We start from the raw sequence: 239407 nt of genomic DNA on the forward strand, positions 1-239407 counted from the left end.
CAAAATTAATTTAAAATGAATTAAAATTCAATATAGGTGACTGTGAAGCCAGTACTAAAGAAATACAATGATTGGGATATGCTGTACAACATTGGACGTGGACAGCTCTTTATTTAACACTGCCAATGGAATGGTGTCCCACTGTGGTTTGTGAGTAGCATAGTGGAAGACAGAAGACTGTTCTTTTAAAATGTTATTTCTTTATTTAACCAGAAGAGTCCGTTCAGAAAACAACGCTCATTTCCACAACAACCCAGAGAGCTACCCATTTATAGAGCAGGGCATTTAGAGGAGAATTTGAATGATCAAATTTGCTCAAGGGTAAAACAAATAGCTCTGTCCCACTGTGGGTTTGAACTCACAAACCCCGGAGCCCCTAATCCATGAGTTTTAAAAAGCCCAGAACTGGTGAAAGGTACAATGGGGCTGCAGTCAATTTGTACTAAGTAGGTGGCATGGTGGCACTGTGGTTAGCATTGGTGCCTCACAGCACTGCGGCCCTGTGTTCAGGCCCTGGGTGCTGTCTGTATGGAGTTTGTGCATTCCCCCAATGTCCATATGGGTTTTCTCTGGGTGGTCTGTTGCTCGGTTCAAAGATGTACAGATAGGTTAAGTGACTTGCAATTAACTGGCATACCATCCAGGGTGTATCTTGCCTTATGCCTGTTGCTTGCTGGAACAGGCCCCAGTTCCCCCAGAACCCTGTATTTGATCAATCTGTTAGAAAATTGGATGGATGGATGTTTGAAGTATCCTCTGCCCATCTTCCATTACAATAGGTTGCCTATTAACATTGAAATTGTTGATTTGCTGGGCATCACCATGTTGAAAAATATTACAGCACAGGTCATTATAAATTGCAGATGGTTATAAATATGCTGTCTTTTGACCTGAGAGGACAATTGAAAAAAACTTCACATCCTACCTGTTAAATTAAATTAATTTTAAAGAAACCGTCATATACTATTTTAGTTCAGGTGGGTAGCTGCGTAAGCATACGTAGGCTGCAAAGGAACAAGTAATAGGTTTATTCCATGCTGAAAAGAGAAGAAAGAAAACAATGTTTCGGCCGTGGAGCCTTGTTCTGAAGATGGCTCCATAGCTGAAACATTGTGTTTTCTTTTTTCTTTTTTCAGCATGGAATAAACCTATTACTTGTTCCTATATATATTTTAGCTATACATGGAATAGAATAAGCATTGATCCATATTTTCTAATGAAATATTTAGTTTGAGGCAGTGAAATCTCCCTAATTCAGCTGTGCAGGATGTTCACGTTGGCAAGACACTTTACCAGAAAGCAAAATTTAAACCTCTTAAATGCACCAGAATTGAACTATAGGAAACTGCGATCAATTCAATGCTTAATAATTCCAACAATTCCATCCGACCTTTGCTACAAAGATGCAGGAGGCAACACTAAACTAAAAAAAGATTGCCTCTAAGAACTAAAAGGTTGACTAAGTCTCTCTGGCAACCATCTTTTAAGGCTTCAGATAAGGAGTCTGTGTGTGGTCTCTCTGTGTGTATAGTGTATATAGACTTTAATTTTTTTACAACATATAAGATATGTAGGTATATCAACCTTAATTCAAAACAGGTCATACTTTGAATGACTACTGTAAGACCTTTTGTTCTTTCTTGCTGGATTATAGGCGGTACTACAGTATAATGGACCACACGGTCAGAAGACAATGTGAGACCACCCTTGTTTCAGTATTAAAAACAGAAGTGTTGTCTTGTAGTATTTTAAGGGAACTACCACATGGTCTTGGAAAACTCTTTGAACTTTTCTATTGGATCATTTAATGCATTGCTCATGGCAATTTTCTTTCACAAAGGAGGACAAACTCAAATGGCAACTTCTAAGAGCTCCATATTCTGGGGTCAGTTCTGTGAAGACTGGGGAAGCAGTAGCGTCTGGGTTACTCTTCAGAAAAACGGGAAAAGCAGTAAGCTGGCCTTCTAATTCAAAGCAATTCACACAAGTGAAGAGAACATCTTGAAAAGCAATCATTTCACATTTCACAAGGGGAAGTCAATTCTCATATGCATATCATACAACACCTTCAACTTCATGTTGTCATAATCAAGATGGGGGATACCAAGCAAGATTTATATTTAAAACAGCACTGGAAATAAAGGGAAGCTCTTGAGCCCTAGTTTTAAGCAATGTGGAGCTGTTTAGATTATTCATGGCTTTTTATTACCATACAGTACGTGTGCCTGGGATGCAGTATTTAAAATGGTCCTATACCAGCACATATCAATTCTCCCCCAGAGATACAGCCAATGACTGCTGTATTAGAGAGTATTGGATATGGTCAAGTATGGTCAAATGTTACACATTTTGCTGCATGCAACAGACAACGCACAAAATTGATTAAGAAACTTCATATTGTCTTGCTGAAAACAGTATGTTTTATTCTGACACAACTGTGGCTATATGATCAGCCTTCTCCACACAGGGCTTCAGGCATCTATTGTAACTGCAAAATAAATGGCAGCTTTCTGATACAGCAAGACTCTAACCATAATTATATACTGGAGCTCGAGGAACTGCACTGTTACAGGTACAATAACACAAAAGTAAAACTCTTACATCACCTTTTCAAATATAGTTCAGAGCAAGAATGTGAAAAGAGCCCAAATATTTAACCAGAGGTTTTCAAAAAGTCCTTTTTAATATTTTAGGATTTATTGAAATTCCAGGTATCATGTACTCATTGTAATAATGTGGCATAATAACATTATTATTATGCTACTAATAATACAACATAATAATAACTACAATTTGTAATTATAAATTAACTTTCCAAACCCAAGGATGTTGTACAGTGATAAAGAAAGAACAAAACAATATAATGCAATAAAATAAAACATTATTTATTACATATTATATAAAATATGCCATCAGAGACATGCCCTAGTAAAAAGGTAAGTGTTACGATTTGAAGAGAGTCGAAGAATTTGTCTCTCGTAGAGTCTGAGGAAGGGCATTCCACAAGAATGGAGCAGCGACAGAACAGGCATGGTCACCAAAAGTCCAAGATTTTGTCCTGGGTGCAGTGAGGACCAGCCTCAACTGAACAGAGCCCACAGGAGGGGGTGTAAACATGAAGCAATTCAGATGTATGATGGAGCCAGATAATTTAAAGTATCAAAAGTCAGTAACAGGTTTTATGTTGAATATTTGACTTTATAAGCAACCAGTGCAGTGATGTGTGTGTAGGACTGATATGTTGCCAAGGTCTGGTGTTAGAAGTCTAGTTGCAGAGTTTTGGACGTAATAGGTTTATTCCATGCTGAAAAAAAAGAAGAAAGAAAACGTTTCACCCGTGGAGCCTTCTTCAGATGTCCATTGTTTTGGACATTGCAACTTAGCATTGGACATTAAAAGAAATTGCCTGATTCAGGCAATACCTCTAATGTGAAACAAAGATGTCTTAATCATATTTCTGACATGGGGTTCAACAGACAGGAGAGGATCAAGTGTGACTCCCAGATTCCTGACTACAGCTGACTCATGGATGGGGAAGTCATTAACCAATATTGTGAACCTCTCCAGCTTTGCCAGCTGACATTTACTTCTCACCAGTAACTTTTCTGTTTTGTCACTATTTAGCTTCAGGGAATTAAATGTGAACCAGAGCTTGATGTCACACAGACAAGAGATAAGTGACAGTGCCAGAAGGGGAAGAAGGTTTAACATAAATTTGAGTATTATCTGTATAACAATAAAACTGAAGACCATGTTTTCATGTAAATCTGACTGAGTGGAAATATACAGATAATAAAAAGCAATGGGCCCAAGACTGAACCCTGAGGCATACCTGGCTGACTGGGGCCATGGGGGATTTATGAGGACCAAGGGAAACAAAATGCTGCCTGCCGGTCAGATAAGAGCAGAACCAAAGACAGTACCATTGATGGACAAGAATGTTTGCGAACAATTGAGTAACAGTGAATGATAATTACTGTATCAAAAGCCACACTAAAATCAAGAACAACACGAATATTTATAGCCTCTGGCAAGCAAGATTTCAGCACAGAGATAGGGACAGGATCTAGGCAGCAAGAACTTGTTTTACAGCTGTTAATAATAAATAATGTATTAATAATAAGCTAAATTCAGAAGTTTACCAGCTAAATCCTGGTACATAGGGAAAGTCAATGGAAAATTGAGGTCTTGAATAGTTTCTGAATCAGGAACAAGGCTAATGCTTGTTGATTTATAGCATCAATCTTGGACTGAAAGAACTGTAAAAAATTTAGACAGAGGTCAGGAATGGAAGCAAGAGCACTACATGATTTAATGATCTTGTTAATAACAGGGAAGAGCACTTTATGATTTCCTAGTCCAGAACTGAATGTATCTGAGATATAGGAGGATCTGGTTTGAGCTGGAGCAGGTCAATAGACTGACTTGTTCGTTATATGGCTGAATGTGAACCACTAGGCCGGATTTTAACTTATGCACACCAGGCACCTTCCAGTTAGACTGAAAACATTGAATTTGAGGGGTATACTGTACCTTGGAGGGATGCACTTGAAGGAAACTAAGCAAGTTTTAAGGGGGATGTGTTTACCCAAAGTACTATTCACCACAGTGTTAAAAGTGGTGAAATTACTGACTAGGTTAGTTTTCAAAGATGATCAGTCTTTTAGAAGGGGAGAACCAAGGATAGCATTCGAGAATTCAGAGTGGTTCACTCATTTCAGATTTCTAAAATTGTGCTTTACATCTCACTGGAGAAAGAGGGATACAGACATCACATAACCTGATAATCAGAAATTCATAGGTCAATGTCATGAATATCCCTAAATCTTGAGACATTTTGATCAGAAGTTTACCAGTTGAGTGACATCAAAGCAGTCCGAAGTGGCTAAAAAAATTAGAAGCAAATTTACAGCCCAAGATTATGATGATTTATGATATGATACTGTTTTGCATTACATGACTATAAAAATCACTAAGCACTTATACTGGACAGATATAGTACTAAGTGTTCTCAACAGTTCAGGTAATTTAGATGAAAATAGTCCAGGACTTGGGAGGCCAAAAAACATGTAAAAATCTGTCAGTTCACCCTAATTGTTTAAACTAGCAGCAAACATTTGAAACAGTTGTTGGGCCCAAGACATTTTTTTAAAAGATCATCCCTTGCAGCCTACAGCAGTGCAGCAGAATCAGCTCAAAGCTTTGTGAAAAGCGGATTTCAAAACCAATACACTGTTATAAGTGATTTATTTTCAACTGCCTGCTGGAGACACCTGTAGCAGTAAGTAGTACCTTCTCCAGCTTTCCAAATATTTCACCTCAAAGGAAACTTAGCTGGCTAACAGATGTTTGGGCACAGTGATTAGATTCAGTATTAAGTGAAGAATGATTAAAACCTAGAACTAATTAGAGATTGACAACTGACTGAACTCATTCAGATTCATAAAGTTTAGAACATGTGGCCACGGTCTTCTGTAAGACCTCACTCTGGCCTATGGTCTTCCTTAAAAAGCTCTGCGGTGTTAATATCTTAATGCATGCATTCTATCCAAATAGATTACATAGCATTAATGCCATAAGGCATTTATTTTTAATGAGGCATCTTAATCGATTTTTTTGGATTTTTACAGCATCATTATTTTTTGTAAGGGCTCCCAGAAGGCACTATGAACTTCAAACATGTTAAATGGATGCTAGTTTTTTAGAGAAATAAAATTTACGTGTATTGCAACAGGCCAGCAAGTTTTTTTCTCTAGTCAACGCTAGGGCTATCGTTTCATTTCAGCAGCCTCTGAAAAGCAAATATTTTAAATGAAAGCCAAGATAAGGGACAACAAACAAAATAACACTAGGTTATAATGCAAGAGAATCCTGTCTGAATCAGACACAGAAAAGAACATTAATGATGTAGGGAAGCAATTGAAAAGGCAAACAATATGCTAGACTATATAGTGATAAGCATAGAATTTAAATCAATGAATGTTATGTTAAAACTGTCTAATACACTAGTAAGGTCTTATTTAGAATAGTGTATACAATTGTGGTCAACATGTTACAGGAAATATATTTGTTCTCTAGAATCAGTGCAGACAAGAGCAATGAGATACATTCTGGGGCTTGAGGGAATGTTCTACATTGATAGCTGAAGGAACCGAACATTTTAGACTTGAGCCGACAAGACTTCCAAGGCAAATGACAAGGTCAACCCAATGGGTCTATTCAGACTAACTGTGAAACACGAACCAGGGGACACAAGTGGACATGTCTGGATGAGATCCTTGGATCAGTTCACTTCTATGAAACAGGCTTGATGGGCCAAATGGGCTCTTCTCATTTGTACCCTTTATGTTCCTATGAAACGGAGTCCTAATAACATCGGGACAAACTGAATTTAAAAAGTTAAAAAAACTGACAAAGTAAAACAGCAAAGAAAAGGTGATAAAATCATTATTAGATGATTCACTACCTACTGAGCATTGGAGAAAATACCACTTGGTTTAGTACTTTTACTTTAGCAGGCTTCTTAAACCTTCACTTTAGATGCCCAATTGCCGTCTTCACCACAGCATGTCAGAGAGAAAACAAAAGACCAAAATCTGAGGCTCCAAAGCCTTTGAAAACAAATGCCAATTAAAGGTCATGGTGAAGTAAAAAAACAAAATCTCTTGGTTGCTTTTAAAACATGTGGAGACCAAATAATTTTAAAGAAACACGCCAGCTTTGGATCAACCACCAATGAGGGGACAGAATAATCAACTGTCCCTGGCACTCACAGTGAAGAAAGTAGTGTTTCTGGTGCAATTGTCCTAACCTAGAAACACCAGACACTTTTTCAAAACGAACAATCTGTTCAGCTACATGCACATCATGAAAGGACATTGTGTGTGAAATTAATACAAGATGTACCAAATTGTGCTCAGCATTTTTAATAAATACTTCTTTTAATGTGAGAGATATCAAAATCGGACTGAGAAGAAAATGAGTTTATATGCTTGCCTAAAAAATGAATTTGCAATTGCAAAGAATGGCCTACAGTTATCTTGCCAGCTATGCACAACATTTAGAAGTTTTGCAAAAAAGTGTAAGAAGTTTATATTGCAGGGAACTTGGTTCAAGTAATATAGGCCTAGGGGGGTTATTAGATGATAAAGCTGACGTGGTAAATTATACAACCCAGAACCAAAAGAAAATGGCCTTACCCATGCTTCAGTGGGCACCATTTCTCAAGTCTTCTTTTAATACATTGTGCAAAATTCAAAATGGAAAATTAGAAGTGATAGCTCCTTAATATCTCTGGGAAGCTGGCCAGACAATTAACACCCTCAAATGGATTTTAAAAAAAAGTATCTTTTCACAAGACAGCCAGTAATAAAACAGCCCACGCAAAAAATCTGTTTTAAGACAGTGGCACTATATATAGATGGTGCCACAAACATAACAGCAATAGGCCTGGAAGCATTAGAGAAGATTGAAAACCAGATCCACTCTGGACACAGCCTTAATTCACGAGGAAACATTAGGATCAGAACCTGAATAAACTGAAGAAAGTTTATCTGAATAAAGAAATGCTTGAGCTACTTACAATATTTATATCCTCTTTGCTTGATTTTTAGGCACCATCGTGCTATTCTTATCAGATTATCACATTTTGCTTCTTATGGATGAATCTTCACTAATTGCTCAGTTTTACCAATGTAAGGTGTAAATGCTTAGCTTAGGATCCACAGAACTGAGGCACTTGTTCATATTAATAGCCGACACTGGAAAACAAATATCCTGCACTAAAAATCTCATTGCCTAGATGTAAGGATGAGGAATTTAATATCAGTGACAAATACCAATAGAGAAAGAGCAGAAAAATTAGTTTGTTGCCATTTTGTGTATTAAAAAAATCAAAAAGGAGAACCTTTAAAATTATCCTTAAGAGTTTACATATGTATTTACTCACTTTTGAATAGTAACAGCAAGATGGAACCTTTTTTGTCCTTGTTTTAAAGTTTAATTCCATCACATGGGGTCTTATTCAACCTGTGCCATACCAGATGTTAGTACATCTTTAAGACAGCACTTTTGTATACAAGGTAAACTTGATCCAGATTTGAATAAGCCAGCTCCAATTCTGCACCACTTAAAAAGATATTTTGTATTTTTTCAAATTTACATATTTTGTTTGTGCAAATGTTTGCAGTCAGTAGTTTGCAAGTTTGTGGGAAATCAACATACACGTCTCATGGTGGTAGCATATTTTGTTGCCTGCAGCTGCAGATCCCTAGATCAGACTGCAGAACAGTTTTGCATACTGAAAGCCATCATAGAGCAGGAAGCGTTTTTGTTTTTAAATATTTCAACTTGGAATTTTGATCAATAACTAGGGATTAGGGTTGGCTTGTTCTCTGTGACAGTGTTGATAACATTTTACTGAATTCACAATCAAATGACTACATAATATAAAGTGATACAAATTTCCACAAAACCCTATGTATCCCTCAAGCTAAAATTTGATATCACAACCAACACACACACTTCTGATAAATTGTACCTTTCCCCATCAAATAACCTTGTAAAACAACATGGTTAGAACTTACAAGACAAGCTCTTTAGAATTTATTATAATTCTATCATCTTTTAACAAAACAGCACTTACAGAAATATTTACACATCAGCGATTTAAAACACCCTCCCTTTTAAGTTACTGAAATTGTTACCCATGACTTACTAGAGTAACTGCAGCTAGTGCTTTCTTAAGCAAACACTCTGAAGTCTGCTAGAATAACTCATTAAGAGGTGAAAACCTTTTCAGCATTTATGCTTAAAATTCTTAGGGAACAGCTTTTTCCAACCAAAAAAAACCCCACCAAAATATTTAATATAGCACTTTTCGCACATAGTAAAGGAGTGTTCCCCATTTGTCTTTAATTAAACAAGAAAAGCTGAGATCCAAAGCTGGAAGAATCCTATGCATTATAAAATGAGTAAGAAACCAGTTACAGCACAAGGGATCTATCAGAAAACATTATCCTTGTTGGCGAAGATCACTGGTCTCAGCACTCCTGAGGACAAACGGCTACAGGAATCAAGTCTGTTTTCAAGTTACTTCTTGCATTGAGAAACAAAAAGGAAGGTTATCAATAAGTGATGCTCATGATTCCCTTGGTGACCATATTTAAGAAAATATAGTTCTTTGAACTTAAAACATTGGGGTTTGATGTTCAAGTATCTGTTAAGAATTTTAAAAGACTGGGTCTTACTCCAGCCTGTTTCTGAAGAAGACATTTTTCATATTTACAGTTGACTCAGTCTCAGAACAACGGAAACCATTAAAATCAACATGTCCTGAGAGGTCCAAGAATGGAAATGAACTTAATACACACAATACATCATGTAAGACTGAGTTTTAAAGATAAAGAAACAAACCTAAACACAGGGATCATGTAAAGAATGCTGAGAAACAGCCATCTGACATTGTACACAAGTTTATGCCACACAACTCTGTTGAACAGCCAATAGTTACAGAATAAATGTACATATGCAGAGCAACGCAAAAATCTTAAGACACCTCTTACGTCTCACCCATAACATTGATATCAATATGTAAGTTAATCTGTTTCTTTCAAAACATACATATTTGCATACACTTAAACAAGTTCACTATATGCTGAATATCAGCAGGGAATAGATGTCAAGTGAGCCATTCAGACATGTCTGAGACAAGCATGCTATTTTAAAGAATGCATGAAGCTTTCTAGGTCATATTCAGCATCATATTGTTGTTGATCCCAGAGCTCTCCAAGGCTATCAAGCACCGACTTCATAGATGCTTTTCCCGAAGAACCTGACGACTCTCCCTTTTCGGTCTTATCCTGGACAAAAACAAAAAAGGGTTAAATGCTCAGTGCTCCTGCTGTGCAAATTAAGTCCTGAAAAATATTTCTAGGAATCTGTTTGCTTAGGAAAATTATTGCTCTAACCCTCGTGAGGGAGAATGTGAATGAATCCAAATACCGCAGGTGTACTTACAGGTTTGTGACAGCATGACATGGTGTTCAAAACTCAGTCTAAGCTATATCCTTATACATGTAGTACTATTCTACAGTTCGGCACAATTTGTACTTGAATATTTACTGTTACCAAGATTATGATCACATGGTCAGGGTCAGCCTTGATTAAGTCTCCTCGAAGTATCATTCAGAGCTCAAAATGGACTAGCCAGAGTGTGCAGATGCATGTGTGTGGGAGTGTATGAAAGGGATTTCTTTTTTTCTACACAAACACAAGCAAATGAAACAAAACAAGCAGATAAATTAAACATACCGATTGACGTGTTGAATGAACAAACAGACACGCAACACAGATGCAGAGCAGAAGGCAGCAGAATACAGTAATAAAATGCAGTGGGTTGTATTTACAGAAGGGTATGCATACTTCTAGAGTGATAGCTGTCATATGTGTGAAACTGATGTCTCTAATGTGGGCAGCAGAAATAAAGAAAGAAAGAATTAAGAAATATTAAAAGAAAGGGACAAGAAAAGTAGCTACAATTAAAATTGCAAAAATCAATGTATGTATAAAGTAACTTGGCTAATGTATGAGTATTAAATATTTTCCAAGGGCGTGCCTGTGTTTGTATGCGGCATAGGTTATTGGCAATTTCAGGGATTTGAGGACAATAAGATAAGAGAAGGGGTGTTTTTCCCCCAGAGGTAGATATCCTGTTAATAAAATCTAACCAAGGTGAGGTGGCAAGTTGTTCTCTACTTTTACAGCGAAGGAGAACTGTCTTCTGGACAATAGTTAAGGCGATGAGCACACGACTGGCGTTTTTATTTAACTGAATCAATCTTTTTAAGATCTCCAAGTACAGGGATGCAGCATCCCAAAATAAATGTTGAGGTGATGAGTGGGATTTCTAAATCAAGCACCTTGTCCAGAGTGAAGAGATTAAGCAGCTGGTCTGTGCCCATGCTCTGCAGGCTGGCATTCTCCTGGCTGATCACGGTGTTGGCGATGCTCATCTTGAATTTCTGCAGCCCCATTATCTTCTCCTCAAGTGTACCTCTGGTAATGAGCCTGTACACATTAACAACACGTTTCTGGAAAGAAGAGGGGAAAAAAAAGCAGATCGTCATAATTTAAGAAGGATAGGTACAGTGTTGCTGATCACTGTAGTTGCCTTTAATATTTCACAGCAGCGCAAACAAATGTTTCCTTCTGGACTGTGACAATAAGAACAAGGAATATACCAAGCTCATGATTACAAACAGCTGGCAGGATATTTTTCCAGTACCTGCCCTATCCTGTGGGCTCGATCCATGGCCTGCAGATCTCTCATAGGGTTCCAGTCATGCTCCACAAACACCACAGTGTCAGCTCCGGTCAGATTCAAGCCCAGTCCGCCAACATGAGTGGTAAGCAAAAGCACATCTATTGATGGGTCGTTGTTAAATCTAAAGAAGCAGATTGAGAAAACAAATATTTGGAAACAAAACCAAGGTGTAAAAAAAACAAAAACAAACATTCAGCTACTTCTGAGATAAGCCTGGATTGCGTGCAATCTTAAATGTTTAACTTTTTTCATCATCATCAAAAAAAAAAGGTAGGTAAAGTCCTATAAAGAATTGACATTTACACAGAAATGCCATCATAGCTGCACATTAGTAACAAACTTAATTACACGCAAGGTCAAGTTTCTTAAGCTGGCATTAACCGAGATCACTCAGTTTTGCTCATCAGCCTACCGGGAGACGATAGAATGCCTCTGTCCAGCCGGCACACTGCCATCCAGCCTCAGATAGGTGACAGAGGACATCTGTGGCTTGAGAAGGTCATGTTCTACAATGTCCAGCATGCTCTTGAGTTGGCAGAATATGAGAACTCTGTGCTGAGCAACAACAGCCTCTGTCCCTCCTTCGGCTGAGCCTCCATTTCCTAGACCGCAGTCCAGCAGCAGCTGTAAAGAAATTCAAAAGTCAGAAAAGCGGTGCTCAAAATAAATTAAGAAAACATTCAACGTGTTCAATTTTTAAATCACCGGTAACTTAAAAAAAAACGCTCACAAAAAATTACTTGGTGCACACAGGCATGCAAACATCAGCATCAAGCAGCTATTGCCGCCTCTTTTGTTCTCAACCTTCATGAATTTAAGATGTCAAAAACTAGAAACCTCTTTCATGCATACACAAGATTAAATACTTTTTTTTCTACGCAAAAGGCCTAGCAGTTGATTGATGAAGAAACTTTCCTCAATAAATCACACCGACTTCATTAAACAAATGCAAAGTGTCTCTGCTGCAGCACTTCATACTTGCAGATTCTCTCTCTCTCCTGGATATTCCATTTTGTGACGCAGAAAACCCAAAAGGGCTTGTAAGGGAAGAGATGAGGTTTCTAAAGAAGTTTTTCTTGGCAAGAGTCACGAAAGCTTTTATACAGTTCCGATTTGTGCAATTCTCTCCCCAAAATCCTCTCGACACATTACGAATGCTAGTTTTCTGCTTTGTTTTGGCTGTCGATTCATATATAAAAAGGATGACGTGGCTCTCTGCAGTGCCAACAGCCGTGAGAGTCCTGATGAATATAATGCGCTGTGTACAGTTCAAGGCACACAGAGAAGCGCTGATCCACCACCCACCTGCTTGAGCGCAGAGAGCTTTGGTGCATGCTGAATATCTCTGAGGTTGGAGTGCTGGGCAGACAGCTGTTCAATAATGCGCCTGTATTCAGGGTGTAGGGGAGTTAGGACCAGTGCAGGGTGGTTGCATAGTTTTCGTAAGTACTGCAAAGCCTGTGAAGAAAGGAGAGGTAATGAAATTGCTTCTAAGCACATAAATACATATTGAAATAAAGCACAAATTTTAGCCCCCCTCCACACACATACACAAATTCTCTAGATGACATCTTCAAAAGCACGGGGATGTGAAGACTGAATTATTTCCCAAGGAGACGTCAGTCACTGAAGCAGCTTCTAACCATTGACATTCAGCTGTAACTTATAGTAGCTCTTAACTTGTGGCACAGAAGCATACTGCTATTTACTACCCCGCCGATGTCAATAATACCTCACACAAAAGAAGCAGACATGCCCAAAACAAGTAGGTTTTGGAATTTCTGGAAGGAATTAGGGGATTTACAATTTGAATTTATGATGACCTACTCAGTTTACTGGATTTAGACATTTTTGTTTTATCTAAGCTCAGAGTAACTTGGATTCAGGACTTGAATGAAAGTCCTAAAATACTGACATTGTCAGGAGATCAGAGCTCCTACCAGCAATTGCAAAGTTTGTGTATATGTCGGAAGAAATGATTTTCTTGGAATTGGGATTTTTTATTTTTTATTTTTTTTTTTTTAATAGTGTCATATTTAAAGCTAATTCCCTTATGGAAAGTTGAAAAGAATTACTGGATACAATTCAACAAAGAATTACCATTACAACACCACAGCTTTACAGACTTACAGCTTTACAGAGAAAATCCATGCAATTATTTTTTACTTTAAGTGGAAACTCCATTTCCCCATATTAAGAACTGGAACAGTTTAAAAATAGCAAAGCAACATTTTCCTCTAGAGAAAATGCAGTCAGGCCATATGATCTGCTCTATACTACTTTAGAACATTAGATGATAGAGAGTAGCTTAGAAAGTCCTAATGAGTTTGCGTTCTATATGATGAAGTAATAATCAAGGTAAGGAAACCATTTTTAGTTTTTACAAATTGTGCCAATTAGTGCACAGTGACCTCTTTTGTACTTGAGCAAGTCTATCTGGTCTAAAACAAAAACTTTTCAATATTTTATATATACAAAAAACATTTCTCATTCTAGTGCGAAATTTAACCTTTTCAGACAATTTAGTTGGTGATTCTGTATTACATAATAAGCACTGTATGAAATAATCAAGCATTACAGGCTGATGCTGGGAGAATCATATTTGTAGGTCTCGCCACAACCCCATCCATTGAAACATCCTCTCCCTCTAAATGATGAGAGGGTTTGACTTAGATTGCTAAAGAAAGGATTTTGTACACCACTGTTAAGACACATTTTTACATTATACACAAGAGGACAATCCCTCCCAAATGTAAGTCTAGCCTTCATGTGTCAATGAAGCACAGTAATTACTGTAAAGCATACAGTGGCAAAATGAACCTTGATTGCAATACATATATGAAATTCTTTAAAAAAGTAGTTCCCTGCCGTCAGACTCGTATTGTCAAAGAAATGAAGTTTAATGAATGGATGATGCATGTCTGATAAACACAGAAAATAACTCAAATAAGGCACAAACCTGTGACTCCCAGTAATGCTACAAACTACAGCCATAAGGATTTAATTTAATCTGGAAATATTCAGAACGGCAAAAATGAACAGCACTTACTTGGAACACATGTCCTGTAGCTTTAAGCTTTGGCTTGTCATTTTCCTCCTGTAGCGAAGTTGTAGATATTGTGTCCTCAACACTGACCTTAGCACGAGATTTGGCAAAGTCTTCATAAAGCTGAACCTTCAGACATACAGAGGCAAAAAATATAATAAGCCAAAAGGGATTTCACAAGACTGTCTGGGAAAACACTGTGGTTCCATGACAAGTTCACACGGCTGATTTTTTTTTACCATTTGTAGTCTTAAGACACTCTGAAAAAAGATTCTATTTGTAATGCTACTGGCATGTCCTGAAATACATTAAGTCACTTTTGGTTTTATTACACACCAAAAAAAGAAAAGAAAATCACAATGGGTTTTAAGTGATGTATTGGCTTATTGAAAGGAACGAATGAGAGGTAGATTTTTTTTTTTTCATGGAAACATACCACGAGAATGATGTAATGACTGATACTGACACAGTGTGCTGGAACTCAGCCCTAGACACCAAGCGCACAAACCGGCCTGTGTGAAAACTGGTAGGGAATCCCTACACTAGAGAAGGGAAGCTGAAGGAATGGCTGATGAGGGCATTAATAAGCACACTCTGAGGCCAGACACTATTCTTCAGGCACCCTCAAGAGCTTGGAAAGTGGCCAATACAGAGTTACCAGGGGCTGAAGTTTTAATGATGTCGGCAGCACATTCATAGTACAAGAGGAGAAGCTGCCAGTGGTTATGCAATCTACAGCTTATGACCTCCATGAAATTTACCACTGCACCATTACCTGAGAAAAGGTCAGGATTACAAAACATTAAAATTTCTCTAGCTTTATATAAAGATCTAAAATGCGATAACAGACATCACTCTTTACCAAGAAATCATAATGCCTCCTCGTTTATAAAATAGAGGTTGGAAACACTGAGCAACAGGCAGTTACAGATTTGACTGTTAGTGGAATTTTGAATTTATATTCATAGGAACTAGCTAGTATGGACACACACACACACACTTTGAGTATATATGATATACATATCAAAAACATTAACATTACTATTTCAACAACTGGAAAAGGTATTATTTGGCAATCACCAAAACCGGATTTTAAATATGATTTGCAAATAATCCGAGAAATTCATCACTAATTAACTTGTACCCCTAAAATCCATACAATATATCCATATTTCTACATAACTCTGGTTTAAAAAACTAGTGTGACACTGGTTCCTGTCCGGCACTGAAGCAGTGGCGTCTTGAAGAAAGAATATGGCTGTGAAAGTCTGCCACCCTGTGTAATCGGCTTCAATCCTGAAACAAACCTGCAGTGGGCTGAGATTGCAGTAATAATCCTGAATAATCTTGGGTGGAAGATCCTGAAGGACGTCTTCCTTCATTCTTCTCAGAAGAAAAGGCAAGACTTGGCGATGCAGAGCCTCCATAGCAAGGACACCTGACAGAAGAACAGAAGAAAAGTTACCTCTGTGAGGAGGCCATTCGGCCCATCTAGCCTCTTTGGCAGTGAATCCAGGGATCTCATCAGGTGGCATCTTGGTAATTTATTCCACACTCCCACCTTCATGGCACTAAACTGTGCTTTGCACACGACATGCAGTCGAACCCCGTATTTGCATTTTCCCCGCCATATATTTCGTTCTCCTTCCAGTCCCAACCAAAACTACGCCTCCTCAGCTGTTGGCCGTCTGCCATTACTGTTTCAGCGTTTGTGCTTTTTTTTTTACTTGAATGTGTTTTAAAGCCAAACTTGGAAAGGAAGACAAAAAGAAGACCATTTGCCTCAAGGAAAAAGTACCTATATTACGAGAGGTGGATTCTCACGTGTGAACGAGGGTTGAATTAGTGAAGCGTCTGAATATCTGGATTTCTACACTAAACACTATTGTGAAGAATCTTACACAAAGGATGTGTAGTGTTGAACGTTTTGTGATCAAATATGTCTATATCACCTTTTCCCGCAATTTGCACTCCCCCCACCCCGAGAACCTTGAAAAGTGTAAATAAGGGGCTCGACTGTATTGCCTTACTAGTCTCACACACAAATGCAACGCATAATAGTGGCAATGGTGCTTTAAACGAGGTATTGCACCTCCTTACAGTTAACCTGAGACACAAAGGGGAAACCAGCCGAGATCATTTCCAAGCAATCAACTGCCATGACCAACTGTATGGTTGGGTCTGCAGAGCTTACCCGCCTCCTGCTCCCGGGAGGAGCTCTTGGCGTCCCTGCTCGCCAATATGGGCTTCCCATAACGAGCTGCAAACTGGCGCTCAGTGCCCAGGAATCCTGGCATCAGGAAGTCAAACAGCGACCAGAGTTCCAATACATTATTCTAAGGGAAATTAAGAATTGAAGAGATTTGAAACTTAGTTCGCTTAAATGCTTTACTGGTAGAAGAGACACTTAGGATAAGACAGAACAAAAAAATAACTCAGATCTCATCTTGAGCGATTATCCAGTACAAGTTGAGTTGTTTTGATCTTGCCATTTTCAACATACAGAACAAAAGAAATGTCAAATGCATTTAAATTCCTCCTCCTTTGTTGATTTTGTTTTGCCTTAAATCTTAGTCTTGGGAGCACGGCCAACTTTGCTGCAGGTACCTGCTCCTCAGAAAGCTCTTAATAATTAGCAACACAACGGCATAAATCTATTACAAGTCTTCACACGGCAAAGTGTCTTCTTCAACCATTTACAAAAAGCATAACTAAAAATTGTTAAAACCAATCTTCAAAGTCTAAAAGGATTAAAATATTTTTTTCTGTTGATCGAATACCCATTTTATTTCACAATGTAGTATAGTATCAGCTGGCACATCTGAAAACAGTTAAACTTTCACACAACCCTGTATACTACCAAATAACATCACATGGCTGAATTCTCTTCTGTTCAAAACTGGCTTTTGTTTGCTATATTCCACACACACAGTCACAAGCACTTCTCAAAGATGGTTCTGGATGTTTAATGCAGTATATCACAGCCAACTCTAGCAGACATTTGCACATTTGGTGTGCAGCTGTAGTTACCTGGATTGGTGTTCCAGAAAGAATAATTCTGTAGTTGGCCGCTAACTGTTTTACTGCTTTTGAGAGCTTGGTCTTTCCATTCTTGATGACATGGCCTTCATCAAGAATACAGTAATTGAATTTTATATTCCTGAGCAAAGAAAAAAAAGGACAGTTTTAGTTTTGCATGAAGGATGCCATAACAGTAACTGCTACTGTGAAAAATGAATACCTGAGGCAAGAGACAGTAGAACAGATTGTACCTAAAAAAGTCAATATCATTCCGTACAACATCGTACGAGGCTACCACAAGGTTGTGCTTTTTCACTTGGTGCTGTAACCTGAAACGGAAAACAAATTCAATTTTTATTTGGCTGCCCCAAAACAAATGACATACTGGTTAATAACGACTATCTTTCTTTGCGATATCAGCTGCACTACATGAAAGTATAAAGGTTATCCTTGTAAAATGACCAAGTTTAAAACAAGTGATGCAAGTGAGCAAAATATTACTAGAAAAGACGGCTATTGACAGCCACCTTTCAAGAAAACTGCCTGAGTTAAAGGAATCTCCCAAGGCAAGTGACAACCTTTGACTTCCACAGAAATCTAACAGGATTTCCCTTTCCTGAATCAGTCAAATGGTGATATTTATATATGGAGAAGTTGTACTAAGAAAAACACAGAAAAAAAAAACGGAAATAAAGAGAAACTTGGGGATATGCTCGTCTTTGTTGGGAGAGCAAATGTGTAGTACTCACCTTGCCCTCTCAGTGGGAGGTCCTGTATAGTGCAAAGGGTTGAGATACTCTTTGGCACAGAATTTGCCCACTTCATCCACCCAGTGTCCTGTCAGTGTTGGAGGACAAACCACTAGAGAAGGCAGAGGTGCACAGTCTGCTGCTTTGGACTTTGCATATTCCTGAGCCCTGCAAAATGAAAACCTTGCTGTAAAAAAAATATTAGGAGCTGCGACCATCACAGGTACACATACATATGGGTAAAAAAAAATGCTTATGAGGCTTGGTTACCTGAGATAATGGTCTCCAGCCAGTATACAAATGGACTGCAAGGTTTTTCCCAAACCCATGTCATCACACAAAATACCATGCAGTTTGTATTTGTTTAAGAAAGACAACCAATTCACACCATCCTAGAGAAGAAAAGAACTTAATTAATGCACACCTAAGACTGTAAAGAGGAGTAAACCAGCTACCTGACAGTTCTATAACACTACCTCAACTTTCAATCATCTCCTAAAGGCATTTTCTACATCTGTTAGAAATATGGGTGAGTGCCAGAAAAAAAGCGAAGTAGATGCCAGTTTTTAACTCAGCTTTTATACTGAAAACGATCCTTAAAAAGCATGTGAACCATCAGGTCTACAGAGAAGTTTCAAGAAATTAAAATGGAGGTGTTGAGGCTAAGTGCTAAAAGTGATTAAAAAACACTGCAGTTTAGAACTGGTTTTAGAACCGATTTCAATTCTAAAATGTAAGGCTTATCTGCTGATTATCACAATATTTGAATAATAATAATAATAATACAGCAAGTTACAGAGTCGTCTCTAGGTCATAAACATGGTCAGGAGACGGAAGCTCTCCAAATGAATTGGAAAGTGACCAACATGCCACTCAAAAGCCCCAAAAACAAGAACATAACATAATTCTGTAGTGACACTGGTTTTAAAATAGAATATTTAAAAGCAAATGGCAATCAATGTCAATGCTCAGTTCTTAACAGTTGCTTCAGGAGCCCTTTTAATCTGGTTTTCATCATGATAAAAAAGGTTGTTGTTAATACATGAAAACATGTAGCTGCAAATATAAAAAACTCACCTGCTGGTATTTTCTAAGTTCTGCTTTAATCGGAACAGGGATCTTGTAATTTTCCAGTTTCCTTCCATCCAAAAGCTGTTCAAGGAAGTGACGTTCCCTGGCTTTCTGTTTGATCAACTCATCAGACATATTTGGGGGATCTTGAATGCCAGCCTGAATAAGCAGGTACAGAAATGTCAATATACTATAGTCGACTTAAATAGAATTCTGAAGAGAGAAAAGTCCCTTTTTACAGGACAGAAGCTTTAACACTCGTGTTTGGTCCTGTTAATCAAACAGCCACACAATAAATGTCAAATCACTTTCTTGCACAGTAATACTTGGGGAAAAAAGAGCTCCATGGTTTAATAATCCTATTTTCATGGTGTTCAGAGTTTTGAGCTGTGTCGGCATACAGGCTGCATAAGGAACAAATAGATCTTAATTCCATGTTGAAAAGAAAAAAACAAAATGCACAACATTCTGACTGTTCAGCCTTCTCAGGACATTGTATATTTCATGCTCCTGTTTCTCTTCAGCATAGAACTGATCTGTTTGTAACCAGATTTCAGATGTTTAGCTAATGGTGTGAAGACATGATGGATACATCTACAAATATACATATGAAAAAGAAAAAAAAAGGATTACAGAACAACGAAAACACTTCTAGCTGATTTGGTCTTGATTTTTCCATTTTTCTCTGTCTGCGATGAAAGCTGTATTATGAAACTAAATCCACAAGGCAGAAAGAATACAAATTGAGAGTGGCCTAGAATTAATTTTAATGGAGAATAATACATCTTCAAGATCATACAATTGACTTTCATGGTTCTGGTTGATTAACACCCTCTATCAAAGGCTGACTGTGGTCTTCTGTCTTTTCACAACAGAAGTGTGACATGAGTCATTCGGATATCCCCATAGAAAATATACTTTCTGCTTCCTGCTGTGCAGCTCTTTTGTTACGTCTGAAATCGTACTGGCACTTAATTTATAAAGCACTTCAACAATGCATTGTGATGATCTTGTATGTGATAGCTTATGAAAGATGGAAAAAAACACAAGATGCAAATGAGCTGAACCTGATCAAGCACTATATTAACTGAATTTCTCTTAATATACATTTTTTCATGTATCCGTTTCTCAATACACATGTTCAATGAAAATAATTAGGAAAAACATTTTCTTTGTAAATATGAGAACAACAAGATAAGTGACCTACAAGACTACAATATACATACAGTATTTTAAAATATTTGGTGCATTTTAAATTGTTTCTGTATAGAATAACCCTGTTTCCTATTTACATGCAAATACCAAAATACATTCAAACTAGAAATAGACTCACAGCTCAAACAGGGAACATAAGATGTAACTAACCATATTGACTGTCAAATGCAACTCTTACATCTTTTAACCACAACAATGAAAGAGAAATAATATTTAGGCTATACCACAGTTATCTGTACACTCCTCTGCAGTACAATGTAATGGATTCTGAGAAACAAAAGAATATTTTGTAGTTTTCATTTGTAATATCACCTACTGGGTACTAACATCAATGAACACTGGACTCTGAAATGAGTGTCAAGCACAGATGTGATGAGATTAAGTATTGTAATAGTGCCATCTCCTGGAAGACTATGGCAAAACATTTTAACATTTGAATAAAGGTTACAATCACATTAACGAAATAATGAACAATTTCACAGACAAGTAGGTAGCTGCGTCAGAATGCGTAGGTTGCAAAGGAACAAGTAAAGGTTTTTTCCATGCTGAAGAGACACTGGAAGAAAGCTCCACAGCCAGAACATTGTGTTTTTCTTCTCTTTCAGCATGGAATAAACCTTTACTTGTTCCAATATAACAAGCCTACTATTAAAGAAGATACTGCTGAGTATTTTTTTTAAAGAAAGTTATTTTTAACTAAAAACCTCAGTATAGCAAAAGGCTAATCCAGCAACGTGCACCACAAAGGAGTTAACTTGTCCTATTTTAAAGTGCTCCACAAAACAAGTGTAACTATGTCAATAATCAAGGACTACATGATAACGGCTGCTCGGTAGTGAAAAATCACTTCTGAAGATGTTAAAATTAGTCCAACATCAGAAGGGGAAATGTTTGAAGATGATGGCTTGGACAGACTGGAATAAGCCTATGGATCTTGAACCCAACTTGGAATCAACCAGCAGTGATGAACAGGCTGAACGTGCTGCCAGAAAACAAGAGCCACTAAAGACAGTACAGTGCTATGCCGCTTAGAACCATTCCTGGGTTCAATATCAGCATTGACTGTATTGTGATTTTACTATCTATTGGTAGTATAAATGGTAATAGTACAATAGTACAAACATCTTTGAATGAAAAAAAGATGTATATCCTAGTCAATGAGAAACTTTCTTAACACATTGTCATAAATAAAAGGACAAAAACATTTTTCATATATAAACTAACATAAGATGCAAACAGTGGGTTGGTGAGCATAATGTTTCTAGCTATATTCTGTGCCAGATTGCTTAGTTAAATCTCACCTCCAGTGGCAAAAGTCTGATGAGTGTGGCAAAGCACTGAGTGGCCATGAAACGCACGCTGTCACACTGGTCACTCATCCTGCCCAGCACGGGCACCACCAGCAGCACGATGTACGCCACAATCTCCACGTCCAGCTGCTCCATCACACCTGGCAGGGTCATAGCTAAGAAATGACTCCATCAATTATTGCACACCGCTTTTCATCAGGACACAGGCCACATATAGGGCTCTCTCTTAAGAGCATGACTAAAACAAAGAAGGCTTGCTTGAAATAAGCACTGATCTTGCAATGCCTTTTTTACTGAGCACACCCTTCAACCAGTTTTTACTACACCCATTTGAATTAGTCAGAAACCGATCCAGATTGACTTATCTCAGCACTCCTCCATACAGCAGAAAATATTACTGAAGCAATCTAAGCAAAGTCCTTGATGTTGCTGTTCCTCAGGATTTGAACCTGTAACCTTCCATTTACAGGTCCAGAGAGCCTAAACCACTACACCACACTACTGCCTTTCAAATATTTCTTTACACAGCTTTGGTTTCGAGTCTAATAATTGTGCAGAACATCTGAAAAAGCATTTTAGGAGTTTTTCAGAAGGTATTGGAAACAATATTCAGGGTATTTAAGGTAAAGCACTTTAGCAGACAGCTTGACTTTACTGGATTGAAGGATACAGGCCATTGCTTCAATTGCTCCTTCTTGCTTGGTATTGTCATCGATTGCCCCCAGCCAAGGAAGAACCCTCTCCAGAAAGATGTTCATTGTTTCCATAGTAGCGATTTTGCTCAAAACTCCCACACATCGTGCTGCCATGTGCCTGACTGCAGTGTAGGGGTGCTGCAAGCACATGCAGAGATGAGGCAAGTGCTGCAGAAGCTACAAGACAAAAAGGGAAAATAAATGTGAGCACGAACCCACAGTAAGCTCCACTAACAAGCCTCGAAATTATTCACTATCACTTCTGCCCCCAACATCCCACAGTAACTATTCCAAGCATATCAAATTCTTCCGGGGTTATGGTTCAGGTAAAAGATGGACTGATTTCAGTCTGCCTGTAGTATTTCAGGTAAAGAAAGTTTTAAATCAAACTACTTCCATATAACAGAAGGAGGGTTAAATGTCGGTCTATCTCACCAAAGGAATAAGCTCAGAGGCCATAGAGCCTGCTGCGATTTCCAGAACCTGTAGTGAATTAACTAGCTCCTGAGCAGCTCCATCACCTTTCTCTAACAGCAGCCTTACATCTGTAGAAAACAGAGACACATGTAAGCCTTGAGCAGCTTTATAAAAAGTATAACGTATATAAAACTTCATGCAACAGTATTTATATTATTCACAAATTTAATTTAACAGTATTTATATATATTAGAATATGAAAGTTATTATTGCTTTGTAATACACTACATTAAATGTCATTTTTCATAAATACAATATTTGGATCTCAAGAAGATTATAGAATGAATACACTTTTCATCTTTCAAATGATTAGACAGTGCTAAATAAAACAGGAAAGCATACCAGGATTGTTCACATCAATAGTAGTCCTTAAAAGTCCAACCATTGAATCCCAGAGATATGGGAGCCCATTAGTCAACTCTGGGCCAAAATGCTTTGCAATAATCGTAAGGGCAAATTCAGCTCCTCTTCTCTGCACAAGGCATGGCTTTTTACTCTAAAAAAGATGAAAAGTCAGTCAACCTCAATGGAATCATTTCCATTTTCGTAAATCCCTTGCCAAGATATGAGACAACCAAACACATCTAAAGACTATCAAGTCCTTTCAAGAATGTGCTTCTACATTTCATTAATGCTCGTAAGTAAAAATGCGACTCGATGCCCTTTCCATACCAATCAGATTTAATAACACGGCATATACCAACTTGCACATATGCATGGAAAAGTCTTCAAAAGACAACAATCCTTCCCGTTGAACTGGGGTTTGAAAAATAAAAAACACTGCAATACTCTGCATGTGTGTGAAAGGAGTAATTAAAGTAATGGGCTTAATCATCACTTAAATGCTGGTTTCAGAAGGCATAAATGGTTATATACATCCTACTAGTAACAGGCACCTCAGACAGTTAATAAATTTAAAAAAGAAAATGGTTTGACAATTCAATAACCTCATTGCTGATTTTTTAGTGGCGTTGAACAAGGAGCTACACCTGTGCAAAAAAAATGGCCTCACCTCATCCACCTCAGCAGGGACAGCACTGCCCGGAGGTAGGTCAGTCGCTGGGCTTTTCATGGATTTAGGAGTAGGACCTCTCCTGCTAGTAATAGCAAAAGCTTCTTTTTGGTGCCGATACAAAGTTATGATCCCTTTAGTCTTGTTGACAGAGTGGTGCATGCCATCTTTTTCAGAACTAACCCCTTTGAAAATAAAAATGCACACAATTTTCAGCAGGTTTCCTTTGGATAAACCGAATGGTGATTAAAACGCATCATGGTGCTGACAGCAGCAAACACTGTTTTCCTCCATGCTGTACATGCTCAAGGCAATTGCTATTCTTTGACCTATCACGTAATCTAGGTTATAAAACAAGGAAATGACAGAGAAAATAAACCTCACATTCCTGCCGATTACCAACAGACCGCAACAAGCCGAGAGCCCGACCTCTGGTGCTCCAGTATGCAGACGTGGCAGCAACAGAACATGGTGGGAACAGAAAATCTGCACCACCGACTTAGGAACAGGACGCTTTTTATGATGCACATTCCTGATACACGACATTGCTCACAGAGGGTTTTGCCATCTGCTGGCATACAGCACAAATGTTCAGAGATTTATCCATCTTCAATTATAAGCAGATTCATGAGAAAATCTAAACCAAACCACCCTAATGTGTGAGAGGAAAGCCCTGAAGTATAGTAACCTCAATGTAAAGACAAGTGATAAGTACTTACTGCAAAGATGTTACAGCAGGAAGTGTTCTACGTTGCTTTTTTTTTTTAATACATTTGTTCACTGTTCTTATCACCTCTACTTCATAGCTGAGTCAGTGAATTATCAGAAAGTAAACAGAATGGTAACGAAATACAAATGCAGCATCCTAACATGATGTGCACTTTCCTTTTCCTACTGAGTATCAAGTAAGCAAATATCCTGTCAATTCCCTGACTCCCTCTCCATCTGCATAGCTCAGTTTGTCCAAACAGCTGAGACTCCAAGCGCCATACAGGCCACCATCACTACCAAGACCACTTCCTGGTCCCTCCCTGCTTCCTAATGCCCAGTGTTAATCCACAGTTTGATGACAGGTTATAAAAGCTTAAAAAACTCTACTGCAATGCCATAATTATCAGCTCCTCTTCTATTTTACATAATTCAACACTGAAAACCCCATCGGATAGTAAAGAAATGGAGAAGGTCGTTTTAATCTGGGAAAAGAAGTAGGGGAATTTTCCATTTCTTAGACCCCAAAGGAAACGTCCAAGAAAAATACACATAAACAACATAAGCATGATGGATAAAGCCATAAAGCACTTTCACAAAAACCATCTTTTCTCCTCATCATCACTTCACGCCTGAAGACCCGAGGTGAATGTTCTGGGGGATGCCATACCTTTGGAGTGCTCCTGGATGATGGGCACAGACACGGGGCAGGCAGCGGAAGGGGTGAGCAGGGGATCCACGCACACAGAGCTGCAGAGGTTCTTGATGATCTTGGGGTTGGGGCAGGGCGTCCGGTGGATGCACTGCTGCAGCAGTTTGGCGATGAAGGTGGCAGCGTAGCTCTGTACGAGGGTGTTCTCCTCTTTTTTTGCCGCCTCCATCAGAGGCTTGATCACGGGATTCAGCTTGTCTGGCAGCAGCAGGAGGTTGACGATGGCACAGGCGGTGAACATGTGAACCCGCAGGTGGAGGACTTGCCACTCTTGGTTAGTCTCCGTCACAGTCATCTGAACTTGCTGCCTTTTGCTGTCCAGCTGCTGGCAGGATTTAGACTTCAGGTTTAGAGCCGCTGTGGACTCATTAAAGATGGTAGTGACCTGTTCCAAACAAAAGCAGTAGAACCAGGTTCTTGAAGAAAAGCAAAGGGACTTCGACGTGTAAACCATTTGATTTGATGACAACAGGACATAAATACCACAAAAACAAACCTACAAAATTCTACAGCACATCTAAGCTCCCCATTCAATTTCATGGCTAATATTGCGTGGTCTAGAACTGTGCATCTAAGTCTACCTTCAATAACTTGTACTTAAAAGACTGAGAATAATTTATAATTTATGCACATCCAACAGATGCCATCACAAATGTTAACATTTTAATTTCAGATTTTAAAATTACTGTTGCAATCCCTACGTCAGGCTATTAGGTACATAACGAACAGCACATAGCACTGCTCCCTGTTGGGTGCAGTTGGGCAGCCTCTTGAAAGATTGTTAACCTGGACACCTGATGAGCAGTTTCATTATGAACAGCAGAGAACTGTTTTAACACTAATAACACTACGCCACTGAACTTTGATTAATGCAATGGCACGACCATAAAAAAAAAAAGTTGTTTGGGCACCTCTGACCTCATCTTGCAGCACGTACCAGCTCATTAGCTTGATCTATTGTAAACACACTGCAGTTGACTCTGTCCCTGACGTCAATTTGTGCATCAGATAGTAAAGTGATCAGCTGCTTGCACTCATTCTGCATTCGGGTAAAAGGAATGGCAATCTCATCGTAATACAGATGCTCCGACAGAATGGCAAGCAGCCGAGGTTGCACCGCACTGGAGACAGTCTTACAGTCCTGTGAGCAAAAAAAAAGATAAGAAGTTCTAATCAATCTGAAAATGATGCGTTTGAGTAAAACCCACATTGGTGGTGTGCAGGAAACAAGCATACAACTTAGTCAGCTGCTTCAACAAATTTTAAAATACACGCTATAGAAATGTATTCAATGCCACATACTAGTTTTCTCCAGGGTATGTAGCCAGTTTCATTTCAGCTACGATAAAAACCTGTATTTTCAGTTGTAATAAACTAAAGCAATTTCGAAAGACAAGTTCAACTATGCTCCAGAAACACAAGTCAAGTTTTAGGTCAGGCCTCAGGTTGCAAAACCTATCACTTTAGACTTCAGTTAACCATTAAGGTAGCTGTCTAACATCCGACACATTTCATACAAGATCTGTTTGATGAGGTCAGGTATCACACTAGCCATCCACTCACCTTCTGCAGTGCTGCCCACTCACACAGCACTAGGGCCACAGCAATCCTCTGCAGCGCAGACTTGGAGTTCAGATGGAAAAGCAGCAGCTGAGCCAGTGACTCAGCCGGCCTTATTTCCTGGCTTGTTGAATTAACCCCGGGGTCACATATACATTGACACAGTGCTCCGAGCAACCTGCAAAATGCAGAACATACATTAGATGCTACACACATCTTGTCTAACTAACAATTTGGAAAAACAAGTTGAAAATTCTCATGTCAGCAGTGAATGTTTAACAGAACCTTTTGTTAAATGTTAAAACAGAATTTTAACGTTAATTTAATGAGATGATTACAGATGAATATACAGATTACACTGAACTGATTCTGAAAAGACAAATCAAATGTTTCGTTTCGCACCAATAACAGCATGTTCAGGACCCTGTGGTTTTGCGATTTGCCATTTTATTAAAGTCAAGTCGTTTCAGTTAATTCCAAGAGAAGGCAATTAATAAAAAACACAATTGTAAATACAAAATGCTTCCAAAATCAAAAACCATAAAACTTTGTATTAACAGGCAGTCATCATGCATGGGTAACGTATTAAAAAAATAAGTTTTCTTTTTAACACAAAAATGGCATTGAACTAGGTATAATGCACAACACTAAACCACCCCTCAAGTAAAAACAAAACTACCACCCACTTTGCTGCCATCATGCGGGCACGCATGACCACATAATCTCTAGTGGCCAGGTCCTCTGTCACTGTGTCAGCCCCAGCTATGTACTCCTGGATCGTCTCTTTCACCTGACTGGGTCCCTGCCGTGCTTTTAAGCCAGTCTTTTCCTATTCCGCAAAAAACAACAATCCTTTGGTAAAAAAAAAAAAAGATTTCATTCTGGAATCCATATGGCAGGCAGTGAAGTTTCGTCTTTACCTTGGATCTGGCTTTGACTTCCAACAGCATGTTGAGATCAATTGGCATGTGAGAAGGCTGCATCATTAAACACAGCCAGGCTCCCATCCATGGGCAGCTGGCTGCTACAACATACTGCTGTGGAGCCTGTCGTATTAACTCAGTCCACACCTGAAGAACCAAGCAAAGGTTTAATACATAAATACACCTATGCATCCTACAGACTTAAGAAAAGGCAATCATGTAGTTTTGTTTTATTCTAGAAACCACAGGCATGTCCATGTGTGCCAAACTCTTTTAAAAAAATACTGTGTTACTCTACATCATGAGCTTTCTTTTGAACAATTTAGCAAATAAAATCCTTCTTGAAATGAACATAAGCACAGGACAGCTGGCCTGAAAACAAAAATAAACAGCAGTCTGTGCTTCATAACTTTGAAGGCACACCTTCTGAAGAGCATTTTATTAACATACCTTTTGAATGAGGTCCAGGATCTCCTGGTTGCTTTCCAGTATGCAGGACTGGAAGATGTGCCTGAGCATGTCCTGGAGTATTGGGGTGAGCCACACAGCACAGCTCTGAAACCAACAGGTCTTTGTTACACCCCAAGAACACTGTTTTCAGGTATTTGAGCAAACGTCTTTCGCTCTTGATCCAAACAAAAAGCACTTACTTGATCTTCTTTTGACAGGAGAGTGAACAAGGTTTCCAACGCGGCTCTGCGGACAGATGATATAGTATGCCGCAGGAACGGCCAGACACGAGGGACTAGAACTGTGAGCGACTGCTGAATACTGCAAAGAAGAAAGTCGGTCAAGTTCAATATCAGCGACAAAGATATCAACACTGATGTTATGAACACCCACACTAATGTTATAAAAAAAAAAGGATAAATTTGTTTCCTTGCGCTGCGATTGTCAAATGTTCACCTACGACTGTGCTAATACAGGAAGTATGGGGCCTTACCTGCACTGGCGGACCTGAGGGTACGTAAGCAGTGAAGACAGCAGAGTCATTATGCTGTTGGTGGAGGCCGTCAGGTCATCCAGCTCAAGAAGAGCATCCCACAGCGTGTTGACGATGAAGGGCACCTTCAACATAGTTCATGTCAGTTAAGCATTCAATGTATTTTTTTGGTTTAATTCTCAAAATGCATTCCTCCTCAACCAAACATATTGTTTCAAACCTGGAGCAACGAACCTTAGAGGGCAGAAGCTGAACCAGACCGTCCACAACTGGGATGAGAGCTGCTGCAGCGACAGCCCTGACATCGTCATCCAGGTCCTGCAGGCCCTCTGTGATGGCAGGCAGCACTTTGGGTAACAGGGCTCCAATCATATCCTGGAATAGGAGCACGCAAGACAGGCAAAGCTAGCTTCAGGCTATTTCAAATAAGTAAAGCACATGTAAGTCTGTTATAAAACACAAAACAAAATCATTGGATTTAAGGAGACAAAGCTAAAGGATTTTCATTTAATGTCAAATGTGTACAAACCACTGATGGCAGTGACAGAAAACACAGCCTAAATGATTGTGTAATAAGTGACTGGTACTGTACTTGCAGTCTCAAAAACTATACTGAATTAAGGTATGTTTGCTGTGAAGCACACACCAGACAAGACATTAGCAATATTATCCCACTCCCTAATATTTAATCTCTAAAAGATATTAAGGATATAAACTATATATGTAGTACAGCTTTAACAAATACATTGACACCTAGTAGTTGAAAGGCTATGTATAAAGCAACTCAGTCAGACTGGGTAAATAAAGCAAAAAAGGCATATTGCTTCTCAGCTTTTTTCTGTTTACCTCTAAATGCCAATTGGCTGCTTTAGAAACAGGAAGGTCCAATAAAAATGAAATTGACAGGGAAGAATTTGTTATTTGAGCTTAAAGATACAATAAACCCCAAGCTGCCCAACTGAAGGCCTCCAGTTGTGTGAACAGAGCTAACAACTATGCGCTTACCTGTCGAACAGCCAAGGCATACTTTATACCAAGAAGCCCGCCATGTCTCACTTCCCACTGATCCTCTGTCAGCAGCTTCAAGAGAACATCCACTGTTCTCTCCACCCCAAGTTCATTCATGTGCTTCAGAGCTACTCCTAAAGTCTGGGCACAGGTCTCTCGTACTGGCGCCACCACCTTTTATTGTGGGGGAGGAAAAAAAATATCCAGGATCAGCTTTATAACCAAACAACTACACTTGGTATAACTTTGTTCCTAGAATAATGTAACAACTTGCAATACACGGATACCCTTGCTTCTTTGTGAAACAGATGAATGAGATCCTCAGATGCATTAGATACCAATAATCAAAGTAATGTTTAAAGACATTAAGACAAGACATAAAAACAACAACTTACAATCGATCTAAATACAGCTAAACCTTACCTCATCAGAGATAAAATCTCCAAATCTGTCGAGTGCAAAGACACAAAGCAGCCTAATAACAAGATCTTCTAACCACTCCTGATGCTGCCGAGTCATCTGGGGAGGAAAGAGGAGATAGGTTATGTAGAGAAAAAATTGAATTTTTTCTTTCTTGCATTGACACATTCCAGAGATACAGTTAACATCAGGTTATTTGATGTTATTTGAAGCACAATTTACCACAGATATCTAGTGCTCATCTGACCTGGACAAAATTTAATCCCCCTTTTGAAAGCTTTATCCTCAAGTCTAACTGGTGAATATGCAGAAACTATGAAAATCGCTATTCAAGGGCCACCATCAGCAATTGTGTGGTATTTGTCAGGACTGAATCATGGGTTTCAGCAACAACGTATGAAATTACCAATAAAATGACAAAACTGATAGGTAACTTTAAATATCAGGATAACTTTACCTCCTCTAGAGTGCTGTCAACCAGTTTTCCACCACCAGTACCATGACATTTAAGTATCTCCCTGAGACCTGTTCCTGCACCATGACGAATCTAAAAATAATAACAACAGTACTAGAAAAAAAAAGCCAAGAGATTCCCATAGATTCAGGGCTAAAAAGGCAAATACAAATTTAGCTGCAGGCTTTCACATACTAAAAGACAATTTGCAAGATAGTACACAGACCAATTAAATGATATACATTGCATCTAATTAACGCTTTAGTAAATTCTTTAAGAAACATGTAAGGTGATGAAATCCTTACCTCCCACGATGGATTAAATAGATCATTACAAAGTTCATCACAAAAGCTCTCCAATGGCCACTCATTAATCTGTGGTGAAGAAAAATGGTTCAGTTACAATCTTCAAATAATTTAAGTTAACTCCAATTACTTCAGTACTAGCTAAACTACTAATCTAGATATTAATTTGAAGTCTGATCAAAACCATTAACACTGTCTTTTGTTGACAATTTTAGAAGGCATATTTAAATGACAGCATAAAAGGCAATATATTTTACAGTGTGACACACCTCATCAAACAGGTTTGAGTTATCGGGAACATTATCTATTAAGACTTTGATGTCTGTTGCTGGTTGCTCAATAACAACATTCGTTGTTTTCCTTCTTTTCTCCTCAGGCTCTCCATCAAAGCTGTCATTACTGCAACAATACAAAGCAGATAGCAAATTAAAGATCAGAATTGCTAGCAGTTGTTGCTTGCAAGGTTATGGCCTTTGTCAGTTTTTAAAAAATGCTAACCAATTAAAAAATAAAGGCTAAGCCACTGTAACTAAACCATGAAATCTGAATGTCATAAAAAAGGACTGTGTGCATGCATGCAAAAAACTCCTACAACTTTCATTGCCATGACACTTTCTGCTCCAGAACCCCAAGACTTGTCATCTAGAAAAGCTCATTACGATATTCAGTAGTTCTACCCTGTGAACAACCTCAGGAGAGGATCCTATCATATCTGCCTTCTACATAAATTGATATTGGTTATTCAAACTGCCCATCTCAACTTCACCCACTCAAATCATGCAGTAGGTTTACGTTACATTCAATTTGTAGTAAAATATACCTTTTCTCATTAGGTTCTACATCTCTGGATCTCTGCTTGGCAACCAGTTTTGCCATTCTCTTTGCTTTGTTCTTCTGTCTGTTGCTCATTCCTGGCCGAAATTCAGAGTCGATTAATTCAGCTGCCTGCATAGTCTGAAAACAGAACATATTTTTAGAAAACCAGCACAAGCTGAGCTTTTTTCAAAACGCACTGGCTTTTCGTCATGTGCAAAATTATACGTACATGATACGCACAAAACTTAGACAAAGTGAGTGCAAGAGAAGACCAAAAATATTTAAAGAGCACTTTAAAAACAAAAAGACATCCATTTGTTTCACAGATCTCTGGATATGCTTGTACATTTCAAAGAATGTGCATTTCTACATTAATCATTAAAAAGGAGCAGAATCTCCAAGAAAGATGGTGAAAGCAAACCTACTGCATGATTCCGTGGGGCAAGGCTACTAGAGGCTTTTCCTCCAGGGAGTTTATTTCCTGCAGGCCCTGAGGATGGAGTGTAATCCAGGTCTTCATCGTTGAACAGCTCTTCCGTGTCCATGCCAATGGCTGCTCCCATGTCGAGTCCAAGCTTCTTCTGCAGCAGCTTCCTCTGTCGAGCAAGCCTCTCCTTGGGATCAACCTCGCCTGCTTCAAATTAAAGGAAGTTAATTTTTTTTTTGGTACTTTAAAACCAACATTATTCACTGCTGTATTTTCCTCCCTTCTGGGATCAAAGACAACAGCAGTTTTTTTAAGGCTAGTACTTCAATCTTCGAATTATATAGATTGAGAAATTTCCAGGATATTCCACATAACAGCTATTCTGAAAATACTGTTCTATCATAAATGATTCATTCAGTGTCATAAACTAATATTTATTAATGCACTACAGAAAATGTTGTTCATCTAATAACCGGGATAAAAATGAAATTTTCAAAGTTACTGTACATCAGGCACAGAAAAAAGGTATACAAGACTAACGTTCTGTGAGGCTCGGTAATTTAAATGTAGTCACTCAACAAACAACCACTTTATGGTGATAAACTATTTTACCTACTGGATTTTGATTACAGTCATCATGCACAGGAGACTTCACTAATCGCAAAATTAATACTACCGAGTTACATGGAATGAAATTGTATAGAATTCACAACTAGATTACCCGATTTGTCATCCTGGACTTCAAACTCTGCACCAGCAGATCCCAGTAGGGATGCTCCATGTTTCAGCAGGCGGGAGATGTCAAACCTGCAGAAGCTCAGTCGGTCTGATGACGTTTCTTCCATGGAAAAGTCGGAGCAAGACTCTAGATCAGACAGAAGTGACAATCCTGTCACTTCTGAATTCAGATGGCAATGGCCGAAGCTATCCAGAACAAAACCACTCAACCTGACAGGCTTCAACACCAGAATAATAAATCTCATAATACATGATGCAAACCTACAAGCCAAGTTCTAATCTTCTTCAACCCCACTTCCACCAAAAACATGCTAAAAAACAAAGGTGCACATAGACATGAGCTGGTTAAAAAAAACAGTTCAGAGCTTAGCAGAACAGCTTTCTCATGATCTGAAAACTACAATTATACTTAAATCCAGAAAACCCAACACAAAAACCCTCTAATCTACTCCATTTCATGTCTTCCTCACAAATACACTTCGCTAAACACCAATTTACCTGCCTGTTACAAAACTCAACACTGGCACATACTGAGCAGGACTCCTGAGCAGTCAGTAAGAGAAGACAAGTGATAGATGCACATTATACCTTCCTTGGGCTTCGCAGGTGGATTCCACTCAGGCACATTTTTCACAATGGCTTCTACCGCTTGGCCTGCTGCGATGCGTGTGTCCCAGTTAGGACTTCGTAAATACGTTAAAACCTTCAGAGTTCACAAAAGATAAATGCATTATATGATACGGGGTCACAGAAAACTATTTACATTGGTTTTTAAAAACAGGAGAAAAAATGCTTCAAGTCCCAGTGCTTGAGCTATTTATAGACTGGTACTCAAATGGGACTTTTGAGTTAAATTAACTGCTACAAGGCTGGAGGCTCACATCAGCCATAAAGTCATACTCCTGAGTGCAGTGCAGTCAAAAACGAACCTTCACTTGATTTTCCTGTGATCAGGAACTACATGCAGTAGGTCACCAGACTTACTTTAGATAAGAGGTTATTCAGCTCGTGTGGGTGAAGCTTCACCACATCTCCCAGCTGCTGTGCCGCTGCTTTCCTTGTCACTGGGGTCGTCCCAGTGTCCAACAAAATGAACAGACGGTCAAGCCTGAAAGCAAAAGCAACAGCAAAAGATGTGGGCATTAGTGCACATTCTCATCAGGAATTGCTTGCATACTTCCAAGAAAACCTGAATTCATGAAGATCTCGTCAACATTAAGGAATCATAATCTATTCTAATAAGACACTACTACAGATGCTACGTTCTGGAATGTTACAGTATGTTTTTGCAACATTCATTTGTTTAACAAAAGATATTTCTTTTGTAATCAACATGCTAAGCCAGCAAAATGCACTGTAGCTCTTTAAAGGTGGCATGGAGAAAGTAAATTCTGCCTTCTTTTATTTGCATGTTACCAAAAATATGAGGATTATCAGTACTGCCTTTAAACAAAACTAAAATGCTAGAAACGTATTCAGTATCTTCAGTGGGTGAAAAAATGACAAAGAGAAATTAATTTGCTCATGCATTTATAGCTGATAACTTGCAGGCTAGCGGTAGTACTGTCACCACCTGATAACGACAGTTTCTGCCAGACCTCTCAATGCCAGTCAACTTCGTTTCACGAGTATTACCGACATGATAACTAGAGACAACACTTAACATTTTATTCATGGTTGCCATTATTTCAGTTTGCCATAACTTAGAAAACTGCCACAAGGCTAAATATTTTTGGTCTTCCCAAGGACTTCAGCACAAAGTAGATAATCAATGAGCAAAGTTTTAACATCGCACATAAAATTAATGCGCACTTTTAAAACCATCCGGTGACACCAGGAAATGCTTTGATAAACAAGATACTATATACAAAAGAATCTTTAATCACTAGGCAGTCCTTTTATTATTAGAATTTTTTGCAGCTCCTTTTGTTACCTGCAATTTCACCACACCTAAAATGCCGCATGTCTGTTTTATTCTGTGTAACGGACCGGATTGATACAGTGTATTTCACTAACTTAAAGCACGTTTTTAAAATATATCCCCATACAACCAACCCGTACAAATGGGGGAAAAAAAAACTTTCTGAATCAACCATCCACTGTGCCAAGTACACAATAAGCGAATAATGAAAATGAAAAACATAATAAAAGAAAACATCTAGCGCAGAAATACAAACAATTCCCCACATTGGACTAAAAAAAAGTTACTGTCAAACAGAAGCATTTACTGTACATTTAAATTAAAAGTTAGATACTATTTCATTTCCGTATTCGTCTCAGGGGTAGAGAACCTAGGATATAAATAGGTCATGAACGCCTTAATTTTCCTTTAAATCGAAATATCGCTTCGTTCATAAAGATATAAACTCGTTCTTTCAAATGTGAAATTGTGGTTTATTAATCAGCGCAAAAAATATAATGACTGACATTTGTTAAGAACGTGTTACACGATCTCCCCCCCCTCTTATTCAGCATGTACTGTGTGCAGCTTTGAGCCACAGCCACGCATGGGGTTTCTGTGCAGCCAGTAGAGCAACAGGCATTATCATCTGCTTTGGACTGGAGATTTACGTATATAAATAGCAAAGATTAAGATTTATGTTCGGACAATATCGCATGTGTCCCTCTACAGACACTTTTAACTGCAACATTGATAATGATAATTAAGCGCTCCCATTTGACTTCTTGATTTGACAAACGAAATCAGCGACCTATCATTTCCTGTGATCTCCTAAACTCCATAATTAATACTATGCATGGTCTAGTGAATAAACACTTTATCTGTAACACTAGCAAACACCCGCTGTGTAACGCAAATTGTGTAATTTATAGCAAAGCAGCTAATTTGAAGGCAAAAGAAAACATATATGGTGTTTTCATTGTCTACAGCGATTGGCTGACTACAGATGTAACACAACCTATAAAAGGGGTATGTTTATAGGCTTTAAAGCGTCTGAAACTGCCCTTGTCCTACCGGCGTTTAATTACTCACAATAAAATCGAAATTACTGTACTTGTAACAAGACTGGAGTCGAGCTGGGCCTGACGACAAGAGCATTCTATTGTTACTCAATTTATAAAATGTAAAACAATCCCACCTTGATACGGCCATGTTGGTGAATTAAGAGCAAAGCTGTAATCTTGCGTGGTCTGTCTACCCACAAAAATAAACCATCTATTTCCTATTGCCTTGGTTTTCTAATCTCAAAAGATCCGGTGGCTTCGGAGAGGCCCAGCTCTTTCGCTCACCATCCAAAGCCAGACTGACGAAAGGGTGCTTTTAATTCATAGCTTCATAAAAGCTCCCCCGTTTAACCAGATTGCCTCGCACTATAACGTAACGCCTTACAATACATTTATATTAGTCTTAAAGCTTAGATTATCCCGCTGAACTGCATCCGGAAAGGTATTTTATTCGAATAAGGAATAAACAATAATTTTGTTGTTCACTAAAGAGAACCCAGGAGTCTGGTTTTATATGAGGAGCCATCTTGCATTTATTCCTTCCTCCATGGTAGCCGGAGCGTGATTGGTTACATGAACTACGGATGGCCAATCACAGGGCACGTTTTACAGGTAAGCGAGTAGCAGGAAGAGACCAGGGCAGGAAACCGAAAGAAATAAACCCCGCCTCTGTCAACTCTGACCCCACCCTCTCAGTTACACATCATGCCGGGGGCGTGTTTTCTAGTGGAAGGAATAGCGGACAAGGAGACCAGCTTGGCATTAATTTCTCAGCTTTTTATGAAGTTTTTATTTTTTGTTTTGGTTGCTTATATCTAATCTTACACACAATTACGGGTACCTATAAACTTCATACTAATGAAATACTGTGAGTTCAAGAAAATAATTCAGAACATAAAAGTGAACTTTAGTTTGCCTTCCCTTCACTGCTCTTTACACTGTTAGTGGTGCATTCAGTGATTAAAAAAAGTATTGTTTAATCACATGACTATTCTTTGTGTTTTTTCCAAGAGCCCTTTAGACTAGTTTCATAATGTTTTCTACGTCCCTTCAGATCATATCGCAGTTACAACACTTAGAAATACCATGTCACATCGCGCACTCCAGCTTCTTGTAGAATTAACTGTTTTCAGCCAGGAACCCAGCACTGTATTGTTGTTAACAAATGCAGATCAGGTCCTTGATGCAACAGATTGCAACCCAAAAGATTGCATTACTAACAAATACGACCTGCATCGCCAGTAAATTACTGAATCGCCAATAACAGACCTTTGTTATTGATAAAAGTCCCAATGACTTTATATATATGGAAGCAATAACTTACATAATCTATATAAACGCCCAGGCTCAATGAGGGCATATTACATTGGTTTATCATTACTGTATTTATATAATTATGTAATATGTTCATTTTGATGCATTATAGATTTATTAATTCTTCCCGTTGTTTCGTTATGATGACAAATGGTCAGTTCAAATCAAATTCATACGAAGCTGTTGTGATATTACTTGAATTACAGCTTACTAGAGGGATAGGTATTTCTGTAAAACCATGCATCTTTATCTCTGTTAATGTTTTTCTTGTTAGCAAAATTCCTGACATGTACCCCCATGAAATTATTATCTGGCCCCGTGCATATACAATACCTTAAGCAGCTCAAATTCACCGAATAAAAGTATTTCGTATTCCTATTGAAATACAGTAATTCCCTTAAACATTTATTATGCTCCTTCAAACTGTTTGGAACTAAATATGACCTTAAAATGATCTTACTAAACTACGTGGCAACTACAATAATAACGTTATTCTGTAATTCGTTGGAAACGAACCCTCTCGTGCATTATTTGAATCAGATATTAGCTGGAAAATGTGCTACTCAATAACTTTCCTTTCTCAGCACTGAAATAATTAACTCAGAGTAAGTATAACATATTTTTTTATTTCTTTTCAGTGTACTGTTGGTCAATCCATGTAATAAAATACAATACGAATTGTTTTTATTTTCATATACACCATCAGGGGGCAGTCGAGTTTGATTTTTATATACCACATTCTATCACGCTTCTGTAGTTTCTCACAAAAATGTTATGACGAAAACGAAGTTTTCCCCGTTTCAGTTGCCATGCAGACTAAAATGGGAAAGTTGCCTTTAATAACAAATTGCTGATATTTTACAGCTCATATAACATGGATTAGAAGAATAGGTTGTGAAATGGACAGATGGAAAAATGATATAATCAAAAGTACCCAGAAGAAGGCCTTACATGAACGTATTAATAAAATATTGACAGTTAATTGTGGTTTTCACATACAGTCAATGTATTCACATTAAGTCCTTTACTTCCAAAAAATTCATTATTTGTAAAACATAATTCTGAATATTAAAAAAAGTTTCTGCTCAAATGGAGATTCATTTTTCACTCAGGAAAATTTATATTGAAATAGTAAATAAATCTTGGCGTAGTAGTTGTAATGAGTGTCAACTTAAATCTGTTCATTGAAAGGGATATTTATATGTATTCTACTTTATTAAATTTATGTTGTGTTGTATTCTTTAGATATACATGACGCTTCCCTTAGACAAAGATAAAGGCAGCCTTGAGACACAGACCAAGAGTTAAAATGGAGGGTAAAAATGTAAGTCAACTTCTGAATATTGTTTGAATAATTTTAGCATAAGAGTGGCTGAAGAATAATAAAGTCTAGAAATGCTTTTATCAATCACAAAGATTGCACTCAAAGAAATAAGGATTGTTATTCATAAACCACTAGCTGGCATCGTCCAGTAGACATTTAAGACAGGTTCCTCTCCATTCTTTGAAAAGAATGATACATCCATTTATCATTCTAGGAGATAGCATGACTTTTGGAAAAGTCTTTTTAATTAACTTGTAACCTGTTAATTGTTAAAGTGTAAGCATCAGTAATAAATACAAAAAATAATAAATACAATATTTGACATGATATACTGTATTTAGATTTCCAGAAAATATTTTGTAAAGCTTCAAATGAAAGATTAACTCATAAACTAAGATGTAAAATAAAAAGTGTTTATGAGAACCGAGTACAAGCAAGAACTAGAATTATTACAGACTTAATATTTAAATAAAAAGAAGGCTCAGAGTAAAAAATGGCACACAAATTCTTAACACAGGAGAATGGAATTGTCTTCAAAGGTTATGCAAATTTGATTACATTATGGTAATAAATAACACTTAGATCTACTAAATTTAAATCTGAATCTGAGCTACTGAATCTCTATTTCCAGTTTTAAGTTTAACCAGATGTCAGAACTGACTTGATTCCAGTTAAATCTTCTGTGAAGACAAGCAACTCTGTGTCAGATGGGTCTAAAATACATAGAGTCTCATTAGCAAAGAATGAAAGCTGAGTTTGTATTTAATTGATGTCACCAAGTGGTGATATGTACAACCAACTGCCAGGGTCCCTAGATAGAGCCCTGGGGAACACCAAAATGATCAGCTCTCATTGCAAAGCTAGTTTTATCTAGAGAGATATGGCCTAGTGAAACTTTTGAGAGAGATAGGAATGACTGTAGTGAAAGAAGAATGCTATGGAATATCTGGTGCTCAACATGATTTTACTTTGTGCTTATCAAAACAAATAATGGAAGCAATTAAAAGGGCCATTAGTATGCTTAGATTGTTAATCCGTGGACATGCAGAACAGTGCCGTGTTTATCTGTCAAGGCAAAATGCAAGCCTAGAACTCTATGAGTCTCTAGAAGTTCTCAGAATGCTGAGATAGCAGTGCAACACAGAAGACAGACTGGAGAAGTGTATCAGGCAGGCTAGAATATCTGAGAGAAGATGAGAGGTGGCAAAGGAACAACACTGTAGAGAAGCAGAGCAGAGGCTGCCTCAAGAAGCAGGCAGCACTTTCAGATGGTAGGCAGCAGGGTAGCTGAGTGAAGGATTCCTGAAGAAGCAGGTAGTCTTAGCAGAAAATAAACCAAGACTGGATACACCCCTGGTGTAAAGCATGTTATTTAAATCATGGGATGCTATCTTAAGATCATACAATGCACCAGCAACATCTTCTTTAGCATGTTGCTTTCAAGTTTGGTCTCAATATGTAAAAAAAAAAGTTACCTTGGATATTGTTTGAAGAAAAATTTATATTTCCAAAGAAATGTCATTCACGACAGTTTGAGATGACATAAACATGTTAGGTCTTAAATAGAATGGACTACACATATCGTAAAGATAAAAAAATATTAGAATGAAGATTTCTCACTGCCTCATTTGGCTCTATGTAAAAAAATGCATTGCATTAAATATTTCACTGAAGTTTTAATTTTAAAATATTTTAATGAATGAAAATGTTTATATTGTTAATTTCCCTTGTAATCACAGATAACTATCCCTGTAATTAATGTCAATATAACATACTTTAAAATTAGGATTTAAACCAATCGTTACTTTCTTTTTCATTCTCAGTCATTACTTTAAGAAATGAAGATTATTTTTTCTTTTCCTGTAATTTTGATGAGATTTCACATGGATTCCCAGCTGTTGGCCTTTCTTCATTATTAGTTAGTATGTTCAGTTTAAAATCCTAACCTTTTAGTGCTGCTTAATTATTATTGCATATTTCACAGTGCCATTAAGTCAATCTTGATTTCTGATGCCACAAACAGTATTTTTTAAAGTGTAATGTAGTCAATGCCTGTTATTGATGCCTTTTTACTATTTAGGCACACATCATTTCAAATGACAGAATTAATTTTATTATGATGCTTTAAATTAAATTAAGTCAGTTCTGACATCTGGTTAAATGTAATTGTTGTAAATGTAATCAGTCAATCAATGAATTCATATGCTTGACAATTAATACAAAGTCATCAATGCTATATTTTTTACAAAGATAAGAACTCACCACAAGATATCAGAAGACTCAATTCCCTTTGTTGAGAAGGATGATCTTCATGAGTTCCTGTTGCCTATCCAAATGGCAGATGATACAGCTGGTCTGTCCTGTGTCTTTGTGCCTAGTGATTCACCTGGTACGATATTGAAAAGATTTTTATTTTTGGCGAATCATGTTAAATCATTAGATTTGTTGATTGTAACTGTAACTCGGTATAACACTGTTGGAAAATGTTTTTTGGCTTGATAGGATTTTGTACATTGTAGCATATGACTAGATTTAAAAAATGCTTGACATGCCAATTGGAAGGCTAAAAATATCATAATGTATGTTGATAAGAAATTCTAATGTAAAAATGAAAAAAGCGATACCTTATATACAGTACTCACCTGTCTCTGAAAAACAGATGTCTGGAGAATATAGTATTTTTTGTTAAAAACTGAATTTAGATAGTGAAATAACTATTCATTTATCGAATAATATTTGTGTGAAAAAAACATATCAGACGGTGTTTAGTTAGTTGCAGTGCAAAATTACCAGCAAAGATGAACAAACGTGTTCTGGAGGAGGAAGGACTGTATGTCCGTGAAAGACCCCATGTATCAAAAAAACAAATGAACAGGATGGAGAATCGGCTTCTTAAAGAGGTAAAGTTTTTTTTTTAACATGATACATGATGGTTCAAGGTCTGCTGATTACACTCTATCAAAATATTTAAATAGCCTTTTGGATATTTGCATTGTCTGCATGTCATACAGAGCTTTTGACTCATATACTTAAACACAGTGAATACTGAGTGTTAATGTTCATTTTATCTTAGAAATGTGTAGCTTATCTTTCTAATCAGAACTAATACTTTCTTTTTACTGTCCTATTACAAAAAAGACTTTAAATGCAAATATCAAGAGTATTTCTTCCCTAGGGCTCAGTTGTATACATTTATATGTAATTTACAAATAAAGTCTAACGGGACACTTGAGTTCCCAAGGGGTAGTGTTGGACTAGCAGCCAGGGATCACTTGGCTTCAAGCAAAATCTTGCAGATTTCTGGGTCCCTGCAGTCTTGCAGTGGTGTGTAGCAACTGAGTGCTTCTCCAGTCTGTTTGAACTCTTCTGTCAGGTTCTGTGGCTCCTTCAGGATGCCAAGATTGAGTGTCCTGGCAGGGAGGATCAAGGGGAGCCTTTCAAGGGGAGGAAAAAGGGTATAAATGAAAAACAATTATTTATAATCCATTACCAGAACGCTTCTTACTTCTGATAAGGGTCAGAGTGGAGTCTATCCTGGAAGCACAGGGGGCTGGGAAGGACTACACAGTGAATGGTCTTTGGAAGGTGGGATCAAACCAAAGGACTTAGCCATAACCCATGAAAACACAGCAAAACAAGCAAACTGCACACAGAAGGCATCTCAGTCTGGAATAGAACCCATGACCCAAGCAGCACTTTGAAAAATATTAACAACAGTTCTAGAAGCATTTTCTCTGCTTGTACAGTATATATAACTGAAACATTGAAAAAAAAACTGCACTGGAAAGATAGGAAAATATATATTGTTTTCACAGATGAATTAAAAGACTCAGGATGACTTTCTAGGCTTAATCAAGTACCACCTCATGAATGTCGAATTGAACAAAAACAAAATCTGAGCAGTAAATAAAGCATTTCAGGTGTTTTTTATGATTAGGTTCCCTATTCTATATACTACAGTGAAGCTGGAAGATAGAGTACATATTTAAGTTATTTTTTTCATAGGGAAAACACTGGTTTGGCGAAGATGGCAATATGATTGCATTGCCAGATCCAGTAAGACATTCTTGGAATCATAAACTGGATTTCCCTTTCCTGAATGATGATCTTGCTTTGAAAGCTGAGTATGTTAAAGTAAGTTTTCTGTTTTTTCTACGTACAAGAACAATAGTCTGTAACTGTATTTGATTGGACATTCCATATAAAATACTGTAACTGCATGTTTGCGATTGTAAATTGTTGATTGCATTTAGGAAAAAACTTTATTGAGACAGATGATAGTGACACTGACACTTGACACTCATTATCAGTTATATATACATTGACACTTGACACTCATGACACTGGAAGAACAGTAAGATAGCTCAATCATGATGTAACACCTTCAGTGTGATTATGTATGATTACTGGATTCTTCAAAAACCTTTTATATGCAATTTTAACCAAATATGAAGCTATATTGAATTGCATCCCATTATATATTTTCTTTAACTGTTTCTTGTTTCTTCCTCAGTGAGGAACTTTGTTTCTGAAATATTATTTTCTCAATGCAGGCAAGGGTAAACAAACCAGAGCATTCTGTAATGTTATTTTCTGAAATGTGTGGTCAAGTGTGCCAGCTGGATCTAAATATTTCAAGCTTGATTTTTACACATCATCCTCTATTCAGTCCAGAGCATGTGCTTGCTTCCAAGCTAATTCAGCTTTATGACAGCTATCAAAGCAGAGAGCAAAGGAATGTGACTGTCCTAATGTCTGAAAAGGTAATTTCAATGTTCCATTCATCCATTTTCTAACTGCTTGATCCAATTCATGGTTCACAGGAAGGCCAGAAAATGGGATGCAAAGCCATTTAATTGCGAGGCAGACATGCACACACTCACACATAGTGCCAATTCTTCCAGAAGTCAATTAACCTATTAGTATGTCTTTGGACTGTGGGATGAAACCAGAGCTCCTCGAGGAAACCCTTCTGTTAGAACACAGGGGGAACATTTAGATTCAATGCAGACAGGACACCAGATGCAGAACAAAACCCAGAATCTCAGCAGTACAAACAGCAATGATAACTACTGTACCACTGTGCCACTCATGTTCTGTACTCAAAATGCGTTGTCCAACTAAACTGTGTTTTAGCATTCTACATACTTTACAATTGTTTTTTGACGATAATAATGTAATTTGGTAAATGTATTTAAATTGTAATTACAGTTTTAATTATTAGATTCATAATAGTTATATTATGACTAAGCTGTAATAGGACAGTACCTTGTATATTTAGGAGTAGAGTATTACAATAAAATTGCATTGTTTTGCACCTGTAATGTTCAAAGTCCAAAGGATGACCACTTTATCATTTTGCCTTTACTTCTGCATTATTGCTTATAGCTACAAGCTTTAAGGCATGCTGAAAGAAACTTGAGAATGAATGTGAAAGAAAGTTCTGCATTTGTGAAAAAAATAAAATCTTTGGAGCAGCAAGTAAGGTAGTGTATTCTGTTACTTAAAAAATATGCAAAAGCATTATCTGGGATACTTAAAATGCTTTTTCTAATGGTCGTTCAATTGGGTTTCAGAGAAACACAAAAGATGTATGATAAGGAGAGACAGACAGATCTCTTACTGATGAAGAATATTATACTCACCTGGAATCACATCAAGTCTCTGAGAAGATTTAATAAATATGTCAGTACAAAAGTAAAATTACAAGTACAAAGGTAAATGCTAAATCTTTTAATAACAGGTGACAAAAATAAACAAACTATTTTTGTTTAAATTAAATTGCAATGCTAATAACTTTCTGCAAGTAGTGTTCAGTTAGTGTAGCTGTATGAATTCCTCTCTCAGTGCAGTGTAATGTGCTGTAATGTCTAATCAGTCAATGAGTCTGTATTAACCCCTTTCTCTCAGTGCACTGTTAATGTACTGTAGTGTCCAGCCAGGATCTTTTTTAAACCTTGCCTTGGTAAATCACTACTTGAACCTGTCTGCCAGTTGCAAATAACAAATCTGTTAGTGGCTTTTTATTTTTCAAAAGATTCTTGTTAATACACTACGGAAACCAACTTTTAACACTGGGCTTATGATTTGCAGTTAATGGGCAGATAACGGTTTTGATTGTATGAGAGACAATGGACAAGGACTTACCTTTTTTATTACTTTTGTTTAAATCTCAGCCTCTGCCTCATTTCAGATTTGGGTTCCTTTCTGAACGTTTCTATTTGTTTATTCATTTATTTAAATCAGGAGAGAATTAGAACAAGGGACAGATTCTTCACCGAACAATGGATATCACCCTAAAGAAACAGGCAATTTAAAGGTAGTGGGACAGGTATATGTTAAAATGTTTTAATTTTATATATTTTTATTTTTGTTGTTGGATGTAGCATATAGTGTAAAGAAAAATGCAGGTGCTAATCAATACCAAGAAGAATGTCTGAGGATGAGATCCATAGATCATTTATCTACTAGTAACCAAATTAACTAAATAAGCACAGCAGCCTCTGAATTCTTCTGTTTTTGTTAATTTTGCAGAAATCCAGGAACTGTGACCAAGAGATAGAAATCTCACAAGTGTATACCTGTGAGGATCTTAAAAAACTTGAAGATTGTGAAACCCCATATCAAGCTGCAACTTTTCAAAACATACAAAAAGAGAGAGTTTCAGAGAAGTGGCAAAGACCAAGAGAGCCTATCTTAGTTCCAGTGCTTACGATGAATGAAGTAGTCACTCCAATGCAACTCTGTCCACAGTAAGAGAAACATTGATGCTATTAGCTTGGTTTTACTTTACAGTTAACTGATCTTCAGCTGTTTTTTTTAGTTGGTAATTTCAATGTCCACGGAAAATGTATTCTGCATGGGAATTTGTTCTTTAACCCATTGCATTAATCTATTTAATATTTTTGCTTTTTCTACATAGCCAGCAGCCATATCACCCTGCAGCTTTCAACTGGCTACCCATTGAAGCTAAGCAGGTGTGAGCCTGGTTAGGACCTGGATGGGAGACCCCCCTGGGAAGCTATGGTTACTGCTGGAAGTGGTGTTAGTAAGACCGGCAGGGGGGTGCTCACCCTGTGGTCTGTGTGGGTCCTAATGCCCCAGTATAGTGGTGGGGACAATAAAGTGTATAGCTTTAACAAAATGCAGATTTGACTAGATAAATCAGATTATACATTTTGAAAGAAGATTATCATCTGAAATATTTAAGTATGTATGCATAGTTTTTATTACTAATTAATGAGGAATTAGCATACATTTCTACCAAGTCAAATATAAATTGTCCTGTTTTTTTTTAGTGATGAGCAGAAGAGAAGATGGGATGTACAAAAGCACAAGCTCATTGTAAATATATTTTGCAATGAAAAGCATGTTTCTTCCTCCAAGAAAATCAACCTCAATAATGATTTCAGGGTTGACTTTCAGCAGATTTTTAGTATTCTAATAATAAACTGTCCAGAATACCTAAGGTTGGAGGTAAATGTTTAGTTAACGTTACATGTCTTTTTATTTTTTTACATTCTCAATGCAAAATTTCTTCACTGCATATTGAACATGGAACTGTTTTATATTTTAAAATTTGCCTGTAATTAAGTAGAATAAACCATTTCATTAGGGTAGTTTGTTCAGTGTCTGTCTTAATAGTTTTGCTGTCTGTTTGAGAAGAGGACACTTTTTCAGTATACATCCATTTTTAAATATTGTTTAACACGATAGGATATGGTACTCTGTCTCATGCCTTTCATTTTGAAATATGAGTTAACATTTTTTTTAAAATTTAACTTCTTAAATGTTATTTTGTTACTACAGGTTTCCGAGTTTACACATAAAGACACCAATGTTCTGGCTAATATCTATGTGCCATTTCCAGACAGAAATTTGCTGTCAAGCAATGCTAAACCTGAATGCTCTGAATTTAGCAGTGACCGGATCGTTGCACCTCAGCACGAAGGAGTGGGAAGCAGTAAGTCACTTCATCAGTGTTGTGTAATAAGCCTCAACCTCTGTACCATCTGTACCTTTTTTACATTTCAGTTGAACTTTGTACCTACTGTAAGTACCAGTCTAAGCTGGTATGAGGTAGGAGGTATTTATACTTTTCATTTTGCTTTAGTCCTTTAGTATTCAGCACCCACTTCCACTAAAGAGCCCCAATTTCTTTTAAAATTTAAAATTTAATCTCTCATTCCTCTCAGTTGTAAAGTGGATTGTTTAATAGAGCATAGTGAAATCATGAATGTGATTTGTTTAACCATATTGAACTTTACTGCAGCAACACAAATTGTGATATAACAACTGTAAAACCCTCGAAAAACTTCAACATTACCACACAGATTCATTATGGTATACTTTCTCAAAGGCTACCTTTAATGATGCTTGGCACCAATTGTACATTGTGTCTTTCTCATTGATAATTTGTGAACCTTTCAGATGTACTCTTCCATTTGGATAAGCGAGAACCAGCAAAGATTTGTTTACTTACTTCTGGGAAACTGCTTTATTCTTTGTCATGGGCTGTAGATAAGGACGGCTTTCCTATGGCACCATCAATGCCCCAGACAGATGTTATTTTTAAACAGTAAGCTATTCATTTAATTCAACTATCAAACACATGTAATCACTAGTATTTTTATACCTTTTAACAATATACTATATAGTCTTACATGCATACTGGTTTGTCTGTTCTCAACATCCTATTCTTTTACTTGCAGACTGAGTGCAACACAGAAGACTTGGCGTAGCAATAAAGGAAACCTCTTAGAATCAATTAAACATTTTTACTTTGATCCAAACGATCCTACAAATGTGGAACTGACAGAACTTATTAAGGCTAGTGATTTCTTTTTTCAGGGGTTCCATACAAAATGCAAAATTACAATCACAAACAATGAGTTGTGTCTTTATAAATACAAATGTATATACTGTATATATTACGTCTTGCATATTCATCATATATATATATAAAAAATGGGTATTAAGTTATTTTTTAAATACATTTTTACAGCATATTTTTTTCACGCTGATTTGACCGTTTGTTTTTTTATCATTAGCAATCCACTGGAGACAGTCATCCTGCTCCAGATTATTTTCGGCTAGGATCTCTTCAGGAAGAATTCAGCTTTGTGACAGATGAGCAGTTACGAGAGTCCAAACGCTTCCGTCTTCTGGAATTGAGGAATTTAGATGTTTTTGAATTCTCTGGCCTCAAACAGGTGCCACTTCATGATGGAGACATTTCGGATTCAATGTTTGAGGTAATGTATAAACCTCCCTTGCACTTTTAATTCAGAGTGGGTTAAACTTCAGCAAAAACGAACAAGTGTATTTTATAGGTGGTGTCCTCCTTTATATAAGACATTATACTGAGATCCTGGTTTCTTATTACTGATCTGGCTCATCATTAAAGGTCTCATAGCACAAAAAGTACTGTAGTTGTTACCCTGGTGTCCTGGTTAAGTTCCATCTTAAAATGCCACAGTCTGACCTCCATATCTCACCCTGCAATTTCTCACTTTTTGTAACCTATTTGGTTATTTGAGACTTTTTGATTAAACAAGGGTGTCCTGATAAAAAAAAATTCAAGTTCTTCTCTATTTATATTACACGCTATCACTATCTTTTTCCCTGCACTGTGCGTGAATAGCTTTGGGATTCTTTATTCTTGGGATTAGAAGAGCTAATAAAGTGCAAGGAATAATGATGAGTATTAATTATTATTACTATTTTTTTTACTTTTAAAAGTTACCAAAAATAAACTTGCTAAAGAGTACATATTCAATTCAATTCAATTTATTTTTATATAGCACCTTTCACAACAAGGTTGCCTCAAGGCGCTTAACAATACAATTGACGATACAGTCGATATCAGTCGATCATGATCTTACTGTTTTCAAATCCCTTCTGAGAGCCCTTATTTTGCCATGAAAAGCTGTGTACTTTGCATAAATGTTGCACTCATCTCATTTAATTAAAAATGTGCTTTATTTATCAACAGGATTGTGAGATATCCCACCAGACTGCAACTACTTGTGATGAAGACCCAATTACAGCTCAAAGAATGCATTCTTTTAATTATGTGAAAAAGGTTGTATTAATTCTTTATTGTAGCATCAATATAGATGTTATTGCACAATTTAATGCACTTTAAAAAATTAAGCAGTTCTATTAACTAATGACATAAATATGTACAATGGAACAACACCAAGTTTCATAGCAGAAACATAATCAGATTTTTCATGGATTAACTTTTGCCTTCAAGATGATATAATCTTGTTCTATTTTGCTAATATTTTGATATTTTGAGAAAAGCGTTTTTGGGTAAGGGCATGGAAACTCACTTGTTTCGAAATTATTAACGAGTAATAGATGTTTTTATTTTTCAAACCTTAAATATACAACAAACACTTTTGTTTATGAGAACAATAATCTTATCCATAATTGTTTTCTATTTTTATTTTCACATCTTCATTTAGTTACTAATTTTATTAAATTTGTTGAAAAGGTGCTGAAACAAACAAGAAAAAGATTGGCTAGGGTCAAGAAAAGATATAAACTATCAGACATTGTCACAGAATATCAAGATGCTGAAAACATTGTGTGAGTATGAATATGACTTTTAAGTCTTAATCCTTCTTTCTAAACCTTTAAATGTGGATTTGCAAGTTTTAATATAAAACGAATCATTTTTAATCTCTTTGAAATTCTTAAGGGAACTAAATTTCAATATGTTCAAGAGAGCGCATCCCTTAAAGCCAAGGAGAGAAAACAGGAAAAGCATACCTGCGCATACTCTGAGAGATGGAGATCTCAAGATTCATGTCGGCCTGCGGAGCGCACAGAATATCCCAGTGCGCAAACAGACACTGCTCAGGTAGCCTGCTCAGGTAGCCTGTTCTGGTAACATTTTATTTTATGGGTTGCAAATGACACTTTAGAAACAGATAACAAAGTATTTAATACTGAAGTACTCATTAAAAAAGTATTCATACTAGAGCAATGTGATTTAATAATTATGCCACCACTCCTTTCCTACTAGGTTATCAACACAAGATTACTAATTCTATTAATGTTCTATTAACATAACATATTAACAGGGATGTCAGGTTTTCCCTGCTGAGCCTCTTGCCACCATGACCCTCACCAGGAGAAAATGAGATCAGATGAAATGCTATATTATGCGGTCTGTAAAAAGAATTTGTTAACAGAATATTGCAGCCTCTAAACTAAGATTACTCTGCTTTAATCTCGATTATGCAGCAGCGTTATTTCTATCTATTACTAAGGAATCTGGAAAATGTGAGATAAAGCAAAAACGTGACTCTTCCATAAATTTCTGCCTACTCTGATTCACGGTCGCGGCACAACCGGAGGCTGGCCGGCGCAAGGCAGGGTACAGCCTGGACAGAACACCACTCCATCGCAGGGCACACACAGACGCACAAAGAAATGTAACTTTAAATAGATATTACAAGCTATAAACCTTACTGTAAACATTATACTTTCAATGTAAACAGGAGAAATACAATAGTAATTATGAAATCATTATAATTCAAGTTGAATGAGTCTTAAATATTAATAATAATAATTGCTTACACTTATATAGCGCTTTTCTGGGGACTCCAGTCAAAGCGATTTACAGGTAAAGGTACCCCTCCACCACCACCAATGTGCAGCACCCACCTGGATGATGCAATGCTAGTTATAGTACGCCAGAATGCTCACCACACATCAGCTATTAGTGGGGAGGAGAGCAGAGTAATGAAGCCAATTCATAGATGGGGATTATTAGGAGGCCATGATTGGAAAGGGCCAGGAAATTGGGCCTTGGAAATTTGGCCAGGACGCTGGAATTTTTAATGACCACAGAGAGTCAGGACCTCGGTTTTACATCTCATCCGAAGGACAGCACCTGTTTACGGTATAGTGTCCCGGTAACTATACTGGGGTATTAGGACCCACATGGACCACAGGGTGAGCGCCCCCTGTTGGCCCCACTAACACCTCTTCCAGCAGAAACCTTAGTTTTTTAGCTTCAGTGGGTTGCCAGTTGTGAGTTGCAGAGCAATATGGCTGCTGGCAATATTAATTACCTACACCATTTTACAATAGCAATTTAATTAGAATTTACAAAACCATTTACAGCCAGTTTTTTAACAATTATACTAATTTTAATATATTGGCGCGTAGTTAATTACTTATTCATACCATGTAAAAGCTTTCAGTTTATTACCATGCACTAAACAGTATAATCATACATATTTTGTATTCATCATTGATGCTTAATTTACATGTAACTATAAAAACAAAACAAGAAGTGTAGATTTTCTAAATACTGAAGAATGACTAATTCCTTTTTTGTGGAAAGTTAGAACTGAGGTTTGGAGTATGAAATGTAAGGAAGTATCAGTGAAGTATAAATAATGAAGACAAAAAAGACTGATCTATAAAATCGAGATTTAAGTTATTATTTTAAAAGATCCTACTCAGTGAAGTCCAAGAATAAAACTGTGTGTTAAACTTTTTCAAAGGCAGCCCATTTTCCAAGGATCAGCTTGTTCTCTATCAAGAATATCCAGCAGTAGACACTTCTTTAAGAAATGCACTTCAGAGACTGAAATCCAAAAGGTAAAATAATATAAAAGCATAGTTATACATGAATGAGTAATATTTAAATTTTGTTACATTTTATTGTAAATAATTAATCTCTAAAGATGAAAAAAGCAGTGAATGAAGCTCCAAACAAATTGAAATAGCTAGTCAATTGAAACTACAGTGTAACTACAAGTCTCCTAACAAATGAATCTCATCTCAACTCTAATAACAATATAATAATAACTCTAATATATAGCAATCATAACAGATGTGGGGATGAATCATAGAGAGTCAGGTCAATTCTGAGCAGGTGGGTATTGACTACATTTCAGAATATCCAAATAACAAGTTTCACTCCTCCTGACTTTGGCTGGGTTGCAGTGTTGAGGTGATTTTGAAGGGGGTGGGCAATACTATTTAGGAACAAATTCCATCAATTTTCAGTTGCTGTTTTATCCTTAGAGGGGTACAGTGTGGCAGAGCCTAACCCAGTAGGCACAGTACACGGCAGAATTACACCCTGAAGGGGGTGCCAGTAGTCTGTCACTAGGCACAAACAAACACATGCATTTCATGTGCTTACACATGTATTTGAGGCACCAGTAACTTGGAACGTCTTTGGACTTTGCAAGGAATACAGATAACCATGAGCAAAGCCTCCACAGGCCAGGGTAGAATATGCAAACTCAACACAAAAGGCACACCAGTCCAGAACTGAACACAGGATCCAGAACTATAATCCACCTTGGCACCCAGTTTAGGATGTAATGTAAAAGAAAAAAATGGTGCACATCTTTTTTCTTAACACAGGTTCAGGTGAGACCATCTGCTGAAATTACATTTCAGGAGTCTGTTCATGAAACTATCACAGCAAATGGGCCAAACCCATACTGGAATGAAGACTTTTTCCTGGATTTCAAGTATGTTTTTATTTTAATAGTGACTGTTTAAATGTCTCAAAAGCTTAAAGAAGCACTCTGTCTTAACTTGAAAATATGTTAATAATTTAACTAAGTACAGTTGTTTTTGTTTCATTTCAGGTCAGTTGGAGGCGATTACAGGCTTTCAAGTTTATCAAAAATAAAGGATAATATAATTATTAATGTTTTTGATGAAATATCTTTAGAGGTAAAGGAGGTATGTTTGAAATAATGAAGAATTCCATTATTTTATTAAAAAATAATAGAACGTGTCTGAAATATAACTGAAATATACTTTTATATTTTAGTATTATTCATAAAATATTAAATGTGGTGTTTTGTATCACCTATGATAAAAACAGAATCTTTGTAATTTACAATTGTGAAACAAAAGTGTATTGCTAAGTGTATTTCACTGTACATTATATGTATATTACTGTATATACAGTATAATATAATATTATTATATTTGTCATTTCTTGTTGTGATAAGTGAAATACAATATCTAGTTTATTCATTACCTTGTGGTTAACAGAGCAACACCCTTAAAGGCTGTAGCCTTCAAACCTATTCTGGAAAGCAGTGGCTGGGATGTGTTGTTCTACCCTTTACATCTATACTTCAGCAATCAAAGGTAACGGATAACAACTGATGTAATCCTGGTATGTATCACAAACATCCTAGATTTCCAAACAGGCTTTTATTGTTCTCCATAGGTGAATAACATCTTACGTATCAGTACTCCACCAGTCCTGCTGGGATACACATGGATTACGGAAGAAAACTTCCCTGACATGAGAGGAAGTGAAAATGAATCTTGCTTTTTGTCAGTTTTTGTTACACTCGATCCTCCAGTTTCTGTAAAAGAAGATGCTACAGGAAAGGTACCTTAAGTATTGCAGTTAACTTTTTAATAGACAATAGATTGATGTATGTTTATTAATTTATTGTTATGAATTCAGTGTTATCTGTGTAACTACTGTATGTGATCTGTTGTTAGCATCAGAAATGCTAGGTTGCAAAAATCCTCAAGTCACCTGTTCAAATGTGAATAGGAAGCTACTGTTTATAGTCATTTTACCAGGGCCAGTGAACCACACAGGGACATCAGTGTACACTGGTTTTCATTGGTTTAACAGAATGAGGTGTTGAGAGTAAAACTTTAGCTGGACTTATCAGCAGTGAAGCCAAGTGCTCTTTAACAATGAGTCAAGGTGTTGTGTAGACAATTCTGTGACGCAGATGTGCAGAATGTTATTCTAATTATTATGAACAACAGGCCAGTCAATGGGGAAGTCTGGGTGTGCTATTCTGGTCAGTGTCAAGTCTACACAACTCCACTTGTAATGGCAGATTGACTTCATGGTGCCTCATTGATCAAGACCTGACATACTGCTCTTCCTGTGGGTTCGTCATGACATGACAGCATTCCAACAGGACAGCTCACACTCTCACTCTGCTCAAGCCTCTCTGGCAAGACAAGAATGTGACAATGTGCCATGGCTGCCCTCTTTGCCAGATATTGAACATTTGCAGAATGGGCTAGTATCAAGTGTGGCATTTAGAGCTAGTTAGCCTGGTGAGCAGGCACATGTTTGTCCAGCTACAGACACCTCACAAAACAGCATCTGCAACCTGGTGCAAAGCAAGAGTCACCGACGTGCAGCTTGTTGTACTTCCAATGCTACATTCTACATCCTGTTCATGTTTCACAACATGTTTCTGATGATAAGCCTAGTCTGTGTTAAGCATTAATCAAGATAATGAACTTACCTCTGTAGTGTCTGTTCTTTACAATATCTATCCACTTTAAGTATACCTGCCACTTTGCCAATTTTTCAGATACATAATTTATCGCAGCTGTAAGTGAAATGTTTATTTTGATGCTTAGTATATATTAAGCGTTAAACAAATATGTTGAAAAATAAATTATAGAATTAAGACATTTTTATATGTCAACTTTTTTCAATGTATTATTTCTTGTAGGACTGTGAACAAAAACCCCTGTGGTTGGTAAGTTGCTCAATTTTAAGCTCACTTCACAAAATGTTTCCTTTATTTCTGCAGTTTTTACTATTTTTCTTCTTCTGTTGTTGAACAGTTTCCTACAAGTGAAGATAGAAAGCTATTAGAGATGGTGTATGCATTTGAGAAACAATGCAAGGCTGCCAACCCTGAGAGGAGGGTTGTAACTACTGTTGTAAATGAAGAAGGCAAAAAGATTCTCGCAACAAGATTCATAAAACCACTGCCTCCTCCCCCAGAGCTCCTGCACGATGACATGGATACATCTTCAGTAGGAGATTCTGGAAAATGCCTCTTTGAATAAATCTATATCTAGATAAAATCAATAAATTGAATAATAAATCAAAACACTGACCCTCCACTATTGCAAACCAAAAAATTCTGTTCTTGATGATAGATTTTTAGTTGACACAATGCATTAACCTGCCATCTTATTTATGCCATTTACATTGTCAGCTCCAATTACTGTAGTTGGCGTCTCAGACGTTCTGGACCATTGTCTATATCTAAATGATAAAACAGCATGTTTTGTTTTAATCAAAATTGTCTTCCAAAGGACACATGTTCAACATTCAATTATTATCAAGTACTGTCCATCCATTTTCACTCCGCTTTTCCTGGTGAGGGTCACGGTAATAATCAAGTACCTTTTATGGACAGTAAATAGATCTACTGTGACAATTACAGTAACTTAGTTAAACTAACTTCAGTTCACTTCATTACTACTCCAATGTGCTTGAATGTTTTTTTTTTCAGGACCATGTGGTTTCATTTGTATCTTTAATTCCACTGCTGCCCTTCTCCACAGATGTTGGAGAAGAATGTGAAATGTGGATCACTTCTGAGGTAATTACAGTAAATCAAGTCTCCGTATGTTTAAATCTTCATATCCTTTTTATAAAAAGGCTTGGTGCATTTTGATATACTGCTGGCCTGTACATTTTCTTTAATAATTTACAATTGTGTACTGCATTGTTATTTACAGAAATCTTAGGTAGTTTCATTGTACGCATTGGCATTACTTCATCAGGAAATTATTTTAATAATTTTGTCACACAAATCTACTTTTGCACTTAACCTGTAATGTAGACACCATAAAAAAGAACACTTTAACAAGACTACTTTAACAAGGAAATACTGCTTATACTGTCTGTTACATTCATTATACTTTTACAGCAATGCATTCATTTGGCTGTTGGGAATAGAGTCAGCTTAGCTATTCTACTGTGCAACTATTTTCTTTATTTGGGCAAGAAGGCTTGGCTGATCCTTGGAACATCTGTTTTGAAGGTAATACTTTATATATCTTTTTTCCAGTCTTGAGTAGATATCCTGATTACAACATAATTTTACTACAATTAATATTAGAATCTTTTCTAATGTTATCCTGGGACCAGGATATTGTATCTGTTTTATGTAGCATCATGTATTTTGGTTTTGGATTATCTGTCAGTGTGAATTATCACAGAAATTGAATAGTTTTTCTAGTTACAATCAGTCCTTATGTACAATTTCAATGTGTTTAAGTGTCAGAATTACTATTTAACTTAGCTTTCACTATTTTATATTTTCTTTATCACCAGGATAGCATTATGAAGCACACAGGAAGTCTAATGCATACCATACAAAGTCTTAATACAAAATATAATGCATCCATCTGTGTCTCTTCTAAATTTTGTAATATTAGTTTTTATTAAATTTGTCTTTCTCTTCTTATGTTACTGGAAGTCAGAAATTAAAAGTATTTTAGATTTTTAACAGTAATTCTACTTGTTGCTGTAAGGTTTATTTACTATAGGCTAAGATGTCAGAAATCATCTCATTGACATAGTGACAGTATATTCACTCAACAAAGATGATATTTTATTCGATTTTGATTTTAACATTTTTAAAGGGAGAAACAGCTTATGTGTTGACTCAGGAAATGAAAAAGTATATCCTTTGGAATCCAAGTGATGGAAAATGTTTTGAGCAATTTGACATGTTTTGTCCACTGAAAACAGTTGATTGCTTAATTAATGGTCAAAATGTAAGTATTTTTTTAGCCCAATATATTGTCTCAATTACATTTGTACACAACAAAATGTTAAAAAATACAAAAATACAAAATCCCATGATGTATAAGGATAAATCTTTAATTCTGAATGTTTACTGACTGTCTTTGGGGTGAGTCATAGAAATATTTCTAAGCAGAAAAACTGCTTTAAAGGGCTTCTTGTGTTTATTTGACTTTTCCTTAGATATGGTTCAATTCAGCAGACAACAGCGTGATGTCCATGTGTTTTGATGTGTCAAAGGACTCCTCATGGAAGCCCCTGTTTCCATCTGATTTTGTTCTTTCTGAGTATGCACCTTTGCAGGTAGTTAAAATGGACAAAATCAATAATAGAGGGAAGGGTCAAACTTTGTAGAATCTTTTTTTAAGACAAAAGTTAAAAAAACTCCATGGAACAGTGGTGAAAATACATTTTTTTTCAATAAGACTAAAGGTAATACTGTATATACAACAGCTATACATACAGTACATACAGTAATTCATAAAAAGTCTTGGTTTATGTCAGTATTAATGGTCTAATATAAAACTAGAGTTCTGAACGAGGGACAAAGTATAAGTACCAAAAAAACTGAATGAAGAAGTGTGCAAAGCGCATAATTCACCTTGATTTCACAATTGTCTGCACCTTGAAGTGGTAGTGTTCATTTAGGCAAATATTACAGGTTGGCGAATGCATTTCTTTTTGAAAAATGGGAAAATGTTAGCATTTTACCTTTTTAACTTTATTGCCCTAATTCTTGGCATGAGAAAATTGAGATATCATTGGCTGCCTGATTTGAGGTTTAGGATAAGGGTTTGGGTGTTTAGCAGAGTTTAGGGTTTTTGTTGGAGTTTAGAGATGTAGGAGCTCGATAGATTTCTCACATTGTTGTTGTTCCATACAGTAACATGGGGAGCTACATGAATAATAGGCACATGAATGAGAATTCATTCTACATGCTACAAGACAAAATATTACTTCTAATAATATTTTTTAATTGCAACAAAATAATATTTACTAATAATACTGAAATAATGCTTGTGTGGTAGTAATAGTGCTTGAAATGGTTAACAGTACCAGTATGGTGCATGAAAAAATGTTATTATAATCCATGTTATCTTTTACAATTAATTATTTTCTTTTTTAGACAAAACACAATTATTTTACATCAAACATGGAAAATGTCAAACAACTACAGAAGAGGTAATTAAAAAAAAGATTTAGCATTCTATAATGGGAAATAAAATGCATATTTATATATAGGAGAATGTATGTAGCAATATAAGGTGTGTCAAAGAGAAAATATTATTAATTAAAAAATATTTAGTAAACCTAATAATTATGTTTTAATATAAAGTGGATTCAACTATCTAATAATGAGGGAAACATAATATAGTATACAGTACTTCATAGTCCCTGCCTGTCTGTCCATCTATGGTGGAAGCAGAGTGCTACTTTCTTACAGGTGTTCTAATGTATATTTAACAGGTTTAACTGTAGGCTTCCTGTACGTGTCAGTTGTTTTAAAACAGTTATAACACAGAATTGATCTTTTAATTAGAAAAAAGTATTCACTTTGGACTTTAATATTGTTTATAGTGAAAAAGATGGTAAATGGAAAGTTAAAACAATAATATATAGCAGTGGTATGATACGTAATTTAATCTTTCCACTCAGAATTGAAAAAACCTTGAAAAAATGCATAATGGATTGGAGAGTACAACACCGGACAAGATGGAACCACCAGTGCATTGCTTTGCTCCAGGAGTTTCTTACAAAACTGGAACACTACTCTGGTGCTTCGATTATAGAAGAGGAATCAAGGAAGATTTACAGGAAGATGAAAGAATACAAGGTTAGATAATTATTTTTAAAGACATGGGACATCTTCAACCTTCCTATGATGAGAAAACAAGCCTGCTTTAGTTACATCCCAACACAGGACGTTTTAGCAGGGTCTCTCAGACTTCTTTGACTCATAAAAGGGTAGGAGGACACCTCTTCTTCATGTTCATCTTAGCAAGGACCACCAGTTTAATGTGGCTTAAAAGCAGACTCATAAGTAGAGATACAATGTTAATAGATATATAAAGGCACTGCCAGTGTTAACAAAAACTTGGGAGATCTAATTATAATCTCACACACCTGGTCTCTTAGGGATGAATACTCTCTGCAGAGTACTTCCCACTACTCTGTTCACATATTTTCTTAGCTCCTCTCCCTCAATTCCAACTTCACCCTTGCAGCTGCCTCCCTTGTTCATTCCTTGTAAATAAAGGGGGGTTGTGACAGAGCTCGCCAAAGTTCTGGTGAGTTTACACTAAAATGTTAAGCATGCAATGCCTTTTTATTTGTTGGCACATTTTATTAGAATTTGACCAACCTACAGAATAGGTACTGCATAGACAACATTTACCAAGCCAAAAGTTTGAAACCGATACCGTGTTTTTGTTTCATGAGAAGTCTTGTTAACTTGTTAACAACTTACCACCAAAATGGTTTGATGGGTCAAATGGCTTCTCGTTCGTAACCTTTCTTATGTTCTTAGAGCACTTACATTGCAGAGTGCAATGTTTTAGAAAAAATACGTTTTTATCACCTGCATGAACTTTTTCAAAACTTTATTGGGGATTACACAGGTTGTTAGTGAAGATATTCAGGAGTTCACAGATTTCAGTTTGAGATTTTATAAATCTTTTTAAAAAACATTTATAAATGTGTCCTTCTGAAATCCTCTGAGAGAATCCTTCTTAAATTAACCATCTTGGGAAATAAAATTAAAAATGTAGCTACATTTTTAGACGCGTTTCTGAAATTTTACAATGTTAAAGATTGCTTACGTTTCCATTTACAGGTTACAGGCTTCCCTCTTCATATACCATATGTTGATATGGAAACAGTAATTGAAACAGTCTACAGTACCAGGATTCACAGTACTGAAATTCCTGAAACGGAATTTGCTCTTGCAGTTTATATAAATCCATATCCAAACAATATCCTGTCACTCTGGATTTTTCTTGCAGCCCTGGTCAAACATTAGCAAGGAAGTTTTCAATTGTCAGGAGGAAATGGGCATTGCTACCCATAAAGAAAAAATGTTTCCTGTTAATGACCAATGTTTCCTCAACAAAGATCATAATAATTAACAAAGTTTTAAGAATAAACAGATTGATAAAGAAAATATTAAAGTGCAAGATAATATCAAAATGTTTTGCCTCTTCTATTATGTTAACTTTCAATTTCCCATTCTATTCCTTAAACAGTAATATTTTACACTGCAGTTGCACTACTGTTATAAGACATTTTCAGAGTCACTTATAGGGTGTAACTATAATAAATATGTATTTAAAATTTTTGCTTAATATCTGGTCTTTTATCAGAAAGACAGAAATAGAGTAAAACAAGTGTTACAAGGTCGGTAGAATAAAAAAGAAACTGACAAAGTTGTTTTTTTATTTAAAAAAAACTTTTCTAAGTGCACAGCACTCATGGAGGTTTTACACTTTGAGGAACATGATGTAAACCTGAAATTACTTTACTTTTTAGTATAAAGACTTGTAGCACAAAACCCTTTCACAATTCTTCTACTTCAAAAATCTACATAAATGTACTGATAACTGTTTTTACTTTCAGAGGTAGTACACTGGAAGGATGACTTTACAATGTTCTGCCAAAGAAGCTAGAAAGTAATTCAGGAAGGGCATCGTACAAAACATATCCTCCAAATTAAAGTAGGACAAAAACTCCTTTACAGTGTATTAGCTGGTCCTTCAAAAACAAAAAGCTATACCAAATGAAATGCAGAAAGAACTGTATTATAGAAAATATTTACATTCATTTCAACAGAGGTAGCTTTGATATTCAGATCATTTGTTACTGTGATACAGCAGTATTCTCAAGAAAGAAGGGTTAGACTGGCTAACAAAGAAGGTTTAATCTGGCTAACTTTATGTCTCAAAGTCGAACCTTTTATTACAGTCCTCAATATGAACTGTGATGTTGAGGCCTGCTTAATACTTTTAAAATGTCTAGTTTTTAAAAGAGGGCTCAGGTTAGGAAAAGAGAAAAGACTGTACACCAAAGTAATTATATTGCACATAGTTCAAGATTACATCTTATCCTACATAATACAGTGCTCAACTTGCCTTCTTAAAATTAAAAACAGTATTTTTCTTCTGCAACACATTTTTTGGCTCATATAGCAAGTCATTTCAGAAACAGTCCTCCATCCAGCCCACATAAAAAAAAACCCTCCCTAGGAGGTGTTAATCACCTATCAAAACAAGGTGCTGTGCAGGTATAGTGTCCATTAACCTGATAGCACTTGTTGTAGGGCAAGTTGACCTTCACATCCAGGGGAGCTGGCAAGGTCATGCCAGTCACTGCTTGTATATGTCCATGTGGCTGAATGCTGGCTTGTAAACTGGTAGGGTGGGACTGGATGGCATAAGAAGGCATGTGTCCCGTGGAAATAATCTGCGCACAATTCTGCTGCGGGTACTGAAGCTGTTGCCGGTGCAGGTATTGAGGCAGATGCTGCTGTATCTGAGGCGGCGCTGCATTTCCTTGGCTCTGTGGCGGGTATACCGTATGCCCAGTCTGTGGGTTGGGCTGCTGACACTTTTGTTTGTTGGCTTCTTTGACATCATTATCATGGGCTCTGAGACAAAAAGAAAAATCAATATTCCTGCTTCAACACCTACCAGTGCGTTGACGTGATTCTAACAGATCTTGTTAAAAAGATTAAAACCTAGTTACAACTTAAGACACTGCACTGCTCATTACAGTTAAGAAAGAACAGACGCTAACATACGCCCTACATCTAGTGGAAAAGCCATCAGTCCCAAATTTCATTCTAAAATGATAACTATTTTTGCAATTCAGTATAAATCTATCAAAGTATATCTTACATTAAGAGACGCTCTACACACGAGACAAGGAGGTCCCAAGAGTAGGCAGTCAGCCGATGCAGACGAATGGGCCATGTAGGCGACAGTCGCAGAATTATTCTGGAAGACGCTACACAAGCAGCAGCCACCAGCGAAGGGGCATAATTTAAGAAGACGTGATCTGGCAGGGAAAACAAAAAAAGGAGACCTGTTTGAGCACACGTATAAATTACAAGACATTAATAACTATGTTAAAGCTGGAGGGAACACAGTTTAATGATATGTCAGAGTCTTAAAGAAAAACAAACGGTCATTTCAGTCAGAACTTACCTTGGAGTGAAACCTCCAAGAAATAATCCGCATATTTTGCCATATATATTCTTGTTTTCTCCAGACAAACCATGGGCCAGCCATCATGCAGATCGGTCTCGTGAACAGCAATCGACAAGTAGTAATCAATAAAGTGGGCGGCAGTGGGCAAGTACAGGTTCCACTGAAAAGTATCCAGCAACATGAGCTCCATATGCATCAGGCTTTGTTTCGTTAGCACAAGGTTCATGTTGGTCATGCACCCCAGACTGTTCAGCTGTTCAAGCTTTGGCACATGATCTTCCCTTTCTTCAAACTTGCCTTGAATCAAAAACAAAAAAGAAACATACATTCAACGGGAAACATCAAAGAAAGCGTCCCCCCCCAAAAAAAAAACAAAACAAAATGCAATTTAAGGTAGAATTTATATCCAGCATTGCACTCCTGAAACTCTTTGAGATGTGATTTGTACTATACTTACTTGCCAAAAGTAAACAGGAAAGCGCGACCACATGCAGCTGCTGCACGGAAATGTCATAGCGATCCATGAACAGGTCCAGCAAGTAGACCGCAAGGTGACGAGCAGCGGGACACAGCCGGAAGCGATTGCTCACAATGGCTATTAGGTCCGCAAAATAGCGTCTCAGGCTGAGTTGAGGGGACTGACCTTTATAAGATGGCAGCTTCAGCTCCTAGAAAATACATTATTGTACTGTTTTAAAAACAATAGCCCTAACAGAAAAAAATGGGAACACAACCAACGGCTTTAATCATTTTAAACCGAAGGCCAAAGGATCAGAAGAAAGGACTTTCTGTACATTGTAAATAAAATAAAAATGAATTTAGACATCTAAAAATAAAAATAATCATTTTAACATATCACATGGCCAGGTAATTTCGTACAGCAATATCGAAGGACTAAATTAGTCTTCGTGATACGATCACTTCCCTCCTAACACTTAAACGTTAGATTCGCTTGCGCTTTTTTGCAGTTGGTCGTGAAATTCTGTAGTTCACACTTCAGAATGGGAGGGGGAAGGGGTCATTACAATTGTTTAAAATCGAAAATCCCATTTTAAAACCAAAATATAAGATCAATGCTGAGCCACAAACTAAAGGTTTAAATATCCGTTTAAAGAAGCATTTCGAGAAAGTGACACTACGGTGCTTTTCTTTCAAATAACGACTTTTCCTGAAGGAATCAACATTCACCTACTGGAACCTACAGAAGACGAAGAGCGAAAAAAGTCGCCGGAGATAGAGCGTACTTTATAGCGAAGAGCGTGGTATATATCTGCAGCCAGCTGTCCTTTCCACCACTCGCCTTCAAGCTCCATTGAATAGAAGGTGTCGGGTGGCCTGTATTAAGGTAAAGATATTTGCAAGTAAGTGGAGTTGTTATGTAGTTTTTTCCCTCATTTGTCTTAAAGAAAAAAAACAATCCATCACACTCTACTTTTAAGATTATGTCGCGAAATTTCAACGTTCACGAACTTCCCAATTAAGTGACACCAATCTAATTCCCAGCAAATTAAACCTGTTGCTCAATATTCTCACAACGATACAACGAATCCGTCCAATTAGCCCCCTTTTTTTCGTTTTATCGTTTCGACAGCCACCCTCTTTACATTCTCACAAAACCGACTAGATGATCTAAAATCGCATCAAGGAATTGCAGTCTGCTGGTGGGAATTGTCACCTCTGTCCCAAGGGAAGTTAATCGGCCAGCAGCTTTATAGCAGAAACGGGGGTTCTGTGGAGATTTAATAATGTGGATTTAGCTGCGAGAGCCGGCCAATCAACCATCCCTGAGGTTTACAAAGATCTCCGCTGTCACAATACACAGTAACGACTTAGAACTATGTGAAACTCTTTTTAAAATATGATGTGATCACTGCGTGTAAAGGTCTCCCGGGAATTTGAACTAATCACCAGTGCTTAGATGTTAGTTCAGTGATTGAGTCTCAAACTAACAAAGACTTGCTGTCACGTTCCCTAGTAAACTACGCTCGCATCATTGGCGATAAACCTTGTGGACCTCCAGACCAAAGTTTTAACTGCGAAAAAGCAGTCGGACACAAACGGAGTGAAACTTACCTTTGAAATCAGAGGAAACACATTCACGCGCGCAGTAATGACGGGAGGATGAATCTTCTGTTTTTACAAGCCTTACGCAAACGTTTCTTTTCGAAGTTTGAATCACTGCGCTGTGCACTTTGTTTCATCCATTGTTAAAAGGCTCAGTATGTGTATACAAAGCCTGCAATGAACACATGCTGGAGTGCGCATGCCAATTGAAACTTGTCTTACACTCCGTTCCTCTCCCAAAATCTCCAATCAGGCGTAGGGATTCATGGACGTCCGCACAGGAACCGAAACTTGCACAAAAGCACAGGATAAACTGAATGTGTTTAGGTTAATTATTTTTTTAGATAACTACTTTTATTACCCTTTGTTGGCTTGAAAGAGTTTTATCGTTAGGCTTAGATCACTTTCCTCAATCTGGATTTCCACAAATTAACAAAGGTACTGAGATCCAAAAGTCATTTGCAGGTTGCTTGCATTTGTCATAGATCATTTAACCACAAAAAAAGCATGCTAGTTCGGGTAATAAGGCCCTTTTTTATTTACTTTGTGCATCATGATATTCAACACAAAATGCCAAATAACGTCTTACATTGACAAAAGAGCCAATTTCGTATCCAGTACACGATCATTTAACGTTTCAAACATTCAAAACCACGTCAGGTTTCACTACCGAGGAAATCGGAAAAAGGTGATGTTAGATTTAATAATTGATAAATCTAATCGCTATCATGAAAAAACCCTGGTAATCAAGCTGGTGTTTAGAAATGTCGTATTTTACCCAACTCTCCAAACTTCTTGTTCATTGAAGTAACAGAGAAGTGGATCTCGAACCATTTTTGCGGTGCCAACTCTCAGCATGTCCTCTAAATTCTAGTAGAATACGTCATGAATGTTATCTAAAAAGATTTTCCCTATAACACTGTACATTAAAATACAGTGAAAAAGAGAACGGATGTTTCTGGTTGATTTCCAGGTTATGAATAATAATTGTTGAAAAGGTCCTTAGAATGGCTGTGTCCTCCCGTTTTGCCAATTTAACTGGCCTAACGAATCGACTAATCGGATGAATTTAACAACGCTCTTCAGGCTAAAAAAGAGTTATGTAGAGATCATACATTGTCTCAGCAGCATCTTTAAATGTCTAAGCATCCATCATTCCTAGCTAATACATTGACAGTTTGTAAAAAAAAAGACTCCCATTTGTTTTTTTACATACTTTACATCAGGTCGAAGTGCGTACTTACATATATATTTACATACAGTACTTACGTATTTGCAGAGCCAGTGCCGCAGTGGTTAGCATCGACGCTTCGCAGCGTTGGTGCCTTGGGTTCAATTCTGGACTTGGGGATCCATGTTATCTTCATGGAGTGGATATGTTCTCCTCCAGTTTGAATGGGTTTCCTCCTACAGTTCACGGACATACTGGTAGGTTAATTCGCTTCTGGAAAAACTGGCCCTTAGTATGAGTGTGTGCATGTCTGTGTCTATATGTGCCCTTTGATGGGCTGTCATCCTGTCCAGAGTGTATCCTGCCTTGTACCTGTTGCTAATGGATAAAACATTTAGAAAATGGATAGATATATTTACTGACCTATATATATATATTTGTAGACTTACATATATATAACCCAAGTCATAACTATATGGAAAAGAAAAAAAAAACACAGACCTTTCTCCTTGCCATTCTCTCTAGAGAGCTGAGACATGTGCACTGTTACATTGGAAAGGCTTGGTCTGCAGCTGAAGCACACCAGTGAGATTAAAACATGAAATGTACAGAACAAGACAAGGTCCAGCAGCACTTTTCCTCTGACAGCATACCCTCTCACACAGAACTAAAATTCCCTATAAAGTTAATGTATTTATTTTCCTTGGCTTTCCATAGGATTAAATCATTGTTTCTTGCCTCCTTTGGCTTTTCACTTTAAAACGTCATTGGCTGATGCCTGTGGAAACACCCAGGATCCTAATATCTGCAAGCAATATAATTTAGGTTTCTGATTTTTTAAATTGCATCCATAGATTTTTAATAAGTCTCAGTTATACGTTTTTTTCACTTTTTGATGTTTTTAGGAGAATTATATTTTTCATTGTCCTCATCACATTATATATATATATGCTGTGGATATTCTAGTTTAACAGAATTGCCACATTAAATGGCCTATGTCTTTTATAACACATAATTCATTGTATATTGAATATTGTATGAACATGTTTATTTGACAACAGCAAAAGGTTTTTTAGTTCTTATTTTCTTACTTTGCATTGACCAGAGAAGGGAAGGCTCCCCTCACTTTTCGATGAGCTATGGCCTACTTGGCATGTTCCCCTTGCTGGTGACAACCTTCAGCTGTTGTGTGCAGTAAGACCTACAGTAGTGTTTGTACCTAGATAGTGTCTCAACAGGTGAGACTAATCACAAGTACTGTGTTCTTGTGCCTCCTGTCTTATGAGTAACTTGTGCTGTGAATTGTTTTCTGTGGGAGGGGGGGTGGTGGAAGTTTGAATGATTTCCAAATATAAAAGTATGCATGGCCATGTAAATGCAAACTGTTCTGGATAGAGGTTGAGTTTGATCTCTGATTCAACTTCTCAAGATCTGTACCACCAGCAAGTATATAAGGGAGAGAGAGGACTTTATATCAGCAACCCCATTCATTCACCTGAATGGGTCAGAGGGCAGGACTTCATTGTGGCTTGATCTTGATTCTGCACCCAACAGCTAGCATTTTGTATCTCTAAATTATACAGCACTGAACATCTTAAGGATCTTAATGCATCTATGTTAGTAATAGCATTTTAATTTTCTCTGAATTGTGTCAACAACCACTCTGATTGGATTGAGGGGGAATGATTCACACTTCACCTGTTCTAACATCAGCTGATGTTTTATTAATTTAATGCAGACATATAAGATTGATGGGGAAAAGACTTCCTTGTAAAAATGTTACAATAATAATGACATTTTACCATTGTGTTTGACACTTTGCCATACCAAGTACAAAAACTACAAAAACATTATTTTCATTGCTTCATTTATTGTTGCTTTCAATACTTCACTATGGCTTATAATACATAATAATTTGACAATCTGTTATTAAGATATGAGAAATGATGTGCGATAGTGTACAATGTTTCTTAAACAGGGGTAAGTATTGTTATCAAAGTGTTATTGGTTATTAAACATAAGAAAAAAGCAGCAGTATTCCATAGTTCCATAGATTCATCCTCTTTATTAAGTGGATTCACATCTAGAAACCTGTCGAACAAACAAAAATCAGTGAATTTCAGTGTGTTTTAAGAAACATATGCATATCTTTAAAATATAAAGTATATTGAATTATGTTTTTGACATAATTTCTATTGATTGATCATTCACAGCTGACTGTTATACACTACAGAGACATTGATGATGGCAGTGATAAGTACTAAATACTGTATGTGAGAATGCTGACTGGTCACAGGTCATGCAGTGATTTAACCTGTGTAATGTCAAGCATGGTGTAAATAAAGAATACCAGAAAGAATACCAGAAAGGAACACATATGGTTAAGAAAACAAGACCCCTGTGTCATCGGCATGCTCACAATCAGTAAGTTATTGCATGCTGGTGTTTACAGACTGCAATTTATAACCTGGCAAGCTATATTACTGCTTAATGATCTGGGAGACACACCTTGTGGTGACTGAAGAGCTTTTCCAAGTCTTTGATGGTCTGGGCAGGAAAGTCTAGTCACTATGGAGCTTGGTTTAATCAAGTTCTGAGATCTGACTTGCTACTCTTCCTATGATGTGATATCCTATCAGTTGCTCAAGGATCAACAGCCTTCCTGCGAGACAAGAATGTTACAAGAACCTAGTGAGAGCCAGTTATGTTTTGGATGTCCTTCTCACCTAATCTGAACATCTGTGGGGTGGTGTGGGCACACGCCTGGACTCTAGGGGAGGAATTGGACAGAATCCCACCAAGACAGCATCTGAAAACTGATGCAAAGCAGGAGTCACAGATGTGACACAGATGATACACCACAGAAGATGACAATATTTTTTTCAAGATCCCCAATTTTACACAGAAATTGGCACTGAAATAAAAGAGATTGACCAGATTGGCAAATACCCAGAAATATTTATTACAATCACCCAATTTTAATGATCAATTTTATAGGTTAATTATAAAACTCTATTGTGGAACTTTGCTTCCTCTCACAGGGTGTCCTCTCTGCATATCTCAGGTAAAACCTCTCCAGAGAAGAGGCAGTGTCAGAGAAGGCAACACTCAAATATATGTAAGAATTAACCACATGCACAGCAGACCAAATGGAATAAAAAGAAAAACAAGTAGGCTTGGCATTTGCAAGCCAAGAAATAGTCCAAGATGTTTTTATTTCCTTGTCTTGTTGTAAGTGCGCTTTTAATTGAACATTTTGATTAAGTGGGGTGGGTTTGAGAACCTGGTATTTCTTAAAACTTCAGGTGGGTAGCTGCGTCAGCATGCGTAGGCTGCTGAAAAGGAACAAGTAATAGGTTTATTCCACGCTGGAAAAAAAGAAGAAAGAGAACACAACGTGACAACCTGAAGAAGGCTCCACGGCCGAAACGTTGTGTTCTCTTTCTTCTTTTTTTCAGCGTGGAATAAACCTATTGTTTCTTAAAACTTGTTTTATTTGTAGGTTAAAATCACATACAGGAACTGGGAACTGAAAATGTGTACGTTCTTTGTTTACCTGTGAGAATGGCAATGTCATTTGACAAGAACATAATTCACTTTTAGCAGTATTTCTTTCCTCAAAAGACCCATGGATTATCATGACAACCTTTAGTACATTTCAGCCAGGGTGGGATGTTTTTATTTGTTATTCAGGGTTGGTCACATCTATTTTTGGGGAATCACAGTCCAACAGGTTTTATGGGTCATCTTTAAATAATCAGTTTCTGAACACTTGGAACAAGTTTTGTTTGATTGCTGAATCTTCTCATTTTCTTCTCAAATTCGGTGGCCATTTCTGATTTAAGTGATTAAATAATTTAAGAGTAGCATATTGTATGTATACTGTATATATACTGAACAAGAGACTTGCCGAACTAGAACAGGGGCTGGTCTCTTCTTTCTATGGTATAAAAATTGTCTCAGAAATTAAGAGATTGATTTGCAGGGTCTTGAACAATCAAAATATAGAATACTGAAATATTATTTTTCCACACATTATCCCTGGTTTCTTTAATCTATGATTGCATCTTACTGGCCTGGTGATTCATATTGTATCATTGTGAATTAATTTTTTTAAAACGATGATTTTATTAAAAATGTCTTAACACTATGGTTTTTTTAAATCACCGGAAAATCGGCAATCATATAGCGTAAATATGATGTTGCTGGAAGAACATTAAAGGTGCCTTAATGTTTTGCAAATAAACCGTGAGATTCCTTTAAAAAACACACTTTATACGTATGTTGCTTTTATGAGAAAAAATATTCTACTTAAACGTGTCAGTAAATACTTGAGATTTTTCTTCTGTTGTCATGGCTGTTTAAATAACCTTCTCACAACTCTTTTGTTTGAGGGCTAATACCACAGTAATAAGCTCTGCTGATACACCATGAGAACAGGCATCTGTAGCATGGTAACAGGTTTCCTTAGTTTCACTCTTAGCTTCAGTGATTGCTGAAGCAATCTTTTCGACAAAGGTTGTTTAACATGTATCTTAATTTACTTATACTCTTTTCTATTCCTTTCTCACAATCCGACATAATAAAGGCAACCTTTAAAGTACACTTTCAGGTAATCCGTATTCATCCGCCTGTACTTCCTCAGTCATAGACACTGAGCTCAAACTAAAATACCCGGATGGAACTGTCATGGCCGCCGTCACTGAGCTGCAGGACTAGAGAGGAAAGAAAGGTAATTTCAAGTTAAGTCTTTGTTGGACGCACATCTTATGATCAATAAAGCTAAACCATACATTATTTGAGTTTCAGGGTTTTATTGATCGCCAGAGTAAATGCTTTATTTGTGCAATTTAAATGTGCAATTGCTTATTTATTTCAAGCGTGGGTGGGGGCTTCTTTTGTGATCAAATAGTGCCAAACGTCTTGTTGCAGACTGTACTATCATAGTACTCAAAAAAACATATTTTTTAGTTCAGTAAAAAAACGTAGTATTAAATACGTGCTAAAACTCGTAATGTCTTTGTTACGCCATATCGGTCAACAGTACGTAATGCGTTTTTATTACTGCGCGTGGTGATGTATCCGTCCGCGCTGGAAGTTGGAGAATGTAATAGATTTCTATTGGAAAGTCAGCAGCAGCAGTAGTAAATTGAGAAGGCCTCGATACAAAAAATCACATTATTTTTTGTGTGGAATTCAGTGTAATCTTTGTTTTCTTTTAAGTCAAGAATTTAAGGTATTTTATATTTAAGCTTTTCTGTGCTGGTTAACTTATATTTTCTATAAATACATTAGTCCAGTATCAATAACTAATAGTAAAGTTGTTTATATCCTGAATTCTGCTTTTTATTGATATGCTTGTATAATAATTCATGTTTTTGTCTCTCAAATAATAGTTATATAAACAAATGTGTGTGTGCTCATACATAATATATAAACCAGAAGGGTGGTTCCTTTGTCTTGTTGGTATCCTCATAGATGAACAAGCAGTGAAGATGTTCAGGAACTACAAACCAGTTTTTCCCTGATTGGGGCTTATCAGAGCAGATGTAACAGGGCTCATGCACTGAGCCAGTTACAGAAGTGACATCACCCCCTCTGAACTCTAGACAGTATAAAACTCTGCTGTGGAAGATGACCAGTCTTTTGGTGCAGCACAGTAATCCGCTGTTTGGAGAGTGGTGCTGTGCATCCTTGGAGCCTACGAGCAACCGGGATCGAATCCCAACAGGGGCAGGGTGTGCTGCACTAATCACACAAAGCAGCTGCGTCTGGTGTCTTTGTCCCATGAAGAGAACAGATTCATGAAAGGCATTGCTCCACCTAAACTGCAGAACATCCTTAGATTGGCATGTGTGTTAACATAAATTATCATGATAAGTCAATAATGAAATCGGTATGAGGTGCATAATTGAACGACTATATATTTACATTCCAAAAAATATACACTCATAATATATCTATTCGTTTACTTCGTGTTGGTAGGATTGTTGACTCTGGATGGCAGGATTGGAGATTCTGCCTGTTTAGGATGTGTTTTAAGATGGAGTGGTGTGTAGTTGCTTCACTGGGATTGGTTTTGAGGGAATGGGTTTAGGACAGCTCACACACGGTCAGTGGGGTTAATGCTTCATGACTGATAAGGCTTTGGAAGGATTGTGAGAGACTTTCTTTGGCATAGGGTGTGCCCCATGAATAAGTGGACAGCTGGCAGGACTTTTGCCTGTCTAAATTGGAGGCATTCTGGCCAATGAGGGCGGAATTGTTTTTTGGGGACCAAAAAATGTTTCCCACATTAATCCATTCAGTGGATAAAACAGGAATAGGAAAGTATAGGTCACTCCAAGAAAAAGGCCACACTTAGTCAGTTTTCTGTGCATTCCCTAATGCCTCAAATGTCACCAGAAGCAAGGGAGAGGACCACTGGCATGCTGCAGGCAGGCATGTCATGTGCCAGCGTTGCCAGACACTATGGAGTAAGCCGCTCCACTGTGTCCCAACTGCAGAGACGGGTTCAGCAGACCAGCAGGACAGATGACCGTCCAAGATCTGGTCGCCCTCGAGTGACCACACCAGAGCAGGACCGAAACATCAAAGATTGTTTCAGATTTGCCACCTGTACCGAATCTGCGGGCAGACACAATGCCCGCATCAGTGACACGACAGTGAGGCTCCAGGCTGCTGGCCTTAGAGCAAGGCAACCTGTCGGAGGCCCTCTACTCACACCTCCTAGACGTCACACCCGACTGGCTTGGGCCAGACAGAGGCTGTGATGGACTCGTCAGCAGTGGCATCAGGTCCTCTTCGCGGATGAGTCACTCTTCAGCCTGTTCCACGCAGATGGGAGGACCAGAGTGTGGAGGAGGAGGTGTTGCGTTTCTTTTTTACATCAGTATACAGTATATCCATACATTTTGGAGATACATTTCTACAAATATAAAAAATAGTACTAAGCTCAGAATAATTACAATAATAGATATGTAAGCCTTTATAACCTTTTTAGCTGTGGGCAATGTATTTTTGTTATTCTCCAATGATTCGAGCTGACATGATTTGTGTGCCGACAGGCTTATTTGGCATGCATGCTATTGACTCGTAGTAACAGGACTGCACACAGGGCCCTTGTCTCTTCATTGTAATTTCAGTGTTCCACTCCTTTATTTCTGTTGTTGGATACTAAGCATTTTCTTCCCACCCTACGTTTTAAAGACAAATTTATGCCTACATTTGATCTGGCATCAGGGCAGGCTGAAAGCTTTTTTTTTGTCAGTAGTTATTCAGATAAAGGTTTAGGTTCTGTGAAACAAATCTACACCATGTAATTTGTACAGTTTAAATTCCAGATTAAATACTTAAATCTTTCAGGACACTTTGGCAAATGTGCTGAAAGTGAAAATTAATGTAAAGTTGTGAAGTGCTTGTAAATAGCTGATGAATTGACATTGCCAAAGCAACATTGAAATCATATTCAAATGTGTATTTTACTGTAACGTATGCATAAAAAACTAAATTTAGGCAGAGATAAATATTTATTTTCCATTTGATGGAGCGTTATTGACTTATAGATGTCTGACCTTCATAATTTAAGAGCATTTGGTCAAGAATTTTAAGTGCTGTTTCCAGTATATATACATATACAGTATACATACACAATGATTTTGAGAAGGGTAACTCAAGAAGGAAAAATATTTTTTTTATAATTGGAGCAGAGTGTTTTTTGTATTGTGACAAACTCATAAATACAGTAAACAATGAGCAGGGTTAATACAGTGGGGGTATGTCCTTACCTAATGCTAGGACTGCTTGAACATCATGCTCTGTGCAGGATCAGCAGTACTGGTTTGGGGACAGTAGCCCGTTGCTGGCTTGGAGTCCTTGCTGATTTCTGGGGTGTGTGTTGACAGGGAACAGTCTATTGCAGGTGCTCACTTTAAGTATGTGCCCAGGCTGTAGCTCACTCTCTGCCTCTTCATCTTTGTGTTATCCAAGACGTGGTTGGAGATGGTAATCTTTCTCTTTAGAAAGTCTGGGACGTATATATTCCCTCACATTTTTTTTTCCTGCTCAGGTTGACTTAACCTGAGTGGCACAAAAAAGCTGTAGTGCAGGATGTCCAGGGGTTCCCATGTGAGAACTCGGCGATCGACTGAAAAGACCAAAGGCAAGGCCCACCAGCATAATGGTATAATGACATGTATTGCTATTGCTGATTTTGTGAAAGTTAAACTAAAGGAATTACCTACAATATGTAGTTTTAAGAGACGTTTTCAAGTACTACCTATTGAGTTGACCGATAATTAATTGCAAAATTTTTATTTAATGACTCCCATGAAGGCCTGTTTGTTTTGCCCCATTATCTGAATTTTTGATTGATTGTTTGCTGTTCAGTAATATCATTAATTATGCGTGAACCGCACCTCCCCAATGACTGGCACTAGCAAGAAGTATGCCGCCCTGAGAGGTTTCTTGTGGTTTCTAAGAAGAGCACCAGCTGTGATCACTCAGAGACACACTCCACATCCCACATTGTGTCACGCAGACCACATTATTACCTTCTTGGCATATAGTTGTGAAGTCATTTGCGTACTGTTAAAGATTATGTTAAATGTTAATGTTAAAGATTTCGAGTGAAGCTTTCCACTTTTCGCTTGTAGTGGGTAGAGGGTCTATGATTATTATTCTTCATTTTGTAACAGACATTTCTAACAGTGAAATAGCAGTAATAACAAAAAGAAACTTCAGATTTTCTCCCATTTGTTTTAAGGTATAGCATAAAATATAGAGTTGCCACACAGCCTGTTTTAGTCATTGGGCAAATGCTCTTTCTCAAGTCTTTATTTCAAGGTAAGCTTATTATTTAGTCAAGTTTTAGACACAGCAAAGTCATCAGTTGAGCTTTTAAGCAGTGTCAATATTTTTTGCCTCACTTCGCTATTCATTTACAAATTTGTTTATTGGAATATTTTGTTCTTTTTTCTTTTTATATACTATACATTTTTGTAGTTGATGGAAAAACTAGATTTTTGAGTTGTTATCCTTGCATTGTAGTAAAATGACTCTGCAGTCAGGGGTGAGAGGGTGGGCAGGCAGTGGTGCACTTTCTTTGAATTGTTTGCTTTCCCTAACATTGCACATGAGACTTCAGGAATAGCTGCCCCACCCAAAAGATTATTTGAGCAGCGACCCCACCTTCCTGTCAGGCTCTGTACCACCAGCAACTGGACACTGGCACTTCTACTGTGCTGAGTACTATAGGCCTTTCTGTTCTGTACCTGTCTTTATGGCTAATTTCTTGTTAGCAGCTTGCTGAGCATAATCATGTGCTTATTGTGTGACTCAACTGGCCTGTTTGAATTGTGTGTGTGTTTGGGGGTTATTTGTCTTTTAAAGTTTAGGGTATCTAACTACACTTTCAGGAATAAGAAGATGTGGATATACAGTGACATTCTTGAGAACGCAAGAAAGGCCAAGAGAGAAAATGAAAGAAATGTTGCAAAGGAACTGAAATAATTAATACAATTTTAAGTGCTACAACACCAACAATTTTATCGAGGACGAAGTAAAATATATCTCGGATAAATGTGTTAAACTTCTAGAGAGTGAAAGGCAAATTTCTTACGCATTGAACTAATATTTCACTCGGGGATTCTCTAAGGAAGAAGTCAACAGCATTCTTCAGGCAGAGGAAGCTCAACTTGTAGATCAGGATGGAAGAGACAGGAGAGTTTCAGGTACTAAAAGCACTCAAGTCCCCTGTCCAGTTGTACTGAAGGAGGTGAGATGTTCTTCAGATGCCGCAGACGCAACTCTTCCAACAGTAACTGAGAAAGGAGCAGTACCCAGGGATGAGAGAATGAGTAATAAGCTACAAATCCATCAAAATTGGTGAGAAAACAATTAACTAATTATAGATCAATAGGTCTGACAGCTATGGCATGTTAAGTTATGGAAATCATTATTAGAACTAAACTAGAGGATCACTTATATGAAAATAATATCCTAGAAAATAGCCAACGCAGATTTAGAAAAGTTAGATCTTGCCTAACCAGACAATTTGTTAGAGCTTTTTGGTGTGTTTAGATTTTCAGAAGGTCTTAGATCAAGTAAAGGCAGTATGCATTCATGGAAACACATGTCTTTGGATTGGGAATTGGGGAATTAATTATGAAAAATAAGAAAGAAAGGTTACTGATTGAGAATTAATATTTTGGAGTGATATGATTTGTTGGATACCACAGTGTTTTACAGTAAGACCACTGCTAATTAATTGATATTAATTGTCTATGTTCTGGTATAGTTAAAAACTAGTCAAGTTTGCAAATAATGCCTAATTAAGAGGATCAGCAAATACTGTTGAAACAGCAAATGAATTAAGAAAAAATAGAAAATGACTATGTAAACACTGGCAGATGGGGTTTAAGTTAGACAAATTCAGGGTTCAGCATGCCGGTAGTACAAATAAACTGTAAATACAAAATGGGAAATGCTGAGGTAGAAGAGGCTATATATTCTAAAGAGTTGTCTGTTTCCGTTGACAAATAATTTACATCCTTGAGACAATGGGGAATCTATTAAAAAGGTAAATAAAATAATATAAATATAACTAAAAGCATAGACTGTAAATCAAGTGATGTTATCTTAAATTAAAAAAAAACTTCATATTCAAGTTTATTGTCATTATACTCATACACAGGTATATGGTATAACGAAATGCTATTTAGCTAGCTCTCAGACGGTAAGCAGTACAAAAAACAACAACAATACAATTGTATAAGAATAAGACAGAGACAACAGGCAATGTGCAAAACAACAACAGGTAACAGGTAGTATACAAAACAACATCAGTTGTGCAAAATCATACATCACCAGAATGAAATGAAGGATAGAAAACTATGGGGAGTGAATTCTTGATGTGGGGTAGAGGTAGATTTCAATGTGTGATTAGGTTTTGATAAAGAGCGAAGGCACTGTAAGGGTTCAGGTCATAGGTAACAGAGGCTGGGAGTTTAATAGTTTGATAGTGCAGGGGTAAAAACTGTCTCCGAGTCTGGTAATCTGGGCCAAATGCTCCGGTACCATTTTCCAGATGGTAGAGGGTCAAACAGTCTGTAGCTGGGGTGTGTGGGGTCTTTAATGATGCTTAGAGCTTTCTTTAAGTACAATCTGTCATAAATGTCTAGGATGGATGGGAGAGCAACCACAGTGATGGACTGGGCAGTTTTCACCACCCGCTGTAGGGCTTTGCAATTAGCAGCTGCCATGCCACACTGTGATGCAACCTGTCAGTATGCTTTCTGTAGTGCATCTGTAAAAGTTAGTGAGGATCTGGGGAGATTTCTTAGCCTGCTTCAACCATCTTAGGAAGTACAGCTCCTTGGTTTTGCTGACGTTGAGGGTGAGGTTGTTGTCTTCACACCACGTTGTAAGGAGATTGACCTCCTCCCTGTAGGCCCTCTCATCATTGTCTGTGATCAGACCTACAACTGTGGTGTCATCGGCAATCTTGATGATGGAGTTGGTGTTATATTTGGCCTTACAGTTGTGGGTGTAGAGGGAGTAAAGCATTGGACTAAGCACACAACCCTGGGGAACCCCAGTGTTCAGAGTTAGTGTGCTGGAGGTGTGGTTTCCAAGCCTGACAGCCTGGGGTCTGCCTGTCAGGAAGTCCAGAATCCAGTTGCAGAGGGTGGTGTCAAGACCCAGTGCACTGAGTTTCTTGACTAGTTTCTCTGGAATGATGGTGTTTAAAGCTGAGCTGAAGTCAATGAATAGTAGTGTTGTGTATGTGTTCTTTTTATCCAGATGGGATAGGGCAGTGTGTATGGCAATGGAGAAACAGACACTAGTATAGCCTTATGTGGAATGTTGTGTACAAATTTGGTCACTGTAATTTAGAAAAGGTAGTGATGTCCTGGGATCAGTCTAGAGAAAAGGAAAAAGATTCATTCCAGAGCTTAAGGGAGTGTTCTATATTGACAGGCTGAAAAACTAAGCCTTTTTAGGCTTGAACAGCAATGGTAATGAGAGAACCTGATGCAAGTATTCCAAATCTTCAAAGGTAATGATGAAAGCCAACTCAATAGATTTCTTCAGAATACATTGTGAAACACAGCCGGAGAAAGTGGAAACTATGTAAAAGTGCATCTAAAACTGAGAACAGGAGTCACCTCTACCTAGAGGGTTAAGGGAATATGGACCAAGCTACCCAGTCATGTTGTTAAGGGCAATAACGTCTTTCAAGAAACTGATTCTTTCAAGAAACAGGGCTAGATGGCCCTCTCATTTTGTAACTGTTATTAGGAGACTTAGTTATATTTTTTTTTCTTAACCAAATAACAATTATATTCTACAAAAAAATAATGACAACAACAAATGTATACATTAGGATCATTGGACCATTTCTCAGTTTGAGTTTTTATTATAGTTTTCCTGCTTTATGCCATTAGAAATGTGTTAAATACTTATCAGAGCATAAAACACGCTTTTCTAGAAACCAAATAGATATAAAAATCTTAATATTTGTTTTATTTGTGAGTTCTTTCAGGATTGTGCATGAATGTAACCAAGTAGATGGATTGCATAACTACCCAAACGTAGTTACTGTTTTTAACTTTTCAGTTTGTTTTGAGATGAATCTGTCTATTAATGTTTATTGCTGAATTCTTAAATTTTTGTTCATGATTGTGCCTTGCTTGCAATGCCATGTAAGTAATAGTGCTTACCTTTTGTTACAGACATTGGTGATTTAAACCATGGAGCCAGGCCACAAAACACCAGATGACCCACCAGAAAGCGTAGAAAATGGAAAGAGGGATGAGAAGAAATGGGATATTTCTCAGCTACAGCCATCGGCATTTCCTACTAATGTGCAAAGAATGGAATTTGGTTTAAAAGATCTCTCAGTTGTACTTCCAGTGACGCATAATCTTCACCAGTATGTTTCACAACAAATTCGAGAGACACTTGCGAAACCAAAAATGCAGACAGCAAGGAAGTCTTTCAAGAAGAAGCCTTTTAAAGAGAGCCAAGGGACAGAAAGCTCCGGTACATGCTATCAGTTCAGGCAGAGCCCACAAGATGGGGTAAAAATTTCTGGGAAAATACTCAGGTTCAGCTGTTCCGAATGCAAGGGTGAAGCTGCATTCAGTCCTAATGACTTGTTGAAGCATTTTCAGGTAGCTCACCAAGGATGCCTACCAACATATCCTTGTGACATGTGCAATTTTACAGCTAATGATTTTCCTGTCCTTCAGCAGCATCGGTTAGGCCATCGGGATACATATGTTAAGTGTGAAATATGTAATGACAATGTACAGTACAGCCTCCTACAGCTTACTAGACACTTCAGTTCATATCATAGCTCAAATGGCCATTACCGTTGTGAAAAGTGCAAGTTCTCCACAAAAGATGTGGGAACGTTTGTGCAACATATACATCGACATAGTGAGGTTCAGTACAAATGTGGCAAATGCCAACATGTGAGTTACACAAAAGGGGAGTTTCAGAGACATCTGCTGGTTCACACCGGCACATTTCCTTTCCAATGTCAATTCTGTGACTACGGGGCAACGCGGAAGGATTATGTTTTAAAGCACATGAATGCTGTGCACAGCGATGAGATTGAAAGAAAATGTAAATTGAAGGACAAAGAAGATGGTGCTAAAACCTTAGCGGATGCAAAATCTGGGTTAAAGCTTTTGTTGAAGAGGAATACAGCTGGAGTTGCAAGGGACGCCCAGTGGAGGACTGCCGGATTCCATGCTTTGTCTGGAGGAGGTTTGCTGGATGAATATGGAAGATTGGCAAATCCAGAAAAGACTTTGGAAGAGACCCAGCAGTTTTTAGAGAGAACTGTAGCCTCTGAGAAAGACTGTATTCAGTGGGCTAAGGCTCGAAAGAGTGAACAGCAATACTTGTCACCATCAACACCTGCTGTATTGAAGCCCAAGATGGAAAGCTGTTTAGGTTCTAATTCAGGATTCCTAAAAACTGGTGGTAGTGGATCCTCTGTGCTCATGGTAAAAAATAAAATTTCTATTCCTCCTAATTGCACTACTAAATTCATGGGGTTCAAGATGGTGGATGGCAAAAGACATTTGGTTCTCAAAGTAATACCTGCTGCTAAGTTAGGTTCTTCTCCACAAACTGTTGCACCGTCTGTTGAAAAAGATGCGAAAGGCCGTGGTCCAGAGAAAGGAATGAATGGTCCCATCTGTGTAGAAGATGTAGCATTACAATGTAGTAGCCTGCCAGTGTCCTCTCATTCATCTTTATCACAGAGCACATTACCTGCCTGCTCAGACTCTCAATCAAGTATTAACAAAGGCAGTTCTGTTGTTAAAGAATTGATTCAAGCTGAGAACCAGGAAAGCAGTAGCACGTCACACACAGTTGTTAATGATGGACATCCAATTAGTGATGATGAGCAAAAGCCCAGTTCCAGTGCTTCCCCAACAACATGCAAAGTCTTCCACACTACAAGTCAGAAAGCACAAATCGCACATCCCTCCAAAGCAGAAATGGATCAGCAGAGCGAACACACTTCCTTGGTTGAATTTGCTTCCAATAAAACGAGCCCAGAAATGGACAAAGAAAGTTTAAGCTCAAAAGAGACTCTGCTAGAGAGTATTGTAGTGGACAATGAAAATAACTCCGACTTAAATTCTTCACGTCAAGAAGTTTTTAGCTTTCATAATTACTCGAAGGACAGGGCTTCGAGTGAGTCCTCCGATACTGTAAAAGAGAGTGGTGATCAGGAAGCTTCACAGCTCATGACAGATGTGTGTGTGAAGGATAGTTTTCAGAGTCAGTGCGCGAAGGATTTGACTGGTACTAGCTTGACTTTAGCAGATGTACTTTCACCCCACTCACAGGACTGTAAAGTAGATGAGGAAATGGGGGAGATAACTGCAGATCAACTCTCCAGTCAGGGTGTGATGGAAAAAGTCCCAGACAGTGAAATTGAAGTTGATGAATGCATTGCTACTGTTGAAGAGGATTCTGCTGAGCCCTCTGATGTTTTGGAGGAGCCCGAGGATTCTCTTTTCATGCCCAAAATCACATCGGTTTTTTCATTGCAGAGTGAGGAAAACGGTCCTCAGCTGGATGTTAATCAGCTTCTTGAGAAAGTGCTGGAAACAGAAAATAAAAAAGCATCTATCCTTTCCGCACAGGAAAAAAAGGAGTTAAAAGTTGCTGCAGGGGAGAGTACCGTTGGAAATCCATGCAGTGCCACTGCCTTGGGACGGATACTTGAAGAGCATTCTGATGCAATTATAAGTCAGCAGCTGGAAAAAGAGAGGATTTCCTCTGCTAATCAAGATCCTGTTAAGAATTCTGCTGCAACTCTGAGGATTCTTCAACCTATTAATGTCACAGAGGGTAAGAAGCAAGTTTTTCTTAAGCCTTGTCAAAATGGGTTTGCTCTACCCATTCAGGTTGGAAGCAATCAAGGATTTCAATTAATTACAGGGTCTTCACATCCTCAAATAAATGTGTCGTACCTAAATACTGGAAAGGAAAGACCTAAAAAACCACCGGGACTGACCTTTACTTTGAATAATGGCAGAATAGGCACAACTGCACAGATTGTAGGTGATAAGAAGGTAAGTGGTGGTGCGGGAAATGGGGAAGAAAGTGCAGTACTTTGCTGTGGCTCCAGCACAGGTCATTATATTGTCAACAACATGCCTCTGAAAGGATCCCTGATCTTATCAAACTCAGTTCAGTCTCTTTCTGGAGAACGGACTTCAAATTTGCCGACATGTTTCTTAGTCCAGAGACAGCTGCCCATGGTAACGAGCACTTCGTGCCAAAGTGGTGTTACTGTCAGTCATAATATTCAAGGTCAACCACAACGCCCTGTTTTAGCTGTGCCGATAAATTCTCCAGAGAAACCTGCTGTTGTACAAGCTGGACGACAAGCGTTTTTACTGAAATGTGTGACTCCAGTCAAACAAGGGACATTGCTGAACAGTCAAATTGAAGCAAAAGTTTTGAATCAGAACTGTACATCAAATGAAAGTGGAGGTAACAAAGTTTTACTAAAGATTGTTAGAAATGCGTCTGGTAGCAGTTTTCCATCCAGCACTGGTGAACTGAATGGAATACAAACACTTGCTATGACAAACCAACCTGTATACCTGACTACTGGTGCTTTACAGTCCTCTTGTATTTCGAGGTCATCAAACCAATCAATTGTGAATGTCTCCACAGGCTATAAGACATCAGGACCTTCACAAGACTCCAGCAATGAACCACTCACAGTTTCACAGTTGTTGAATTGCTCATCTCCTGCTGCTGTGCAAGGTAAATCGAAGGAGAAGGAGTCTGGTGTTAACAGTCATGGCAAAATCAAGAGAGTGTGTCTGCCATCACCAAAGCAGAACCACTTGGCCATCAGAAAAAAAAGGCAAAGAGGGCTTTTACTTGAGGAGTCTTCGGGACCCTCACCAAAAGCTAAGAAACCACTCAGCAAAAAATGGAAAGAAACAGAGAAAGGTCCAGCAGATGCTCATGAACTATGTGCAACACCGGTGCCTAAGGACGTTGAGAGAACACTGAGGCTTTCACCTTTCAGTGCTACACAGCGTATCAAATGCCCACGAAGAAACCAACCTGTTGTAGTACTTAATCACCCAGACGCAGATGTGCCCGAAGTGGTTAATGTCATGAAAACAATTAACAAGTTTAAAGGACATGTACTAAAGGTAGCATTATCCCAAAGAACAATTGATGCCCTCTCCGAATTGAACTGTGACCCTTTAAACGAAAATCCTTCACTTAATATTCATGCAACTCGTAGCCGGAGAGCTAAGCCAGTTAGCCCAGTGAAAGAGAGGTATATTCTGAAGCTGAGGTTGAAAAAGACGAGCAGGAATAAATATAAGGTTGTGAAGTCTACCTCTGACAGCACTGAAAAACCAACGTTTAGCTGCTGGTTTTGTGGTCGAATTTTTGACAACCAGGAAGAGTGGATAGGCCATGGGCAGAGGCATCTGATGGAAGCTACAAGAGATTGGAATAAGTTGTTCTAAACCTCCAAGTGCAGCAGCAGCGCCCGTGAAGACCTAGGCTGTTGTATGTTTACTCAGTCCCGTCATGTGCCTTTAATCCATTGGACTTTTTCCTGGAGGCACTGGAAGAGCCATTGTGTAAACAAAAATATACAGTGTATATTTTGTTATAAAGTTGAAATTTCTTACCAGTTTCACAAAGAAAGTGTACGATTTGTTATACTTAAACAGTAACATTTGTCTTGCTCCTGTATAATTTATGGGGAAATATGGTTTTCCAAAATGTCCTTTTTTTAAGATCTCTTTAAAAGTGAGATTTAACAGGTGTGTCTCGTTGGTGCAACTTTAAACCAAATTTATAGAGGTTTAACCTTTTTATTTTTATTTAAATTATTCAGTGGAAATGTGAATAAGCCAGGATGTGCATATGGTCTTGTATTTGTATATAGGTGAAGAATAATGCTACCCACATGAACATGATTGAAGGGGTGCGTGTTCATTTGACAATACTTGATAATTGGTGATCTTTACATACACCAATGCAGAGATAACTCAGGTGATTCCAGCTTATTTGTATAAAAAACAAAAGCATTTATGAACTGAAGTACATACACAATTTTCTGTAATTTACATAAAAAATTACAAGCCGTCAGCATTTTATAACTTTTGTTTCAGGGAAAACTGATATTTTGTTAGGAATTCTGCATCATGTTCATTTACTTTTTTTTCATTACTGTACATTACAAACACGCAAGGTCAACCCGTGCAAAAAATATTTTTATATATATTTCTCAGTACCAAAAATGCTCTGCTCTGTAAATATGTAATTTGTTGGAAACATTTACACTAGCTTTCTGGCATATTGTCAGGAGTCCATTCTCATTATAAGAAGATAGTTTCATTTACGGGTATCTAAAATGTTGATATTTTCTCCTTAACCTCATATAGCATATGTCCTGTGTATGTGTAAAAATGTTCCTATGGAAAGTATTTGCAAAAACTGTTACAATTGGTTTATATAGTGTACATATTTAGTCCCAGTTTATTTCTTTCTGTATTTCAGTTACATTTTTTTTAACAGCCATTCTTGGTTCTGCAGTGGTAGAGGCAGTTTCAGTACTTTATCCAGTCACTATTGGTGCTTCTTTCAAGCCTCTGAAAGCTCCACTATCTCTCCCAAGACCACTAAAGACGTCATTCATACTGCTTCCTGAAATGGACTTTTACTGAAAACTTTGAAACTGCCGCTAAGGATGAATTTGGCAGTGGTAGGACATTAAAATGGACAGCAGTAAAGAAAAGCTGAAACAAAGGTGCGTCTTAAAGAGCATAGACAAGAGTTGTATAATTTGTATTTTAATCAATAAAATTTTAGTTTTAACGTGTGTAATTATGCATCACGTTCAGTGTTGTGATGAAAAACACCAATATTTTGACAAGACTTGAAAAATCCAAGTAAAGCTGAGCTAATTATTAACATGTAGCTAATTGGTGGTCAGCAAAAAATAAAGAAAAATAGCCCAGTGGGGCAATGAGGGATTTTTGGGGAAAAAACTATTGTGCCTAGATAAGTGCTCCTCACTTTCCCATTACTGAGGAATGGGGATCTGTGTAATTTGAAAACATTTCTTGTGTAACACTGGGTTTTATTTTTCTGACTATTTTAATGGCTGCAAGTAATTCCCTATACTATTCAAATAATGAAAAAAGTAACAAAAAATAATGTAATAGTTAACTCTTGTATATGTATGCTGTATCATGAATTAATTTCAAATATTGTGTGTTGTGTACACCTGTATTCAGTAGAGGCTGGTGTGTCTATGCAGGTGCTTAACAAGGAATATTGATATTAATCTCCACACACTGGATCCTGTAAAATAAAAAAAAGGTAGAGGATATTTACATGGCATTATTTGGATATAGTCCATAGGACCACAGGTTTCTTTCCAGTCGAGTTCTGACATGATGCTGAATGGATGTGCAGGTTGCATTGCTTTCACTCGGTGTCCCGGCATTGACTGCCTCTTTTTTAACAATGTGGACCCCATCATAATCACTTCTGACTCCTTATGCAGACCAGCACTGAATCGCCAAGTACACTTTCTACTTCGCTTATCTTACAAATCTTATTTTTGATTCAGACTCTTACAAACCGGAGAATTTTTCCATTGTTAATAGCTATCTAATGGGGCAGGGAGAATAGTTCAATATATTTTTGTACTCTTAAAAAGTGCCTGAAATGTGTTGTTACAGGTTAACACTACATTGTACTGTAAAACCCCATGCTTTCTTGTTATATGTAGGAAGATATTTGTAATAAATGTAAATACTTTGAAAAGTCAGCCTTGTGCATTTTGTAATGTTTGTATACAGTGCATTGGAAATTCTGAGAAAACAATCAAAGAGAATCACTGCACATTTAAAGACTGCAGATAAAACATAATGGAGTAACAGGCAAGCAATTTTAAATCAACTCTAATTAAAACAGTGGAATGGAAATTAACCTTTAAAAAGTCTATTTAGACCATTTTCAGATGCAGTATTGTGTACAAAAATGATGTACACATTAACAAGATTGATTCAATGCACAATTTCTGTCTTTGTTAAACCATTGCAAATGTCAAAAGTGTTTTCACAATGTTCAGCACACTTTACGCGTGTTTTGGGATAATTTTATTTGGTACACCGTAAGAAGCTTGACTGATTTCTTCTGTGACAATTATAAAAAATATTACAAATAATATAAGTTTACATTACAGTCAGTACATCTGAGCAAAGTGTGTGTTCTGGTGGCATTTGTTTTGGCAATGAGGTCTTCAGTGTGTTCCAGGTCAATCTGTTTTTGCAACAACAAAAATGAGCCTGGAACAAAGCAATTCCCAGACCGACCACCCCTGCCCCAACCTTTCCCAGGAACTGTCAGACTTTCACAGGATACTTGAGTTTTGTGGAGTCTTTGGTGTTATTCTGGCTGTCAATCAGAACAAGGGGGTTGTGCTGATGGTTCTCGATCATGTCGGCCACACTGCTGAACCACTGTGTGAAAACGGAAGAGGAACAGGTGAGTTACACACCCTTTCATTTGACATTGTTCTCCCATCACTACTTAAAGTCCAGTGGTGAAACCTTAATGTGATCAACCTTAGAAAGACTGTTTTGACAACATTGTGGATGGCTCGAAATGATCTCCAGTTAAACACAAAGAGATCAAGATTATTTAATTGGCTCCTCTCATCAAGTCTCAAAATCAGACTGTGTAAAACTCACTTTTGCTAATACAGAAATTCTTCCTTCAAAGTCTGTTAAAAACCTAGGGTGATTTTTGACTTTCCCCTACTCTTCCTGATCATATTAAAATGCACCCTCTGCTGCTGTTTTTTTGCTGCCTCTGCTGCCTCAAAACTTGTTTTCAATGGCCTTCAATTCTTAATTTCAATTGAATTTTAATTTTGCATGCATATATTTTTGTTCACATGATTTATATGTATAATTTATGTAATGTGCCTTAAGAATTCTCTGGGTTCAAAAGTGGTATGTAAGAACAGATACAGATTCATATGTTCAACATAACTACCTATTCTAGTAGAATAATAACTCGAGAAGACAGGACAGCCGATTGTGCGCTTAAACAATAAACAGTTGAAAGTTGCTATTTTTTCCCCACATTATTTTCATTAGAATATTCCGTCATTAGTTTGATGGTAGTTAAACTAAGTAGTACCTCTTCTCCAGCCTTTTCCCTTCCAAGTGCATACTGCTTTGAAGATTCAATGTATCTCACAGGAATGTTGTACACCTTCTTTTTGTAGAATACCACCAGGGTATATGGCTGTTTAGCATCATGACCAGAACTTTTTCGGATAAGAAATGATCCATCCTGTTAATATGAAGTCAAAATATTTGAAGGATGGGGTGTGATTAGGAATGCAATCTAGAACAAAATTAACAGGACTTGTGAAAGAGTGACATATTTGTGTAGTAGTGTGAATATGGCCATAGAAGAGACAATGAGACAACCAAAATGTGGTAACCAAAAATGAAGAGTCTTTACATTAAGGTTAATGATAAAATGTCTGTTTACACATACTGACAGTTTTGATGATGTACTATTTATAAATCACACAGTGGAAAAACAATCGAGAGTATAAAAAGTATAATCAATTAGGTGGCTGCGTCAACATGTGTGTAGGCTGCAAAGGAACAATTAAGATCTGTGGAGCCAAAACGTTGTTACTTTCCTCTTTTTAGCATGGAATCAACCTTCACTTGTTCCTAAAAAGTACAATACTCTACAAGATATAAACACTTTTTAATCAGTTTGCACCCCTGAAGGTAACTAGGAAACAGTGTATACAATTTTAATTTTTGAGCCATTCACTTTCAGGTCTAAAAAGGTTGGATTTAAAACTATTGGTCAGATAAATTTCACTGGAGGCTGAACTGAAAGACATTTAGCACAAGGTGTTAACTGAGATACCATTGTAATGTGTGTCAATTACCTCATTGAATTTTGGCTCATTTTATCTCGATTTCAGTTTTAATTTCCACTGAATTATTATTGTTGCCTCTTGCAAGGGGTCTCAATCAAGCTTACCTTATTTGTTTTCATAAGGGCGTCTTCAGCAACCTTCCGTTCACTAGTGCTGGCGTACCAGGATTTGCTGTAAACACCTGCTTCCTGAAAGGTCAATGACAAAGCTGTCAGGTGCAGATTCAGGTAATGTTCACACCTTGGGTGAAAATGTACAATTCATTGTCAATCATCTGTAATACAATAAATGCAAGCATTGAAGTATTGGCAAGTCTTGCTTGAATACATTTAATAACTCCTTGCAAGGAACCTGGAGCCTTTCCAGCAAAGCACAGGGTTGCCAGGTGGGGAGACACTTTGGACTCTAGGCCACTATAGTACACATACACAAAGCTACAGGGACAATTCCAAGACCATTTCGCAATGGGCTTTGACTGCATGTGTCTGGAATGGGGTGGAACTCAGAACACACGGAGAAAACTGAAGTGAATATGGAGAGAACATACATATTCGTCCTCGAATCGAACCCAGGACTAAAGAACTGTTCAGGGTTCAATGCCCCAGTGGGCACCCTACACCCATTAGTACTTCCAACATTTTAACTTTTTAACAGGAGCTTTCTGGGCATACTATAGTAATGCTGTATTTAAATATTGTCTGCACAAGTTCTTTTATGTTGTATAAAAGCTGCACTTTTGAGTTGTGAGGTAAAAAATGTTGAATTGATTTAGGACTAATCATTTCAAGCTTTTGTTTCACCTGTTCTGCAGCAGTTGGCCCATTTCGAGGCAGAGACCCTCGAGCCACAGTTGAAGGAAGCTCTGTAATGCACAAGGAAGGACATGGCAGTTCTGCTGAAGTGGCAAATTAACTTCTTGTTATTCAGCTGCTACTACTACTGAAGCTATTGATTTTAAGCAAATCTTACAGGTTGATTATATATGTTCACCCTTAATTGTTAAAATCTCACCTATTATTCTGTTGACATCTTATACTAGGACAAACTACATGTGATATGCCTGTAGAAAACAACCAGAAGTAACGTCATACGTGTGAAATTTACACACGTGTAAACAACAGGTGTTGTTGTTGAAATTGTATGGCACACAATTTCAGCAGAAAAATGGGAACTGAGCTCTTTCTCAGTCTGTGGGTGGCGGTGCATGGCCGTACTATGGGTGGACAGTTTTTTAAATGTAATTTTGATAATGAACATGACTCTGGCATACTAACTAAATTACACAACCCCAAGTGGGTAACTTATAAAGGTGACAATTCTTAACTGTCTATTGGGAACAAGAAAGATATAGCGTTAGAAGCGAACTTGAGTTTTCAAGCAAAGAGAAACACTTTGCTGTGATAACTTTGAGTTATAAGCAAATATTATATAGCATGAATTTTATGTGCAAACCTTTGCACATTTGCACAAAAAAACAACTGTCATTTAGATCAACTGACATCCTCTTTGGGAAGAGGCTGAAAATGTAATTTCCAAAATATCCTGAAGTGGCACATGCATACTGTATATCTCATTTATCCAGCATCAAAGTACAGTATCACCACTTAAGCACATTGTGAGAGGTGTTGGTGGGGTCTGTTAATTTAGACTCAAACAAAAGTTACACTAAGATGCCATAAAGCTGACCTGCTTTAGCAGCCCCAGTGGCTTAGCGCTACATAATAAAAGACAGGAACAACACCCACAAACAGGATAAACCAGACCAATGTCTACTGCATATCAAAGAACAGGACAAGCTCTCAGATTGTGAAACAAACTTTCTTCTGACTGTATATAAGAGCTGGGAAACCCTTGCAGTTTATCCGTTATGTGGGGCAGAACTGGTGCGAGTTGTTGAACTTATTGAGCTCAATAAAACTGAATCTGAACAAGACTGTGTCCTGATCCTCTGATGAAGAATTTCCCACAACAATCGTGAGATAGCTTATTATGACAATTAAAAAAAAATGTGTTTTATACAGGGATAAACCATAGTACCTAATTTTATGACAGATTACTACACCAATTATGACCGGTTATCACAAATCGACAGGACATATATTCTGCACAATAAGAAAAGTAGTTTTACTCACTTGGCGGGGTTGTGCTCATTCCTTTAGACAACTGAGGCCTGTAAATTGAAAATACATTTTAGGAGATTAACTTTGAAGCTGGTAAACACTGATCAACATGAAAACAACCACTGAGGACCTGTTAAAAAGGAATTACTTTGCTCTGGCAGCAGGGGGAGGGAGGTCCGTTGCTGTATTCAGGTTATTGTGCTTCATGGCCGTGGGCCTGGCTGTTGGGAAGTGACACAGACCAAACAAGAAGGTTGAGGTGGACATATGATACCAGTGATAATAATGGCATACAGCATCATATTTCAATTTGCAACAAGTGGCAAGACACATGCCAGTAAGTTCTAGTCACTTATTAAAAATGAAAATGAATTTAAGCAACACAATACAAATAATGTATACTTAAACCCTTAGGAAATGAATTTTCACCACTAATTGTTAGTTATTCAAATCTCCCTTATAATCATGTTCAAGTCTGATACTATGAGAGATTGAAATAAGGCTGTAGAAAATATTGGAGCTCACATACCCTTTCTGTGAGGAAGAGACAAATGAACCACGTCTGAAATGACATACTGTATAGTGACTAACACCTGCTTGGTCATGCCGTGTGTGAATGCACAATAGGCAACAGGAAGACTGATAGGGATCGATCTCCACAGTTCAGGGAAGAGAGAGAGAACACGGTTTTGGAAAGCTGCTAGCAGGAGTGTAGAAATGTTGCTAAGACATTCACGGCATGTCTGAAAACATTTGTTGGGCTCCAGCAGTGCTACCCAATGACAGCAAGCTCTTGCGATGACTAAGACCCAAGAACACCTGATTAAGAAAGACCACCTAAAGGAGGCTTCACAGAATAACAGCTGCTAACACATTAAGGCATCATGTAAGACACCCCAAATCCCAATAAAGTCATCACATACCCCTGCAGTGGTAATGCCTCCACTCAGTGTCACCGAGCTGCACACATGTAGCTACGGTGAGTCTCTTTTGGAGATGATAGAGCAACGCATACAGGAGAAACCATGAAAATGCTTGCTGTGTGGTTCTGTGGCAGTAGCAATTATATAGAGGGCCATTAACAAACGTCTGGACACCAAGTGAAGCATCCATTGGACAAATCAGACCCAAGTCCACATGAACCATTACCCTATAACACCACTGGCCAAGCAATTTTGCTCCAGACTGAACTGAGGAACATGCCCGCGGCATCTGTGATTAAGTATACGGCAAACACTGATCCATTGTGGAGCGGAGTCAGCTGAGAATGCACCCTCCAACCCAATGTAATTCTGAACCTTTGTCAGAAACATTCAAATGACAAAATGATGTGCGTCTTGAATCTGGGGTTGTGTTTCTAACATATTTTGAAGGTTTTACACAGGTTTAATATACATTTTACATATGTAAGAGGTTGAACAGAAAAAACAAATTTATCAACCTTTAACATCACCCTCCCAGTTCATGACAGGTTTCTGGAAAGAGAATAAAAAAAGAGGAATTAATTTTAAATTATCTACTTTTATTCATCCATTGGCAGTAAATGTGAAATACTGAAATATTACTTCTATATTTTCCTCCTACTACAGTATATCTACACAGTTCTACACTTAAACACAATGGAGAATGGGCTTATTAAAAGAACATAAATCTTTACTTTTAACAAAATTAACTTTATTTGCATTTTGTTGCACATAGAAAATAAGTAATTTTAGTAGTCATGAGGCGTCACAACATAAATATCACAAGTCTGCACAGCAACATTAGAAGCTCAAGCACAGGTGAGCACAGAGAATGATTTAACTACTTTGGATACTTTCTTTCATTATGCTTCCTCACAAGCCTATACAACACAACAGCAGTGCGCTTGTAGAATTAGTATACAGTAGGTGTCGCATTGTAGACAGGTACTGAGGTTGCAGTGAAAGAGGTCAAACCTGAGCCCTGTAGTCTACACCTCACCAGGCTGGGTCAGGGCTGCATCTGTAGACGTGACTGGGATTGCCCATCTGCAGAGATGGGTAGGCCTGAGCTGACCAAAGTATCCTCAGTATACTGCAAAACCATGTCCTCTTGGATCTGCTAGATGCCTGTGCGCTTAAAGTGCATGTCAATGAGACACGCACCACTCCTCTACTTTGTGCTAACTCTGTTTGTGAGGTACAGTGGAGCTTATAACCTGCCCAATAACCAATGGCTATTACAGCAAGTTGTGTTGTAGTACAATCCTCCTTAACTTTGTGCACATTCCAAAGTTGCAGCTACAAGCTGGGATGATTAGGATTTGAAGATTCCAAATATAAAACGCAATTTTTTCCAAAATGGATTCAATGTATTTTCTTATGATCATACCTTATACTTCCTTTGCCTGTCTTTCCTATTTTTTTTTCCTAAACATAAATACAAAGACGTTCTTAAACTCTGTGCCGCACAGCAAGTCGGCTTGTCATTGGGTTCTGAACATATACACTAGCAAATGTTATAAGCGCTCTGCAGACGTCTTGTGCAAATTACAAAGAAACAAAAGTTAAAACTGGAAGCTGCTGAGAAATGCTATAGCTTATAGAAGAATGCAGCACACTTTCACTGTCAGCAGGCTGGGGCACTAGATTCCCTTACCCTTGCCTCGTCTGTATCTTTTCTAGGAAGAGATCCACTGGATTGATCTTCCTATTGTGAACAGCATGACAAGCATAAGAAAACTCCGCGCTTTTCTACACAAGCACACACCTGCTGTGATTTGAAGTTGAAAAGAATACACAGATTCCTTTCAGTCATTATCACAATAAAAGCTCAGGTCTGAAAGGTGAATAAAGAATAAGGTGAAACCATATTCTTATTCCTTTTCCCTAGTAATTGTTCCATGAAAATGACTGAATCAGTAATGAACTCATGTGGTGAATGTACTTACAGGTTTTACCGGCAGAATTGGTTTCTTCCTGCAAAATAAAGAGAAAACATTAACATTCCACAAGACAGGAGTGATGTCCTGTTATGCTTAGACTTCTGTTGCCTCACAGAACCATCAGCAGAATAACACTCTTACTTACCCTTCTCGTGGTAATGGTGCTGGGGTTTTCAGTGAGTGGAGGGTGCTGGGCTGTGACTTAAGGCTGCTTTCGCCTGTGAAAAAATGATGCATTTTTGTCAGCTCATATGAGAAAAACGTTTATTGCCTACAAAGTAATTGATTTCCGCAACCTGAAGGGAATTAACTGACAAAAGTGTGTGCCAGTATGTAACAATCTGAAGAATAATAAAAACACCTAACGCGCCCAGCAAATAATGATACATCTTTGGGAGTGTCCTGGATGACCACCAGAGGGCACTGTTTATCCAGAGACTAATTCCACCAACTTGACCTCTGGAGCAGCAGTCTACTCTTTTGACTTATGAGGGTGAGCACAGTAGATACAGGTACTAATTTAAGGTTGAGTGTAATTTGAAAATTGAAAAAAAAAATTAGATTCCCCTTCATCTTTCAGATGAAAGCAGCCCAATTTACACAAACCCTATCCACTCACAGATATCCGTTAATGTGAGTGAAAGAACAACACTAAACAACTTTTTTCAGTATTTCAGCAAAAGTGTGCTATCCAAACGAGGGATTCCCCAACTTGGTCCCAGAGGAGGGCACTCCTGTTGCTTTTCATTCCAACTCATCTTTATTGCCTAACTGAAGTCTTAACTGAGCTAACAAGTTGTTTGGGGTTTTTATTTACTTATGAAACACAAAAAGGCAACACCAAACATGTTGAGTCAAAGTCAAACACTTCAGTTTAAATCCTATAATCAAGTCAGTGATGGGTTCAATCATGTAACCGAGAGCTTGACTAGAACCTGCGGCATGTGGATCTCCAGAACTAGATAAGTACAATTCAAGATATACGTACTGTTATCAGGATCACATACTTCATATTCATCTTCATCTACTGGTTCCTGAAAAAAAGGGAGCGAATTTATTTCAAGACATAATTTGAAAAATGTTGGATAATACAGGAAATGTGGAACAGTCAAAGAGAAAATATTTTATGAGTTAATAATTTTTGTTTAAGGCTTTAGACTGACTATGAATGTTTTATACAGTATTAAAAACACAAACGTCTGTAATGAGTGCAGAACTTACAGAAGCAGCAGGTAATTTCTTGATTGGGGGCCTAGGATAAGGAGAAAGCAATTGTGATGCACATATACACTACAATCAGATATTCTTTACTATTTTAAGACTGAACTGTTTGGCATCAGTGTCCCAGTAAACAGCTAATGAGAATATTCTGACTTAAAAAACAAAGAAACACTCTCTAGAGCCAGCAAGACTATTGTAATTAGGAACAAAATTAAAAAATAATTATTATTATATAGCACCTTTTAATACAGAGCATTTTCAAGGCATTTTACTTAAACTGTACTAAAAAACAGTATTGTATGCATAATATGTGATAAAACCCGATAATTCTAAATATATATTTTTTTTAAAAAAAATTAATTAATAGATTAATACTAAAAGGCCATGGAAACCAATGAAGCTTTAAGGCAAGATTTAAAAACCTTAACAGAAGCTGCATTTCTAATATGGTTGGGAAGCAAGAGCATTCCCCAGTTGAGGGGCTGCTGCTGAAAAAGCTCAGCCCTAACATACGACGAGAACTCCTTGGAATGTTTAGCAGTCTAGAATCAGCTGAGCAAAGTGAGACTCCTGACTCAGCGAGACCCTCAGGTGTGTGCAGTGATAACAACACTATCTAGAACAAACAGCCCTTCGCTGCTGGGATCTGGTACCTGGGACTGATGGGGAGAGGGCCGTCTCGTCCAGCAGAACGGGGCTGTGCCTTCGGAGGTGTGGGAGCATTTACCCTTTAAAAACACAGAACAGCCATTATGGTGGAATTTCCAAAATCAACCCTTTTCCCATGGTAAATGTTCAACCAAGAGATTTGATATTCACAGAGGACGGCTGCTACTTTCCTGCAGTTGCAATAACAATACTTGATCTTTACTAACCTGCTGAATGCAGAAGGTATTACCTTTAAACAAAGAAAAACAAAATATTTTTAAACAACATGAAATATGTTTAATTACTTAAATGATAATGTGTGAATCTTATTCTTAAAACTACTTAGAAAAGAAAATATTTTAGTAATTACTTACTGATCTAATACATAATACTTAAAATTTATTATGATTTTTTAAGACACATCAGACTAGAACCTTATAACAATGTACTTTTTTAGTTCTTATAGGAACTCACCTCCAGGTCTGGCACTTCGTACAACTCTGCAACAAAACAATTCAGATGCTAATTAAAAGAAAACACCTGAGACTCTCTAATTCATAAACTGCCATTATGCATGAGAGAAAAGCAATGGAAAAGTCTAGACAAAAACATGCACTAATAGTTACTTTCAGCACTTGCTTAACCCCACCAATGCTAATATTACTATACCATCTAGTCAAGACTACATTTGCGGCTGCTTCTAAAGAGAGCAGGACACACAGCTGGGTTACCAGTGGGCTCGTGAGTTCCTCCAGGAGGTGGAGAGCGCTTTATTGTCGGTTTTGTATCTCTGTTAACGGCAGGAGGATCTGCAGAAACAAATCAAGGAACACTTCAGTGAGTATTATTGCTCATACACATTTTTCTCCTTGCTAAAAAAGGCTGGAATAAGGACCTGCAAGGCCCTTAGTTCTAATCTTACCTTGTACAGAACTCTTTTCAGAGGGCTCGATATAATTGTCATCTTCTCCATCTTCTTTTGGGCAAATGTAATCAGCCTAAAAGCACAAATGGCAATTAAAAGTGGAACAGAAGGCCAGCTTTCGGCCCCCGGGTGTAGGAATGAATATAGCAAAGGGAAAGGGACAAACAGATGGCCTAGGCATAGAAGCAGATATGGAGATAATCATAGTCTAAACGTAGTCTAAAAATGTTACAACAGCAAGGGGTGCACAGCGGCGCAATGGTTAGCACTGCTGGGACCCAGGCTTCGTTCTGCATGGAGTGTGTATGTTCTCCCCATGCTTGTGTCTGCTTGCCTCCCTCACTCCAAAAGACATACAGTATAGGTAGATTGGGAAAAAATTGGCTTAGATGTGAGTGTTTGTGTTTGTGTCTGTGTCCAGGATGTGTCCTGGCTTGCGTCCACTGCTTGCCCCCAGAGCAGATACTGTACAGTAGGCTCTGGCGTATCCCGCAGCCCTGTCCTGGATATAACGGTTAGACAATGATGGATGTTACAACAGCCGGTGAAGTCAGGTACATTACATCATCCTGCTCTGGCTTCTGTGGCTTCACAAGTAACTGTGGTTTGGGTGGCTTCTGAGGAGAGACTGGCTGTTGGGGTCTGGGGATGGAGGGCACAGGCTTCCTTGGAGGGAGTCTTGAACTTTCTGTTCTTTTGTCTGAGTAAAAAAGTATATTACGTATGAAAACCCACCGACAGGATGTTATTTGCGTACGCAGCTGGTTACTCAGCCCCTTATTTCATGGGCTAGTAAACACAAGCACACAGCCAGACAGATTAGAAACTCAGAATTGTTCTGCTAATTGCTATTGCATTGGCAGCACTGTCATTCACTGCTCATGCCTGTTACGTTCTCTGAGTTTGAATTACCACTTTAAAAGTAATGGTGGCTTCCTTACCGTAAATAGTTTTTAGGTGCTGCAACCACAATATCAAACATGCAAACATAAAAAAAGATATTCTTAAACACCCTTCCCTCATCAACGATCAAAATTCCAAACCTCTGTTTTTGCTCAATGTTACTTTTTTGGGGGATGTTTTATGCTGGTTTTGTACATGACAAATTGCATTTTATGAGGCATAAAAGGGATAATTAGGAGGCTCCATTTATGTGGCGTTTATGTTATTAAAACAGTAATTAGCAGAAACTCAGTTTTTATTGTATCCCTAGTTAGTGAAAAGCTTTTTATTTTATCAAGTATAATGATGTTAAATTAGAAAGGGAAGTAAACTTATTACACTGCAAGGCCATGAATGAAGATAGACCTATAGATAAAACCTTCCCATTTCTAACCTATTTATATAGATGAATTACTATACCTGCATAGTCTCCCTTAGACAGAGATGAAACAGAGGTAATGTTCCTTTTCTCCTTTTCACAAGGGGGAGGTTCGTAGCTGTCATCATTGTCCTCCAAGGGAACTTCATAGGTTTCCGAGTGGTCATCGGCATTTTCATAATCACTGTCCTGCCAATTAGAAAAAGGTAGGCACTGGATGTTGGATCTGCTCTGAGAGCTTTTACATTCCTTTCCTAACTTCAGTGGATATTGTCCTGTCTTGATATAAGTTCTATGGTGCTGCTCAGATCCATGGATAATGGTTGGAATTGTAGGGCTGCATTATGATTGTTTTAGGGTCCTTTGGTAGAATCTCAGAGAGGGTTTCTGTGCATTACGAAGCTGAGAGTGGAGGAAAAAGTCTATGGTTTGGTTCCAGTATTCAATGTTTAAAATTTTTTTAATTGGTTCACAACAAATACATGTTGATCAGTACAATTATGCAAAGATGTCAAGAAAAAGAAAATGCTAACTTCTAAGTGCAAGCACTAGATGTGCAGCTCATCTTTACCTAGTATGTTCTTTCTTTTGTGTGTCACACAAGTAGTACTTCTGGTAAGACCAACATGATTGCACGACTGATCTCACAAAATAAACACAAAAAACAACAAGATAATTTCTGTAAAATGAAATTGGATGTAATCAATTTTGGTATTTTATCCTAGTCAAACAATGATTATATGTTTAGAGTCATTATGTTATGATGTGATGTTCAAATGATAAATTAGATTACAGAAAATTAAGTCTATCATGTTACTAATTGCAACAGCAGCACACAGTAATCTTGTATTTGAAAAATGTGTTTTCATAATAAATTCCACAAAGAAACCAATATGTGAGTTTTTGTTTTAGATATTTTAAAATAGACCTGTTCACTATAATCATCTTGTTGAACACTTCATTCTTTACAGCTGTAGTATTTGAAATAATTAACATTTAATAGGATAATCACGCTCACTTTGTGACCAGTTATTCTTATCCTTATTTTACCACAGAATACTGTTTCTTTGCTTACTTACAAGAGAGTTAATTGGAGGCTTTGAGTTATTCGCTGTTAATTTTTATGGATAATTGACAACAGTTCTCTCACTGCAATAGTGCAGTATGTAAACTGGAATTTTACAGTGAACTGAAAGAATAACAAGAGGGTGCTCCTTTGTATAAAGACATATATACTGTATATGGATGAGATTAATTTAAAATAAATTACTTAATTAAGATGTAAAACTAAATAAAGAGGTAAAAATGCTATTGAAATTAATGTCCGTTAGGTCTCAGTTAATGATTTAGTCCCGATATGATCAAAATGCACTTTCAATATAAAAAAGCCAATTTTCTAACACCTAATTAGAGGCAATTTGTTTTTGGCAGCAGAATCAGGATACTGTGTTCTTCAGAGATAAAAACAAATTTAAGAATTCTGAATTGCAGTCTGAAGGACAGGGTCCTGCTCCTGGAGGGGCCTGTACGCTTACTACAGCAGTGCCTGAAGGGCTAGAACATGCTTTTAAAATGCTCCTCAACAGGAATGAAAATCCCCAGACCCTCCAGGACTGGGACTGGCTATCCCTGTTGTAAGACAACAACAAAAAATAGAATAAAAAACAGAGTTGTAATACACTTGATTCTGTCAAAAAATATTACAATGCCATTTGATGTTTAAATTAACATGACAAAACAGAACACACAAATAAGAAAGGCATCTAATCTCTTCTGTAGAGAAGCCCGAAACAAAATCATTTTTGCATGAATGGGCAATTTTTTCAGCTAATCAGATGTCATCAACTTACAAATTCTGTTTCTGACCATTGTTCATCTTCATCATCTTCATCTGTGAAAGAGACAAAAAGAGTGCATTTAATGACTAAAACATTAAAATAAAAATTAATATTATTGTCACTGCTTGGAGCTATATCAAGTACACACAGAATACACACTAGTAAAGGACCAAGCCATGAGATGTATTTCTCTGTGAAGTCACACATAACACAGTATTTGTAGTATAGAATACTCAGAGAAAATGTCTGAGAATTTTGTATATGCTTATTTAAACACTGAACGAACTGGCTCTTGCACATTATTCAGGACAGGTCTATTTTATTCATCATCATGTAACCTACAAAGAATGCTGTGCAAGAAAGAGAGAAAGGGGACTCTTATAAGCTGTAATGTGAATTATTTTATGCTTATTGCAAACACAGGCAGGCAATATGTCTACTTTGCCCTGCAAATAATTAAAGGGCTTTATTCTCAATCACAATATGCTGTCCAAGTATAGAGGGAAATGACTTGAAAACTGTTACCATGAAATTCTTCTCAATCAGTGTGTGTTGTCATCGATACAATACAGTATGTGACCAACATATTAATTGAGCACTGACTATACAACACTCCCCTCATAAACAAAATACAGTCAAATGATGCATTAAAGCTGCTTGAGTTAATTCCAATAGTAATATTTCAGTTGATCATTAATTAATTTAATTACCATAACTTTCACCATAAGTGAGTATTGAATACTGGCTGATTTTAATAGGAATACTTCAATTTCAATTTTTTAAGAACTGTACAAAGAACCCACAGAACCACATCTCACCTGGATAGTCTCTTCTGGGCACTGTTGGTGGTGGTTTGTTGGTTATCCTACAACAGGTATTGAATGAAAAACAAGGACATTCTCTGAGAAACAACAGCAACACACATTAGTAGGTTAGGAAGCAGAAGCCTGACAGGGAAAGCAAATCCATTCCAGATGGATGAATGGCTTCTGGTACTGTAGGATTAATAAAGACAATACAAAATATCTGAAAATCAAACTTAATATTTGTTAGTGCATTCAAGAGAAGCAAATCTATATTCAATGTTAGTGAAACAGATACTAAACACTTAAGTTACACATGAATGTTAATTCGACACATGCGGCTTTAATAATGAAACATTATTCATTACCATTGCACACATCTATGCAATACAAAAGATGCAACACTCAACTTGTAAATAATACCCATCTAATTGGATACTGATGCATATATGTTTCTTTTGTAAACATTTGCAAAATATTTGTAAATGAGGCTAACAATATCTTAAGAAGCTATGTGCAAAACCTAAAGTTTTTCCAGGTACAGTATATACAAATTCATAGGTATATAGTATACACAATACTAAGACTTTCATCAAACCATTATTAAGTTAAACGAATCCTGTCAAGATCTCTTATTTTGTAGCATCAAAGTTTATGTTTCTGTACTGTGCTGAAGATAGACTTGAGGTCAAAGGTAGGTGAATGTTTTTTTTAAGCACAACTAAACACTAAGTTTATAACATTTTCATTTTCTCTTAAAACCTGCAAATTCTGAGTCACAAGTGTTTGCATAAATGTGTATGCTAAATACATATGGTAGTTTAAACACTATTTCGAAATAACTGTGAGTACCCTTTAACAATGTTCAAACCTAATTCACCAGTCTGGCTCCTATCTACCTAGATGGAACCTGCAAATCCAAACCTGTGCCAACTGTCACGACTGATCTCAGTTAAAAACGGCTGTTCAGTATCTTTACAACCTTGAAAGTACAGAGGAAGTAACTGTGTGAGGTAAGTCACCTCCATCCTAGAACTCAAATTGATCACATGCTACCACCAAAAATAATGCAAAGGCTGTATTGCGTAGTTCACCTATTATCATTAATATAACTTATTATTATCATCATCATCATACACTTATTGATTATGCATAATTAGGCTATACTGTTATGTTTAATTAATGTATTTTTAAAATGTGTTTGCCCCAGATAAAGGTGTCTGTCAAATGATGGTCAAAATCAATATTTGTGTTGGCTTTTTAACCAAAGAATTGTCTTACATCAAAGAATGTTTGAAGCAGTCACATATTTGCACTGTGTTCAATATTAGTACTAGAAAGTATGTGCACTTAACATTTTCAAATTCACAATATCACCAACAAGACGTTGCTTGCATTTAAACACATTTAACCCCAAGTCTGGTTAAAAACCTTAAGTTCAAAGATCGTTTATTTACAAGGCCATAGAAAATGAGTACATTTGTTCAGAATGTTCATCATTCTCTTACAGGACTTCACTACAATTCCCATATCATGTACTCTTCCCACTGTAGTCCTTCAGGATCACTGGCTTGGGTGTTAGAAAGCAGAAGAGCCTATAACTACACAGATCTAAGACATGACACTCAGACAGCACGGATGCAGCACAGGATCTTTCAAAAATGTTACTGTGACAGGATTATTGCTCAGCGACACAAAGGGCAATGACATTTGTGCATCACAGTTTCATACCGGTCCCAAGTGTTTTTTCCAGTTTTGCGTATAAAAGCCACTTGCTCATTTTGAAACCTGCATAGTTAATAGAAGGGAGAATAAAGTTGAGTATACAGAACATATAACTAAAGTAAGCAATAATGTCAAAAGGTTCATTTCAGCAATGCATACTGTACCTGAATGTATCAATATGGCACCAAAGAGGCATTTTGGTGTCCACTATAAAACAGATGGAAACTTCCTAAATTTGATGTTAAGAGAATTACCAATTACACAACTAAGGTTTTCTCTCCTACTGTAAGTCATCTAGATAACAGTATTGAAGCCTAGCTGTCTATTGTTGTTATTACTCCACAGTGTCTTTGTAACACTGTACAACAGGGAGGTGTATTAATGTCCTGAACCAGCCCATTACTGTGATGGCTGTGCTTTTGGTCATTGGGTCCTTGTATATTTGAGGCGATTACAGTTTTGTTTTTGTTAAAAAACATGCGTTAACCTTTCATAATTTATCTTGTTATTGCAACATGTTACAAACAAAAACCCAGTAAAAGTAGAAAAATTTGTAGCTGAACTGTAAGGTATGCAAATTATCTTGGGATCCACCTCCGAGGATCCCAAAGTGCTTTATTTGTGGAAGTGGACACACTTCTTCCACCACTGACATCCTGCTCCCACGCTGGGAAGTAAGCAACAGTCATTATCTGCCTGCTGTCTTACTACACAGCAGTTCAGGTGGAGAAGTGAAACTACCCCACCACACTTGAATTAAGGAGAACCTTAGGAAAGAACTGAATTCAGCCAGGAAACAGGTCTTAACATCCCTACTCTTTTGAAAAGACTGAAAAAAATTGTGATCTGAAATCTGAATTAGAAATACATATTGGTTAGAGCATAGCAGGGTATTAAGAAAAAAAACAATATTACAAAATGTGGAATAGTACGTGACATTTCTGAATGTGGTTCTCTTTTAAAAGGAGAAGAAAGCTAGCAAGAAAGAAACATTTTTCTTCATCTGGTTTCAGTTTGCTTAAAACGGAACTGTAAAAATACGGGAAATTCATAATTTTTTCTCATTTTTTCAACAAATATTAGAGCATTGGCCTAAAAACATGATTAAAATTCAAATCACATTGTTTAGTCATGCCCTTATTTACCCAGTGAAGTTTTATAAAAACAATAAGGAGCTGATTTTAAATGGATCTGATGGTAAAATTGTACAGTGGACTATTAAGACCTCATGCTGAATATAGTATACTGTATTCAGTTGTGGTTAACATGATGAACAAAACACACATTACCACTTAGGAACCTGTCCAGAGACATGCAAACAGGTCCCTTCAGTAGTTCAAAGGAATATCCTATGCCAATAGGCCAAAAGAGATGACTATGAGGGAACCTGATTGAAGTGTTCAAAATCCTCAAAGGCAAAAGGCACAGATAGTGTCAACGAAGTGGATTTCAGAATCAACAGAGAAATGGTTTAGAACCAATGGACAAGGGGGAACTAAGGGCTAGTGCTATAAAATTAGGAAACACTGTGTTGTAGAAGTCAGGAAAAAATTAATCAGTCATGCTGTTGAAGCTGGTACCATGGCATCTTCTTTCAAGGAGCAGGAAGAAATCCTCACTTCAGTGAACTACTAGTTGCCTTACCTTTGCAGATTTTCTTATGTTGAAAATATGAAAAACTATTAATTCTTAGCTATATTTTCACAAGGTCTACAAAATTACTTTTTATAAAGTAATACATTTTTTAATCATCATCTTGTATAATTTCTTTTAAAAGAAGTTTTAAAAGTTCTTTTCATGTTTGTAATTTTTTTCTTTATGTTTTTTTAAATAAATAATACAAATTGCTTTCTAATGGTTTATGTTAGTATTTAGTATACTAGTAACATAGGAAATAAACTATTATTTATACTTTGTCACAAATAAAATCCATTCAAAAAAGGCTGATGTATGCTCCTTTATTATCATGAAACTGTTTTTTTAAGTTCATGTTAATCTTAATGTAAGAATGGCAAAGGTTCAGGGATGGCAATTTATAAGAAAAAAAGGTACTACATGTTAATCACCAATGGGAACATATCAAATCCAGAGTAAAACTCTTGTTTGTATCAGTTTAAAAAACTGTTTAAATATTACAGTCAACCTTGAGAACACTGAATTCTAAAAACAGAAAACTCACTTCTTGAACTTGTTCATAATGCCTCCATCATTCTTCTTTATATCCTGCACCATCTTTTGAAGCTGCCTATAAAACAAAAACATTACATTTATTTGTTAAATGTACAATATACAGTACAGTGGATCGCCATAACCTTTCTAGAACAGATTTTATTAATAAGAGATTTGGTAATAATATGAATGTGTCATTTTCAGCATACACCCAACATGGGCGTGTGTCATGGGCATGCTTTACTTTTTCAGTTCCTTACCTGCAGCCCACCAGTATGTCTTGGTTCTATTTTAAGCAGCACCACTAAAGAGCTGGGAACTCGGTAAATTGGTTCAATTAAGCCAATGGGACATTAAGAATGGAGCTGGAATGAAACCTGCTGAAACACTGTGTCTGAATGAGCAAAATGGGAGTCCACTGTTCTTCAGTAATAAGAAATGTTGTGTGTAAATACAAAATATTCGAATGGATTACAGAGTCCTTAACACTGTAAGTTTTTATACACTCTCTGTGGGTTATAAAGACAAGATGTGAATTAGGAACAAATGTTCTACAGACATACTTGGGTTAGTCCACTGCCAACATTGCTTCTAATTACAGTCAGAGGCAAACACTTCTAGTGGCTTATTGAGACATGTCATTACATCGAAACAGCTCCCCATTAACCACTCCTTCTCTTTACAATTAAGTAGAAAACACCATATTCTTTTCTTCTGGTGCACTTTTGCTTGTGGTGCTGAATGGGAAATACCACTTATGGAAAGCAATAAATTACTGCTTTCAGGGTTGTACTGAAGGTGCTTTCTTTATCAAGTAGATAAATTGGGTGAAAAGCAACATCAGGCACTTTACTCAGAATAACAGATACTGTACGTGTGGACAAAGAATGTATTTGATAAGAAGAGTGTAGAATTTTACATGGCAGCCTACACCATTAGCTGTGTAATAAACTGAAGTGATCTCATGAATATCACTGCTCAGAACTCACAGACTGTAACACGTGCTGTTGGCATACAGACAGGTCATGGTGATCAGAGACTGGAGCCTTTACCATCAGGTGACATGATTTCTTTTATTGCTGTTGAAGCCCTGTCCAGGTGTCTGATCATGGAGAACAACGTGAATGCAAACAGGCACAACAATATCTTTAACCCTCTTTAAGCTCATACATAACATGTCAAAAAATAACCTGCCGCATTGGCAAAATCCTCAAAGCCTGGTAATGCGATTAACATGGCCTCCTTCAGTATTTGTGCTTTACACTGCTTCTAACTGCACTTTTCAGACCTTGTTCCATACCTTGTTCGTATACATAGACGACTGAAACACTACTCAACACCTTGCTGGGTTTCTGATTTTCTTTTATGCAATGTGGACTGGCTGAACAGGTTTTCCGTTGAGACAAACATCTTCTCACATAAAAGGATAGGTTGTAAATTGATTGAACAATAGTGAGTGCACCGACCCAGTGAATATGAATTCGCCCTGCTTTGCGCAGGCTAAACCTCCCTGATATTTATTTCAGCGCCCAACAGTATTTGCATTTGAACAAAGATATGAACAAAGGAGACCTTCTTCTTGGTTTGTCAATATGCAGTACTGTATTGGACAGAGACAAAACTTTTTAATAACTGTGCAACAACAATTATAAACTGTTATAATAACACTATGAAGATACTACCCTTAACCAAGCAACTAAACACTGGTGTAATTTTCCTCTGACCTGAAATTGCTTATCGGCGCACAACATTCAAAAGAGCTGAGCAACGCAAACATACTAAATACCGTGAACAGGCTTCGAAAAAATTCCTTCTAAAATGACATACAATTTATCAAAGCTAATTGTATGTTCGGTTGCCGTGAAGCAACATAACACATTATGCGGCCTGTTTCTATGTTGTAATACGATGATGCAACACTTCTTGGGTTTGTACTGTCATCTGACTTCCTTGGACAATTCAGAAGTGAGAATCTTTTAACGCATAATTCCTGGAAGCAAAGTTGTTTACCGGTATGTATCTTATTGGTTAAAATAATACTCATTATACTCAGTGCTGAAATTAATTTTAATAAACCGGGCCAATTATACCATGTACTGCAATTTCAATTATTTACTTAAAAGTGTATAATGTAAGATAACACTACATTTCTACAATCTACAGTTACTGGATATATCTACACTTGATACAGTGTATCCCTATAGTACAGAGCTAGATTTTCAGAAATACAGTACGATATAAAAGTTAAAGTAATGCCTTGAGCGTCTAAGGAAGATTCAGAGAAATCCCCCTTATCCTCACCACGCTTTAAAACAGTGGGTTTGAGTCCCACGTGAGACACTGCTGTTGCGCCCCTGGGAAGGGTACTTTTAACAGATTTTTTCCAGTAAGAATACACAGCTGTCTCGATAGATGAGCGAAAATGTAAATCGCTTTGAATAGAAACGTCAGCATACTAGATCACTAGTTAGTGCTTTCTTATTATTGTTAGAGGAAGTAAAATTAACACTAGCCGTTTCATAAAAATTAAGTAGCGAATCTATCATAAAGGAACAGCCAAAAAAGCAACATCTGTACACAATGTTAAAAACCACAGTATGACAAATTATATTATATTATATTATAATTATATGACATCCAAGTACGTATTAAAATAAATGACATGGACTGTCCGAAAAGTATAGATAAGAAGATACACAGATTTTTGTGCACACAAAGAAATTTCAATAACGAGTCAGTCGCATTTATTTTCAACAACAACAACAAAAAAACAATAATCAGGTACGGTTGCCAGGTTTTATTTAACATCCAATAATACAAGCAAAGGAAAAACAGTTTTCAAAAGAGAAAATGAAGAAAAAGGACTAGGAAACGTATGCTGTCAGAGACACCTACAAATCTAAACACATAAAGTTAAGATTTTTACATAAATCAGTTGTGCTTTATTCGTCGCTATTTTTCCATTTACTTGATGGAGCTTAAGTAGTATTGCATTTTTATTTTATAAACATTTAAAAGAGGGAGTAGCATAGGCCAATTTTGGTTTGTGGACGTGATATCTACCTATTACTTATAACGAATTATAAACACATATCTTTCAATATAACATATTGCAAAATATGACATAACATCAGACTTCTTAAATCTAACATTCGCACTGAACTACTTGAAAGTATTTTTTGAAAGTCTACCCAAAACAATTTTGTAACAAATAAATGTGTCAGTTTATTTTCCAGTCCAATTCCTGGTCTATGTAACGTCGACAGTTCGTATGTTCCCGTGTCACTAGGTCAGCCACACGCAGATTAAACCTGATATGAGCAAGATTGTTTATAATCAGAAGCGTTCCAGCTGATGATAATTACTTACGAATAAATTCAATTTGTTGTGTCGGTCTGAAAATGTAAGCATGCGTAAGTCGTACGGAGAAGGCAGACGTTTTTAATTATTCAAATCGCTATATATAATTAAGATGCAGGATTATTTGAGAATATTTTCTTTGTAATTTAAATAATTATGTGATTCAATGTAATGAACACCGTGTAAAGCTATTTTAAAATGATTTGTGAAACGTTTCTCTTTACCTGCCACGCACTAGCTATCATAAAACAAATTGCGGACATTTATACAGGAAACATCTGTTGCTTTAAGAACCGCAACGGATTCTTCACATCAGTACAATATCAAAATATACAGATAATGATGAGATGTTAAAAACGCGAGAAGAATAACATACGTTCTAATATTTTAAGATTTATTAAACAAATTATGCGAAAAGTAAACGCGTCCTCACCTTAACTTCTCTCCAGCAGGAGCAGTGATTTTGGTTAATCTTTCCATCTTGTGTACCCAGAGTCAGTCTACATTCCTGATGATAAACTCTTCTCCTCATGAGTTTCTTTGGGCGATCATGCCTGTAGGTGGCTAAGAACCGTGGCCGCTGATGAGACTGTTCCACGTGTGGGTCGTGAACTCCTTGAACTTCAGACGTCAGGTGTTTAGCACTAGAGTTAAGCGATCAACTGTTTATTGGACAAAAACCGTAAACGTTTCTGTGGGCACCGCGCTTGCCAGTTAAATTAAGTCAAAATCTTAGAAGTCTGACAGGGCGATATTTGCGCAACCTCAGATTCCTTGTGACGGTTATGGCATAAAAGCTCGAACTTTCGTTTCCTATTTTTATACGGGATTTTCAAAGAAACCTTCTAAGGATTTTTGTTTTCCTTATGTACTGTACCGTTGGATATTTTTTTACACGGCAGAATACCATTGTAATTAGGTCAAACGAAAGCACGCCACATGCGCAGTTGCTTTTGGGGTTTAGAAGAAGTAAAACTTTTTTCAACGTGTAAAGAGGTCAGTGTAATTTGGGATTTAAATGAATATCTTTTTTATTTTTGTTACTGTTAACAGCTGGACTGAAGTACCCAACGTCTGGGTAATGGAAAGCAGAGCTTTATTTCAAATGGCATCAAAAGTTACTGCAGCTTGGATTCTGAAGAGCAATCGTCCTACAGCTTTAATCAGTAATAATTAAGAAAATTACTGGTCCAATAAATAAATACAAGCTGAAGTAAAAACAAAAAGGCAATATAGTACTTAGTATGGTACTCAAGAACAAGATGTCTGATTCCCGTGCTTGCGCATCGAAAAGCATTTCTCTAAAACTGAAATTATACCGCAAGAAAACAACATGCATGTTTCAGCTGCCAGTGCAGACAGTAAGGTACAGTAATATACTACAGCTAATATACTAGTAGCCAAGACTGCAGTAATGCTCTTGATGATGTTTTTATATATTTTATTTATATATTATATTAAAAATCTAGTTTTCCTGCTCTGCAGGAATCCAAGAGAAAGAAGCTATCACTGTTTTACTTCCAATTCAAACGCCTTTTAAATTTCTATCTTAAATGCCAATTTTATTCCGATGATAGACACATCCATGGTCTAGACTACAGTGATTCATCTCTCAAAGTAACCCATTTGTCCTCATGTTGGCATACACTTGGTAAAGCTGAACCAGACTAGCTCTTAACATACTGTATACACCTGCTTGGGTGAAGAAATAGGAAATAAACCCAATTGCTATTTAAAACCATCTGCATATACGGAAAAAAAGGACAGTTCTCCTTTTTACTTTCCAAAAGCAGAAAGTACTAAAGAGCAGCAGTTTATCCCCTAATCAGATTCACTAAACCAACATCTACAATGAAATATTGTGGTATAATTCCTTTTGCAGAGGTGGTACAGTGATATTCAGAAAATTTTCTTTCCTAAACTAGTGATGAGACAATCCTGTCATTTTCTGGCTCTGATTCTGCAATATACAGATCCACATGTCTAGCTCCATAGCCTGTGAACAGTTTGTAGGGGAGAAAGCCACTCAGACCAATCTGTACATTGTTGAGGCTAATAAGGAGACTTGGTCTTTCCTTTGGGGACAGAACCCCAAGGGGACAGATAGGTGCAGTATAGCCAATGAACCCCGGCACGGATGTCTTGGTTTTGTACAGTATGTCAGGGTGGGAGAAATGTGGTACAACCATTACAAATATTGGGGGAACATACAAACGTCACAAAGGGAAGAGACTCTGACTGGAATCCAAATCTTGCCTTCATTAATAGGAATAATTGTGTATGCCACACAACACACACCAAGAGGACACTCGAAGGAGCTTCCACATCACTACAAGTCTTGTAAACTTCTCAGCATATAATCTGCTGTCCATTCAGTCATTGTTATTTTAGAAGGAGAACCTTTTGATTTGCGCACATGCGGTGTCTTCTTGGTCATTCAAAAATAAGCTTTCATTTCAAGAAGGAAAACTATTCCTCAGCCCGATAAACATGTCTGAAATAAGTCTGAATCTCACCAGTTTCCCGCTATAATAACTAATTGATTCAATATCTGTGAATCTCTAGCTATGATAATTGAGCTGGTATAGTGGATAGGCCTCATAACTGACAGGGCATGGGTTCACATCCCTACTGCACGAACTGGTGACACGATTGTGTCAAGAGTATTTAAAAAAACGGGAATATCAAAAAGAATGGAAGGCCTCGCTTTTAAAACCATTGGGTGTGAACATTTTATGCTCCATCAGTAAGGGGAAAAAAAGTAAAAACAATCTATAATCTCAAGACAAAAATGTCTGTACCATTAGGTAATTCATTGTCTATATGAAAGTCCATGTTGAAAGATCTTAAACCTGCACATAGTGGTGAGACGTGGAAGGTGTGTGTCTCTGGGTATCAGACACTCCCCAGCAGACAGCTGGTGTGAATGAGAAGAGTAATTGTGGGTTTGGTGTTTACAGCAGTTTAATGCCATGCTTGATCATGTTAAAAGTCCATAGTCTTTATGTGCATCTAGTCTGTGCATGTTATTGGGTCACATAGTGTGAACAACACTAACATATTTTAGAAGTATATAGATGGCAGCTTGAACTGAAATGTCACACTTCCACAAAGCCAATAAAAGTGAAAGCTGAAATTGTAAAAATGCACAAATAAGACATACTGTATATAAGCTGTATGCTGAGATTCCCTAAAATACAATAAATATTGTGTGTTCCAAACCTCATTCGTTGAATTAGTAATGGTATATATGATGTATATAAAAGTATATGCATATATTTAAAAACACATACTGTCTGATGGGTGGCATGGAGGCACAGCAGTTAGCATTGCTGTCTCACAGGATTGTGGCCCCAGATTCAATTCCAGACCTGGAATTCTATCTGTGTGGAGTTTAAATGTTAGCTCTTGTTCATGTAGGATTCCTGCTCTGGTGTGCTCTGGATTCCTCCCACAGGGCAAAACAATACTGGTAGATTAACTGGCTTCTGGGAAAAATGGCCATGGTGTGAGTGTGTCTGTCTACCCTCTGAAGGACTGGCTTCCCTTCCAGGGTCTATCCTGCCGTTGCTTGCTGGGATGGGCTCCGGCTGCCTTGTAACCCTGGATTGGAAGAAGTGGTTACAAAACAGATGAATATTGCCTGATTCTGCAGAGATGAAATGAAAATAGTTTTGATTGTCTGATGTGTTTATATTATGATGCTTCATTAACCTTTTGGTAGCAAATAGCAACAAAGGAAATCATTTGTGGGTGGCGAACGGGTGATGTGTTAAATTACAGTCCACATTGAAATTGAAATAAAATCACTTCAGAGTAGTTGACTGCCAGCGCTGGCTATTCAACACAAAACCCGAAACAATCACAGTATGCGTCTTCCTGAAATAACATGAAGGAAAAAAAACATCTTTTAGCATTTCTTATATATCCAACTTCTAAAATGAAACGCAAACACGGTTCACGATTTGCAGGTACTTTGCCATTGTTGTATTTTGTTGAACCCATCTGACTAGGGATCACCCATTATTTCTTAATCTTGGTTCACCGCGATGACTCCTGTACTGCACTAGGAGAATGAAACTGGCTGTCATTTCCATCCAAGCTACCCTCCTACCAAGCCGTTGGTTTAGTGCACATCACCGACATCTCCGGAACCAGTAACGTCCAAAGATCCAAGGAGCTGCACCTCCCATTGCCTCCTACTGGAAAATTGGGAGACTGCTGGCTGGCTAATCCCTAGCAGTGCTCTGCTGGTAGTGCGGCTAGATCCGTGACCTAGAACCCAAGTCACTACCTCTGGATCATAGAGCTCAGTTTACTTCTTCAGCAAATTCTCTCGACAGATCAAAGAACTCGGGAATCCCTTTAAGGGAGAATTTTTTCATCAAATATCGTGTGACAAAATATCCCTGCTGGGAATTCTGCCACAGTCGTTGGCAGTAGGTGCCATCCGTTGTTAGACATTGAGTCTCCATCATGTCTCAGAGCATAATCACACACAGCCCCCTACTCTCTTCATGAGATACCTCCTTAACATTTCAATCTTGTTAATGCTAGAGGACTGGTGAGAACAGTCTTGTTCTTGTTTCTGGTATAATGAAAACTTAGCTTTGTCTGTATCAAGGTTAATATGAGTTTATGAGTTTATAATGTTCACAAATGACAGAGGGCCACCTAGTTTATTTTTTAGAACCTGACTGATAAGAGGATCTCATCCACCTGATTCTTGACAGAAGCCAATGTGATGGCTGGATAGATAAACTTGGCTTTTTTGCAGTTCAGCAAGATGGCAGTGTTTGATGATATATGTTTGTTCATGAACAATACAGCTCCACAGTTGCATATTACAACTTTTGTGTCTTTCTGTGCACACCAAATAGGGCCAATAGTATTAGCTTCAGATGTTAAAAGTTTTAATTTGCTATTGCTGGCATCATGGAATACTTTCTAGGCGTAACAAATGGTAATCTATTTGACTACATAAAAGAGTGGAAAAAAATATTTTTGAAGGTGTCACTCCATGGTGAGAGCAACGTTTTCATTTTCTAACTCCCTGCAGGCCATAAGAGAGTAGTAGGAGATGGAACTTTTCAGTTGAGTGGGAGGTGTTTCATATTCTTATGGAAATGAAGATCATTTCAGATCTGGCTTGTAGAACACAGGCTTATGTTTGCTTGTGCATGAACGTGTGTGTCTGTGGTCCTTTGAGTGTATTTTTCTTTGTGTTTTTCTACTTGTGAAAGGCATGTCATTTTTGTGTAATCCCTTTATTCATCCTCTGAAACACCTGACATGACTCTTGGTTGTGATAGGCACTGTGATTAAAAGCTGGTGGTCAGACTACTGTGTAGCAAAGGTTAAAAGTGAAAGACTGCCCACTATGTGAAAAAATATTAATGTAATTGAACGCCATTCAAATCTATGCATACAGTGCAAATATACAGTAAGTAAAAGTTAATATACAGTAAGTTATGTTTTGACACTGTTCTTGTCAAATGGGTGTAATTCTAATTTAGCATACATTATGTCATTTTTAGTTTAACAGATACAAAAATACAAACATGTTTGATATTAAGTTATGAAACATGGTATGAAATAGAATCCATAAATTTCAGACATAAATACAGATATAGATATTCTATTTTTAATTTTGAAGGTTACAGCAGATGCAGCTGACTGCTTCACTGAGTTCAGTAACTATTTTGTTCTAACTGCGACAACCAGGTGCAGAAAAAAACAGTTCAGAAAGCAAAATTCAAATGGAAAGAGAAAGCCACATCCTTTAGGGACATTAGCTCATAAGTTGCAACATAATGAGTGGACAGTGCCAGTAAACATAACTCTCCGAGGTTTCTCTTAATCATCGCTGTACTAAAAATGACCCACATTTTCCTATTTATTTATATTTCTTAAATTTGAGAGTTAGACTTACATTACATTTGAACTGATTTAGCTGTATATATAATGTAATATAGCACATTAATTCAAATGCTCGTGCTTATTTTTAACATCTTAATTGACCCAAGTGTTTCATCTTATTTGGTAAACACTGTGAGTGACTGCTGAAGACACCACAACTTTATTGTGCATTATAATTGTGCATTATATACTTTAATGTGTATTTTAGCATGGGCTATAAGATAACCCTTATGGATGCTGTATAAGAAACCATTGTATATTAAGGTATGGAACATTGATGAAGATGTATTGCAAATCCATTCAAAATCTATATTATCTATAAACTATAATCTGATTTTTTAAAGTTAAGTTGGATCGTTTTTTTTAGATTTTCTTATTCCTTTTTGTAGACCCTGACAAAACAATGACAAAAACAAATGAATTCAAAGAGGAAGTGCAAGTTGAATGAAAATACTGAACTTCTGCTTCATGAACGATTTAGGACTTTGATAGTGCCATATGAATTACAGGAGAGTAATGTAAAAGTATTACTGCAGATTGCTGTATTCTGATACTCCCGTAGCTTTAATTGTTAACCTCAAGCAAACCTTATGCACTTATGTATATGAAGAAAATCAATCCCTATGTATATTTTTAAGTGTGTGTATGTTTAATGTCTTAATCCCTTGTGATATATTTTAAAGTATCGTACTTTACCTCCACAAATATACGATTGACTGTTTTTTTCTTTAATGTTTCCATCTCCTTATTTAGTATGTTACTGGTGCTTTCGCATGTGGACCGTGCTTCTAACTGATAACAGTATTTGTAGGTAGTAGGTAAAATGGCAAAATCTAGTCAATAAACTATAAATAAAACAAGACAGGTTTTATTAAAATGTTTGTCTTAATTTTTTAACAGATGCTTTCATAATGTTGTTTGGAAATGACAATCTAGATCAATAAACTGCATATTTAAAATAGTCTTCAAAATCACTGCTACTCTATCTCCAATCTCTTAGAATGGTCTAGTACTTTGCTCAGAATAAAATCTAAGACTAAAATACTTTATTTTCCTTTAAAAGCAAATAATCTACATTTATCAGAGGCACAAAATAAAATGTTTTTATACAATATTAGTTTTCATGTGACAAATATAAATACAATTATATAATATTTTTTTCAGAACACTGAACATAGAACTATTATTGTTTTTTATGCAGCACGTATGATAGAAAAATCACCAAAGATCATTCTGTACCCTTTTACATACCTCATTTTGTCCATTTCCCGAAAATTAATAACCGTTGTTGACGTCTATTTCAATGGATGTTTCTCCGGGACAACAATGCCCATATGCCCAAGAACAAAATTTCAGGTGGGTTGTTAATTGAAAGAGGAAGCTGACAAGTCATTTCATATTTTGTGGACTAGATCTTTAAAAAAAATGTAACCAACACCTTTCCGGAAAAGAAAACAACTGGATAAAACAAATGACAGAAAAAGCAAGTAGCGAGTTGTGAAGAAGACCTATGACTCAGCGAAGGTCTGTACTGGAATTATGTGTTCTACTTATTGTTGCTACTGGTTAAATAATGTACCTTCAACTTCCTTATTCCACAGGTTAAATATTAAACACCAGGAAACCGAGATTGAAATATTGCTCTCTGTGGGATTTTTATCAATCTCAATAAACCGAGACACATTTACGTGGAGAGTACTACTTTAAAGAAGAAGAAGAAGGAGCAAAAATTACATTTAGTGGCCTTTCTCGTCCATGGGGAATTTAAGGCTAGTTCCAATAACTGTTTTGTAACATGCTACGGGCCAGTGACCTAGCCTTATTTTAACCAGAGGATAAAGTCTGTTTACATTTGCCAAGGATTGGCACACTTCCTGTACCGTTTTGCAGCGTAATCTTCGCCACACTGAACTGTTTTTTCACTCCACACTACTTCCATATTCATGTGGACCATTGAAGTCCACTGGAACATTTATTTCAGATGTCAGTTTTTACTGCAATGCCATATACAGTTACTGTTATATAACATACTGCATAGCCCCCCCCAGTTACGCAATGAAACTGTCAGTAAACAAATTACCGCGGTAAAGCCAGCTCGAAGTTCGATATTCGTTTCGGAACATCAATGGCGTTTTCACGAAACCTCCTACGAGTTATGAAAACACCTGCAATGTGCATAAGGTGATTTGTGAATGTTTTCAAAGCCTTCAAACTGTCGCTTTTTGATTGACAATTACGCACCAACTGGAACATAAATCTACATAAATTCACAATGCGAGAAATACTGCTCAATAGGTGTTCATGCGAACCACCTGCATATGACCATAGGAAGCAGAAGAGCACAGAGATAAACTCTAAGTAGTCTCCAATTATCCAGCCTGTAAGGAATGGGATTAAAGTTTGTTTTATTTCTAAAACCCTATTTTTAAATGTCCAGTTTTCATTCAGGTAAGGGTCAGCTTCATATGCAATGCTGCTGACAGTAGGAAACAATCTTGCTTTGATTTGTGAATCTTTTCTTTATTGTTTCATGATTTTTTTTGTATATGGCACTATTTGACAGGCAATACACTGGGATGGGGGATGCTCTTCATGAGTCAATAGCTTTTGCACAACCACACTCACGATGCTGTAACCAAGGGTTTTACACACTAGGCAGGCCCTCTGACCTTTCACAGCATTGCTTTGATTTGTGAAGTTTTAAAATGCAATATTCCATTCATTTCATTTGTAAATGTATATATTTTTATTAATAATGCAAATTGTATCACAGATAACCTTTAAACATAGAGCGTCATGGGGAAAGTGTATGTATATAGAGTGGTGTGCAGTACTGATGATGTGACTGTGTGACCATTGGGCATGAGGGAGAGAAAAACAAAAAAAAAAACTCCAAAGGAGAAAAATCAATATCTGGGCTTCCAAGGTCTGAAGGTTGATCTCCCCTTCAGGTCTTGGCTGTGTATGACAAGCAGTTGTTAGAAACAGTTCAAATGCACAGCCATGCATGGTGAGGCAGCGTGAATTCTATTTCAGATTTTATGTGAGAGCAGATGTGTCCTATCCACTGGTTTGAGCAGTCCTTGTCATGGGGGATGGAGCTTGATGCAAACTAAAGGCACCGTGATGACATAAGAGAGGCAGGAAGGGGGTTAAAAATGGTAAGACACAGCAAATATGACTGTAATGTGGTAATATGCCTCCACACTTGATAACCCTTGGTTTTGGCGGCTGTTCGCCAGCAGTAGAGGTTTTGGTTAGTCAGGATAAGAAAGACTTAAGAAATCTGTCTTCAGCTTCGATAAAGAAGTGTCACTCCTTCTCTGTCCTGTCCCTAGTTTCCGCTCTGCTGTCCTTCCCTTGGGCTATATATTTCCGGGTCTTGCACTCTGTCCTCGCTCAGCATCTTTTTCTGCTCTCCTGCTCCCCACGGTTAGTCCCTTTGGACGTCCATGACAAGAAGCTGATGCAGATTGGACATCCTTAACAAGGTTCGGTAAGTCATTCCACAGTTTAAGGGCTGTGTGACTGAAATCTATACCACTTGCACTTTTCTTTTGATTTGACGGTTTTTGAGATAGACAGGATCTTGCGACCGGAACAGTCTTATTGATGCTTACGGAAGCAAAGGATCACTGAGGAGGCTAAGCTATCTTTGTATGTACAGTAGGTAAAAATGTGGTATCATATGGGAAGCCATTGCAGTGAAGACAGGACTTGAATTATGTGATTGTGTTTCTGTGTTCTAGTCAGAACATTAGAACAGCTAGATTTTTTAGCTTTCTAAATATGTAGTGGACATTCTTAATTAGCTACTGTATGTTTCTAAGATGGGGAAAAGAAACTCTAGCTTTCAATGAAAATTAACATTAAGGTCAGGGTGAAACATTTCACCAAATAACAATATTTTCACTGTTACTGTGATGTCAACAGTGTGATCAGCCACATTAAAAAGGGACTGTGACATGTTATGACAAACATTTTTTGGCCCAATGATAAGGACTTCGGCTTTGTTTATCCAGCAATAGTTAATAAGTGGATTCCAGTAATTTCTGGGTTTCCTGTGTTTCATTTCAGTTTAACATTGGTTCTGAGAGTTAAAACTTATCCAAGACACACTGCTTTTTGGAATATTGAAACTGGTACTTACAGTAGGTTTCTTTCTGAGGGGAGTTGCAGTAGCTTGAGAAAAGATATACTTTTCTTTCCTGTCTTCTTGATTTTCAAACATACAGTAGCTATTATGCTATGCTGTGCAGCATGGGGTGGCTGTTTACTCATCAATAGTGCTTGGATTTTAAAACCATAAGAGGGGTTACAAACAACAGGAGGCCATTCACTCAATCTAGTTTATGTTGTAGTTAAAAATAAATTAATATGAGGACCTAATCCTGCTGTTTTCTTAAAGAAGCCTAAATATAATTATTAAAAACACAGTTGTACAGTTGTTGAAGATGACCCACAGGCCCAAACCCTTTGGCTAAAGAACTGCCCCTTGCTCTCTGTTTCAAACCTAGTTCACTCAGACGTTTAAACTAAGCGTAAAGTAGATACTCTCACATTTTTGGGAACACATCTATAGCAAACAAATTATGGCTATGGACAGTTTTTTACAGCAAGAAATTATGTTCTGTCTGTACGAATTAAACACATTTTGGAGTACTTTCACAATGCTTTTTTGTTTTGATCAATCCAAACATTCGTGACTCCAACATGCTAAATGACATGGTCTTTAACATCATCCCTGAAGACATGGTCTTCCACCTTTGTTTAAATATTGCTGGATAGAACACTGAATTTTGATTGAATGCATACACATCTTATCGTCAACTCTGATGCATCTCACTTCCATCTTTGTGATGGTTATGCACGCTATAATAAGGAATACAACAATTCAAAAAAGATGCGGATTATCGATAAACACTTGGATTGCTGTTTGATTCCTTTCCCCTAGTTTACAGAACCAATACTGCCTGCAGATAAACTTACAGGCCTTCCACTGAACTATATCATCCTTTGTTTCTTTCAAGTCTATCTTTACATTTCCTGCTTGCAAAAGCTACCACAGTGATAGTGTGCATACCATACCCTCACCAGACCAGGGTTTGCAAAATGTACATATCCAGGTATCTGAAAAAAATATCCAGATATCCGAAAGAAAAGATTCACAAATCAAAGCAAGGCTGTGATCGGTCAGAGGGCCTACCTAGTGTGTAAGACACATGGTTACAGCATCGTGAGTGTTGTGGTGAAAAAGCTATTGACTTGTGAAGAGCACTCCCCATCCCAGTGTATTGCCTGTCTAATGGTGCCATATTCAAAAATCCTCAAAAAATAAAGTGAAAGCTGTGAAAAGTCAGTCTTCTGTGTAAAACATTTGGTTTGAATATCATGGGTGCTGTTTTTAAAAAGCTGTTGAGTACAGAAGAGGATGTTTCCAACTGTCAGCAGTATTGCATACGTAGTTGACCCTTGCCTGAATGAAAACTGGACATTAAAAAAGGATTTCAGAAATAAAACAAACTTTAATCCCAGTCCTTACAGGCTGGATAATTGGAGACTACTTTGAGTTTGTCTCTGTGCTCTTCTGCTTCCTATGGTTATATGCAGGTGGTTCGCATGAGCAGTATTACTTGCATTGTGAACTTATGTATACTTATGTTCCAGTTGGTGCGTAATTGCGCATCAATCAAAACGCTAAGGTTTATAAGGCCTTGTCTTTCTCACACCTGAAGAAGGCTCCACGGACGAAACGTTGTGTTTTCTTTCTTCTTTTTTTCAGCGTGGAATAAACCTATTACTTGTTCCTTCACTTACTGTAAGCCTATCTACAAACTGAAACTTCAAACTGCATAACACAGCTGTAAAACACTTACTGCATAACTGAATAAAACAATAATAACACAGGACATAACCTTAAAACAGTGTTCCAACTGATTATTTTGCAGTTTTGATTTTAATGGCATTTAAAAAGAATATACTCACGGCTGGAGTATGAAATTAAATTTGTTGAGGTCACTGTCTGATAGGTTCTATAAAAGAAGAAAAAAGGACACATTCACAAACGACTGTTAGATCACAGACTCCAGAGTGATTCTTAAGATGTTATCAAGGTGGAGGGACCGCGAGTTATAGGGCGAGTCCCTCTTCTAAGTTTCCTAATTACTGATTTTTTTTGCGTTGTGATCCCATTTTCTATTATTAAGTACGACATAATAAAATGAAACATTTTGCAGACAGCTAATAGGCCCAGAGTAATTGAAGCCAGGTTGAAAAGCGGTGATGTCTTAAACAAAACATAAAACACAGAACATTATTCAGATTATCCAAAGGTCTTAAATAAAGCACCTTCTTTTATTTTATATAAAAAATACAATAGATTCAGCTTATGTGTTATCATTTTGGTGGCCTGGTGGCGTGATTAGTGTTGCTACAACCTCACAGTTGCATGCTCTGTTCTGGATTGGAGCTCCTTCTGTGTGCAAGTTGCATTTTGTTCGTATCGTTCTCAATCTTCAATTCAGGCTTTACGATCAATCGCGTCGCTTTATGTAACTAGCTTCATGCTACTTGTGTGCGTAAATCGGAATTCCTTCTTCCGCCCATTGAACTTTCAGTGAATGGCATCTAATAATAGCTGTTTTAATGCCACATACACCGTCATTATAAAGATGAATTTATATAACAAAACCTCCAAGATGAAACAAACTGTATAAAACGTTTTGGAATGGCTAATGTTAGGGGAAAACGCGTTTTCTACCCGACCTGAGCGAGTAGCTCTTCTAAAATCATTTATTGTTTTTCAAAAGCTCCACCTTCTGTTCGTTGCCATGAATTACACATATTAAGCAATCTGTTTTAGGACCACTTAGCAAAACATAAACTTTCTCCAGCACTTTAATGTCTAATTTACTAGTCGCATTAGGCATTTCTCGAATCTAATATAACTCAGCATTTCTTCCTAGAAAAAAAAACTGATTTATGTGATCGTTCTTGCATATTTTAGCAAAGGGGCTGATTTTAATATATCTTATTATCACTCGTAATCTGATATAAATCGATCTCGAGAAAGTGAAATACTCCAAAAATAAATACGTTATTTCCCTGCAATATTAATGTATGATTTACCAATCGCGCCAGAGTCGAATTGCCTCTGCTCCTTTGTAACCTGTTTTACGTTCTTAAATGTCTTAAGTTAAAATCCACCATTTCTGTGTTGACACTGTCCAGCATTGGCTTCGAGTGTAAGACCACAAACAAGCCACCACGTGGAGCTCTAACCCACGAATCTTAAAATCAATTTTTAATTTTTCACTTTGCTCCTTTATCGACCGAGTTTTTTTTAACCCAAAAGGCACTGAAATAGCCTCTCATTAAGTTACCAGCATTAGTGACAATTATTGTTGCCTTTTCCAAATAGCATTGAAGTAAAACATTTCAAGTTCTGACAATTATTTTGTATAAGAAGCGGGGAATTGTGCATTATTTGTAGACATTCTTTGGATCCAAAGGGTTATTTAACCGTCAGTTCGTAAAATTAATAACAACCTAAATATTGTAAGCAGTCAGCAGTTTATTTATGAGCTAATAATAGAATCTGTTGAGCTTTACACACTTCGAAAAATAGCTTAAATCTAATTGTGTGCGTGCGTGTTTGTGCGTGATGCCGAAAGCAAAAAGAAAAGAAATGATTTTGCATTTCAGCATTTTCAGTGTGAGAAATCACACAGTATGAATAATTGTCTCTAAATAATGTTTAACAAAATCATTAATAATTCCCACTTAGTAGTTGTCTTAGTACCCAACTACCTTTTTTGAAGTCATGATTTTTCTATGGTATTGTTTGTTATCTGCTGAATTCCTTTAAACATTTCGTTTAATGTTTATATTGTCACACAAAGGAGAAGCCCCCCTCATTGACTTGAGCACTCCATAATCTCCCATCTGACCTTGAAATATTTCTGTGGTGGGTATTTTACAGATGAGGAATTAATCGATTATTTACTGCAGGAGAAAGACATTTTGAAGCCCAACCCACTGTTAAACAAGCTGCTTTCAGTGACATGTCATTCCTATCCAAGACTTTCCTCCTCAACAGGTATAAGATGACTGGTTTTAATGCAGAGGATGCAACTACAAGTTGAGCTTTACAGTGTTCTGTCAGTGTTTCTTTCTGCTAGTAAATCACTATGCTCTCTGGTTCTACCAAAAAAAATCACCTGAACACAGCTCGAGCAAAACGATCTTGCTGTTATGTTCCCATTACCGGACGTACATTCTGCAAGACATTAGGCAGACTTAAAAAACAAATTCTTTTAAGTCTATGCTGACACCTTTTTTTGAAGGTGTATTTAATCAATGTTGATTTTTTGGTTCCTCTGCATGTTTTATTGCTGTACAGTGCTCCAAGATGCACTACCGTGGAGAGAGTTGTATAAAATTTAAATAGATTTGACTTGTGCTGTGGGGATTCTGTATTTTAAATTTTTTAACCATTCCATTATAAAGTGAGTAGTAAACATTTCATTTTCATTGCCTTTGTATTTCGGTTTCATTTTCCTTGTCTTGTGAAACTTTCTTGCAGTGTTTTCACAGTGTTCTGTGTAGACCAGAACTCACTATTACTTCCTTAGAATATCTTCCCAAAACGTGTTCTTTCAATAAAATTTATTATAATCCACTACGGAATAGCTGTGCTTGAAACACAGAGTCATAAATATCAGTATTCTGTATAGCTCTACCAAGTATTTGAAATAATATTTAACAAAGATAAAGTAAATGATAAAATTGAAATTTGGACATGAAGATTATTTCATTCTAAATTCTAGAAAGTTCTAAAATCATTTAATAATGTAACGCAACTGGGGCTCAGGCGGGCGCCCTTGCCGCATCTGGTCGGCCCAAAGTATAGGTGGCTCGAACCCGGGACTTCCGCGTCTCTCTGCAGCGACCTAGCCCCGTGAGCTAAAGAGAGATCTCTCCACAGCCCAGTAGCTGTGGTCCTGCTATCACAGGGAAGGGCGGTGACGTCACCCGCTCTGGTACGCCGGCTCTTACACAGTGCTTGTCGGCCGTAAGCGTTACACTCTCCCCCGCTTAAATCGCCGTCCCCGGCGAAGGGCTATCCCGCCCCGCTTCTGACACCAATGTAACGCAACGGGGGCTCAAGCGGGCGCCCTTGCCGCATCTGGTCGGCCCAAAGTATAGGTGGCTCGAACCCGGGACTTCCTCGTCTCTCTGCAGCGACCTAGCCCCGTGAGCTAAAGAGAGATCTCTCAAGAGCCCAGTAGCTGTGGTCCTGCTATCACAGGGAAGGGCGGTGACGTCACCCGCTCTGGTACGCCGGCTCTTACACAGTGCTTGTCGGCCGTAAGCGTTACAATAAGATCCTCAATAGTTCAAAAACATAGGGTAAAAAATTAACCTTAAATAATGCATGTTTATGTATGTATAGGTCTAATTTTCTGTAGCACTCTGAAACTTGGCATGAGAATGTAGATCTAATTCAGTTGCTCTTGTATTAAAACCTTGTCAGCTCATCAAGGATAATGTGTTCTGTTAGAATTAAAAAAAAACTTTGCAATACTAGTAAAAGCAATCAAACCACAGAATTCTTAAAGGATTTCTTAAATTACATCGTGATATTGTCTTACCATACTGTTTCTGACTTTTTGTTTCATTTTCCATCACCAAACTGTGACTGCAAAAGGTTTATTTCATACTGTTGCATCCGATTTAAAGTATTGTATTGTATAATGGAGTTTCATTTGTTTGTACCTTTTTTGTTTTTGAAGCATGAGTTATAAAGCTTCAGATGGCAAGCTTCATTTCACACATCTCCTCAGAACAAAAGTGAAGTCCACACGGGAACATTCTTGCCAGAGATCCCCATTACTGTAATTTGTAATCATAACTAGACCTGGATCTCTTGTACCGTATTTTTAATCTTGGCCAAGATTGCCACGAAACAATCTGTCTTTTTGATATATGGCTTTAATTTAGCAGGACCTTGCATGTACAGTACACACCAGAGGCAGACAACCCTGGCCCTGGTGAGGACCAGTCTAGAAGGTCTTATACATTAGCTATAAAATCATCAGTTACTGAAGGCTTGTGAGCTTTAATCAATTTTGCAAGTTAATTGGTGAGGAATGACCACTCTGCTTCATCAAAGCTACAGGTTTCGGTACTTTTACTTTCGATTCATTTTTAAACTGCTTAATTGAGCAAATCATCTGCTTCTGTGGTTGAAACATGTTTTTGGCATTTAAGAATGCAGCACAGCTCCTGCTGTATTGTGACTCTCCACAATTCTCCTGTACCTCAGAGTATACTGTAGGTACTGTAACATCTTTAAATTAATGAGACGATTTTATTGTTTAATTCCAAATAATAAAACCTAGATACAGATTAGAACATACATTTTTTATTTTCAATTTGGAATGCCCACAATTGGCATGGTGGTGTGGTGGTTTAGATGCTTTATAATGCTGGGGCCCCAGATTCAATTCTAGCTACTACTACTATTGTTATTATCATCATCATCATCATCATCGTCATCTTCATCAAGAATAGGGGTTCCCAGAGCAGCATGTTCACTGAGTAATCTTCTGGGCTGATGACATACTGTACAGTATGCCCATCCATCCCTTTTATAACCTTTTTTTAATGGTTATAAAATGGATTCTATGGGGGTCGAGTGGGAGTCAGAACCTATCCTGGCAAGCAGCGGGTGCAAGGCAGGATACAAACCAGATGGGATGCCAGTCCATTGCAGAGCAGACACAGACACAAATCTGCACTCACTCACTACAGGGCTGCACACTTTCCATGCAAATAACACCCAACGTCAGGAATTCAACTTAGGTCCCCAGCACTCTCTGTGTGGAGTTTATATATTCTCCCCAGGTTTTTGTGGGTTTCCTCAAGGAGCTCTGGGTTTCCTCCCACAGTCCAAAAACATACTGGTAGGTTAATGGGCTTCTGGGACAACTGGCACTAGGGATGTTTGTGTTTGTGTGTGTCCTGCAATGGACTGGTGTCCTGTCCAGGGTGCATCCCCCCACAACCCTCTACTGGATTAAGTGGATGGAAAATGGATGGATGGAATTGCTTAAAAGAGGCATTTAGTTATGTTTAGTTTAATATAAATTAATTTATGGGTGTTTTGCCTTGATCCAATTACATTTGACGCTTTGAAATCTTAGAACAAATACATCGATCATAATGTCAATGAATATGAGCTAGGGAACTTTGCTGTCTGATGTTTTTTGAAGTTATTGACAGATTAATGGTTTTCAGTTTTGCGACTTTGACATGCAAGAGAAGCTAAAAAATATTCCTAACTGGATACACTTATGCCCTGTACTGTACTATACAGTACTGCCCTATTTCGCAATCCACAATTTTTAATTAGTATAGTATTCCTTCTAACTGAAGTCAGTTACTGTCTGTTCAACCTGTTTTGGTTTTGCTTGGCATAAAAGTAAATCAAGACAGAACACAAATGGTTGTCAACTGGCACTTTATTTAGCACACTGCATAAACTGTTGATGTATTTTTTTTGTCTCTGGTAAAGAGAGAACAAAATGGTACAGAACATACAGTAGGCTTCTACACTGCAAAATCGTGGTGTGTTGAAGCCAAAACACTTAGACCCATTACTCACCATGCTCCTCCCCAGAGAGGTGACTTTTTTCATTCCTGGAGCTAAGTCTATAGACTATGCATATCTACTGTACATTAAGTTTGGGACAGACAGCCCTTTGGAACACCTTTTTGCCCACCTGAGTTGTCGTTTTTTTGCAAGGACTTTTTGCAAGGAAGTAAATGTACTTTAAAGACAGTACTATCCTACTTAAAAAAAAACAGCAACCCGATATTTATAGCTAAAATTCAGACTTAGCCTTTTGACACTGAATAAAATATAACCGCTCAGCATATCTGTGGATGCTGCGGGGAAGCTGAATTATTTATGCCTAGTTCTTTCCAAGCAAAGATAAAACATAACAGCCCTTGCCCTGCGGCTGTTTTTAGATAAAAAAGTAGTCCATCGTTCATAACTTTCTGTAATTACATTGCTGTTTTTAAATTTTGTGCCATCTTAGTTAAAAAAAGCACTGAAATTATTTATTGCATTTCCCATTTCCTCTCACGTGCAATGAGTTCCTTTCTGATGCTGTCCAGGGGAAAACCCCACAGTCAATGCCGCGCAGTTATCTTTAAAAAATCATTACAGTACATTTTTGCAGTTATGACAGCTGTACCCACAGCAAACATGCTTTATCATAAAAGTGAAAAAGCTCTCACCCTGCAGAACTGCAGAGCCTCAGTACTAGGATAAAGCTTGAGAGACTCCTCTAAACAGCTGCCATCTTCAGTTTTCTGACTCACTGCCTTTGACTGTGATTTCTAGTACGTACTTTCCAGTTAACCTATTTTGGCTTCATTTTATTGTAGCTAAAAAAAAGTTATGGAAAGCTGAAAATCACCAATACATTTCAGTTTATGATATAAGGAAGAGGGTTTGCAGTAACAAAGGTTTTAGCTAAAAATATCAGAACAAGATTACATCATAACTGTCTTTATTTTAATATAAATACAAATAACTGTTCACAAATATCTCACAAAACCTGATTATTATTGACTGGGTTTTTTTTGAGAGATGTTATGCAGGCTGATATTTTTCCTCCCAGTTTGTAAACATTACTAGTACCTCTGCTGTATGAGCATAAAAAAATGAGAAGCTAGCTCACAGATCTGAAACTTATGATTATTTTATACCAGGAGTATTTTACTTTTTGTACGTGTTCATTTTGAGACTTGCTAACATGTATGCAAGCCCACATATACTCCTGGTAGTCCTTTTGTAGTTGTTCAGTGCTTTCACACTAAAGGTTTTAATCAGCATTATTTTATCATCATTATTATACTTTCAAATTCAAAACAGGTTAAAGATGTGTCTTTAAAAAAATAGTTTATCTTAGATGGACCAGCAGATAGAACTTTTCCTTCATTACGTCTAATTTTGTTTGACAGAACCACAGTCCTGGGCATATGGTATATGGTTAGTAACCCTATATGTTTTGTGTTTATATATGGTTTTGAATGTAAACTTTGAATGAGTGTTTCATTCCAGCTTCTGTTAAACTGACAGAAATTGCTCAGTGACCTCTCCCCTAAAATAACAGGTGACAGTGACAAACATATTTAAACTTAATGCAGCAATAGAACTTTAGGCTATATAAGAAGAGATACTGTAATACAAATAAAACTCTGAGATGTTCCAGCACTGGGCTTCATTCCTGACTAGAATTTAGATTCCTAAGTTTGAATCTGTTTGAATAAAAGTTTCCAGACACCTCACATACTGTATCAGTGTTTAGCTACACCATTACATAAGATCAGAAATCATTAGAGTGAAAGCTGCAACTGCCATAACAACCCAGTCTACTGCTTTTATATGCCCAGGGTAGAGTGGTGCTTGTTAAAGACAATTTTGTGCTCATTTTCAACACCTTTGCAGCTACATTTGTGCAACGTGGGATAACCTCCAAATAAGTAATTTTTGTAATCAAGATGTTTTTTGATTTCAAGGATGAGGGTACAGTGCTGTGAGACATTGTAGCATGTGACAAAGCTGAACAGCGTAATTGCTTCTTGTGGTAAAATTCAATATTAAATGAACATAGTAAGAGACACAATTAGCACCATCTTCCTTGTGCATCCACAGACAAATGCCTCACAAACCATGACAGTTCTCTTTTTCTTTTAAACACACCAGGCATATACATGATATGCAGATTTGGAGATGGGGAGATGAAATGGTAAAATGCTGAAAACATTCTTCTTCAGCATGCACAGTGATTAAGATGAACCTAGCTTATGCAGACACATAATGGCTATATGCAGCTTTTAATGACTGTAATATCAAATAACTGTATTGATTTTGAATAACACAGGTCAACTCTTACTGGAGATGTTAGGCAGATTCTTTAAAGATTTATTACACACAATGTTTTTTTTTTTTTAAATCCAGCGTGGTCTTAGTTTGGATTGTTAAACAATACCAAGGTAACATCTTGAAAAAAAAATGAGATCAACTGTTTGAAATTTTATCGCTATGACTTGTTTTGAATAGACAGGTGGGTTATGGGAACCCCCAAACGGACAAAGTATTTTTGTGCAAAACAATATTTATTACCCGATAGGGTTTTTTTTTTTCAACATTCTACAATGACTTATCCTAACACAGAATATGAATGCTCTTGATTTTGGTTTTGGGTAAATTATTTCACACCTTTTCACTGGAAACAAGCCAAAAACTAATCAAAGAAGTGTGCTACAATGACACTTTTATTCAAGATCATAGCCATGAAATTCCAACCATGAAGACGTGTCAACCAATTAAGCAGGCTGGCAACTCAGGTGTGGTTATTGTAGGAGACAGGTAACATGGTGAATTTGTCCTATAAATTTTGATCCTAATTAGTGGATCCTAATTCCACTAATCAAAACGTCAAAAAAAAATCGTACTCTCAGTTTTCCTTCTGAGCAAACATAGCACTTTGAGAGCCAGCCGTGATGTGAAAGAAAGCTAAACTAAAGTTGAGAAAGCTGAGACATATGTCTTTCATTTCACAAACAGCCTTCCGTCTTCAGAATGGTTAAGCAAGTAACAGATTTCACATCATGTTTTCACAGTGTGCTGCTGCTATATCTGTTTTTTAGGCAATAGAAAGTCCCATTTATATCAAAATACTTTAGTTCAATCTAATCAAATTGATATACTGCATTCTGTGATGTTAGGTTTATTTAAAAAATGTGGGAAGATTTATCACAGTGTTTCCATTTAATTTGAGAAACTCCACATCTATGACAGCTTCCTGACAGCCTGCTTCATTCCTTCTCTTGTAAAATTATTCAAGCCTGGAATTCTGCCCATTAAAATTATTCTTTGGAAGAAATCATGCAGCTAGCTCCAGTTTCCACTTATTTAAGTTAATGTAGTAAAATCAGAAGCAAGATTCATGGCACACATTTCCAAAAGTAGGTCCATCCGCAATACAATAGTGTTACTCTTACACCCTAGCACGGTGATACTGCCCTACATATCATATAGCATGTGGTTAGAGTAATACCGTATAATCCACAACTAGATTCTAAACATAATTACCTTCTGCTAAATTCAGACGGCAGAATATGATCTTTCTTTTTTCAGAGTATTTAAAACTTTAGTTTAGCATTTAGTTTAGCATTACATAATGATAATTTTTCCCATTTAGCAAATGTAACAGAAACTCACAAAATGCTATTTAGTAAAGAGTTAATTTAATCCTTAATGAGACTTATTTACCCACATAAACCACATTTAGTTGTAGTTTTATAAATCTGCATATCTGAAAACTGCTTGTGAAGACAAACATTAACACAAAATATGACTAAAATATGAAATTATGAATTTAAATTTGAACATTTTGCCACAGATTTCCTTTTTATGTTGTACCTGACAGATATACTGTTTGGGAGCCAGAAGTTTCATTTTGAAAATATTGTTTCTTTTAATATTTAGCCTTTGTAGAAAGCCATATTTCAGAAAAAAAGTCTGAAACCTACCAAAAACCAATGTCCATCTATCTTCATTTTTTCCACTGTCAGCGAGCATTCTCTCATTCCATTCTGTATAGGAAAGGGTAAAATAAAGAGAAAGTGATGTGCAACCTTGCATTGCCTGGCTGAAGTGTGCAGAATCCAGTTTCAAAATTAATATCTGGGGGTTTGACTTCTGAAAAACAAAATCTTTGAGAATGACGAGTGTGTGTTTAAAAACCAATGTCTCAAAGATATTAGATGAAGACAGATGATTTGGAAACATATGGTGTAGGCTATTATTGTAGGCTGGTATTGATTCTTTGGTTGTAAATAATAATGTCACTGAAGTTCTAGAAGAGGAGGTTAAAGAACAAAAACAGGAAAAAGACAAAAATATTTTTATCTGATGCAACAATAATGGAAATCACAGTGTGCAAAAACATGAACAACAGAAATAAAATATGCTACATACATTAAACTATGACAAACAGTATAAGGACTCACTTACCTTTGATAGGAAGTCTACTAATTGATGTGGGCGCCAGGATTCAACCTGCTCTTTTGTGGGCAGGTTTAAAGCCATTTGTATGAGGCAATGCACGTGAAATGTGCAATGGTAAGTGTTGAAAGCACTTCTTCTAGTTTCTTGTTTATTGAGCTGTTTAATAGTGACCTCAACAAGGAAGTTTCTTGAGGCCCAGCCTGGTTTGGTAACTGTCTTTGTAAAGGACCGCCTCTCTCTTTACAATGAAATACTTTTCTTTTTGAAATTTGCAGGATATGGTGAGATGTAGAAGATCATAGTCCAGGGTTATTAAAGTTTTATACATTTTGTCTGTAAGAAATATTGTTTTCAATTTCCACTGACATATAAAAACACTTAGTTTTATGAAAGAACCATAAAATAATTTGTCAAACTAAAGTTGTCAAATGAAGCACCATAAAGTGCAATTTGTATACATCCCTCTGTATACACCCCTTTGCTCAGTGCAAAGTGTTTTATTAAACAGCCCTATTATTACTACTCAGGAAATTTTTGTATGCACTGGGGGTACATAACAGTGTTTTTCAGCACGTAGTTTTCAATAATGCTGGAAACTCTTCTATAAATATTTGAGTCTGACATTATGCAGTTAAAATGAATGCCAAACCTTATATTGCAATGCTATTTGATTGAAGTGTTCAGTACTGTTTATAAACTGTATATTTAAAAAATCCCTGAAATAAAGCTGATATGATTTAAAGCATGCACATCATTTCAAGGATAAACATATTTTTATTTACCTGATTTGCATGAAAACATAACCAGACTCAGTTAATTCTGTGCTGAATATATCATAAAACATAATGTTGTATGCTGACTTTAAAGTACTTTGACAAGTTATACATAACAATGGTTATACTTAGATATATGATCCGTAGACCCTTTTCAGTTTCAGTTCAACAACAACATGCAGAAAATGATTAAGCACCATGTTTGTTGTGCAGTAATGTTTTTAGTTCTGCTTTAGTTTAAATGATAAATTATGCACATACTTAAGAATGAGAGGAGCCTATTCACTCCATCTAGCCCATTTGGTAATTAATAGCTATAACAACAACATGACTGAATGGCACTCGGTGTCACTCGCAAAACATTTTAGGTCAAGAAGTTTTAAATGCAATTTCACATAGTTTTCACTTGTGCCCTTTGGTTCATATTCACAATTTTTGTCAAACAAATGTTAAGCAAATGCCAGACTTCTGTAACAGCCGTACTAAATATGCAATGAATAAATTTGGTCTTGTAATGAATATGGATATACTTTTGCTTATAAGATGTTTGCTTGCAACATGTCTCTTAAGATTAGTGCAAACCCTGGTTGGTCACCTGTCAAAACCACACAGTATGTTACTTAAGTGGAACTAAACTAGGCCCGGAGTTCCATTAATAACTTCTGAATTCGATATACCTTAATTTCAAACCCTTACCTCTGGCTAGCATGTGGTTGTATGTATGAGGGTGTATATTAAAATTATATTACTGGAAATGTACTTGTTTCGTAGAAATGCTAAACTAACATAAGATGACAGAGAAATGACTTATTTGAGTGCCTTTCTTTGAGAAGTGAAACCACATTGTATCCTACGTAGTAAATTTAAAAAATAAAAACAGAAAAAGAGAGATAGGAGCTAAAATCCGGAACAGAGACAGGGAATAAAACCAGGATAACGAGGCCAGGTGCTCCGAGCCCCACACTCAGATGATCAGGACACCGTGATGAAGCCTATGCTGTCGGGTCTCCCCTGAAACCGCTGGTAGGCGGGCTTCCAGGCAGCCATCTCCCAACGCTGATGCTGAGCCAGGAATAGCGAGAGCGCCTGGCTTAAATAGTGAAACAAAACACGAGGCAGGTTCACATAATCAACTAAAATACGAAAGGGTCGGAGCGCCCTTAAGAGGAGGGATGCCAATCGTGACAGTTGCTTGCTGGATAGGCTCCGGTTTCCAGCGACCCTCTATGGTATAAAGCAAATTACATGACGTGACGTACAGTATATAGCTCCGTATTCATGTATTTACCCTTAATATATGAAAAGAACATGAATACAATAATTGATTAATTGTATGGTTATTAACCGTTTCATTAATGGTCACTTCAGTATTAACTATGTTTATAAGTGTCCCATGACATTATTTTTTTTACTTTGCTGACAATAACTTGTTCAATAAGTAATGATCTTCATGACTTGGCCTTGACTTCTTATTTTGAGCGTGCACAATATTATACCACCAGAAATGTGTGTTACAGAATAATTACAGAATTCACTTAGCTAATCCAAACAAAACCAATTTGTCAGAATATCAGGATTGGCTGCTGGAAAAGTGTAGTGATGATCTGTCTTAAAATGGACAAGGATCTGGTTACTGCAATATTGTGTTTGTTGCCTTGTTGTTTGTTACCAAAATGTGCTTTGTTAATTTGAACAACAGAAGATTGAATTACAGTAATGAAAAGATGCACAGTATGTACAAATCTGGTGTATACTAGCCTTTTTGCAAATTTTGTAGTCTACACAGTCATATATATATGGAAGCACATTGATGCCATTAAAAAAATAATGTACAGTATACTGTATGTTGTAATTATGGGAAAATGATCTCATTATTACAAGATAGTACACTATGCCATTATTATGATATACAGTAGTAAATTATCACGTAATTACAAGATAGTACATTATTGTGTACTTTATGTGGTAATCACGTGATAGCACAACCATACAATACCTGCATTATCATTAGCTGACTTTCTGTTTTGAGCAGTGGAATTGCTTGCATGGTACAGTCTTTCTTGTTTAAGGGTACATCTGAGTTTCCTCATGCTTAATATGATTTCGTTCACATAAGCTAAAAATTGTAACCTTTCATAATGACTAAACCCAATGGAGAGTAAGTACTGTACCTGCACATTCTGCAGTATTGGACATTGTTATGAGCACTACACTCAAAGTGCCAGCTGAGCTTGTAATTGCTGTCATTGCACAATGTAATATGTTGTTTATACACACAAATGACCATTTGTATTTTGTTATAATGAGATAATTTACTATCTCTAAATGACAAGATAATTTTTACATAATAAAGTACAATGGGATATAATTTTCTCAGAATTACAGTACAAGATACATGTTCATTTTCTGTCTTTGATGGCAGCAATGTGCTTCCATATATAAGTACATACAGATTCTTAAACTGATGCCATGTTTTTTTTGTGGGATTGTCATTTGGATGTTGAGCTCAAGACAGGATAGGTGAATTTGTTTTATTTAATGTGAAAGCCTACAGGTTCTCTTTTGAATGTCTAGTGACCTGTACAACCAACGTTCTATTCTTCCACTGAATTCTGATTTTTAAATGGGTTGCTCTTGAAAATAACAGTAGATGGCAAGATCATTATTTATCAGAGACTCTTGGCTTGTATAATATATTCTTCCTGTTTGGCACTCTTGCCAGTTTAATTCAACTGCCTGTAAATATAAAAGAAAAATAAAAGACAAAGGAAAATGACATCACAGTGGGCGTTCTCTTAGCTGTAAGAAAAATAAATTGTAAGAACAACAAAGACAAAATAAAAGGACACAACACAAGAAACAGTTTGCAGTTTAACATTTCCTGACGAAAATGCTTCACATTCCCATTTTTCCACCAATAAAGAAAAGACAAAAACTTCCAGAGTCCCGCAACTCATGTAAATATGAAGTGAAATTTAGTGAGGTGGCAATATTTTTGGTGGAAAGGAAAATGGGATCAAGCAGAAGGAAGTTTCTCACTAATCTTGCGAGGAGTAAAGGGTTCAGAATAGAGGATGTGTTAAGGTATGTATTTTCTCCAGTAATAATTTGGAATTTACTAAGCTAAGCATAAAATAATATTCTTTTCATCTTATTTTTAAAAAAGTATATTTGATTTCAAATAAGAATTGTAATGTAAATCACAGAGGTTCCTTGTGTTTGATGAAAAAGATCAGACCACTATTAATGATTACATGTCATGAACCTGTTAGAAAATAGAAGAAATTCAGTGTCAGAATTGATAAGAATTGACCATGAGAAGCGGACTCAGAAATGTGATCTGATTTCGTGATGTTCACAGTTGTCATGAAAGTTATGTAAGGAATATGTGAAATCCAAAATAATACACACATTTTTTTTCAGTCTATTTGTATAGATACACTGTAACTCTAAAACAATGATGCTCCTACAACAACAACAACGAAAAATCTTTTAATTTCTTTCTGTAGACACATTCATTTGTTATAGTTTGCTAGAAAGGATATACTGTATATAAATATACACAGAATACATATTAATGTCAAAGTGAAGACAACATTAATGAATTCACCAGCTTCAATGTAAACTCTGCATGTTTGAATAAAAAGTCTCTATTGTGTGAGTCTAGGTTGGCACATTATAAAGTTTCACCAAGTTATTGGGCACAGCTGCAGCTCAGGTACCAGTGGGAGTTGCAATAAAACTGGTGTAACTGTTGTCAGCTCAATTACGATGGCATCATTCCCAGATCTGCAGCTTGCAGGTTTATACAGTTACACCGTTTTTTGATACATGTTTGAAATAAACCACAGGAAATAGATTTCAAGCACCTCAAACTGAACTTTCGTACCGGAATATTTACTGTATGACTTGCAGTGCCATAAACAGTGTACAACAAACAAAGCTAGTTCTCTTCTGAAAATAAAGCTATTAACAAATTAATATAATCTCTAAAATATCAGAAGTTTTAAATCAGCTCATGGATGGTAATCTTTCAGTTAAATTATTAAAATGAATTTAATTTTAATTATTTTGTTTTCATTGAAACAACTTAGATCACAGTGCCATGTGATGGTTTCTTTAAGTTCTCTTCTGTTTCACAAGTTTAGGATAGCTGTGGTCAATGTCTTCCTCTGAAAAAGCTATTTTAGCCTTTTATTTATATGTTTGTTTTATTCTTTAGCTGGTTATATAATGAGTGCAGTGATTACAAGGTGTGAGTAAATAACAAAACACTAGGGAAAAATTCTGAATGTGAAAAAACATCTCACCTGCCAGGGCTCACCCCTGTTTCTCTATTTCAGATGAGTCAAATGGTCTGAAATCTGTAGAGATAACCTGTGGGTTTAAAAAGAAAAATCTAAATGTCACTGGAGGTAACCAAACTGGCTTGCTCCTTGATACTTATTTTTCCGCTGCAACCTGTACCAAGCAGTGTTTTAATCTTAACATATTTTATTCGGTGACGATATAAAGCTGAAGTATGGCAAGAAAAACAAGGGCATTTGTGATGACAGCTTATAATAAACGTTTTCATAGGGCCTTTAAAGTAGGATCTCAAAGCGCTCTACAGTAGGTGTTTAAAAAAAACAGTTGGAAGGATAGCAAATTACAAATTTTAAGGATATAAGAAACACAGGCAGTTAGAGGTGCAGCAAGAGATACTAGGTCATTAGAAAATGACACAGACGCAAATTAAATAAAATAATTTCTGGAAAAAAAGGATTTGCATGTAGAATTAAACCCACTCAGGGAATTGAATTGATATCCTTGAGGGACAGAAATCCGGAGCATTGGGGGGGAACAAGAGAAAGCCCTGTTAACCATAGAATGTAAACTGGCTTTGGGGATAGATAGAAGGCCAGAGGCAGATGAACAAAGGTTGCGAGGTGGGGAGTAGACCGATAATACGGCAGAAAAGTACTGAGCAATGTAGAGCAAAGCCATGTAGAGCCTTAAAGGTGAGCATTAAGATTCGTGAGCATTAAGAAGGCGACACAAAACCTCATAGGAAGCCAGTGCAGGAACTGCAAGACATACCCAAAGTAATCGCTTGCGTGCGACCTGGTCAGAATTCTAGCTGCCGAATTCAGAATTTATTCAGTGTGGATTTAGATACCCCAGAGAGATTCAGTCATCAATTCTAGATGACACAAATGTGTTCTGTGTGTTAATACAAGGACTTGTTTTTGTTTTTACTGATCCTCATTCATGACTCAGTGATCAGGAGAACATTTAGGTAAATGTGTTTATTAGGGCAATATTTTCAATCATTGATGTTTGACCTCGTCAGGACTCCATGTCTGACTTCTGTGTAGGAGTGGTTATTAAATTATTCCTCTTTAGCTTACAGCTCTGTTGATATTCTGTTTGTTGATTTCTGTAGATGAACTGCAGTGTCCTAGAACACGGCATCACCTTAAATGCATTAAATGAAATGTAGGGGTTTCAAGTATGTTTATAATACAAACTGCAATCCTTAACTGTACAAAGTGTCACAGGCAGGCACAGGGTTCAGGGTAAAACTACATTTCAGAGAGGCCACATACAACCATTTTAACTCACACACACATTAACAAACACACATTGATTCACACATGCATGCCCTCAAACATTGTCTTTTGGGTGGGAATTTAGAGACGATATGTCTTTGGACTATGGAAGGAAACTGGAGCACAATATGGCAAGAACATACATATTTCTTACAGAAGGTGCCTGAAATTGGAATTGAACTCAGGAACCAAAAGCTGGGAGAGAGTGGTGCTAACCTCCAGGCATCCTTATTGTGATCCCAAATGAAGCAAAACAAATAAATACAGTATCAGTGCTTCTGTTGCTCCTTATAAAATTGTGTGAATACAGTCCACAGTCATCCCTGCTTCACTGCTCAAGCATAAAAATCTTCAAAAGCAGAATGCAGTGGAAATGCTGTTACTGTTTCATTAAACAGTGCTAAGAATAAATAACCCATACAGGAATATAACAATGTGTGGCACGCGAGTAAGATTTAAAGATCAATCATCTAGTAGGTGTTGAAACTGCACTGCAGATAAATGACTTCATCAGTTCATGAAGTGATTTCTGGCTCTGACATGTGCTGCATACTTAAAACTTCCAGGACAAAACATAACCACAGAGGCTTTCAACTATTTTTATACACTAGAAATATATTCATTATCACTCCTAATAACAAACACTTAAAAATAACATTGTTCAACTACTTCCTGTCTGAAACCTTCACGGCTGATTTCTGCAATGTTTGGCAACAATTTCCTGAAAACCTGTGGACAGTATATTTCTAGAATGCAGAAGCATCAATAATAGCTTTTGTTTTACATTAGTTCTTTTTTTTCCAGTTAGCATCTTGACAATGTATTCAGAACCTTGTTACAGTGTCTCATTTTGTGAAACCTGTGAAAAAGGTGCATTTTTAAGCTTTATATATTAAAAACCTGAATGCTAAAATTAAAGACTTCTGAGGGTGATACATGTTACAGTAAATGTAAGCAAAACTTGAATTAAAAACTGAAGTGTGTTGAATGCATAAATATTTAGAATCATGAACTCAAAATTTGGAGGACACATCTTTAACACCAAATATAACCACAAAGCTTTTTGGGTACATCTCTATGAACTTTGGACAATTGTGTGATGCATACTTTGCAGATTTCTTCTTAGCAGTTTGTTCAAGCTCTCTCAGCTCTCTTTTGGGTAGCTTACAGACAGCGGTTTTCAAGTCTTTCCATAGATTGTGAGTAGGATTTAAGTCAGGGCTTTGACTGGGTCACTCAGGGATATCCACTTTCTAATTCTCAAGCCAGGTACAAGCTTTGGCCTTGTGCTTTGTACCATTGTTCTGCTGAAAGGTGAATTTTTATTTCTTTAACAGACTGAAACAGGATTTCAGTCCTTGCTGAGGAGAAAAATCCCCATAGCATAAAGCTACTACCACCATGTCTGACAGTGGAGATAATGTTAATTGGCAGATGTGCTGTGTTGACCAAAAAGTTACAATTTTGTCTCATCTGACAACAAAATCTTTTGCCACATCTCTCAGTATAACTAACCCATAACTGCTTAAAAGCGTGTCAAAACACACTGTGAGCTGAGAGTAATGATGATGTTTTGTCTGTCCATCATAATTGGTACTATAATTAAACCCTGCAACACGAACCTGTGCTATCTTCTCCAACTGTCAGAAAAGGTTTACTGTCCTTTATTGTCTGTTGGTGAGAAAATACAAGGAAATCGTTTTCCAGTTTTGCTTAGCTCGCTATAATGCCTCTGTAAAGCTGACACCATTGAAACATAATTAGTGCACATATCGAGTTCACCAGAACATACTCTTCCAATGTTAAACTAAGGGTTTTCACGGTTTTCCTATAAAATTCAAAAACCCAGATTTTTTAACTGTTCCTCTTTCTCCTTGTTTTGATATCTTTGTGCTTTCTCCCAAAACCTCTTTTGGGAGGAAAATGTGTTGGTGGGTTTTGATCACAGGAAGATCCTAGGCTTTAATAAACCCTTACACTGAGCTTTAAAAGCAATCCAATCAATGATTCTGTTTAGAAATGCTGAAGCTGAGGCTTCAGAGGGGTTTCCAATTAAAATTCTCCATTGTGATTTTCTACAGCAAGCTATTTCTAATTTTGTGCACTGCAGAGACTGTTCAAAGAATTGGTTAGCATCATTGTTCATTGAAATGCATCTTGGTGGATCAGTTTTTAACCTTTTTCGCTTTTAACTTAGCAAATTTTAAGGTGCATCATTTTATGACAATGAAATCTATCTAACAAAGTGCCTGAGCAATGAATGCTTTTGGGGGTGATGGTGGCATGTGTCTGATGAACCAATTAATATTTTTTCATGTTGTCATATTTTTAATATTTTCCCTCTTATGTCCAGTGATGCTGTCACCCACGTTGTAGCAGAGGACAATTCTGCTGATGAACTTTGGCAGTGGCTTCAGAACAGCAGTCTGGGGGATCTGTCCAAAATAGAGGTGTTGGACATCTCCTGGTTTACTGAGTGCATGGGAGCTGGGAAGCCGGTTCAGGTTGAAGCCAGGCATTGCCTTGTAGTAAGTACAGTATATATTCTACGTGACCTTGGCTCTCACCAGGAAGTTTTGTGACAGACAATAGACACTAGGTGGTGCTATAAGCCAATAGGGATGTAACAGTGTCTGAAAAAAAGTATTGAATTTGCCCATAAAACCCTCTTGGTATACAGTTTGAAATGACTTAGATTGTGAACAAATGCAATTCATTGTACTGTGCTCTAGAGAACGTATAATCATGAAGTGTGATTTTAATTTTTTATATTAGACCATGTACTTTGGTTCTAATAGTTTTAAAACTATTAACTTAAATTAAATATAAACCTCATTCATACATTTAAAAGCGTCTTTCCAAATGCAGAGAGGACCCCACAGTTAAACAGTGTTGTCCAATACAGATCAGAAACACAGGTTATGTTCCTTATTGCACATAGAAAAATCGAATTGATAACAAAACAATGGAACTGAGCATTCACATAAAAAGAAAACCTTATAGAAAAGTCAATATTATTTCTTAATTACAGCATCTTTAAAAAAACAGAAAATAATAAAAATAAAATGTAAGAACATGTATTGTGTGTACTGAACAGCTCATGGTAACCTTTTGTGAAAAATCAATTGAATTTTAATGAAAGCTACAACAGAAGAAATGCTGAAAGAAAGAAATTAGTTTTATAGTATACAGTAGATAGAGTAGTAAAAATGAACATTCAGATGTGATGCAATTTTAAATTTAAAATCTTGCAGGTTCAATGAAGTATCTGAAGATACAATATCTAGCAGATAAATACATTGACTATTATTATGTATTGCAATTATATTTAAGACAATATAATATAGGAAAATGAGTATAAGCAAAATACAACAGCTTGCTTATTTCTTCCACAAGAACACTTTCAGTTAAAGATCAATGGTTGTTTCTTCTCCAAAACAACAAACAACAGAAGAAATTAAATGTTAGGGTTTCCTAGAAACCAAAGATTCAAGAAAAAGAATGTGAAGAAAAATGAAAGGTTATAAAATTGTTTTTTTTCTGTTGTATACAGAATTAATGTTTTCATTTCATCTTCACAGTCAATAAATACATCTGGGTGCTGGTTATGAGGACTATCCATCTTATCTTACGCGAGAAAACCCTCTAGTTCCCTTTATTGTGGAAATCTCGACATCTGTGGAAATGAATGTCTTTCACTGAGTGGAGTTGAAAGAAGAGTGTTGAAGTATTAATTTTGCTGGAACAAAAGAACCATCAACACATGTAATATTGTTTTTAAACATGCATAGTAGTGCATCTTTCAAGTTGTAGAAAATACTTTACATTATTTTTTATAGAAACAGAAACATGAAAATAAACCAGGTGCTTATTCGCCTGTATAAATTACTTTTCAATTATGTTTAATCATATATATAAAATTTTCTTTTCTGCTGCTATAGTAAATAGTAAAGCTGGCATTAACATTAGATATTTACTGTATATAAATTACATTTAGTAAAAGGTCATAAGGTTAAAAAGAATAAAACATTTAACATCAAAGTGTATGAGGAATATGTTACTTTTATATTTATTTCTCTGTTGGTGATTATTTAACTTCTATAGAACTTCTACAAATGGAATAAAAACCTTCACAAAGAGAGACAAAGTTCTGTAAATCACCACGCTATTGATGGAATGAGTATTATTAACCTTCTTGGTAATGAAAGAAGACCCCTCTGATGACAACACTGTCACAAATGGTGAATTTCAAAGACAGGCCTGTCAAACTGAAGTGATTTTACACAGGATGAAAAGAGAGAGAGAAAGAAACTCATTTTTATGACAAATTTAGCCTTCGAATGAAAATGATTTATAGAGAGTTCAGTCTTACTCTGGACACACAAGACTAACCCATGATGAGAGGCTGTGTTTCAGTGAAGTATGAGTACACTTTGGTGGCAAAGCACTGCACTGATCCCTTCTAACAAGTGAGATGAAAGGCCTATTTCACTTTAAGCTCAGTTCAATTTAAAAGTAATATATTGTAGCCTCTGAGAATAGAATCCTAATTTTTAAAAACTTTCCAGATGATCATCTTGACTAAGATGCACTGTATCTGTGAGTGCTTTGGTGTTTTGCTTTGGCTTTTTAAACACATCAGAATTATATTCACCATGTCTGTTAAGTACTCTTGACACCTTAGCTCCTCTTAAAACTTGAACCATCTCCTTTCTCGCTCTGCCCCGTGGTATATTGACCATTGCGTTCAATGAAGGCTCCAACAAACTAGAAGGTAATGTAGGTGATATTTTTTTGTCTTGAATGTTCATTTTCAGTCTTGGAAGCAGCACTTGACTGGATACAAGGATCCAATAGTGTCTCCTAGATCCATCTAATTCTCCCATATCATTGAGAACAACCAAAACAGCCCTAGATACCTGGTCTCCACCATCAAAAGACTGCTTAAGCCTTACTACATTCTCTGCTTCTTCCCTTTTGCATCACTTTCTTAGAATTTACTTTCAAGTTTGACAACATCCAACATTATATTCTTTCCACTACACATGTTAATACTACACCTCCTCCCTACATGACTATTTTTGCTGATTCCCTCTAGTGTCTCTCTTTCTTGACGCTGCATGCCTCAGAAAATTGGTATTGCACATGACCTTCACCACTTGTTTATTAGATCGCATTCCCACTGTTATTTCAATCCTGTTTTTCTGACCTATGACCTGTTGTCCTCAGCATACTAAACGAGTCTTTGAATAAACAGTACCAATGCCCTTTAAAACAGCTGCTGTTGCCCCTTTGCCAAAAAAAAATATGGGTCTGGAAAACCCAAACAATTTTCACCTTATATCCAACTTACCTTTTCTTGCTTAAATTTTAGAACATGCGGTTACTGTTCATTTAAATAACCATCTCATTGCAAATAATCTCTTTGAACCTTTCCATTTTGGTTTCAGACAATCACATAGCACAGAAACTGACCTGGTTAACGTCACTAATGGTCTTATGGCTGCTTTGTCTGGTTCTTTTTCTATCCTTATTTTCCTTGGCCTCAGTGCTGCTTACTTTCATAGCTTGAGACTGTGCTTGGAGTTCCTGACAGAGCTCTTAAGTGGTTAAGCTCTTATCTTATATTGCTGACATTTTTTCTCTCTTGGTGGTTTCAGTTCTGATGTTGGATTAGTTAAATCTGGTGTTCCTCATGGCTCAAACTGGGCCCCCATATTATTCAGCATTTACATGTTCCCACTTGGTCAGCTATTAAGATCACCTGGCAACTTTGTAAAACAAATGCTGTAACGCTGTATGTTGATGCCACTGCTTTTGAATTTCAATCTATAGTGAAGAACCTGAGATTGATATTTGATCCAGGCTTGACATTTAAGCCACATACAGTATGCAAAATATTGTAAAAACAAAATTCTTCCATCTCGGAACAATCTCCACACTACGTCCTATGTTGCCTCTGATCGTACCTGAAAAGCAGTTCAACACATTCATCTTCTCTAGAAATGATTAATGCAACACCCTCCTTGCTGAACAAACTTCAGCATGTCCAAAATGTCCGGTAGCATGTCCGATAGCATGGAAGTGTTCACATTCCTCCTGTTCACTAGTCCCGGAGTCCATGCACTGGCTTCCTATTAGGTTTTGTGACTTTAAAATCCCCCCCCAAAACTTTGAGGCTTTACATGGCTTGGCACCCCAGTACCTGTTTGAGTTATTATCTTCCTACTCCCCACCTTGCAACCTTCTTTTGTCTGACTCCGGTATCCTCTTTGTTCCCCAAGCTCGTTTACATACTATGGGTGGCAGGGCCTTCTCTTGCAAATGCCTTGTCTATCCCCAAGCATATCAGTGAGCATTTTCAAATCCAAACTCAAAACCTTTAACCATCTTCAGAAGGGCTTTAACTTCATTGATATCTATGCATGTTGTACGGCACTGAAAACCCAATGTTTTATATTCTACTAACATTTTTATAGTTTTTCTTTCTGTAAATAAAGCTAATTTTAGAGGTGCTACATAAAATAAAGTTTGAGTTGTTATTATTGTCATCATCTAGAATAAGGGTTTTTCTGGGCTGATGACATACAGTGTATGCATTCATCCATTTTAGAATCATTTTATACAATACAGGGTTGTGTGAGCTGGAACCTCTCCCAGCAAGCAACGGGCAAACTCCACACGAATAGCACCCCAGAGCTCTGCATGGAGTTTGTATCATCTCTCTGTGCTCGCATTGCCTTTCTCCCACAGTCCAAAAACTATCGGTAGGTTAATTGGCTTCTGGGCAAACAGGCTCTAGGTGTGAGTGTGTGCGTGTCTGTGTCTCTGTGTCTTACCTGGAATGGATTGATGTCCTATCCAAGATGTACCCTGTCTTGTACCTGTTGCTTGTTGGGATAGGCTCTGGCTCCCCCCTCCCCAACAGTGAATTGGAAAAAGCAGTTAGAAAATGGATAGATAAGACCTCTTAAGATCATATCTTAAAATCCAAGCTTATTATCAGGTTTTAACATTATTAATATTCAAGATCAAATGTTGATGATCCATGACAAAGAACAAATTTGTCTTCGGATAAAAATAGGCCAATTTGCAGAAGGATTTTAATTTGGGAAAAATAAGTAACTATTTGGAGAGTGACCGTCACAGAATGGTGAACAATAGCACTGTTCAAGCTTCAGTTACTGTCCTCAACAAGTAACAACTGGTTAAAAGGGGATTAACTAATCCTCATTCATTTCATCATACAAAAAACTTGCTCATTATTAACCTAAGCATTTTAACATAAATAATATTACTTTTTCAAAGTAATTAAAGCTCATCTCTTATATGATTCCGTGTAATAATAGTTCTCTTGAAATAGCATAAGTTTTTATGGAGTTTCTGAATGAAATAATGAGTGGGACAGCCTCTCCATAATTACCACAGACCATCTATAACACATTTAACAGACCAAATTGAAAATAATGCAAAATATTCACCAATCTTCTATAGCATTTTATAGAAGTAATCCTTTATTTGAAAGTTGCTGCATAATGGCTTCATAATCCCTTTATAACTGCTACATAAATCATTATAATCACACGCATAATGTGTTACAGGGACATGTGCAAATAACGTGATGTGTGCATAAGAGGTCATTACATTTATTTCAGCATTGCATGGAGCCGAGTGCTAGAAATGACACTGGAACAAATGTCATGATCTCTTATGCATCTCATCTGACTAAAACCCCTCCCTGAGCGACCTGAGTCCTACCTGGCCAGAGCATGCCAGTGTGAAAAGGATTTAAGAAACTGAATCACTAGTGTGTGGAATCTGTCAGTGCCAACAAATGGAATGCATCTACAAACCATTTTAGGTTTCTCACTCCTTCAGGGGGAACACAGTTGTAACCATCAACATCATGCAAGGATCCCTGTTTGGATCCTTTTTCTAAATTTGTTTTCTAAAGTTCGGCTTTTTCGGACAGAAGATATAAATCTGGTTGTGCTTTTAAGGGGTTTTTCTTGAGCATTCTTCTAAACACGTCCCCTTGAAGGTTTATCAAAGAAATATTAATTGCTATGCATACAATGCTAAAGTGTTAAAGATGGTCTTTTTTTGGCTGTGGAGAGCCTTCCTCTTTTGCATATATCAATGCATAATCTCATGAAACAAACATGACTACTGGAAGACACAGTACAGTACAATTTATTTTTTATATATTTTTATTTTTAGTAAACATTAGAAAAAAACCTCCTCTACTAGTAAAAGTCTTTTTACTAGTCTTTTTACTTGCTTTACTTTATTTCTTCCCTTTATTTTACTGAAATTTGATCATGTCTTGCAATAAGTTGTCTTTTTTATTAATGGCCTGTGTAATACTATAACAAACAGAAAAGGTTCTCTACTTCGCTCAAAAACTGTTTATTAAAGCATAGAAGAAAATGTTAGGTACTGTAATGCTTATCACTGAAAAATGTATAAAGTGTCTTCACACTTTTAATTGCTTAATTAAGGGCCAGAATGGGTGACAGCGTATTGTATTTGACCAGAATGAGGATTTAAAGTAGGAGTCCTTCAGACAGACCCAGAATGGGTATTTAGGATTTATCAACAAGTTTAAATCATAACAGGGTGGCATAGTGTAGAATTTGAGCTCATGACTTGTGGGTTCAAATCCCTACTTCAGACACTACGTTGTACCCTCGAGTGAGATACTTTACCCCAGTTGCTTCAGTTGGGCCAGCTATATTAATGGGGACCAGTATTGATGGGTATCACTGTGATGGACCAGTATCCTGTCTGAAGGCAGAGTCTTGTGTTCTGTAGCCTGCTTAACACTGCAGACACCAGGATGAGTGTTGTCCTCATGAGCCTGTTCTGTGGCTGTGGAATGGACCGTACCTTCTTTTTAAAGTATGTTAATATCACCTGTTCTCTATGTTTAGAAAAGCTGCCCTGTGATTGATCAGTACCTGGAACCCAGTACTGTGGAGACCGTATCTCAATATGCATGTCAGAGAAGAACCACAATGGAGAACCACAACCAAATATTCACGGTACTGGGAAGCTGTTTTTTTACAGATTAAACAAAATATATAAATGCAATTCTCTCTTTTATCATATTATGGTGCCCGATCACACTGTATAAAAATGACCCTTTAAAGATAATGTCAAAAGTGCATGAAAGTGGAGTGAGACAGAGAAATGTGTCTCAATTCACATAATTCACTATCTTTGAAAAACCCTCCAGAACATAGTGAACAAAAACAGTGCTGCATTCTTCAACAGAATGTCCGTCTGACTAAAGGCATTAACCTACAAATTAGTAGCATCTGCAGATATGCCATGATGAAAGAGTAACAGCTGAAACCAACATGAAATCTGGCAGGGGCTGGTTGTAGTGCACAAAGATGGTACAATTAGAAAACACTTGAGGTGAATTTGCACATAAACAATGATGGATTTTTACCAACGCCATCTGGGCAATGCAAGGCTGGAAAATAAGCTGGAAGAGAAGATTTCCAGATATTTAGAGGGCAAGTAAATAACAGATTTTGTGTACGCTGAATTAAAAGTCAATTTCATGTTATAAATTATGTTAGAGGTACATCAGTTTTCCATTATTGTGAACAGTAAAAGCTGTGTTATCAAAAATGAAGCGAAAGCAGAAGGAAAAAAAAAGCTTCCAAAAATAGCATTATGCATGGTTTATAATAAACAAATACATCTGTACATCAACATTTTGCTGAATTTACTTTATGTCACAATAAACAGGAGGAAAAGACATCTGACAACTGTAATAAATAATACAGATTGTACACAATAGTAATTTGGGTTCTTTAAGTGTGATATGCACATAAGAAGTGACAGCTTTTAGATTTCCTAGGAGAATTTTATGTTAACCTATATTTCAAGAAATGGACAAATGCTTTGTTTTCTGCTGCTGGCTCAGCACAGCAAGTATTCTTAACCCATTTAGTTATAAATCTTTGACGTTTGATTATAAATATACAAATGCAAGCCCTATTTGTAAATGAACCACTAATAAATTTCACCCATATTTAAGATGAATTAAATACACCTCAACTTGTAATCTGATATGACAAAAATCCTGAAGGTGTTTTGTCTTGAATGTAATGTGAATTATTAGATGCAAATAAAATAATTTGCATTCAGAAACTATAAATTAAGATTTCTTCAGAAAACACCAGACTATTTCCTGATGAGTGTTATTCTTAGTATACTATATATTTTTGTAGTTATGCTTAATTTGCAGAGAAATGATCAAATATATTGTGCATACTGCACATTCCTAGAGAGACAACAGAAATGTTACACTTCATTGTGTGAAATATAATTTCCTCCAATATATAAGAGTTTTAAACATTGACACTCTTTCCTCTGGAGCCATGTTAGTCGTTAGAATCCACAAGGCTGGAGGTCATGGATAAGATTGGACAAAAGAATATTGTGGTCAGTGTTCTTACAAAGACATTTAGCACTTAGTATTTCACATCAATGATTCCTCTTTCACTGCTTTTAAGATATCTGTCCTCTCCCTGTCAGAGTGCAGTTAATGTCTCCATAATATGAGTGGTACTGTGTCCTGAGACACAGCTCAAACAGGTTTATCACGATTGTTGATGGGAATGAAGTTCAAAATACTTTTCTTATCTGCCAACAGAGACTAGTTTGAAAACTTTTGCACTGTTGTGCTGTGAAGGCAAAATGCTTTATTTAGGACAATAATATAAGGGCAGTCCCTCATGGCTAGTGAACAATGTTCAATATCCTCTCAAAATGTTTGCCTCAGTGGTGAGGGGGTCAAAGCGGACATGCACAGATGTAAATTACAGTGGTGTTCTGCAGGTTCACTTCAATGCCTTGCAAGGTTCACTGCACCCTGAATTAACAGAGTTGCTGGCTGGAAATGGCCATCTCTCCTTCCTCTGTGTGCCCTGCCTGTGAACTCTGCTACTCAACGGCTCTTGGGGATTAACTAGACAGTAGGAAGTCGTCAAATCCGTGGTGTGGTTTACCATCCGTGCTGTAATACATGAATAAAAATAGAAAAGGGTAGTATTTTAATATAAGATAAATAGATAGTGTTCCCATATGAGCAAAAAAGCATAAATCAATGGAAAAACTATTATTATTATTACTATTCATAATAATAATAATAATAATAATAATAATAATAATAATAATAATAATAATAATATAATCAGTCCTGTGTTGCCAATTGGAGTGAAGTTTTTTTTTCTTACTCTTTATTCACACACACGCCAGGGTAGGCAACTTACAGATGGGCTCTGATGATGATGATCTCTATGATTCGATAGTTTTAAGTGGAATAACTAAGAAATACTGACTCCTTGAGTCAGTCTAGGCTTACACTTGCTTTGCACCCACCCATACATTCGTTTTTCTGTATTTATGGCAACTTTCCTTTGACTTGCATTTGATTTTTTTGTCCTTTACATTAGTACATATACAGTAATTTATTCCAAACCTTAAATGGATATTTGCCAATTTCATATTTAAAATTTTCTAGTAGGTACCATCTTTGTGGGGGCATTGTGGGACATTTTCTCAACTTTTGTTCTCAAATTTGTAGTAATATCTCCCCTCCACACACGTGCACAGATACTGTACAGTATGTTTCCAACTGCTTAATCCAATAAAGTGTTGTGGGAGAGCTGGAGCCTATCCTGACAAGCAATGGGCAGGGTACACTCTGTATGGAAAGACAGCCCGTCACAGTACACATACTGACACAGATATTCACACACTCACTCAGGGCCAGGTTTCCCAGAAGCAAATAAACCTCCCTTTGGATGTGGGAGGAAACCCAGGTATGCATGGGAGGAACATAAAAAACTCCAGGCAGAGAGCACTCCAGGCCCGGAATCAAACCCAGAGCCCCAGCACTGCAACACAGTGATGCTAACTACTGCACCACTGGGCCATCCTATGCAGACATGTTTTTCCATCTCCAGTTCCATTTATATTTATTAGTCTTGAATTCTATACCAGAATAAAATTCCACAGAGGGTTGAAATAGACACAAAACAAAATATTTTTGGTGATTTTAGATTGAAAGGAAAAAATAATTAAAGAACATACCACCTTTATATTGTGGGAAAATCCCCACTTTCTCAGATTTTATCCCCACATAAAGTTTATCTTTCCTACACAGATACCCACACACAAACATTGGGATTTTCCACTTTCATTCATCAAGCTAACATTTATTCAGTCCTTTTAATTCCCTGCTGACATCACTGACATTCTGTTAGGATAGTCTGGGGGCATAGCTGTGTGTTAATAAAATGCACAAAGAGTGCTTAGCTTTATTTTAATGATTTTTTTTTTACATAAATACTATACTTGCCTTAAGGTAACAATAAATACAAAATGTCACAAAGATAAGGTCGGTAATTTTGACGTCAGTAGCAAACTGGCACAGAAGTGAAAATCACACATGGTGAGGCACTCCCAGCTCCACAGAAGGGTGGGTTGAGGCAGGTAGTGCTGCGTGAGGAATGTGGCCTATTAATTCCTTGAAGTGTTTCATAAATTAGAAAAAGCTAAACTAAACTATTGTGCTCAAGATGGCTGGCATTTCAAAGAAACATCTGTGTTCCTCCAGTTTCCCAGTTTGTGACGGTGACAGTCACAAGGCTGGCTGATTATGTGATGACGCGTGCAGAGACAATACGCACAGCAGTCCGGGGTCTTCCAAGTCCCCTGGGCTTTGCGTTTTTCTCCCTACACTGCTTCTGTTCTTAGATATTCCTCCTTGTGACCCTTCATGATTGCAGGGAGCCTACCTGACACTTTTTGGTGTCCCTTTCACTTATGTTAAACAGCTGGGTTGAAAGGGAAAAAGAAAATCCCATTTCCAATCAAGGAATGTTTGTTGTTGCTAATTTCTGACTCTGATAATGACTGGCAAATGAGCTCTGAGTGGCCTTCCTGACAAAAACCACCAAGATGATTTTTTTTTTAGTCAGTCTTCAGAGAGTGGAAATGCGACAGTTGCTGTCAAAGTATGACACCTTCTCAAACGGAGATCTCTACAGAGCACATCTACTGAAAGACAATTAATAATAGCACTAGAATGTGTGCTGTGGCAAATTAAGAATATCACAACTGTCCCATGGAACCTAGAACCATATGGTCTCTCTAACACTTAGAAGAAGAACACACCTGCTTATTGACAATAGAAGCATCCAAAACCCATGGCAGCCAATGGATACACAGCCTGTGATACAGATTTACAAAAGTCATCATTCCCGACATGGATCTGCTTCTAAATTTCATTGGTTTAATTTTAAAATAATTAAAGTTCCCCCGTCTCTTGACTGAAGTACCGAACAGCACTAAATTAAACATCTTTCTTTTCACTGCTCTCTGCACAGCAGGGTCTGAACCCTCCATACTCCCAATTAAAATAAAGCTGAAACAACTAATTAACTTGCTTTGTAACAATGGTGTGTGTGTGTGTGGGGGGGGCAGTGGTGGCTCTGAGGACTGAGATGTACTACTGCTAATCATGTGTTAACAATTGCCACTAAATGGGTCACCAGTTTTGCATATGTACTGTATATTTTGAAAGATTTGTATAGTCTCTTACCTGTCTATGGGATGGCTTCTGACATGTGTCTGCAACACAGGCAATGGAGTTTGTCCATGCTTTCTCCATGCAAGAAGACTAATGCCTCTGTTTTGCATCCCAGCTCTCATCTGACTTTTTTCTTTACTTTTGACTGTACATTATTTTCATATTAGGAGCTAAATAATTATTAATTGCTTTCCATCAGTTTTCAGAAACAAGTGCAAGAGATCGTTAAAGCTGTTTGAATGTTGGTCAAAGGAATAAACAGGATAAACCTATTAATTCTTGATTGATATATCTTTGCTTCATGAGATTACGTACAGTTAAATCTCATTTATTGTCCTTTAAGTTTTAAACTGAGTACTTTGACTTAGGCATACACATTTTCTGATTAGTATCTTCTTAATAATACCTTCTTAATAGGCCTGTTTTTGTTTTTAATACAAATGTTGAATATTGTCAAAAATATGGGCAGAGACCCAAAATTGGGTTTGAACAGTAACAGATTCATGCACATGATTTGACAATTTAAGTTTCCCTTCGAGCAAATTTAATTCCACTCTTGGTTTCAATTTTCTGAATACTGTGTGTGATTGTTTACAAACCAATTTGAAATAACATAGTACAGTTTTTATGTAATTATTAGAAAAATGTATATACAGGTATAGTGTACATTCATTTGTTTAACAAAATTCATTAATATTCTATTCAGTCTGCTAACTGGCAGTACTGCTAGATGCAGAACTACAATGCTCAGTTCAGTAACCCTATGATTTCTGTAACAGTCCAAATAGTACAGGCATAGAGCAGCAGTTCCTACATGCCTGGCTCTCCATCAAAATTCTGTGACAGACAGACATGCTGCCAAGTCTGAAGAAAGAAAATCTGAATAATGCATTTCAGACAGAAACATTCAAGTGTAAATAGTACAATATGTGGGTAATAACTGATTTTGATTTTCTTTTGTCACATTTAAATTGCTTGAAATACTCCTGCATCACCATCCAGTTTTAAGCAATGATAGTCTCCATCTTCTATTGGCATGAATAAGTGCAAAATAACACATTCCACCCCAACACTAAAAAATGAACTGTTGTTGCTTCTTCAATTCAAGAAACCCTTTCATTCAGTTTTCTGTCAAATGTTAGATTTGTTCTACTGCCTGTTGTGATGGGTCAGATGCTTTGAGATATGGCAAGTGAAGTTTGCACAAACTTCCCCGACGTATTTTTCCTGCAGGATGCATTTGCAATTCTGGCAGAAAACGCTGAGTTCAATGAGAGTGAAGGACCCTGTCTGGCATTCATGAGGGCAGCTTCTTTGCTGAAATCTCTGCCTCATGCGATCAGCTCTTCAAAAGACCTGGAAGGCCTGCCTTGTCTTGGAGACCAAACAAAAGCTGTCATTGAGGTAATATTCCAGTGATGTGTTTCCTAAGTGCCATCTCTTTTGACAGGTTTTCTGCTTTCTAGTCTGGGACCCTTCACATGGAAATACCTCAGGAGCACCCACCTGTCATCAGTAGTTTTGCTTGGGCTAGTTAAGACTCCTTATTCATACACAGAGGGGGGAAAAGCGATTGTACACTGTCAGAAAACATCATGGCATGTTTATGAAAGAATGTGCATTCATTGAAGCAGAGTTTCCTTCTTCACATACAGTACCTGCAATAAATATGTTCACTGATTAACCAAAAACAGAAACCTGACTGGTTTAAGACTTACCCCAATATGAAGTAACTCCTTCTTTCTGTGCTTTTTAAAAACAAGATCTTCATTTAGTGCTTAAAAAAAGTCAGGAAGAGTAGTGTTTCTGGTACACAGCATATTACCTTGATATTATAAACACAATGTTAGGTGCTGATGAATGGTCTTTTTTCTTCCTAACTTGTGGATGCTGTTTAATTCAGTGCTGAGAATTGAAAGCTCAACAGCAACAGTACAAAGAAAGAAAAATAAAAAAACATGATATACATAATATGCTGCAGAAGTTGTAAACAGCAGATTGTTGTGTGCCGTAGCGGAATGTTTCAGCAGCGCTGTCTCTGATGTGCACGTTGCTCCATGTGAGATGAGTGACATTTTATGCCTTTAGACGTGCAGAGTTTTCCCGTTCTCATCCCCTCTGCTGTGAAGGGAGCCCTGGGAGAAAACTGACAAGTGAATTTCCATCCAGCTGTGAGCGTCTATCCATTCAGACAGCCCATGGTGCGCGGCCTTGGTCTGTGAAAAAACCAGCAGCTCTGTTGCTCTGCTCTCTCGCCTCAAGATACATTATCCCCACATCCCATGGGAGCCTAGGCTGGGAGAGGGGGAACACAAAACAGAATGAAAAGATAAAAAAACTAATTAAAAACAGAAATGCAATCTTCATGCATAAGCATATTAAAAGTGGGCTCTGTATTTTCTCCTTATTCATGCTGGGGACTCATATTTCATTTGAAGGATTTGCAATTAAAATATTTTTAGAAATCACAGCACTTGTATTGAATTTCTTCACATCATAATTTCTATGGTGTTTGTTTTATGATAAATGTGAAATTATTGAGAACTAAATGTGAATTATTTCTGTCCTATTTGTGCCAATACTAAGTAACTTTAGACTGCAAAGAAAATGTTTAGATTTCCCAACTGCAGTGAGCATATCTTCTCCACTTAGTAAATGTGTATATAGTAAATATACATTGGATCTAATATTAAAGATAGCTCAAATATTACGATGTATTATTTTTACAACTTACAATATCTACTTTGATAACTGTTCTGACTTAGTTTGCACTGAAAAATATCACAAAATGTCAAATAGGCATCATTAAGTGAAAAAAATGAGTCAGCGTTGAAACAATATTACTTTTCGTGGTGTATTGGGGAATCAATATTTTTTTTCTTCCATAGGATATTCTTGAATATGGACAATGCTCTAAAGTTCAGGATGTATTATGTGATGATAGATACCAAACTATAAAGGTCAGTATGCTTAATGTGATATGAATCTTTCTTTCAGTTCCTAGTCCTTTTTAAAGTACAGTATATGGGAAAGAGAAGTGGGATCAAAAACTCAAAATGTATACAGTATGTATGAACATTACAGAAAGGGGCTTTAAATTAGATTGAGCAGTGATTGTCCTTCAGTGAAACATTTTCTTTGCTGTTTCTTATTAAGTATCTCTTAGGTCTAATTGACATAAAATGCAAAATAAAATTCAATATTTCATAATTTCTGCTTCCAATCTCTGTTATTCAGAAACCCTTGTAACGGGATAGCCTTCTTTAATATATTTTCATTTTAAAATAAAAAAACAGAGAAGCAGTAGATGTGTGTGGAAAGAGAGATTTTATAGTTATATTACATTTATGTATCAGGCAGTAGATCTGACACTAGGATGCAGAGTAATTTATTTAAGACTGAAATATTTTTGTTTTGTACACAAGCTTTAAAAGCAAAAGCTTAAAAAAGATTATCACTTTTTTAGAGAGATACCTGACCAGGTAATTAAATGGTAAAAAAGTAAGAGGATCAGAGAAACATTAACACAGGAAGGAACCAATATGCCCCTCTTATCAACAGAACAATACCTTTGTGATATCAATTCTGGAGTGTCCCATCAGGCAGACTTGCCAGGTCCTCCTTAGTAATGAATCAGAGCTGTTTTGAACCCCACTGATGGATGTCAGTGAGTGTAATGCAGAAGCACAGAGTGAGACGATCATTGTTGTGTACAACAGACCAGTCGATGTGGAGGTCCAAGTGTGATGGTCTGGGAAGGATTGTCAAGTTGCTACAGAGCTCCAATTGCAGTGATTGATGGCAGCTTGACTGCGTAGTGCTACATTGATCAAGTCCTGGCATCTTACTTGCTTCCCCTCCTGGAGGCTTATACTGAAGTGACAGCATGCATGCCTATGTTGTATCTGTTCAATAAAATGTCTGTGCAGCTCCAATAAAAAAAAACATTTTGTCATTTTCATGATAACCTTGTGAATTTGGTGCAGTCCTATATTATGAGATACTTTTTGTGGTCAGCATACCTATCCAAACATTTTGAAAGATATATGTAGGTACAGGTATTTTATAACTGGATTTCATAACATCTTTCTGTTTAGACAGTTTTTGATTGTCTACAGGTAAGAATACTGTACATGTGTCCAGAATTTTGCAACTGAAAAATTATATGTGCTTGAAAAAGTTACAGAAAAGTAGAAAGAAAGACGAAAAACATAATGTTTCAATATTGGAGACTTTTTTAGGTGTGGATGAAGACATGCTGATGCATTTCTTCTCTCAGACTTCATCACAGTCATATTTCCTGATTTTTATTCGATAAAGCTTTTTGTTTAGGATGGTAAGAAATTAAATGCCCATGTAAATGCATGTCTCTTGAATATATTCATTCCTGATTGTCATATTAGAAACAGTTTTTGGTTTTGTTCCACCCTACCCATTCCAAGCTAAAGCCTCCAGTGTTTCATTTTGTTCATTGCCTAAAAATTGATTTGTAATTATTTTTTTCTGCCACCAGCTGTTTACAAGTGTTTTTGGAGTTGGTCTGAAAACTGCAGAGAAATGGTACCGAAAAGGATTTCACTCGCTTGAGGAAGTTCAGGCTGACAACGCCATACATTTTACAAAAATGCAGAAAGCAGGTATTAATATGTAGGGAAATTTGTTTTTGTCTCTCATGATGGTTTCATTGGCTTTGAAGATATTGATGTCTGTGCCAATACAGTTCACTTATCAATATGGGTAAAGAACTAAAATGCTAATGTGAGATAGAAATGTTTCATTAATCTTGATTCTTATTTCAAACACCTGCGAAGCTTAAAAGCAATACTTTCTACAATTGCACTGAAACATTTAAACACTCAAAGTGACTCCTAGAAAAACAGAGCAAAAATAAGCAAAAATAAATTCAAAAAGATAAAATCAAATAATTTTAAATACAAGTGGATAGCTGACTAGTGACTGTGTTAATATGAATCCTTACAGTTTCAGTTTATCCGTTTTCAGTTTCAGTTTAGATATGAAAATAAGAAATAATCCAATCATTGTATTTCAGGATATTTACATGCTGAAACATACTACAAAGATTTTAAAAGTCAAAAACCAAATTAATTTTTCTTTTCATATTACCATTTGCTACACTTTGTTCAGACAAAGGTTTGAGAATCACAAAATACATTTTATAACCCTAGCTTCTGTGCTCAATTAAAACTGGTTGAAACAGACACCTATAGTCTTCTCTACATTGTGTTAAACAGAGCATTAATTTGAGATATTTTTATGCACCATCCATATCAAAGAATATGCAAATTCACTTTGTGGGATTATTATGTGAAAAGCTACAACACTTACATCTGTAGTGGAATAAGAGTAGGGAAAGTAGAGGAAAATATGGCTGTTATACACAAGAATCAGAAGAATCAGTTTCTTCATATAATGGGTACGCTTTGCAATAACAATTTTAAATGTCAATGGCAAAGCTTTAAATTCAATAATATAGTAAACAGAGAATGCTAATAGATTTATTTTGCTATTAAACTGTGGGCAAACATAGAAGGAGAATTTGTTTAAAGGGAACCAGAAGAGTTTTTATCACATATTAATCGGTAGCAAACATTAAATATGTTCATCCTCCTGCTACTGTATACAGCAAGGCAGTTTCATGGTCTGTAAGTCTCATTCAGCTCTTTTATTTTTAAGATGAGCTTATCAATTAAGGCTATGCTTTTAAACAAGATGAAACCTAAGAGATACCAGTAGCTTAAAACGTAATTATTTTATTGCAGAAAACACAGTTATGGAAAAACAAAACTGTAGCTCTATTTTAACAACACTTGGTGCATATAAATCTTTGAGGTTCAGATAATTACCTTTTCATTTTCTGCAGGAGCTAATAAAAATGTACTAACAGGGCCACAGATGACTGACTATACTGCAAACCCACACTTTATTGTCAGATCTAATATTGTAGTGAAACAGTAAGAGAACTGTCTTCATTTTCAAGCTTTCTCTCTTTTATGTGCATATTTCAGATAATATGGTCAGATATTGAATTCTAATAAAACCTCTCAGCATGTAATTCAGAGTCAATCAATGTCTTAAAAGTAACATTGGAGTGGAAGCAATCGTTATTTCGGAAATGGCTCATTTATTGTATTGGCAGTATTGGAAAGCCATAAGTAATGCATTTAGGAGCAAGAAAGCAGATCATAAGTCAAAAGAAATGAGTCTCAATGGAAAAAACATTATTATTGATAACCTATGGGAAGTCCCGTTACTAGTGTATTACTGTAAAGTATTTTCTTGTACAAAAAGTGATGTAGCACAGCTTTGTTGTTTTGAACTTGCACGTGATATTTTATGGTCAAAAAAGGTAGTGTTAGTATGTAGCTGGACCTGATGACAGAAAACTGAGAGACAGCAATTTGTTTTTGGCAGAATCTAACATTATTATCTCATATCTGTATTATGGTTATATGAATTGCTTTTATATACAGTATATAAAAAAGTTATTAGAATTGCTTTATGGAAATGCACATTCAGACTTATTAGACTTCCTTTTCCTGCTAAAGCATACTCACAGATGCTGTTATGGAAGAGCTGATTATTCCCCCAGTTGATTGAATTTACCTAAATTTATGAACAATATCTAACTTATGAAAAATTGTTTATAATTAACTCTTAAAGAATAGTGCAAAATGTTTAAATGAGAACAATACAATGGATTTTACTGTAATGTAATTATACAAGTATCTAAACAATAGTGTTTATAGGCAAAAATGGTTGTCTTTAATAAAAATAGAGGAATAATGTAGTATATCAAAAAGGAATTTTGTGCTAGTAGTAGGTACAGTGACAGGGGTCATGTTTTTTCTTGCATGGTGCTCTATGTTATCCTGAAACTTTGAGAAACACTTACTTATTTCTGATTCTGTGCTTCCCAATGAAAAAAAAAATATTTTAATTTACCTACAAAAACAGCCTTTGGGACTCTTCTAAAAGCTCTTGGATTTAACAAACCACATCTGTTTAACATAATAAAAATCACTCTTTAATTTGCTGAGATGATTTATATGGGCTTACTCCCTATATTGAAGACGTATACCTCATTCGAGGTTTATGTCTGGATAGGATATCTGAATCTGTAAAGAAAAACAGTAGGCTGCAGAATGTGATGCAGTCCTGTAAATGAAACATTAAACTGTGGTCTGGTCAATACTAAACATATTCAAGATCTTTTGCCAATTTGAAAAAAGCACAGCAACATATGATGATGATCAATTTCCACTGCTGAGATTAATTCAGAATAATGTCTATTTCTCACCATTTACTTCATCCGGCTATTCCCAGAATTGGGATTTTGGTCAGAATTTTCGTACATAACATCTGCTATGCCCCATTATACAACAGAGCAGATAAGTGCTGAGTGAATGCTGGATGGATAGGTTAATGAATGTTTTTATTTCTCCGCCTTCCACAGGTTTTCTGTACTATGATGATATTTCAGCTGCTGTCTGTAAAGCAGAAGCCCAAGCAATTGGACAGATTGTAGAAGAAACAGTTCGCTTGATTGCGCCAGATGCAATCGTGACTCTGACTGGTGGCTTTAGAAGGTAAAGTTCAAAGATATACAGACATTCAATATCTCATATGCAACACAACCAAAGAGTCATCTTAATAAGATGGTCAATGTCTGGCTTGTAATTATCAAAAGAAGAAAATTAAAGATAATAAATGCTGATCAGAGACTCGTACCTATTGGTCAACTGAAAGAGCTTTAGCATTCAACTCTGTGTGTGACTCCTGCTAGCAGTAAAACCAGCCTTTGAGTATTGGCTCATGGGCTGACTAAGCATTTAAATGAATATCTGGAGTATCCTGCTCTGCTTCTAGACAAGTGAAATCCTTAAATGTAATGTACACATCCTCAGTGTACTGGTCAAACAAGTAGAAAGTTGCACAAAAGTAGAAAAGGCTGACATTTAATATTCCTATAGGCCTTATATACTGTATAATGTATTTTGGGTTTTTGGAGTCAGCCTTAGAATCATGTAACCATCTCCCAAATGAACAATAATGCCATTCTGATTTGTTTGTATTTTATTGTGCAAAATGTACAGTATCAGATCATTTCAAAAGCTAGTGGTGTGAACCATCGTGGGGTTTGGGCTACAATGGGTTGAATATGAAACATGCAGGTCTGGATCCATCATCTCATTTTCTGCACTGTGACTCAAAAAAACATTTGAGTTGGTATCAGCTAAGTTAAAACTGTATCCGAAATAAATACCTAAGCATTAGGAAACCCAGATTATTTCTGTTAAAAGTCATCCATCCATCCATTTTCTAACTACTTTATCCAATACAGGGTCACAAAGGCACTGGCAAGGCACCAGTCCATCACAGGGCACACACAGATACAGACACTCACTCTGTCTGGGAACAGAACCTTGGGCCCTAGCACTACAAAGCAGCAATGCTATCCACTGTAGCACCATGTCTCTGTGCTGCCCTGCTAAGAGTCATTCTTTTGGAAAAGTTTAAAATCCTATTACTTCCACCAAACACCATGGATCATCATTTTAAAGAACTGTCAGTAGGAGGAATGAGTCTGGACACGTCAAGACACTGATTATTCATCCACTAGGAATACTGTTATTTTCATCTTTATCTTGTACGGTTCTTAGCAAGTCCAGAGTAATTACAAACTGTGTTTGTCTGTAGAAGCCATCTGAGAGCTTTCCTGAAAACTCTCCAGCTTGATGATACAGTACCACCCCAAAGATATGGGTAACGGGTAGTTCTTACACTATAGACTTTTGTCAGTATAAAAACACAAAGCTGCATTTAAGCAATTGCCCCCTAGCTTTTTCGGCATACTGCTGAGCAAATTAATAAGCAAAAAGAACTTGGTCTGGGATTTTGATTTGCCCTGAGAAAGATTTTAATTTCAGCAATTACTTAATGCTAACAGAAATAAACCACTAAGCTGAGGTCTTTTGTTTTATTTTAAAGGATCTGCCAAGGGTTTAATGTTTAACCTGCAGTCCTCTTTGTTCTGATCTTTTTTTTCTGATTGTGAGACTTTGAAAAAACACCTTTGTCTTTTGATATACTGTATTGGGTGTAAATTAAATTAACAAAGGGAATTTATCTTTAGAGGCTTAGAAAAGGTTACACAACAATATCCATGGAAGCCCCGACTGAAGAAACAGAGTAGCATGTGTGCAGTCAAAGCTTGTTTTGTTGTTCATAGATTCCTCTATATTCATATTGTAACACAAGTAATTATTCCCTGGTTTCTCCCTGCTTTGCATACTACTAATGTACAGGTATCTGTATTACTTAATATATATGCTTAATACCATATCACCCTGCAACTCCCAATTGGCAGCTCACTGAAGCTCAGCAGGTGTGAGCCTGGTCAGTACCTGGATTGGAGAACTCCTGGAAAAAACTAAGGTTGCTGCTGGAAGAGGTGTTAGTGGTAGAAGCAGGGGGCGCTCACCCTGCAGTCTACGTGGGTCCTAATGCCCCAGTATAGTGACGGGGACACTATACTGTAAATAAAAGGCACCGTCCTTCAGATGAAATGTAAAACTGAGGTCCTGACTCTCTGTGGTCATTAACAATCGCGGGGTGTTTCTCGAAAAGAGTAGGGGTGTTACACTGGCGTCCTGGCCAAATTTCCCATTGGTCCTTACCAATTTTGTCCTCTTATTAATCCCCATCTATGTATTGGCTTCATTACTCTGTTCTCCTCCCCACTAATAGCTGATATGTGGTATGGTGAGCATACTGGCACATTATGGCTGCCGCCATGTGGGTGCTGCACATTGGTGGTAGTGGAGGGAATTCCCCATTACCTGTAAAGAGCTTTAAGGGGAGTGTCCAAAAAGCGCTATATAAGTGTAAGCAATTATTATTATTATTGGGATGGGTGGGAGGGGGCTTGAAATTCTGTTATGGAAAGGTACTGCTTTTAAAGAAGTAAATGAACTAGCTATATGTGTGTAAAAATACTGTGGTGCAAAGTGCAAAGGATTCTTTTGTTGTTGTTTAGAGGTCTAACAAATCTTAAAATACTTTTTCTATAATCATATTTTTTCATGATGTTTTATTAAAACCAACTTGTAGTGCTTACGATATTTCAGTGGTTTACCAATAACAAGTAGTATTGAAGTATTTTCCTCCAGTACTTGTGCTGCATTAAATAATGCAAAACCAGCCTATTTTAAAAGGATGGGTTGTTTCTCCCTGGAACTGACAGTAATGCTGTTGTTTATTTAGTAGGCTGGAAGGCACTTTAAATGAAATTCTCTACACAGCAGGTATAAAAGAATGAAGCATACAAATTTTATCATTGTCTTGTTTTTACTTTGAACATTTTTCTTTTTTTTTATCAGTTGAGAGATTTTAATCATGGAATTTTAATAGCAAATCTCCCTAAGTATAGATGAGTGGTGTTAAGACAACATTAATATATTCATCCTTCGGGCCACTCCAGTCATCTGAGGTATAGACTGGACACATTTTGCCTCTTGGCACTTCTGTCTAGAACAGAATCATGTAAAAAGGAGAAAATAAAATCTCATTACCATATATTGCCTATTACATAAAATTTACATTAAATTTTACAGTGTTGTACATAAAGAAATAAAGGGTTATATTTTGTTCTGACAAATATGGCCTAAGAAGACAATCAGCCCGCAACACAGTTAATAAAAAAATCAGTTAAAAACATGACAGGTTAGCGAGGTCAGACTAGTTCTAAAATCAGTCAGACAGCTGGATTCTGGTGGGCGATTGTTTAGATGGCTTCAGGACTCCATTGAACCACAGAGAAATTGATTTCAGTATTGTGCAGTGTACAATGGAGTCATGTTCCAGACCTCTCCTGACAGTACTAATGAGATGAAGAGAGATTCAGCTGTTGAACCTGCATAGTCTATTTTCATATTAACGCAGGTTTTTCATTCTGGTCAATTCCCAGGAGACCCATGAAGTCACAAAGCTTTCCACTACTGAGCTTCTCCAGGGGCTTTTATATGGTTTCTGCAAACTCTCAAACCTATACAACACACAGGAATAGTGACGCTTGAAAAAAATGTATCTGTAGCATCTAGAAAAACTGCTATAGGGAAAACATTTGAGCAGGTGTTAAAATAGAGTAAAATGTTTATACTGGACAAGCAATTCATGACAATGTAAGAAAAGGTGACATAAGAAAAAAAACTGTCAAAAAATCATGGCTTCTTTGGATTTCACAATGTACAGTGGGTATAGAAAGTCACCACCCCCTTTCAAAACGTGTACCTCTTGTTGTATGACACTCTGAAAATAAAAACAAATTAAATTAGGCTTGTTCCATTTTTATTTACACAAAGTAACCCAACAAGTGAAAATACAATTCTAGATCATTCTGAAAATTAATTAATATTAAAAACAGTAAAATACCTTATTTGGATAAGTGAACACCCCCCTTACAGATGCACTTGTAAACTTGCTCAGGTATAACCAATCACCTTACAGATCACACAACAAACTAATTGGCTCCCACCTGTGATCAATTGTGGTAATTTTGATTAGTTCAGAATAAAAGCAACTGTTTCTAGAGGATTCTATGGGCTCGTTCGGGATGGCCCTCATGAGCTCCTTCCAAGTGGGGAATGTAGAGCGGTAAGAGATGGTGTTAATGCAAGAGCACTGGAGCTCATTAGGCCATCCCAAAAGAAGTGGAGGGCGTATGGCACCAACCCGACCTTGCCTAGATCAGGTCTTCCCTCCAAACTGGATGACTGAGCAAGGAGACTGATCAGAGAGGCTACCAAGAGGCCGATGGCAACTTTGAGAGAGCTACAGGGCTTTATAGCAAAGACTGGTCATTGTGTTCATGTGATGACAATATCACCAGTGCTCTACAAATCTGGCTGTATGGGAGGGTGGCAAGAAAAAAACGAATTGTTGTTGTTTTGTTTTGCTAAAAAGTATGTTAAAGATTCTGTGGCCAAGTGGCAAAAGGTGCTGTGGTCAGATGAGACCAAAATCGAACTTTTTAGCCGGAATGCAAAACAGTACATCTGGCGAAAACCCAATACATCTTACCATCCAAAGAACACCATTCCTACAGTAAAGCACTGTAGGTAGTGGCAGCATCTTGTTGTGGGGGTGTTTCTCTTCAGCTGGGACTGGGGCACTTGTCAGGATAGACAACAGTGTCCTGTGTGTATCTGGAATGGTCTACCATCTAAAACGCATCCAGCCAGTGATAGAAAACAGCTTGTACAGATTGTGCAGATCAACAGACAGTCCAGTACAACATTGGTACTGAAATACCCATGAAAGAATACATAACTCATCACACCTTGACACGGATGGGGTATAGCGGCCAACGATCTTAAGGAGTTCCACGTCTTTCAGCAAAAATCAAGACACTGTGGTTGTAGTGCGCTAAAGAATGAAAACATTGGACACGGGAGGATTGAAAACCATTGCCTGGTCTGATGAATCCCGGTTCCTGCTATTTCACACTGATGGTAGGACTAGGGTACGGAGAAAACCACGAGTCCATGAGTCCATGCGTCCATCATGCCATGTGTCAACATTGCAGACCGGTGGTGGTGTGATGGTGAGGGGTGTGTTTTCATGGCACACGTTGGGCCCCTCGATGGAAGTGGAGCAACGTTCGAATGCCACAGGATATCTGAACATCATTGCCATTCAGGGGTGTCCTTTCATAGCAGCAGTGTATTCATCTGTGAATGGCTGTTTTCAGCAGGATAATGCTCCATGCCACAAGGCTGAGATTGTCCAGGAATGGTTCCATGAACATGATAATGAATTCAGCTTAATACAGGGGTCTGTCCAGTCACCAGATCTCTATCCAAGCTATTCGAAGTTGAGATCCACTTACAGTCAACTCAACACAACTGTGGAAAGCACTGGAGTCAGCATCGGCCAGCATCCCTGTGGAACGCTTAGATAACCTTGATGAGTCCATGTCCCTATGAATTGAGGCTGTTCTGAGGGCAAAAGGGTGTGCAATGCAATATTAGGAAGGTGTCCCTTATGTTTTGTAGACTCAGTATACAGTAGATGCTCTAGATCAGTGGTTCTCAAAGTGTGGTCCGTGGACCACCAGTTGTCTGGGAGCGTGTGCCAGGTGGTCCGTGGACTGACCTAATCATCTTTCTTAAAAAGCAAGTCTGCACTGTTTAAGTCAAAGAAAAGAATATTGTAGTGTTCGCTATGAAGGGGCTGCCCCTAGGAGCGCTGTTAAGAACTGCAAGCTGTAAAAAGTGGGAGGAGGGACTTGTGTGTTGATTACAGGTATCGGGGTTTCACCAGCCGTTAAGGGGACCATGTGCATCAGTTATAGTCGGCCAGCCTAGTCGGCCTGGCTGGCTTGAGGGTCTGCCGAAAGGGCAAAGTTTCCATTCATTCTACTTGGCTGTACCCTTCTGTTGCCTTTGTGTTTTAAGGAAGCTCGAGTTATAGCTGACCACCTCGCCTCTTCATTCTCCTCATCAGCACCTATCGCTTCAGTGTTTTAGTTGTATGCACCACGAATGAAATGATGTCACACACTGAAGACGAGACAGTCAGTTTGGCGGCGATGTCTATTGTCGTTAGTGATGCACGGGCCGGCTTTTTTTTACCCGCACCCGCCCTACCCGATTTAAAATGATAAAAGTACTGACCCAAAGCCTCTCCGAACCCACTCCATTACAAATTACACAGAAAAATATTCGTACACTCATTTGATCAACGTTTATTGAAACAGCATATCCAGATTCCTTGTTTTAAACAGACCAAAGTACCCTAGTCTTGTGACTCATTTTTGTAAAGTGCTTCACAATTGATGCAGATAACCTGTGCTTTTTTCCTCTGTTGTGCTGAATAGTTCGCCAAACATCTCCCACCTGGCTCTTTTTTCTCTCTCTTATTTTTATCTCACTGTTCTGGAGTTGTCCTGTCTGCTCTAACGAGGTTGCCATTACTGTATTGTTTCTTTGTAATACACTGCTTTCGTTTTCCCCCACTTTGCCTTGTGATACAACCAATTGGGGCTTAAATATGGTAAAACGTCAGTTTTAAACCTTAAAATAACTTTAATTTAAGATACAAACGATAGTTTTTTGTCATATATCAACCCGCAGCCGCCCAACCCCATCTAAAATCTTTTTTTGAACCCGAGTCAACCCGTACATCACTAGTTGTCATGATTGCATGGTTACGATGTTTTCGTTTTGATATGTGAGTGTGGTTCGACCACTGCACTGATTATTGTTCGTGCCGTTTTGTTCTTACTTTTGAATATCTTTGATAGAAAGTTAAAAGTGTAATTTAAAGAAGCAGTCGAAGCAGAAGGGTTATTATAGAGCACTGGCTCAAATCTGGGACTCCGAAACGCAAATATAGCGACGACAGTGACAGTACAAGTGCGAGTAAGATGCAGAATAGAAGTGAAAATGCGAGTGACGTAATTTGTGAACCATACCAGCAGTGCTGTTATTCTAATTCCAACAGCTTGATAAATGTGATGTTCAAGGAAGTAGAAGGTGTGCTTGATGTGATGTCTTCGTGCGGACATGAGAGTTGTCCAGCTTGGATCCAGATATCATTTCTCTGGTTGCTCAACAAAAGCAGCTCCATTCTTCACATTAACTTTTTAAGTAATAAAAACATTTGGAAAATATACAGCATTGTTTGTAAAAATATAAGTACTTTTCATAAAATTTAATTCAATATTAGCTATTTGTAGTACGGAAATAGGTGATGATTTTTACAGGGTAAGAAGTGGACATACAGTAGGCATAGGTGCTCCACCACATCTGTGACTTGGTGTAAGTGGTCCGTGGACCATAGAACTTTGAGAACCACTGCTCTAGATGATACTTCAATTAAAAAAACACACAAAAGGTGATACCTATATATTTAAACTGCACACATTTATTGTTTGTGAACTGTCTATCAGTGCCTTTATGAATGTATTTAACTTTTCAAGTAAACATGTTGGGTTGCAGGAGCAAGCAATGCTAAATAATTCTAAGTTGTCAAGGTGTGCCATTAGAGAAGAAACATTTCATCAATGGAAAAAAGCTCCTCTCATATTGTCACATTTTATGCTGATGGTAGTTGATTTAAATGCAGAATATGCACAGATGTGTGGCAGCTAGATGCCATTTCCAGTTCTGAGGTGCACATGCACCAGCTGAGCATACTAGTTTTATTTTTTTAAGCATAATCCATTTGTGCTTAAGTGTACATGGTTGCAGAAATAAATTGGATTTTTAATTTAATCAGTTGAAAGACAAATTTTCAAATGTTTTTAAGGAGGTATACAAAATTTACTTATTTGCAAGCACAGCAAAGTGCATCCTGTACTAATAAATTTTAAATTACTCAATAGTATTCAGGGACATACGTTTGTCTGCTGTTTTTCCAATTAAGACAGTGGTAGAAAGTATCCTGAGATTGCAGGTGCTTTTGTACTGCTGAATCAGCCAGTAGAGAATCCAATAATATTCTTCCTCTTGTTTTAGAGTTGTTAAAGAGGAAGAATTTTAACCTTTTTCCTCATGGTTTGCTTTAATCATTTGTCCTTTGTGGAGACCAACACTCTGCTGATCATATTGAATTTGAAATTGCAACTGCAAAAATGTTTTTAAAACAAGGAAATACAGTATGAAATGGTGTTAACAGGAATAATGAGTGAGGTGAGGTATGACAGGCAAGAAGACTTGAGAAGATGTACTACAGTGTAATGCATCTATACAGTGGATACAGTACACGCATACAAATACATTTTTCACCTGATATATTTCCTTATATTAATAATCTTGCAGCAGGAAACAGATTCCTGAATTTATTTCCAGTAGCAGAAAATGACAGGAATTCAAGACTCACAATAAATAAACTGCTTGAATTTCAATTTCATGCTTTCATTGAGTAGCATATGAGATAAAAGTTTATTTTCTTTTTTTTCACCGATTAAACATGAAGCTCAGGTTTCATTTATTTTAATCAAAATGTTTCTAGTTGATGTCCCCCATGTTAAAGTGAATTTCAAATTTCTTGGCATGGCTCATTGAATTCTAAATGCTGAGCATTTAATGTTTCCTACAATGAATTAGGCATGGTGTGATGACCTTTCTAGACTTCTCAACTGCTTCTGCCTGACAAATAATTTCTTTCTGCTTTTCATCTGTCATTCTTTACAATTCTTGTTAATTAGGATATCAAATACGATTCACACTGAGGAATTGACTACAAAGTAATCCTGCACTTTATTTTCCTGCATTTGTGCTACACATGCTGTTTTGTTTAATGCAATCATTTGGAAAATAGACAGTACATTAATAAATATAACTTATTAAAATCCTTTTAGCTCCCATTCAAACAATGGTATGGTCCCTTTGAAGTCTATCCAGATGAATAGACTGTTCTGAACAGAGTTGAAGAAGGGAGTTAACACTGGTCTAGATTTCCACTGTATATAAATTCCCAATCCCTTGCTTGCAAGGTATTGAGACTCATAATCACTAATTACTGTCTTTAGAATTATGCAATGGATTTGAATATCAAATAGAAAAGAGCTGAATTTCAGACAATACCTAATCAGGTTATGCCCAGCAGTTTTCCTTGCTGTGTTAATTACACACGCGATTGTTACAGTATATTGTACATGTGTTGTTGGAGCAGCACTGACTTTGGTGTTGTCTGACGCTAGATATGTAAATGAAGCCTTTCTCCTGCAGGAGGAATTTCTCAGCTTGAAATGATCCTGGAAGGCTAACTGCAGTGCAGTGCCAGATCTTTACAATTGGAAAAACTAGAAAGGAAGTCTCAGACATATTAACTCATGTTGCCATCCCAATACTTTTTTTTTGTCTTTTTATGACAAGATATAACCAATGGTTGCTCTACTTGCATACTTTTTAAAAATGCATTTTAATATCTGACTGTAACGAACAGTTCTTTGTAACCCTATACGGACCCTATACGGACGACACAATCCGAAGAAGTGAGGAAACACTGGGGAAAAAAGTCATGCAGGAATACGGGGATGAAAACAGGGGGCGTGTCCATGCAGTGTTGGTGATCCGGGGAGGTGTGGCCGAGGCAAACAATCCAAAATCCAGAGGGGAATCCAAAAAACGGACAAAGTCCAAAACCAGGTGGTCCATCAGGAACAAACAGATTAAAACCAGGAACCTGGTCGGAACTGGCAGGAGGGACAGGGACAGGGACAGAGACAGGGACAGGGACAGGGACAGGGACAGGGACAGGGACTTAAAAACATAACGGAGCCAGACGCACTCAGGTCCCGGGCTCGCACGATATGGAAATCAGATGCAGAGCCTGGATTAATGTCAGCGCCTGGCTTTTAAGGTGGACTGGGAACAGGGGACAGGTGCAGGGAATGAGGCAAACAAGGAAGAGCTGGAGCGCCCTTAAGGAAGAGGGACTACAATCGTGACACTGACAACAAAATTAAGTTTGCCTATGTTTCAAAAAGTTTTAAATTGCTGGACATACAGTATACTTATGTTCTCACTTTGTTGTTTTCATGAATCAGTGGGATTAGCCACTAATGTCTGATTAATGGGTGCACTTACAATATGCAGTGCTCAGAAAATAAGTGTGATCCACCCTGGCGTGGGGTGTCATAAACAGGTCTAGGTAAATCAGACACAAATCCTCGATAAGGTAAAGAGATTTTATGCTTTTATTGACAGCGAAACAAAAGTTAAAGTTCCTCTTTGAGCGACTGACTTGACTTAATCAAAAATCCCTCACTATCGGTAGCAGCTTACTGGTTCCAAAACAAAGTCTCTCTGAGACTCCTCCAAAAACTCAAAAGCTCAACATTCACATTCTTTTTTGCCTGCTTGGTCAGTCAGTCATTCAGTCAGTTGCTTCTGTCTCTCCCTCCGGCGCAGTCTGCATTTCAGGACATCTGCCCTCTCTTTCCAGACAGCAGATGCTGACTGACACTGGAAGCTTCAGATTCCTAGTTTTTAATAAATCACCCAACCGATTGTCTTAAACCAGTTGGTCAGGTGACTGTGAACAGCAGGTCTTTCCTCACAGCTTGTCTGCCAATGTAGTTCAGACGGTAGTCTCCATCTTGTCTGAACTGACCTCTCCTAACAATATCATTTTCATGCAAACACTTTTGCAAACACAGCTTTTATAGTCTGAGCGGTAAGGAAAAATAATGCTACTGTTTCTGTTTTAATGCAATTATTTTATAATAATCCAATTATGTAAAATAATAATGATTCTGAAAGCTGTGCCAAGAAAAGCTTTTAAGTCAATGATGTAGAAACAATTAGTTGTTTAAAAATAAAATCTTCGGAATACCATATTTAGCAGTATTGTAGTACTGAGGACAAGTCTTAAGAAGTTTAAGAAGTGTTACTGAAGAGGAAACTTTGCCTGTCTTCATCATTATGCATATTTTAAATTTGATTATGTTCTCTTTTTAGGGGAAAGGAGTGTGGCCATGATGTGGATTTTCTAATCACCACTCCTGAGATGGGGAAGGAGGTGTGGCTGCTCAATAGATTGATTAACAGACTGCAAAATCAGGTACAGGACATTCATATCTGTATGATCAAGTACAGGGGGTGACTGAAATTGTCACTTTAAAAACACCCTTTCTTCTTCATATAACAGAATGAACATCGTGTTGATTTAAACATTTTTTACTTTTCACTGTATGAACTCTCTTTTATGCCAATACTGTATCTCTGCATATGGCTGAATTCCTTGAGTAAATTCAGTTTTATATTGGATTTGGAAACATGAAACAAAGGCAGCACACACTGAATTTTTTTACATTGTCTTGGCCTGCACTGGGAGAGGGAGGTTGCTCTGTACACACAAAAAGACACAGGTTCATTAATTCATGTTGTAAAAGTAGGACAAGCCATTGGTAAAATGTAATTGACTCTTAGCTGGAGATATGACATTCCTCTCTTGAGAATGTTGCTGACATAACAACAGGACCGAAGCTGAACAAACCCTGCCAGAGTCCCTGCTCATCTCATATAATAAAGCAAAACGAATCCTGATTGTGAGCCATTAGTACTGAGCGGAAGCTTCACAACAATATGCAATTTCCAAGCTCATCCTTTGTTCTCAAACAGAGTAGGAAGGAGTAAACAGATAAGTGGGGCTATGAATATTAAAGAGCGGTAGTAAGAAGAAGAAAGGATAACAGAGGAAGAGGTGGGTGAACTGCAGTCAACACAGACAGAAAGCATAAAAGTAAGGGGCTCGAGATTGTCAGGTGTATCCAGGCAATGGAAGGTAAAAAAGACTTGATTATACATTTCAACACAGGCTGCCTGCTAGATTTCTTACAGGGTGAAGACACCATGACACTTTGTTGAAACAGAGAAGGTATTAGCCGCATTGATTTGTAATGTGTTTCTGAATACTTGGGAAAGGCTGAATTAAGGAGCATGTGCTTCGGTAGCATTTATATATTTTTGTGAGAAGGTTCCTATGTACATTCAGCAAAGAAATCAATCATAATGAGGGGGCTAAAGGAATATAAAAGGAAAGTGTCCCTCAATGCCAATAGTATCCCTGAAATCCTCACTGTAAACGTGTAGTAAAAAAAAGAGAAAAACATTTGATGAAGTGTTGGTTTCTGAAGCTTGGCTGCAGGCCCTTCTTTGTCATTGCTGGATTTAAAAATAAACTCAATTTTTTTATTGCCTCAGAGGTCCAGATCTACAGACAATTAGCTTGGCCCTCTCCATCACTACCTAACCAAAAATAAACACTGCACTTTGAGATATTTTCATCAAGTGTTATGAAGGTTCACTTCAGATGGAGAGGAATTTAGAGCCAAGCAGATAAGGGTAAATGGTTTGATACAAAAGGACGAGTTATGTGCGTTCTGTGGAATAGATGCTGTAAAACCTGACAGATCCCCGGAGACTCTGGAAGCAGTGATTAAGTGGAGGTAACAGAGGTTGACTTTAAGTCTTGTAACCTTGTCATCCACAATCTCACCCTCAAGGAGCAAGCTATCACAGAGGCCTAATATTATAGCCTTTTTTAGCCCGTGGGGTGGGAAAATATATCTTTCCCAAAAATGTCCTTGTAAAAAATGTGCCTGATAAATTTTGAGTCATAAAATGTTACTTGCAAGCCATGGTGAAGGTTATGTCTCAGGTTGCAGTAAAAATGAAAACTGCTTTAAAAATCATATAGTACTAAGCACTTTAAAATCATACTTGAGACATATATAAAAATATAGACATATCGGTGTCTATGCTGTCATTCAAAAAAGGCCATTGCAATCATAAAACACATCTATAACAATTTTAAGCAAGGGTTTTCAATGATTTGTAGTTTAATTGTAGTTTCATTTTTTATATATAATTATGTGTAATATATTTATGTAGTATTAATTGAACTGTCAGTTCTATGTTTTACTTTACAATATGCTTAAATTACAGTACCACTTCAAGAGAAATTCAGTAAGTATGTACTTTTGACTATTTTGTACTGGATTACTACCAAGCCAACAAAAATTATAAGCAATTTTGTTTTTCTGACAGAAGATTTAAAACAAAATGAGGAGGCAATCAGCTAGATTCATGAAAAAAAATCAATGTACTGTAAATGTAAAAAAGAAAAACTGTCAAATCACGTTTTTTATTCGTAGTGCGGACCTGATATATTTTTATGAAGACCATTTGAAGAGGTTTAAATTAATATGGCTATGTACAGTATTTCTCTTTTTTTGTAGCGACTCACAAAATGCTTCTACACTTTTATAGAACAATTGCATTTTTTTGCAATCACTCCTTCAGTATCTGCAATATCTTTGTTATTTGTGTTGGCACACAGGCCGTTTCAGTAACACTACAATTACCGGTTCGTGCCTCTGTTGCTGCTTTGCCTTCTTTAAATTTTGAAACAGAAGATGAAATGCTACTGTTTTGATGAATACATCAGTGTTCCTTTGAATGAAACAGGCGCAATACCTTGTGGAAATTATTTGTCAATAATACTGCACAGAAGAAAGAAAGGTTTTCAAATGCCTGCAACATGAGCTTCAGATTACTTCCAAATATCTAGAAGATGCTAATACTGTGAGCAAACCGTAAATCAAAAGAAAACAAAACATTCAGACAAATTCTAAAGCTTGCATAGTAATCTACCTCTTAAAGGGATTATCAATTTTTTTTTTCTTTGAGAAATGACATTTGATCCAGACTTTTATGTTTACTTATCTAGGGCTGAACAATGACAGTTACATGCTGTTCACACTTGTCTGCAGCAATGTCTGATGGCATTCCGGAAAACAACAAAAACTGACCTTTCAGTTTTCACAAGGTTTCCCCACATATTTATTTTTCTTCCAGCTATGAATAAATTAACTTCAGATAGCTTTAAATATTCTGTATCAAAAAAAGATAGGAACAATCACTTTAAATTTGTAAACTGATTTGAGAAAATTAGGTTACATATGTTACTGTGTGAACCGCATTTAACATATTCAGGTCAGCTTTTCCGAATATTTTTTAGGGAAAATGGGTATTCTGACCCCTTTTCAGGAAAACCAAGTAGGATTATAGAGAAGTACAGGATGCATATCAGTTTCGATATCTGCATTTGTTATAGATCTCAAGCTCAGAAGGAAATACATTCCATAAAACATTCCCTATAATTGTGATAGCAAATACAAAACACTGTGTTTTTTAGATTGGGAATAACTCTACTTCTGCTTTCACACACAGCAAATTTCAGCCAGATTCTCTGACGTTTGTGGTAGGACTGAAGAGAGCTGCGATGATTGATTTGAGATTCTGTGTGGAAGTCAGTTTGCACTGATGTCTTATCTTGGCTCAGAAAGTTTGTGAAAGCTTACCTAATGGAAATTGCTAGTGTTTTTTCTGATACAGAGAAATCCGGTCAATTATTATGAAATTAAAAAAAGAGTGGCGCAATATCATTGGGTATCTCAATGAAGCGGTTCCCTTGACAAAGTGGACATCATTTTGGAAATGCAGCCTCCATTAATTCAGCTGCTATTTCTTTTTGAGACCTTTTTGAGAACTGCGAATATACAGTGCCTTGCGAAAGTATTCGGCCCCCTTGAACTTTTCAACCTTTTGCCACATTTCAGGCTTCAAACATAAAGATATAAATTTTTTATTTTATGTGAAGAATCACCAACAAGTGGGACACAATTGTGAAGTGGAACGAAATCTATTGGATTTTTGAAACTTTTTTAACTAATAAAAAAATGAAAAGTGGGGCGTGCAAAATTATTCGGCCCCCTTGCGTTAATACTTTGTAGAGCCACCTTTTGCTGCGATTACAGCTGCAAGTCGCTTGGGGTATGTCTCTATCAGTTTTGCACATCGAGAGACTGAAATTCTTGCCCATTCTTCCTTGCAAAACAGCTCGAGCTCAGTGAGGTTGGATGGAGAGCGTTTGTGAACAGCAGTTTTCAGCTCTTTCCACAGATTCTCGATTGGATTCAGGTCTGGACTTTGACTTGGCCATTCAAACACCTTGATACGTTTATTTGTGAACCATTCCTTTGTAGATTTTGCTGTATGTTTGGGATCATTGTCTTGTTGGAAGATAAATCTCCGTCCCAGTTTCAGGTCTTTTGCAGACTCCAACAGGTTTTCATCCAGAATGGTCCTGTATTTGGCTGCATCCATCTTCCCCTCAATTTTAACCATCTTCCCTGTCCCTGCTGAAGAAAAGCAGGCCCAAACCATGATGCTGCCACCACCATGTTTGACAGTGGGGATGGTGTGTTGAGGGTGATGAGCTGTGTTGCTTTTACGCCAAACATATCGTTTTGCATTGTGGCCAAAAAGTTCGATTTTGGTTTCATCTGACCAGAGCACCTTCTTCCACATGTTTGGGGTGTCTCCCAGGTGGCTTGTGGCAAACTTTAGACGAGACTTTTTATGGATATCTTTGAGAAATGGCTTTCTTCTTGCCACTCTTCCATAAAGCCCAGATTTGTGCAGTGTAAGACTGATTGTTGTCCTATGGACAGACTCTCCCACCTCAGCTGTAGTTCTCTGCAGTTCATCCAGAGTGATCATGGGCCTCTTGGCTGCATCTCTGATCAGTCTTCTCCTTGTCTGAGCTGAAAGTTTAGAGGGACGGCCAGGTCTTGGTAGATTTGCAGTGGTCTGATACTCCTTCCATTTCAAGATGATCGCTTGCACAGTGCTCCTTGGGATGTTTGAAGCTTGGGAAATCTTTTTGTATCCAAATCCGGCTTTAAACTTCTCCACAACAGTATTACGGACCTGCCTGGTGTGTTCCTTGGTCTTCATGATGCTCTCTGCGCTTTCAACAGAACCTTGAGACTATCACAGAGCAGGTGCATTTATACAGAGACTTGATTACACACAGGTGGATTCTATTTATCACCATCAGTCATTTAGGACAACATTGGATCATTCAGAGATCCTCGCTGAACTTCTGGAGTGAGTTTGCTGCACTGAAAGTAAAGGGGCCGAATAATTTTGCACGCCCCACTTTTCATTTTTTTATTAGTTAAAAAAGTTTCAAAAATCCAATAGATTTCGTTCCACTTCACAATTGTGTCCCACTTGTTGGTGATTCTTCACATAAAATAAAAAATTTATACCTTTATGTTTGAAGCCTGAAATGTGGCAAAAGGTTGAAAAGTTCAAGGGGGCCGAATACTTTCGCAAGGCACTGTATGGGTGCTAAATAGGGTACTGTAACCTAACAATTACTGCTGGGTCTGGAATTAAATCGACAGTCTGTAATGTTAATCGCCTCAGCATTCACAAAACTGGGGAACTAAATAATAAACTTGGACTGGAACCCAAAGGAAATCAATTTAGCCTCCTGTTCATCCTAGGCCATTGGAGACGAATCTCTTTCTTCTCATTCTTTAGAACGTCAGTGTCTTACTTTAAGTGATTTTTTTCCAGTGCAACATTTAACTGCTAAGGATTGGAACTCCCTATGGTGTATACTGAAAACACATAATTTATTTTGTCTCATGCCAAGATGTTCTGTGGAATAATGAGCACTGATTTTTAATGCAGCACTAAAATTAGTAAGCTACAGTACAAGGAAAAGATTTTAATACTTTTGGAGATGTGTTATTTCAATTTGCTGTTTCTAACAAGATAAAATGTTGCAAATTACACCCCTGGAAATTATTAAATAATTATTACCTATCAAATTATAGTAACCTTTATTATGTACCTGTCATCTCCTACATAGTAATTATCTTACAATTCTATTATGCTATTAATATTAATATGCCTGCAAATTAAACATGCAAAAATGTACTGTACAAAGACTTTTTACATGTAGCTTGTTCAGTAAGAAAGAGTGTGTTCCAAATGCCAGCAGAGAACAGGGACATATAAAATCATTTTACTGTATGTATCAAATTTAAAGATGCACTTTGTCAGGGTTTTGTTATGGTTTCCAAATTTAAATAAAAATTACCATCTTTGCCTTGTGCAAAATGTTTATATGTAAGGGTTTTATGATAATTCAGTGATTTTATAACTTGATATACAGTACACTGTACACACTAATTATTATGGCCACGTTCTTCTTAAATGATCTGACAACAATAGAATTAAAGTAATAAAGATTTGGAAAGACTAAGCCTAAAGAGGATATTCTGACTAAAACAAAAATCACTCATAATTTATAGCACAGTGTAGTTCCTAACATACTAGGTCATTGTCGATAAATGGAGATCTGATTACTCAGGACCTTACCCATCTTAGAAGGCAGCAGTGACAGAACTGATTTTTGAGCTTGAAAGTGTGGTTTTATAGAGGTGATTTGAAGTGCATGCTTATCACATAGTGATTTAATACATTTGGAATGGCCGTTTGGTATCAATTTTGATTTGATTTTTGTTTTTGACTGAAATTCCAAGAGCAGTAAGTGCAAATTAATCAGTTGCTGAAACCTGAAATTATTTAACATTTCAATGCACTTGAATCACTCAAAAAGTGCTTTCGTTGTGTTGTTTAAAGCAGTTGTGTTACAGTATGTATGTCTCTGCACCTGTCAAATGGTAAACCACTTTACATTATGTAATGTTGTGTATGTAACTTATCTGAGCTGACAATAGTTTTGCAATCTAGAGTCAGTGTGGTCATGTCTTACAATTTCTTATTTTAAAATACAATATACAGTATATAATTGTCAAAAACTCATCTTTAACATGATGTAATTATCATTCTTTCCCCTTCAAGGGCATTTTGCTGTATTATGATATTGTTGAATCTACATTTGACAAGACCAGACTGCCGTGCAGAAAGTTTGAGGCAATGGATCACTTTCAGAAGTGCTTCGCTATAATCAAACTGAAGAAGGAGCTGGCGGCCGGCAGAGTGCAGAAGGACTGGAAAGCCATACGAGTGGATTTTGTTGCCCCCCCTGTGGATAATTTCGCTTTTGCACTCTTGGGCTGGACAGGCTCAAGGGTAAGGAGACACATTTTAATAGTACTGATAAAATCTGAAGAACATTGGTGCAAAGTACCATAATGGACAAAAAACAAACATAAAAAATGCAAAAGGAGATAGTGTTGAAAGGGGATTCTGGATTGCTTTGATGAGTCTGTAGAAGAAGGGTGATGAAGCCCCTGTTTACACATTTCAGGTGTTTTGTCAAATTGTTCTTAGTGTGTCAACTGTAATTACATTTTTTTTGCACCTGGGAGATCTTCCATAATGCCTGCAAGAGATTTCAGTCCTGCGAGTTCCAAATCATGTCTCTTTAAAATGAAGTCAAAAGCTATCAAATGGGTACTGCAGAAACATGTGAGGGCAATTCTCAGTTGTACTGTCTGGTTGGCTAGTGCTCTGTAGCCTCCAGACTGGAGCTGAAAAGGTCACTATGAATTAGTTCATGCACAAGTGGGAGCTGGAGTGGTATCTCTACAGTTCTGCTTCTGTAAAGGGACTTACAACAATTCAGGAATCTATAAAAAGTCGATTCATCGCATCAGTGTTATGGGACAGGCCCATCAGCAGACGTCATTACATTTTTTGTACTTCATTGGTACAACACAGAAGCACACGCAGCTGTCTTCTGTATTTCTGTGGTGAAACACAGCACGGTTTCTGTCTTCAATAGCACTAACAGACCTACTGAACTACAATAGATTGCATATCAGCATTGGTTTACAATGAGAGTACAACAGAGGAAAAGAGCAGACGGATATAATTGGATATTGTTTAAGAAAGTACCAAGATCACTCCACAGTTTCCTGGTACTTTAGGCCTTGCTTCTCCACCTGATCTGCTGTGTAGTTTGCTGCTTGTAGCATAATGGCTACAATGCCCCATCCTGTATTTAGATCTTTTTAGTATTGTTCAAGTTGAATTGTGCTTGTATAAATACAAGGAATTAAATATTTGTTGTACTCCACAGCAGTACAAACCTTAGATGACCTTCAGAGAGGAAAGGAACAATTAAGAAAATTAAACATTAACCTTACGCACAGAGAAGAATAGACCAAACTGTAAACATGATTTATCAGCAAGTACAATGCATACCTGAATATTACTGCAAATGAAAATGTAAAATGCTTTTGAAAGAGATTAATAAATTGCATTTTGTAATGAATGCCCCAATGTGGATTTTGTTGAGATTAGTCACAAAGTGCTGTTGTACGAGAGTCTTTATTATCCCTGGGGGGGGGGGGGTTGTTTTACAGCAGCAGTGTCGGTGTACAGATGGACAGAAGGAAAAAAAAGACAGGAACAACAATATACAGTACATACAATGTATACATACATATTTACATATAAGGTAAAGTGTTAAGTGATGATATGGCTACAGGTCATAGTATATCTGTGGTGCATAGTATATCTTCAGGTCAAGATGACACCAGTACAAGCTGCAGACAAAAAAAAGGTGGCTATATGAACAGTATAATAATATCATACAAAGTCCTCTTAGAAATAAATAAATGAATCAATAAATACGTTTACCTTTTCATGCATTTTTCTTTAGCAGTTTGAGCGAGACCTGAGAAGATTTGCACGCCATGAGAGGAAGATGCTACTGGATAACCATGCCCTTTATGACAAGACTAAGGTACTTTACGTGTGAATTAATGTTTATACAGTCAACTATAATGGAAGAAAAAAATAGTATGACGTTGAGTCCTTTTACTGTATGTACACTCTAGGCTACTGGTCATATAAAGGCAATCTAAGTACATTAAATACTGAAAAGGTGATTTTCTTGATTTTGGCAGTCACTTACTGGTCTTTGGGAAACCTCACTAAACAAATAAGGTTGTTTAAGCATTATAGAGCACTTGAAAATATATGTTATGCTTTACATTTGTAATTGAGACTTATTTTCTTTGCTTAATTACACTTATTTTTTACATAAGTGATTTTTCCTTTACAAACCACAGAATATAACTTGATAAATCAGGCTTGTTTGGAAGCATACTGTACATATTTTGTTTTGGTTGCAAGAAACAAAATTACAGAGATAATGGCATACACAGTTCCTTTAAAGAAATCCATTTTTGCTGTGTTCAGCTATGTATGCCAAATAAATGGAGGCAGTCCCACAGCCTCAGGGTTAATGATATAAAAAGTGGCTGATCTACATATTACATAGAAAGCTCTTTATGGAATGTGATAAACCCCTGATGTGCAATGGAATGTTAAAACAGGAATCTGAAATTATTATATATATATATTAATCCATATATTAATATTTTAATCCATACATATCCACATATAAGCATGTGGAGAATATATGAGGAACTGTTATGTTATATAAAAGGTTTACATTATCAAAAAAAAATCATTCACTTTAAGATGATTCAGACAAAGGTCCTTATTATGCTATTTAACTAGAAAAGTAATCATAGGACAGTAAACGTGCTGTTGCAGTATAGTTAAAAACATGTATTCTGATTATTAAAGTGGAACTATCAGAGATGAAGGTCAAGCAGTGCTCAGCTCTAATGCCAATGGCTCAATTGCCATAATTCATGTTCACAAGGAATGCATTTGTACTCCTGAAATGGATTACAAAGCTCTGGCACTGAGCTTATCAAGAGGATTTTAACTCATATAAAAGCTTCCAAAACTGCACTGCCAGGAATTAACACATTATCTAGATTTATTTGAGTATTATTTTTGCCCTTAGAAGATTGGGAATACTTGATAACAGATATTAGCATGAAAATAATGAAGATGTACTATGTGAATTGTCCACAGAGAAAAGATGCAGGTTCAACTCTGCATACACTTCATAACAGTGCATTACATTAATTTAATATTGCACAGCTGTCCTAAAGTTATGTAGATTAAAGCTAATTGGATTAAGAACCAAACAATAAACTTCTGTTTTACCTTTCATGAGGTTAATTTAATGGCAATTAATGTATCAACCTTTAGAATATTTAATTTAACATACATTAATTTCAAAGAAATACCTGAAGTGAAAATAAAGACACTCCAGTTGCGAAAGAAAAAAAACAACTAATAACTACTTGGCCCTGAATGATGTATGTTCAGACCTCTCTGAATGGCATTACAAGGGCTCATCCATCTCCCTTTACTGTCAGTGAAATTCAGTAAAAGGGGACAGCCGGAATATGACTGAGGACTGCATATATATTCCCTGGGACTCTCTAATACAGAGTCTGTGAAAGGAATTGGATACAGTCTCAGAAATAGGGTTGGTTCATTTCATGTGTGGAATATAAATACATTGCTCCCCTACACTGTGCAATGAGTGACACAACAGCATATTAACCAGTTTTTTTTTAAATTTAGGATTTCCCTCTGCCTCTATACAGCGGCACATTAGAAAAAGCTGTCTGTCCCTAGGTTGATATCCTCCTAATTAATAATACTCCCACCCTACAAGATAATGCCCCCTGCCACTCTTGGCCTTTAGGCACTGGTTCATGGGCAGTAACTTTTAAAATCTGGAAAACATAGCATGCAGTTTTTAATGAATTACTTTGATGTGGACAAAACAGTACATTTCACTGAGCATGAAAATGCTCTGACAGAGGAAGAGTGCGATGTAGGATCAGATTAAACTAGCAAGGGTGTGATGCGGATGCTGCCTCTGCTCTAAAAGTTGTACTCTTCTTATTCTAGCTGCTGACATACAGCTCTTGTGCACTGGGATGCTAAGCAGGTCTTCTGCACATATACATTCATATACATATGCACATGTTTATCCCACATACAGCAAGTGACTCCTGGTGAAGTGGAGATCACTAAGTGACTGAAGGGAAAAAACCTTGTCAAAATCAGGTCCTCATCAATTCTTCTGGGACACAGGTTAGCACAGAACTAGTGACAGTCGCATGACAGATGTAAAACCTTTAAACTCAGCCGCATTTATTTAAATAAAAAAACAGACAGACAAAATACGAATCCCCAGTGTGAAGCAAACAGGGGCCTCCATACAAAACCTACAAAAATGCCTTGAAAAATGTATAATGCAAACCATGGGATGTATCTTTTTGAAGATCGTGCATTTTTTTTTTTTATTCTCCATTTGCAGAAATCAAGGTCAGATCCAAGGTTATTTTCTGATAGAATCATTTAACAATGTAGGCTCTTCATTAGCTTGTTCTCTGCGTTGGAGCTGTAATTAAGGTAATGAAGATCAATTAACTGTCTTGGTTACCAGTTAACTGGCACAGATAGTTGAATTTGCTTCTTCTTATTATGCCTGAAGCTGAGACAAGTGGCCCGCTTTGTCCTTTGTTTAGCGAGGTCTTAATTAATTGGCTGAAGCAGAACATATGGAAACAGAATCTCAGATAATGAGGATTACTCCAGTGCAAACCTGTTAATAGTCTGATCATTTTAAAACAAAAAGTAATTTCTTTTGTCTGAATTTGGTCAGGTGAGAAGATTTTGGATTTTTATGAAATAAGATTTTCTCTTGTATCTGCAGAACGTGTACTGTGTTAAAACCACTAATGGAAACCTACTCACTCCCTTTTGCCAGGACTCCCCAGTGACGAAATCCAGAAGGTTTCACATTACAGTACAGTAATAAAAGACCCCTTTCTGAAGTATGGAATTTTCACATTCCACAGACCAGACCCATATGACAGGCCTGTACAGTGTTTACATTGTTTTTTATCTTTGATCCAAACACTTACCTGGTAAAGAGATTTCTATTTATTATGCTTTACCAGAGCTCCCACTGCAGTGCCATGGGCTCACTGTCCCTAGCTATACCTTTTCCATTCTTATGTAATCTAATACAATAACAATTGCTTGGTGTTAAAAGAAATCAGAGGCATTTTTAAACAGTACAGGTAAAGAAAGTACAGGTAGATTTGGTTGTAACTACAACACAACACACATATATTAGTGTACATAACTGTTTTGTACAGTAGGTGAGAGGTTATCATATCTATGTACTGTATATCAATCGACATCATAATCTATCTACTGCAAGTCTATAACATAAAACTGCATGGAGCACTACTACGTATTACAGAGTTTTCCACTTGAGAGTGAACAGCTTATATTTCTTTGAAGTCTTGAAAATGAATTTATCATGTGTCTGTTAACTACAGTTGTGAACAGAAAGGTAGGAAGCTATTAACTAGAAAACAAGGGGTTCTATATTTTCTGCAGTTTATGAAATGTTGACATGCCCTGCTTTGTTAGAGTTGCTCGATTATTAACTCTCTAAATCTAATATGTAAATAAAAAAATTAAATTTTATCCGTTTGAATTTGATCACGTGAAGGCTGGATTGACATTTATTGTCCTCTCCTTCACCGTTTTTAAAGCCTTGTCTGTGCTGTTTCTGTTCGAATATGAAGGTAAACCATTTTCTAACCTGCCCTCTACTGTATTTTTCAAGGTGTCATATAATTAATATATGCTGCCCAGTGATAAATGAGGACATTCACATAATTTCATCACTTGCAGACAGACAGTCTCCTCCCATTGCAAAAGTGCTACATGACCTGTGCAACACCTCTCATGTAAAAATCAGTAATTTTAAAAACACCCTTGAAACTTTTTTTTGTGCATGGGTAATTACTCAAAGCCAAGTATAACGCGATGATTAATGAGGTACATGCCCCTTGTATCATGCCTCTGGAATGGATGTCTAATGATTAGGATTATTACACCTCTGATTTTTTTAATTAATGCTCTCTCATTCAGAACTATAATTTGAGCTTTTGAGAATGTTCAGTTCTTGCCACTGTCAAATCTTATTGACAGCCACACATTTCGTTCTATGCAAGGTGGAAAAGAGGGAGAGGACACATGTCTGTTACAAACTGTAAGCTTAATCCGTGACTCATACATCTCTGAATTCTTCCTATTCTCCAAGCAGGTGTTATTATAGAGGTAATTCCTGCTTCGGAGTGTTTACATTTTTTACTTGGTCCCCAAGATAACTTAAATGTATCTTGAAGTAGTTCAAGCAGGTAGCTGCGTCAGCATGCATAGGCTGCAAAGGAACAAGTAAAGGTTTTTTTTCAATGTTGAAAAGAGAATAAAAGAAACAAAACGTTTTGGCTGTGGAGCCTTCTTTGGGTCAAGTACTTGGAATACTCCATGCCACTGTCATACTGTATACAGTATTTATGTCATATATTTGATATAAATAGAGCTAATTAAGTGTTACTTAACATTATTCAATTAGGAATGCACAGAAACAGAAACAATAAAAATCTTGAAATGTCATAGAACAGTGAAACACAATCCAGAGGACTGCTGTATTTATAACTAAGAACAGGAGACCTTTTTACAAAGTTATGTGGGTCTGAAGCAACACACCCAGCTATGTTGTTCTAGCTGATACCAGCTCTTCCCTCAGGAAATGGATGGGTGAGATCCTCAAAATACTCAGCTTCTAAAAACCAAAAGAGCTTACTGTGCCAAATGGTTTCCTCTTGTTTACAAACTTTTTCATGCTTATTTATAGTTTTCACTTCAATGTGTCAAATGTGTTTCAGTATATGGACTCTAATATCATTTTCTTTTTTCTTTTAGTCATAAATGCACAAATGTGATTTAAATTTCAAAATAATTTAGACTCTACAAACAAGCAGAGCTTTCTCGGAACAGAGACTTCTGTAAAAGGCAGCGGTAGAATACTATTGAATCTAGCCTCTTCAAGCATAACAAATAAATGAAAACGATGGATTGGCAGAGCTTGAACAAATGAGCATGGTGTTTTGGGTTGTACAGTACCTACAGTAACTGCTACTGGACATTTTAGGGACTCTAATGCCATTGCAATTGGAAAGATAAACATATGCTGTGTTTCAGTGTGAAATCAGTATTTAGAATGCTAAGATCTGTTTTTTAGAGCTTCATCACAATTCTTACGATTCCTCTCAACTTATGCTGCAGTCAGTAGTTAAAAAAACAGCCACACATTTTATTTTAAACTTGAATTCCAAGTAGCAATTCACCATCACCATGCGCACAGCATGCTGTCTACATTGCACCTGGCTTTGATACAAATTTCACAAAATGAAGAAGACTGTTCTTTCGCAAATGACTGGGCAATAATAGGGCAATTGCACTGAGCATTAGGGATTTGTGTTTGAATTTCTCCCCAGCTGGAAGTGAATAGAAATGTGATGGTGCCTGTTGGCCAGAAAAAAAAAATCAAAGTTGTTATCCTAGTTCTCGTAAAAGAGGCACGTTCAATACTTAATGCACTCCCTAAATGTTATTTGCATATGTTTTGCTATTACCATGATGTTACTGGTTTTGCCAGGTGATATATTCTGGAAGTATGCACGTCCAGAGCATTTTGAGATGTGCAGTGCCACTTCTAGAGTGGTATTGCTGTGTAAAAAACAACATATGTATTAGAATATAAAACAGATTCTGGAATTGTCTGGCCCAGTTTAGCTGGCCAATTTCTTTTCTGTTTCACGGTTTTGCCTTTTCCCACTTTCATGTACTTAATTGCCTGCAATTGTGTTCATATAAACAAGCAAAACAAAATTTTACATGTTTAAGATTTTAAAAAATAAAAAGCCAAATATATTATAATAGTGGATAAAATAGGCTTAGGCAGGGCCAAAAACGGTTTGAGCAGGAAAAGGTGGGACAGGAATACTATTATAAAATCACTAAAAGCAAATTACATTATGAACACACACATGCCTGATTAATTGGGGCTACTTGATTTTTGCTCACGAATCTCTGACCTAAAGGACTAAGGTTCTTAGGAGCTGGGATTGCTTTCTATGTATTAACTTACCATCATCTTCATCTTAGGAAGCAGCTCTTAGAATATTTCTTCAAGCACACGAGTACTGAAGGCTAGGTTAGACTGCATAACTACATTTGACCTGTTCCTCTCAGAAACTAATTTTGTTTGTTTGTCTGAATGGACACTCTTTAATACAGGAGTTCACCTCAAAACTGTGTACATCTTTTGCATCTTGATTTGAACAGCCACTCAATATGTGGATCATGCTTGCAATCCCCCTGAAAAGGGTGATCATGATGTCAGGTTCTCAACAGCAATGAGCACCACACAACTGATCCTGTGGATTGCTGTGGATTTGGGAACAGGGGCTTAGTCCAGTGCAAATGACAGACTTTCCTGCATAGAGGCTTTGTAGAGATCTTTTCTGTAAAGTTGGAGAATAAAAGCCTAAATGCTACTGTACATATGTACACACAGGCATGTATTTTCAGGCTACTGTACTTGTAGCAGTGACACATGGATATCTACAGAGCATCGATATACAGTACAAGAGAATACAAGGAAGTTTTCTCAATATTTATGGGATTAATATAAAACCAAGGGCTATATTTTGCCCATTGCAAAATAGATAAGAAATCACTTTTGTTTAATTCAAGGCAGAATTAAAAATCTTCACCTAGAACATATTTCCAAAGTGAAGGCACTTCTCTATTTCTTTATAGCTCTCAATTATGAATAAAGAACAGCCCTTCAATGTTATTTCAACCCTGCAGGCTCCATTTGCTCTGTGAATTCCCATTATAACAGAAGTGCCTGTGTTCATAAGTCAGAAAGTAAGCACAACTGAACGCCAAACTGTTCAGCCACTAACGATGTCAACACCAGAGAACAATATACTAAATGCATTCATGTGTTGGATTACTCTTCTAGAATTCACCCTCACAGCCTCGACTGATTTGAAGTGCTGTATCCCCAGTGGTTTCTCACAGTGAGAAAAAAACCATAAAAAACCCTAACACTGTTTAATAACGAAATAATTCATATACGCAAGAAAACAATCCCCTGCACAGTATTTTACTGATATATTTCAAAACTGATGCTTAAAAAAGCTTTTCTTCTGGGAGAGTGTCTTATCTTAAGGCTTAATTATCTCCATCCCACTGTGTATATGCTGGTTTTATTCTCTTTTCCTGTCAGCCTTGAAAATAAAATAGTGTACATTTTTTTAATTTGATTTCTGAAAAGAACGTGGTTATAATGCCATTGTTCATTTCTTCAATTATGTTTTTTCTTAGGGAATGCCTTGGGCCAAGATGATGCATCTGACAAGTAATTTGTTTATAACATGTTTTCTTCACAAGTTAAAACTCCAATGTTAGCAAACAATAATTGATATGTTTTAATAAGACTGTATTTAGTAAGTCTTTCTGGCTGTATTAAAATTAAATGGATCAGTAATTCAGAAAGAAATGGGATTAAATTAAAGGGTGATGTACAATGATATTATGGCAGAAGGATGCCAGACAGATTGACAATTTATAGAAAAATGTAACTTTCAGATGAAATCAGTAGGGCATAAATTAAAAGCTCCAAATGATATCAAAACCAACAGTTATTAGCATACATATTAAATGTCTACATAGTGTACCTTTTAAAATTTCTTTATATGTTTTACAATAAGCATTTAAAGAAGTATTTTTAATGTCTTATACATTCAGATCATAGCATGTAGCATATAATAATCTTGACACAGTGAGAAACAGCTAAATATACTTATGTCGGCAATATCACTTGATTCCCATGCATTCCTGGCTAATTCTATATACTGTAATTACAACCCTGGTAGAAAACTAAACAAAAAATGAACTTCACTATTTCATTCTCTGAGCTTTTCTACTTTTACTTTCCCAAAAAAATGTCATTTCTGTTGAGTCTTATTCCCAAACCATAGGAAGTTATTAAAGCCACCCCCCATTCCTCAAGAAGCAGCACAAAGAAGACTCCCCCTTAAGTGCCACAGCTGTTGGGAGTTGTGTAACAGCCCAGAACAATAATAACAAGGCATCTTTGCACGTTTTTTTTCAGAGCTGTCAGGAGTCTTAATTGCTGGCTGATTCATATGCTGACAGAATCTGTCATTGCAAGGTTACAAACCAGCTACATCAAAAGTCATCATGTTTAAAGTGAAAAGGGTAAGGGTCTTTAGCTCAGCCACATCATGAATCTCAAGCCGAGCCCCCCAGTGGAGAAACTCTATTGATCATGATTATTTAGCTGACATATGGTAATCAACAGGGGGAACTAAATCCAGAAATTATTAATGCTCTTTTTTGGCATCCCACTGATGAATTCTGCACTTTTGCAAAATTCTATCACAATACAGTGACAATGTACTAAAAAAGCCTCTGCAATATACCTAGAGTCCTCTGGGCACTAGGCTCTCTTAGTCCAGGTAAACTGAAGACTGAATTGCTGTTGACGTACAGTCCATCTGGACAATGATGTTTCAAAACCCTTTTCAACTTGTTTCGCAGCACACTTTCTCTGTCCTTATTGTGCAATACTATAAATATCCCATTACCATATTGGTGTCATAGTCCAGGATAGTCCCATTCAGACCACAAAAGTCTCTGTGTCTGTGAACTTTCCAGGTCTTATTAAAGCAGCAGCACCTGACGAGCTGGGAAAAACTGGTGAGTAGGTCCAATTAGACCAATAATGAGCTGAGCTGGAATAAAAACCTGCGGACACAGTGGTTGTCCAGACCACACCGCTGTTGCAGCTGATAACAGTGCTTGGATATTGCAGTTGTTGGGTATTACTGATTTACTTGTCGATGATGTAGTGATGTACAGTTCCTGAGGTACAGTACAACATTTAATTTATTAGTTTCTGCCACTTTTAGATTGTTTCTCTATTGCAGTGTCAGATAATATTACAGGTCTTGGGGGACAAAAGAAAAAATCAGTTCCAATCTTTCTGATCAATAGGACATACTACATTTATGAGCATGATATTGTAATTCCAATACTCTGACAGCAGTATAGCTGCACTGTGCTGAAGAGCAAAGTTGTGTACGGAGATATGTTACTGTATTGAATATTGAATTACTATAATCTTTCATGTCAGTTATAAATCTATGAGGCTCAAGGCTTAACAGTGCAATATTTTAAATAGATTATATTCTGAAAAATGAAGACAATATGATTTGAAGGCATTAATGACATAAAGAAAAATAACTTTTAACAATATATATTCTATTTGAATACTTTCATGATACATTTCCTGCAAATTGAGTTATTTAAGGTAAAAGATCATAAAATGGATTGAAAGAGCCTTACAAATCAGTCCTAGGTCCAGGGCTGATTTGTGATGCAGAGTGCATTTACTCTTCCTGAGCTCTGCTACGAGGCCAAGCAGGAATGCAGGTCATTAATAATTGCTATGGAGATTTTCAGTCCTTGCACCTCTTTTCTGGCATCTGAAACCACTTCTGTTATTCAGTCATGAACTCTGGTTAAGCATAACCTGCCGGTTATGGTTTGCAATGTGCAGCTGGTGTCCACTGGGTACACTGTCAAAATTCACTTGGGACATAACCCAGATTGAAGCATAGGTCTAAGGCACTCATATTTTTCCCTTTCAACACATAACAGCCTCTATATTGATTTGACAGATGATGGATTATGGATGTTCTCTGATAGAGTTAGTGTTTTCTAATCAATAACATATTGCACTTTTACTTCAGCAACAGATGGAAATAAGTATTAGATTCATTTACTAATGAAACATACTCCCCTTGTATTGGAGAATGTAGTTTTTAAATCATCATGTATTATTAAAAAATATGGAAGTTTTCATTTTGCAAAAAAATATATGTATGTTTGTCAGATAATCATATGAATAATTTCACTTACATTTGCGCTGTACTTTACAAAATCTTTGGAAAGGGGGTTGTAAACTTCTAAGCTTCGGTTATTTTGATTTTACTGACAGAATGGGAAAATGCATCAATATTAAAGTCTTATCTAGTACAATATATTTTGCGAGGATGGAATAATTCCTGGATTAATCCATAATAATCTAAATAATATTACCAGCCTGGTTTGTGACCATGCTTTATTTGATGATTAATGGATAGGCGCGTATTAGGTGGATAGACACACAAACCTACATTCCCCTTGACCTGTAGACATTAATTCAAACTGTAAAGTAATTTTTATTAGAAGTTTTGTTCAGATAATCTAAAATATATTAGGTGAAATATTCTAGTGAAGGGTATAGGAAGAATGTGAATAGACCACATTTATTACATGGCATTGTTTTTATTATTTTAAAGAAGTATTAGACCAAATATACTAACCATAAAACATATTTTTTAAACATCTTGTGGCACCACAGACAGACACTTTTTTATGTGTGTTCTAAAATGACTTGAGGACCAGCAACAGGGAAGAGCCTGTTTTAATTATGGCAGTATGTTATGACATTTTTCTAACAACTGGAATACACAATACACTGACTTAAAATTCGCTACATAGAACGTGCTAATATGAAGCATTTATATTATTATAAAGCATTTATAACTTCACGTTTTAACATAAATGACATTTTTTTCTGAGGGCACTGGACGCATAATATTTTAAATAATGAATAATAAATAGGAATAATATTTTAAAAGGAAATCATTAATTATTAATTTGACTCCTCAGCTAGGCAGTTCAGGCACTTTTAGCTTAGTTACAATTTAGAATGTTAATTTTTTTCACAATTTATGTTCAGTTAAGCGTTAGAAACTGCACTGTGTAGCTGCTTTGTGTTTGAGTTACCCTTCTATGAATCAATATTAATTGAAATAGATCTTCTACAGTACTTTTGACCTTACTAATTTTTGATAACTTAGAATTTATGCACAGGATGCAGAATCACTGAGTGATGTGTATTCTTTGAATCATGTAATCGAATTGCATTTGTGATACTTCATATGAGCTCAGTTTCTGTTTGGAACTATTTTAGAGGGAAACAATTCTGAATGTTGTAGAACAGTGAAAATTGCATTCAGGCAATTACATAACAATGCAAATATGGATTTTAATTTTAGGATATAATCATCTTGCTATTGAGTCCCATTCCACAGAGGATGAGAAACAATTAATGGAGCTGTAAAATAATTGATTAAGGAGCAACAAAGTTAATCTAGAATTTATGGACTGCAATCAAAGAAACGCAGACAATTAGAAAACTGTTGGCCCATGATACAGGGATATGAAACATACAAGAAAAAAAACCTCTTAATTGCATAAAGACATCTGGAGTTTAAATTGTTTCAGAAGATTCATGTGGCTCTTTACCTTATTTTTAATCTCCCCCTAGATTAGATCCTCTCCAGGTCTATTAGGTTCTACCTTCTCTACAGGCAAGGAGGTACTTGCTAAGGCCTAGAAACCCCAACAGGAAACATCCAGTGAAATATTCTAAGATAGGATTATTTTATTGGCCATATACAATTTCTTGTATTAGGAATTTGTCTGTTTCACATACCCCAACATGCTCTCCATGAGACACAATGACACACACACAGGGAGTGAAGCTTGGGGTCGGAGCTCAGGGTCAGCCATATACAGTATATACGGTGCCCCTGGAGCTGCTGGGGTCAAGGGCCTTGCTCAGACGTCCAACAGAGTAGGATTCCTCTGCCGGCCGCAGGATATGAACTGGCAACCTTCCAGCCAAAGGCGCAGATCCTTAGCTACAGAGCCACCGCAGTGCCCTATTATATGAAATCAATGTGTTAGATATGCAGAATGATTGCTGTGGTTAAAATTTAAATGCAATTTATGTATTAGTGCCTTAAACTCTAAAGCAATTTTACACTTTTAATGAGGGTGTGATCTATTTTTCCACCAAGAAGTGTTAGACATTGATAAAAAATGCTTGCTAGATCTGTGTTAAAGGATTCTTAATGTCATCCCTCTTTGACATTTTGTTGTAATAAATGAAACTTTGTCCTATAATAATTTTGTGTTTCCATGCACCAAAGCCCTCCTGAGCTTTCAGATCATTAAAGTGCTTCTGGTTATGTTTTTTTTAAACACTCCATATGGGGTCTGACATTTCTATCGTTTTTTAAACTTAAACACTGCTCCTTCCTGCTGGTATTCTGTTGACAACCATTGCTATCCATGCGGAGAAATATGCTTGTGTTTCAGTTTGATTGTTTTCATATGGGAGCAAGGAAACAAAAACTAAATTTTAATAGTGTGAAAATGCAGGGAATTTTTGGATAGGTATTAAGATTTGACATTACAATGAGCATGATATGTCTTCCCAGTGGAAATTATATTCTTCTCACCCTGTACCAGTGTCACAAGTCCTATCAAAAGAAACAAAAAGCAGGATTCTCATGGTAGACTTTTGTAATTTATACAGTTTAACACCTGGCAGTTTTATAAAACTGAAAACTAGGAATTGTTTTTTAAAGGCTTCTCTAAGAAGGTCATTTATAGAGTGCAACACTAGAGTAAAAAAACAGGTAGCTGAATGTTATTACCACAGAGTCAAAACAATGAAAACATTATATCCTCTAATACATGAAGTGTAACAGGTAAATGAATTCTTGTGTGTTTAATCATTTGAGAAAAAATGATAAATTCTGGCTTTTATGGCATCTGCAGGAGCCCATGACCCACACACAAATAAGGTCACATATCTTTGCTCTATTTCTATTGCTATCCACTTATCATCTGCACATCACACAGACTTCACAGCTATCAGTAGCTAATCCCAAATATTTCTTAGTTGGACTGCGCACTTTACAACAACTGAGCCTTTTACTAAGTCATTCCTTGTGATATTCCACTGCTAATTATTAAATAAGACTTTCTGGTAAAAAATAAAATGTCTGACAAGCCAAGATAAGTAATGTTTATTTTCAAGCAACACATGAACAAAATGAAGAGTTAAACCACATTGTATGCAATTTCTAGACATAAATCAAACTACTTTTTTTGTTGTATTTTGTTATTGAAAAAAGTCTGATTTATAAAAAAAAGACTGAAGTTCTTCTCCAAGAGGATTTATTGGGTTTTAACGATATAGGAAAGATGAATGAATTTTGAATACAGTGATTTATGCCACTGTCTACAGACTAATCACGTTTCTAAGAATGAAATGGCTTTGTATTTACTTTACATTTATTCTTTATTTCATACTGTGACTTGATCTAAAAATGGCACACTAAATAACACCAAAAATCAAGAATTCAGGATCAATGAATTGGACTAGAACTCCCACTGGCTACCTATGCTTCTGTCATTTCACATCTGTCCATCTCACAGTCACTTTCCCATTGTGCCTATTTGACTCATTTATCCAGCCATCTACACAGTCTAGTCTTTACCTCCAGTCTGATATTTTGAATACCTATTCAGTCAGCCTAGTGCTCTTTATTAGAGAAAAATGATATGTTCATAATAGCCAGAGGCCTCCACTAGTATGATTAATACAGCAGTGTCACCGAAACAAACAACAAAATGCGTGAGCATTCATATGTAATTCAGTTGCAAGATACTGAGATTATTTTTATAACAAAATAAACCAAAATAGGCTGATATGAATAAGACAACAAGAACGATCAATCAATGAATAAACAAACAAAGTTACCCTTTTGCTGTGCCAGCTAATTTACAAGCTTGCACTGCTGATGTAGCAGCACCTGCTCCAAAAACACCATATAGAATCTAAATTCTGGTCGTGCCAATGTGGTCACTTCTGAGTAAACTGATTAATTGCTTCCTGGCATTCTGGCAAACATTTTAAAGCAGAGTTTGTATCTAAGATCTGTACATACCTACAAGAAACATGCTGCTGATCTGGATTAGAACTGGCACAAGTACATGGATAAAATAGTGATATAATGTAAGCATTGTTTAAACTAACGGGGCTGTAAATGATACTGTACTGTATATTTAAAGTGTTCTTAGCTTCGAACGTGTGTTCAGAGAATTAAAAAGATTGCTCAGGAGCTGCAGACAAGCCCCACAGCAGTGAGTAATTTGGTGATCAATAAGAAATACAGTTTTCAGCTTGACCCTTCTATGACAGTGTGGCCTCTCCCACCATTGATGAGCCCAAGAGCTGCAGCAAGGGCTATATTGGGAAGGATCAAGGTGGGGGTGTGAAGCAATGAATGCTGGTCTGTGGGCTCTTCATTACTTGTGTTCATTTGCAAGGAGGTGTTGTCTGCAGGATTGTCTCCTCCCGATTAAAAATGCTTGGTTAAGCACTTATTATTAGGTTAATGTAGATGCTTGACAAAGTATAATAGTTCTATCCTATTTAACCGCAGAGGAGAAGCCCCCTGCATTTTTTCTTGATTTCCTTTTCTGCTGGCCTGGTCATTTTCATCTCTCGCAACAAGTATAGAATCAAATTAGGTCACAGCTAATCGTAAGGAGATACTATTAATCACTGGACTTGTAATAACTACCTTTTCTCACCTTGTGGTGAAAACAATTAAAACAAAGAGGTTATTTAACTTCAGCAATGAATCATTTGAAGGCCATTTAGCTACAGCATTACAACCCAGATTAATCATACTTAATTTTGCTGTTTAGGCTTGGCACCTTAAATTTCAAAAATCCATTTAAAACAACATCAGGTCACCCGTTTATAACCGACCTCTTATGTATAATTTCTTCAGGCTTATAGATGACAGAACTTGAATCTGCTTCTGTGAGTGCGTCTTGTTTAAACATTTCAGTGTTACATTATCAGCTACTTCAGGTCACATTAGAAAAAATATTCTCAACTTCTGCTACTATAATACACAAATGCACTAGACCACATTGTTTTTATTTCTATGTATATACAAATGTTAAAGTTCAGACATTCTCTGTGTTAAAGATATGTTATAACATATACAAGAAAAAATGGCAATCCATTTTTATTAAAGAGAAATACCTTGGGGTATACAAGTCAGGTGTATTGCTATATTCATGCAATAATTCAGAGGAAGGTATGTTCCTAAGCATTTCTGTACGAAAATTGAAGAAAATCTATTTGCAAACAATCAAAACATAAGTTAGCATTTAAAAACCATTGACATACTGGAAAAGATATCCAAGACATTTTCTAGAATGTGATTCCTTTAGAACAAAAGCTTCAATAGCAGAAATTGCTTTGTATATAAAGATTAGCAACTTTACAGAAGTGTGGGCAAAATTTATTTAAAATACAATGCTTTCATTTTAATGAAGCAAATCACAGATAAAGGGCAAGCATTTGATTTTATAATGTACCAAAGCTCACTTGATTAATTATTAACCACAGAGTATTGTTGGAGCTAAAGAGAAGGGGGGTGTTTTTGACAGAACTCCACAGCGCTTCATATACAGTAGAAACCGGGCTCAACTTGAGTGTCAAAAACAGTATGAAAAACATAAAAGAAAACACAGGCAACCTTAGCTGTTGTTTAAAAACAAGAGCTTTTTAAAGGCTTTTCTAAAAGGTTATATGTGTCAAATGCATTTTAACAGTGCTAACTCAAAGCCTGGGTAATTATGTGTTGTAAAATAGAGTAAAATAAGGAATGTGAGTCTGTTAAATACACAGAACGTTTGGTCTGACTAATAGTGGAACTTACTGTTCTTGTATTAACCATGGAAATGGATTTCTCTGTTATGTTTGATTAAGAATTATAACTATAAACATGTAAGGTTTACTGTTGTTTCCTTATTAAGGATTAAACTAGATTATTCAATGTTTCCACTGACCTGGCAGGTTAAAAGCCTGGATATAAAATAGTATTTCACTGCTAATACAATTAATTAACTCTGCATCGCTACTTAAGTCAACTGTAACCCTCTAAAGGAATAAGAAAACCTCTTAAGCATAGTAAAAGGATAAGAAAATAAAAGGGAAAATAGTGTTAAAGATGAGGATATATGAGAGACTAATTCTAAGGTTAAGTCAATAGAAGAGAAAACAAAAAATAAGTCACATAAAACATTAAATTAGGCTTTAAATATAGTACTGAATTGGCAAATAAAGAATATCCTGACAATTTTTTCAAGTATGAATAGTTTATGCAATAGGATATTTTCATATCTTTATCCAAAGCAATCTAAATAACCTTTTTATATTGGCTTTGTCTAATGCTTCTGAACTGTAATTTATTCTGACAGCAATCATTCCTGTGATATTAAACATCAGAACATGCAGAACAATGATTAAAGGCTTTAATTGAGAAGTCATGTGTCAACCATTGAGGTATCAAAGACAATTTGTGTCACAGCCTGACTGCGTGATAGTAAGTGCAAGGCATCAGTCTCTTTCCCCGCTGTTTTATGAAGATTATTGATGATCCTCTAAAGTGACAATCAAGAAGTTGCAAATCACGTAAGAAACATTATCAAAGCAGATGTTCTGAATTAGTATGGCTAATGCCTTTGTTTGCAGTTCCAAATGCAATAATTATAAAACAAGCATAAAAAGCAGAACTGATTAGGTTGTTTACAGATGGGAAAATAAAACATCTGCTTTCATATACTTTATACTTCAAAGAATGTATCGGTGACCCCATTTGGTTCTTTTTTATTCTTTGTTTTGTTAATATATTATGATTTTTAGGAAACAGGTATGTGTTCTAGAAACTGCTTTTCTTTCAAAGAACTCTTTGATTTTTTGGACAGAAAACTAGTAAAACAGAAAAAAAACTGAGAACTTGCAGAGCACATAAGATCTCCATGAAATTAATCTGTAAAAACTGGTTGTGCTCTATGCACATCAGGGTCCAATGTAGTGCCAGAATGGATTATAAATTGCATAGGTACTTATGAAAATATTAAGACATCTGGTCAATGATTAACTAATGTCCCTTTTATGCCTGTTGTAATGATTGGAGTGGTTTAAACTGCTTTTGCTTCTAACCCAAGTTTGGTTTTAAGCAGACATTGAAGACTATTTTTCTCATTTATGTACAAAATACAATACAAAACTACAGATTTCAGAAGATCACAGGGGCAAACTGGAGAAATTATTACATATTCTTATTCATAGTTAAAAACTGATATATTTAAACTGAGTTCTGATCCACATGGAAGAAAGTGAAAGAGAAATTAATTTTCAGGAAACAGCAGTACTTTTTTCTTGCAACAGTGAATCTTGTCTTGGGCGGTACCATTGTATTAATTGAGATATAAACAATTTACAATTTACTGTATACAGTATGTGCAGTGTTACAACCCTTTTTTAGATTGATGATTCAACATAAATAAAGGACATTTTTTATTGTCATTGATTATAAATTCACTGACTCATACCTGGGACATAAAAGCTAGATATTCTCTCTTCACAAAATAATACAATGTAATGCAAAGAACAATGCTGAGCTTTCAAATTTGAACATTCTTCCCTTTTTTTCCTCAGAAAAATAAAACAATTCAGAGTTCTGAATGGAAGATGAATTTAAAGACAAGGGCTATTGTAAGAACCCATTATAAAATAGTATTCAGGTGGCTTATCCTTTTTCAATTAGAATTCCATTAGCGTTTCTTCTATTAGGGCTATTCGGATTTAGTGCTGTTTATTACGCCCTTGTATCCCTGGGAATATATCTCACGCTCTTCTCACTTTTAGCTCTTCCACTGTTAGACACATAGCCTATCCAGACAGCTTTATGAAATTTATTAACAAGAGCTCTCTGTTCACAACTCCTACTCTCAGAAAAAAATGGCTATTACTTGTATTTACTGTATATAATATGGACTTTTTACATGCTCTTAACTCAAAGCTAAGCAGATTTTGTCTGACAATGCAAACATAAGACAGGAGTACAGTCAAAAAATATTGCTCTGGTCAATTATTTTGGATGCATTTCTCCCTTTTTTCTGTAGATTCAGATATCAGAGGATCCAGTAAACAACTTTAGCATATTGAATGCATGTATGAAATCTTTAAGAGAAAGGAAAGTGTTGGTGCTGCATACAGTTTATACTGACAGATATTGAAAACACAGCACGTGATTATGGGTACCTGTAGCATTTGTTGCATTTTTATGCTGCTCAGAATATATAGTTCTAAAAGTCTCAGAACATTTCCTCCTCCACAACAAATATTTCACCACAAATCTGAGACCAAAAAGTTGAAAATTTAGTTTTGATAGTTTTGCCTTCTTCCATGTCTTTGGAACACAAGAAAATCACTTCTTAGGTGGACAAATCTAATTGCGTTTAGCCAGTTAAGGTTAAGTGAGCATGTTCAGTTATGTTAATATTCACTGGTATAAACTGTTATTTCATTAAGCAATAATGTATAAGGATGGCATATACATTTTATTTATAACATATAATATATAACACAACATGACAGAATACATACAATATAAATATTTACAGAATATTGAAGATAAACTGAGGCACCAGGAGCCCTAAATACATGAAAAAGCTCCACAAATAAGCAAGCTGTTCTGACTATTTATAAACATTAATTCAAATTAAAAAATATCCTTCTGAAGTTTGTGTAGCATTAACCTAAAAAATATAACCAGCTGTTATGTTTGTTTATGGTTTGCGTGGGTTGGTGGATGTGTAGCAAATTATTGAAAAAAACTGCTTTTCCCCTCCAGTCACAAATTCAAAACAATTATCATTCATTACAACAGCAGGCCTGCAGTTTGTGTATGATGAAAGAATGACTGACTGATGATGACTGAGGTTAAATCTTCAAATGAGGTTTTCCCGGGAGATGGATGGTTGCTTTAAAAAATAAGACAAAATAGAAGGAGAAAAAAAGCAAGGTGTTATAGAACAGTATATAAGGATTTTGAAAAATGATCTATTTTCTGACTGAAAAAAGGCTCTTTCAAACCCTGTCCCCTTCATACATAATACATAGCTAGACCTAAGGTCCAGTGTGATTGTGCATGTAAAACATGTACATTGCAACACTTTATTATTCATGCTGGAAATTCTATATCCTAACAATCATATTTCCAAACGGTATTTGGACCTTTCATTTACAAAGTCTCCTTGCTGTGAACCTTAGGATCAATCTTAAATGAACAGATTGATGTGCTGTCCTTTAGAAACTGTTTTCAGGGGAAGATCGTTTTTTTTTTGGAAGACACTACCCCTGAAAAATCAGGACAGCAAAGGTTTAAGAACAGAAGATAATGGACTGTTCTCACCTAGTACTTAACACAAAGGTGTGTTATAAACTATATTCGGGTGAAAGACTTAGTTTCTATTGTTTTAAACCCTTTAAGATGACAATGTATGATACTTCATACCAAGTTTAGAAACATATGAAAAGATATAAGTAATAGGTTTATTCCATTCTGAAAAGAGAAGAAAGAAAACACAATTTTTCAGCTGTGGAGCTTCTTAGGGTGAGAAGGTTCCACAGCCGAAACACTGTGTTTTCTTTCTTCTCTTTTCAGCATGGAAAAAACCTATTACTTGTTCCTTTGCAGCCTACGCATACTGATGCAGGTACCCACCTGAACTACTATAAAAATAGGGGAGAACAATCAAAGTCAACAGTGTGGAACATAACAAAAACACACATAGACCACACACTGGGACGTAACAGACATCAACTATTGAGAGGCTACTATTTCTACAATAACTACAATGTCTGCCATATTAGACAAATGGAAAACCTGAATCAAAACCATCTTTGACCCATTCTCGGGATTACTCATCACTCTGGTGGGAGAGGTGATCACAGTGAATCAGTGAATCACATTTCATGCTACAGTACCATTATTCTGTTGAGAAGTGAATTATTGCTGAAGTTATCACCAAACTTTAAGCGAGGCTTATTTACACAGATAGGGTCAGCCTAGTTAATATCCATGAATGCCATTTTCATGCACATCAAACTGGAGAGAGGGAGTTGTTTCATCACTATTTGCATTGTAAATGAAGACCCTGGAGGCAAAAAAGTCACCTCTTAAAGTATTTGTTGCAACAGATATGGTTCATTACAGTGTGTAATCTCACAAAGATGAACCCATCTGTGCAAGCTTTTATTTTATATGCCAAATCCAGTTACTCTAAACAGCTTGAAGCTGGAATCTGCAAAGACGGCAGCTATTTCATTTAGTGCAAGGTGCTTATAGTGCATATAGAGATATCTGGAATCACATGAGAATTGTCTTCATTGTTCATTTTTAAATAGCATGCAGTACTCTGTCAGACTCACAAAATAAAATACTGTAGTTTTTATAAAGACTAAAGGACATTTACATACCAGATCAAGTAGCCACAAGTATGATCACCTGAAACTGAACAATCTATAATAGGAATCTGTAAGACGTAGCCTGATTTGCTAAATTGTTCATTAATGTTTTCTTCCTCAGAAGAAGAAAAAGATGATGAAGAAGAATTTGCTTGGTGTGTGCTCTTATCCATTGTAATTTACAACACATTTATAAAATTTACCTTTAGTAAGTACATACATGTAACTACAAGCTAATAAAATAAAAAATAACCTTAGCACAAGCTTGGAGTGAAATATGACCTAGGCAAAATGTGATAGTAAGATTTAAAATATACAGACAGTGTGGATACCAAGCAGTAGTGAAGGCAGGCAGGTAACAGGTTCTGTACGTCCACAGTGAACAGTAGAAATAAGTCAATCACATGACCAGGTTAAGAGTCAAGGACACACTGAAGAAATAAAATTGAGAGTTGAGAGATCACAGGTGAGACCGAAACAGATGAGTTGTGAACAGGTGCTAAAAGGCAGTCGGGGAACTTAAACAAGATAGATATTTCATTCCCTGCAATGTTATTGGTACTACACGTAATACAGTGGTACCAAAATTAGAATTAGATCAAGTCTTTCATTTACATGCTCTGACAGCAATCAAAATTAACTGTAGCTGGCTTGCCACTATCCCATTAAAACCTTCACTACTACACTTTCTCCTTTAACATGTTAGAAGCTGAATGGTACACAAACCTATTAATATATTTTAAATACCAGTACTTTTTCATAAGGGCAGTGATTTCAATCTGAGGTTCATAACTGTCATCAAACCCTCTAATGATATATTCAATAAAATCATGACTGTACCAATTTTACAATGTTCAAAGCTGAATAAATGACAAATGACAGGTTTTACTACAGGTTCTACACTATGGATAGGGTACATAATACAGACATAATACATAGAGCTACACGAATTTCATAGTTACTGTACATGTACAGTATTTGTTGATCTAGCTAGCAGTCAATTGCCATACAGAAGAAATGAAATAAATGTTGCCTTACATTATGACTAGACATAATTTAATAAAATAAACTGTTGCACTCCACCTATTAAACACTGTCCATAAGTAATACCATCAATAATTATTATGCATTTTATTTTGAATAGAACCATTCATGTCAAGACATTTCAAAGTGCTTTCCATTAGTGGTAACAGACTGACAACATCGAGGTACAAAGAACATATTGAGACAGACGCAGCATATCTGTATTTAAAGTAAGGAAATGCCACCCTGAAGAAAAGTATTTTTAAATGAGTCAAACACAGATAGAGATGGGGAGGATTTTACAGTTTCAGGAAGAGTGTTTCATGGTCTTGGGCCATTTGGTAGAAAACCCTTATCCCCAATGCATGGTGTCTTGTCATGTACTGTAGACACATAGCAAACTAGAATTAAAAAAGCTGTCAGGATGCAACATAATAGCTCAACAAGTCTTTGAGGTAGAAATGAGTGATTGTTTAGTATTTTATTAGTCAGGAAAAGGATTTCTGATGTCATTCCTACTGCAAAAGTAGGATGCAAGTACTACACGTAGCCATTACAGTAAACTTGTCGTGCAGTTGTACTATCAATCCAAATACAATCACACTTTCGACATGAAGCGGCAGTTGATTGAACAGACATACAAATAATTTCACCTGAAAAGTTCATCACAGTCTTTTACAATGGCAAAGATTTTTTTATTTAGCTGTACATCAAGTGGATCCCAACCACCATCCCAACCATCACTATTGAGAAGCACAAGTTAATTTTAGGTCTGTTTGATGGTATTTGATCAAATGTAGTTTAAAATGTCACAATATCTGAATAAACTAATGTATTAAGAATTTGCACAGTTATTGATCAAGACATTTTTAAGTTCCAGTTTCATTCTTCTTCTTTTTATTATTTGCAACAGTGTCTTTGTTTTCATGTTTGGGCAGCTGGCGGGTTTGGGAGTGACTTCTTATCTATGTATTTCTGCTAGAATATATTTTGAAAAAGCAGTCCAAGATCAACTGTGTGTGCATGCATACATTAGAACAGCCGTGTATGTGCAATTGCAGACCTAGGGCCATAATAAGTGGCCTAAATTTAGGTTGGTACTGGACCTTGGTTGGGATGTTGAGAAAATGGTTGGGCTGGGGGCAGGGCTGAACAGGTGTATAAGATATATAGTAACTTCAGCAGCTCCTCACAGGGGTCATACTACCTACAGTTAATGCACTTGATAAGACATGTTTTGTTCATCTTGGGTTTAACTGGATGTTTGAAGTGTGATAAGGCAGACAAGCTTGACAACCAGCTTTGTTGGGATTAAGCTGCAAATACACTGTGATATGATGTCTTGCCAGATTGTAAAAAGCATATCACAATGATTTTGAAACCTAAATTTTTAAGTTCTTTACAATTGATTCAGGCAGAATGTTAACAAAGATTTATTTTCCCTAACTGGCAGGCGTAGCTACTAAGGAAAATAGTCTTCAAACCACCAAGCTTGGCTGAAGTTCTTAAGAGCCTTGTCTTTTTTATTTTAGGATAAAATTGACGGTGCTGTACCAAATATAATACCTTATATTCAGAACGGTTCAGCACTATAAACCGTCTATAAATGGACAATTGTTTTACAAAAACTCCAATTAAAAGTCAAACTTTTGTGGGTCATGCACATCTGCATTAAGTTCTGTATTTGATACAAATCTTAACGGGGGTTTCAGAATAACTAATTCTCATTATACAGAGACGCTGTATTGTAGATACTGCCATCACTGAGTCAGGATGTGCAAAGTGAAGTGCTGTCTACCTGGTCATTAAAGATCCCACTGTACTGTTTGAAAGATTAGGGGTATTGTTGCCAATGTCCTGGCTGTATTCCAATCTTGTCTGGCACAGTCTGACCTTCCTAAATTTCCCTTTTAATTTATCTGCTGAAGCAAAAAGAAATATAATTTCTCAACCTCATCTGCGGTGTAGCAGGGCTGCAGGCATATAATGACCGCTGCACGTCACCCAGCTGGGTGCTAGACTTCAGTGGTGGATGGAATGGTTTTCAGTCTACAGTATATGTAAAGTATTTTGGAATCCCACAGGAAGAAAAGTTCCATATAAATGTGTAACAGGACTTGGCGACACTGTGCCTGGTGCAGAAGGTGACATCACTTTCCTGAGGCCTGGACAGTGTAGATTTCTGCCAAAGCAGGAGACCCTAGCTGATTCTTCTGTGCCACCTCTGATTTGCTGCTGTGTAGACAGTATGCTAAGCACATGAGCAATCATGACCGTGATCGAACCCCTGCAGGAGCAGAGTTGTGCATGTCACATTGGTTAGGTGATTCTAGAGAAGGAGAAGAAGGAGTATAGTGTGAGAGAATCTCAGCAGTATGAGCCTGTTGCAAAGGCTAGGAATTATTTATAACACTAAAATAACTGGGAAGTCATATATAAAATGCAGCATATTATTATGAAAGATTTTCTAAAAAACACATTTGGTGGAATGCACTTGTATAAAATTGAATATTTCACCTTTGATACTGGACATACAATTGATTTTGTATGATTGTATTTAACTGGGATAATGAAATATATTTTAATTATCACTTCAGTTGGCCTGTGAATGAAACAATCAATGGAGGACATTCCATTTGTTGTGTAGATGAAGTTTCTAACTGAACAAAAGAATTGCTACACCATGTGGAAGGACACTTATACATTGCTGCACAATAGCTCTAAATTAAGTGTTCTGGCAGCATGACTCAAATATGCAATGTACAGTTAAAATAAACAAGATGCAGTCAGAGTGATCATTGTTGTCCGTTATGTGCAACCTAGGAAATGGTTTTGACTTACTTAGTAGAGCAATATATTTAGTATACTAATTTCCAAACTGTCACTTGATGTTTAAATCGTTTTGCAAAGGGATTATTGCTGCCCACCAAGCCAGGTATAAAACACAAAATAACATACCATTCCAAGGTCAATTTACATTTAATTTGTTTTGCTGAATGTCTGTGACATGTGGAAAAAATACCTATAAACCAAGTTAATGATGGTTGTATTTATAGTACATACATACGGTATATTATTTCTTTCACACAACAAAGTTGTTTAAATTTTCTCCTGTAAACAGTAGTCAGTTTTTGACTACATTTCCTAGTTTGCATAATTGGACCATTCTTCATCTCATGACTAGGTTTAATTGGAAGTTTTCTTCTTGGTCTCTCAAGAAGAACATTAAATTGTTATCCTATTTATTCTTGTTTTATATTTTGTAGGTGCTCTGGAACAGTTGGAAACAAAGAAATAATGTGATCAATTTCTTTATTATTTAGAAAGGGTTTGCTTTCTATAATAAATGAGACTAGAATATATAGTACTTTATATTCTGCAAAATAACTGTGTATGTACATAATTAGATATTGCTGGTGTTGTTACCTAATGAAACATTTTCTATTGACTTTTTTTCACAGAAAATATTCCTTCCAGCAAAGACTGAAGAAGACATTTTTGCTCATTTGGGACTTGATTACATAGATCCATGGCAAAGAAATGCTTAAGAGAGTCCCAGCTGATTATTAGCATCTACAGATATCGATTTTGTCCACCATTTTGATTTGCAATTATTTTCACAGACATTATTTTTTTAGCTCTATTACTAGTAGTTCAGTTTAAGGAAGGGGAACCTGTAAGCCATTTTTATTTTCCCCTTTCTATCTTTGTTTTGCCTGTATTATTGCTCTTCTGCTCATTGCCTCTATCATGAGCTCGTCAGGAAGAAGGATTGTGTGTGTTTCTTTCACTGTGACTGACATACTGTAAGGAGTCGATATTTGTGGTGCAAAGAAATCCACCACATATGTGCCTATCAATACAATGGAATCCTGATTTCTAGGTCATTATCTTATGAACAAGCTCATAAAGACCATTAAATCAGATTTTGTGCCTGTGTTCTCCAAAGAGATTTGCAGTTTGGATTCAGTGGGCTTAGGTCATTCATGATAAAACACATTCAAACCAGAAACATTCAACCAGAACATACACAGTAGTTAAAACAGGGTTTAGAAGTAATTCAGATTTAAATTAGATTTAATGAGATATTAATGGAAGTCATGTACAGTAAGTGTCTCACATAGCCAGATAAACCATATTTACATTCTATCACTGGCAGTATATGATATTGTGACTTTAACTGTTAATGTCATGACTATCCCTTTAGCAAAGACCTCTAATTCCCCTGATGTTATTACTGTTACATACTAAGATCTACATGTCCACAAATCATGAAGACTGCAGCTAATCTATTCTAATTATGAAAACGTATCCAAAGTCTCTAGAGCTTTCTCAAGCTGGAGTGCATCATCTGATCATATTAACACACGCCTTAGGTCCTGCTAAACCCTTGTGTTTTGCTAGCTGAAAATGTGATTGCATGTTTTAATGTTGTAAACTAATGTTGGTTTCCAAGCTTAATGGAATAGCATACCCCCATTCTACTGCTTCTGCTTGAGAAAGTCCCCTGACATATTAGAGAAGCAAGATGGATCACCCCAGCAACCGCTGACTTGTTAAATATCCTGTAAAAAGGTGTACTGTTTGCATAGAATAACAAAGCCATTTGTAGCATTTAAGATTCCTTTCACAACCTGGCACAATTCATAATCTACTGACACATAATATTAATTAATATCAAAAATTGATTTGCTGCTCTATCTTTTTAAGTTATTTAAAAAAATGCATTTTTTTTGCATGCAGAAGGTAAATAAAAATGAAATACAGCAAGGACTAGAATTTTTAGTGAACCCAGAATGTAAAGGTGTTAAATTTCAGGATTCGGTGGACTACAGTCATGTGAGAAATTCTCAACATCTATCAATCGATCCATATTTCAGTCCACTTGTTCTGCTGAGAGTCTCAAAGGGATCATGCATAATAGGTACATGCAGGACCCAGTGGCATTCCAGCAGCTAGATTTTCTGCTGTCCCTTAGATCTAAACTTCACTGGTTCCATTCTGGATTCACAGTTTGAAATGCATCATCTCAATAAGGAATATCTAATGAGCACCGATGGTGAAGTTTTGAATTCTCTTAGGCTTACACAGGAGAAAGAAAACACAAACTGGAAAGTGTTATTAATATGAGAAGGAATAAATAACTGGTGATTACAAAGTTATACAACAAATCATATTACATGGATTTTATTAGTGAAAAATAATACCACATCTCCATGCTTAATCATTTATGTCAGTATGTTGCATTTTAATTCCAGAAACAAATAATAATAATGTCATTCTCACAAGGTACTATTGTGGCATGTTTCTTTTGTCCTCACTATACCTGAATCTAAACATATATAAAAATATAGATTTTCTCATTTTAAAACCATAGGAAAGATTTTACAAAAACTATGATGGCACTGTCTTTTGTTTTATTGGGTTGCTTTTAGTACATGAGGAGGACACACTTACATTACATGCATTTTCATAAAATTTATCTGATATTATACAGTATTAGGCTGATTTAGGAGTTACAACAGTTGTTACAATTATTGTGACCAAGTGCAAATTTAAAGGTAAAGCAGTGGATTTAAAGCAATAGATAGTGGGAAATGACATTTCTGCAAGTTTTTTTTCTCATTTCCTTATCAAAACTTTTAATCAGAAACAAATATTGATTCACAGGTAGATACTGTCCTGAGATTGTTGAAGTAAGCATAGGATTTAATAGATTTCAGGGAATGCCATGATTCAGGATATTAAACTTTCAAGAGTATATGCTGAGAATGGTTACTGTGTGTGTAAGTGCAAGATAGCATCATTTGAAGTAGTATGATACAAGGCATTAAATTACAGAAAAACACAGTGGTAAAATGAAAAATAAAACATACCTGCATCATCCGTCAATAGATTTTGTTTCAAAATGTGTACACTTGTCTAGCTTATAACACAATGTATAGAAAAGTAAAAACTACTTCCAGATTAACAGGATAACAAACAGCTCCATGTGCCGAGCAAGTCTGTGCTTTCATTTCTAGCTGTTAACTTGTTTTTATGTGCTTCCAAGAAAAAGATATTTCTGCACACAGACATTTTAATTTTCAAGGGAAAATAATTAGAAATCAGGCTACCAAATATATTACTGCTGATTACTTGTCTTCTTTATTTAATGGAATAATTCATGTAGAAACCACGATGAGAGTGATTTTCAAAGCCCTCCACCCCATGGAAATACTATGCTCCCAAATTTCAAAAAGCAAAATTGTAGAAATACCAGGGTGCAAGCCTAACATGAAATAGCATAAGTACGTGAAAAAGAAATTAGGTTTGTTTTTATATTAAATATACCTTGGGAATTTTTACTGCTATTTAGTTGGGGATTGACAAAAGTGGAACAAATTATGTGCTGAAGCACAAGCTGTGAAAGTTGTCCTGATTATTTTTTTTCTATAGGGATAACAGATAACAGAAAATTATGTGTTGAAATAGCTAAGTTGTGAATTCACGTAAATTCAAGATCATATAGTTTAATTCTGAAATGCGTGCAAAGATTACATTTGGGTTTTGTTTCATTGCACATGCCAAGCCAAGGACAACACAAAGAGAATAATAACAGCATGTTTATTGAATACAAATTCTATTATTTGTCTAAGTTTGACTAAGCATAATAATTACGATTTATTGTTATTTAATATGTACCATTACATTAAAACAGATCAAAACCATAAACCACAAGGTGTGTTGTTATTGTCCTCAGGCTATGGAAAAATGAAATCCAAGCTGTAAGGTATTAAAATGGTTTCTATTATCTGGTCCTGGTTCTAACCCATTTGTCCTTTAAAGAGGTTTTCTTTTTTGGTCCATTAGTTTGTCATTTTGGTGATTAACAGGATGATGGAGAAGACTGGTGGTGGCAGACTCACTTTCTTTAAAGCAACAATGTTACAGAGACTTGGCAGGGACAAGTTAACAGTAAAGTGTGATGGTCAAGTATTTATAGATTTATAAAACAATTGAAAGTGCAAAACAGTGAACACTAAAATGTGACAGATCCTCTTTCAGAACACAAAATTAGGCACCATTTACTTTAGAAAACATTTAGTGTGTCTCTTACAGACAGCTATTATTGGGTGTTTACACAAAAAAAGACTAAAATTAAATTGTAATCAGATGCATTCATTTTGGCATAGTGTTAAATCTCAGCCCAATTAAATCTGTTACATATACTGGCTACAAATAACTAAGCTGACAAGTTCCAACAATATTCAAAAACATTTTTAAGTCTTTGTGCAGTATAAAGTAATGTAAGCCTAAAATACATCTGCAGAACTATAGTGTAATTTCTGTAGATTATAATGCATAAAGCAAACCAGAAAATGATGATAATCTGCACATTTAATAGTACTCTGTGGTTAATGCTAAAACCAAAAGAGAAAGATGTACTGTATTAATAATGTCACATAGGCTGGAATATATCTGTCTAGTCGAGTCAAAACCAAGGAACTATACAACAGAACAGAAGTATTGAATCCCTGCCTTTCAGGCATCTTCAAGATGCAGCAAAGCCTGTCACAGGCTCCTGACACAGATGAAATTAAATGAATGCTTTGATTTAAGTCAATACAGAGGAGAAAAGGCTTTAAAGCATCACAGATCCTGCTGAGCACAAAGCTGTTACTTATCTTGTTACAGTCATCAGAAGAGGGGTTGACAATAGATGTTCTTTGGCTTCACACATTTTCAAAGTGCCTGCCTACTAGAGAAGTTGGAAAGGGGCCTCATTTAGACTGCAAACCAACAATTAATAGGAAGAAGCAGCCATCAGGCTGTCAGTGAAAGTAACCAAGATCAGCACTATTTGGTTCATGACTGAGGCTTCCCAGAAATCATACTAAGTACAGTAGATGAAGCGAGTGATAATATGAAGAAACTTTAGAAGACTGACGGCTAACATATGGACTTTGGCTTTTACAATACTGTAAGTACCTGACTGGTTGTCCATGCTGTATTCACTCATCTGTCCACGTAATAAAGCTATATTTTCTTGCTGTCTCCCTCTTTAATGATGTATGATCAGCTCCTTGAAAAGTGCAAGAAAATCTTCACGTTATGAATTTTTATTCACACTGAACTATGCATTTTGTCTTCCTTTGTTGTATAAGCTGATTTTCTTACCATATTTAAAGGCAGCATTTCATTTTATGCTATATAAATACCCAGGGCAAGGGCTTTAGCTTTGAATAATGCGTTGATTGGAGGGAGAGTTTAAAAAAAAAAAGAATTCCATTCCAAAACTTTGTGATGTATTACTTCTAGACAAAAACCAATTGCCAAAAGCTTTTTCAGTGGTCCCTTTTAATTTCTATTCAGAAATGTGCAATTTCAAAAGGGGAAGAAAGCATGTATGATAAAATTACAGTGGAAATCAAAGGTAGCAGTGGCATTGGGGAAGGAGGGGGGGAGAGGTTGTGGAAACTAGAGCTCAGAACCTGGAAACCAATGAAGAAAAACACATCTCTTCAAAAAGAGTATTACTCCTCAGGGGCTCAGTATATTAGAAAGATGAATCTTTCACCTCCAGTCTGCCACAGTGAAGCAGCTAATCAGTGTGCTAATACAAATGCCAAAATGTACTGCTCCAAATTAACTAGAAGCAGGTGTACTCCATTTAACCGTGTTTGAGAAAATCCATATACTGACATTAATAAACTTGAGTGTTGAGTCTCGAGTGCAACATTTTATCATATGGAGGCCATGCATCGTCTATTGTTATCTTACCAAAAATAATACTTTTTTGTATTTCTTTTTACTCATAATCACACATGGATAGAAATTATTTAAAGCAAAGACAGAGATAATGTTTATTATGACCTTAGAATTAATTAGTTAGATTATGTATCATAATGTCAGTTTCTAAACAGAATTGGAACCCCTTCAAAACTGTCATCTCTTACAAAACTCTGACTCTGACAGAATGAAAAATACAAGTCTTAACTGTCACGATCGTAATCCCTCCTCTTAAGGGCGCTCTGGCTCTTTCACATTTTAGTTGATTATGTGCACCTGCATCCAATCCTGCCCCTCCTTATTTAAGCCTGGCGCTCTTGCTGCTCCTGGCTCTGCATTCCAAGACGGACGCCCGGAGGCCCGGAGGCCCGCCTACCACCAGGTCGTCCTACGTCCGCGGCTTGAGGGCATAGGGCTCCTATCTGCTGGACCCAGCTGAGTCCAGGGTTCAGAGCGCCTGCCCTCGTCATCCTGTTTTTATTCCCCATCCCTGTACCGGATCCCGTTCCGGTTTTAAATTGTGTCTTTTTTCGTCGCGGAGGGATCTACTGGATTTGGACCTTAGACTTTTTTGCCATGGCCACGCGCCCCAAGCACCAGTTCACTGTCGTCACGCCCCCCTGTTTGTCAACCTGCCCTGATCTGCGTCGTCTCCTCCCCGTTGTCCTTTTCCACTCACGTCCGGATTATATCGTCTGCACAGGGTCCTGAACTAAGCATCATAACACTTAACAGCCCTACAACTCTTCAAAAAATACTTTTTTTTCAAGTAATCTCTAATTACCTATAATGAATACTTCTACAGCTAGAAAGCTCAACTACAGTACCTATATCTGAAAAACACACATGTTGCAATAATTCTTAGTTTTGGGCATATTGCCACTGTGGTCAAGCTTTCACACTGACAGCACCCATTCCCTGTGGCATTGCTTTTCAATATGTGGCCAAAGAATTTCAAAACTGTCATGGAAACAGTACTGGGACTATATGTTTGGTTTTAAGTATACCTATATTAATCAAGGGATATAAAAAAAATATGCTATATCCTTATTGGACCTAATAGTCAGTTTTGATGAGCTGATTAATCGTTACATGTAACACAAACTGATGCCTAGTCATGAGTTCAATCATTGAGGGGTTCTTAATTCAGAATGTGCAAGATGAAATTATCTGAAAGTATGAGCTAGAGAAAACAAAAGAATTGAATCCTCTTTACTTGGGATTATATTAATATGAGTATTTCCCTATTATAGCTTTGTCCTTATTAATTAACATGCATGTTTTGCCAGTGACATTTACAATATACTGCAGATGTGCAAAGCTGTATAAATGCATTAGACAAAATCAGGTGTTGTAATATACTGTACATATCAACAATATAACCAGTGGATCAAATTCTCTATTGGTGGTTTCTACTGTTTTAACAACATTGTTTATTATTTAATGAAAAAACCCAAGCTTGTCATTTAGCAATCCTGAATTTACATTGATCTTCAAAAACATAATTGCTTCAACTTGAAGTAAACTTTAAAAGTAAACTTTATTAATCTGAAGTGCATATATTAATCTAATTCTTGTCCCTAAGATCATTTATACCTCTCTACATATCTGTAAAACTAAAATGCTACTTTTCGTGCCAAGAAGTAAATATCTAGCTGGTATTTTAAAACCAGTGTTTTATGCATCAATGTGTTTCTGCATGAAGACAGAAAAACGTTGTGTGAAAAATGTAGAACAATGTAAAACAACTGGGGCGTTTTCATACCAGATTATGTTAAACTACAAAAGCTACAGTATCTTAAACAGACTCTTTAAAAAGGAAATATATTTCCTCTCCCCCAGAAAACAGCACCTTTTCTTTTCAGATTGTTAAAAAAGGTGATAGCTGTGTTCTATCACACTAAAATTGCATGCTTGCCTTTCATCATTGTCCTTATTTTTCTATTAATAATGAACAAAAGTACTAGAAACCTTGTGCTTCTAATCTAAAAATGATCTGAAATATTGTGCAAAGTGCTTTATCTAAATGGGTCATCATGAAGCAAAGGGAAACTGCAGTACAGTACTGTATATAAATGATGACAGTGTAAAAATGTAATGGGTGATCATACATTATAAGATTTAATAGGCTGAAAACCATGTTAAAGCTTAATGTTCAGTATCAGATTCAGGGGCTGCATTCATTCATTTGTTTGTCTTCTGAAAAGTATTGGAATTTGTATTGGGATACAAAGTATCCAATTGTCTTTTTTAGTTTTTTTCAATAGTAAGAATAAAAGAAACTTCAACATACCCTTTATATTTTATTAACTCTGGAGCCACCTGACAGTCAGCACATGAAAACCATCTCTTAAAGTAAAATTAATGTCTTAAATGTCACTATTAAGAATGATGGCTTCTGCGGGTGTTGTTGAAAATGAACACTGATCTGTAGCTTTACACACATTACAGATGGTATAATCAGCAGGCTCTGACATTACTGTCCAGACAGTAGAGTTGGCAGACAATTGCTCGAGGGAATTTTATTTAAACTTGCTGTTAACTGATTCTGGTAATGATGACTTATGAGAAAATGTGGTAATTATATTTCATTGTAAAAATGATATTTTTCTAAATTGCTTTGCACTTTGCTATGTGGGAAGGAAGAATGTGGCTGCTGAAATATGTCATTGATCTTATCTAAAAACTATCTCCCTAAGTACCTCACACTTCCTGTCCATAACACATTAAAATGATACATTATCATGCTCCAAAGCTAATAGAAGTAATATTAAAATATCATATTGTTTTCCCTGACATTATGCAGGCTTGCATTGACAGGGTTACATGATGAAAAAAAGAAATGTATGAATGCAATCTTATCATCTGATAAAAGCATTTATTTTTTTCTCTTGCTGACATTTGTGTTCAGAATAACTTTGTCAGAATTCTTTATCCCCAGAAGTTGATTGTTTTATGGGCTAGTACATTAAGTCATCAGTATTCTGAAAACTTAAACATTAAACTGAAAAATAATTGTGAATGCAGCAGTTCAAGGATTCATGCTAATGTTTATGTTAATTAACTAATGTTATGGGTCTTGAAAAACACCTTTTACCTAAGTAAATGGAGGAGGCTTTTATTTCTGAAGTCACAAGTTCCTATCAAAGCAAAACCTAAAAGAATGTCTAAGTATTTCATGGTTAACATACTCACATTGGATGCATCCAAATTAATTCCAGAAAAGTGAAAAGCTAATTATTGTGCATTACACATATCTCCCATAATTCTTTTTCATCATATTAATTTGCTACTGTACATAGCCCATGTGACCATTACATGTAGGGCAATGCAGAAATTTGTTTTTTTCAATTCTTTTATTTTAAATGCAGACACTAATTTGTCGGAGGTTTTCAAAACAGGTACAATTGAAATATTTTCTAACTTCATAAGATGAAGATTTGTTTAATATAAAATCTGTTTTTGAAAGTTAAAATCCTCACCTCTCCTGTTAAGCTCTGACTGACAATATTCTTTGTTTGATAACCATTGTATACATTCTATCATAAATCTATCATATCATGAAAACTGGCTATCATAAGTGCGCAGAAGTAGCTGTGGAAGGTAGCTTTCTGGAAGGGTACTACAAGGGAAAAGCCAAGAGAAAAATATTGTTAAAGATGTAAAAAACCCTTGTACACTTGAAGAATTGTTTCATTTTCCTTTTAACATGAAGCATCATGCGAATCAACCCAAACATATGATTAACAACAATTATAAAGATATTAGCTATTGTAAACGTAAAATACTGATTGCTTTGATACTACAGCTAAAGTTATTTCTAGCACCACAGCACTGCAATCTCAACAATTTCTTTAAATCTTTCTGTACTTTATGTGAATGTGTTGTGAACGTTTTTTTTTGACTGGAATAGCATATAAATATTTCTGTAGTATGAAAACAGATAAGGGACAAATTATTATTTTTTGTTTTGTTTAAATAGCTATTTCTAAACACCTCTGTTTAAAATAAGTAATTTATTGAGATGTTTTCTGAAGATGTAGTTTAAGTTCACGAAGGTCATGCGCCATGTTCTTTCTGACGAGTCACTGCACAGACTGTGCAGTGTCACTGTGTTTCATGCTACAGTGGCAATGACAGATTCCTTCGGTCATAACCTCACCAAGGGATCTTTCTTACTGTCTTTTTCAGAATTGAAAAAGTAAAAAATAATTGATTTTACTTATTTTTCTCAATTTTGCTATGGAACTTGTAGGAGACCTTTTACCACATTTTACCCTGGAATACTTTTTCGATGCTCCATTAATGAGACTTAGATTTTTCAAATATACATCATTCCCCTGGGGTGAGAGGTAAGAATTTTAAAAAGTCATGTATTATGAATGGAGTACTGCTCAAGCTACCTGCATGTTTTTGTTGTCTACCCACTTCATTGCCTATTAGGTATTTCTATAGATTTTCTGCCGAAGAACTTGAAAGAGGATTTAATAAAATCTATTTTTCTTATGAGGTCCAATTCATTATCCAAAATAAAAACTGACTAGCAGGAAAAGAAATGCGCTAACGTAACTTTAGATCAAAGTTAAAAAAGAAAAATCTGGTGCTTTGGCCTCGTTACTAAGACCCAGCTAGAGCCAACAGATAACAAGATTTATTGATTATTGCATAACTTTAAGTCTGTAATACTGACCCTATATTGATATAAAATAATCGTTTTCTCATAGCAACTGTAAGTTAGAAACAGGACATTTCACTTCTAATAGTGTAAAACTGTATAAAAAATTACCCTACACTGTCTTGAAAAGAAAGGACATTTTCCATCTTACTCTCTTCCTGTCTGATCTAATATGCATGAAAATTGCCTTATGGGACAGAAAATTGATAACTTCCAAACCTCACCAGTGATACCAGCTGTTAATGCACCAACAGCTTCCTGGTGCACAGGGAAACGAAGCTTGTTCATCAAAGAGATCTGCAAGCATCTTTTCTGAGTGACTGTCTCTGTCCACCTGTCTTATCAATCTTTCTTTGTTCTCATATTTTGTGTGCTTGTGAAAGATGGCAGATTGACAGCAGTGCAGACAGTGCTGGAGGCTTCAGCTTATCTGCTGAGCATGAAGCAACTGCAGTGGAAATAAGATTACTCATCCTGCCACCAAATATAGCTATAATATTGCTTGGCGAGGGACCACTTTTTGTGTAGTAATATGCCGAAGCTTTTCTTTTATGTGGCAAACATATGAGATTCAAATGGAATTTCTCAATTTCCTCAGCTATATAGAAAGAAATCTTTCTGAAGCAAGAGGATAGAATTGTGTCTGCTATCTGATATTTTAATTATAGGGGCCTGAAGGGTATCTATTTTCATTAAGCTTATGGGAGAATAAGAGATACGATGAAAAGTTAATAACATCCATACAGTACAAAGATAAATGTTTACACATATCAGATGATTGAAAATCAGCATAAAAGGTACAGGCATGCACCATAAATAACTTAACAGTCACTGATGCCTAGATGTACTGTATATAGAAAATATTTATTACAACCCATTTTGAGTTTGTGTTTGGTTTCAAGTTAAAAAGAAAACAATTGCATATTGATTGGAACTTGTTTTCATTGACAAATACAAAAACGAATTCAAGATGTTCATGTGGAATGCTGTGTCTGTGTGCATAGGGAACAAAGGAAAAAGTAAAGGTTCAATCAATGCTGAAAAGTAAAATGAAGAAACAATGTTTTGGATTCTTCCAGGCACAATGGCCTTCTTCACACCTGGCTCAACAGCTGAAACATTGTTTTTTCATTTTACATTTCAGCATTGATTTATTCTTTACTTGTTCCTAAGACAAGATGTTGCACTATACTTTAGTAAACTGTACTGATGGGTAAAAAAACTATTCAGTACAAGAAAGGAAAGAGCAAAGGTGAAACAAAGTTTAAATGATACAGTATAAATATGGAAAAACTGAAAAAACATTTCCTGACAGCCAAACCTAATATCTAATCACCAAACAAGTTTGCTCTGCTCCAAGACATGGAAACAGGCAATTTAGACATGAGAGTTCAAGTCTCTGAGACACAACAGCTTAGACACCAATCACAACAGGTGCATCTGTGTTCTGTCTCATCTGGGGTTTGATCATCATTACTCCCAGGCTCAGAGCTACACAGCAACAATCCAGAGATAGTGGCAAACTCTACTATGCCACAAGGTCTTCACCAGATCATGAGAATTCTCTACTCATTAGGTTTTGATGGGGTGTCATTTTGTAACATGCTTAGTGCCAATGAGCCTTGTTACAGTATACGTGTATTTGGATTAGGAACTGGCTAGTGCATACAAAACAGTGCTAAAGATAAGAGCTGAATGTTCAGTTTGGGGTGATATAACCAGTGACGTAAAACAGATATCTGTATTAAACCGACTACTCTTCCCAAGTTATATTAATGATCTGGATTCTGTTGTAGCTTTCATACAAGATAAGTTTACAGATGATACTACAATAGGAGGATTAGAAAACACTTTAGAAGCTGCAACAGCAATTTATAAAGATTTATGATTCAAGATTGGGCTAACATCTGGCAGATGGTATTTAGTGTATACAAGTGCAGAATGTTACGTGCAGGTACAGTTGTGAGAGGGTGGTAGGTTCAGGAAAGATGGCCATTCCTCTGAAAGCATTTTCCCCTGAAGGCAATGGGAATGACCTGTCACCCCCAGTCAACTGACCATTTGGAGGAAGACAATTGGTCAAGTTGCATTTAAAAACCAGGAAGCAGAGGTTTCCAATATACAGTTTATCTATGCTACTGTAGGTAACACTGGTTCTGTTGCACAGAGCACGAAAGCAAACATCCAGTGAACCTGTGGACAGACTTCTGGGTGACAGGTTTAAAAGTTTGAAGGTTTAGAAACGTTTTTGGGAAAGTTTGTTGTGAAAGACTTTGATTTTGTGAAGCCGGTAAGCAGCTTAGATGCCCGGCTGTGCTTTAGAGAGGATCTGAAGAAGTTAAGCTAGAGCTCAGAAAGAGCTAGGTTTTTGTTGCTTTTTTTGTTGAAAGTGTGTGAATGAAGACTGAACTTTTTACCAAAAAAAAAACAAAAGCCTAGCTCTACCTGAGCTTTAGCTACACTTCTTCAGATGCTCTCTAAAGCACAGTCGGGCAGCTAAGCTGCTTACTGGCTTCACAAAATCAAAGTATCTCTATGTTCACTAAACCCCCTAAGCATTACTTTTTGGATAACCATAACTTCTGTCAGAATGTCAAGTACCTTAATTTCACTTACGAGTTCACATTTCTGGTGAAACAGACTCTTCTGTTATATGTCTTTGGGAAACTCAGTTATTAGGGAATAAATAAATGCCCAACTTTTACCATTGCAAAGCAAATGGTATTTCTATTGTTTAACTTCGCAATCGTAGTGTTTCACTAATGTAAGCCTTACACTGTCAGAGGAGTTACTTTAATTTAACTAATACACAACACACTTACTGTACATTGGCTTGTGTGAGACCTCAGGTTGTATAAAATACTTCCCAAAGCAATCCACTGATGGAAGTGTCTCCTGATTATTTCAGACTGAGACTGGAATTGAACTGCACCCCAGAAGGGGAAATATTTCAAATCTAATTATCAATTCATTTATCCACCCAGACAATGGTAAGTCATGGTTTCACTGATTGGTTAAATTGTCCTGACTTGCTAAAAAGTTCTAGTGGATGCATTCCCTTTGGAGAATGTAATAGTGGTAATGATCTAAACTGAAATGTAGACCTAATGCTTTTTTCCTTAACAACATTAACAGAATGCCAGTATCTAGTTCCACCTGCACTTGGCGGATACTTTTCACTAATCTTAGATGTAATTAAATAATTTATTCTAAATTCTTGTTACACACAAAGATATATTGAAAGGAAAGACATTGTAATTTTAACACATTTTTAAGAAAAAGTCATTGTCGTCTCACTAAAGATCTATCTTGTGTGATGCAGTCTACAAATGTTTGATATTGAAGAAATCTCTTGTGGAGCTCCATGTCATGGTGCAACTATAAGTAAGAATATCAAGCTATTTAATGCCTGTGGAGTCTCAACCAATAAAAAAATCAGTGTTGAACTCCATGACCCAAGAGTTGCAGGTTCGAGCAAAAGTCAGGTCAATAGCCAAGTGTGATATTGTTGCCCTAAGTGGTGCTGCACAATTGGCTGAGTGCAGCTTTGGACAGCCTAGGATTGATTTTGACTCTCTTTGGATTCTCTGCAAACACAGAAAGTCCTGTGATCCCTTAAGTGCTTGCAGATTTGCAGTGTTTTTTGGTGAAGGATGCATCTCTACTTCAATTAGCACTGAGACTCTAGTATAGGGTGCTACTGTACCTACTGTGTTGTGCTGTGAAGGTGAAAGGTTGGAGGAGCCTGACTACATACACATTCCCTCCTGTGTGCGTTTGTGGGGTTTGTAGCCATGAGCTGATACATGGAAAATGCACAACATCAAATTAAAAACAATACTAAGCCACTTTTACTGAAGGCAGTTTCTTTTAAGAAACAGCTCAAAGAAGTTCTTGCATCAATAATCTGATAGCAACGAAGATGAGCAAAGCAGAATGAATGTCCTTGTCAAGATGTTACTGAATCTGTGTCCAAATAAAATGTTTCTGCAAGGTTATCTGGTTTGCTCATAGTTACAAAAATGTTGTGTTAAGAGTAGGCTGTTTCTGCATTGTCTCTGCCACACTGACAAAGATGGGGAGTCAGTCATATCCATTTAAAAATATTTTTTCTATCTGGGAAATGTCAAAGCCAGGAAAAACCAGGGAGTCTTTCAATGGCCTCCCAGCTCATTTCCCACACGTGCTATTTCACTCTTCAGTTTTTTAGTATACAGTAGATGCAGTTATTTTTCCTCATTGCAGAAGAATTCTAATCACTGAGCAGGTGTTACAGTATGTAGAACACAGGTTAAAGCCAGAGCAGCTAAAGTCTACTGTCTTGAGTGCAATACGCTGGAAACTCCAACAGGAATGCTCAGGTTCACTGAGTGAAAATGAGGGAATGACAGATGAGGGAACAGAGAACACCTCTGGGTTTGCTAATCATTTGGAAAGTTGAGCAGCCTTCCCATTTGGGATGTTGTAACCAGAAAACTGGAGACCAGAAAAGGTCACATCTACAGAGCAAGCACAAGCTGCAACATTTGTTGAGTGGATTATTTTCCAAAGGAAATAAAGTACATTAAAAACAAATAATGAAGAATCTGGCAACTTGTTAGTCACCAGACACATCAAAATATGATATGGAGCATGCTTACTTCACCCAGGATTGAAAATTAAAGCTGCCTATTTATATTGTGTTCAGAATTTATAATGATGCCAGTGAATTATGTTAATTAGAATATAATAAAGGATCAGGTTTTTTTTTCTGTATCTCCTTTAAATCCTGTTTGATTTTTCCAAAGAGACATGCCCCATTAATCATGAGGGAGATAGAGGTGTAAGGTCTATGCACAGCTCCTTTATTGTGTCACTGCCCACTGAAATTAACAGAGACATTAAACTGGCCATCTTATCATACAGCTCAATTCCTTTGACATTGAGCCATGATACCAACATCAATTATCCTGCAGAAATATATTCCATTATCCTTAGAAATCTTGGTTCAGTAGTTCGCTTAATATTGGACACTATATGATTGCAAACCTCATGCCCTTGAAGTATTAAAATGATTGGCTGAAAAAAATGGTATTTACTTTCATGGTTTGTACTACACCCTTTTAAATTCTTCTTCTTTGATACATATTCAAGGTTAATAAAGTAGGCAGGAGTTCTGCTAGATAAGTCTCCTGCAAGGAAGTTCACTTAAAAAGAAAGATAATGCAGTCTGTTCTAAGGCGTGACATATAGCAATTTAACACTTATCAGCATTCATCTTTTGTTCAGTAAAAATGGTAATAAATTTTCTTATCTGCCCAAAGGCAATGAATCTCTAATAAGCAACTGTTGATGTATCTTTTTTTTGAAAGATGACCTTTCCAACATCATAAAACAGATATATAAAAATATATATATTCTAAGTGCTTCACCAGTGTACTAATAATTTAAATGTCTGTCACTATCGTTTTTCTAAAATGGCATCAGATTAAATCATACACTTCAAGCAAATTCCCATGAAAAGGCTCATCTATAAAAAAGTGGATGCAATAGATCAACTTTGAAATGTAATTGTGATATTTAAAATGCTTTATCCGCGAGGCGTATTATTAGCAATGTATTACTAGCTTTCAAGAAAGGTCCATTTGTTAAATAATTTTTAAGGAAATGGATGGAAAAACAATGGATTATTTTTACAGCATGGAAGCTCAGCGGTACCTTTAATACCAAATGTGCTGATTTATAAACGTTCATTTCAGCATGTGGCCAGTGAAAGATGTTGCTTCTAACGTCCCAAAAATTGCTTCCTTAGTTTGAATTAATCATATTTGAATTTCTGTCTAAAGTATTTAAAAGCCCCATCATTCCAGAACACATTTATTAATTCAATTCAGTGAAAAAAAACTTGTCAAAAGTGGATAACAGCTCAAGTGTCCTGGAGTGGAAACCTGTCCTTCTTTCTTGTTTCACGATAAGATGCTTATACACCTCTGTATTTATTGTGTCTTATACTCCTGAAATACATGCTTTGTCATTGTTCCAGGTGCTGTAATTTATAATGTAAAACTAACAAACTTACCCCATTATTTTTGGTCTTAATTAGACAGAGGAAATGTTAAATTTAAATTTTATTATCCAAAGCTTTATTAAATAGTGTTCTCATGGACAATTAATGATTTATGTATAAAACAATGTACAAATGCAGAATAATGTAATATCCCAAATAGATGGTACATTTTGATTTACATTCAGGAGTATTTATTATTTCTTCTTTCAAAAATGCTATCTTATATAAAAATAAATAAATATTTTTTACATTTTTTAGAATTTGCAACCTTTTATATTTGCTGTTGAAGATGTGAAAAAGCTGGTAAAAGCTTAAATTTACAACTCTATAAATGTCACTTATTGCTCCCAAGGGCCTAGCCAACACATTATTTCCTATCACCCTTTTTAATCTTTCAAGCAAATGTTCGGTTTTGAGGGAACTGGCACGTTTCCTGAGTGAATATATTTTGTGTGATATATACTTGCATCAACAAGTCAAAGAAACGGCTTGTCATGCTGCAGAAATTAATGAAAACAGAAGATAACCCAAAAATATTTTTCCTCATGTACTATTGGGTTTTCAGACAAATATAATTCATGACCTTATTTTTTCAAACAGCTACTCCAAGAAAACCGACAACATAAAAAATACTTTTTACAGTTCTTACAACACACGAAAGGTTTTGAGGGCAATTATTTTGCAACCTCATTACATTGCATTTTTCTGTTCTTACCTGACCAATGTACTCCCATTAAAAATCCCTTTCAATGGAACAGAATTAAAGAGAACAACTCATAGAATATAATAAAAGGTACAGTTAAGGAACCTCACCATTGATTCTGCTAATATGAAGTAATTCACAGATGCACAATTCTTTTAAAAACAAAAACAAAAATCAAAAATCAGCTGAAAAGCTATCACAGATTTTGTAATCTTATAATTATTATATTATAATTATAATTAATTATATATTAATTATAATTAATTATAATAATATTATAATTATTATAATATTATAATTATGTTTGATTTTATATCATAAATTAATTATTTTTTAAGTTTGTATTTCTGAAAGCCAAGGGATAATGAATATATATGCTGTTAGACAACATGCCAGAAAACAGACATTCTTAGAGTTTTGCTTTACAGACAGTAATTGCTCAACTTTTCGTTACTCCTTTCTTGGGGAAAAACCTGCTATTGAGTCCTGGTTTTCCATTACAGATTATTTTCAAAATGTACCAAATGGTACTGGATTTTATGATGTTCTTTTAAACTAAGAATAGACCATTAAACGACTTGTACTTATGACCTCAGAACTCCAAGCACAAGTCTGAGAGGAATAAAATTTCCATCATTATTGGAGTGTGCCAGCCTATTGCAGACTATCACCGTTTATGAATCAGGCTTATATAAAGATTCCCCACTCATGGCAAATATGAATTTAACCTGTAGGAAATCTTCCCTGTTAAGAGCTTTTGATGCCCATTTTATGTAATGATCTCCATTACTGTTATTAAGAACTTGGATGTTACCTCAGGGCAGTTGCAATATTAATCTATTCATGCCGAAGTTTACCATGAACGAAATCCTGAGCTGGAAAAAGGATAATGCCACATGGATTAAAGATGCATTTTGTTTGCGTCTCCTGCCTTTTGATCTTTGGACTTTTTGCTTTTCCCTTCAGATTAATTTAGAATTCTGTGGTTCTACAGACATTCTGATCAGCATGCTGACATTGACATGTTCCATCAACTTTAATGTTTAAATTATTAAACTTCTTAATCAGAGTTTTTTACTGTTTAAATGCATTTTGGCAGCTTTTGGATGAATAAGGAATTCTGAGGCTCCAAGGGCAACATAGAAGTGGATTTATTATTTTGAAAAAAATCATTGAAGCCAGGTTCTTTCAACTCAGTACTGAATAATGAACTGAAAAAATTGATTGTAACTGCTGCCGTTGTGGTCTGCTTTTTCTGTGTTTCTCACATTCACAGATGTTTTAAATATCTATTTTGTTGTGTACATATATATTTAATTTTGTAACAGAATGCATACATACAGTAAAAACATGCATATTGTATAGGATATGTCAAAGCCTTTTCACTGTATACTTATTAACTAAACCAGTTTAGATTGGAACACGTAGTAGTTTCTTTACACACAGTGGAAAAGGTAGATTTAAAATAACTTACTTTGTCTTTGATTTTTTTAATTCATTTATCTGTTTGAACTTATTTTATGTATTAGTGTACAAAGGCCATTCAGTCTAAAACAAAAACTCTACATAAATCATACCAAACTATAGTTCCTAATGTATTATGTCATTGTATGAAAATTATCTCAATTAGACCTCTCCGTGCAGCATCCCGAGCTGGAAAACATTCCCTTTTCTATTAAGAAAAGGAGACCCATTGAACTCTTGACAGCATACCTGACACACTAAAACATTCAAGGGTAAACAGCCAAAGCTTTTGGCTGTTAGCAACATGGGGCACAATCACTTTTGTGCAACACAATAGGTCACTAGACAGCAATATTCCGCTTTCAGAAATGTAATTTGAGGTACTCCATCCTTGATTGTTAAATACTGTATAACTGTCTTTACCTAAAGGGTTGGTGCACATAAATAGAGTGTGTGTTTAAAAATGAGGAAACGAAAAAGCCAAATGAATAAAACATTGGCAGTTAAGTTAGAAAATACATTGTAAAATGTGAATACTGTTTGATGGTCAGAAATACACCAAAACTGATCATAAAACAGAATGTGTGCTGTGTTAAGAGCAATTATTTGTTTAGTACACAGTCTGTTGGACATGTTATAAAATGCATTTAATAATAGTAATTCCTTACACTTTTCGCTTTTCTGGACCCTCAAGACAAAGTACTTTACAGGTAATGGGGATCCCCTCCACCACCACCAATGTGCAGCATCCACCTGGATGTTGCGACGTCAGCCATAGTGCTCCAGTACATTCACTCCAGTACATGGCAGCCCACTGAAGCAACACAGATGTGAGCCTGGCCAGTACCTGGATGGGAGACCTCTTGGTGTCATACATTACACTCTGTATGAGGTTTTTTGTGTAATGCCTAGTGTTATTCTTTGTAAAAATGAAGGTTAAGCTTTAAAACTTCACAATATAAAATATGTTATATAAAATATTTTAATAGAACATCTTCTAAATCTTCCATATCATCCTGCAATCACAATTGGCAACCCACTGAAGCTCAGTAGGTATGAGCCTGGTCAGTACCTGGATGGGAGACCTCCTGGGAAAAACTAAGGTTGCTGCTGGAGGAGGTATTAATGGGGCCAGCAGGGGGCACTCACCCTGTGGTCTATGTGGGTCCTAATGCTCCAGTATAGTTATAGGGACACTATACTGTAAAAAGGCACTGTCCTTCAGATGAGATGTAAAACCAAGGTCCTGACTCTCTGTGGTTATTAAAAATCCCAGGGTGTTTCTTGAAAAGAGTAGGGGTGTAACCCCCGCGTCCTGGCCAAATTTCCCATTTGCTCTTACCAATCATGGCCTCTTAATAATCTCCATCTATAAATTGGCTTCATCAGTCTGTTCCCACTGATAACTGGTGTGTAGTGAACGTAATGGGAGCACTATGGCTGATGTCGCAACATCCAGGTGGAGCTGCACATTGGTGGTGGTGGAGGGGATCCCCATTACCTGTAAAGTGCTTTGACTTGAGGGTCCAGAAAAGTGCTATATAAGTGTAAGCAATTATTATTATTATTATTATTATTAAAGGTAGCTGGCATTCAGGGAAATGCATGTTTGAATAGAGATTTGGTTAATAAACAGAAAGAAGAGAGTACAAGGAATGCACAAATGCTTGAAACGGAGTGATGTAATTAGTGAAGTACCAAAAAGACCTGTACTAGAATCTTCCTAATTTAGATCAATTAATCAATCAATTAATAAACTAGCAAGTATTCAAGTATTCAAAGTCCTCAAGGGCATCAATAAAGTCAACCCTGAGGACTTCTTCAGAAAGAACAAACGCAAACCAGAGAGCACAATTTAAAACTTTTTGGAAGTGCATTTAAAACTGAGAACAGTAGGCAACTCTTTATCCAAAGTGCTGAGGGACTATAGAACAAACCACCCAGCTTGCTGCTATGATCTGTGCCCTGGCTTCTTCCAAGAACATCTGGATGAGATGTTTCCATCACTGAACTATTACAGTACCTACCAAACAGACTGGAAGGGTTGAATGACATTCTCCCATTTGTATTTTTCCTTATGTTCTTATGTTAAGCAATCAATCCTATCACATGAAAATAATTGGCTTGGCACAATAAGTTTAAGTCGGGGTCTCTCAAACTTCCAATATAATATTTAAGACCTGTTTGGACAGACCCTCTCTAATTTACTGTCCTAAATAAAGTAGAGCATTTAGTACACGCTTGGACAGACTCTGATCTAATTTATATTTCCCACATGTGAGTTTTTTTATAAACAATTCCATCAAGAACAGGGAAAGTGACAGTCTATCACTTCACAGTGCCATGATAAGGTCATATCTGGGAGAATATTGCAGTCCTGTGAAGCTCGGGTTGTCTCCCCACAGATGTTTTTAGTGCATCTACAGACAATGCTGTGATCTTGGTGCATCCGGAAATATCGGCACATGTAATTCTCCTTTTTGTACTAACAAAGTTGCATCTTTTCTGGCTTAGGGGGCTGCACGGAGAAGATTTGTTTTTTAATTGGTAACTGTGTGTCTCTTCTGCACACACCTCGCTTAAAATATAGATTTAAGAGTGATTTTCATATCTGTTGTATGTGTTTTTGTTAGAAAAGAAAGAAAAATCAGACCCCTTTGCTCTTTTTTGTTTAATGGTATAAAAGCAGATCTAAATGAGGATTCTGGGTTGACTCTGTCAGGTGACGGTAACTTTATTTTCCTTCATTTACCTTTATTTACCTTAATTTAATTTTTTGGAAGGTGGATTACACCATTGATTCTCTCATTGAGGTCAAAGCTTTGGCTAGGGTCAAAGAGATTTATATAGTTCTGACTTCACTCCTTTACTTGAATCTGGGATTAAAATGCTGTGGGTTAAAAACCATCGTAAGAAAGTATTCTGCTAACTGAATAAATTAACAATGAAAGTGTCAAAAGATTGTTTTGCCTTTTACTTCACTGATTTGCAACGACATCACTTTTCACCTATGTAACTGTTGTTTTTCATAATATTTTTGCGCTAAACAAAGAAAATGAATATTTCATATGAAAGAATTGATCTACGTCCCAGCACAAAGACTTACAGGAAAAACTTGTCAGTGTCAGACTATATGATACAGAATGTTAACAGGACTCTGCTATACATCAACGTTTAGCATTCAGTGATATATTCAGTTTTAACAGCATCTTTTCAGAAATGCTGAATTATGATTTTCCTGCTTTCTTTTTTAAAAAATCTGACTGCTAAGCAGAAGCTTAAGAGAGAATGTGAAAGAAAAAAATCAGCAATATTTGACTTGTGCAGTGTAGGAATTTAAACTACAAGATTGAAATCTAAATGTGCTAATTAAGTACAGAATGTACAGTAGGAGCACCTGTCCAAGAAACACATGCATTACTTACAAAGTAAAAGGAGTAAATTTACTGTGAGATAACACCTGTCAATGAACTCAGCAAATGAAATAACTCAATTTTATTTTTGCATAAAAAGCAATTGTTTATGAAATGTGTGTATGCTTACATGATGGTGCTTATTTGCCCCAGAGTTTTAGTGCGAATTTGATTTTTAAGGGCTTAAAAAAACCTTGATCATGTTTACCTTGCTAAACATAGTTATTCAATATATTTATGTTCTGGGTTCCACGATTGGACTCAGTGAATAGTAATGAGGCAGGAGGGAAGCAGTGACACCTTTCACACTTTCCAGGTTAGCCCTGCCTTTACTACAACAGACAGCACATCTAAAACCAGTCTGTCCAGAAACTCAGAACACCGAGGACTGATTCATAATGTGTAATGTGTTTCTTTATTAGCCCTATACAATTTCTTGCATGAGGAATTCATCTTTTTGCATACCCCAGGTTTTTCTCCAAGGAGACACAGACAGGAAGAGAAGCTTGGGGTCAGAGCACAGGGTCTGCCATCATACAGCACCCCTGGAGCAGTTGGGGTTAAGGGCCTTGCTCAGGGGCCCAACGGAGTAGGATTTCTCTGCCAGCCGCGGGATTTGAACTGGCAACCTTCCAGTCACAGACACAGATCCTTAGCCACAGAGCCACCACTCCGCCCCACTCCGATTCGTGTTGAGAACAGTCCAGAAACAAAATCAAACAAAATATTCTAGCAATAAAATAGGAAGAACAATTTTTGAAAATGTGAATTAAGGAAGTAAGCAGCTCATAGTGAGGCCCCCTTTGGTTTATTCAAAAGTAATTTATGTTGCTGCTAAGGTAAATGGGGTGTGAAGGCATCCTTTCTTTTAAGTTTTGGATCATTTGAAGATTTATTGTACATAGCAGAGCGTCGGAAGAGCTTAACACCAGACTATCAAGAGCATTTGTAGAGAGAACAGACAGGTGGAAGCAGCCTTATGCTGTTGTTGATGTTTTGACTGTATAAGATAAGCTATTTGAGCAAATTCTGCAGTGGAATATTTCTGGATAAGGATTTACAAATTGCAAAGCTTGTCAATAAGGAACACTTCTTTTTCATAATGTTTTAATTTGTTTAAAAGAGATTTTTGTGTGCAATGGTTCATAAATATTATTTTAACTTAAAGTCAAGAAAACATCAAGAACGGTGTTCTTGCATTAAAAATACAAAGCATATGGTATATTTTTTTATTTTTTCCAAATATTTAATTTTGAAGTACTGTAGATACAGTGTAGCAAGAATACTGATTGTAAAATACATTCAATTAGTTCACTTTGTTCTATATGTAATGAAAAAGAGCTACACGTCATGCTTTCGAATAACAGGAGTAACTAACAAATTAACAATAAATCAACACCATCAGTATTACAATGTATTAAGGTTTCTTAAAGAATGTGACCAGTCTAGAGTTTGAATACTGAATACCTCTCTTTAGATAGGTGAGAATAACTTACAAAATATACTTGAACTGTCACAAGCTCAACATACTGCATATGTGAATAAGAAAAAAATTAGATTCCACAAGGTCAGACATAGCATTTATTTATGATTTACTCGGCAGGTTACAAATTATTTAAGATGCTGTTGAATATTTTCACACATTGGAGTCAAGTAAAGTTCAACCTTGGGCGACCATTGCACATATAATTCAAACTACTGCAGTGTTCCAGGGTAGGAGATTCTGCAATCACTAGCTGTCAGTCAGTGTGTATTATCCTGTACGCCTTCTTTCACACATTCATTACTCTGTGTGTACAATTAGGCTTGTGAGGACGTGATAAGCTTTTATAATACTGACAATATGAAATCATGCAAAGCTGGGGACAAGTATGATGCATTATTTTAGAGGGATGGTTCATAGCCTGCCAGACTATCTAGGGTCCACAAATTTCTCTATTCGTATCTTCACATTATATTGTAGTGTCACATTTAATCCCTTTAGTGCTGTGCAGAAATAAAGTTTTAAATATTGATGATGCTTAACATAAGAATCCCAATTCAGGAGAGCAAAAATTAAGTACTTTTCATAAGTACTGCTATATGCCTGTAACACTTGACAGCAACAAATCTCAAAGTAAAAGTCTGACTTTTTTGAAACTATACATGTTTTCTCACTAGTACACTATGTGTTTGACATAATCAAATGAACAATATGATGTATTTTTTCATAATAAAAAAGGCTAAATAAACACATTATAGAAAAACCAAGCCAAACAGAGAAATCAGAACAACTGACTATTGCTCACTTTAATGGATGCCCTTACTAAGCAGTGGCTTTTGAGAAAGAAGTATTGTGTTATAAATTATAGCACATACTGATGAGTGATAGACGTCTCCAACAATACGGCGCTCAATTTAAACATGCAACCTTGCTGAAGCTTTATAAACATAAAATTGCTGTTCACTCAGTGCCTTCCAAGTCCCTGGGGTGTAAATGAAAAGGGCACTTTAGAAAAACCAAAGTGTGAAATTTGTGCAGGGCAAATAAAAAAGATTTGTAGATATCTTTTTTTAAAAAAAGATTTGTTTGTTGCCTTAACAATTCACACCACTATTGTGATAAAAAAAACCTGGACAGCCTCGAGCAAAAACAAGATAATAATTTGTCTGCAAGAATAATTTAGCATACCAGAAGCAACACAATATGCAATCATTATCAATAAAGTGACAAAGGTATAATTTTAAATGCATTTTGATGAGACTTAAGTATATGGTACCAGTAGAACATGTTTTATGTACAACAGCTGACTACAAGTATTGTACATTTTTAATTGTTCTACTCTTTTCACTCAATGTTTTAATAACAATAATTCCCTACATTTATACAGGGCTTTTCATCCCAAAATGTCTCATTTCCCAAAATGCACTAATTATTTACGCAGGGATACAATTCTTCAGAGCCAGCAGCCATATCCCCCTGCAGCTCTCAACTGGCTACCCACTGAAGCTAAGCAGGGTTGAGCCTGGTCAGTACCTGGATGAGGGGCCTCCTGGGAAGCTATGGTTGCTGCTGGAAGTGGTGTTAGTGGGACTGGCGGGGGTGCCCAACCTGTGGTCTGTGTGGGTCCTAATGCGGTATAGATATAGTGGCGGGGATACTATACTGTATTGGGTTGCCGTATTTCAGATGAGATCCTGACCCTCAGTGGTCATTAAAGATCCCCTGGCATTTCTCCAGTTGGGAAGAGGAGGGAGTTATCCATGTGTCTGGGCCAAATTCCCTCCCCTCGGCCTTTACCATTGTCCCCAGGTGTGATTGGCTTGCACTTGCCCTGCGATGGACTGGCGCCCCATCCAGTGTGTACCGGGTAGACTCCAGCTTCCCGCAACATTGTATGGTATAAAGAGGTTTGGCAAATAACATGACATTACAATGAGCAACTACTGAAATGTCAGAATTTTTAAGCTAACAGTTGATACTAGTAGGTCTATTTTGTGCCACAAATGTAGCCTTTTTCATTTTGGATGTATAGAGAGCAAAGAAAAACAAAAAAACATTATGTTAATATTGAAGATCACTGAAGAATGAGCCAGTGCAGTTTGATTGGCTAGTGTGAAGAATTACCTATTACAACACTTCATAGTTGCTGCTCCTGCATTGTTTACCTTGATCAAATTTTAGAAGATTTTGATCAATATGAACTAAAGATTGTTAAATGACAAACTTGTATTTTTCACTTCCAAACGAATCTGTATTAATAACGGTCAGAGTTGTTATACTAGTAGAAAGCACTGATGGAGGCTTTGAGTAAATTGTTGGTGCTCATAACATACATATATTGCAACTAGAGATTACATCTAAGATGTCTAAGACATTTGCACAGCAGTGTAAGTGGGAAGTGTTGAATACAAATGAGAAACCTATGGCTGGGTGGCAGCAGCCTACTCATACAGCCATTTTTAGACAGTGGCTCTGAATAAGACAATCACTTCTATCACATTGCCAAGAATCTGAAATCAATTAAATTGTCTCATTACCGAATGTAAATAATAAGACTTTTAATGAACAATTAAAACGTGTATATTACAAAGATTTAGCAAAATGTGAAATGTGTTTTTACATAATCAAGGCTAAAGAATCATTTAGAGTAAAACTCATAGCACTGCAAGCTTTATAACTTGAGCATGTTCTTTGTCTTTTATTGGAATACTCAAAAAACAGCTGAAAACCTGCAGTTTCAAACACAGAGGACTGACCTGATTCAAGTCTGTAAAATGCTCAAAGACATTTACAACATCAACCCAATATGTACTTGAATATCAACACTGAAACACAAACCAGTGGACACAAATGGAGACTAAAATGCAGGCACCTCTTTACACAAAGAGTTGGGGAAGTCTGAAATAAGCCAAGTTCTCAAAGACACTTGCATCAACAGTGTCAGGAACAAAACAGCTCAATGAGATCCTCAGATCACAACTACTAAAAAATCTAAAATTGATCTGGATTTGCCAAATAACCTATTCTTGTTTGCTAACTTTGAAATGTTCTTAGTGAAATGTTGATACATTGAGTAGACTGTAAGCTTTCAGCATAATCTCAGTGTATATATTTATACTATATCTGTTTAAAATATCATTAGGTTTACTGAAATGTCTGAATTTTACATTGAAAGGTACAGTTTTGCAAACAGAAAGGTTCTGTGATCCCTAAAATCAGTCAAGACAAAGATGCAGTGAATTATTTTAATAAACACATTACTTCATATGAAATTAACTAGTTATTTATTATGTTTATGACTATAACATTGTATACTGACATATTTATACAAAACAGTACACATAAACCAGTCAAAACTATATCATTTTCTCACTTCATTGTGTGAAGCTAATTGAAAATGAAGATGTCCTCTGTTACACATAAACAATGTTTCCAAAGCATTCCTCAATGCCCTGTGGAAGAAGGATCTCTTAATGTATCTCCAAATCCTTTAAAAAAATGACTATGGTAGCTTTACATTATTTTGCCAAATAAGTAAGAAAATAATAGTAGTGACTGCAGTTTTTCCTCAGACAGAACATATCTTGGGTTTGTTAATTGCAATCCAGTTTATTGTGATTTTATGTTTAATAGAGTCAGAGAAAACCTGAAACTAGTCTACTGGGAAAACAAATATTTAGATTAAATTTAAAAAAATTGGGTAGCACAATGGCACATTATATACAGTAGCATTGCTGCCTCAAAAACAATAAGTTAATTGGCTTCTGGGAAAAGTGGCCCACATGGTGTGCATGTGTGCAAATGTGTACTGTATGTCTGCACTGAGATGGACTGGTGTTCCTTCTAGGGTGTAACCTGCCTTATACCTGTTGCTTGCCAAGATAGGCTCCATTCACGACCTTGAATTGGAAAAAGCAGTTAGAAAATGGATGGCTGAAAATTATACCAACTTTGATAGTGTTTAGCACAGAATTGTTTGGTTTAAAAGATATTGGAATTTGGAAATCTTTAATTCATATTGATCAGTATCTTGAAAAACTGAATCATGTTAATGGGGAACTGAAGTCCCAATTTCTCAGACTGGGTATGAAAACTCAGTAACAAAATAAATTAATTGACAGTTCGGCAGCCCCTAGGCATGAAAACATAAACACCCCTGACTCGGTGAGAGTCACTGGAGAGGCGCTGCCTCACGACTGGGAGCTAGGCCCTCAGGGGATAGAAAGGGAAAAGGAAGATTCCCTTGACTCGCTGAGAATCACTTTGAGAGATGCTGCCTCACAACCAGGCGCTGCTCTCAGGAGATATAAAGGAGAAGGTAGCCCCTTGACTCACTGAGAGTCACATGAAAGGCTCTGCCTCACGACTGGGAACGAATCCCTCAAGGGGAAAGAGAAAGATTCCCTGACTGGAGGAATCACTTTGAGAGGTGCTGCCCCAGGGGTTGAGAATGAAGAGAAGGAGCTGCTTGAGAAGGAAGCACAAGAAGTCCCCTGATTCGCTGAGAGTCGCTTTTGAGGCAGTGCCTTGCAACTGGTCACCTCAGGGGACCGAGGAAGGAGAATTAGTAAATTTGAGCTTCTGAGAATAATGTGGGCGGGGGTCCCCTCTGGCTCCCGCCTGAGAACTTCCCCAGAAGGGGTCAAGGTGGTGCTGCCAACCTGAGGTCAGGGAAGTGAGCTTCTTTACTGAAAATGCATATCTATTAGAATTATTAGAGAACTTAAATGAAAATGGATCAAATTTATGTATGAAAAATGTGTCTATAAAAAAGGTTATGATTGTTACTTGCTTATGTTCAAAGAAATGCCAGCATAGATTATTAATGAAAACAATATTCTATAAAAGTGAAATTGTACATTATGGAGAGAGGAAGCAAGCACCGTAAATCAAAAGCAACAAAATGAGTGCGTACAGCACTGTATTTAATGCTTCTTCCCAAAAGATGATGAGCAACATGTTTTATATTTTAAAGGGAACAATATAAACATGCATAGAAAAAATCTTAAATCCAAGACAGATTTTGTTCATGTCCTTGTGGTATCTGGCATACCATATGAATAAATGCTTTTGTAAAATTTTACATAGCAATGAGTACAGCAAGCTGGTACAGATGAAAAAAATGATGAAAGGAAAATTGACAGTTTTACCTTTAGTATATGAACAGAGGTTCTGCACAGTCTTCATAGTCTGTGTGCTCTTATTTCACAAATTAACACAATGATCTCAAAGAATACTAAAATAATTATATGAGACGCAGAGACATGTTTACATACAAGCCTTTGTTTGAATACTTTGTACCTTTAGAATCTTAGTTTAATCAGTCCCATGTTCAGCTATTCAAAGTTTTATTTGGAGAGGAGCAATTATTTTTGCTTTCTGTTTCATGACTCATCATCAGGGGCATTTGTCTCATGACTCATTCTTTAGTGCACTGTGCAGTTCAACTTCATTTTAGTGACACTAAAACCAGAGGTTACTTGTTCTCTTTAAGTGTCAAGTAAAAGAAAGAGGTATTTTGTTATAACTTGTAATTGTATCCTTCTATTATCTGAGATGACATGTAGTTTGCCATTTAGGAAAATTAAAGTGAATTTTATAAAAAACAACAGAAGTGACTTACTTATAAAGTGGTTATTTACAGTATAGTGTCTCATATCTCCAGGGGTGTTTGTGTGGGTGCAGATGGAGTGAACAAGGATTAGGTATTTTTCACCCCAGAGATGAAGAAAATCATATTATCTGTAATGCAATGCAACTAATATAGAATGGATTATCACTTCCTCGGGGCCAAAACACAAAAATTGCATTCACATTCAGAGAAATGTACTGTATGGACCAATTTGATGAACAGCACTTGATCGTTATATCCATCCATCCTTTTTCTCACTGCTTTATCCACTACAGGGTCATGGGGGAGCTGGAGCCTATCCTGGCTGTGTTTAACATAAACAAAACAAATCAAAACAGAAAAGGGATATAGTCAATACCTCACTGTTTACACAAAACAACTTGTTAGAACCGATAACAATAGTGTTAAACAATAAGTAATTTTTAATGCAGTTAAAAAAGATTAATCCCAGCACTAAATAAAAGAAATGTCAAAGTTTGCCAAACTGTTTACTAGTTTTAATTAATAATCAATGTTTTCTCCTAGCTGTCCTCTTCTTGTTGTTTTGAATTACCTGTTTTTTATTTAGACTAAAAAAAACGATTCACAGGGAGATATTCCACTAACAGGGGGAGCAGGAACAGGTAAAGGTTTATTCTATGCTGAAAAGAGAAGAAAAGCAACACAACGTTTCGGCTGGAGCGCCTTCTGCAGGTGTCGTTGTCTTTCTTTTCTTCACTTTTCAGCATGGAATAAACCTTTACCTGTCCCTTTGCAGCCTACGCATGCTGATGCAGCCACCTACTTGAAATGCATGAACTGTATGTTGGCAAGTCAGTACAAGAAGTAACATATCTAATTATCAACAACATACAGCAGGCCTCACAGGTGGTGAAGAACTCTTTCATTTTTAGCAGAGTCCCCTGGTATTCCCTACACTTCTGCTAGCACTTCACATGAATGTGGCTTCTCTCGGAATAAGGTGATGCTAGCTGATATTTGGGCCAGCAAAACTGTAGTCGTCAATACACAAAAGTGAGTGGTGGGGCACTCGCCACAGATGTCATTTGACAACATGTCAACGTGTGAGCTTAAATGGTGAGGACTACAGCGCAGTGCATTCAGGAGTCTGATTTTAAATTGTAACCCCACTACCAAGATCTCTCACTGTTGGATTTTTATCTGTTAAGCTCAAAGAGGAAAACTCTCTGATCTTCCTTCGTTCCAGCATTAATCGGAGTTCAACATTGAAAATATTGAGGTCTAAGCAGTTACTAGTTTTGAAAAGGGACTACTGTATGCTGAAAAGAAAACAGTTGCCACTATCTCCGAAGCATATTCTGTATGGATAACAGATTTGTTCTTATATTTTATATCCACATCATATTTAATATTGCAAAATTGAATGAATCTTTCCAGTGTTTTGTAAAACAAAACTGCAATAATTGATAGACTGTCCCACAAATAGATGAGAGTTTTATTTAAACTTTTCACAGTTGTTCTTATCTTCAGGAAACAGATACAATAATGACAAAACACATTTTATGCTCAATCTATATTCACAGCTTAGCTTAATTTCAACCATCTCTAAAGGACTCCTTGGAGAGAGAAGTATCTTTAAGATTAAGCCATCAAATTAACTAATTGTATATATTAATTGACAGCTTTTGAATCTAAATTGCTTTCAATTTGACAAGTGTGAAAAAAAATACTTTTGAATAAGGGAAGAGCGTAGCTCTAAAAAGTACAATATGATATACACTCTTCCTCTTCAATTAAATAAAGAAAGGAGCATTTATTTCACTTGTGTAATCATGATAACATAGTTGTTTTTAATGTAGACTCTGGGACCTGGCAGTTTATAACATGTATCCTTATATATGACTCAATATAGCACGTGCCTTTATACAAAACCATATAGACACCACACTCCTTTGGACCACTGCTTGCCTTTTGATCAATGTCATGTTTTTCCAGAGGTCACATTTAATGAGTGTTTATCAGCACCTGGAGAAACAGGTGCTTCAATTAATTGCCAATTAGCAAACATGGGAGGGTAGGGGGGTTGGGCTATTTAATTACCAGTTGCTAAATTTAAATGTGTTAATTATGCTGTGGTACACCTGCTTGTTTATCCCTAAATTATTACATCCTTGAAAACACATGATGCATTTGTGTACAGTAAGTTGTAAGTTGCCTACAAAATTGCTGATTGCGATGTGTTGATGTAAACAACTTTGGATACATTATTTTGGCTTTGGCTTGTTTGCCCGTTTAGTTCCCCTTATTTTTTTTGCTATAAGCAGCTTAGCTTCTCCCCCAATCTAAATTGTGACCTATTTTCTAAAATTAATTGCTTTGAGAATAGAAACGTGACTTTTGTCTGTCAGTTTTGCTTTCTCGGATTTTTATGACATGTCTTGGCAGACTGTAAATTGTTAATGAAGATTTTAGAGAGAAGCTTCTCAAGTGTTTTCATATTTCTAGTAAATCCCAAGGATGAAGCTCAGCCTAATCCTGGACTGAGGCTTCAGCAGGGTTATCTCTTCTGCATAGCCCAGACCGCTTATTACAGATAAGACCTGGTGAAATAACTTTTACGTAGGTACTATATGGACTTCTTCTTTAATAACATATTGAATATTTGGCGTATTTCATTTTCATTCATAAGATGAATAGGATGAGCTTTCCTAGGCATTATTGTATTTTTCTAGCAATTACAATTATATTTCTGTATTTGTCATAATGAACAATAAATATATCCCTAGTGTTTTTTGTTCATTACTGAATGATTAAAAAAACAGCAATTTTATAAAGTATTTTATAATCATCCTTTATATAGGTAAGTGTTCTTCACTAGATATACTGTACAACCAGAGGGAACTGCTAACACTTGGTTCAGACGAACATTCCTTCTTTAAGTATGAGTCTGTGGTTTCATTGATTAAGTTAATGGCATAATTTATAGCTTTTTAACATAATGTGATTTAAAATCAATATTGGAGTCACAGCAATGCAACTGTGTACCATTCCCAATACTATTAGAATAATATAAACCTCCAATTAAACATGCAGTCATTTGTAATGGAAAGTTAATTTCCCAATTGCTGTTAAGTCCAAAATTTGTCAAATTCATATTAAAGCCATTTGTGGTAATTATTTCAATGATCTCAGCTTTTTATATATACTGTAACATATCTCCTTTCAGGTAAATGCCATGTCTCAGATACAGACAACTTGATCTAATGATCAGTTTTGGTATAAAATAAAGATTTTAAAAAGAACCTACGTAGTAGCATTAATTAAAAAAATCATCACATAAATTATTTTAATTAATTGGAATCTAAAATCTAATTGAATTGTATTTCTATCAGGTTTGATACATCAAGCTAAAGAATAAAGAGAATTAATTGAATGAGACAGATTCTGCCTTGGGTACAGGCTCAGTAATCTAGTTTCTGTTTTACTATTTATCAACTACTGTACATTCCTTCTTCTTCTTTTTTCTGTCCTAAAAACAAACATGCCTGAGAAAAAGATGACTTCTAAGTCATCAAGGATTTACCACCAAGCTGGAACTAAAAAAAGGGAGAAGAGCTACAAACAGTATATTAAAATTCTTAATATTTTAAATAGTTTAATTTGATTCTTCTATGTAATGCCAAGTCTGAGCCTACTGGAAAGATAGGGGGAAGTTTTATTTCTACCTCTGCAGACATGTACGTACTGTACTACTGTATATTCATTTTATATAAATATGCTCCTTTATCACTATGGAGAACTGGAACTTGTTTGACTCATTGAAGGACAAAGACAAGCAGAGGGGAAACTTGAACAACTACTCAGTATGATTTTGCCTATTTGCATTAAAATAAGTTATCTGGAGAATGATTGTACCTAATGCTTAAGAGAATACAAATACAATACTGAACCTAAAGAGAATACAAATATGCCACTCAGCTCAGCTTCATAAAACAAAAAAAAACACATTTTTAATAAAATAAAGATATCAGTTTGGTTGATAAGACACCAATCCAAACCATCACTTTACCACTGTCTAACAACTTGCTGTGCTGGAGAGTAACATTTAATCATCACAAGAGTCATCTAAACGTCATTATGGCCATCATGTTTCCTGTTGTGTTTTGCATACAGTATGTCTGCTCTTTGTGTGTACTTTTTAAGTACTTTGTTTGCTCTGTTCCATGGGTATTGGCTATTACTGTTTAAAATGTGAGCAAAGGTATCAAGACCAGGCTCTTTGAAAACAGTTCAAAGATCAGTGTTGACCTTTTGTAAGAAAACAAGAAAGGTTACACGCAAAAGGAGACTATTTGGCCATTCTAGCTCAATTTGTTGGTAATAGTAGTGAATAAAATGATGTCATCCAGCTTTTTCTTTAAAGAGGCCAGTGTGTGGGCTTCAACAATATGGCTGATTAGTTTGTCCCAGACTCCCACAATTCTTTATATACAAAAGTGCCATTAATCTATCATAGTCAGGTTGCTATCTTTTTCACTTTACATATATGGCAGTATATTTATTTGGATATAATATATTTTCTCGAAAAGAGTAGGGGTGTACCCCGGTGTCCTGGCCAAATTTCCAATTGGCCCTTACTAATCATGGCCTCCTAATAATCCCCCTCTATGAATTGGCTACATTACTCTGCTCTCCTCCCCACTGATAGCTGATGTGTGGTGAGCGTTCTGGCGCACTATGGCTGCCGTCGCATCATCCAGGTGGATGCTGCACATTGGTGGTGGTGGAGGGGAGTCCCCATTACCTGTAAAGCGCTTTGAGTGGAGTGTCCAGAAAAGCGCTATATAAGTGTAAGCAATTATTATTATTATTATTATTATTATTATTATTATTATTATTATATTTACCAGGATCACAACCATAAGCTATACAGATGCAAAATTCTGACTTTGTGAGTAAAAGCTGTATATAGCCCTTCAATAAAATGCCAAACACTTACTGAATGCCCTTTATTGTTTACAGAGCTGTAAAAAGCAACACAATTATAAAGTGATTTAAAAAAATGTACGGGAGCAAAACCAATTTAAAAACATTATCTGTACAAAAATAATTTACTTTAATGTCAATAGCGATGCCAAATAACTTGTAAAATATAAAAAAGTAAAGAAATTTCTTATCTAGGCTGAAGTACATTCAAGGTATTAAAACATCGATTATGTGAATAAAAATCCATTCGGAATTGGAAACTGTTTAAAATGGATGTCCTCCATTTTAATACTGAGATAACCATCACCTACCAAAAGCCAAGCAGTTTGAGCCCTAAGCCCTTCGCACTTCTGCGACGTAGAGCAAGTGTGGACAAACTGCATGAGTATTTGGGGGGACGTCGTTATCAAACCTTTTGACAAAAGGATGGGACACTCTCGCGTGACGTCACTCGTTGGTTACACGGCTCGAGGTGATAATGTTGTCTGTCGATGCTTCTTTTTCAGTGGCTAAGTGCATGTCGGCCGATTTATTTTAGGAAAGATGTTTTCATTCTCCGCAGTTAGATGAAATGGAAAGTCATCTCGTCTGTCGCTGCTCAGAAGTAGTGACCCATCGTCTTCAGTCATGTTAAGCTGACTCCACTCAAAACGGGAGAAGCAAACTAAGGAAAACTTGGCAATATGACTATCTGTTTATTAAAAGCTTCTGTACCGGTTAATACATATCATATCGTCTGTCCCAGTAAAAAAATGACAGTGCCCGGGACATAACGTGTTCATTCACATTCATTCAAAGAAACTAAATAAGGTTACCTTGGCGATACCCCAATGCTTTGTACTATTAAATACGTGTACTATTAAATATTCCGAGTACAAAATGCATCGCAGGTAAACGAATATTCATCATTCGAAATGGAGTGGCGAAATAAAAGCTTTATGTCATAACTTCCTAATGAATCTAAAGTAGCCTAATGAATATTTTTACATTAAATATTATGAGTTTTAAAAGTGTAAAAAAAAGTTCAATTTTAATAACACTTGAATTCTCCTTGGCACCTTCTCTCCGCTTTGAACATGAAACGTCACCATTCCGCAAGGTATCGGTGGTCCGCCCCGATGCGGACTTCAAAGAAGGGCGCATTGGGGGCGCTCTCGAGCACTCTTGTGAAACAAATTAGGAAATGGGACACCCTGAGCCCTTGCTGACTTGAACGAGACCTCAGGTATGAAGGGCGCAAGACCACGAGTGTGCATACTGGGACATGGCCCCAGAACCAGTTCCAACCAGAATTCTTTGGGTGGGATTCCCTCTCATTGGAGAGAACCCAAACATTTTAATTTATCTTCTGAAAAACACTTGTATTTTCTACAGGATCGTGTATTGCATCACTGCTGCTGATGAAGTTCAAATTGTACAGAATATACCTAAAACATTCATTTTAAAAGCTCCTGCATATCATTCTTACACCAGTTTCAGTGACTAGTATTACTTACATGACATTTAAATGAGCTGTAACTTACATGTTAACCACATGTGGCAGATAAGACAGTTTATGCCTAATGTCTGAGATGCAAGATTCAATGGTAATTTTAGCTGATTCTCAAGTGTAGGGTCAGCCCCAGCTTTTTCGAGGGCAAGATCTTGGAAAATGGCCCCTCTGGATTATGATTAGCACATACACTACTAAAATCATCTCCCATCCAAAAATTATTTTACTATTTAGAACAATTAAATGAATTGTATAACTAGAAAACTTTTATTAACCAGCTTTAAAGAACACATAATAACTTACAAACAAGAACAAGAAGCAAACAGTTAAACACTTTACAAAGATAACATATTTTAACAATGAAAGTTAAAAATAGGAACATTAATAACAATGAAATAATGATGAACAAGACCTCTGTTGCTTGAAAATTACAGCAAATCATAACTTACAAATTACAGCACTGAAACCTTTGTAGAAAGGAATTGTGTAAATAAATTAAATGACTTAATGAACTAAGTAAGGAATAAAAAAACAAGTACACTCAATAACAGGAAGGTGAGACCAGTAAGGCTGAGCAGATGGGAATATTTTATTCACCTGGACTTTCCAGAGGCAAAATCATCAATGTAATCTTCTTTCAATAGTAGTCAACCTACTTCATAACTGATGCTCATGATTTTAATTTTAAACCATTACAACATGTACATAGTTTGCAACACAAGTAGAAAGGCTCTTGTAATGTTTTATTACGTTAGACGTAATGACAGATTAACAAATTTGATCATCACAACATTTGATCATCACAATCTTGGAGATAAAGGTGTTTTAACTCACCTATTTCTTTCTTAAACTAAGACACCACTATGACACTATTGACAAAATACCAGAAAGAGCACCAGTGAAAGCTGGGAGCTTTTTCACAAAGCAAGATTACTCAGTTAACCAGATAACATTTTTAAACATTTTGACAAAACATTGAATTTACAGTTTCCCAAAGCAGAACTGAATTGCATCCGGTTAAGTAACTACATTAACATGCCCTCTATTCTTTGCCTTCCCTAGGACAGAGAAAATTCATTTTAGCCTTAACCTGGCTTGGAGGTTAAGAGCTTGACTCACAGAAACAAACATGACAAAACATGGTCAGGTTTTGATGAACCTTCCATTACAATCAGCCACAGCAGCAACAGAAAGAGCAAATAGAGGGAATTTCTGACACACATCTGAAAGTGCCAATTAAAAAAAATGTTGTGTTGAACATTGAGGGGGCCCCCTTGTGGGGTTGGGGGCCTAGGCAGTCGCCTAGTTCACCTATGCCCAGATCTGGCCCTGCTCAAGAGGAACATCTTCATTTTGTTCATGTTTTTAATAGAACTACAAACAAATAAGGACTTATTGAATGAATTATAGAAATATTATATAGTGCAATAAATGTTATTTCAGAAAATTGAATATTACAGTATAATACATAAAACACATGGGATTGTTTGTGTTTCTAGCATCCAAGAATTTGTGTCGGGAGTTTTTTAAGTTCTTTCCTCTGTTTCTCTGAAGGAAGGCTTGTTTATCTCCGAGAGGTTCCTGCTGCAATTATAGAGGCTGAAGAAGTTTCGGACTCCCCAGCCGCCACTGATATCCAGGGCATGTGTCTGATTAGCAGCCAGCTACACAGCTGGTGAAGAATGCTCAGCTACAAAAAATTCTATTTTTTCCTCAGGCAATCAATAACCTGATCTACAGGGAAATCGCCCCCCTTACCAGATGGGATTAAGAGCCGTAAATGTGTTGTATACCTGCGGTGTGCTGGTACCACGCCCGCCAGGCAAACATGCCACTCTGATACACAAGGGCCTCAACATCAGTATGGCTTTACTTTCTAATCAAATATTTAATATTCCAGAAGGGCGTTTTGTGAGGGTACACAGCAATGTGTCTCTGTATTGCGTGAAAGTTTTGTTTAGGGGATGCAAAAACACCATTTTAATGTGTTTAATGTGTGATAATAAGACAACTTCTACAATCCAAATACAATGTGGGAATGTGGGGTTTCAATGTGCGTGGTATTAATAAGAATGGTAATTAATGTGTGAGGCTGTCTGACTGTTTCCCTTCCCAGCTGGGATTTTCCACCACTACATAGACACACTGTGATTCGGCCCTGTAGATGTGAATTTATCAGGGAGTCATCAGTTGTGAGATTGCCCTATTCCTTCATAGTACTCTGGAGGAGTGGGCAGTTTGCACACAGGTAAAACGAGGCTCTGTGGGCCTGATTTTGATCATCGGGCAATGCATGACTGATAAGGAAAATGTTTTGTGCCCGGATTTATATAGATCAAAGTAAGGACAAGGCCTTATTTGAACTGCAATACAACATTCTGTAACAGTGGTTTGTACAGTGTTTCAGCTCTAGAGCTAGCAACCAAGGTCGACACAGTTTATGAGGCATGTGCTTATTAAAATTTCCTTCTGACGTGATTTTGAAGATGGAGATTTTTTCTCAGTTCTGACAATCCCACATACTATAAAATACTAAGTAATTAGCACAGAGAAGGAACTGAAAGGTACAAAATCAGATATATCCAGAGAGAAGTACAGACAAAACATTGGGTATGGATTGCACGCATGGCTGTATTTACACATAGACCTATGGTAGATGCATGATCTTTCGAGGGCACATCATGTATATTTACCGTACTTCTTGCCAAGCACAGAAGATGACTAATTTTACAAAGCCAATTTAATTAAATATTATAATTAGAATACACAAGGTAATTGTAAAACGTACACACATAGAAAAGAAAAAAGAAAAATATAAAGGAGAATTCTGGACCTTTTTTAAATACACATGAAAAATGTAAATTATTCTCTGACTTACTGTATATATTATTAAAATATATCTGCAGAGTACTGTAGGCAGGTAAAAAAAAGAGATCAGTATATCACACTGTATATTAAATGTTTGCTGTAAAACTCAAGAAAAACATCTTGTTTAATTTTTTTAAGGTTAATTATTGTGTATGTAGCAGGGTTGAAGTAGCACTGCAACCAGCCCATTACAGCACCTCTTACATGTACAGTACACAGAAATGACTGTTTATATGTTAATCAGTTTCTGTAGAATAATTCAATAGTTGAACCTAATTGTCATATTTTTATTTGCCATAAGAATAACCTTATTTTCATAACTAAATAAAAAAAAAACATATGAAACCAAGAAAATAATTATTTTTATTCCTCTCATCCAGACACCACATGGAAAGATCTAAACTGGCTACCTTTTAAAAGCACAGAAACCTAAATAATTCTGAATTATTAACAGGAGTGTCGACGAATCAGATATTATTATTCCTCTTTAACAAGGGAGTACAACGCATTGACAAGGCCAAGTACATTTAACACCTTTTGAACCACTTCTCTAAATGTAAAGTGTAGCTATTCCCCACTTGGGGAGACAAAGCTCCCACTGCAAGTGAAATGTTTTCATTATCTCCACTCCTTTCTCCAAGGCCTCTCTCAGCTAACATCTCTAATCAATGCCACCAAGGACCTGCTTTGTGACATGTACTTCTTTGAAGGGAAGTGGGTCAAAGCAATTTGAAGACATTTATTTCATAAATGACAACAGCAGCAATTTTTTGTGCTCTTACTTGAGGACTGGTGGTAGACTTGAGACTACAAAGGTCAAAGGTCAACTCATTAAATCACTTCACAAGTGTACATCATTGCAAAGTTAGCTGGTAAGAGTTGGATTTAGCTGCATTGTAAAGTGAGCCAGTTTGAACTTATTGCCTTGTGCCTGACTGCAATTTGATTAAGGCTCTGATTTTTTTGGTTCCTTATATGTACTATCCCTAATTATCTGATTGTATATATTGTTTTAATAGTACATTCCTACACCTTTACACATGATATTTAAACCCTGTTTTGTCAGACAAAGTAGAACCTACTAAGCATTTTTTAAATGCTGTCCTCATGGATGCAGATAATAATAGCATTGAGTATTTGCCAAATAATACTATTCCTACTTCTGCCTACATCTAAAGTTCCCATAACACAGATAATACAGGTTATACACTATGGCTGATTAAATTAATAAAATTGTGATCTTATTAAAATATGAATTTAAATATCCATCAAATAATCTCTCCTGGATAACATTTGAATGGAAGCTTTTGTTCATTATTAAATATATGTTACTGCTTTGTTCTGATTTGAAGGAAACATGTTTAATTGTTTTATGAGGTATACATAATTGTTGACCATCTCAGAAATTAAAAAAAAAACTAGGGTGAGTTTCCCAAACATTATTAATCTTAGAGACTAACGAGCAACTTTACGATGTACGTAACGTACGAGCTTCTTTTTCGTGCGTTTCCCAAAACCCCTCTTAATCGGTCATTTAAAGAGCGAGTATAAAGTACTTCTTTGTTAACCCCTCCCCTGAAGTCGCTTAACAAAAAGCATCACAAGTCGATTGAAAAACAATCGATTGACAATTCTTTCATTATATGGTGTTGGTTTTGGTCCTTCAGTGGGATGAAATAAAGTTGTGAAAAGGAATATGAAGCAAACATTACTTCATAATTTAACAACCATTTAAGCGAAAGTGTATAGACAGGTACAAAATGGGACCCTTATTGTTTCTAAGAGAAAAGAAAATAAATGACTGACATGTCGTAAAAGAAAACCAAGTTTAACTGTGGACAGTGTATGCATCCTGCACGACGTATTTGATTTGAAGCAATATTTTTGGCGTGCTGCCATCGTTATGAATCACACTGTTTCATGAGAAAAAAAGTTATTGGGCGTATTGGAACTCAATGGAAAATTTAACAAATACAGGATCTATAATCATATTTTAAAACAAGTAGGTCTAAGCTTGAACGTTAACAATCACGACAGAACATAAAACGGTATTCGAACTTTAAATATTGTATCGACCGCGGGTTTCGGTACGGAATGGAGCAGGCGTGGGACTCAGGCAATGGGGTTGAACAACACATTTATTAACTCAAATCGGGAAAGGTACACACCCAGGGACAGGGGTTACACCGCTGCACCTACACTAACATACACACACGAAGGGAAGAGACTGTATCAAAGCCTCCGTCTCACTATATACAGTCCGGTAGTCCCCAGGTGCTGTTATCAGCCCGCCCTGCGTAGCGCTACATTGTAATACGTGTTACATGTTTCACGTTC

At 36.7% G+C, this 239407-nt stretch overlaps 6 protein-coding genes and 1 long non-coding RNA gene across 21 annotated transcripts; 3 read left to right on the forward strand and 4 right to left on the reverse strand.

Annotated features, from left to right (window-relative positions):
* Positions 1-8574: 8574 nt before the first annotated feature.
* Positions 8575-36430, reverse strand: btaf1 (BTAF1 RNA polymerase II, B-TFIID transcription factor-associated). 2 transcript variants are annotated; one of them, XM_015347009.2, is made up of 38 exons: positions 36032-36430; positions 33918-34041; positions 33522-33636; positions 32917-33060; positions 32194-32399; positions 31773-31906; positions 31222-31351; positions 30953-31021; positions 30651-30740; positions 30197-30292; positions 29771-29947; positions 29000-29140; positions 28766-28890; positions 28473-28593; positions 28273-28377; positions 27820-27969; positions 27586-27728; positions 26903-27077; positions 26277-26480; positions 25298-25724; positions 23920-24104; positions 23250-23403; positions 22866-22975; positions 22406-22607; positions 21727-21875; positions 19217-19369; positions 18410-18531; positions 18140-18307; positions 17642-17719; positions 17400-17529; positions 16564-16705; positions 15677-15807; positions 14373-14498; positions 12629-12781; positions 11736-11947; positions 11285-11444; positions 10920-11090; positions 8575-9860 (listed from the first exon to the last, which is right to left on the reverse strand). In XM_015347009.2, exons 1-38 carry the CDS (start codon positions 36043-36045, stop codon positions 9717-9719), a joined length of 5580 nt encoding a protein of 1859 aa, XP_015202495.1. In that variant the 5' UTR covers positions 36046-36430; the 3' UTR covers positions 8575-9716. The 2 variants fall into 2 exon arrangements, with proteins under 2 accessions (XP_015202495.1, XP_015202494.1); XM_015347008.2 differs by having other exon boundaries at positions 32194-32402.
* Positions 36431-37730: 1300 nt separating this feature from the next.
* Positions 37731-59314, forward strand: LOC102690264 (protein CC2D2B). Of its 4 annotated transcripts, none has more exons than XM_015346554.2 (32): positions 37731-37816; positions 38457-38535; positions 40786-40924; positions 41305-41435; positions 42541-42669; positions 43089-43298; positions 43924-44021; positions 44112-44252; positions 44782-44866; positions 45070-45287; positions 45834-46011; positions 46345-46498; positions 46966-47113; positions 47247-47364; positions 47586-47789; positions 48530-48619; positions 49037-49131; positions 49244-49405; positions 51063-51159; positions 51937-52046; positions 52167-52263; positions 52582-52680; positions 52763-52930; positions 54033-54059; positions 54148-54342; positions 54828-54917; positions 55248-55361; positions 55966-56100; positions 56312-56431; positions 57255-57310; positions 57785-57962; positions 58962-59314. In XM_015346554.2, the coding sequence occupies exons 2-32, from the start codon at positions 38521-38523 to the stop codon at positions 59145-59147; spliced, it is 3987 nt and encodes a 1328-aa protein (XP_015202040.2). In that variant the 5' UTR covers positions 37731-37816; positions 38457-38520; the 3' UTR covers positions 59148-59314. The 4 variants fall into 4 exon arrangements, with proteins under 4 accessions (XP_015202040.2, XP_015202041.2, XP_015202042.2 ...); XM_015346555.2 differs by having other exon boundaries at positions 52167-52254; XM_015346556.2 differs by having other exon boundaries at positions 44782-44854.
* A 232-nt stretch (positions 59315-59546) lies between these two features.
* On the reverse strand, positions 59547-63594 carry ccnj (cyclin J). Of its 2 annotated transcripts, XM_006630389.3 has the most exons (6): positions 63403-63594; positions 62574-62664; positions 61787-61997; positions 61327-61626; positions 61018-61177; positions 59547-60767 (listed from the first exon to the last, which is right to left on the reverse strand). In XM_006630389.3, exons 2-6 carry the CDS (start codon positions 62640-62642, stop codon positions 60377-60379), a joined length of 1131 nt encoding a protein of 376 aa, XP_006630452.1. In that variant the 5' UTR covers positions 62643-62664; positions 63403-63594; the 3' UTR covers positions 59547-60376. The 2 variants fall into 2 exon arrangements, with proteins under 2 accessions (XP_006630452.1, XP_069044315.1); XM_069188214.1 differs by lacking the exon at positions 63403-63594 and having other exon boundaries at positions 62574-62755.
* Positions 63595-69198: 5604 nt separating this feature from the next.
* Positions 69199-83921, forward strand: LOC102690470 (zinc finger protein 518A). 2 transcript variants are annotated; one of them, XM_015346700.2, is made up of 3 exons: positions 69199-69296; positions 77299-79945; positions 80780-83921. In XM_015346700.2, exons 2-3 carry the CDS (start codon positions 77317-77319, stop codon positions 81598-81600), a joined length of 3450 nt encoding a protein of 1149 aa, XP_015202186.2. In that variant the 5' UTR covers positions 69199-69296; positions 77299-77316; the 3' UTR covers positions 81601-83921. The 2 variants fall into 2 exon arrangements, with proteins under 2 accessions (XP_015202186.2, XP_015202181.2); XM_015346695.2 differs by having other exon boundaries at positions 77299-83921.
* Positions 83922-84235: 314 nt separating this feature from the next.
* blnk (B cell linker) lies at positions 84236-127217 on the reverse strand. 7 transcript variants are annotated; one of them, XM_015346701.2, is made up of 26 exons: positions 127123-127216; positions 126639-126701; positions 117009-117055; positions 101755-101820; positions 99582-99638; positions 97866-97912; positions 97060-97100; positions 95251-95398; positions 94452-94588; positions 93886-93961; positions 93695-93772; positions 93438-93463; positions 93191-93213; positions 92969-93043; positions 92316-92346; positions 92083-92128; positions 91240-91312; positions 91101-91128; positions 90809-90859; positions 89631-89664; positions 88338-88410; positions 88202-88239; positions 86870-86931; positions 86174-86257; positions 85301-85456; positions 84236-84615 (listed from the first exon to the last, which is right to left on the reverse strand). In XM_015346701.2, the coding sequence occupies exons 1-26, from the start codon at positions 127195-127197 to the stop codon at positions 84499-84501; spliced, it is 1752 nt and encodes a 583-aa protein (XP_015202187.1). In that variant the 5' UTR covers positions 127198-127216; the 3' UTR covers positions 84236-84498. The 7 variants fall into 7 exon arrangements, with proteins under 7 accessions (XP_015202187.1, XP_015202188.1, XP_015202189.1 ...); XM_015346702.2 differs by lacking the exon at positions 90809-90859 and having other exon boundaries at positions 127123-127217; XM_015346703.2 differs by lacking the exon at positions 99582-99638.
* On the forward strand, positions 114026-202454 carry dntt (deoxynucleotidyltransferase, terminal). 3 transcript variants are annotated; one of them, XM_015346708.2, is made up of 11 exons: positions 114026-114184; positions 135834-136008; positions 142414-142524; positions 148329-148499; positions 149984-150055; positions 151609-151732; positions 154570-154702; positions 165584-165686; positions 172355-172585; positions 174123-174206; positions 199037-202454. In XM_015346708.2, the coding sequence occupies exons 2-11, from the start codon at positions 135961-135963 to the stop codon at positions 199121-199123; spliced, it is 1164 nt and encodes a 387-aa protein (XP_015202194.1). In that variant the 5' UTR covers positions 114026-114184; positions 135834-135960; the 3' UTR covers positions 199124-202454. The 3 variants fall into 3 exon arrangements, with proteins under 3 accessions (XP_015202194.1, XP_069045071.1, XP_069045072.1); XM_069188970.1 differs by lacking the exon at positions 114026-114184 and adding an exon at positions 114333-114519; XM_069188971.1 differs by lacking the exon at positions 114026-114184 and adding an exon at positions 137062-137245 and having other exon boundaries at positions 135939-136008.
* Positions 143161-152074, reverse strand: LOC138238407 (uncharacterized). The gene is made up of 2 exons (XR_011189424.1): positions 146681-152074; positions 143161-144515 (listed from the first exon to the last, which is right to left on the reverse strand). It is a non-coding gene; the product is annotated as an uncharacterized lncRNA (long non-coding RNA).
* Positions 202455-239407: the final 36953 nt, after the last annotated feature.

Source organism: Lepisosteus oculatus, chromosome 4 (assembly GCF_040954835.1).
Source record: "Lepisosteus oculatus isolate fLepOcu1 chromosome 4, fLepOcu1.hap2, whole genome shotgun sequence".
Taxonomy (NCBI): domain Eukaryota; kingdom Metazoa; phylum Chordata; class Actinopteri; order Semionotiformes; family Lepisosteidae; genus Lepisosteus; species Lepisosteus oculatus.

Bases quoted from the DNA above. Each gene is read 5' to 3' on its own strand.
- ccnj (XM_006630389.3), bottom strand. From the start codon at position 62,642: ATGGAGCTTGAAGGCGAGTGGTGGAAAGGACAGCTGGCTGCAGATATA. The intron at 61,627-61,786 runs GTAAGTATAGTA...TTTTGATTCAAG, and splicing joins TTCCTGTTTACTTTTGGCAA to GCAAGTTTGAAGAAAGGGAA. The intron at 60,768-61,017 runs GTAAGATATACT...TTTTTGTCTCAG, and splicing joins TGTGTAGAGCGTCTCTTAAT to AGCCCATGATAATGATGTCA.
- blnk (XM_015346701.2), bottom strand. From the start codon at position 127,197: ATGGCTTTAAACCTGCCCACAAAAGAGCAGGTTGAATCCTGGCGCCCA. The intron at 89,665-90,808 runs GTAAGGGAATCT...TTCTCTTTCCAG, and splicing joins AAGATACAGACGAGGCAAGG to AAACCTGTCATGAACTGGGA. The intron at 86,258-86,869 runs GTGAAACAAAAG...TTGACCTTTCAG, and splicing joins GGCCAACTGCTGCAGAACAG to GAAGCAGGTGTTTACAGCAA.
- LOC102690470 (XM_015346695.2), top strand. From the start codon at position 77,317: ATGGAGCCAGGCCACAAAACACCAGATGACCCACCAGAAAGCGTAGAA.
- btaf1 (XM_015347008.2), bottom strand. The intron at 32,403-32,916 runs GTAATCTAGTTG...TTTAATTTGAAG, and splicing joins AGTCCAGGATGACAAATCGG to CAGGCGAGGTTGATCCCAAG. The intron at 11,091-11,284 runs GTACTGGAAAAA...TCTTCTTTCCAG, and splicing joins GAGCCCACAGGATAGGGCAG to AAACGTGTTGTTAATGTGTA.
- LOC102690264 (XM_015346554.2), top strand. The intron at 44,022-44,111 runs GTAGTGTATTCT...ATTGGGTTTCAG, and splicing joins TCTTTGGAGCAGCAAGTAAG to AGAAACACAAAAGATGTATG. The intron at 57,311-57,784 runs GTAATTAAAAAA...CTTTCCACTCAG, and splicing joins GTCAAACAACTACAGAAGAG to AATTGAAAAAACCTTGAAAA.
- dntt (XM_015346708.2), top strand. From the start codon at position 135,961: ATGGGAGCTGGGAAGCCGGTTCAGGTTGAAGCCAGGCATTGCCTTGTA. The intron at 165,687-172,354 runs GTACAGGACATT...TTCCCCTTCAAG, and splicing joins TTAACAGACTGCAAAATCAG to GGCATTTTGCTGTATTATGA. The intron at 174,207-199,036 runs GTACTTTACGTG...TTTTTTTCACAG, and splicing joins CCCTTTATGACAAGACTAAG to AAAATATTCCTTCCAGCAAA.